At 41.2% G+C, this 247,185-nt stretch overlaps 9 protein-coding genes, 1 non-coding gene and 1 pseudogene across 14 annotated transcripts in view; 5 read left to right on the top strand and 6 right to left on the bottom strand.

The window, feature by feature from the left end:
• The first annotated feature begins 5,321 nt into the window (after window positions 1–5,321).
• On the top strand, window positions 5,322–22,162 carry LOC115363287 (tryptase-like). Its single transcript, XM_030057397.1, has 6 exons — window positions 5,322–5,433; window positions 8,628–8,648; window positions 14,726–14,888; window positions 17,460–17,728; window positions 20,008–20,150; window positions 21,170–22,162. The coding sequence occupies exons 1-6, from the start codon at window positions 5,379–5,381 to the stop codon at window positions 21,455–21,457; spliced, it is 939 nt and encodes a 312-aa protein (XP_029913257.1). The 5' UTR covers window positions 5,322–5,378; the 3' UTR covers window positions 21,458–22,162.
• A 1,416-nt stretch (window positions 22,163–23,578) lies between these two features.
• jmjd8 (jumonji domain containing 8) lies at window positions 23,579–34,423 on the top strand. 3 transcript variants are annotated; one of them, XM_030057401.1, is made up of 9 exons: window positions 23,579–23,763; window positions 25,755–25,850; window positions 27,113–27,161; window positions 27,953–28,049; window positions 28,162–28,230; window positions 29,646–29,768; window positions 31,040–31,104; window positions 31,811–31,945; window positions 32,788–34,423. In XM_030057401.1, exons 1-9 carry the CDS (start codon window positions 23,666–23,668, stop codon window positions 32,866–32,868), a joined length of 813 nt encoding a protein of 270 aa, XP_029913261.1. In that variant the 5' UTR covers window positions 23,579–23,665; the 3' UTR covers window positions 32,869–34,423. The 3 variants fall into 3 exon arrangements, with proteins under 3 accessions (XP_029913261.1, XP_029913260.1, XP_029913262.1); XM_030057400.1 differs by having other exon boundaries at window positions 29,646–29,765; window positions 31,037–31,104; window positions 32,788–34,198; XM_030057402.1 differs by lacking the exon at window positions 32,788–34,423 and adding an exon at window positions 32,036–32,733 and having other exon boundaries at window positions 29,646–29,765; window positions 31,037–31,104.
• Window positions 34,234–45,833, bottom strand: LOC115363288 (STIP1 homology and U box-containing protein 1-like). Of its 2 annotated transcripts, none has more exons than XM_030057398.1 (8): window positions 45,695–45,833; window positions 43,821–44,035; window positions 42,282–42,480; window positions 41,582–41,747; window positions 41,278–41,365; window positions 40,239–40,295; window positions 39,624–39,740; window positions 34,234–38,801 (listed from the first exon to the last, which is right to left on the bottom strand). In XM_030057398.1, exons 2-8 carry the CDS (start codon window positions 43,938–43,940, stop codon window positions 38,676–38,678), a joined length of 873 nt encoding a protein of 290 aa, XP_029913258.1. In that variant the 5' UTR covers window positions 43,941–44,035; window positions 45,695–45,833; the 3' UTR covers window positions 34,234–38,675. The 2 variants fall into 2 exon arrangements, with proteins under 2 accessions (XP_029913258.1, XP_029913259.1); XM_030057399.1 differs by having other exon boundaries at window positions 43,821–44,030.
• Window positions 45,834–51,847: 6,014 nt separating this feature from the next.
• LOC115363021 (calpain-15-like) lies at window positions 51,848–86,366 on the bottom strand. The gene is made up of 12 exons (XM_030057087.1): window positions 86,206–86,366; window positions 74,269–75,373; window positions 72,849–73,057; window positions 67,780–67,963; window positions 65,788–66,011; window positions 65,557–65,682; window positions 64,385–64,537; window positions 61,740–61,901; window positions 58,797–59,023; window positions 58,020–58,159; window positions 54,089–54,267; window positions 51,848–52,026 (listed from the first exon to the last, which is right to left on the bottom strand). Exons 1-12 carry the CDS (start codon window positions 86,364–86,366, stop codon window positions 51,849–51,851), a joined length of 3,048 nt encoding a protein of 1,015 aa, XP_029912947.1. The 3' UTR covers window position 51,848.
• An 8,385-nt stretch (window positions 86,367–94,751) lies between these two features.
• On the bottom strand, window positions 94,752–110,515 carry amdhd2 (amidohydrolase domain containing 2). The gene is made up of 12 exons (XM_030058223.1): window positions 110,466–110,515; window positions 107,935–108,107; window positions 106,430–106,566; window positions 105,788–105,927; window positions 104,394–104,448; window positions 103,998–104,210; window positions 103,647–103,735; window positions 101,332–101,476; window positions 97,394–97,501; window positions 97,105–97,173; window positions 95,103–95,204; window positions 94,752–94,965 (listed from the first exon to the last, which is right to left on the bottom strand). The coding sequence occupies exons 2-12, from the start codon at window positions 108,015–108,017 to the stop codon at window positions 94,892–94,894; spliced, it is 1,215 nt and encodes a 404-aa protein (XP_029914083.1). The 5' UTR covers window positions 108,018–108,107; window positions 110,466–110,515; the 3' UTR covers window positions 94,752–94,891.
• A 12,108-nt stretch (window positions 110,516–122,623) lies between these two features.
• On the top strand, window positions 122,624–123,250 carry LOC115364151 (noggin-2-like). Its single transcript, XM_030058600.1, has one exon. The coding sequence runs from the start codon at window positions 122,624–122,626 to the stop codon at window positions 123,248–123,250; it is 627 nt and encodes a 208-aa protein (XP_029914460.1).
• Window positions 123,251–126,319: 3,069 nt separating this feature from the next.
• dcst2 (DC-STAMP domain containing 2) lies at window positions 126,320–160,710 on the bottom strand. Its single transcript, XM_030059071.1, has 16 exons — window positions 160,348–160,710; window positions 154,650–154,912; window positions 153,904–154,074; window positions 152,922–153,023; window positions 152,169–152,363; window positions 141,051–141,116; window positions 139,551–139,764; window positions 138,574–138,731; window positions 138,240–138,404; window positions 136,962–137,129; window positions 132,644–132,744; window positions 131,489–131,637; window positions 129,577–129,698; window positions 129,000–129,093; window positions 128,067–128,297; window positions 126,320–127,015 (listed from the first exon to the last, which is right to left on the bottom strand). Exons 2-16 carry the CDS (start codon window positions 154,909–154,911, stop codon window positions 126,901–126,903), a joined length of 2,313 nt encoding a protein of 770 aa, XP_029914931.1. The 5' UTR covers window position 154,912; window positions 160,348–160,710; the 3' UTR covers window positions 126,320–126,900.
• Window positions 160,611–167,606, top strand: LOC115363020 (pentraxin fusion protein-like; annotated as a pseudogene).
• Window positions 167,607–210,905: 43,299 nt separating this feature from the next.
• trnat-cgu (transfer RNA threonine (anticodon CGU)) lies at window positions 210,906–210,977 on the bottom strand. Its single transcript has one exon. It is a non-coding gene; the product is annotated as a tRNA-Thr (tRNA).
• Window positions 210,978–216,280: 5,303 nt separating this feature from the next.
• Window positions 216,281–235,087, top strand: LOC115364495 (polycomb protein suz12-B-like). Of its 2 annotated transcripts, none has more exons than XM_030059090.1 (17): window positions 216,281–216,433; window positions 216,902–217,161; window positions 218,007–218,053; window positions 218,198–218,262; window positions 220,736–220,804; window positions 221,272–221,321; window positions 221,458–221,543; window positions 223,279–223,549; window positions 224,322–224,424; window positions 224,576–224,681; window positions 225,193–225,367; window positions 226,656–226,744; window positions 227,933–228,076; window positions 228,632–228,789; window positions 229,097–229,295; window positions 230,430–230,509; window positions 231,841–235,087. In XM_030059090.1, exons 2-17 carry the CDS (start codon window positions 216,978–216,980, stop codon window positions 232,253–232,255), a joined length of 2,241 nt encoding a protein of 746 aa, XP_029914950.1. In that variant the 5' UTR covers window positions 216,281–216,433; window positions 216,902–216,977; the 3' UTR covers window positions 232,256–235,087. The 2 variants fall into 2 exon arrangements, with proteins under 2 accessions (XP_029914950.1, XP_029914951.1); XM_030059091.1 differs by lacking the exon at window positions 216,281–216,433 and adding an exon at window positions 216,442–216,484.
• Window positions 235,088–235,193: 106 nt separating this feature from the next.
• crlf3 (cytokine receptor-like factor 3) overlaps window positions 235,194–247,185 on the bottom strand; it is a 31,061-nt gene continuing 19,069 nt past the window's right edge. The window contains exons 6-9 of the mRNA XM_030059092.1: window positions 246,798–247,023; window positions 242,026–242,164; window positions 240,885–240,997; window positions 235,194–238,106 (exon numbers count right to left, since the gene is read on the bottom strand). Coding sequence (XP_029914952.1) covers window positions 237,841–238,106; window positions 240,885–240,997; window positions 242,026–242,164; window positions 246,798–247,023 — 744 coding nt within the window. The 3' untranslated portion in view covers window positions 235,194–237,840. The remainder of the gene's footprint in view (window positions 238,107–240,884; window positions 240,998–242,025; window positions 242,165–246,797; window positions 247,024–247,185) is intronic.

Below are 247,185 nucleotides of genomic sequence, written 5' to 3'. Positions count from 1 at the left end.
TAGGGTTGGTAGCTTGGCTGCTTGGACTGGTAGCTAGGCTACTGGGACTGGTGGTTTGACTCACTGGGTTGTTGGAGCTCATGGCTTGACACATTGGGCTGCTATGGCTGGTGGCTTGACTCACTGGACTGCTTGGTCTCATGGCTTGACTCACTGAGCTGCTTGGGCTCGTGGCTTGACTCACTGGGCTGCTGGGGCTCGTGGCTTGACTCACTGGGCTGCTGGGGCTCGTGGCTTGACTCACTGGGCTGCTGGGGCTCGTGGCTTGACTCACTGGGCTGCTGGGGCTCCGGGCTGAGCTTGCCAGGCTGCCGAGGCTAATGGCTGGGCTGCGACTAGCACGCTGTTGACCAGCAAGCCGGCGCCTGGCCAACTGGTGGCTACGAGGACCCCCAAAGGCCAGTCGGGTTCCCTGAAATGGGCTCTGGAACAGAGCAGCAGGACAGGCAACAGGGAGCTGCTGTGGCACATGACTGGGGTGCAGGTCGGGAGGACATATCAGTCCACAGCCTCTGACAAAATACAATTACTTCAGCTGGTGTCATTTCCCGCTCGTTCATTTTGTCAGCTGTTCTGAGTCGGCTGGGTTCTGGCTGGCGAGTTCGTTCTGTCAAAACTTAGACTACAAGGGATAGAACCCAAATGCTCGACTCTCAGGAGTTCAACAAAAGTCTTTAATAACCAGGAAAAGTAACAACTTAAATATCAATACAAAGTAACAACAGAAAATCACTCTTAACGAGGAAATAATTTCAAACAAACGCAAGACAAAGTAGCAAAGAAACATAAAACTTAACAATGGCAAAATAGCAAAGTATCAAAGAAAATACAAAACCTGGCGTGGCGTGACTTGACTTGACGAAACATGAAGCAATGATGAACACTTAACAAAGCAGGACGAAGCAGGACGAACTCGCGCAGGACAAAGGGAAACAAGGACTATATATACACACACAAGGTAATGGGGAACAGGTGGAAACAATCAGGGCGTGGCAGACAATCAGACTAGAGGGAAACACACAAGGGGAAGGGCAAGTGACCTGACACAAGAGGAGAGTGGGATTTCAAAATAAAACAGGAAATCACGAGACAAGACACAAGAACAAAACCTAACAAAACAAAACATAATTTCTAAGACATGACACAACAAAACCTAACAAAACATAATAATTTCAAGGACATGACAAAAACGCTCCAAGGTTTGGCTACATTTCACGTCTAAGGAAGATGCAGACTCTGCACCATGCAACAGATGCCTTAAAGCAATGTCATGCAAGGGAGGTAACATGTTGAATTTAATGAAACATCTGGCACACATGCAGTTTATTTAAAAGCCGAACAATGCACCGTGTTTGACAATCTATGTCAGCGGTCCCCAGCCACCGGTCCATGGACCGGTACCGGGCCGCGAGACATTCCCGACTGGGCTGTGCAGCCCGACTGTAACCGCCCCTCCTCCACAAATGGCACGAGTTGATTAGTACCATATGTTACTTGTATTTATATTGTTTAAATATTTAAGTTAATATTGTGTTAAATTTGGCCCTGGAAATAAAAGGGTATTGTTTTTTGACAAAGTATGTGCGTTTTCGTTTTTTAAGTACCAGTTCGAGAACCGTTTAAGCACCGGTATCGGATAAAACTCAACCGATACCCAACCCCAGTCAGGACTCAGCGTTTAATTAGGATTGGGCTGTATTTCTTTGATGTCATGTCACATGGCCATGCCTTGGCTCCTGCCGCTCACGTCTATGGGACGGCTCACTTCCCTTTCAGTTTCCTGCCAGCCACAGTTTTACCAGCAAAGGAAAATAGCTCTACCATTGCTATTTATTTATTGTAATAAGGTAAACTGTTTATGTCATCTTGCACTGTAAAAATTATGCTATTCCTCACCAACCTCAAACCTTGTTTTTTAAAAGTTTGAGTGGATTAAGGAGGTTATCTTTAACTATGATTACGTTTACATGCACACCATATTCCGGTATTATTCGGAATATTCGCAATATTCCAGTTGCGCACGTGTCATGTAAACATGCATCAAACCCGATTAAGGTCATATTCCGGTTGGAGAGAATTCCGAATAAGACCCCTGCCATATGCCTGTTCCAACCGGAATATTGTGCCATGTAAACACGTTAGTCGGAAAATGCTCTGAACCGGAATATTCAGTCATGACTGCGCATGCTCGATTCAATTCTGGGGTGTCTTTGTTGCTATAGTTACTGCAAGCAGGGAAAACGACATGGCGCACACTACAGCAGTCTGCCTTCAGCTAATGAAAGACTTAAATATCATGGAGGATATCGATGGGAGAAAACACAGAAATACCGGCATGCCAGACGCGTATACACGTGGAGCATCCAAATGCTAACTATGTTTCTTGTTAGTACAAACAAGAAACTGTTGTTAAACAGTTTAGGTGTAATAAGTATTTTAAAAAATATGTTCCTTTTCAACATACTTCAGGGTGGTCTCCAAGCCTACAGTTACAGACTAAAATGCCCTTTGAAACTGGAATAAATCTAAGGCATTTTCTGGGTCATGGATTGAGACAGTCCTTGATTTATCTTAATTTAGATTTAATGATCTGATTCCCATGCCAAAGATTAGTGTGAGTCCTGAAGAAAATGAAAGTTTAAATTAAATGTCCCTTGGACATTTAATGGTCCAGTTCAGGTTTATAAGCATCATTGGGTTTTAAAATTTACGTTATAATCCACAATCCTGTTATATAAATAAATGTCTATTTTGACACTCTCAATCATGAAAGCTTTAACTTTTGCTAATCTAAACTGTAGGGTTTTTTTCACTGGAAAAAAATCCTGTGTAAACAAAAGCTGGGTGTCCACTGTGGCGCTAGTCTGTGCCAAGGCCAGCTGTGTTTTCATTGAGTACGTTTACATGCACACCATATTCCTGTATTATTCGGAATATCCACAATATTCCCGGTTGCGCACGAGTCATGTAAACACGTACCGAACCTGATTAAGATCATATTCCAGTTGGAGAAAATTCCGAATAAGACCCCTGGCATATGTCTGTTCCAACTGGAATATTGTGCCATGTAAACACCTTAATCGGAAAATGCCCTGTACCGGAATATTCAGTTACGTCTGCGCATGCTCGATTCACAATGAATCCTGGGGCGTCTTTGTCGCTATGGTTACTGCAAGTGGGGAAAACGACAGCAAGAGCCAGGAGACTGCAGTCTGCCTTCAGCTAATGAAAGATTTAAATATCATGGAGTATATCGATGGGAGAAAGCACAGAAATAGCGACAGAAGAAGACGAAGAAGAAGAAGCAGACTTCTGTATTTCCGGCAGACCAGACGCCTATACGTGCACTGCTGCCCCTGATGGCTCCTGATGGTGGGGCTATTGGGGCCAGTCTCCAGGTGCTAATGGCCCACTGAATACCCATGGGCCAGACAGGGCTAACTGAGGTCTGAAGCAGAGTTAAGGGTCATACATGGGGAGATGGTGCAACTGATAAGAACAGATGTGAAAAATGGAGAACAATTGGCAGTCCTGGTCAAACGTCGACACTAGAGCTCGACTCACTATCTGTGCAGAGGATAATGTCCAGTGTCAAACTGCCGGCGTTTGACAAATTGAGCACGGTATGCGATATATAGTGAAAGAGCTGGCAGCAATGGGGATCCAACACACAGTGAGACAGGTCCACAAAAAATGGAAAAAAAAAAATGAAAAAACTGAGGCGTCAGTACAAGGCAATTAAAGCACACAACACACAAAGTGGTGTCCAAAGGGGAAAAAAATCCCATGGTATGTAGCTCTGCAGTAGTTAGTCAGTGTTGGGTGTGCAGACTTTAACCACTCACTTCCTACTTCCCATAGGCGTGCATGGACGGGACGAGACTGCAGGGCTATCAGTACAACAGTGGAAACATGAATGGTTTTTGCTGTCGTGGCTTGATACCGAGGGCCATTAAAACTGTCTGGCTTGAAGATAGCCATAGTTTGCAGTGGCATGACAGTGGAAAGCTGGCTAATGTGTTATATATATGTTTATGGACACAACAGCAGTGGGTTGTTTGTAATAAATGTGAGACGTGTGACTGGAGGAAATATAAAAGGCAACATTGTTGGCACAGAGCTTGCAACTACACTGAGTGCAAATCTCTACAGCAATCACCACTTCTCACCAAAGGTGGTGCCAGAGCCAAGACAAGCATGGATCTGGTGGATTGTCGCTTTAAATTTAATCAAAGACTCCACAGTCCAGAGTGACCTAATGTGAAAACAGAATGTATTTTGGAAAGCCACCTTTTAGTCCTGTTTTAATTCAGTCCCTGTCCCAGAATCCACCCCTTTAAAATCTGTAAGGGCATACGAATATTGTTTCACTGTAGTCTTTTTTTCACCTTGGTTATGAGTGCCAAAGTATTTTCTTCATATTTTATAATTTATAGTTTACATAATGTGCATACATTTTTTAATTGAGTTAATTATAAGGTAATTATGGATTAATTATGGTTAATTGTATTTAAAATGTATAAAATTTACTTACCCTGTCAGTGTTGTACAGTGCTTTTTGGAAACAGTTGTTATGTCGGGTTTATATGATGGATTCCCTATCTGTGCAATGTTTTTCAGCTGACAGTTCATGGAAATCCATTTAAATCCATGTAAATCAATCGCTCAGTTCTGCTGTGCTGACAGACTTGCCCCTTACACACACCACAAGTGTGGTTTGACAGCACAGACGAACACTGCGGCTGGACACGTTATACATCACTGGAAGTAGCAAAAACATCTTTGGAATTCATATCATATTTTAAACCAGTTGTGCTCCAAAAGAACAACATTTCAGCGCTGGTGCTGTGACTCGCATGGGATCAGGGATCAAAGTTCAACATTGTGTACATTTTTTAAAGAAATCACACGCTGTTACCTTCGAGAGACCTAGATTTTAATACAAGTGTTTTTTATAGTGGCTGACATAGATTTACTTTAAACTTCCAACTACCTCCTGCCTGTAGATATGGACATAACTAGATAAGACCCCTAAAAAATACAGCTGTAAATCATTAATCCGACAAGAAGGCTTTAGCTGTTACTGTGCAAGACAGAAGGTGTGAAGAGCTGGTCTATTTCAAAGCTTGAAAAGCAGGAAAATCTGCTGCTGCGGTCTGATGGAGATGTGGCCACCACAGTTGGTTAGTGTGGGCTTATTTGTGAAGGAGGAAGTGTGACCTAAAGAGGTATGCCAGATATTGACAGTGACATCACAGAGATCAGAGCAAGCTGGGCCACCTGACAGGAAGGCGCGTTCAGTCGGGACAGTGTTACCTTCTCTTGGTTGGAACCGCTCCCTTCTCTCATTGATCAGACCAGGTCGTCCCAGGACCCACATGGATTCAAGACTCCTCATTTGTGCTGTGGTGCTTTTGGCCTTAATGCTTAAAGGTAAGTGCTGCTATTAAAAGAAATCTTGTGCTAAAAGAGCTTAAGCTTAAGAATACTATGATTTGTATTTTCAGAGAGTGGGGTGAGGAAATACATTTTGAAGAATAGACTCACTTGTCAATGTTAATATCGACTAATAGTTCATCGATTCAGCATTATCAACATAAATAAATGAATCAGGGTTTTAGTCTCTTGAGACATAAAAAAAATTGGCTCCCACAGTCTGGGCGTTGGAGCCCTGCAAGTCCTTACCTGAACAGGTAAGGACTTGCAGGTTAAGGACCGTTTTTTTTTTTTGTTTTTTTTGTTTTTTTGAGTAAACTTGTTTTTTGACTAGTTTCTACCCCTCTTTTATTACTTGTATTTCTCTTGGTTTCATTATAGACTCTGTTTTATCATGTCTTATGTTCTATCTTTTATTTATGTCTTTGTTGTTTTTATCCTGACTGTACTATTCTATATTGATCTGTAAAGCACTTTGTAACTGTGTTTTGAAAAGTGCTATACAAAAAAATATTATTATCATTGCTATTATCATCATTACTTGAGGCACAGGTGAAAAAGTCACTATCCTAAAATGGGACAAACCAAAAAAACTGACTTTTACAGAATGAACAATTTTTACATTTGTGCCTACATGTTTGTCATAATCAAAGAGCTGTTATTGATCCTGACGTCGTTTCACAGAGCTCAGTAAAAGAATAGGAATGTTGTGATTCTGTAATCTTTCCACCACCACAGACATGAATTTCCAGAACTGCTACTTTTTTGCTCTAGCCACTGGCTCGTACACCTGTTGACAAAACACAGTCGTGTCAGCTGAATGCCTCCTCAGTCGTTCGTCTTTGTCATGCTTTATTATCATGACATCTCCAAACAAACTCTGCCCTACCTAAGAAAATCTCATGACTTATGGCTTTGAAAAAGCAACCCATCAACACTAAACTGAAGGGATCAAGTGATAACTGAAGTGGATAGAGGTTTCACAGAAGTGAAAAGGAACAACTGGTTGGTTTTCTTTTCCTCGAGCACATGATGATTTAATGCACCATTCATTTGACACAAGCAAACTTTAACCTCATGAAATCTGACCAGCCCCAAGGACAGGGTTTTATTTGGACAATTTCCTTGTCTCTCTCTCTCTCTCTCTCTCTCTCTCTCTCTCTCTCTCTCTCTCTCTCTCTCTCTCTCTGTCTCTCTCTGTCTCTCTCTCTCTCTCTCTCTCTCTCTCTCTAGAGAGAAACAGATAGATAGATATAGATATATATATAGATAAATATAAAATTAAAACTACATGACTACATATACACTACTCACAAAAAGTTAGGGATATTTGGCTTTCGGGTGAAATTTATGGAAAATGTAAAAAGCTCACGCTACAGTGATATTATATCATGAAAGTAGGGCATTTAAGCAGAAGCATACACTGGTGATTTCCTCATCTCAAACAATTTATTGAAACAAAAGCCAACAACAGTGGTGGGTATACCACAACAAAAAATGTCAGTGTCAATAACTTGTCATGTGCCCCTGAGCATCAATTCCAGCTTGACAACGACGTCTCATGCTGTTCACAAGTCGACTTATTGTCTGCTGAGGCATGGCATCCCACTCTTCTTGAAGGGCGGCCCTCAGGACATTGAGGTTCTGGGGTACAGAGCTCCGAGCCTCTACACGGCGACTCAGCTGATCCCATAGGTTTTCTATGGGATTCAGGTCTGGAGAAAGTGCAGGCCACTCCATTTGAGGTACCCCAGTCTACAGCAGCCGTTCCCTAATGATACGACCTCGATGAGCTGGAGCATTGTCGTCCATGAAGATGAAATTAGGCCTGTGTTGTTCATGCAGGGGCACAATGACTGGATTAATGATGTTATTCAGGTAGTATGGGCTTGTCACTGTACCATTCACAAAGTGTAGGGCAGTTCTGTATTGACTAGACACACCTGCCCACACAGTAACACCACCACCACCAAAGGCTCATCTGGTGACATCAGTGGCTGATGGATAGCGCTCTCCTTGACGTCTCCAACATCGTTGGCGGCCATCATTTCTGCTCAACATGAATCGGCTTTCATCAGAGAACAGCACTGAGGCCCACTGGTCCCTCGTCCAGCGTAAATGCTCCCTGGCCCATGCAAGACGATGACACCTGTGCCTGGTGGTGTGGTCAGGTACCCTTGCAGGTCGTCTAGCACGCAGACCATGCTGATGTAAACGGTTTCGAATGGTCTGACGTGACACTTGGGTGCCTCTCACCTCCCTTAAACGTGCCTGGAGTTGAGTGGCATTCATCATCTGGTTCCACAGGGCACTGTTCACAATGAAGCGGTCATCAGTGTGGGATGTGGCCAAAGGACGTCCACTTCTATGCCTTTCTGTGACTCTTCCAGTCTCTCTGTATCTCTGTTGCAACCTGCTGATGACACTCTGTGACACTCTAAGCTCAGTGGCCACTTCCGTCTGAGAACATCCTGTTTGAAGCCTTGCAATGGCGAGGTGCTGCTGATCAATTGTTAGGTGTCATCTTGGTCTCATGATGTCAAAATGTGAACAGCATGATGAGGAAGACTATTTAAATATCAATTCTAATTGAACCAGGAAATTTATTGGTCGATTCATGGATCAAACACCTGATGTGAATTTTGCCGATAATCTCCTTGTTAGAGAACAGCAACTTGTGCAAAAGGTACTGAAACATTGAACAGTTGGACATGTGCATTCAAAAGTTTACAGAAGGTCACATTAAGTTCACCTGTAAAGGTTAGAATGCATTTTAGGTTCATCCTGAAATTTCACCTGAAAGCCTAATATCCCTAACTTTTTGTGAGTAGTGTATATGTTACTACGTGTGTGTGTGTGTGTGTGTGCTGCAATTTCTGGTCCTTCCCTTTTGTGTGTGTGCTTTTTTTTTTTTTTTTTTTTTTTTTTTTTTTTTTTTACATTTTTGGGGCTAATTTTGATATATTTATGGTAATTTTCTAAAATTTTATGTATTCATTTTCTTTACTGTCATTGTTATTATTACTAGTAGTGAGAATAGTCAAATTGTTAGTAGTATTACAGTCATTTATTTATTCACAGTTTTTGGATCCATTTTGTGCTAATCAAGGATTAGCTGAGATTTCTTTCACTGCTGTACTGCAAACTGCCAGTGGACTGTTTCTAATTCACCAATCATTGTGTCTCCCCAGATACTGCGGCACAGTCAGATGGTGAGTTCTGTTCTCATTCATTCATTCATTCACTCTCCTTTTGATAGATAGGATAACTACAATACCAGTGCGATTACATATTGACAGAAGGGTGTGATTAGATACAAGACAGTATTTGTCACATAGACAGCAGGCTAGTGGATGCAAATGCAGAGTCTGAGGTGAGGCTGAGGAGAACAGGTGAGCAGGAATGCAGGTTAACACGAGGAAACGAGAACAACTAACAGGCTGAAGGCAGGAGTCAGAGCCATAGATGACAATGAGCTGGCAAAGAAGTACCTGAAGGCTGAACTTTATAAACTTTACAAATACAGACTGAGCTAATCAGGGAATCACAAACAGGTGGGTTGCCAGGGGAACAGCCAGGGAGCTGACTGGCTGGGAGAGGGCAAATGAACAGGTAACACAAGGACATGGACCTGTATTACTGTACGGCAGGTGTCTACCATACAGGCCCACCCAGAACAATACCAAACACAAACAGAAGATGAAAGAATAGAGCATTTTCACAGCAGCCATTGACATGAAAAGCAGGGTAAACACCAGTGTTATTGATGACATTAATTAAGGTTCCACTCCATTTAGGTATAACAGAGCATTTCCAGTGAGTCAGCATGAACAACACTGTGGCCTGAGACCTACAGGGAACTGAACCTTCAGTAACACCTATGTTTTACCCAACTATTTCATGTCAAATGGCTGCTGTGAAAAAGCTTTGTTGTTAGTAAAATCAACATAAAAACTTAACTCAGTGGCAGTGCTTCTGTACGCTGCAGGAGGCTTTGTTTTCTAGCGCATATATCTCCATTCATCAAGAGAGGAAGGCAAAAGTGGTTGATGCAAATCACACAATGTTTAAACTGGAAAAATACAATGGTGAAAGCAAGCTGGCCCAACAGGTTCAAAAGTTGCCAGATAAGGAGACAGGCTTGGCAGCCAAACCTGACACTCCATTGGCTTGCCACTGGACTGTGAAGCCCCTGTTAGTGTTTACCCTTTAAAATGGAATCACTTCTGTTTTTTGTCCTTAGTTGTTTTGTTCTACAAGTATAGAGGAGCTCCCAGATCACTTTTTGTTCATGCCATAATGTTATTAAACAAATTATAACTCAGACTCCACCAGTGTTCAACAATTTGTTGATGATTTTTTTGTGCATTTTTAAGAACTGTATGAGTGTTTAATTTTTTTCATTTGCACATCAAAAAGGCATGGATAATAGCACTTAAAGTTAAAACACTGCAGGAGAAATTTCCATCCAAAATTGGCTCATAAGGATACTTCCCCTATATAGATATCAGTTATAATACACTATGAAGGGCAGGGGTGGAGAGAGATACACACGGATACACACAGATACACACATACATACATGCATACATACATATATACTGGTTGGCAGAGACTGTCAGACTGGGTCCAGCTTATGGAATACATTCTTATAATATAGAAATCCCTATATATATTATATGCGTGCAATAGGCAAGGCAAGGCAAGTTTATTTATATAGCACAATTCAACACAAGGTAATTCAAAGTGCTTTACAGAAACATTAAAAGCAACAAGACACAATTTAAAACAATAAAAACAGTCAATAAAAAAGGGAAATAGAAATTTAGAAATTTAGAATGATAGCGATAATAAAATACAGTAACATAAAATAACAACAGGCTCAGTACACTGCCTGAGCTAGACGGCCAAGGGCCCAGGGTGTGATAGGCCTTATCACCCCTGCGGCTCCATGCCACCAAAAAGTGAACTAGACAAAATTTGAGTTTAAATTCAAAACCGGCTCTGTCAGAGATTTCAGCTAGGATCTCTTGTCCCTGGCTCTGAACCATCTTGAATTTGGTTGGTCGGGTCTGTTTTTTATTTATTTTTATTTATTTTTGTATAGGACGTCGCCCGTAATAATACACCCAATGCATGCACACTATTTGCTCTTGAGTCCTTCACTCAGAGTCTTACAGTCCCGCTGGACACAGGTTCCACACACTGGTCTTATTCAGATCGTAATGAACTCTAAAGATCCATCACAGGACATCTCCCTTCTAGATCTGAATTCACAGCCTGCTCCCCAGTGTCGAGTCACAGAAGAAGCTGATTCAGACTTCCCAGTCACCCCCTGCAGGGATGCCGACAGCCCAACCTCTTAATTCCTTAGACTCTGAAACCTCTCCTATTGGAGATTTCAGCCCGGTCTCAGTCCTTAGCCCTGGAATCTCTGACATTTGCAGCCGATTTAACAATAAACCCAAATCGAGCAGTCAGGATAAAAAATAAAAGGCATAAATCAACAGTGTGTAGTTTAGAAGTATGGGCAATACAACATGTAGTCCTTGGAGTGCGGAGGAGGCATAAATCAACAGTGTGTAGTTAAAAGTACAGGCAATACAACAGGCAAGTATTTAATCTAACAGTACGCCTCGGTGAACAAAAGTGTTTTTAGCCCTGATTTAAAGGAGCTGACGGTTTGTTCCACAGGTGAGGAGCATAATAACTGAATGCTGCCTCACCTTGCTTAGTTCTTGTTCTTGGAACACACAACAAACCAGTTCCAGATGACCTAAGGGGTCTAGATGCATCGTAGGGAACCAGTAGATCAAGCATGTATTTTGGTCCGAGACCTTTCAGGGCTTTGTAGACCAGCAGTAGGATTTTAAAATCTATCCTTTTGACTCACAGGAAGCCAGTGTATTTAATGACCGGTGTAATGTGGTCCAGTTTCCTGGTGTTTGTAAGGACTCTGGCGGCAGCGTTCTGAATCAGCTGCAGCTGTCTGATTGATTTTTTGTTAAGGCCTGTAAATATCACATTGCAATAGTCCAACCTACTAAAAATGAATGCATGAATAAGTTTTTCCATGTCTTGTTTAGACAGAAACCCCTTAATTCTAGTTATGTTTTTCAGGTGGTAATAGGCAGATTTAGTAATGAACTTTAAATGGCTGCTGAAGTTCAGGTCTGAGTCAATAATAACACCAAGATTTCGGGCTTGATTCATCGCTGTCAGTGACATAGAGCCAAGGTGAGCGCTGATCTTTGCCCTTTCATTTTTTGGGCCAAAAATTAATACCTCTGTCTTTTCTGGATTTAGCTGGAGAAAATTCTGGCACATCCAGTCATTGATTTGATAAATACAGTTACTCAATGAGAGTAAAGGACTGTAGTCATGTGATGACACTGAGATATAGAGTTGTGTGTCATCGGCATATGTATGATAGGAGATGTTGTGATGTTTCATAATCTGGGCTAGGGGTAGCATATAGATGTTGAATAGAAGTGGTCCGAGAATGGACCCTTGAGGAACCCCACATGTGATCGTGGTTCGCTCAGATTTATGGTTACCAACTGACACAAAAAAGTCCCTGTCTTGTAAGTAAGATTTGAACCATTGTAGCACAGTGCCGGTGAGTCCCACCCACTTTTCCAATCTGCTAAGTAGTATATTATGATCAACTGTATCAAATACAGCACTGAGATCTAGTAATACCAGGACAGAGGATTTGCATGCATCATTATTCTGATGAATAGCATTTAAGACTTTGATAAGTATAGTCTCAGTGCTGGCAATAGATATATAATAGATAGAATATATAATGAATATATAATGACTAGACTATAGATAGATATACACATACAAACACACACGTATGTATGTATTTATGTATGCATACATAAATACATATATAGATATAGATGTAGACACATATATAGATGTGTGTGTGTGTGTGTGTGTGTGTGTGTGTGTGTGTGTGTGTAAAAAGAAACAAAATATATAAAAAGTTAAAATATGATATAAAGATCAAATATAGAATAGACATAAGAGTATCCATGGAGGATAACATACTATATACCTAATGCAGTGATATAAGACAGCAGTGTTAATATGTGCAAACACAGTCTCTGTTCATTAGAGTCATTTTCAGGTATTTCTTGAATAATGATAGAGTAGATATTAGCAGTAGTGACTGGGGTATTTGTTCCACAGAGATGGTCCTCCATATTTGATTGTGTACTGAAGCTGAAGGTCCTCAGAAAATCTGGGGGGAAACAAATAAAGATTTCACTCAATTAGAGGTGTGTGAAACAAAGAAACAGACATACAACCCCTCGTTCTCCATGACTATGACTCATCATTTCTCCTTTTGTTTCCTTGTGTGGTTGCCAGTTACCTTGGTTACTGTATGTAGTGCGCATGTATGGCAAGGCTCAAAGGTGAGGCAAAATGCAAAGTGGAGCTTCTTTGTGTTGATCCTTTACAAATCAAGTGAGCTGCAAAGTGAACTGAACTGAGACCACAGCTTTGCTGTGGTGTCAGTGGTGAAGTAGTTTGGATCACATTTAGGGGCCTGACTTCATTTGGCGTGTAGATATATGTCCAATATTTGCTGAGTCAAGGTCTTAGGTGCTAGCCTTAAGTCGAACAGTATTTTTTTGTTTAGGAAGGTTCATAACTGAGTGAAAGTGAAAGTGCGGACGTGCCAGCCATGATAAGAGTTGGTTGAATTCTTGAACAAGGTGCAAAGGTGCTTCAATGCTTCCTTTCCCATCTCCTTTAGCAAATGATGCACTGGACCATCCTCACCAGAGAGGGTGAGGTATCTTAGATGTGCTTTTTGTAGTCCATCAATCTCCAAACCCCTCTAATGTATTCCAGTATTGCATTGCATTGCATAAAGGGACTCTTTATGCTCAGTACATGAAATACCCAGGTTGTTGACATGACACATTTTTTGTTACTTCAACTGCACTGTGACACACCCTTACCTTCACCCCTGCTTCACAAAGCAGTGCTTCACAACAAAGTAGGATGGAAATAAAAAGAAGAATTGCAGTTGGGATATGCGGTGATCTATTGTATTTCTTTAAGAGCACCTCAAATTTTGTGTAAAAACGTACTTCAGTAGGATAATATAGTTATAAATAGTTATAACTTGCAGATGAGGAATATGTCATAAGGAACTGACAGCATATTAAAATGAGGCTTAAGTGAGCAAGTCTCATCTTGTTAAATGACTGTTAGCTCAATTTAACAATGATGCATTTTGACTTTGCTATGAAGGTCTCATCACCAATTAGTAAATCCCTCAGTAGAAGAGTTAACTATTTTTATTATGTCTAAACAGAACTAACTAACTAAACTAACTCATTAATTTGTGACTTTAGAATCTCAGAATTTTCCAGGTTTTTTTCTCATAAATTTGTGAGTTTTTCTCATAAATTTACCACTTTAATCTAATTTGTTTCATCATAAATTTATGACTTTAATCGGTAACACTTTACAATAAGAGTACAACAATTAACGTTAGTTAACGTTAGTTAATGCCGTAATGGTTAATTAACTGTTACTTAATGATTATCATGGCATTTACTAATGTTAATAATATATACAATAACCCTTAAATAACATATAAATTAATACCTAAGCATGAACAGCATTAGTACATTAACCGTTACTTATTGTTTATTACCTGTTACTTAATGTTTATTACACCATTAACTAACGTTAATTGTTGTACTCTTATTGTAAAGTGTTACCCTTCAATCTTGAAAATTCTGAGGTTTTTTTCTGTTTTTTTTCCCCCTCCCATTACACACTGTAAAGGCAGGTGCAAATGGACATACTTAGAGCTGTCCACTTGTGATCAGATCACCAAAAACCAGTGATGGGGGTCACATTAAATCACATTACATTTGTTTGTAATGCTTTAATATAACTATTAACTATAGCTATTACTTTATTAAAGCATAAAAGAAGTATCTTGTGTATGTCCTTGGATGGGGATTTGCAGTCATATGTGGATATGTGTAAGGTTTAATGTTACATTGTTCAGAGGCAGTCATGTTACACTGCATCTCAGACAATGCTGCAGAGTAACACATAAGTAATGTAACGAGCAGTGTAACAGATGACTTTCCACGGGGAGTAACTAAGTAACATAATGCATTATTATTATTTACTTTTTTTTAAAAAAGTAACAAGTACATAACTTTTCTTTTTTTTTGGTAGCCAAAGTCTTACGCTGTCTTCTATATGTCTATATGTCTTCTATAAGTACCAATGTGTTTTGCTTTAGTGTGTGGCACTGCTCCGCTCAACACCAAAATTGTTGGAGGCCAGGCTGCTCCAGCAGGCACTTGGCCCTGGCAGGCTAGCCTGCACAAGTCTGTCAGACATGTGTGTGGAGGTTCCCTCATCAACAGGGAATGGATTCTATCTGCTGCCCACTGCTTCGACAGGTGAGATTTGATCATATTGCACAGCTGTACAATTCCCAAGACCATTTTATGCTTTCTTTTCTTTTCATTATGTGCACATTAGTGTTGCAAAATTCCCGGAATTTTCAAAGTTGGAAATTTTCCATGGGAATTTTCGGAAATTAACGGGAATAAATGGGAATTTTGGGGGAATTTTTGGGGAATTTTTGGGGAATTTTTGGGAATTTATATTTACTGCATTCACCCGGTCATATACATGTATACATAATAAACATTTTGGTTTGTTATAAGGAGATATGCATGCAAACATGTTACATTATAATGAATTTCCAGGGAATTTTGGGGAATTTTCCCTAGCTGAGTCAAACTGTCGTGAATATTGGCATAACCAGGGTACGAAATAAGGGGGAGCAAAGGGGAGCACACCTCCCCTGGTGGTGACATGAGCTCCCCTGGCTGGAAACATTGTGAAATTTGCCGGCCAGCACCGCACGGTGTGCGTGGCCACCCAGTCAGGTCTGCCGGATCTGGTTAATTATTATTATCAGTTGATTATTGATTGTGCAATGCCGTGATTCGCAGTTAATCTCGCTGCGTGCATTAAACAATTTTGCAGAAGCAGGAGGACGGCATGATTTACGTCGTAATCATGTTCACGCGCTGCGTGCATGACCGTCCATGTGCTCGTGCATGAGCGCCAGTACCGTACTGGAGCACACCCCCTCCAACCGTGCCAGAGTAATTTTAAGTGGATTTAATTAAACAGTCAAAAGTTACTTTGGTGGTCCGTGGATTAATTTTTATCATGTGGATTGAAGTTTGCATAGCCCATATAAATGCTCGGGAAATCTGTTGTTCAAATTAAATTAACCTGATCCATTGGGGCGTTTTATGTAAATATCCTACATTAAGATATTAATGGTATCACCCGTGTGCAATGAATTTTCTCTTTATAATAATCCTATGTCTGTTCTGTTGTAGGATATTAATGCAACAACCAGCAGTTATACAGCATTAGTAAGAGGTGTAGGCTATTAATTCAGGCATAGGACTGTGTGCAGTACTATTGTTAAGGTGTGCATATGAAGTGGTTCAAACTACCCATTAAAATGCATAGAAATGCAGGAAATTGAATCGTGATGCTGATGTGATGATCGTCTGTCTCAGTGGAAGTGCTGTAGCCTAGTGGAGTATAGGCTACTGATTGATAATGATCGAATGTGCTGGAAATTATTTGCATATGTGAATCATGGTGCACAGTTTAATTTGCATTGAATCATGCAACATATTTGTTTCCACCAAAATGCAAAGTTGACTGTTTATATTTAAGTTTTATATTTCAGTTTTATTTCACACACTTGGGTATGGGGATGATGATTTTACAGTATGCTGGCATTGTGGCCTTTGGGTTAGAGGTGAGTCCTGAGTTCAGGAGATTAGGGTTTCCATTTCCAAAATGGTGATATTGATGTTGACATTCATTTTATTGATTATTGTTTATTATTGCCCCAACTTTCCGGGAAATTTACCAGAAACTTTCCACCCCTTTGCAACACTAGTGCACATGTAAGAGAGACACATGTAAAACAATGCTAAAAAGAACTAGAATAGCATGTGCATGGGAGGAAGGAAGTCAAATGCTTACTCAAGGACCTCTGCTAAAACTCCTTCAATATCAAGAAAGCAAGATTAACAGGAATCAGAAAAACACATTAACAGTGTGACAAGACCGAAAAGAAACACATTAGCCACATCACATAAGCCTTCACCCAGTCAGAACCCTAACTTTAACCAGGTGGGCGTAGGTTGCCCAGAACTCCAGTGGATGACATAATAACGAAGTGGGGTCAGGCAGTAAAAGCAACTTGGCCCATGTGGCCCCAGCTAGACCCATTTCTTCAGTACAGGTAGTTTATTAAAATATGGACTTCAACTGCAATACACTATTATAGAACTTTCTTAGTTATTAATCCATGACAGTCTTGCTTGTCTCTATCACTATGCATGATTAGTATCGAAGCTAAAGACTTGATAAAAGAACACCAATGAACAGGAGCATGTGGCAGCACTGTAAACTTGTTGATCATGTTAATTATGGAATTATTTGCACTGACAGATACAAAGTGTGGTCACTGTGCAGGAGAACGATATCCATTGTTTTTCAGCGGTCACTGCAGAGTAAAGGGACCATCCTGCTGATTTTCAGTGTTTGTTCATTATCTACAATTTCCCCACATTTTACATTGCAACAAATCACTTTCCAAATCTAAATCCCTCCATTTTTAAAACTTGATTTTTTTTGGTTGAAATACTAGAATACTGGTGTGAAGAAAGTTTGAAGTCTCTGAAAGGTCATTTTCATGTTGTAGTGGAATGAATGGAAACCAACGGGTGGATAAAAGGGCAGAGTTCTAAAATACGACTGCTTCCATATGGGAAACATTAGCTGAGACATAAAGTTTATGCATTTTGTAGATATTACACTTTTGTTGATATTACGCATGCAAAATCACTAGTATGGTCCTTTAACTTCTGTGATCCTTTGTTGGTTGACATGTAAATACAGAACATGGTGTCTTGTCTTCTTTTCAGCGCAAGTACATTTGGCTGGACCATTTACCTTGGACGGGACACTCAAGGCAGCATCAATCCCAATGAGGAGTCCAGAACCTTGTCCCAGATCATCAGGCATCCTGACTACAGCAGCATAACTAATGATAATGACATTGCTTTGTTGAGGCTCTCCTCCCCAGTGGACTTCACTGACTACATCAGACCAGTGTGTCTGGCTGCAGCGGGAAGCGTCTTCCCTGCCGGGACCACCAGCTGGGTCACAGGCTGGGGGAATATTGGCTCTTCAGGTGCGGTAAAAAAAAAAAAAAAAAAAAAATTAAAAAAAGAGTTCAAAGTTCAGAGTTCAATGGGTGGTATAGAACCTTTCACAGCAAAACATCACAGCCTCGAGGAACTACACGGTGCCAGACCCCCCTGGTCTGTTCGACGGTCATGTCTGGTCCATGTATCTAAAATAAGAACATCACAGAACTTAAGGATTTTAAAGTTGTCATTAAATATTCATTCGTTCTGTGAAATATTCAGCCATATATTTCAACAATGCTTATTATGTCATACTGGTTTAAGCACTTATTATGCATTTACAATTGACTTATGACCTTATCACCTCAACAGTCTTACCAAAAGTATATGAGGCAGAGGAAAGCAGATAATTCTTGGGTTTGGTCATACACATATTTGAGCATCACAGCACCTGACATTTCAGACCAGTGTCAGCTCCACTGATATGATGCAAGTTTGCTGCAAGGATGGCTAACTATTAAAGGAAACTGGAACATAGAGAAAGAGGGTCAGTCTTATTTTTTTTATTTATTTATTTGACCAGAGCTGACCCGATGCATAAGCAAACTAAGTGCCTGCTTAGGGCCCCTGTGGCCACCAGAGGGCCCCCAAGAATACCGTTGACAGTCCAGCCAACATATTGTTTTTCAGGAGCTACAGCGGGTTCACTTTTTCTAGATTGAGGATACTGGATATCTTCTAAGGATTCCATTGTTATCAAGTTCAATACATTTCCATTCAATTTTATTTGTATAGCATCAAATCATAACAAAAGTTATCTCAAGGCGCTTTACAGAAACCCAACAGATATTGGCCAAATCCATGGAGCAAAACCTCCTCCAAGAGCAGCACAGGGCGACAGCAGTGAGGAAAAAACCCTTTTAACAGGACCAGAAACCTGGAGCAGAACCTGGCTCTGGGTGGGCGGCCATGTGCCTCCACTGGAAGGCTTGACATGGACAGAGAGAGAGAATGAGAGAGAGAGAGAGAGGAGGGAGGAGGGAGGAGCACATTGCAGGACATAGAACAATGCAAATTCCACACAGGGCTGCTCGTGCTTTGCGGAGCCTAGAGCCTGATAGCTGAAGGCTCTTCCTCTCATTGTACTTTTGGATACTCTAGGAACCAGTGGGGTGTTCAGGCACTATGAGCTCATTAAGATAAGATGGTGCCTGACCATTAAGGGCTTTGTAAGTGAAGAGGAGGATTTAAAATTCGACTCTGGATTTTACAGGGAGCCAGTGCAGGGAAGCTACTATGGGAGTAACATGATCTCTCTTCTTAGTTCTAGTCAATACACGTGCAGCAGCATTCTGAATCAACTGAAGAGCCTTTACAGTAAGGAGTTGCAGTAATCCAGCCTAGAAGTAACAAATACATGGAATAGGGCATTAACGTAAAGGTCGACCCGTTGACCCGTCGACATCATTAACTGACATCGACGGGTTGCCAGGGTCCGTCGAAAGTCGCCAGTGACGGGTCGACGTAATGTTGACCACACTGATTGAAATGTCGACGTGAAAAAAGAGGAAGAAAAACTGACATGGCCATTTTCAAAGGGGTCCCTTGACCTCTGACCTCTCACTCTGTATGCAGAGTTGGTTTTAAACAAAAAACAATTAAAGTGGTTGATTTGTTTTCAGTAAATGCATTGTTTGCTGATTCATTTTGTTACTCTCAAGTATGCTACGTTTACTATGCCTTTTAAGATTAAAAACCATCGAAGGGTGAAAACATGTCACACTGAAATTAATAATATGGAAGGAGCACAGCATCAGCTAATAAAATTGATAACTGGTGTGTTAGATTTACAGTAGGTGTGTGAGATGTGTCAAGAATTGACAATAGTCAGTAGTATTGGCGGCACCTAGGTGGTCAGGGGGCCCCTAAATCGAATTATGCTTAGGGCTCCATCAGGCTTGGGCCGGCCTTATACTTGACTATCTATTAAAAATGATTTGACAGCTTAACAGTGCAGTGGGCTTTAGTTCACTCTCAGTTCACAGTTAGTTCACTCTTTTTCTCATAAAGAAAATGAATGGGGGTGTCCCGGTGGTTCAACTGGTAGAGCACGTACCGCTTGTCAAGGCTGAGTCCTGAATCCAACCTCAGGCCATTTGCTGCATATCCTCCCTTCTCTCTTGCTTGCCTTTACTGTCTCTCTCTACTGTGACTGTCAAATAAAGCAGAAATGCCAAAAAAGTCTCGAGAATGAATGGCCTGCTGACAGCGACAACTGTCCAACTAAAAATATCCTCACTCTTTTTTCCTGTTTTTTTTTTAGTTCCCCTGCCTGCACCACAGAGGCTGCAGGAGGTGGATGTCCCCATCGTGTCCAACACCGTGTGCAATGCCAACTATGGTGGAGGAATCACAGACAACATGATCTGTGCAGGTCTGTCGGAGGGAGGGAAGGACTCTTGTCAGGTAAGCTGATTTTAAATGAATTGATCTGAACAGCTAGCAGTGCACATACAGACTGGCGATGAAAGAAAAAGCAGCATGAAGTGTCCTAGTAAGGTGCTGGGCCACCGCAAGCCACCAGAAGAATTTCAGCGCTCCTTGGCATAGATTCTCCAAGTCACTGGAACTCTCCTGGAGGGGTGGAGCTCCATTCTCACAAAGATATTCCCACATTTGGTATTTTGATGATGGTTGTGGAGAGTCCAACATCTCCCATTGGTGTTGAGCTGTGTTAAGATGGGGTGAGTGTGAAGGCCACAGCAAATGATTTGCATCATCCTCATCAAAAGCATTCAGGGAGCCCTCAGGCCCTGTGGATGTTCTTTTGGTGGACTTGCCCACCAGTCCAGAATATGAAGGCTGACTCCTCTGACCACATCACTTTTCTCCTCATCTCTGTAGAGCAATGCCACTCAACACTCAAATGTGCATTTGTCTTTGTAGTGAGAGCTTTATGCACTGCAGCCCTATAATATCCCTCTCTATGTACAGGATCTTTTGGAGGAATGATGTTCCAGAGACTAGGAGCATCTGTGCCAAAGGAGCATTGAAGCTGTTCTGATGGCTTGTGGTGGTCCAGCACCTTACTAAGACATTTTATGTTAGGTTTTTCCTTTATTTATCAAATACCTAAAACTGTTTTTTACAGATTACAAAAAGGTCATCCATAAATTCAATATATTTTATGAAGTTTACAGTAACAGGTTTTAATGAACAGGTGGACAGCAATGATTGTGCAATTTGTCGATTTGAACTATCATAAATTATGTCCCTTTGGCTTAATTCATTTTAAAGTCTCCCTCCACTCAAAAATGTGTTTTTCTTATGTTCACAGTATTTCCCCTAAAATGTGTGACCTTGACTATCTGACTTGTATCTGTGCAAGTGTGTTTTCACAATTTTCTACAGAAGGAGGACTTTAAATTGTACTTTGAAACATGTGAAATGACTGATTTGTTCTGTAACTGACATAATGTGTGCAGGGGGATTCAGGTGGCCCCATGGTGAACAAACAGGGCTCCCAGTGGATCCAGTCTGGAGTCGTGAGTTTTGGTCAGGGTTGTGCTGAGCCTAATTTCCCAGGCGTCTATGCTAGAGTGTCCCGGTACCAGTCCTGGATCAACAGCCAGATCCAAAGCAACCAGCCGGGCTTTGTTTCTTTCTCAGGCTCCACTGACGTTTCCGGTGGAACAAATCAACTCTTTTCCCTTTCCATTGCTCTGTTTGTGTCCATTTTACCTGTGCTCTTCTCTGTATGTCTCCTCTCATAAGAACTGGCAGGTCCCCTTTTAAAGAAATAGTTGGAGGACAAGCAATATCTTGGGCTTGGGTCGGGTTTGGGCCCAAAATAAGAATTGCCGTTGGGTTCGGGTCAGGTTCGGTTAATACGCTCTTGGGCCCTGTTTGGGTTTGGACAAAAATTTGTGGCTCAGTCCACACTCTAGTGGTGATATCTCCTTCTCATTGGTACACAATACTGGATAGTGGCAGGATGCTGCACATGCTAAATGCTAAATGCGAATCTCAAATTTTTCAAAATGGGTGAACTATCACTTTAAGGTATTGAGGTATTTTTCTGAGGATTTAAAACCAAGGCATAGGCAGGGAATAAGCTATAGGCCAATATTGGCCTTTCATTCAAAATGTGATATTAGCCAGTCAATACTCATCATAAATATCCAACATGATCAATTTGTTTGATTATACAAACCACAGTGGGACGTCCTGAACCACGTTGTGGGTTTCAGTCCAATGCTCAAAAGGCTTTTTCCATCCTGATAAGATTTTTTTTTTCTATTCTGGTCTTTTTAGTCTGAAAATTGTTAGATTTTAATATACTTATTATGAATACAAATTTTACATATTTTACTCTAAAATGACTTAGAATTTATTGCTGATCAAATTTGAATGTCCTGGGCATAGTAGGGGAGTTGCAATATACCTTCTACTGATGATAACCGTGATTTAAAAAAAAATATAAATTAGTAGTATCATGTTAATAATATGCAAATGACAATACTGTATACATAATCCAGCGCCTGTTAAATTTATTTCTGTTGCTTTCCATTCTCATTTTGTCTCCGACTCCCAACACCACACACAGACACACACCAAGTGCACACATCTGACATGGTTGCAGTCTCTCTCTCCACCTCCTTACACTCAAATTAATGTGTAATTCATTTATCAAAAAGAGACAAAACACACAATAAAAAGAGTTAAAGATTAATTTGACTAATTTTTAAAACATTTACTGCAGATATCGTGAAAAAATTGTTACAATGAATTCTTTTGCCCATGATAATCATGTAGTGAAAACCCGATATTGTGACAGTCTTTGTGCTATGAGCACGTTAAAGTCATTTGCACTTGTGCTTGATTTTAGATGTCATAAATGTAAAGCTGTGATGCATGAATTTCTTTGTCATGTCTTTTACTGAGGGGGAGTTATCAGTAACAGCAGCTTCTGGAAAAGCTCTCTTGGAACTCTGTGTGCACTGTATGTATGATGTTTACAGATGAGTTTGAGCACCATATGGCTCTCACTGAAGGAACATTTACTTGAGCAAATCCAGATGCATAGTGTTGTGCAATACATGCAACTCCTCTTGCTCAACAATGATTTATTCTAATATTTTGTTATAAATATTTTCATCTTTCTTCCTTCTGTAATTTTGCACTTTTTAAAACTATATATTGTTCCACACTGTTATGAATAAAAAGTTTAACTCGAATTCACTGTCATTTGTTTTTGTTATGAAGTAATTATTCTAGGCCAAGTTGTATTCAAGGCTTTTGTGTATGACTATTTTTGATGGTTTGTGAAAATTACCATCTTGCCTCAAAAAATGATTTTATAAAACACTGGGCATTTAAGGCTGTATTAAAGGTAGACTGATTGCCAGGAACTTTGACGAACACTATGGTACAGCGGTCAGCCATAATGACACACCAGAAGAATCCAGTCCAACTGTGATTTATTGCTATTCTTGGTTCTTAGGTTTAGATGTTCTGACAGGAGATTTGAGGCAGTGCTGGTTTATCTAAAAAGAGAATAAATAATTATGTATATATAAATATACACGCAACTTAATACATTCAACATAAATATCCATAACTATCTCTTAACTGAAATAAGTCAGTTCACAACATCTGATCATTCTAATTTAACATAATTATTCCACCTATTAAGGCGCTTTAAACATGAATAAACTGAGAACAAAACAACTCACAATATCACACAAACAGTATCAGTGGAGTGCAGGCTGCTATCATCTTTTGCCTCTCACTGGCTGTCGTTATTCCGATGTGACCTGAACGCCGCACGACAAACTGACGGCACAGATTAATGTGGTCGTTTCTGATTGGTCCATTTACAGGAAGCACGTGATATTGGGTGCTGTATCGGGAAACGGCCAAACGGGCAACACTTTTCTCTTGACTTGAATGTCTTTTAACTTGCAGGTGTGCGACCTTTGATGGAATATAAAGCCGTGTTACACTTATGCATACAGTTTCTTTTCATATGGCTCACTGTACTGAAGGCACAGGCGTTGGGAGATGGCGAAGGCGGCTGGTGAGTCTTCCATTTCTGTGAACTGAGCATCCTGACAGGACGTGACACTGGACTGAGTAGGAGATATGTTTTGAAGCTAGCAAACAGCAGCATGTGGTTGGAACACACACACGCACGCGCACGCGCGCGCGCGCACGCACACACACACGCACACACACGCACACACACGCACACACACACACACACACCTCCGTGTGTCGGTTCTGCTGTGACAAAATGCCCTTTATCTACCTCCTTTCCTCCGATATATTCTGTCGTGTGGGGAGAAAGTACGACGGCATACTGGGGCCGCTGAAAAAATAAAAAAATAAAAAAAAAATACGCGGAGCATGGGGGGTGTGGTGGGGGGGTAATATTCTGAGAAAAAAACTCAGAATTTCCGAGATTAAACTCACAAATTTGCGAGAAAAAAACTCGGAAATTCTGAGATTATAAACTAACAAATTTGCCAGAAAAAAAACTCGAAAATTCTGACTTTATAAAGTCGCAAATTTACAAGAAAAAAACTCGGAAAATATATTTACTTTTATGCTTCACTTTGCAAGGTTGGATCAACCACACACTGAATAGCCTACACTGCTGCTTGCCGTATATCATGCCTGCAGTTGATGACCTTATCAAATTATACTTTGCAATCAGCTTTAGTAACAAGGAAATCCTGGTGATTTTAGCCCAGAATCACAATATTATCATCGGTATCCGGACTTTAAAGAGACATTGCCGTGACTTGGGCCTATTCAGAAGAAAACGTCACACTGATTTGGATGAGGTGATCGCTTTTGTGTATCAGGAACTACAACGCAATGGACAGATGCAAGGATATCGCTAGTTACATCTGCGTGCAATTCAGATGGAGTTTGTGTGTGTGCTTGTAAGCAGGGGCGGACTTACCATTAGGCAAAACTAGGCGGTTGCCTAGGGCCCCAAGTTCCTGAGGGCCCCATAAAACTCCTCATACACTTATGATTAGTACAGTTATTACTTATTTGCGCACATTAATTATGTTTTTGATTAAAATCCTTTCGCTAAAATGCCAACAGAATGCTTATCATATTATGTGTGTCTCGGGGCCCCTGTTTTGTGTGTTGTCTTCTCATTTCAGAGGGCCCCATGCCTGCCTTTGCCTTGGGCCCCAAATTTCTTAAATCCGCCACTGCTTGTAAGGGATGTTTATTTACCTTAAGTTTCGGAGGTAACTTCCTCCTTCAGAAAGGTCCAACTGACAGCCGGAGCGGCACCTGTCAGATCCGGTAGACTAGACCTGACCGGGTGGCCGCGCACTGTGCGGTGCCGCGGCAGACCTGGTGCCGGCCGGCCGCGACGGTAACGGCCGGCACCAGGTCTGCCGACTCTGACAGGTGCCCCAAGAAAGCGACGCCAAATTTGCATTTAAAACTTAAGATTTACGTCCCCTTCAATATGCGTGTAATTACACGTGCGACAAGACATAATTGAATAACTTTTCCGCATTAATATGAGCCATTCTTCAGTTCGGCATTCTTCAAATGTAGAAAGCACCACCTTGTTCAATACATTTTCAGACAACATAAGTACAGGCTCAAAGAAGGTGGAAACAGTTAAAAAAAGTGAAAGTTTAACTATAGGCCCTATAGGGCAGTTTTTTTTTTTTTTTTTTTTTTTTTTTTTTTTTTAGCCAAGTACACCTGACCAGTGCAAGCAATGAATGAATGAATGAATGTATATAAAATGTGGTTTATCGAACCTATTTTACACCTATTTTACACCCATTTTACAAATTTGCACTGAACTTATTATAGCATAGGCTAATTATTTTAGGCATGTTTCACATACCAAATTTTTCAAAATGAGTGAACTGTCCCTTTAATATGTCACTAAAATATTTGTGGAGATCAGTGCATTTGTTTTGCTCCTATGACCACTGGGTAACTACAGTGGGATTAGAAAAGACTGATAATGAAATATTAGGCTAACTGTTATTGCTCCTGTTAAATATTTCTCTCCATTTTTAGGTCATCCCGTTCAGGTGACAGATTGCATGATGAGGGTCCTTGCAACATAGATATCGTGGATGGCTCTTCACTTTCCCATCACCAGTTCATTGAACAGTATGTATGGAAATGACGTTTCAGAAAGCATTCTCACAGAGCAAGACCTTTTCCTTTGCTTCAGTAAACCAGTGGTTCGGCTTGTATAGTGTTTTTTGGGTCACGATCTTGGTTTCAGTTCGGTTTGTTTTGTACATCTGGGAGAAAAAAAAAAAACACTATCATTTTGAATGTTTTCTGTAGTTTACAATGGCATATTAAGACCAATGTTGAGAGGGAGAAAAAAAAATACAGAACTGGTGGAGAGGGAGGTTAATATTTTGAAAGAAAAAAATTCAGAGATTAAAATTTTGAATTTATGAGATTAAAGTGGTAAATTTACAAAAAAACTCACAAATGTATTAGAAAAAACCCCTCAAATTCTGAGATTATAAAGTCACACATTTTTGACAAATCTCAGAAAATTTACAAGAAAAAACCTGGTAAGATTAGTTTTTTTTTTTTTTTTTTTGTATGGGATTTATTTAGAAGGAAATCCTGGTGATTTGAGCCCAGAATCACAATCTTCTCATCAGCATCCAGACTTTGAAGAAACATTGCCATGACTTGGGCTGATTCACAAGAAAATAATATTGTTACTAAATCCCATTTTTTTCTTACAAATTTGTGACTTTATAATCTCAGAATTTTGAGTTTTTTCTCAAAAATTTGTGACCTTTTTCTGGTAAATTTACAGCTTTGATCTCTGAAATTCAGAGTTTTTTTTCTCTGAATATTACCCCCCCTCTACTGGCTCCATGATTTTTTCCCCCCACAATGGCACTAATACATCGTCGTAGAATTTTGTCTTATTTACAGAAATAACTATTTTTTTGTTCCAAGGGATACCAATTTGAAATCAACAAATATTCTTTTAGATAGATAGATAGGTATACTTTATTGATCCCAGACTGGGAAATTCACACAATAAAGCTAAAAACTAGACTATTTTAACCAAAATAAAAATAGTTTCAGTATATTCATTAATTCTTGAGCTCAGTGTGTGGATAGATGGCTCTCATTCAGTCGATGTGTTTGTAACACTTCACTTTGTAGAGTGTGTTGTAGATGGAACAGTTTGTGACATCACCTGGCACCAACCAATAGCAGATGGCAGTGTCTGCCCTTCAAGTGATTATACATACAAGACCTGGTTTAGTGTAAAACTAGCATTAGTTAAAAGCTGTATTGCCCATTTCCTAGTGTAATGTCAGTGTCACAGTTCTAGATCCCACATCAAGGCTGGTTGAGCATTGCTGATGACATTATGTTTTCATCCCCAGATATGCATACACAAGACCAGTCATTCTCAGAGGTCTAACTGATAATACGGTACGTACCAGTGTACTTAAAAAGTCATGAGTTGCTGTGTGCTTTATTAATCAATTAATTAATTATTAATAAAGGAAAAAGAGAAAGTTCTTAGCAATACATGCATAGGAAAAAGGGATAATATAAAACATAAAAGAATATCCGCACACTGTCTTCATTTGTTTAGTATTAAGAATAATACGAGAGATAGTCTACCACATTCAGGGAGAACCTTCACCTGCAAGAATGCTGTACATTGGTGAAAATAAGCGGAAGCAGGTTAAGAAGATCCAGATTTCTATGAGCTTAGATGAATGAAATCTGCAACTATTTAAGGAAAAAATGCCTATTTCCCTCTGTTCCTGCAGCCAGTCAACAGCACAAATGTATTGTAGTCAAATGTATTGCTCAGTTTATAGCATTAGCCCCACTGATCACCATATAGTCTAGTGCTCAGCATTGGCCCATAGACTGTATTGCACTCATTTTCAATTTCTGTGTCATAGCAGCTGTTGGCTATTACTCAGCTCTCCTTCTTTGTAGGCTTTGATAATACCAAGCAAGTGAGTGACAGTATGCGGGTCTCATACTTTATGTTGTGCTTATTTTCTGCAGATATCTTGGCATTACATCACATTTTCTACATTTTGGCATGTTATTTATGAAAATAAGGGTGCATCTGCAGTAACTGAATTTTAAGTGCTGAAGTGTTGACGGGTGGATTTTTCCTTTAAGCCATCAAACATTGCACACAGTTTAGGGCCATGAACAAAATGCTACACTTTTCAAACTGCACACTTACTTTGTTCTAGAAATTCAGGTTGTTGTGCTCCAAGACAAACTTACTTGAAGAATATGGCAACCGGAAAGTGAGGCTCAGTACAGCTAACACTTACTCTTACAGGAAAGGTATGCATGTCCGCCAGTAACGCTGTGACAGTTTACAAGTGCTCTTCATAGCTCACATGGGTTTCTGACTGTTGTCCACCAGCTCTTATAAAAAGTGATTGCTTTGTTGCAGTGGATGTCCCTTTCCAGGAGTATGTGGACTTCTTACTAAAGCCTCAGTCTTTGGACACTCTAGGCAGTGGTGAGTAAAGGGAGGGTTTGGCAATCACATTCCTGTGCTTCTACAGAATACATTTGTCTGTCAGGCGGTAAATGGAGAAAGAGGTGCATGAGAGAGTAAGCTAGGTATTTTCTACCTCTGATCCAAAGCAGTCATTAGAAGGATAGTTAGAGGAGAAGTGGATTACCCAGGAGAATAAACTGCATGTGTACCTCACTAACTAATGCTGGCAGAGAAAGACAGGTGAGTGAAGTGTACTTCCCATAATTTGGATAGTTCACCCATTTTGAAAAATTTGATATTTCACTTCCCCCCTTGCTGTTAGTCTCCTGCCATTGAGGTGGACTTCCCCCTGGCTAACATTCTTAAAAATAACTGCCTTCACCCACCTAAGGTTGAACACTTAAGTGTTACTTTCTCACTAAAATGCCTATATGATTACCGCATGCACACAACTCAACTCGACTTCATTTATATAGCACCTTTCATACAAATATGCAGCCCAGAGTGCTTCAAATTGCAAGATTAAAAGCACACAAAAATAAAAGCATAAAACATAAAAGTGCATACTGCTTGTCAAGGCTGAGTCCTGATCACAGTGGCTGGATTCAAAGAAGTGTGTTTGACTAAAAACGCATAAAAATTAAAACAAATAAAATGTTAAAAAGTTAGAAACAAATAAATAAGTCAGTAAAAAATAAATAAAACAAAATAGAATAAAAATGATAAAAAAAAAACATGAAAATGAATGATTAAACTGAAAAACTAAGGTTATAACATTACTTCAGAATAAAAGCCTTACTGATCGAAAAGACAGTAGTTTTGTTCAAATTACTGTTTATGAGTGTGTTTCTCCTGTTATCAACATCCAGAAAGATCCAGTGACTTCTGCATTTCCTTTGTGCAGTAACCACCACTGTGACAGAAGTAGATTGAGTTTGCTGTCATTTGTTTTCTTCACTGAAAACATGTACGCATGTTGGAGGCCAAAAATAACAACTTTTTTCTACAAAAGAGTACAAAAGAGTAGCTGGCAAGCGATATTGTGGCTAGCTTCTTCTTTTCCTCCACTCCTCTCTATCACGTTTGACACATCTTTCAGACGCCTGCCACCCACTGTTGTAACTGTGGACCAGCACAGAGAGCTGAGACCGCACAAGAAAATAGATCTACCACTGCTATTTTTTTAAATTGTCAATTTTTTGGCATAATTTTGGGCTGGAAAAAATCTGCTACACATATTCAAATTCAGACTTTGTTCATTTAACAATTTGAGTGGATTGAGAGAGTAAATCTTAAGAAAGTTAGCAAGGTGGAAGTCCAGCTCAATGGCAGGAGGCCATTGGGGGGAGGGAGGGGGTAAATTATGGCTGAACGTCCTCCAAATACATTGCCCTTTTTCTCTAAAAGAAGCTATTTTTTTATGTCTTGAACAGATACACTGTATTTTTTCGGAGACAACAACTTCACCGAGTGGCACAGCCTGTTTGACCACTACAAGTCTCCACCATATGTGCTCCCTCGCACTACCGGAGCGTACAGTTTTGGGATTGCAGGTCAGTATTTTTCAGATTCAGAATGACAAAAACATCAGAGACTGGACACTGCTTTTTTGTTATCCATTTCTACTACCCACGCTGCACCATACAGGCTGTTCATTTCCAGGCAGTGCAACGGTATCTTGGCCTGAACTGGAATCTGTCAGGCAGAGGAGTGTGTCTATAGGAGTCAAATGTATAGATGGAACAACCACAATTTGAATGTAATGTATGGTGTGTACACTCAGTGTCGCTGTATTAATATCTAGGCCTCAGGTATACAGGTAGGAAAATCACTGTTGTCACTGTTGCCTCCGGAAGCGCAAAGGTTTTTGACCACTGCGGCATGGAAAGTTTGCTTTGTCACACTGTAAGATGTGTGTTTCGTTTACTAATGGAACTGGGAATTGGCTTTATTCACATTTATGCACAGTGGAAACAACACGTGATTATGCAGATTCTGTTCTGAACACCATAAACAGCCAAATCTATGAAATGGTAACACTAAACCAAAGTCAAGCGCATCAGCCATATCAGACACCAGGTTAGACTTCGCTCCTACACAATCAAAATTACGTCCAACAACCAATGAGATTAGACAGTGATCTGTGCTGTAGGTTTGAAGGTAATAATTAGTTAATGTGTAATGATTGTTTATTATTGTTGCAAGTTGATGCTATTTTTAAGTGGCAGCTGTTTTAAGTTGGCTGCTGTGGGCTGTTACTATCACCAGAATAAGCAAGGTTAACCATCTATAATTTCTGTTGATTAACGTTACACAGTAACATTAATCACAGTTGAAAAATCTTTATACAAAAAATTATTAATTACATGAAATTGACCGACCTTAAAATTATTTATTCAAACAAATTTCCACCGCCGTTTCAACATAGGCTTTTAAAAGCCCAGCAAAACAGAACAGGTCAGAACAGCGGAGTGACCGCAATCTCTGCTCTGATTGGTGGTTGCATCAGTGTTACTACAAAAAGCTGAAACTGAAAAGTTTCAACCTGATGCAGCTGCTCACACAACTTTTCATTTGATTGGAAGGGGTGATAACACAATGCAACTCTGACAAAACTCAGTTACACGGACCAATACGTAGCATCATGCGCAGACACGCGCCCTAATGCTTGAGTTGCTTGGGCATGGACATGGTCAAATCTCAAGACAGAGAATACAGAATGTTTGCTACTGGTGGCTTCAGATAAGAAATGTCATTAGTATAAACCTTCAGAAACCCATATAGGTCAAATCTGAGTGACATTAGCGGTATTTTCTTTCTGCAGGCTCAGGAACAGGTGTTCCCTTTCACTGGCACGGTCCTGGCTACTCTGAGGTCATATATGGCAGGAAGGTAAGCTTTAACTTTCTCAGTCTGTCTGAAATACTACATGCCACATATTCAATAGTTTGTAGTGGGTCAATGCAATAAAACCCCAGCTATGATGCAACATTGGTATTTTCAGGCAGAAGTGATGGGTAGCTGGTTTATTTTTTATCCTACTACTATAATTGGTGAGAGGTTTGTGTGTTCGTGTGTCCCACCATTCCATCCCTTTCCTTTTGGGTCAGTGATCCTGTAGTTGGCTTCTGGGGTTTTTGGGGTTGTGGAGTTGATTGGACCTGGACCTAAGTTGTACTCTGGAAAGTAATCAGAATGAGCTTGAACGAGAACCTACTTCTTATTTTGGAATCTGTAACGATTGTTACTTGGAACTACTCTGTCCTCCCTACCAGCAGTAACACTTACACAAAATGTAAGCAAACCCTCTGCAGGAAATAAACCAAAGAAGACGAACATTTACAAAAATTAGGCACTGCTCAGCACTGAGGATGAACTGTCACAATTTTTGTGTGAGAAAAGAACCAAAATGACACTGTAAGCAGACAACTTGATTAGAATAAGCAAATTATTGAAACAGAATTTGTACAGAAATGAGTTTGTGCCAAGTTTTTTGATCCATTTAATCCTAATTGAATTATAATTTTGGCTGATTATCGAGTTTGGTTAATTAATTGGGTACTATTGGGCAATTAATAATTTTGACGTATTCACACAGCGTTGGTTCCTTTACCCGCCAGAGAAGGAACCTCATTTTCACCCCAACCGCACAACTCTGTCCTGGGTAAAAGAAACATACCCATACCTGCCCGAGGAAGAGGCTCCACTGGAGTGCACCATCCGACCTGGAGAGGTAAAAAGATCCAGCACGGTTCAGCATTACATCTCACACAGTGTGAAGTGTGATATTGCAGATGTGATTTAATCAGGCGACTGTTTACAGGCTCTTGAGGAAGATGGAGACATGCGTGTAGCTTTTTGACTCACATGTTGAAAAATCAAAGAATATCTATTTTTATGCCTTTGTGAAGAGGATTTCCCCCATTAATCATCACTGTGTGGATTTGTCAGGGCCTGTATGTTTCACATTTTAGTTGGAGTTAATGTACTGGGTCAAAATTAGTTATAGACAAATTCTTCCTATTTATTAAAAATATAAAAACACAAAAGAAAACTGGGATTTGCTGTTACAACCCTTGACACTTTTCCTTTTTTCCCATTTTCTATATGTTGCTAATATTACAATATGTGTTATTTTGATAAGCTTTTTTATTATTTTATGCTGTATGTACACTTTTAAAATGGCTTTGTACCTACTGATAAAGAGCAAAAACAAAAAAATCAGCTGTTGGTAAGTCTACTGACTTTGGAAAAATGTGATATTATTCCGCTTAGCTCCTTGCTGTTATGTAGGACAGTAGTGGTGCTATATTTCTCTCCTCCTCCTGGCTAACGTTTTCAAAACTGACTGCAAAAGCAGCAAAGTTTGAGTTTGGTAGTATACTGAGATAAATAAGAAGAAAAGAAAAATAGCTAAAACCTAGATATTCAGATTCCTTTTTTCTCTTGCTTCTCAGGTCTTCCCATAATTAACCCTAACCCTAAGTCTAGCAAGATAACAAAAACAATACAGGAAGAAACTCTAAAGTATTTGGTGCAGTGGAGCTCCCTAACACACTTGACCTCTCTCAACAGGTGTTGTATTTCCCTGACCGCTGGTGGCACGCCACTCTCAACCTGGACACCAGCGTTTTCATCTCCACCTTTCTAGGATGAACTTTTCTGTCAAGGAAATCTTCTCTTCTCTCCCACCAGGCTAATCTCCCCAGCACTTTGATATGGGAAGGAGGATGGATGCAACAAACCAGACTCAAATGTGGATTCAATAAGGGATCAAATTTAATCTTTCAGTCAGGGTTTTATGCTGATCAAGAGAGAGATTGAGGAATTGTGATTTTGCTTCCACTGTTGTCAGGATAAGACCAAATTTCCAACTGTAATACCTGGGACCAAACAGCACCAGAACATTCCAGCTGCCATGGATGCCTGATCCTACTCTCCTCATGACATATTGCTGTTCCTCTGGTCATTTTAAAGGGACACTTCACCCATTTGGAAAAAATGTGATATTTTTTGCTTAGCTCTTTGCTGTTATGTAGGACAGTAGTGGTATTATATTCCTCTCCTCCTCTGCTAACATTTTCAAAACTGACTGCAAAAGCAGCAAAGTTTGAGTTTGGTGATGTGTAGCAGATTTTTTACAGACTAAAATGACTGAAGAAGCTAGCTACAACATAACCTGCCAGCTATCTGTTATTACTCTAGAGAAAGTTATTTTTGTCTTCCAACATGTGTTCATGTGTTCAATGAAGAAAACAAATGATAGCAAACTCAAGCAATCTACTTCTGTCTCTGTGGTAGTTACTGCTGCTCTAGTGTGGAGGGATACAGGAAGTACAGAAGTTGCCGGATCTTTTTGGATGTTGTAAACAGGAGAAATATAGTTATAAACAGTAATTTGAGGAAGATGGTAGTTGATGTACATACAACACCTGTAAAGACACCTGTTAAGTAATGTTAATACTTCTTTGAGTGGATTAAGAAAGTTGTTCTCAAGAATGTTAGCTGGAGGGAAGTCTACCTCAATGGCAGGAGGCTAACAGTTAGCATTTGGAGCACCCAGCCAGTATCCAGTACGCAGTAACAATGAGAGGAAGATAGCACCACTACTGTGCTACAGAACAGCTGGGGGGGGATGAGAAATAATATCACATTTTTCATAATGGGTGAACTGTCCCTTTAAATGAGGTGGAGCTACCATTAACATCAAGCATCACCAATTAGGGAAAAAATGTTTCAGGAATTTCTTTGCTGATGGCAAATCTCGCTAAATGTAAAGATCACTTGTAGACATGTGAGACTTATTAAGTCTGGCGTCATCAAACTCTGTTGTTTTACCAACGTACTTAATTCTGGACAGCAGATTTGACCTTTTAAGTCCATGGAAGATTTGATTTTACTGCATTACACTTTGAATTTTTAGCAGCAAAAAGGATTTGCTATGTCTTGACTGAGCCTGAGTAAAAACTGCTAAGGATTCTCCTAAGATTTTGTTGTTCTTGCTATAAAACACTTGACAGATGAGTTTCTATTTTTATTGGTTCAATGACATGAAGTTACACAGTAACATCTTTATTGAATCAAAGGACAACCCCACTTCTCCAGGCACACATAGATTGTAACATATAGTGCATTAATATTCATTTTCAAAATCCCTTCCTAAATTTTAAAGATGTAGCCTATCAAATACTAATGAAGTATTCTACCACTTGGCCTTTACTACACTGTTACTAGTGATTTGTAATTATAGTATTACTGTGTGTAAGTATAGTATTACTTCTCTAGCAGGACTTCTCTACAGCAGTTTTCTCTACAGTTTGCTTTGGTATTATACTTGATAGCACAGCACAGGTCTGCTATTGTATTATAGTACAGCTCTGTACTAGTACCGCTCAAGTATCAAAACCCACAAGGCCACATTCTGGATCATTACAACGAAAAGCACAGGACTTCAAACTGCACTTCAAATGCTGACTTATTTGGAAAAATAGAATCACACAACTTGAATGGAGTGTAAAGGGCTTTTCAAATGAATGCTGGGATGGTTGGAGCAGTGGACATTTTTGTGTGCATCATTGCCATGGTACGTTAACTGTTTAAACTGAACAAACACTTTTTGTCTTCACTAAAGCTGGGCTAAACTACAAGACTTGGTAGCATTTAAGGAGTTATATTAAGTAGAATGTATATTTGGTGATGCTGATCACGATCAGAGGATCTAACTGGAAAAGTAGAATCTTATACTGAGCTCTTGTGAGACACGTGGACAGAGATTCAAAGGTTTACAATTATTTTACAGTTCTTTCACAGTACAACATATCTGTACAGTTGTCAAGCAAGTGACACATTTAACGTTCTTACTGACTTGTTACCATAGCAAGTTAACAACTATTTTATTCTGTACCAACCAGATGACCACAGCACACAGAGCAATGTCCATCCTACTCCATTCATGCTCCCTGACACCTCTACTTATGCTGAAAGAAATAAAATCATTAAGTAAGAACTCAAAATGCACACTTTGCTCTGAGAACTGTCCAAAGGATTTAGTTGAATCCACTAGAGTTAGAATGTCATTGTTTTATTAAAACTTATTCTATTTTGCAGACAGTGTCGTCCACCTGATATGCTGATATGACTGTATGATGGAGAGTTTCTGAGGGTCCTACAGCCTCAGAAAAACTCAAGAAATTTGATTTGGATTCCCCATTTTACATGTTTAAATCATTTTTCAATTAAAAGGCAGCAAAATGTTCAAGTTTCTTCAACTGCTGAACAGGCGAGGTGTTTCTGCTAACCCAAACAGGATATCATTTTACTCCTGATTTCAATGGAGAGTGAAGTTTTTCCACCCAGATCTACATACAATTCTGGGAGAAATACTGAATTCTTGGTGTAATGGTCCAATTTATAGATGCTGAACAGATGCAGTGGATTTGAAAACCCATATCAGTGCAACGCTAGTATTCACATCACTAGGAAGCTGATTTAACAATTGTTAACTGTCTCCATAGCCAAGGAGCTGTCCACAAAGCATGATCACAGCATGATCAGGAATCAAGACTTCTGATTGTATGACACATCACTCAGTGATCGTAGCAGTACTGTTTTTCTGTTGCAACATGAAGACCATGAGCTTCTTCCAGTCATTTGAAGTTTGTGATTATCATGAGTTGTTAAAATCCTTGATATATATATAGATACCTCTGTATGATTGTAATTTATACTCAGCTGTAATGTGGATGACCAACTGAAATTGATGTTTATTGGCAGACCTATATGTCCTAAATATTGCTGAGTCTTTTTTAATGAGCAGATGTGCAACATTTTAGCCTACGGACTGTGTGCAAAACATTTTCTTATGATTTACTTTAGCAAAGTGGGTTTGGCATATGGATGGAGTTCCACCGAAATTCAAAAGATTTTCACAATTTACCATCAAAATGCCGAAATCAGAATGCCATGCTGCTCACTGACCATGTGAGGTGAATGGCAAACAGCTTAACAGCCTTGCTTTAAAAATAAATTTACCTGTCATGCTCTTGTATATGCACATAACATTTGCACACATTTATTTGTAGACAGGCATGCACATCGACACTGCACGCAATTGACTAAAACGCCACAGCACCAACTTACCCAAATGACTGTAGCACATTTAGGATCTTATGAAAGGAACCAGAGGGACTTCACTTGAAGACTTGCATTCAGAATGGCTGTCATGGCTGCAGGGTGCAGTATCGATGCCAAATACGTCAGACAGGAGAGAGTTTTCACTCTCAGACTCTCAGATCAGATCAGGTTCCGATTATCAAGCACATTTAGGGCACAAGATTGCCAGAATGTGTGGATTATTCTTGAGCAGTAAGCACTTGGTATTGGTGAGCTGGAGGCTAATTGTTTCCACAGTGCTCTTTTTGAGTACTGTCTGTGCAAGACTAACTAGAGAAATGCACTCAGTAGAAGACATACCTCCACCAACGCTGTGTAACTGTCAAGGTGTGCCAGTTCCACATGTTGGATATTCATCTAAAGTTAACCATGCCTACCGCCACACCTTTTCTTTGGCCAAACAGTGTAAAAAGCTAATCTGTTTTTCCTTGCCACATGATAAGCCTTTCCATCAAGTTTCATGATATTGAGTGAATCTGTTGGAAAGTTACATGCCATGGCCTACTTTGGACAATCAGAGTGAAAAACCGATCAGTTCTTCTTTGGCCCATGACTAACCTTTCTGCAAGGTTTCATATAAACCTGTTGAGAGCCTTCTGAGATAGCTCACAAACAAAAAGATGAAACGGAGAAAACAGAACCCAGGTCCAATCCAGTAAAAGTGGCGGTTAAAATGCATTTTAGCCCAAAGAGCTGAGGCACAAACAAACACAGCTTATGCCAGGCTCAGATGACAGTTTTCAGATTTTCAAGTCTTCCAGTCTCTTTGCCATATTCTGGCTTTCCACCTTTTTGTCTTGGTTTTTGTGGCACAAAATAGTGAGGCTTTGTGGGTAGAAATTTCAGACTTTGGCGGTGTCCTTCCAGAAGACAGGTCATGTAGTTCACCTCATCTATGTACCACAAAGATGAAAATCTGTAAAATACAGGACAAATTGTTGTGTAGTTTGAGCGGAACAGCGATTCTAGGATTTCTGAAGTCCTGTGGTCTGAGCCTGGCAGAGGCCTTACAACACAATCTTTGACCTTGTTACCGCTTGGTTTTAACATTCATCTCAGTGATCCAAACACTGCTCACACTTGTTTTGTCATGTGTCTGGAAAGTGTCTTAGCTCAGTGGTTTTCAAAGAGGGGTCCAGGGACCCCCAGGGGTCCTTGGTGGGCTTGCAGGGGCTCCTCAGCAAAATGAGGAACCGCTGAATTACACGGTAATTTAATTCACTAGAAATTGTTAAAATGCAGAAAATGTATGAGGGATCATTTTAACATTTTCTTCTTTCTGCTGTAATCCCAGTGTTTAACTGTGACATCAAAACAATGTAACTCTTTGAAACCTGAGCAACTTCAATTGATTTCTTTCAAAAACATGGGCAAACAGTGTTTGGCAATTTAGCAAAAAAACAAAAAAAACAAACAACCAACAAACAGGAACATTAGTTCAAAACAAAACAAAACAAACAAACTAAAAATAAAAATAAAAAAAATAGCAAGGAAAACCTTCACAAGTAGCAAAACAAATACTAAAAATGACAAGAAAACTGTACAGGTACATTAGTTAAAAAAAGATATCACAAATTTAGTGAAAATATCACTAGAAATATGCAAAAACTATTCAACTAATAAAATGATTTCACACTGAACACAAACCAAAACATCTCTTGGGTCTGTACAGGGCAAAGTCACTTCAAAACGAGGCCCATGGTTTACTGAAAGTCAACTTGAGAGTGTGGAAGCCCTACAAATGATATGTGGTCAAATGCAGCTCCCAGAGCCCAGAGCACACTGCTCTGACTGACTGGATCACCATGTGCCACTGGAATTTAATGCTGTGCACTTGTGACCCGATCACATGAAATGCATGTTAAAACCAAGTTTAAACAGGCTCTTAGTGAATCTGGACCTTAATGCCCTATTCCATGAGAAATCATTCAAATGTAATCAACAGTGCATTACTTTCAGATATCAGAAACACAGTGACTGATTAGCCCACATGCAATATGACATCTGATCAAATGCTTCAGGCAGTTAGTTACCACCAACCAAAGCTTGTGATTCAGTCACGCCAAGTCCTTTGACACAAAGAATTGTACGGGCAGTTCCACGTCTCTCCCAGTCACTTGATTATGAATATTCATGAAAACCAAAACGAACTTGGGCCTGAAATGGAAGGAGAACAGGACAAATGGAAGAAGCACAGTCCAAGTGAAGGCTGTTGTCTGACGAGCTTAAGCAAAGGTGGTCCCTACTTTCTCTCTCTCTCCTCTTTCCACTCCGTCTTCTTGTGCCAATGCTCAATAGTCTTCCACCCAACCATTCTCCAAAATAAAAGCATCGATGACTTCCTTCATAGCCAGGTTGGGAATGAGCTGATCTTGGGTCAGTGGGTTGCGTGTTACTGGATCAAAATGGCCTACTCGCTGAAAGAGAAGAACAAACACTTTACGTGTATTACTGCTGCCATAATGTGATGTTTCATTTGCTATATATAATAAAATATAATTCTAATTATATATATAATATATAATTATAATTGGCTAAATGGTTTCATTTGTCCAAAATATCAAAATATCATGCCCACTGTCTAGCATGGTGGTTTTCAAATTTTTTTCATTTTGCCCTCAGGACCCTGATGAAAAGATGTTTGGTTTGTGTCAATTGTCCACATTTACATGTATTGTAGATAATGTTACAATAAATTACTCATACATAGTTTGGGGTTGTAGCAGTGTCTAGAGGATTAAGTCTTTGAAACCTGAGCAAAGGCATGGGGAAAAAGGCAGTTAACGAATAGCAAAACACAGCATAAAAGTACATTCCAAGACAGCTATATTTATGCTTATTTAAATAATATATTTAATCAGGGATCAGTGACGCTGGATCAGATATGTTGTGTTTAAGATACCTGACAATACTTCACTTCCTAGCTGTGAGGTAGGAGAGTAGTGGTGCTATGTGCCTCTCATTGTTACTGGCTGGATACTTCAAATTAGGGCTGTCACAATATCAGATTTTCACTATGCCATTATCAAAGAGAGTGAAATGATATCACATTTTTCATAAAAAGGTAGATGATCCCTTTAAGGAGGACGCATGAGGATACCTAGATGAAGCATGCACAGTCTCCTGCTTGAGGGCACAGCTGGGTATGAGCCACTGGAGGTCGGGCTGCATGTGTTGATGTAGCAACTGCACAGTGAGTGTCCACACAGCTGCTGAGCCCAGGAGCTGAGCGCATTTACCTGCAGGTGCTCTTCGATGTCCTTGCGGTCGTAGGTGATGCCGCTGGGTGTGATGCACGGCTCTCTCATCAACTCAAAGCTGATCTTTCCACACAGGTAGTCTGGGATCTCACGTTTCTGTCCAACAGAAATGAGCCACTTTCAACACAGTCTGGCTACCTTAACACTGTCACTTCAGTTACCTTCCACTGAAACCCATTTCAGGACTCAAGTGAATAGTAAAGAATTTTGGTTTCCTCTAACAGCAATGCCGATGTATGAAACACTTTTCCCATTGATCCCTTTGGTAGAAACTCACACTTCACTCATCATAAATAAGCTGAAACGAGCAAAGCACAGTTTTGTAAATCAGCTAATTTGATCTCTTTGATAACAGCTCAACAACTATAACAATAATAACTATTTTTCTTTATGTCCAGTCAACTGCTGTCTGCTAGTTAAGTGAGGATCATTCTGAGAATAATTATCAGGATTGTTAAATCCCCTTCAAAGCCACTACTGCCCATTTCTTTGTAAAAGGAGAAAGAAAGAAAGAAAGAAAGAAAGAAAGAAAGAAAGAAAAAGAAAGAAAGAAGGTACTAGAGTGGAAGTTAGCCACTAGTCCCAAACACTAACCTTCCTCTTCTCATCTACTTGAGAGAACAGCTCCTCCATGTCTGCAAGGTACTTGTCCTATGGGAATAAGAGACTTATTTTTTTAGGGTTTAAATAAAGAATACAATCAACATCGAAAACCAAAAAAATTACTGTTAATGGCTAGTTAAAAGGAAAACAACTTGAACACTTTTAACACTGTTTAAAACAAGTAAAAACTGGTAAAGTACATTTATGAATTTCTTATTGTTTGGAGAATTGTTCTTATTCCTGCAGACAACAAGCCAAACACACACACAACAGATGTCACGTCAAAAGCTATCTGCGATTTCAACAGTAGATGTCAGGTTTTGGAGTCAGTTCCTAAAATCAAAGAGCAAGGGCCTCTGTCTAAAGATGCCATTTTGTACAGACGCTCAACAGTCACACAGTGAGAAATCCATCACAGAAGAGGCACAGAGAACAATTTCGGCTCCACAGGAGGATCAGATAGGCCGGGGCTTGTACTTATCAAGTGTCTCAGTCACAGAAATGACATCTAAATGCAATGTGCATTTTTAGGAAACCAGCATTATCCAGTGCCTGTGTTGCCACTGTGGCCTCACTGCAGCGTCCTGTGGCAGCCCAACCATTTAGGACTCCTCTGCAGCTCTTCTGGTCATGGCCCGGCTGGTGAGCCAGCCAGCCAGTCACTTACAGGCTGAGATATGACCGCTTTTATGTCAGAAGAATCTTGATAACATGCTCTTATTTCAACTCCTAAATGTAGGATCAAATTTACATCACACTTGGGACCAATTTCCTACTTTGAGACACTTGATAACTTGGGGTCTTGCACTGAGCATTACAGATGGATGTTGCATAACAGCTTCTGAGTATGTGAGAGTGGAATTCATCTCTTAATAGCAACTCTGACTTAATTAATTAATTGAATGCATTGCAACTTTAGAGGCCAAAGATTTTCCCAGTTTTCTCTCTTCCAGCAGCTAATCAGTTGAACAGCTGAACTGCAGCTGTCTGCACCTTAAGCAACACAATTACACATTTTTCAAACCCCTACATGTTTTGACTGGATCTTGTTGAGTTTGTGTTGACTCCTGCTGTCCTCAGACTTGTCCTCTTGCTTCTGTCGGCAGCCTTCCAGCTCCCTGGAGATGAAAACATACAGAGGCAGAACACAGTCAGATGTACATGCTGCCTGCTGCAAAGGCCTGCTTTGCACTGGTAACAGTAATAACTTGTGGAAGAGAGGAAGATTTAAAGGGACAGTTCACCCACTCTGAAAAATGTGATATTATTTTACTTTTGGTGGATGTTTTGAGAGATGGGTGGGTCAAACTGCTGCAGAGGTGCACTTCACTCACCTGTCTTTCTCTGCCAGTATTAGTTTAGTGAGGTACGCGTGCAGCTCGTTCTCCTGGTTGATTCGCTTCTCCTCCATACTGTTCCAGCGCTTCTTCTTAGCTATACGGAGGGCGCTGGGAATGTCATCACCAAAGTTCAGCCGCTGCTCCTTTGCTAGGTTATAGGCTGGCAAAACAAATACATGCAATTTACATTACTATCATTTGCCGATCACTGTTTAACTATTCAAGAGTAGATTCAGTAGCTGCTTTCCTTGTTGTGCCAAGTCTAGACTGGTGACAGATTCTGGAACAGCCTGTCTAAGGACTTTAGGCAAGCCAGCTCTGTTTCTGCTTTTAAAGCTCTTTTAAAATCCCATTTTTATATTAAAAAAAAAAAGGCTTTCTTTATCTCTTAGTCACCAGCTTAGTGCAATTTTACCGTCTCTGTACAATTTCAGTTCATCCATGCTTGCTGCTTGTTCATAATCATTGTTTTACTGTTGTGGACCCTACTGGTTCTTGGGGTTCTGTATCATGTTGTCTATTTAATTGTTTTATTTCATTTTATTTGTACTTTTTTTGTAAAAAAAAAAAAAAAAAAAAAAAAAAAGAATTTTCTGTATTTTTTTGGATAATTTCCTAATTGCCTCTTCCTACCATGTTTTTTTTTTTTTTTTTTTTAAAGAAATCAAGTGAATTTGCACAGGTTCCCTCCCACCTTTCTGCAGGTTGCCAATCGCTTCGTCGTAGTTCTCCATTTCCAAGTGACACTGGCCCATGAAGAAATGGGCTTTAACCGACTGGCTGTCCAGTTCCAGAGCATGCTTGCAGTCTGCCTGGGCTTTGTCATACTGCTGCAGCTTCACGTAGCACAGGGCCCGGTTAGTATAATACGCTGGTACAGATGGACTGTGGGCCTAGCAGGAAGGATTGCATTACATTAGGATCTGAATTCATGAAGGGTTCTCAATACATTCCTAACTTTGAACTATTTTGGAAAACACACTTTACTCCATGGAAACATTCATCAGCTGAAAATATGTGGCTCTATGTTTTTGCTGACTCCGCCTTCGCATAGAGAGCCATGTTTCTGCAGGTTTTCACTCCAACTTGATGACAGTGGTGAGCATATGAATACCAAAAGTATCGCTACAGCTAACACTAAGTCTTGTTTTGAGTACCGATGCTAATGTCACTCAGATCGATACTTGGGCTGTGTGATTCTTGCTAAAATGTGAGTCACGATTTTTTTTCTCTAAGATATTGAGATCATGATTCTTACTTTTTGATATGGTGCATATGGCCATACATTGTATAATGTACACAGAATGTGCACAAAAACATAAATAAGGAAGTGAAATGCTCTTATATTTTGGGTTATGATGGGGTGACAGACTAGTCCTGATCTGAGTTATAATCTTTGGAGACTTGAGTGGCATTCATCATTCTTTACCACATCATAACAAGTTGGGGTGACCTCCCCTTTGAAACAGCAGTCTAACAATGTTATATACCACTAAAAACTGTGCTGTTTTTTAATGTGCATGTGATTAAGTAATTACAGATAAAAGTAAAAAGAAACAGAAACAGCTGATGTAGCTGGCTAGTTCCTCCTCTCTGGCTGAAGCTGTTGTTCATCAGTGACACCAGCTACTGTAGCATTTGGCTGGAATGAAAATCTGCAGGGACGATTCTCTATAGCTCACGTTTGGAGACCACTAATCTACACACAGGACCAGGTGTAAGCATTTGTAAGGACCATGCCAGTGATTTTGAATGTGTGGCCATTTACTGTAACATAACCACATTTTACATTGTAACAAACCAATTTACAAATAATACAGGGGTCAAGATTTCACAATTTATAATCAGAATCCCTTGATTTACAAATGTTAAAATGTGTTCAAATTTGGTGGCAAGTTTGGGGACAGGGACTATTTTCCAGTGTAAGGACCGTTTCACTCCGCCCAATTTCAAGTCATCAAAGTACAACTGTGCTGATGCTTTTAGGAAAACAAACATGGACAACTTTATTACAGGGATGGAATACTGGTGTGAAGTTTGAAGTTTCTGAGAGTTCCTTTTCATGAATGGAAACCAATGGTTGGATAAAGGGTAGGGAAAATGATCAGGTATATACAGTTTTCAGATATTATGCTAAACGTAAAATCACTGGTACTGTCCTTTAAGGTGAGCACACAGACAGACAGACACACACACACATACCCCCACCTACTTCCCATCACTCAATCCTTACAATGGCTTTGCTGTAGCACGCTGCAGCCTCCAGGTACTTGCGGTTTAGAAAAAGGCGATTGCCCTGCTCCTTCAGCTCCTGAGCTGAGACAGACACACTTTTCTCAGGGCTTTCTGCCATCTTGTCCACCAGGCTTGCTGCACCAGCAGCAGCTGCCTCTCCGCCTTGCTTCCCTATCCTGCTTCTGAAGTTTAAAAGGCAGGGTAGAAACTGAACTATGGACAAAGAGACCAAAAAACAGATCACTGAGATACAATAATAAATGTCACAGGACAGGTCTCAACAACTCTGACACAAACATTAAAAGCTTCTGATAATGCAAACATCTGTTTCATCCTTCCTTCATCATCCTTCTTCATCCTTCATCAGATATTCAATCATGATATTGTAGTATTCGATTTTGTTCATATCATATCACCAAGCCCTGGTGTTTGATGTGATAAAAACACAAAGTTCAGCAGAGATATAGTTTAATATTATCCAACACAAAATATGAAATTCCAAAGTTACTCTTGAAGGCCAAAAAACACATTCCCAAAATTACTGCGATGTGGAAATGATAAACAGTATGCTACCTTTTGGGGGTGGCGAAAAAAAATCGATTCACCTAAGTATTGTGATTCCTTTTTTATGATTTTTAATTGACTTGTTGAATCCCGAATCACCATATTAAACTAAATGACCCAAGCAATCCACCAAACATGCTGGCAAGGAGACAAAATATTGTTCCAAAGTTCTGCTAAATTTTGGCGAGGGAAAATCTGGCATGGGAAGTTTCAAAAATGTCAACTGACCTCTAACCTCCGCATATCTGAATGAAAGTGCGTTCTATGGGCACCAACGGGTCTCCCCTTTACAGAAATGCCCACCTTATGCTAATCACATGCAGTCGGGGCAAAATCCATGTGGTTGTTTGTATGCAGTCCAAATGTGTTCTTTTGGCCTGCTGTAAAATGGTGTGTTCGTGCAGACTGGGGCCTAAACAGCCTTGGAGTTGGACTGGAAAGCTGAGACTTGTGGATTCAATGAGAAATATCTGATTGATTCATCAGAAGAGAGACAGGTGATGTGTGGACTGTTTCTCAGCCCAGCCTCAAAACCGGTTCTTTGGAAACACAGGCTTTAACTGCACCGACTTTTGAACCATGTGGATTGTATTATTTTGATCTCAGGTGACTGATTAGTTATTTCAGTGCTCTCCACGAGCTATCCACCAACTCCTTCAGTTCAAACTGGCCTTCAGCTGGATGAGGATGAACCAGGGCAAGTTAGCAGTGGGTTACGTTTGTTACTACATATCGAAATAGTGACAGGCGGCTACAAATCACTGTACACTGAGGAAGCAAGCCCCGTTCATTCTAACCCAACAGAGCCATCATCATCACATAGCTTGCTGTCACAACCAGAGACATTAGCTAGGCTCTAGACAGACTAAGTGTTCTGACACTATACATACATACATACATACATATATATATGGTATATATTTTGTATTACAAGGGTCCTGGTACCTCACAGGCAAGGCTACTTGTTAGCATTTATAGGTTGTTTATTCGTACTAAACATACTCATGTCGACACTGGCGTTGTAGGTTGACGAAAACATAAATAAATTGGAACTACATCATGATATACATGTCTATTTTGAGAGCATCTCTCAGTTACCTCAGTATTTACTTTCCCCTGATGTAGCCACCTAACGTTATTGCTGCCATTAGCAAGCTAAAAAAAAAAAAAAAAAACACAACACTAAAACGTTAGTTGTTAATGCTCGCAGCTGCTAAAGCGACGCACCAATCAGGGCAGCTGTTACAATGAAATCAGTCATTTTTTCCAGAGTTAGGAAACCATTTCATTCTCATAATGAAGACTCACTTGCCGTGTGGGTTGAAGGTGTGCGTGTTATCTGTCTGCCTCTTGTTATTTAGCTAGGCGGCTACCTCCAGTCGTAATGTTACGTCTTCCAAACCAACAGATGTTTTGGTTTTGATCGTGACGTAGCACGCGTCACCGGAAGTAATACCCGCAGAAAAACAACAGCAGTCTCAGCGTAGCTTGGAGCGCAGAGCTAGCTGTGCTGTTAGCATCAATAGTGTCATTCATTGAGCCGGGAGCCGGTGAGTGGTGGCGGAGCGCTGCTGCTCCTTCCATCCGCACCGCAGCCCACAGACTGCAGCCCACACAGGCCTGCTGCATTATGGCTACACTGCAAGTCGTGCTGCCTTTCTAATTTCATTTTTACAAACCTCCTACTTCTATTCATTGTACAACCCATAAATAAATAAATAAATAAATATCAGCACTTTACTTGGTTAATTATTAAAACAGACAGTGCCTAAAATGAAATGTAGAATTATAGCTGCTGCGCAATTTTAGGCAATTCTGAGCAAAAAGTGGAGAATAGGAAGTTGAAAGGAAAGGTGCCATTCTAATGTGCATTTTGCATCAGCTGAGGCTTGAACTCACAATTTCTGACATGAAGGACAGTGCTCTATCTCAGCGGTGCCCAGCCCCCGGTCCGCGAGACATTCCATACCGGGCTGTAATAATAATCAATACTCCTTTAAGAACTAGGGAACACCTAGCAGGGCACACACCTTTGCCAGCATTGTGCTACTGTCAAGACATGCCATGTTCGGTATTAACCATTATTTTCCAACCTTTCAACACATTTTCACATTGTGAGAGAACCATTTATTTGACTTTAGGAGTTTGTAACAAAACCTCAGGAGCATATACACATGCATTACATGTTTCCTGGTTGTGGCAGGATTCCTAACTAACAGAAGGGGCTTACAATTATCTCATATGGCTAAAACTATCTAACAATAGGATACCAGTTGAAGTGCTGGTGAATACATTTCAGGATGTATGAAATGGCCCTTTTAATATGGTGGTGATGGTGGTGGTGTGTGTGTGTGCCTATGTGTGTGTAGGGGCGGATTATTATACATTCAAAACAGATGGCAACAAGCCCCATACACTTCATTTGCTCACTATATACAACCATGATGAAGAACAACATTAATGGTAACTGTTTAACCAACAGTCATCTGTTAAAACTTTCTCACAAATTCAAAGCAAAGGCCTCTATTATTGTCAAGTAATGAAAGGAACAGAATCTTGAGCATACAGACAGTGCACACTTTCAGTGTAAACTTGAATGGCAAAAACTGACAACGTTCAAAACATATATACAAAACATACAGTATATTGACACAACAAATAAATGTTACAGAGAGACAGAGACAGCAATGCATGTTTGAGCAGGTGAATCATCATGATAGCTTTCAAACAATTGCATAGTTTTTATGTTCTCATCAACAATCTTATATTTTTGGATAAATGAGTGTGAAACACCTTTTCCCCCAGTGTGCAATTTAAAGAACTACTCAATTTAAATTAAAACTTCATGGGAATCCAGCATAGTTTGAAATTCGTAAAGTGCTATTCCAAGTGTGCAGTGGTTTTCACAGACTCTCAACTGTATTTCCAGTACTAGGCCTAAAATACTTTATTGAACCCTGTCCCATGTGTTTCCTTTAAAAGGATCAGAATGCAATATGATTCAACAATACCTGTAATAAGGAGGTGAACAAACACCCTGTTTCCCAGTAAATTCGACATAATGGTAAATATTCTTGGCAGCTTTCTAAAACACAGGTCATTAAATACAGGTCCTATTCATCTATTTACCAGTGCAATTGAGATAGTATGAACCATAACACCATTCTATGATCTAAAATGTCTTTGGAGAATATAAAGTGCTTTATGAGTTAAGTAACAAGGTCAGCTCTAAATGTTATCCTTATCAACGGATGTGCAACTTCTATTACTCAAACATTTCTTGGAGGCACAGCTGCGCTGAAGACAAAACTAACCTCATTGGTTGAGTTAAATTTCAGTGGGTGGAGCCAAATTACCACAATTTCCCAGAGTGCAAGTTAGTTAAATAGCAAACACAAAAGGCAAGAAGGAATAAAAACAAGTGCAAATTTGCAGTAGCTTCGATCACATGAGTATGCATTCCTGCATGCATGCGTTCACACACACACACACACACACACACACACACACACACAAACTCACAAACACTTGACCTTAAAATTTCAGGCTCGTAAGTATAAAGTTATGGTTGCAATGTGGTGGGCACAGCTTGAGGACAAATGAACTGATGGACCAACAGAATGAGATGGTGTTGCAAACCCACACCGCTGAAAAAGAAACCTCTGCTGAGTCCAGAGATGCCTCCCATAAGAGTCTACAACCAGCGTTTCATAAATTATGAAAGGGGGCATGGCTAAAACATAGGGGCGGGGCTAACACACACCAATACAAAATTAACTCACTGCTGAGTGCAATGATGCCTCCCACAAGAGTCTATGACATATAGCTCAAAAGGTAAGAAAGGGGGTGTGGGTAAAGTATAGGGGAGGGGAAATGTCTGCTTAGACCAGTGATGACTCCCAAGAGTGCCTAAAACAAACAGCCCCTTTTGTTAGAGGCCACTCCCACTGCCACACCCTCTGTTAGCATGGACACAAACTCATTCCTTCACATACACACTCACACTTGACCTCTGTTCCAAATTTCAGCCTCCTAGTGCAAAAACTGTGGCCGCCAAAAGGTGGGGACATTTTTGTGGACCAACAAACCGACCAGTCGACCAGCAGAGTGGGTTATGGAGCTAAAAATACAAGCTACCTGAATCTGTGCTTGCTGCCCTGGTGTGACAAAAACAGGGGTGTGAGACCTCAAAAACACAAAAGCAACTAAATGCGAGACTGAGAGACTAGCGCCCACCAAAAGAAGAAAAATTATCTGAAAAAAGTAAACTGGAGGTCCCAGAATGAGGGAAAAAGAAGAAACAATCCAGTGTCAGTTCACTGAAATATTTTTGTTTGTAGGCCTTGGAAGACGTGCCTATGATTTGTTAGTATTTCCCAAAATATATCGTCTGTAAGAAATAACTGAGCTTTTCTTTCTCTTTTTTATGGATTTTCTTTTGGCAATTTCTGCTTTATTTGATAGAGGCAGCAGAGAGAGACAAGACAGACAGGAAAGGGAGAGGGGATGATATACAGCAGAGGGCTTGGGCTGGGTTCAAGTGAAAATTCACTTGAAACAAGTGGAAATTTGCTTGTTTCATTGGCAAAATTTGCCAGTGGAAAAAGTGAAAATTCACTTTAAATAAATGAAAATTAGCTAGAAACAAGAAACAAATTTTGCCAATGAAACAAGCAAATTTTCACTTGTTTCAAGCAAATTTTCACTTGAAACAAGAGACAATTGTCTAAAAACAATTTACTTCTGAGGTGATCGTCTTATTTTAAGTGTAATGAGATATTTTGACTAGTAATAAGACATTTTTGACTTGAAATAAGACAAATAATCTTGGTAAGATTTTGAGTTTTTGCAGTGTATTGGCCACAGCCAGTCACACAACAGAAAGCTACATGTTGAACGTGAGCTGCTGTGTTCATTTTTTGTTAGCAAAATAATGATTTGAGTGGGAAAGTGGCAGCAGAATTCAGTCAATCCAGTTCCATTTAAGAGGGGAACATGCAGATAATAACCATCAAGTTTTAAACGCAGCTCAAATCATACTGACAGGTATGATGATGTGAAAACCCCATGGAATTTCCCCACACAGAAAATATGCTGGATCCACAATTCCATATTTGGGCAAAGGCTTATAGAATTCTGAGGCCTACAGGAACTGAGAAAATGTAAATGAAAAACAAATAGCTCTATTGGTAGGAGTTAGCAGTTGAATGTATTTTTGTATACACTTGTTTTAATGTGTTTTTGCTCTGTAAGGTGACCTTGAGTGTCATGAAAGGTGCCACTAAATAAAATGAATTATTATTATTATTGTTGTTGTACTTAGTAGTTAGAATAACAACACAGTGCAGTTTCTGTTTTTCTTCTCTTGCCTGGATCCTCAGCCAATCGGAATGCTTTCTTCAGCGATGGCCTCCACTACCACCACAGATGACGGCCAGTTGGGCCAGTCCAGGAAGGGCTGATGGTCAGCTGGGTGTGTCAGGCACATCTTTTGTTTTATGTAAAACAAGCATGTCGTTTTTGCATTCCAATATCTACGTTTGAGAACTTTTTTTTTAACGCTTTATATTAAGGTCCTTGTAATAAATGCTAGTTAATAGGTAATAATAAGTGTTAATAAGTGTTAGAAGACTATGTGTATCAATAAAAGCATAATAATTTTTTTTATAAGCACCCAAAAAAAGTTGTTAACACTTTGTGGACTGCTTATGGACTTAATAAGTCTTATGCTGTGGCCCGGTAGCTTACCTAGTAGACAGCGCATAACTCTTAGAAAGGCTGAGTCCTGACCACCGTCCTGGCTTCAAATCTGAGACCAGGCCATGTCCTGCATGTCCTCCTCTCTGTCTCCCCTCCCTTTCCTGTCTCTCTCTACTGTCACTATCAAATAAAGCAGAAATGCCAAAAAATAATGTTTTCCGTCACCATCCTAGGAAACAAAACCTCGCTATCAGAGGTTAGCCAAGGAGGAGGTGCCAACTTTGAATGCTGGGTTTACAAACCACAACCAACATATCCTGCTCCTTCTGCCTTTAAGGTCAGGGAAAGGTCAAGTTTAACTATACTCAACTTTGACCACATGTAGTGCTCTTTCCAGATGTGGAAGCTGTGAAAAGCACAGTTACTGTTAATAAATACATAACAAAAGATTAATTAACATTAATAAGCACTGTTCTTACTTTAGATCCAGTAACTACAAACATGTTAATAAATCCTTTATTACACTTTATTAACAGTTAACTATGCTCATTCCAGATGTGGGAGCTGCAAAAGGCCTAGTGTTTATGAATGTCGTATGATAAATGTATCTATGATGCTGCTATCAATACACTTATGAACACTAATTCATGTTATAACCATCTTATAAAAGACCTTATAAGGACCTAATTACATTTTAACTGACACTTACTTCAAAGACCTTTATATAGGGATTTTAGATAACATTAAAATTCCCGGGATGAAATTACATTGCTACAGCAACAAAGTAATTCATCAAGATAGGATAATGAATAGAAGCACCCAAATGGAAGAGAAACACACACACACACACACACACACACACACACACACACACACACACTATAAATAAGCCTATTTGCGCAATTATATCGGCCCTAATGTATGCTTCTGCTTCCAGTGCAAGAGAGGATTACTGGAGGAACAAAGTGGGCACTTTCCATTGGTACGTACTACAATTGACACATTGAGGCTACCAAGATAAAGTGGCTCTCCTTAGAGGGTGCAGTGATAGATTATGAATGCAATACGGAGACAATCATGTTCAGAAATCCAGTAAAAAAAAAAAAAAAAAAAAATCAAAACTGCAGAGTAATTAACATGCAATGGCAAACTTATTGAATTGCCTAGACCTACAGTACAGCCAGCTGCATATAAGAAGCCCTATTTCCTTGTCAGTGCGTAATCTGCCTGAAAATGCTAAAAAGAAGCGCGATTTCTGATATAATAATTATCATGGAACAGCCCACACTTCCATGACCCTGTTAAACCAGGTTGAAGCTACAAGTTCAATTGTTTAACCACTAATCCTGCTTTGTGGCCCCTGGCCCTTGGTTAACCACCATGTGTTCTGGAAAAAAAGCATAATCTTAAGCTCCACTTGAACTGAACTTTACAGGGTAAGCATCAAGGTTAGCAGCATGATTCTGGTAAAGTAGAATCTGTGGAGTACATCAAAACGTCTTTCCTATAAAAACAGGTGAGCTCCATAGTAACAAGGCTCTGCACACTGAGGTTTAACTCTACTAATGGAATTATTATTGCATCTGGTGTAGCTTTGCCTCTCAGAAATATCTCTACAGCTAAAACACTAGTCTGTGACTTCTTCCTCGCTAAATTGTATGATCCCTTTGTTAAAGAAACTGCCAGGTCCGTTGTAAGAAACAGATCCCCTCTTCCCAAAATTGTCCAATTCCTTCCTGTGGTTTTACACGTCAGGTAGCAGTTATAGTGGCCGGGGTTGATGAAGCCCCGCTGTCTCCGGACTGAGAGCGGGACTGTGCGTTGCCTTGGTGGGACTCCAGTTTCCGAGAGAAGCTTGGACAGCCTTGCGGTGGGCCAGTCTGTGTGTGATGGAGAATCCAGCATTTCCCTCCAGTTGGGACAGCACCACAAGCACCTGTCTGAGGGAGAAAAGGTTTCATTCACAGATTCCACCTCTCAGTGGATCTAACATGTGTTGTAGACCTGCTGATGTATGACTGAATGCCATGCCTATTATTCGCTGCCGTCTCTCTAATCTTGCACAGGGCAACTCACTCAGGTCACTTGAATATGGCTGGGGGAGGACATGTATGAGTGTGTACGAGCCCAGGGCTTTTCAAATATTTCCATGTTCTGAATCCCCAAGTTGACTCTCATTAAACCCTGGACCCACAGTTGAAGTGCTTTTGCCCTCGGGTCTCTATTACGAAAAGATATTTTGGTTTTATTAATTATGGAACGTCAAGGTATCATACTTGTCAAATAAATTCAAAGAGGTGAAATTAAAACATAATGTTAGAATAATCCCTTGTATGTTTTTGTGCTGACCACTGAAACCTGAGCAAATTCACTTGATTTCTTTCAAAAACATGGGAAGAGGGCAATTCGCAAATTAGTGAAACAATGAGCAAAAAAGGAAAACCACTACAAGAAAATTACAAAACAAATACCACAAAAACTGAAGAAAAAAAAAGAAATTACAAGGAAATCAGCATTAAATAAATGAATAAATCATTAAAATTGGCAAAATGTTAACAGAAATTTAGCAAACAATATTTTAAAAATAACAAGAAAGCTATACTTAAAATTATTAAAATGATACATTTAAAGATCAGTGTTTCTGGATCAGATTTGTGTTTTAATGCATGTAAAAGCATTATTCCTCATTTTGCTGAGGACCCCCTGGAAGACCCTCAAGGACCCCTGGGGGTCCCCGGATCCCACTTTGAAAACCAGTGTGCTAGTCTACTCAGACGAAACAACACACCTCATACATGATGTGATAAAGCTTTGGTGGCCATCCACATGGGACAACAGGTATAGAATATGGGCTGAAAAATCCCTGAAGACAATGTTTGATAAAACAGAGTTGAAGTCTTTTTTTCATGCTCCAAAATGACTTTGAACTTCCTCAGAGTGACTTGTAAAGGCTTACTTACAAATTAGGAATTATATCACAAGTCACAGGGACTGGAAATTAGATAGAAGGAATCCAACTAACCAACTTTTTATTAGTATAGTAGAAAACATCTACCAACTACAAAGCATGTTTCTCACATTTATGGAAGATTGGTAGCAGATGTGGCAGAAAATATAATGAACTTCAAAGAAAAATGGGAGCTGGAATTCAACATAATTATTGAGGACAGGATATGGGAAGTTTGATGTCCCAACTGTCACAAAAAAAATTAGTTGGTAAATTTAAAGAGAATTTGACTGGAAATTGAAAGTTAGGTTTAACATTCTACTTAATTTGTCTTTAATTGTTAAAGTCCCCTCTGTTGCATTGTGCGGGAGGACATGCTGAATGTCCACAGATGCAGGTGCAGTATTGAGCTTTGCGGGTTGTGGTCAGATACAAGGTTGCAAAACTGGACCCCGTAGACATTTATTTTGGGAATGCTGAAAACTACAAGCCTTCAGGCAAAATATAAAAGAGGAGACTGATAAAATTATGGGAATCGGTATACCCTTAAAAAGTGTTTGCATTGCGAGGAAGCATACTAAAGCTATGTATGGAACAGAGATGTATTACTCCTATTAATTGCCATGAAAATGATAACAGTAAATTAACAAAGGAACACCCACTAACCATGAGTCTGTGGTTGCAGAGACTCAAACATCTTTAAACAATGGAGCATATGACAACAATCCTACAACTAAAAACTTACATTTTTATGCAAAGATGGACTCAAGTTATACTGTACTTGGGCATGTAAATGAGGAGGCTATGTCGTGACTTGCTATCAAGATATGTATGTGCCATGATAATCTGTCATGTCAGCTGCTTATTTATTTAATACCTCCCTCTTCCTTTCCTTCTTTTGGCTTATTTTTATTTTGTTTGATAGCTGTTGTCTCTTTCCTTTGGTTTTCTTACTCAAGAGTGAGGCCTTATGTTAAAAAATGTTCTCAGTTAAATGAAAAAGAAAACAAATTAAAAAAATCGTGGTGTGAAGCAGAATTTCAGCTGTAGTTTACCTATGAAGAGGAGGGATGCTGTCAATGGTTTTGAGGCTGCTGCGGGTTGACACCACATTGAAGCTGTCGCTACAATCACAGGACACATGGAGGTGATGTCTGGGGTGTCGGTTCTCCACCATGACGATTAGCCCTGCCCAGCCATGGGTCAGGTAGTAGCAGGTCATCCCCTCTCGGCCCTGGCAAACACAATAACTTGATGGTAGACAATAAAGCTTACACTGGTAACCATGGTTATGGGACCCAACAGAATGATTCCCACATGGATATCACCCCATGGCAGAGGGATACACTGAAGGCAAAATTTTCCTGATTCACTACTGTGTGCACCTGCACGTGCATCATATAATTGGGGTGAGCCTATAAAAAAGGCTGCTTCCGAACCCCAGCTTTCTGCTGTGCACACCTCAGAGAGGGGAACTCCCCTCAGAAGATGACCCTTGAAGTGGCCATCCCTCTAGTAGAACATGCCACAATGCCCTCTGGCACCTGCCTACCAGCCAAGTGTTACGTCAATCTAATGGTGTCCACTATCCATAGGGACTGCCTCTGTAATTCCCCACGCACATGCACCTGCCACAACATACAAAGACCTGGTCTGTTTTACTAGTCTCCTACGTGCAACTTCAATAAGCCTCCACAGCCCAAACAGGGTAAAGTGTGCAGGTCACCAACCCCTGAGGGTGGACAGTGAGCAGATCTGTTTACCAACCACCAACCAAATGTCCGGGTGCCAGCTTGCAGTCCTCCTGGACGCTCTGGAAGTGTGTCATGGCTCACAGACTCCGCAAACAACTGAAACTCTATGCACACCACAAGATTCTTGGTACAGATTATTCCTTGTGCACCAGGAGGAAAATGCTTGCCACTGCACCTGATATGCAGTATTAATAGATGGCACACTGCAGTGTGGCTATAATCCCTCCCTGAAGGCCTAGTTGTGAGCATTGGTGACAGTGTTCAGAAACCAAACCCAGAGGTTGAGGTGCTCTGGTTCTGGGTGCCACAAGGAGCCTCTGGCCTATGACAAGAGAGCAGGTCTCAGGGGCAGAAGCTAACGGGTCCTTGCCAGCAGAAGGCTGAACCATGGCCAAAATGGATTCCAACCTTGGTCCTTCTAACCTTGTTCTGTCCAGGACAGCTGAGATCAAGTGAATAGGTTAAAAGGAATACAGCAGTTGCTCTGGCAAATTGTGAGCAAGAGCAAGAGGTCCTGGGAAATCCCTGACTGAAAACCAAAGGGACCAATCAGTGTTCTCTGTGAAGGCAAAGAAGTCAACCTAGGATTTGCTGAACCTCTCCCAAATTTGGTGCAATTGATGATGCAGGCACTGGTCCACTGCCCGATGCTCTTCTCTGGAGACATGCAGAGACTGCAACACCCCCACCCTTGGTTGTTGGCAACCACAGTAGCATTGTCTGTCCTCACCAATACATGGTTGCCTATGAGAGATGGGAGGAAACTCTAAAGAGACAGATCGACTGCTCTGAACTCCAGGAATCTGATGTATCTGCCCTGCCAAGGGAGCTGCCACTGGCTTGCACTGAATGAGTGAGCCCAACTTCAAACAAGACGAGACCCCACAAGACAGAAAGTCAAATGGGTTAGTAGTGTAGACACCTGTGTGTTAGCAGCCTGTAAAGACAACAACAGTTATACCCCCAGTGTCTCCAAAACGGTTCGGCATATGCATATGTGCAGATGGAAAGAGGATGTTGTACGTGGCATGTACATGGTTAGGTCAATCACAATTACAGAGGAAAAGTTTCCATAATAAAAGTTGCATCATGCTCATTGTATTTGTCTGCTTGTCCGTAAACAGAGTGATGTCATATCCTGCTGCAGTCTAATTGGCCAGAGTATGACAGGGTTCGACCAAGTGATAACGTTGACTCTGCTACACTATAGGATTTTTTGTTTCCACTCCATTCCATTTTTATGTATTTTGCAATTACATATGTCAAAAACTTTGGCAAACTAAAGCATTGTTGATGCCTTTACTACAGCAGTATCATATTACTAGCCATATATACAAAAGGAAAACTAGAGCACAGAGAAGTTAAGTTTAGTTAATTATATTAGTTAGTTAACTATATTTACATCTACTGTGGAGCTACTGTAATACTACTCATTGCTGTGGTCCTTTTTGACTGCAAGAACTTTCCGACATTGCGCAGCACACTGCTCAATGTTGGCTGTTTCACAGGTTCTGAAAGCGTTTCCATTGGTTCCCCTGGTTACAGGTTAAGTTCCTGGAACCTGATGCTAGGTGATGCTAAAATCTGAGTTCCAGAAACTTTTAGGAGGAGCTAGCAGGGCTATCATCTTGATTGGCCCGAGCACAACACTTCCAGAAATATGTACTATCAGACTTGCAGACTAACCTGCAAACTCCAAGTTGTACTAACTGGTGCCAGTCCCGACAAGAATTTGGGGAGAATATGTATGAGAGTATGTACCTTGAACACCTGTGCATTGTTCAACAAACAACATTCCCTGCAACTGTCCCGGGGGAGTGAGCAGGACGTGGCAGGACAACAGTCTCCTCATGGTGGCTACTGGCAGCAGTGGCCAGAAGAGGCTGCTTTTCTCCTACAGGCTGAACAGGGGAAAGCTACACCCTGCTCACCAGGAGAAAAACACTTTTGTAAAGAGCATAAGAGGCTGATATAATTTGTTAACAATTGTGGGTGAAAATACATTAAGTGACGCCTTCGCAATTATTTGGATTTGACTAACTATGCTTTTAATTTAAGCATCTGGCAGGATCTCAAATTGGCTGTTTGACTGCTGTTGGACTGACTGTTGCTCAGACTGCAGGCAAATCAGATTTGTTAATCAAATCGGATTTTAAGACAGTTAGAAGCAGTATGGATTCTACTCAGCCACTCTGATGCACTTCAGTCACTCTGATGCACTTCAGTCACTCTGGTTTTGGCGTTGTCGTTGAGTATCACGTTGCCAGTAAAGATGTAAAGATGTAAGGACAGGAATTGCATTTCAAACCAAATCTCCAAATATGGCTTGGATCCCATTTGCAAACATCAGATTTCTTGTTTTGTTTTGCTCTCCAGCCTTTCTCAAATCAATCTGGATACAATATGAATATGCCAAAAAATGGATTTGGGCTGGCAATCTGAATAAGGCCTTGTTAGAAACACTTATGTATAATTAAAAATGTGTAGAAAAATTGAAAGAAAATTACCTGAAAATCAACAAAACAATAGTAAATAATGACAATAATAACAATATTAATAACCTAAAATGACCAAAAATGTAGTACATATACAAACAAATTGCAAAAAAAATTGCTGAAAGTTAGAAAGAAATAAAATAAACAAAATGAAGAATTCCAAGAAAAATATCAGAAAAAAATCAGTAAGAAATTATGAGGACAATATTATATTACCCACAATTACCCCAAAATTATTAGAATATTAGCCAACAAATTACCAGAAAATTAACATACAATTAGCAAAAAATGAAATTACCACAAAATTACCAAAAGTTTTGTAAAAAGCCACAGCTTGGGATAAAGTGTTCTTGTTAGGAGAGAACCAGTGTTTGGGTTTTAGCGAGATTATGTTATTTTGAGTCATGCTTTTGTGCCAAGCGACATATTGGTGCAGAAAAAGTGAACTCAGTTTTGAGACATGCTTCCAACTGTTTAAAAACTATAAAAACTTTAAAAACTACCATTACACATAACTGAATATAAATGTCTTCTTGAACTCGCCTTTGAGAGAAACAAGCCATACAGCTGATGTATGGATGAAACACAGATATGAAAGATTCAAAATGACCTCGATAACCAGCAAGCTTTTGACTGAAACAATGGTCAGAGTGAAAATGTTTACAGCAGTTCTCAGCGCTGATGCAGGGTCATGGTTTTTCACATCTTCATTAACGCAGATGCAGCCGGACTCTTACCTCGTGCCTCTCGCCCTTGGTCTCGGTCAGCTGGATGATGGCGTCGGCGATGGTGGTGGTGGAGGCTGTTACCTGCTCCACCATCAGCAGTCTGGAGCTGTACACAGCCAGCATGTAACCAGGCTCTGACCTGCAACAGCCTGCTGGGAGGACAGACAGCAATGGCTTTTCTACTGAATTTTAAAAAATAGTACAATATGTGAAAGAATGTAAATCTGATATGGCTGTTAGGTTGTTTTAGCCCTGCAAGCCGACAAAGACCTAGGTTTCCACAGGTGTATTTTAAGGTCTATACAATGATATTTTTTGGGTTAAAGCTGTTCATAGCTGCTACTACCGTATCTATAAATTTCCACCTCAATGGCAGGAGGCTAACAAGTCAAGTCAGCTTTATTTGTATAGCTCATTTAAACCAGTGCCTCACAGAGCAAAATACAGTAAAATACAGAACAAATCATGATCTAAAATAAATTTAACATGATAAAGTAACAATAAATTAATAGTAAACTCTATTTCAATGAACCCGGAATTATATTAAAAGTAAAGGTAAAATATGTTGGGATAAAACATTCTCATGCTGAATTCAGCACCAAAAATGTGCCTTCAACAACGACTTAAAGTGTCCTAGAGTGGGGGCAGATCGTAGCACCACTACTGTCCTGAACAACAGATGGAGATGCTGTTTCAGAGGCTTTTCCACTCTGACCAGAGCTCTTTTAACACATATATTGACACAAAATCAGCAGCATCAGCATCTACCTTCCAAAAAAGCCAAGCTCTTACCTGTCCCGTCTGCGTCGGTGCTCTGCCAGTGGTTGAAGGCACAGCACAACACAGCATATTCCCCTGGCTCCAGCATGACGTCGCAGCCAACAAACCTCCTCACCGAGCGCTTACTGTGGGCCAGGAGGCGACCCAGTACCACAGCCCCGCAGCTGTCATAGCCCGCCCTGAACACCAACACACACAGGTCCAAAAGGTGGCTCTCCGCTGTGTCCCAACGCCTAAGGGAAGGAGGAGAGGAGAGGGAATTCAGCCTTTGAAAAGTCCTGCCCTTGTGTTTTGGAACAATAACAGCCCAGGCAACCTAGTTTGCCAAGTGCTGTGGCCATTGTAGCAGGCTAACTTCCATAGAAACCAACTTGTGGCAAGTGGCTAACTCTTTTAGGTGAGGTTTTGCAGCAGTGGAGCAGCAGTCTGGAGCAATGGCGAGGTGTCTTGGCACAGCCTCTGTTGCCTTGCTGCTAGAGCAGGGCTGTCACACTCGATCACTAAAGGGGACACATTAAAAATCACAACTAATTCAAGGGCCAAGCAGCGCCTACATTTGTTGAACACTTTGGACAAAAGGTGGCCAGTCTTTTAATAAAATATGTTCTGTGTAAAAATAATGATTCATATACAAATATGAACTTCACGTGAATCATTCCTACCCAAAAATGTTTTCCTACAAAACAAAACAAAACAAGGATATCAGAGTGAAAAACAACATGAAAAGAGTTCACTGCATCATTCCTTTTTTTCTAGCATAACTTTTGGATTTGCAAGCCTGAATCCTTTCAAATGACAAATAGTATCACATGGAATCAAAAATGTTTAAAATATTTTTGATATTTTTTCTGATATATTGCGGAAGAGAAATCTACAGACCTACATGGTTTTACTCATACATGCACATAACTGGCATGCAAATCCAACTAGAAAAAAACTACTATTTTCATGTTAAACCCCATGAGTCATTTGGTGAAATCTGACAAGGTATTTCAAAAGTCAAATATCAAAGTATAGGTAGGGTGACTTGTGTTTACAAAAAAAAAAACAAAAAAAACAGCCACTTTACAGTTGACTTTACAGTTGTACACTTTTTACAGCATACAGTTTTACTTTACACACATACATACAGTCTTGATAGAGGTGATGTGGGCTGCTGAGGAGCTCGCCAGGAGGACGCGGGGCCACGCAGGTGTTATGTGCTGTTGATAGCACAGGACATCGTAATGCATGTTGGGGTTTGTAGTGTCTGGGAGTATGATATCAAACTATTAACATATAATCCAATCTCATCTTGTGGGCCAGATATAATTACACGTGATCTGGTCTGCGGGCCTTGCATTTCTTATATGACATGCTGGTGCTAGAATGTACGCTGGTAGATGAGTGTCAGTTACGGCTTGCCGCTGTCTTTTTAAGTAGCTAAAAGGTTTTGACATCTTCACACAATGAGAAATTAGCTGTATTATCATGATGCTTGCTCAACCGTTATGATAATAATGGTTGAACAAAATAATGTGTCTATTAGACACTGAACAAGCCCTTTCTTCTCCCCTAGTTCAGCTAAAGCAGACATAGATATAACCCTAACCATCTCTGGATAAAAATGAGTGTGTAGAATTTAATTAGTTATATTATTAGTTATATTATTATTATTATTATTATTATTATTATTATTATTAAGTAAAACAAGTATGTTAACTAATGCTTACTAGGTAGGGTTGTTAGTTTGCAGATATTGCTTTGAGAAGCTCATATGATAATCACAATCTTTGATAGTGTTTGGCTATGTTATCCATGTCGCTAATGCAGGGGCGGATCTAGACAAATATTCATGGGGTGGCAAGAGGGTGGCATGGAGATTTTAAGGGGTGGCAGAAATATATATGCTAATTTAATACCAAACGATCCCATATATCAATATTTGCTTGGAAAACCCCCAAATGAGGATATTTTAACTCAAAAACATTCCATTATTGTGGTACATGAGTAAAGCATTGAATAGAAAACCAAAAGGTGGCATTAGAAATATATATTTTGATTTATTTATTTATTCATTTATCAACCTCTTAAATAGTAGGAGTGTCATCTTTTGCTGAATTTACTTGCACTCCGACATTTGAGTCTCGTAACAGCGAGTTTCCGAACAGCCACAATTAAAAAATAAATAAATAAATTGTCTGAAATTGGGGTGGCAACTAGGGTGGCAAGGCATTTTTCTAGGGGGGGCAGATGCCAACCCCTGCCACCCCCTAGAACCGCCTATGCGCTAATGCTAATGTTGATTTTTGACCATTGCCTTGACAGTGACACCAGGCCACACAGATGTTCACTATTATTTTATTAATGTTGATTATTTCAGCTCTCAAAACTAGTGTGACACACTTTTATAGCCTGCAGAAGTGCCTCAGAAACTTTATTCACAGCTCTCTTTGTGGCCAGTAGGGGGAGCAGCTGACTGGAATTATCTGAGTGCCTCATGGTGATTTTCTGCTTTGTTAGGAGACGCGGTTGCTGCACGCGGTAAAGGAGTGAGGACATTTTGTGTGCGTTCATGATGAATGTCAGCATATCCTTTCAATTATTTATGCTAGGTTGGTCACTCATTGATGTGCTAGTGGAGTACATTAGGGTATTATTTAGTTATAAAATCAGGCATTAGGCTATGACTTTGTGAAACTACACAAGGTTAATCATTTCTGTTTATATGTAAGATTCCATATATCATCCATAGATTTGGTACCTAGATAAAGTTTGCAAAACTATTATCTGCTTCTGTCCACTCCATAATCAGGGTCCACTGTGGATGGATATCCAGGTACACTCGCAAATTGTAATCATAGCAACTGACCACTGCTGCCATTTTCTTTTGAACCAGCCAGATGACCAAAGCAAACAGCTCAATGTCCACTCTACTCCATTCAAGTTGCGTGGGTGTGTCTGTGTCACCTGCTGCCCTGCTGGAACAAGGCCAGCTCTACTGTGGTTCTCTCCAGCACTGTGATGGACACCACCGTCACTGGGATGTCCGCTCCTCTGGGGAAAACACCCGGCACTCGCACCTCCTGCCAGTCTGAGTGGATCTTACAGATATCCACAGAGTCAAAATACCTGCATGGGTCAAACACACACTCACAGATGCGTGGAAACACGTGCGCATGTGCACATGTGTATACACATAGTCACACACACACACACACACACACACACACATTGATTATTCTCAATCTTTCACCTGGCATCTGAAACTAAATATATTTCACAACTGAAGCCTTTGTTTCACAGGTTTTTCTAACATATGCTGTAACCTATTGAGTCCAGTCTCGTCAACTGTTCCTAAAGGGATAATTCACTCATTTTGAACAGTTGTTCTGTGGGACAGTAGTGATGGTCTTCCTCTCATTGTTACTGAGTACTGGATACTGGCTGGATGCTCCAAATGCTGTCAAAGCCTCCAGCCATTGAGGTGGACTTCCCTGGTGGATAATATTGTTAAAAATAACCATGAAAAGGTACTGTGAAGAGGCGCCCAAGGACCGAATGCAATAATTAATGTGCATCCTTTGATGCTTGATTGGATGCTTTGCTGACACACTGCAGGCAAACCAAGTACAGTGCCTGTTACAATGTACAGTCTGTTACATACAGTTGGAGACCAGCCAGAAGTCCAGCTAGGCTGTTTATGGCTATATACTGTATTTTAACAACTCTATGCTTCTTTGCTGTTGTAAGTTTTGATATTTAATTGATCCTAATCCATATCTTGCCTTCCTGTAGCTAATTTCCTCACTCATAAATCCCTTTTAAAAACATGCCATTTTGTGTCATTTTGCATCAGAGAGGCGAGCTATTATTGAATAGTGTTCATATTAAACACAGTTAAAATTAAAACACTAACTTGTTGAATGCATGAATTGAAAAAAAATCTTTCTAAGGCGCATTTTTAAACTGATGTCAAAGGCTGGACATTGAATGTAATTATTACTTAATTTTTTTCTTAAAGATTATTTTTTGGGCATTTCTGCTTTAGTTGACGGTCACAGTGGAGAGAGGCAGGACAGAGAGAGGGGACGACATGCAGCAAAGGGTCTTGGCCAGATTTAAGCCTTAGTATTATGGCATTTAACTTGGTATTTTTTATCACAGTGATTACATTACTTTTTCCCCTTTATTTGACACAGTAGATGGAGACAGTAAATAGCCTATTGGTAGACTGAGAGGGGTGACATGCAGTAAAAAGCTCAGGTCAGATTTGAATCCGGGACGTTGAGTTATATGGTATGTCCCTCATGCCACTGAGCCAGCACGGTGCCCCAGATTTAATGTTTAGCTATTAGAATTCAGATTCACTTTTCTTAAATTAGATGGAGCTCACTAAGACAGACATCCAGGCGAACAGGACTTTTGTTCTCTCAGTGTGGAATGGAGCGTAGAGATCTACTCCAATTTGATGGAGAACAGAAATATCAGTGGTTTAATCTTAAGGCTGGGTTGCACCAGCAAGGATTAATTTATTCTAAGATAAATTATAATCAGGGTGAGCAGAGCTTGGACCAATTAAAAACTAAACCTGGTTTAGTAAATCCATGTTTAGAGATTTAAACTGAAATAAATAACTAAAAGGAAAAAAAAAAGAAAAAAGAATCAAGTATGTACAAATGAGGGGAAAAATGTTATTTGGTATTTTTTGACAAAAACCTACATGTCAGCTAGTTAACAGCTGCTAGCTAGCTAAAAAGTCATTAGACAGCCTTGTCATGATGGCTCAGCAGAGAGGCTTTAATTCCTCCTCTTTTAAGAACGTTTTGGCCAAACTAATGGAGCAATATGCCCAAATAATAGAATTTGTTTCACTGCCATGTTCGACTGTTGGTCTAATCTTTCTCTTCAGCTCCATAACAGGGTGTCTGCTGAACTGCTGTCTTTACAGAAATTCAGCAGCATCATAAAACTCAACTGTATTGAGCCTGTCCTTAAACGTTCTTCAAGAGGCCATCTATAGCCAGAGTGCGAATTATACCACAGTGTGCACTGTATAACTGCTGGTCGTTGCATTAATATCCTACAACAGAACAGACATAGGATTATTATAAAGAGAAAATTCGTTGCACACGGGTGATACCATTAATATCTTATGTAGGATATTTACATAAAACACCCCGATGGATCAGGTTAATTTCATTTGAACAACAGATTTCCCGAGCATTTATATGGGCTATGCAAACTTCAATCCACATGATAAAAATGAATCCACAGACCACCAAAGTAACGTTTGACTGTTTAATTAAATCAACTTAACTGCACGGTTAACTGCGAATCGCGGCATTGCACAATCAATAATCAACTGATAATAATAATCAATCAGATCCGTCAGACCTGACTGGGTGGCCATGCACACCATACGGTGCTGGCCGGCACCGAGCAGGCACCACTCCCCCAAAATTTCACAATGTTTCCAGCCAGGGGAGCTCATGTCACCATCAGGGGAGCTGTGCTCCCCTTTGCTCCCCCTTATCTCGCACCCTGTCTATAGCATCAATGTGTGCTTCCTTTTCAGATCTCTACGGTCTGACTGGAAACTATTGATGGTGTACCTAATGAAATCCCAGAAGTCCATCCAGAACAGGCCATCCTCGGCTCGTTGGGCACACAACTCCCTCTTCAAGGTTGGAGGCCAGTTTGGCCATCCGTCTGCCCAGGGCCCTGTCCAGGAGAACCGACCCCATGGGTTCCTCAGCTGCAGCAACCTGAAACAAGTGGCAAGTGCTAGGTATTATCATTATCTTTGGAGACATGTGAAAGTCTTGAATAAATGTGGCTTGTACACTGAACCTATACTAAAGATTGCCTTTCTTTGATATTCTGTGTGTTTCAATTCAATTTTATTTGTGCAGCGTCAAATCATACAAAAGTTATCGCAAGGTGCTTTACAGAAACCCAACAGATATTGGCCAAGTCCATGGCCCAAAATCTCCCTACAGTGGTGAGGACAAAACCCTTTAACAGGGCCAAAAACCTCTAAACCAGGGGTGTCAAACTCGTGCCATGGAGGGCCAAGAGGCTGCAGGTTTTCATTCCAACCAACAACTCCACCAGGTGATTTCACTGATCACCCTACCTCCAAACAGAGAGGCGGGACTAATCAGTGAAATCACCTGGTGGAGTTGTTGGTTGGAATGAAAACCTGCAGCCTCTTGGCCCTCCATGGCACGAGTTTGACACCCCTGCTCTAAACAGTCCTCTGAATAATCAGGGCCTCTATTAAACTTGTAATTCTTAATTACCTATGGGATGAGGAATGCAAAGGCACAGAACTAGTGATGTTCTTGTAATGTTTTGCTATTTTTCTCAATTTAAGGCAATTCCTTGCTTAAAATTGAGAAATTTGCTCATCACCCTTTTCCAGATTTGTCAGATTGGTGGTTAAATGCTTGTGAAATGCTTTAAGGTAACTTTTTCTTCAGTATCTGGGTGCATGGGCACAAATTTAGGGGGAGTCAGGGGGGACATGTCCCCTCCAATACTTATAAATTATAATATATATTACTTTGGCACCCCTCTTGACCCCCTGACCCCCGCTAAATGTGTCCCCCCAATGTCTAAGGGAAATTTGCGCCGCTGTCTAGGTGTACTCAGATTTTTAACTTTTGTTATGAATAAGCTGCTAAGGGGAGCATTGTGGTTGGGGATCACTCACGACATACAGTATATTCTGCTAGAAAATGCTACAAACTTCTCCAAGCATAAAACAAAGCAAACAACTCACCTGTGACCGTCTATGTCACGTACATCAAGAATGGAGTAGGCGTGGCGTGGACGTAAACCCAGTAACTCATACTCTGTGTCATCCACCTTCATGTTCCCTCCTCCACAAGATGCCCCCATAAGGAAACTGTAGTAGCACCAAACAGAGTGATGAGGTAACAATGTCCTTTGAAAGGACAATATGTAGTGCTAGGAGGTTTCTTTCCTGTCAGAAACCTTCTCTAATACGCACCCTGCTTCTTTGGAGCTTAGCATTTTGGCCCAGATGAGGTCGGTGTCAATGGGTTCCTCCCTGGGGTTGGTGGTACTGACCTGGAGGGCCAACGACTCACAGGGGGCCCCGGTCAGAGTGGAGAGGCCCTCGATGGCACGTCCCGCCTGCAAGGCAAAGTAGGAGCCGTGGAGCTTGGCCAGGGCTTTTTCGATCAGTGCCACCCACAGCTGCCTCCGCTGGGCCTGGTGAATCAAGTGTTGTTGTTCAGAAAGAGAAAAAGAGGACTTAAAGGGGAAGTTAGATATTTACTAACACATGGTACAAAATGTCCAGCTCTCTGTTGCTAAAGAGATTTCAATTTCAAGGGACATCCTGGTTAAATAAAGGTTTATAAAAAACAAAATAAAAATTACACTCTATCTGTGGGGGGTTGATAGGGTACCAATACCAATGACTCAACAACTACTTAGTCATGTGTGCTATCCCAAAGAGCACACATATGTTGGCCCGACATAGCTAGTAGATCTAAGATCGTAAATGGGCTGAACATCAGGAAAAGGCTTTAAAATAATCGCTAGACTACATCGGAACAATGCAGGGGACACATCAGAAATGGTATGATATTGTATCGATGCGAAAAGATACAAAAAATCAGCCCTGTCACGATGCGATATGATGCAATCCAACAGCCTGAATCTTTCTATTTTGATTTAGATAATCGATATAGTTATTTTGATTGAGTGATTTTAGCTGCATCGTACACATTAAGCCCTGAGCATCTAGAGGCAGCAGTGAATCTTCCACTACACTTGATACTATAATTAAAGGTCAGACTTTAAATATTATCACTTCTACACCACAGATCCAATTTTGGTGAAACCTGGGAACAGTGTTAAATTTGACAGCCAATTTTGATTTAGTTTTAGTCTTTGGCTTTTAACCAAAATGCATGTTAGTGCCAGTCATTTTACTCATTTGAATTTAAGTAGTTTTAGTCTAGTTTTTGACGATGAAAACGAAAGTGGTTTTAGTTGATGAAAAGTAAGTTTTAGTCTAACTCTACTTTGTGACCTTTATACACAGATTAATCGACATTCCTCACTTAGAGGTGAGTGACTGCTCTGCTGAGCGCACCATCCGTCTCACATCTGTCTAGTTGCTGCATATGTAATACTTCCAGTTTAGGTGGTTCAACTGATTTTAATGTGTGCATAGGATCAGCATTGTATTGGGAATTCTAACATCTCATTATTGCAAGCTAATACAAAGTCTATCTCAGGCTAACATTAATATTAGCTGAATAGATACTGTGGGCTAAGTTAATTCTAAGCAGCTGGGTTGTTGTTAACAAAGTTGGTCAATAAAATAATAATGGCAAAGCCACCAACAACCTACCAGGTGAGGTTCAATTCAAAGAATATTAGAAAAACAAAATCAAGAGCAACATGTTTCCATTAGCCGTACTTCAGGCTTATGTTAGCTCAGGCGACGTAAAGAGATCATCTGCAAACGTGGTGACATTAGTGAACACATAATAGAGTTCAGACTGGCCGCATATTTTTGTCTGAACCCGACCTGAGCCAGAGAGCACAGTAACCAAACACGCCCTGAACCCAACAAGCATTCTTTGTTTGTGTCTGAACCCAACCTAAACCCCAGATTTTCTTGTCACTAGATTACATGTACCACCTGAAATAGAATACAAGTTGCCTTCAGCATCGTCACGTAAACTCAAGCACTGTAGACGAAGTTGTCCAAAACAGATCATTTTTATTTTTCTCTCGCTACAGTTTCTCTAAAATAACGCCCATGTGATCAAACTCGACCCGAACCCAGACATCATTTCTAAATTTTTGCCCACACTCTAACATTTAAGGCTGTTGTCTTGGTAAGGGGAACCACCCAGAAATACTCTGATTTGCTGTGAACCAAAGGACCAAAGCAGCTCTAACCAATTCAGTTTCTTCAGGCAAGGTATTGCTGAGTGATCAGTGTCTGTGGATGTTTCACCTGAGAGAAGAGGAGGTGGCCATTCTCGTCGCATGGCAGCATATCGTCCACTAGCACTGTGGTCCACGAGCCATCCTTACACAGACGCACCTGATAAGCTCCCTCTGGACACAGTGAGCGCGTCACCATCACTTTCTCCACCAGCTCAGGACGCTCAGCCAGAACAGCCAAAGCACTCAGGAACCTGCTTTCCAAGACATGCAGACAGAAAACATGGATAAAACTTTGCCTTGATTTCAAACTAAAGGATGATGTACAAATGAAATTTGGAAAGAGCATACACACAGAAATTTTCAGATTTATAAGACCATGCATACACCAGATCCTGTGTATCTATGTTTTCTACATCCCAAACAACCCGAAAATCAGTTCACATGAACAAGCCTCTCTCTGCATATTCTCCTCCCAAGAATCACCTTTGAAGAACATGCAAATAATTATTTTACTGACTGATTTTACTTATTTTTCGCCAAACAATTAACTGAAAAACTATCAAAATGAAAAACTTTATTTACCAATTATTTTGGCATGAAATAGCAGGGTAAACACAGGTGTGACGTTAATTACAGTTCAGTTCTATGTAGGCGTAACAGTTTATGATGTGCATTGTTTGGCTTGCTGGAAAGCCTGTCCACGGCTGCTGCACTAGCTCACCCTGCACTCCAACCAGAGGGCACAAACTGAATTTCCTCTTTGGACATCAATAAAGTATATCAGATAAATAAAACAAATCAGCAACCCTCTGGTCTCACGCTAACATTTAGGCTACCACCACCAGTTCCAACCTCACATCTCCCAACAAACTGCATTACATACTGACAGAACACTGCTCTGTGTGGTTGTTGGCATGTCCTTGATGATGAATGCAATTACACAACTTTCAGATGTGCATGCACAATTTTCATATGCACTGTTTATTACATGAATTACTTTACTGTCGCTGAGTGTGGAATGAAAATTTTACAAGGTTGCAGTAGAGGGTTAGCTGTAGTCCCAGTGATGCACTGGGGTGAGACACTTGGAAGAAATTTGGAAATGGAATATTATAACAAAATCAAAATTGAAATAGGAGCTTAATACACTGAACAAAACTGAAGAAGAAACAAGTCAACAGTAAGCATGTGGTGTCTGAGACATGCTGAGTTGAAGCTTAGGCACTGCGGGCCAGCTGGCGGCACTTTGGTGGACCAATCAGTTTCATTTTATGGATGGTGGATATCCATGTAAAAACACATCATGCTCCAAGGATTCATCAAAGCTGACCTATAAGTGTCCTAGATATTGAGCATGGAGAGCGCTGTTGGCCTGGTGGTGGTGGTGTTGTGGTGGGCCAATCAGGTTTATATTCAAAATGCTGGACCCCAGTGTCAAAATCCATCATTCCCACAAGTGTCATCTGAAACAGGCCAGCAGGGGCTCAGCAATCACATAGGATGGACGGGCATAGCCCAATCCATAGTTCCTTTTCCCTTGGGGAAAATCAGTAATGGTGGTATAACAGCAACAGTAATTGTGACTTTTTGGTATGTTTGTATATACTTTTTTGTATATATTTTTGTTTATCTATCTATCACGAGAAAGAAAAAAGACAGCATATGACATCATATGACAGAAACAACCTGTCTTATATGTATATATCTATCTTCTATTTATATCTATATATCTATATATGTCTATATCTATATCTATATTTATATTTATATAAGTGCATTCATTAAGTATTCAGACCCCCTTCACTTTTTTCACTTTTGTTATGTTGCAGCCTGATGCTACAATTGTTTAAATTCATTTTTTCTCTCTTAATCTACACTGAGTACCCCATAATGACCAAGTGAAAACAGAATTGTAGAATTATTTGTAAATTTATTAAGAAGAAAAAACTGAAATATCACATTGACATAAGTGTTCAGACCCTTTACTGAGTACTTAGTTGAAGCACCTTTGGCAGCAGTTACAGCCTCCAGTCTTTTTGGTGCACAGCCATTTTCAGGTCTCTCCAGAGATGTTGGACAGGGTTCAAGTCAGGGCTCTGGCTGGGCCACTCTAGGACATTGACAGAGCTGTCCCTAAGCCACTCCTGTGTTGTCTTGGCTGTGTTCTTAGGGTCATTGTCATGTTGGAAGGTGAACCTTCAGCCCAGTCTGAGGTCCTGAGCACTGTTTTCATTGAGGATATCTCTGTACTTTGCCCCATTCAGCTTTCCCTCAACCCTGACCAGTCTCCCAGTCCCTGCTGCTGAAAAACAGCCCCACAGCCTGATGCTGCCACCACCATGCTTCACTGTTGGGATGGTATTGGGCAGCTGATGAGCGCTGCCTGGTTTCCTCAAGACATCACATTTGGAATTGAGGCCAAACAGTTCAATGTTGGTTTCATCAGACCAGAGAATCTTGTTTCTCACAGTCTGAGTATCCTTCAGGTGCTTTTTTACAAACTCCAAGTGGCTTTCATGTGTTTTGCACTGAGGAGAGGCTTCCGTCTAGCCACTCTGCCATACAGCCCAAATCGGTGGAGGCTGCAGTGATGGTTGTCCTTCTGGAACTTTGTCCCATCTCCATACAGGATCTCTGGAGCTCAGTCAGAGTGACCATCGGGTTCTTGGTAACCTTTCTTACTAAGGCCCTTCTCCCACCATTGCTCAGTTTGGCTGGACAACTAGCTCTTGGAAGAGTCCTGGTTTTGCCGAACTTCTTCCATTCAAGAATTATAGAGGCCACTGTGCTCTTGGGAAGGGCAGCAGAATTTTTTTTTTTTGTAGCCTTCCCCAGATCTGTGCCTTACAACAATCCTGTCTCTGAGCTCTGCAGGCAGTTCCTCTGACCTCATGGTTTTTGCTCTGATATGCATGTCAGCTGTGAGGCCTTCTATAGAGAGGAGTGTGCCTTTCCAAATCATGTCCAATCAATGTAATTTCCCACAGGTGGACTCTAATCAAGGTGTAGAAACATCTCAGCAACGTTCAAGAGAAATGGGAGGCACCTGAGCTAAATTTTTGCAAAGGGTCTGAATACTGATCTCAGTGTGATATTATGGGGTCTGAGTGTAGATTAATGAGAGAAAAAATGAATTTAAATGATTGTAGCATCAAACTGCAACATAACAAATGTGAAAAAAGTGAAGGGGGTTTGAATACTTCTCTCACCAATTGTAAAAAAAAAAAAAATCCTCAATGTTTTATGACATGAAAGCATGCAAACACCCATATCCTGCTGCTGTCATGCAAAAAAAATCTCCGAAATATGAAATTCTGAAGCATTGAAAAGAAGCCTTATTTTTTTACACTGACAACAACTCATTTTTTCCTGAAATGAAATTACATTTCAATTTTTTAAGTTAATTTAGTCACATTTTGGCTCCACAGGCTATTATATTACAGCACATAAAGGCAAGTAATTAACATGTATGCATATGTTGCCACTATTGTCATCAGTCTGGAATAAGAAATAAATCACCATTATGCTCTGGCATCTTGACCGCAACAGGGCATAAACTACTGTATTTACTATACTGTATCTACTATATTGTATATAATACCAAATCAAACCACCAGTATTCATTCAAACATAAATATATCAATAAACATTACAAGGTCCATTTTTAACAGTTACCTTGAATTACAGACAAATAAGAATATCCATCTTCAGAGAGAAAAAGTTCACAGATGTATTCCTGACCAAGTCACAATAGCGCCACACTCTGGTAAAATGATGACGTTAGAAAATGGCGTCCATGGACAACAGACCCCATTGTTTCTTTGTTGACTACTTAAATAGCCCTTTAAATAAAACATAATTCCCCCTCCACCCCAACTTATACATCCAGTATTCCTATTACGTGACTATGGAAAAATATGCAAATTTTTGGTGTTTCAATGGCTTTATATTATTTCTAAGTACAGATTTTTGTTATTTATAACCAATGCGTACAGAGTGTGTACAGGACCTTGAAAACATATCATCATGTGAATTTCATGTTCACCCAGTAGTACCCATTAAATTAGGAAAAGTCATTTCGCACGATGGCAAAGACTCGCGAGGGACAGACGTTGTCTCTTACAACCCTTATGCTAAGGGGCCCGTCAGTATACCTGGACAATGTTGTTGTGGTGAGAAAGTGCTGTCGGCTGTGTGGTAGGGTGTGCAAATGCATCACCACGTCATCATGCTGCTATATCGTTGACACGTTTTTTGTGGACAAATTTACCATATGATCATACAAACCATATGATATGGCACAGCTCTAATACATCATCTTTTTCTATTAGGGTCAGGAATAATTCACTGTCAGTTCAAACAAGGGAGAGTGTCAGCTGAAACAGATGCATACTCAGGTTTTATTATAAATATATCATTGACGATACAGCCTTAATATCCCTGCTAACTTAGACAGACAACCCTGAAATGCACCAACATGGCGTGAACAAAGTGGTAGAATGGAGTGACAAAGATGCTCTTGAGATAAACACAAAGAAAACAGTGGAAATTATCTTTGATTTACCTCCTGACTCCTACAAAGTTCCTTGCATTATTCAAAACAACAATGCTACATAGCTACAATGCTATATTGTCGTGTAGTAATGACAATCTTACAGGTTTTTTCATATAAATACTGTGTAATGATTGATTATCTGTTATTGTGGAAAGACCACATCAACCTTGTCTGAAAAAAGACCAAACAATGAATTTATTTTCTCCAACGTCTTAGGTCTTTTAGTGCTAGTAATCAAATTCTGCTCTTATTTTTTTACTTTTGTGAATATGAATGTTCTATAGTATTGCAGTGCAACATGGTACAAGAGTTTGATCATGACTTGAAAATCTAAACTGTTACACCAAATGAAAATCTGTTCAAAGACTATAGGACAACCTCTATCTATCTATTATAAAGCACTGTATCAGACACATTTAGACAGAAGCATCTTTCTATATGTACTTTCTAATACATGAACTTCAATATCCTGTCAACCTAAATAGGAATAATATGGAATGAATGGATGGGTGGATGAGTGAACTTTGTATGTCCTAACCCATCTGTGATGACCCTGAAATAACTTGCTGCTGTGGGCTTACCAGCAGTTACCCAGAAGTCCCTGCAGGATGTCTGAAGGACGAAGTGTGCGAAAAATGGACCACTTTACCCCACGGTCTCTGAAGTTAGAGCAGTTGATTTCTTGGGGGCGCAGCCATTTCCTGACCCGTTGTTGGACATTGTCATCTTCTGGGAAACCCAAAGACTTTGGGCCAGGAGGGAAGCTGTCATCCACAAATGTCACTGCATTCTGGCAGGAGGATGGGAAAGTAGACAATATCAACTTGCATAAGATCAAATGTACTTGAATTGCATTTTAAATGGAAATATAATACACTGTTTGTATTTTCTCTCAAAGGTTCATACAGCCATTGGTTACATACTACATGGAAACATGACCATGATGACCTCGATTGAAACAATGTCAAAAAGTCACCACAAACAATGACCAATGCCAGTGAACTCAGGTGGCATCCATTAAGCATACTGTCCAACTAAAAATTTGAAAAAGAGCTAACAAATTAATACAAAAGATATATCCAGACAAATACTTCAGGTTATTTTTGGTTTTCATTTTACTGTTAACTCCTGAGTATCACCTCCCATTCTGCAACACTGCACTGTGGGACAATAGTGTGCAGTAACGGCACACTCAAATAATGAGTCATCCGAATATGTATATTGCCTTTCTTGAATAGACTGGATTTTTGTACTTTAACAGAAGATATCTCAAGGCGCTTTACAGGCACCCAACAGATATTGACCAATCCGATGAATCAAAATCTCCCCCAAGAGCAGCACAGGGTAACAGTGGTTAGGACAAAAACCCTTTCAACAGGGCCAAAAACCTTGAGCAGAACCCGGCTCTGGGTGGGTGGCTATCAATTGTAAAGCAAACTTTTCCCGGGGACTATTTTCCACCAGAGGGACGGTTTCCCCCCGAACAACTTAAAATCATCAAAACACAACAGTGCTGCTGTTTTTAGGAAAACTAATGTGGACAACTTTATGAAGGTGATGAGTAACGGTATGAATAAAGTTTGAAGTCTCTAAAAGTTCATTTTCACATTGTAGAGGAATGAATGGAAACCAATGGCTGACTAAAGGTAGGAAAATAATATTGGAGTTCTAAAATATGACAGCTTTCTTTGGGAAAAGATTAGCAGAAACATGAAGTATATACATTTTGTATATATTACTATGCTTAAAATGCAAAATAACAGGTATGAACACAAGAGAAGGTAAATCCTTGCTTGGAGGCCATCATGCTACTTATGAGTCCATGTGACTTGATCATGTGAGCACCTAAACCAATCAAAAGAGAAAAGTTCAAAAAAAATTTCCATTACAGTTTGGCCCACAGAAAACAAACTAAAGGTGTAAATGGAGCCTGTATGTTCATGTTGATAGTGTGATCTCAAAGTGAAGGCTGCTCTCATTGAGCCTGAGCTGTATACAAACCTCTCTGCAGAAACTGATGATGTTCTCCCACAGTTCTTTGGCCTCTCCTTCATCATTCTGACGCCGAGCCTCCACCAGCATGCTCTCCTTCCTCTTGATGGCCATAGCAGGCTTGAGCTGTGTTAGGTACTGCTGAGGAGTGTGGCAGGCCAGGCAATGCTTGGTTTTGACCTCATTGATGAGGGTACATGCTGGGCACGACCACTGCTCTGTCCTGTTAAGGGGGATTGCAGTTGATGGAAATGATTTTTCTGATGCTGGTGACAGCGGTGACAATTCTTCCTTAAGGATGCTTAGCCGCCGACTAGACAGAAGCTCTTGCTGAGCAGGGAGATGTGAGGCAGCAAGTGTTGAGGGAGATGGACTGGAGTTATGCGCTTGGCTGAGACACCCTTCTGGAGGTGGCACCTCTCGACGGCTGCAGGGAACTGGATTATTGTGCCCTGAAGATGATGCACTGAGCACTGAGGAGGGAGGGTACAGATATGGGGCTTCCGCAGGTAGACATTCCCCTCTGGTTGAGATGGAAAGTGATAGCGCCCCTGCTGCAGGTTCTGGTTGTTGTACTCCTGTTTGATCACTGACCTCAGGCATGAGCAAGGCCTCAGCAGGAATTTGGGGGAGAGACAGTTTGCGGGGGCCACCACAAGCAGAGCAGGACATGGAGATGGGGGTGTTCTGGAGTGTGCACCTTGAACAAGCCCAAGCCAATCCCTCCTTATCTGCTGCCTGCTTTCCCTTATGATTGTCCTGATGCCTGCATGGATCTATAGTGGCCATCTGGGACGGCCTCAGGGAACCGGAACAGCTACTGGAGCGCTGAGATCGGGGCTGATCTTCAGATGGGTCCTGGGGTGCCTCCTGGCGGCCTCCAGTGTAGCCACAGAGGGAGCAGGCCACACTGCTGGGGGAGTTGGCCAGTGTACAGCGTGGACAGGACCAGCGGCGCTCCTCCCTGCTGATCCCTCGCCAGATCCACCGGGCTTCGGGCCTCTGTCGGGGGGCCTCACAGATGGAGCAGCGAGGGGCGCCGGCTGCGTTGAGGAAGGTACAGCAGCCGCACGCCCACTGGCTGCTCTGCATCGGCATGGAACCAGAAGAAAAACTGGGGAGAAAAGATGAAAAACATCTTAGGATTTTTCTGAAAAATCACATATATGCTATGGCTGGGTGACATGGACAAAATCAAATCACATGATATTTTTGACCAAATACTTTGATACTGAGATTGTGATTATATTGTCGGGATGACTATTGGTGATTTCGTGAAATATATCAACAATGAGATTTTTGATTTAAAAAAAAAAAAAAAAATCAATAGTAATGTAGATACAGTTATGATGACCAAACGGATAGCAGTTTGGTCATAACAGAAGAAATAGGACAGTCTAAAATTCTGAATATTGCATGCCTGAACTGTAATGAATCGACAACACAACTCATCATGATATCCAAAATTCCAGACGGTATCTAGTCTTATAGTTATAGTCTTATGTATAATCAATATAATATCAGTATGTTGCCCAGCCCTAGTATATGACAGTCAGATTCCATGCACTTATCCACAAATGTAAAGATGATGACTGAGTTTCAGTGGAGAGTTTTAGTCTCTCTTAATGGTTTGTATGCTGTTGCAGAGGCTTTCCCACCCTGAAATGAATAAATGGGTAAAACTGAGTACTTCCTATTTTAGTTCAGATTTTTAGCATGAAAATGGTCAAATCTACAGTCATTGGCTCTCAATATATAGTTGTCAGCAGCTTTAATCAAAAAATATCTACACTGGCCTTCAAAAACCATCATCAGTTGAACCCTAGTTTCAACTAGCAGCATAATCCATAGGCAAGAAAAGGGAGGAAAAGCTGTGGAAGATGCATGAAAAGTCCAAATATAAATGGGTGCATAACGATTCTTGCTGTTTTTTACCCTGAGGCGACTGACAGAGAAAATTAAAATGCATGAATATGCTAATGCTACAAAAAGCTGCATGACTGTAACAACATAAATATGCTTGAACTGGCTCCTCAGAGAGAGTCCTATTAAGACGCCACATCTGTGAATATCGTACCTCCTACATGAACTATGCTGGATATTGCATTGTTGTTACATCCAAAGGGAATACGTATGGATATAGCATGAGAAAATGAAGGCACAGTTTCAAAGGCAGGAATAAAATAAATAAAGATAAATAAAGATAAATAAAGTATCTTGTACTAAGAATATTGTCTCTCAGCCTTATTTTCATTTAGACTAACTGATATTCTTTTTCTTTTCATTTCCTAGAAACAGCTATGATGCAAAGACAGACATATCTATATACATCCAGAGAGAGAGGGGGTAAAGGAAAAAGAAACAAAAATATGATTGTAGCAGTTTAGTTTCTCACTGTTACCATATGTGTGTTACCATGAGATAATTGGACACAGACGAATGTACAAAAAAAAAAAAAAAAAGAATGCTCTTTTAGTTCATTATTTTAGCAAAATCAAGTCTCAGAGGCTTGGCATCGTGCCATTTGTCTTCCCTGAAGTTTACAGAGGAAGTAACCTTTTCAATCCTGTAAATCTCCATTGCCACATCTACTTGGTAATTTGTGATTGGTCCACCAGGCATCCATCATCTTCTGGTCAGAGCCTTTTTCCTACTGCAGACAATATAGCTATTTAATATTTATCAATACTTTTTGTTTCTGAGAAGATAAAGCCTAAATATATGAATTTGAAATCTAATGGTACTCATGGATTTCACATGACATCACTGTGTCCAAAACGCCATCTTTATGACCTACTGTGACAACGCACTTAATACCAAGGGGAAACCTCAAGTAATTTTTTATTCAGTTCTATTCAATTTTATTTGTGTAGCGTCAAATCATAACAAACGTTATCACTTGAAACCCAACAAATTGGCCAAATCCATGGACCAAAATCTCCCCCAAGAGCAAGCACAAGGCGACAGCTCAGGTCAGTATCAATAACTTGTGTTTACTCAGCAATGATATCACATTGTTGTCTAACACTGAAAACAATGTTGATATGTCTCAGGAGCCGTGTTAAGTTTGATTTAGTTTTAGTTTTTGGCTTTTGACTAAAGCATATTTTAGTTTTAGTCACACTTTAGCAATTTAAATTTTGTTAGTTTTAGTCTAGTTTTTGTTGACAAAAACTTCAGTGGTTTTAGTTGATGAATTAATCTAATTCTACTCAATCATTTCCCCCATTTTTCCCCTGTAAATTCCTCTTCAAAATATTTGTCAGTGTCCTTTATACAGAGAATGAGCTACATTTCCTTCTATAGCTTCTTGTATGTAATATCTATTCTTTGTTTTCTTTCAAAGGTCTTTTTATTGTCAATAATGAATAGAACAATCTAAATCTAAACACAAACAAACACAAACACACACACAACCACAGCTGACCACAGAAGATATACTCTAAACTAGGGATAAATAAAAGTTAGAAATAACAGAAAACAGAAAATAAATAAAATACAAGTACAAATACAATACTAGTACAACTATTACTCCTGCAATGAATATTATTATCATCATCTTCATCTTCATCATCATCATCATCATCATCATTATTATTATTATTAACAATAACAACAACAACAACAACAACAATAATAATAATGATGATGATGATAATAATAATATAACAATAACAACAATAATTAAGATAGCTACCCAGAGATTACTATAGTGTGTATCTCAAATGTCAAGAGGGGGATCTTTTGTTTTTAAACTGTCCCTAATATCAAAAATAAAGTTTGCCTGTATGCTCCAAACCTGAGGTCAGGAGCTGTGTTCTCATTTGTCTATTTCTGGCATTTTCATCTCTTTTTTTTTTTATTTGTTGACAATAATGCCACATTTTGTTTTTGTCCAAGGTTCATTTTTAATTAACTTTTGTCCTGGAAAAAAGTGTTTTTGACAAATACTTTCAGCCATAGTTTTAGTCAACAAAATTAACACTGCTCAGGAGATTACTGCCATCTCAGCTGAGGGCTGAGGTGCTTTTGCTCAGCACCTGAAGGCTTCAGGCTTGTCATTTTGCAGCAACAGTATTGTCGGGCTCTTTTACTCAGACTATGTGATGCTTTGCCTGATAAACAGAGTGCTCTGGCTCCAGTGGAAAAAAAGAAACCATGTTGAAATGTAGCTGAGGGAGAGATATTTTTGCTGTATGCAAAGGTCAACGGCTTGTTAACACACTCAGGATGTTAACATGCTGACATCTGCTGAGTGTTGCAAACATTTGAAATCACTGCTGAACCTCATCTTTCACCTGGATGACACTGAGCAAATAGAAATAGGAATTATGGCAGTGTTCTGAATTTATTAACACTGCCTACAAAGTAAAAGCTCACAAATAAACCTCCCATTTGGAGAATACATGCCAAGGGGATTCATGCCAAAGGGAGGTGATGCTTCTCTTGCAGGGTTCCTGCTATTTTAAGGAAATCCATCCACGAAATCCATCCACGTAGGATGGAATGACATCCATCCTACGTGTTACAGTCTTAAACCAAAATCAGATTTTCTTCACCAGGGTTTTTTCTGTAACCACCTTTGACCATCAATATCTTGGGAAAACAAAAGTTTCAACAGCAAAACTGGACCAGTTTAATGTCTGTGACACAGGGGAACAGAAACAAGCATTGCCATCCTGGATGTGCCATATGTTTTCTGATAATTCATCAGAGAAAACTGGAAAAAGTGCATTTTGAAAAAAAATTTCAAGGGTCTTATCACCTTGTGGGACAGGTGGCTGGTTAAAACAAATTATGGCAGACGAAAGGTCTCATATTTAGCTGCATTTTGAGACCAGGCTCATCTTCTAGCCATGATTCCTTCTGTGTCAAAATTGTTTTCTAAAATAGGCAAATTTTGATACTTGTAAAATGTGAAATTGTGTGAAATTGGAAATTCTATTAACTCTTGAAAGGATTTACAAGCATGATAATGCTCAGTGAGTAAACACTATGTAGCTGATATATTAAGTGCTGACTCTTGAAAATATGAAAATCTGTTCTCAGACTGACCTCATAGCTTCATGTCACCTTCACATGCTTAAGATGACCAGCTGGGAAAACCCTGGGCTGCTGCTGACATCAGCATAATTTTGGAGGTAAAACTTGCAAACTACACACATACATGTTGTTCCATGTATATATTTGCTAAATATATATATAATAATTAATTAGACAAGAATAATAATTAATTAATAATTTATACATTGTACAAGCATACAACAAGGTCTAGTCTGAGGGGGTCAGGTGGAATTTTTTTTTCTGAACTGGTTGATTTCATTTGCAAGGACCCAAGAGTGTGTGCACTGTGTGGCTGCATGCAACACACATGGCAGTGCTGCATACACTCTTCATATATGAGAAGTGTGATTTCAAGAGGAGATAGCTGCATAGATCTCATCCTGCTCTATTAGAAACTGCTCTGTGGAGACAGGACAGATATTTAACAGCAACCGGGAACACTTAAACCAACGAGTACATGTTACACACTTCAGCCAGCAGCCACCAGGAATCTACATCACCAACAAAAAGAGATCTGCAAAACAGAAAAAAGGGACAAATAAATTCTGCAAGATTCTCTTCAGTACCTGCCACCACTGCCATTTGCTTAAACAAGATAAAAAATTATATAATTATGCACACATATATAAAAATTTAAAATCCCTATGAAATAAAGTCACATGACTTCTACTTCCTGCAAAGCAAACATCTTCAGTGGTGACCTCATGCTGCACTGGTGGTTGTAATCAAAAATGTCATGCATTCGCAGTTGGTGCAATGAATTAGAAACTGTAACACAAAGATAGATATGAGTAGACAGACGAGAAATGCAACATTTTTTGTGTGTGTGTGTGTGTGTGTGTGTGTGTATTTATCTTTATTATTGTAGGAACAGTGACAGTTCAAAGTGTGTAAAGTGTGTATTATTATGTCACTATACACACACGTAAATTACAATAAATATGCAAGACAATAAGATTAGTTGTCAAGTCAAGCCCATAACAATAAAAACAATAAAAACAACATCAACGTCATCAACATCATCAAGAACAACAACACTAATAATAATAATAATAAGAAGAAGATGTTCCTGCACAGTATGGACATAATTAAACACAAGGTTTGTGTTGGTGTTTCTAACACAATACATTTTTAAACTGCAGTTTTCTAATTTATTAAAAAATATATATATATCAGTTATCAGTGTCCTTGATTACTAAAAGTTAATGTTGTGTCAGCCCTGAAAAATAAATACTCGATCCTACTACAGCACTTTCATACACAAGAACAGTGAACAGGTGAGCAAAGTGAGCAGGGAAAATGCAATAAAAACTAAACTAAAATAAGGTGGAGAATTAAAATGATGAAACGAGAAATAGTAGGCTAGATATAGGCTTTATATTTTTATTAATGTTTGCAAAAGACAGGTATGAAAGGGAGAGAGATAAAGAGAGGGAGAGAGAGACAGAGAGAGAGACAAAGACAGAGGGAGAGAGAGACAAAGACAGAGAGAGGGAGAGAGAGAGAGTATATGTGTGGTGGGGAGCAGCTTGTTCACAGCAGCATGTCCTTTCTGTCGTTGTCTTCTTTGAGAGCATTGTTGATTTGGCGGAGAGTCAGATTTTCTTGCTGGAGAGCATCTATTTCTTCAAGCTGTGTGGAGTCCTCGCAGGCCATCAGCTCGCCAGCTTCAGTGGGGACTTGCAGTCTGAGAGCCTCGTTATCCTGGAGGGGTGTATTCTCTTCACTGGAGGCGCTCTCTGGCCTCCAGGTCCTGGGGCCGCTGAGGGCGATCCTCCAGGTGTTAAACAGCTCCCAGCTGTGCATGGTGATGAGTTCATGTGTGTTACATCAGAACTTTGTGAGTGATTGTCAGTGAGACTTTGAAATGAAATGGCAGATAATCACAAATGTTACTAATGACATTAATGAAGGTACTGCTGTGAAAGTCTATAGACCTAAAAGAATGTGGGCTCTATATAGAGTGGTGAAGTCCCGCCCACCCACTTCCGGTACATGGGTCCTCAAAAGCAAAAAATTATGAATGCGATCCGATGGGTAGATAAAAATTATTTTCTGGTCCCGTTTGAATTGTGCCATGGATTTCACATATGTTGTTTGTGAAATTTAAAGAGAATTTTTCACGCAAAGAAGACTACAATTTAGCGCGAAGAATATTAATGCATTAGGTTTTGTGTGAGCCCGCTTTGTGAACTACAACTCTTCGCTGCTCTCGGTGCAAATGATATACGTCACCACCCACACTGGAAGCCTACAACAGACATGGCCATTTCTCTGCTCCGCACTGAGTTTTTGAGGTTCTGGGTTTTTCCGCCCGACGGCGGGGTACGCTCGCCCTCCCGCCCGGCCCGGTGCTCCGTCGGCCCTCGGAGATGCGGGCAATCGGGAACAAAACACACCGGCATCTTGACTTGAATCTGGATGGAGGGAAACGGCGATGACGTGACGTCACATACGCAACACAGTATGTAGTCTTTCTAATTGTGTTTTCTCAACAGCATTTAACTGAACAATGGAGCAATAAACGGTCAAACTCTTGACATGAAAATTTGTTATTTAAGCCTATAAACAACATTTGTGTAATCCATGGCATAACGACGGGGGGACCAGAAAATAATTATTTTCTGTCCATTGAACACCATTCATTTTTTTCACTCCGAAAGGTCCCATGGGGGCCCACCGGAAGGGGCGGGACTTCACCACTCTATTACTGATCTGAGCTCCTAGTCTGCAGAGCATGGTGCAGCTGCAGGGCATGTTCAAGTCCACTTTTGCTATTTTAACGATGGAAAAAAAAAAGTCTGGTTGCTCCAAGCACCTGGTTCAACTGAGTCTCTTCATTAATCCTGGCTGTGTTTTGGGCGTAACATACAGTAAATCAATCAGAGCGCCGTCTTCCATTCCCTTTCAAAGCCAGGTGTGTCACACCTTGGTGGATTGCTATTTAAATGGTGGATTTTCCAGGTAAGAAGGAAGGCTTCTCTGCAGAGGAAACAGATCTGCTCGTGCATGGAGTGAAAGTGCACAAGCAGATCATCTACGGCGACAGCAGGACTCCATCGACGCTCCCTGATCTCAGGTCAACTTAATAATTTTCAAGATCTCATGAATATTTCCAGGCCATTTGATGTTTGAGTTTTCCAGGTATTTTTCATGACTAGAAAACTAGTCTAGAAATTTTCAGGATTTCTAGGTTTTCCAGCATGTGTGTAGGAACCCTAACTTATACACAAATGACCCTTTGCACATCTCTACTTTATTGGAAACACTAATTCTGAATTTATTAAATCATACCTCTGGGCCATCCTGCTGGCTCAGTGGTCCATGGAGCAAAATGTAAATGTAAACAAAATATAGTGAATTCAAATCTGTCCCTTTCTGCAACTTTTTGACATCTGATTTTTTAAAGTACAATTTCACTTTATGGGGAAAAGTGTATGAATGGAAAGAATAATATTTTAAAAATGTCTCCACCTGAATTTCTTTCTAAAAATCTCTGACCCTTTACAGCATGTGTGTATTGCCAGCCCACTGTTAAGGCACAGAGGCAACCATCTGTGATTCCCCAATGGCATTACATTTCCTGTCAGTGAGTAACTTGACTCTTGGCTGGCACTGACTCAGATACACTTGGAGAAATGTGCAGGGCCACAGAGACGACTGAGACAGAAAATAGGCAGTATATTAGGCACAGATACAGTGCTAATCAATAAAAGTGTTGGAGGGAAAGGGTGGGTTTGCACAATTTTGAGGAAGGCTGGGACTGACCTCATCCTGACCCGTCATGAAAAATTCATTCTAGCCTTGAGCTACAGTAACTTAAAGGGTGGTGCTTTCAGTCCCTCTCTGCCCAGCTCACCGGTGTGTAAAAATGCAATCCAGTGAGGCCTCTTTGTGTCCTCTTCAATAAAAACAAAGACAAAACCTTTTTGACCAGCAGAGCAACATGTTTACAACAGAGTTTGTGGGAAATGTGGTCTTTATTTTGAAACGTACTATTAATAATAGTGTGTTTGAGATGTCCTGGGAACTGTGAGAAGTCCCAGGTCCCATTAAAAAAAGTGCTCAGCAATGCCCCTCCCAAAGGGACCTCCCACTGGGGAGCTTGGGTGTGATTTCTGAACCTCAGTTAGCCAAGAAACAGCATATGATGTCAAAGCAAGTTCCTGGCTACAATAAAAACTAGTGCGGTTAATTGATTAAAAAAATTAATCATGTTAATTGCATAAATAGGCTGTGATTAATCATGATTAATCATACATTCATTTGCCCAAAAATGGTATTTCAAACTCATATTGCCTCAGTGGAAATCCAGTTCATCACTGCAGTATGATCTCTGGAAAATTCCATTCAGCAGCTTTTTAAATCAAAATTTGCTGTTAAGCAAACCGGGGTCCGTCTCCTCACTCATTGTTGCTGGCTGCGTTTGCCATGCCTTTCACCTCCTGATCCTCAGGTGGCTAAACATCCGCGCTGGAGGACTATGGGAGGAAGTTGTGGTCAAACTTGGTCACATGATTAATATGCGTTATTTTTCTTTTAATGCGTTCAGGTGTCCAGATTAATCGTGAGCGTTAACACGTTAACGTTAACAGCCCTAATAAAAATCAGGTAAAAACTGTAAACAAACACAAACTGTAATATTCTATTTGATTACCCCATCGTGCTATTTCATTTTGTGCACCACCAACTTTTTTTTATCTGATCGAAAAATGAGGGATGGTCCAGAAGTGCCCGGTTCCAATGGGAAACTGGGGACTTCCCAGCTCCCAGGTAATGTCAAAAGTAACACTGCTGGTATGATAGTTAACAATTGGTCTCATTCATTTGCTGGTAGTTATACCAATGAATTATGTATTTAAATATCAGGAGTCATGACATCATCATGGCAGACTGACAAGTAACCAAGCAGGACATCGCCACAGAGCTGTTTATCTCCCAAGAACATGTCCATACAATCATCTGCAACAAGCTCCAAATGTCCAAGATGTCAGCTCATTGGGTTCTGAAGCCTCTTGGACCTGATCAGAAACAGACTCTGCACAACATGTCAAGGGACAATTTTGCTATTTTTGAGGCAGATCCTGGGAGTTTTTGTGACCATGGATGAGACCTGGGTCCATCACTTCCGATCAGAGAAGAAAGAAAAACAGAAGCAGTGGAAATACCCACGTTCTTTGACTCCTAGGAAAAAAAGACTGTGATGTCTGCAGACGGGGTGATAGCCACCATTTTCTGGGATGCAGAATGAGTGCTGCTGTCGGACAACCTAGAGAAGGGTCACACTATCGCCACGGCCAACTGCACTGATTTCTTGAGACAGCAATGTGAGAAAATCAAGAAGACAAGAAGGATGCTCTTCCACCAGGACAATTATCTGTCTAACGGTGGCCACAGCTGTGATCCAGAAATGTGGAGCCACCCTATTCTCCTCATCTCCCCGGAGATGAAAAGAGAGCTTGGAGTCACCATTTTGCCTCAGATGATGATGTCATTGATGCTGTGGACCAGTTCCTGGGGGCTCAAGACAGAGGTTTCCTACACAGAAGGGATCCACATGCTACTTGACCACAGGACTAAGTGTGTTAATGAGGAGAGAACTACATAGGAGGAAACTATGCTGATAAATACCTAGCCTGGATCAAGCCCTTGTGAAGCGCCATGCCCACATTTTTGAATGACATGGCAATTCCTTAAGTCTGGAACTGCTCTCATTCCTTGGAGTAGATTTGACTAGAATCTGTGCAAGATACTTGATTGGACGACAAATTTTCTGATCATGCTTTCACTTCAGAGAAGTAAACAAACATGATAGTGCCTGTGAAGACTTGTGATGTTACCAACAGAAAGATAAATATGGTGATTTCCTCTGTTCTCAAGAAATGCTATGGCATCGATAAATTAAAAGATGAACAAGTAGCCAGTCTAACTGAGGTTTAAAAGTTGTGATGGGGCGCACTGGTGGCTCACCGGTTAAGAGTGTGTACCATGTACCAGGGCCTAGTCCCGATCGCAGTGACCAGGGTTTGAACCCGACCTCAGGTCCTTTGCTGCATGTCATCCCCTCTCTCTCCCCTGCCTTTCCTGTCTCTCTCTCTACTGTGACTGACAAATAAAGCAGAAATGCCCGAAAAAAAAATCTTAAAAAAAAAAAAAAAAAAAGTTGTGATGCCTGATGACGCAATCAGTGAACCTACTCTGATTGGCTTAACGCTGACCAATGGTCTTGGCCCAGAGGTTGGACAGACCTTGATTTCAGTAAATCATTTTTGATAGAGACATGGCCAGATCCCACTGAGTTACAGTGTAACTCATGGGGTCTGGAAACCCAGCTATCAACCACCACTTGTATTTTGACAAAACTTGAGGGATCTATGCAATTCAGAGCACATATCCAGTTATTCAGTTGCTCCACAAATTGGCATCCAGGACCATCAGTATATTCCATATTCTGTAGGGTTTTAGACTATTTTATGTGGCCTTGTGCTGCTCTTGGGGGAGACTTTGGTTCATGGATTTGACCAATACCATTGGGTTTCTGTAAAGCACCTTGAGATAACTTTTGTTATGATTTGATACTATACAAATAAAATAAAATTGAAAATTGAATTGAATTTTAAGTATCTTGAAAAATAATTTTCCTTTTGAGGCTTTCTTATTTATTTATGGACTAGAACAAATGATGACTGCGTTGTGTGTGCAATCAAGCAATAAGGGACAATGCAAAGGCAAAAAACAAAAGAACAGCATATTAAATGCACATAACTCTACATAAAGTATTTAAATTGCTACATATGAGACCTGAAATTTGCAGTGATGCATTACTGGTGAGGCAACAAGTATTTACTGCCCCCTTATTTCCAGTCTGGGTTGCTTGCTTACCTGCGCTCTCTGTGCCTGGTGGGTCTGGGAAGCTGCCGAGGAATGAAAGTGCTCTGGCTGCTCCTCAAACAGCCCATGACAGGGGAAGGGGGCAGAGCCGAGCCCCGGGACGCAGCATCGCCCTCAGCTTCTTCAACAAGGGAGGAGGTAGAACTTCCCATGATACTGCTAGCTCAGTGGAAGAATCCCAGATGCTGTGAGAAGGCCAAAGGAAAGTGCATACTGTATGTAATGGTGTCAGATATGGAAACATGTATATTGGTTGTTTGATTTCCCCAAAAGTGAAATCCCATATACCATATATTACAAAAAACAACTTAAAAATGAGCTTACAGTTACCACAGATGCAATTTTGTTTTTGTTTATATAATAATTTGCAATCAGTCAATTGATATGTTATTAGGTGGCCTCATTTTCATACACGTAATATTCATATTGATTGATTTAAATAAACAATTTGATAGTATTTCCCATTTTGCTGAACAAAAGTTTTGTACAAAATGAGAACAAAATAAAGGCAGGTCTCTGGTGGACACCTCTCCCAAATATAGCCTGGTTGTATTCAATGATTGAAGCAAATAAAAGCCTGAGCTATTAATTGAGGTTTTACGGTATTTACTACATGATTCAGTCTTTGAGCAGCCAGTGCATAAGGACCTACTGTGCTACTGAAAACTGTTTTAGCTGACATACAGCTATCTCTCTCACACATTCACAATGCCTAATGTTTGCATTGAGTAAGAGAGCAATGAAAACAGCTTTCATCATATCCAAATGGTGCATATTTCAGCACCAATTTAAAAAGCAGCTCTAATTATCATTAGTCATTTCTTTAAACTTCACATAAAATAAAGAAATGCATTTAATTACATGCTAATATCTAGTACGTAACCAAGGAGTGCTCAAAAAACATAGCAAAACAATTTGGCACAAACAAGCAAATGTATTGTAGTTTCAAAGTATCCCCGAGCACACAGGCTGATTTAAGTCTTCAATAACATGTTGTAATTCATTTGTTATCAGGAAAAACACCTAAAATTACAAACATCATTCAGACTGTTGGCTGTTGGGTTCTTATCTAAAGAAGCAGAAATTATTCCACAACACTGTATCAAAAATCATAGAGGAATGAGTTCACTCACTGACATACTCACTGACAGGCACATGATGGACCTATCAGAGGTCTGTTTTCTTCTCCCTGACAAATAAATGAGTGCATATTGTGTGTATAAACCTGATTCCTAATTGATGCCTATGGACATCACCCCTGATTACATTCTTAAAAATAACACCCTTATACACTCAAATTGCTGATTTAAAAAAAAAAAAAAAAAAAGTTTGAAGATGCGTAGCAGAATTTTTACAGCCTGAAATGGCATAAAAATTACATTAAAAAAAAAAAAAAAAACAGATCAATGGTAGAACTATTGGTAGAAACATTTGAAACATGATAGAGAATAAAAATGTTTTACTTTACTAATAAAGTGGCTTGGTGATGGAGGTACTATATTATGAACAATGCATTTAAAGCGTGGCGCTCTACCTCAGGATGTATGAAGAGTGTATTCCTAACAGTTGCTTTTCAAGAATGTTAGCTGGGGGGAAGTTGACCTCAATAGCAGGAGGCTAACAGTTAGCATTTAGAGTATCCAGCCAGTATCCAGCACTCAGTTATACACATGCAGAGTGCATTCAGAGAGTATTCAGACCCCCTTCACTTTTTTCACTTTTGTTATGTTGCAGCCTGATGCTACAATCTTTTAAATTCATTTTCTCTCTGTAATCTACACTGAGTACCCCATAATGACAAAGTGAAAACAGTAAATTCACTAAAAAGAAAAAACTGAAATATCACATTGACATAAGTATTCAGACCCTTTACTCTGTACTTAGTTGAAGCACCTTTGGCAGCAATTACAGCCTCAAATCTTTTTGGGTATGACACAACAAGCTTTGCACACCTGGATTGGGGGATTTTCTGCCATTTTTCTTTGCAAATCTTCTCAAGCTCGGTCAGGTTGGATGGGGATCATCGGTAGACAGCCATTTTCAGGTCTCTCCAGAGATGTTGGACAGGGTTCAAGTCAGGGCTCTGGCTGGGCCACTCTAGGACATTCACAGAGTTGTCCCTAAGCCACTCCTGTGTTGTCTTGGCTGTGTGCTTAGGGTCACTGTCATGTTGGAAGGTGAACCTTCGGCCCAGTCTGAGGTCCTGAGCGCTGTGGAACAGGTTTTCATTGAGGATATCTCTGTACTTTGCTCCATTCAGCTTTCCCTCAACCCTGACCATTCTTCCAGTCCCTGCTGCTGAAAAACAGCCCCACAGCCTGATGCTGCCACCACCATGCTTCACTGCTGGGATGGTACTGGGCAGGTGATGAGCACTGCCTGGTTTCCACTCAATCTTGGTTTCATTAGACCAGAGAATCTTGTTTCTCACAGTCTGAGAGTCCTTCAGGTGCTTTTTTGCAAACTCCAAGCAGCTTTCATGTGTTTTGCACTGAGGAGAGGCTTCCGTCTAGCCACTCTGCCATAAAACCCAGATCGGTGGAGGGCTGCAGTGATGGTTGTCCTTCTGGAACTTTGTCCCATCTCCACACAGGATCTCTGGAGCTCAGTCAGACTGACCATCAGGTTCTTGGTAACCTTTCTTACTAAGGCCCTTCTCCCACCATTGCTCAGTTTGGCCGGGTGACAAGCTCTTGGAAGAGTCCTGGTTGTGCCAAACTTCTTCCATTTGGGAATTATGGAGGCCACTGTGCTCTTGGGAACCTTCAGTGCAGCAGATTTTTTTGTAGCCTTCCCCAGATCTGTGCCTTACAACAGTCCTGTCTCTGAGCTCTGCAGGCAGTTCCTCTGACCTCATGGCTTGGTTTTTGATCTGATATGCATTGCCAGCTGTGAGCTGTGCTTACATTTTGACTATTTTTCTAACAAATGTTTAAAACTAGACAATAAAGTTTTAAGTAAAAGCATACAATTACATTCATTTTGTAATTTACAAAATAAATGTAATTTATTTAAATTATGTAAAACTACTTACATATAACTAGTTACTCCCCAACACTGCCTAAAGACAACAAGTATAGTGCTGATCATTCCTGCAATGAACATGACTCAAGTCGACACAGTGTATTACGGTCATTTTAGTGAAAAAGTAATTTATATATATATATATATATATATATATATATATATATATATAAAATCAAAAGCTCCAAGATTGTTAATTGTAAAAAAAATTGAAAAAATTGTAAATTAACAAGAAAAAAATCACAATTTTATGAGAAAAAAACTCGAAAATTCTGAGATTATAAAGTCACAAATTTGCCAAAACAACAACAACAACAACAACAACAACAAGAACAAAAAAAACAAAAAACAAAAAAAAAAACAACAACTCTAAACTACTACATTTATGAGGCACAGTATCAGTGACAACATGGTCTCAAAGCCATGGACAGAGAGTTACATTTGTGAGTGACATTGCTCAGGCTGTTATAAATCAGACGGTCATACAAACTGCTGTATCTGTAATTCTGGTGTCTTGTGCTTTCAGCCCCCTCCTTGCTCTCACTGCAGTTATGCCCTTGAACAAGGACTTAATTTCATGCAGTTAACTCAGAGACCACCTTGATATGTAATGCTTTATCAGACATACTCTACCCAAAGCACAGACATGTATCCCTACCAAATAACAATCACATCTCATAACATTTGTCTCCTGTGTTACGTGGTAGCAAATCTTTTTATACATGTGACCCTGAATTTTGAAAAAAAAAAAAAAAAAAAAAAAAATTACTCAAATCAACACAGAAACAAATGTTTGCGCGGCTTTGTGTACAGAACGGCATCCTAGCACAATGAATTCTTCTGTCCTCCAATGCAGATGCAGCCCTGCTCACGCTGAAGTTCAAATAGACTCCAAGTCACCAGGTGCGACTGCAATGTAGCTGGTAGCTGAATTAGAAACTGCAGAACAACAGGATGATGATAATAACACCGCAATATTGTGAGAGCCACACTTACCCGACTGCAGCGAGGGAAGATTATTCAAGAGGGAGATGAATATTCTCGGCGCCCGTCTGCGATCTCCATGCGTATCCTCATTTGTTGAAGTGCAGGATGTGCACCGTCACCACTTGTACCTTTTCATCAGTCGTCAGGTCAGAGGAAATACAATGAATGAAACGTCCGGTTACCGATTTCAGAATAAAACTTCCGTTCACCAACATAGAAAAACAGTGTTTACAGAAGGCACAGAAGGCAAACATTTCTGGGGGAAAAATAAATCTCTCCGAAAGTTATTTACCACCTAGCTATTGTATTGGGAAAGTAGTGAGGAGAAAGAGGACGCTATCAGCAGCACCATGAGAGAGAGAGAGAGAGAGAGAGAGAGAGAGAGAGAGAGAGAGAGAGAGAGAGAGAGAGAGGAGCTGTCTATTTCACCGTGGTGCTGAACTGACCGCTGACTTAAAGAGATACAAGAGAGACATACAAGAGAGACAGAAGCGAACTGCAATATTTAACAAACAGCACCATGTCCCGAAAACTGACCGGCTACACGCAGTTACATAAAACCTATCAAAATGATGATTTTTCTGCAGCCTCTGACAAACACATGAAACGGGCGCTCGGCGGCGACCTGACTGCGAAATGATAACAACTTGTTAGACGGGCACGGCAGCCCATCAGATACCCCATATCACCTGCACCCATCTGTTTGAATGGCATTCGACTGACCTTGCGTTGAACAAATGTCTTTCATGTTCAACTCCCGACCTCTGATATTTCAGTGGACAGGGTGGCCAGTCCCCTCAGCCTGCCTTGCTCCATGCTGCTCCTCAAGCAGGTCTTCATGAGTTGCCACTCATGAAGCCACTGTCACAGGTAGTGTCAGGGGGAATAGCAGCGACACCTCACCAAAGGTGGATGTTGTGGAGTGCCAATCCAAAATCAGCATCTTGGCAATTTGGAAATCTGAGGAATACTGAGCAGTCTCCCTTGAACAGACTCTGAAATAACTGTCTGTGATACACCAGAGGCCCCACGATATGATATTATCATGATACTTAAGTCACAATACGATAATGTGGTGTTGCACATTTCGTGATATGCTGAGTATTGCGAGTTTTCATTCTGTTCACCTCACTTCAGTCATATTTATTGCTGCAAAATGTGATTGTCAATCAGACAGACTGACAACTCTGCCAGAAATGTTGCATCGATTCTTGATGATACAATATCCTTAATGGATAGGAGCTCAACCTCACAAAGCTTGTAAAAATAACGTTTCACTCTTCTTACTCTTACATTTTCGAAGGTGTCCATTTGTCTTTGCCAGGTCAAAAGCGCCCGGCACTCAGACGTGTATGGTGTTCTCTAGCAATTCCACCGCCTTCTGTATGTCTGCGTTTGTGTGTTGGAGTATTTTCAACTGAGCCTGGTCCCCACTTTCCTGATGACCCCCTGGAGGACCCTTAAGGATCACTAGGGGTCCCTGTAGCCTATTTTGAAAACCACTGTCCTCAGTAGGAAGCTGGACATTTTGAGTGTTGAATGAAGTATCCAGCATTAAAGCATTTAAAAACTTAAAAAAAAACGAGCGCTGTATTTCATGCTTTTAATGCAAAAGGCCTCACTTCCTGTCTTGCTGTGGTTAAGTGGGGCTAGCTTTAGCCCTTACATCGTCGTATAGGCTTCATATCTCCGTCTCGGACATTCTCAGGACAGCGGGTGCCGGCAGCCCGACCCGCCGCCCACCAGGCCCGTGTCACCCTCATGTCCCGTCAGGATGAGGATCCTTTTCCGTCTCTGCGGTGTGGGTAATGCAGTCGACACACTGAAACGTGTCGGTGTGGTGAGAGCGCGGAGGAACCCGAGCTCCCAAAGTCCCATTCACTTGTATGGAGAGCGTGGGACACCAGACTACATTGAATATTTCTCACTTACACATTGCCTTGCATATCAGTACATGTCCACACGTCCTAAAACACTACTGGGAGAGTGCTGCCTAACAACAACTAACCCCATAAGCCAGGTCCCACCAGCTGGGATCCTTTGCAGATAACAAAGGTGGCTGTAAAGTGAGAGATCTCTGAATGCAGACTGCTCTGGTGGTCTCTCCACATATAACCGGGAACAGTAAGTATTAGAATGAACATGAATGAATGAATGAATGAACACATGAACATATGCCCGCATGCCGTGACTTTACGTGGGAGTGAAATCCCTCGAGACCAGCACGAGTATGGGTGACACAGAGAAGCGGCTGACGCAGCGTCCTCTGCTCAGTGCCCTCCACATGCAGTCCTGGGGCGTCACTTGGGCATGACAAGTTGTGCCAGTTGCAATGTTTAACTGTCATTTAATCCACGAGAAGTGTAATCAGTTAGACAGTCTAACGCTCTTTCTAATGACAGATTTACACACATCACCAACAACCCCCACCACACAAATAGTTCAACATTTCTATGCCAACACAGTAAGCTAAAGAGATAGCTTAAATGGAATCCCCCAACCCCCCCCCCCCCCCCCCCCCCTTTTTTTTTTTTTTGGTCTTTTTTTCCCACATGGTCTCACTTGAGACATTTTGGCTTTTGCTCAAAAGGCAAACAACTCAAAAGGCTTTTCTATCTGCAGGTGTTTTCCACCAATCAGGACACCGCATTATAGCATCAAATCTGGCTTAAGTTGATCAACATTACCTGCCAATCAGGACTGCATTCTGCAGTTACATTTCCGAAATTAAAGATCTGAACCATCACTCCTCAGTGAACTGCCTCTTCAGTGGAGGTCTGTGCTCTACTGAGAGAATTTCTAGCTAAGCACTGACTTATACTTATGGATTTCCCTTGTTTTTAAGAGTCCATTCACACTGATATAGGCTAATAAAAATTTGTAATTGTTCAATATATAGGCTAGTCCCTTGAGCATTTCCAGATGTTGTTAACAGGAAAAATGACATTTTAAACAGCAGTTGTAGCATCAATGTGCACATGGCGGTCATATGTGCGTTTAAGTTTGGGAAGGCAACACTTGATGTTAAAGCTTTCAGTGGATTAAGGTGGTTATTTCTTTGAATATTAGCTGGGTGGAAGTCCACCTCAATGGCAGGAGGCTAAGGGTTAGCATGAGGAGCATCCAGCCAGTATCCAGCACTCAGTGACTGAGAGGAAGATAGCACTACTACTGTGCTACATAACAGCTAGGGGGGAAGTGAGATAATATCACATTTTTCAAAATGGGTGAACTATCCCTTTAACAGTATTTTCATATCCCGGACATGAAAATAGCCTGCTTGATATCTGTGTCAGAACTTTGTCAAAACTTGAATTACAGACAATTTCAACAGCAGATGTTATTGCATAGTAATATCACAGTAACATATTCAAGTTACAGTGGTTTGGCTATTTGAATTCTCATACGAAAATATTTCCCTTCAAATCATTCTTCTACACTTGATTGCATTAAGCTGTAACGCATCTACATATAGGCAAAAAAATCAAACTCAAACATCTAGTAAATAGTCACTCATAAAAAAAAAAAAAAAAAAAAAAAAAAAATCCCAAACCATCACTAATCTCTGTCATGTCATATCATCTAAACCATAAAAAACATTTATGCTCAGCATAGATCATGTCTCAAATCAAATATTTTGGTAAATTAAAGAGAGGAATGGCTTGAACTAGGGCTAGACTGATATATGGGGGTAATACTGGCTTTTTGTTAAAATATGGATGCTGATCAGTGCACTCATCATAAACTCATCATCATCCTCATTAGTGTCTCATAATGAAGTGCCATTTCCAAGACTTCAGTACTGACATGATACAGATTTTCAAGTTTCTGGTCATGAAAACGGGTACAGTGGTCCCTCGTTTATCGCGGGGGTTACGTTCTAAAAATAACCCGCAATAGGTAGTTGTCAGCTGTATTTTTTACAATTATTCTAGATGTTTTAAGGCTGTAAAAGCCCTCACTACACACTTTATACACTTTTCTCAGACAGGCATTAACATTTTCTCACTTTTCTCTCTTGTTTAAACTCTCAAAGTTCAAACCTTCGTAGAAAAATAAGTCCAGTATTATAGAATGAACGCATTCTGTACTGTACAGGAGACACGGCACGGAGGAGATAGATTGACAACGGTCTACAGTCCCTTAGCCAATCAGGACGCAGAACACAATGTGCGGGTTCTCCCTTAGCCAATCAGGACGCAGAACACAATGCGCTGTAAAGAAAAAAAAAAAAGCATGCAAAATTGCACTAAAAAAATCCGCGAAACTGCGAGGCCGCGAAAGGTGAACCGCGTTATAGCGAGGGACAACTGTACATTTAAAGACACTGAATTTTGGCACCAGGTAGTGGGGATGCCAGTTGATAAGTGACAGCCTCAAAAACACAAATCAGTCAAACCCTAGTCTTAACTGGCAACATCTGAGAGGAGAAAGTGACAGCATGTGCAACAGTTGAAATGAACAAAATGCACTGGATGAGTGATGTGTGTGTTCTGTATTGTGGGAGAAGGCGTGCCCTGAAAAAAAAAAAAAAAACTGCAACAGGAGTGCGGTTTTGTAGCTCTGAATGATCCGTGGGAAACAGCATTCCTTAAAGGCTTGGAGGGTCACAGCTGGTCACAGTGTCGATGTTGGGCCAGTTTCTATCAACAGGGTTCATCTCAGCTCATTTTCTCCAAACTTCCTCTCCAGAAATATAAGTGGCTTGGATGTTGAGGGCATCGTCCAGAAAAACCAGGTCTGCAGACAAGGTTACATAAGTTGAGGAAGGACAAATCCACACAAAATGAACATAATGTTAGCATTTGCCATTCCACATGCACTACATACTTATTACACAAGGCAGGAAATGGTATGTAGATAAAGTAAAGTCTGACCTGCATCTGAGCCAAAGTCCAGTTTTCCTTTTCGATTGCTGATGCCTAGAAGTTGAGCAGGGTGGAGCGAAGCGGCTTCAAGAGCTTCTTCTACACTGCATCCTTTTAAAACACACACACACACACACACACACACACACACACACACACACGCACACACAATTTTTGCTTTTTACACCTTGTTTGGCAGACACAGGGCCCCTTTCCACCTGGTGTCGACATGTCTTGTATTCAGTTTTTGTCAAGGTCTGTCGGAGCTGGATTAGATTTCCCCCAGCAGAAACCCTCTGAAATCCAGGAGCCTGTGGCCAGGCTTTTGTTTTTTATTTTTTTATGCTTTTGAAGTTTGTGAAATTCTTTACATCTTTATTTTACAATTTTCTTGTTCTGATTTTTTTCAGATTTCGGGGTAATTTTGTTTTTCCATGTTCCTGTCTTCTCTTTACTGCTACTGTCAAAAAAAGCAGAAATGGCAAAAAAAAAAAAAAAAAAAAATCTTAAAACAAACAAACAAACAAACAAACAAAAAAAGGTTTTCTTATTTTTCCTCAGCGAATTTCTGTTTTTTGTTTTTTGTTTTAATTTTCTGGTAAAATAAAATCTGACTTTCTCGTATTTTGATTAACATTAGGCTTTTAGGCAATTTAATGAGACATATGAACACACCAGGATAGTTTTATTGGTACAACAGATAAAAAAGAATAGTCTTTAGAGCTACTCTGAGTAGTAGAAGATCTGCAAGACTCTAACATAACTTGTTTTGTTTACACAGAAAGTAAGAAGTTAGAAGTCCTGCAGGTCCTACGTTTATTTATTGATTAGTTTTTGTGAATAGGGGCAATGCAAATGTACATAGCAACATTTAACTGGTTTACACACGCGCTTAAAGTTCATGTTCTACATGCAGAGCTCACAGTATACTGCTGCTTCTTAATTCCTGTCCCTACGGGCTTTTTAAGAATGAGCATCAAAAATGAGTTACAGTGGTGGAGCGACATATAAAGGTAAATATTCAGATACACAAAAAAATATGCACACACGCACACACACACACAGACACGCTCGCTCTCTCTCTATCTCTCACACACACACACACACACAAATGTGCAATAGACCCTATATAGAAGTGAACATTCCAGTAAATGTAAAGAATGTAAAAATGTATTGTAATACAGAAAACTGTATGTAAGAATTATACAGCCTTGCAAAGAACTTAAACGGTACATGCACAGATCCATTCCTTACTGTTGTAGACGGTGGAAACATCCATTTTATAAACTTTTTACAAAAACAAGCAGAGCAACATTGATGAGAAAACCAAAAGTGCATACAGCTCTGCTTTTGTTTCAGCCAGCATGGGACTTGTGCACTACAGTCCTTCATGACTTTACTGAATTCATTTTTGCTTGGCAGCAAATTCCAGAGATGTGAAGCCTTTATTGAAATGCTGACTGCCCAAAAGAAGTCCTGCACTGTCTGACTGCAGAATTACCACTTGTTGTGCTCCTGGTGATTCCATTACTGTTCTGCCTACTGATTCTTTCACTTAATATTTCATTGGACGATGCTAATGGCATGTGATTACTTTAATAGATGGCAAACTCAGTTAAAAATGAGTGCTATCTTTATCATCCACCAAGATTTGATAGTTCCTAAAAGTCAATAACTGTATTAAAATGGAGCTTTCTACTGTAATCTATTCCTGCAGGGCTGGGTAGGTGTTAGTTCTCCTTGTAGGGTAACATTATGGTCTCGACCCTGGAAAGACCAACCAGCTATAATGAAAATATCCCCCCAAATATCCCAAGTTGCCCATCGCTGCTAATCCTATTCTATCCTTCTATTCTATTAGGTTCTAAACTCCACTTATGTTTTAATATGTTACTTTAAATAGAGAAACAGTGTATGTGATGAGGTTGGACAGGCTCACACTTGGATGATTTGATACCTTCTTTTTTTTTTTTTCACTGAACAGGGAACTACCTACAAAAGCAAAACTCACCTGAAGCATGTTTGAAGTGCCGTACACACATATCCATTGTAGCGATGCTGCCACAGAGCGTCGTAGTGCCTTAAACATGGACCGTGAAATCATAATTACTCATATTCAATATGCAAATATCCATTGAAACACAACCTGTGCTTTTAAATAACTCCTTCAAGCTTCCTGATATGGTAGCTTAAAATTCAAAATGTAAAGCTGTCTTTTTAATGACAGGAAGACTCAACAGAAAATGTGACAGCCACATGTTTTATGTATTATGTACTTAAGAACGAAAAGGAAGTGAGACCTGCCACATAAGCGTGAAGACCCTGGATCTCTATGACCTGCTGGCCCAGAGTGTGGCGACCAGGAGGAAGGCCCATAGCTGTAATGGCATCTGTCACCAACACCAGGCCTGGAAAAAAAACAGCGTTTTAACCGTGACAACAGGCTGATACTTAAAGGGAAAGTATCAAATTCATAAGTCAGGTCCCACCAGCTGGGATCTTTTGCAGCTAAGCAAGGTAGCTGTCAGGTGAGAGATTTCTGAATGCAGACTGCTCTGGTGGTCCCTCCACATACAGCCGGGAACAGTAAGTATTAGAGCTGAATGAACACATGAAAACATGCCCGCATGCCGTGACTTTACGTGGGAGTGAAATCCCTCGAGACCAGCACGAGTATGGGTGACACAGAGAGGCGGCTGACGCAGCGTCCTCGGCTCAGTGCCCTCCACATGCAGTCCTGGGGCGTCACTTGGGCATGATTTGATTTTGATTTTTTAAAACCAGTCTTAAAACCCATTTTTACTCATTGGCCTTTAACCCAGCATGAGACGTTGCTCTGTTTTATTTGTTCTATTGTTTATATTCCTTTTTACTGTTTTATTGCTTTTACTGTTTTGTTGTTTTATGATCATTTATGCACATTGATTTTAAATTCCAGCATTAGACCTTGCTCTGTTTTTAATTTGTTTGACTGTTTTTATTCTTTCTACTTTTCTTTCTGTTTTGCTGTTTTATTTTCATTTGTGTACAGCACTTTGTTTCAGCTGTGGTTGTTTTTAAAGTGCTATATAAATAAAGCTGAGTTGAGTTGAGTTGAGTTGATGACAAGTTGTGCCATTTGCAATGTTTAACTGTCATTTAATCCACGAGAAATGTAATCAGTTAGACAGTCTAACGCTCTTTCTAATGACACATCTAATGACACATTACCACACACAAAGTAGATAGTTCTACATTTCTATGCCAACACAGTAAGTTAAAGAGATTGCTTACCCATTTTGAAAAATGGGATATTTTACCCCCCTTCTGCACTTCCTGTATCACTCTGTGTCAGAGGAGCAGTAGCCACCACAGAGTGGTATCATTTGTTTTCTTCATGGAACATGTATGCATAGTGGTGGACAAAACTACTCCTTTATAATGAATGAAGGAGTACTCTGGAGAAAAAACCTTCTTCAGAGTACTCATCATTGACAATTGCTTGGATTTGCGTATGATGGCCCTCGTGGGGGGTCCTTACTGTGTTAAGCCGTTTGAAGCCAGGCATGCGAAGCACAAACATTCTTCAGTGTGGGCACGGATGTGAAGTGTTGAAAGTGGGAAGTGAAAGAGCCTTTTGGGTGGGAACTCTCTGCTTTCCTTGCTGCTGCTTGACTCTGGCAGCCTGTTGGAGAGCGTCCTCACGGAGTGTGGCTCCTTCATACTGTCTATGGCTCTGTTTTGAACAAGGTCTTCCCAATTACAGTTTATGTGGAATTTTTTGTGGTTGATCCCGATGTTGTCCACGAAACACTTCTGCTGACCTCCAGGTGCTTGTTGGCCAGTATTAGTGAGTAGATGGGTAGAGGACCTGTAATCAGTGTTACCAATGAAATATTTTGATTCTATGTGTGCTTAATTATAAGAGCTTCATTTGCAAAAGCTGTTTATCCACTTCAGTCAACATCTTTTAAGATGATTTCAGTTATATCCAGGATACAATGATAGTGGAAGCACATAATATTATGCTTGTTATGCACTACTGTATACTGATAGAGTGAGCACCCCCTCTGTATTTACAGATGTAAGTATAGGTTTCTGTATCTAGTACTCAAAGGTGGCACCTGCTATAATCTGTAGTACAAATTTGAGCCATTCAAGGTAGTAACCGGAAAACAATATTGGTCACTCAAAGCTCTTTACTTGCCTACACACAGGATATTTACAATAATGGTGATGTGTTGCTCCCAACAGCACCAGAAGTAGCGAATGAGCCAAATTCATTAGTTTTTTTTATGAAGTATACCGTGGCCTTTAGTATTTGGAGCATTCAGCAAATAACCAGCACTCAGTAATGACAGGAGGAAGACAGCACCACTACTGTCCTACATAAGTTAGGGAGGTGAAATAATGTCTGTTAAAAAAAAAAATAAATAAATAAATAAATGAAATACAGTTGTCCCTCGCTATAACGCGGTTCACCTTTCGCAGCCTCGCAGTTTCTCGGATTTTTTTTAGTGCAATTTTGCATGCTTTTTAAAAAAAATTTTTTTTACAGTGCATTGTGTTCTGCATCCTGATTGGCTAAGGCAGAGCCCGTGCATTGTGTTCTGCGTCCTGATTGGCTAAGGGACTGTAGACCATTGTCAATCAGTCTCCTCCGTGCCGTGTCTCCTGTACAGTACAGAATGCGTTCATTCTATAATACTGGACTTCTTTTTCTACGAAGGTTTGAACTTTGAGAGTTTAAACAAGAGAGAAAAGTGAGAAAATGATAATGCCTGTCTGAGAAAAGTGTATAAAGTGTGTAGTGAGGGCTTTTACAGCCTTAAAACATCTAGAATAATTGTAAAAAATATTTCGCCTATTGCGGGTTATTTTTAGAACGTAACTCCCGCGATAAACGAGGGACCACTGTATCCCTTTAACTAGGGATTGGGTGCACCTCAGAAAAGGAACAGTCTGCACTGAGCACACAGCTTGTCAATGTCAGTCAAGAATGAAAGTGTGGGTACAGGGATAAAACCTTGGTCTATACCTTTTAAAGATGTGGAAATTGTCGATAGCATTATTCATACTCTTCTGTATTTTCCTGCAGAAAAAAACCTACTGCCATCTAGGTAAGAAAATTGCTTCAGAGCAATTCTATTTTTAAAGATTCTTTAAAGTAATGCACATTTGGCTTTACTATAAAAAATACAGTGGAGACAGACAGGAAGGATGGGTAACAGAGAAGGTGTTAAACTGAACATGAGTAACAGCCTTTTCTATTGTTGTGGGTTCCCTGATCAGCCTGGGAAAAACTGCCTGAATAAGGCAAATACCAGCTGTTAAATTACTGCTAATAGCATATGAGGTGTATTGTTCTGTAAAAAGCACTATCCTCAGTGGGGAACACCAACTGTACAAATACCAAAACCCCCATGCAGTAATTTAATCTGCACTGCTGATAATGTTTCTAATTTGGACGATCAAACCACCAGAGTCTAGCTCCACAAAACTGGAACGATGAAGACTGGCAGCAGATGAGCAGAACTGTGTGGAGCCAGGAGGGGACATGAAGAAAAAAGGAATCTTATTGTTCATTTGATATGCCTGAAAATATCAAAGCTTCATACAGTATGTTCCATACAAATGTCAGGGAAATTATAGGCAAACAACAGAACTGCTGCAAAATGTAAAATGCATATTAAGTATCATCAGTTTTCATCAGTGGGGCTGAAGTAAAAGTCAGCAACCCAAAAGCTTTATCACTCTTCCTCCTGTCCTACCAACCCCCCTCAACAGGTATTTGGTATGGAAATGAGCTAATCACTCCCTTTATGGCTGATTGTGTGTGTATGTTGGGGGGGGGGGGGGGGGGGGGGGGGGGGGGGGGACTTTACGTTTGTGCACGAGTGAACAATCACACAAAGAGTGAGATTTGTAAAACAGAAGCATGAGTATGCACAGCTTTATAAATCTGATGAAAGGAATGCGTATGAATATTACTGACATAGCATATTACTGGCTTTGTGCATGCACACAGTTTTAGTCATGAATACACAGAGTTTTACACATCTGCCTCCTGGATGGTGTGCTGGGTCACAGATCAGCAAACCAGCAGATTAGGGCTCAATTCAGCCACAACAATGCTGGAGTCAGTGGTCAGTGACCCAGCTACACCTCCATCACAACGCCTCCACTCCAAACTGGTGCAAATGGACCAACCAACCAACCAGAACCAGAGCTGTTTTGGACAAAAGGAGGTGATACTGACCTAAGGGGTGTGCTCTGTGGGCAATGCGCAGGGCAGCAGGGTTGGTGTGGATCCCATCTGCAATCATACCATAGTACACTGTCCTGCCAGCAGGGATCTGGTCACTGGTCAGCAGACCCACTATTCCTGGATCTCGGTGGTGGAACTAGACCACAACAAAACAAGGAAAAAATAGACATCATAAATAATGGATTACTGTCACCTTTGTGATGCAGCTACTTACAAAAGCTTATTCTTAACAAGCTTCTGTCATGCAGGCCTAACTAAGGAGTAACACATTTTCAAGACCAAGGGCCCTATCTTGTGCCACCCGCTATCCGCTGCCACGACCCGCTACCCGCAAATTGCGGATTTAGGAACTTCCGCTATCCCTAAACGGTATCTTGCGCCACCCGCTACCCGCTATCCGTTATGCCGACTGCATCATTTGCGCCTGGAGGTGCGTCGTGGGCGTGTTTCATGCGCTATCCCTAAAGTTGCTATCTTGCGCACACACTTAAGGCATAGCGGATAGCGGGTGGTCCTGACCACCCGCTATCCGCTTTCCCTAAAGTTTGGGCTGTTAGGAGAGCGCGTCCAGGCGGCTTCAATGCGCGTCCCGACGGAGCCTCGCCACGCACACGGTCGGACTGATACCGGGACGCCGCCGGAATGGACTGAGTATATTACTCATATTGACTGTTTAGAGGAAAGACTGTTTTAATTGGACACTTACCCCAGCACGTTTTATTGTTTTATCATAAGCCAGCAGCTGTGCTATATTTTTATTTTTAATATTTTATTTGCCCAATCTACCTTGTCAATAAATTAGTTTACACATAGTTCCACCTCTGCCTCTTGTGTGTGTGGTGTGGCCTGGGGATTTTACTCAGTCAGTACAACCTTGTGACACGTCCACTTGGACACATGTGGTTCCACCTCCCCAATTAACTCGCCTATAATATAATATATAATATGTATATAGCCAACTTGCTTTAGCCTCAGTAGAAGCCCTGAGAAAATCTACCTCCCTCTCTCCATCGCGGGTTTAGGATTTAGGATTTAGGATAGCGCATCCTGCCCTTAAAGGCAATGGCACCTGGCACACTGATTGGTTTAACTGGCATAACGCCCAAAACACGCCTATTCATAATATAGTGGGTAGCGGAGGTGTTTTGCGGATAGCGGGAGGTGCACAAGATAGCAACTTTTACGGGGGAACGCCTCTTCCTAAATCCTAAATCCGCAAATAGCGGGTTTAGGGAGTCTGGCGCAAGATAGGGCCCAAAGAGTCACAGGTAAAAGAAACAAGACAACAAAACTGTGGCCTATAACAACAAGCTGCAAAACTCCAGCAACAGAAATACTCCCTAAATCAACCACTCACAAACAACTGTTTATTGTTTGAATTTACCAAGCAAAAACATTACCTTCAATTAGAACCATGAAAAGTAAGGACTGACAAAACTTTAATTTGGTCAACTACGTGACATGGAAATGGCAAATCCTGACAATTGCATAGCGTGGGTGGAGGTATGCACTGTGTGTCATCTTTCTGGTTGCTAAAATCATACTAAAAAGACAAACATGAGCAAAAATTAAGAAACATGACGGAAACCTTGCTCAGTGGAAGGTATCATGGCTCCACCATAACACCAAGTGTATTTTCTACCACCAGGAAGAGGGATTTAGGCCAAACAGCATGACATGTGTGTGTCACAGATGAGTGTGACTGGGCTGGATCTGGAGCAAAGAAGTACTTCTTTTCATCCATAATCTGCTTTGGTCTGTCATTTTCAGCATGCACTAAATATCTATTGTTTAGACCATGCAGTGAATGGCTGTCCATGAGAAAAAGTGTGGACCACGTCTATAAACTGTAATCCCATTACTTTACTAATTACTCTCTCTAACAAGTCATTACTAATTACTTTACATTTGTACTGAGTACTGATCTTAGGTCAGTTTTACATATTACATCATGCTGTTCGGTCAAAAAAAAAAAAAAAAAAAAAAAAAACATCTGATCCTAGAACAACCAACAGTAGTCTGGTCAGGACAAACCTTCACCAGACTGTGCCTGCACCTCAGCTCACACGATATTAGGCCTATATCCTCCCCACTGAGAATCTGTATCTTTCTAAAAGTCCCGAGCTCGAGCAATGTCATTAGAAAAGCAAGTGTAATGTGATTACCGAACAATAAAACATAATCCCTTACATTTCCTTGTCATTGGGAAAGGTCATTTAGTTACAGTAATCTGAGTAAAAGTCATCTAATTAATCACAACAATGCTAATGGCTACAAAACCTAAATAAGGACAAGCTGGGACTTACAGGCAGCATGGCATTGAAGAGGTGGGTGATGAAGGAGGCTCCGTGCTGAACAGCCTCCTCAGCTTGGGACAGGTTTGCAACTGAGTGGCCTACATGAAGAAAACAGCATCAAGCAGACTGATGCTGCTGTATTTCACCCTACATTCTGCAATAGGAGGCTCACTGAATCACATCACAAAAAATCCCTCAAATTGTTTAAATGCATACTGGTTGTCATCAAGGCAATTATCAGTACTGATGCCTCCAACCATTTTAATCCAAAATATCAGTTTTGGCTGTGGAAAACTCATATTAATCTGGGGCCTATTTGATTCTTGTTTTATTGGATGTAACAGAATAAATGATGCTCACCTAAGGACACAGTGATACCCCTCTGGCAGAGCTCCTGCACCACTGATTGGCTCTTGGCCAGCTCGGGGGCTAGCGTCACCATGGCAACATTATCTAAACTGCCGTAAGCCTCCATCAGGTCCTGTAACCCTCCATACTTAAAGGTACGAAGACAGTGCTCTGGGTGGGCTCCTCTCTTCTCCACACTGATGAATGGGCCCTCCAGATGAAAACCTACAGGGAGACAAACAAAAAAATCCTTACCCTGGCTACCCTGCTATTTCATGTCAAAATGGCTGCTGACTTTTGTCCATATTCTTCATTTGTTCCATGTTACATCCAGAGAGGTACTGCTGTTAACTAATTAATAATATCTACAACAAACTTCTCATTACAGTTGCAAAAGTAATATCTCACCCAGAACCCCAGCTCCATGTGGTCCTCCATTGTAAACTTTGATATTCGGCAGGACCTGAAACAGCACAGCTTCATTATGGGACGATCTCTTACTAACAGTAAGCTGAAAGCTGAAAAGCTCAAAAATCTTGTAAGCTGAAAGGTTTACAAAGCTTACTAAGTTTACCAAGTGCTTGGCAAAGAAACACAACCAAAAGATACATAAAACCTATACAATCTTTTGCAATGATGAGGATGAAGAATTAACAACTGAGGAAAATGTTACAAAAGGGCAAGATCTTCAAAATGGTGTTTGAAGAAACTATCCTAAGCTCCTTGGGCAGGTCACCCTCTTTGAGACTGCATTTTTTGGTTTTTTTTTTTTTTTCGCTAACAGGCAAAGTGTTGTCACTTGCTGAGATTAATGCACTCTAGATCTCTTTTAGAATTAAACTAGTAAAGGTTTTTGCTGACACTAAATGTGTACAACTCTGGTGTGTAATACTGTGTTTATGATTTCTTGTAATGAAATTGCTGATTTTGTACCTTTAATTTTCATATGTTCTGGTACTCACCGATATATTGTATGTGCTACCACTGCTATTTGTCTCCTTCAGTACAGGCGTTGCTATGAATTTTAAATGTTGTCTGAATATTTGGACACATCCCCTTGATTCTCCCCTGTAATAACACCTGTGTGTACTTTCGTGTTTTAGACCTTAAGAAATATTGTCTTACCTTTGCCTAAACCAAAAAGCTACTGTACGGCTCCCAATCATCCAAAATTCGGCAACAAGGCTTTTAACCAGAACTACGACAAGTGAACATACCATCCCAATTTCAGCACCTATGCACAGGTCACCTGTCCATTTTAGAATTGGTTTTAAGATCTAATTACTTTTCAGGTACTGAAAGGTCTGGCTACCAGCTACATTTCAGAACTATTGACCCCCTATGAGCCACGACATAACCTGAGATTCTCAGGCAGGGCCCTCTTTGTTCTTCCACAGTCCATGTTAAGGTCTAAAGGCAACAGGGCTTTCGCAGCAATTCCTTAGGCTCTGGAATGCCCTTCTTGGCTGATTGAGTTTTGCATTTTAAATCCATTCTAAAAACCCACCTTTATAAAAAACAAAGTCGTTTTTATAATTCCTTTAAGTTTATCATACTGTTTTCACAAAATTTTGTTTTTATGTGACTTTTTTGACTGCTCTTGTTTTATATTGTTCCTACATATGATGCCCTTTGTAAGTTCTGTTTCGAAAAGTGCTATACAAAAAAAGTGTATTGTTCTAAGATTGATAATAATAATAATAATAATATAGCAGGCATTATTATTATTATTATTATTATTATTATTATTATTATTATTACTACTACTATTGTTATTACTCTTGGCATTGTAAATGTGGCACCTTGTGGTAGACAGCAGGAGGAGAGGTGACCAAGGTGGGACAGAAGGATGTTACACCATGTTCCAGGATCTTCTTGCCTACAAAGGAAATCCCACCACTGACATCTTCAGAGGCTTGAGAGAAGTCGATGCCATATCCTCCTGAACAAACATGGACGACGGGTGAAAACATGATGTGAAGAGCACTGAATCAGCATCCATCAACAGCAATAATGAAGTCATCCACATTAATTTTCCTAAAAGCAGCAGCACTGTTGTGTTTTGATGACTGGAAGTTGGGCGGAGTGAAATGTTTTCTCCAATGGAAAATAATCCCTGAGAAAACGCTTGCTTTACACAGTCAGTTATCAGTCCTGTGGTTTACGAATCCTGACAACTTTGTTAGCCACAGCAGCAGAACACAAGTTGGCTGTTTCATAAATTCAAATTTGAGAATCAAAGGATATTGATTATTATTTTTGAAATGTTTAGTACGCCTACAAAATGTGGGTACATTGTAGTAAATAGGCCAAACATTCAAAATTTGCATTGGGAGTGGGATTCATATCGCAACATCAAGTTGGCCAAAAACTGAAGACTTATCAAAGCATGCTAGATCAAAACACGTGTCCGTGTGTGAAGCTATTTGAAGAGCATCTGGTACCATTGATCTGGACATCAATAAAGCCAGGGGCAATGATGTTGCCTCCACAGTCCACGCGCTTGTCGGCATAACCCTGCTCATCAAAGAACAGCTTCTCTGGGTCTAAAATCCTTCCTTCACGAACCCACAGGTCCTCTCTGCAATCACACACACATACTGATAAGAACAATTATTTATATAATGCTTTTCTTAACAACTGTTACAAAGTGCTTAACAAAATAAAATAGGTAATGTAAAGAATAAAGCAATAAAATTCAGTGAAAGGATAAATATGATGCAGGGGTGGCGTGGCTCAGGAGGTAGAGCAGTCGCCTGATAACTGGATAAGTGGTTCCTGGTTTGACCTCTGTGTATGTCAAAATGTCCTTGAATAAGACACTGAACCCCTAACTGCTCCTGATGAGTGTCTGTGGGAATGGATCAGTATGAGGTAAACACTGTGAAGTGTGTTGAGTGGTCAGTAGATTAGAGATGCACTATAGAAATGCAGTCCATTTACCATTTACCAATGAACATACACAAGTGATAAAAAAAAAAAAAAATTAAAAGAAAAGACTTATATGAGCATAGAACATACTGTATCATTAGAACATATCGTTCATGGCAGTTTGTTGTGACAAAACCAAAAGTGAAGTCGAAAAAATGCATTTTTGGGATGGAAATGAGGGCTACATTTCATTCTCACAAGGCTCCTGTTGGATTACTTGGATTATGTTGTGTCTGAGCTTCAATTCAAAAATGTGGTGAAGCTGCAGATATTCAGGGACAAGTTAAACAACTGCTTTGAATGAACTTTACCTGTGGCTGCAGTGCTATTTGCAACAACAGAGGCACTTGCACTACTGATATTAAATTTAGATGTTTATCTGCAAAATGTGCAGTTTCAGAGACGCTTTGAAAGACGTTAAAGAGGCAAGGGGGTGAAGAGAAGGGGGAGAGCACTGGTTTTATACAGTAGGGGGCGAAATGGGCGGAGCTACATTCCCGGTCAGAATTTGACAACACAGAGAGAAAAGAGGTGGAAAACAGTGAAATGGCTCGGCCTAGTGACTTGGTATTGATTTAGATGACTAGAAGTACCAAAGTCTCTATAAAGCCCAGGTTACTTTCAGGATTGTTAAGAGGTTCTGAAATCGCTTAGTGCAGGTCTAAACTTTGTACCGTCACCTGACTGTACAAAGTTTAAAAGGAAGGTGGTTCCACTCTTTGGTGCCCTCTGATGACCTTGTGGACATCTCTATCCATATGAGGTAAGTAGGTCACAAAATGTAAGTTGGGCTAATCCATGTAGACCTTTAAAAGTAATCAGTAAAATCTGAAAATTCTAAACAGAAACGTATTCTAAACTATTCTAAACATATTCTAAATGTAATGGGAAGCCAAAGACGGGAAGCTAAAATGGGGTCATGTGGTCTCTCTTGTTCCAGTTTGGAACTAGTGATAGTAGTGATTGTACTTCCACTTATAATGCACAGTCGAGTATGTACTGTCTCTGAACGTCATACCTCTGGAGCTTGTGGTCTCTCAGGATCATGCAGTTGACAAACTGGGTGATGGGAGCATCGGACACAGATTTGTTGGATGGCATTTTCCTCCAGCAGTAGTTCACCCTTCCCTCAGAGTGCAGGCAGGACCACTCACTTTACAATCAATCCAATGCTTTGCTTACTTCACAGGACTGGAAAACAGCACAATAAATGAAGAACTGCTGAAATATTATACAGTGAGATAAGAGTAAGTGCATGCAAAGGGATAAAACAGGAAAAAGGTAAAACCAACTAAACTCATAAGTGGCAGTGGTGGAAAGCGTACTAGAAATCTCTACTCAAATAAAAGTATTGTTACTTTGAAAAAAATCTAAAAGCATCTTCCAGGTTTCTGTTTGCTTTAGCGTGCTCAAAAAAGTTTTAATTAATTTAAAAAAATTGCAAGTATAGAGGGCTCTGCCAATGTAAACAAATATTTATCAAAACAATATAGTAGGGGAGAGTGGGGTAATTTGTGCCAAGGGGCAAGTAGTGCCACCCCTGTTATCTAGAAAACCATAGAAGAAGTTGGTCATGTGACCACATATTTTTGAAGAGGCATCCATTTCACTCATCCTGCAAAGAAGGGAGACACATGGTTTGAGAGGTAAGCACATTTAAGTTCAAAAAACCTTTTTTTGCCCTCCAAAGTAAAATTTCTATGATCAAGGTTTTTTTGATTGCTGTGTTTGAACAATAATAGAAAACTTTGAAAACAGTTCACACAGGTTTTATTACTTTAGTAAGCTACACCATGAGTGTATACAGTTAGCATGATGTTAGCTCAAAACAGCTGGGGGATGCATTTTTTTTTTTTTTTCAAAATGGTGGGCTTGGGGTAATTTGTGCCAAAGGGCCTGGGGTAAGTTGTGCCAGTGGCACAACTTGTGATTATATACTATATATTACTTTATTGTATTTTATTGTTATTGTACATTGTCTTCTTACCTTTGATCACTAAAACTATTCAGATTCAGATGAAGATGATTTGCAGGTGCTCATTTTGGAATTTTTATTTTGTTCTGGGTATGTGTTCATGTGGCGCTAGGCCTTGTTATAGAAAAGTGACCTGTGATCTTGTTAAAATAAGAAATAAATGTTAAATAAATAATTTTGTATTGAATTTGCTTTGCTTTTATATAGCATTATCATTTGTGAGATTAAAATGATCTGTTTTACTTCAATTATCAATGGCAAGTTGTGCCACAAAACCACTTTTTTTTTTTTTTCCAAAAGCTATATTTCTCAAACAGTTTATATAAGATCCAAAGTGATTGTTCCCAGGGATGCACAACATCCTAAACTATACGTGCATGTTTTAGTTGGAGGCATTACTGTAATCCCCTTGCTTTAAAGGCACTTTAAGTAAAAATTGGCACTACTTACCCCACTCTCCCCTACACCTTTAAGTAAAAAGTAGCTCATTTAAAACGTCCTAAATATAGCCAATGTTACTGATTTACTTTTTTTTTTTTTTTTTTTTAAATCACCTTTGTTAGATGTCACCTTTTCAATGACATTTCTAAGCTTAACAAAGTTTGTTCTAAATTATCAGAGATGACCCTTTTATCACTTTTATTTCATTTTATTTACAACTACATCAGTGGATAACGCTGGCTTAAGCGCAGATGCACCGATATAAAATGCTATCTTATCACAACAGGGTGCAGCAGCCGACTTTGACCCCATATCTTTACTTGATTTGCTCATGGCTTTATTTTGTTTCTTGTATAAAAGCAGCATATTAATTTTCTTAGTCTTTTTTTTTTTTTTTACAAACTGTCGCCCAGCTTTTTCTGCTGGTACTCCTTACTTTCGAGCACAAGGTTAGTCAGCTCAGCCTAAATCCGTTGGGCTTCATTCCCTGTTTTGCGTGGAGAAAACACTTGACCAAAGTCCATTCATAAAGTCGGGCAATTTCAATTTGCCTTAATTTTCAGCACACGCAAATGCCGCAAAGACAGAACAAAAATATTTTACGATTGACACACGCTACTGTTTATTTCGGCATACACTTAACACACCAAACAGAGCTTATTTTTGATCAATAAATTCAACTTGTTGACCTGTTCGGCTGTTACTAGCGCGATCTCCTTCATCCAAAATACAGTGTGGTGGGCGGCAGCGTGCAAAGTGAATGGACTCTGAAAGTTGATATTTTAGTAAAATAAAGTGCTGATTAATAACCTATTTATATGCCGAAAGTCTAAATGCAAAACTCCCGTTAACAGATACCTTTAGCTGTACTCTAATATGTATGGATGTTTTCAGATAAGCTAAGTAATACTGAACTAGCCGAATTCTGAATGGAGTGACGGCGGAAGAACGTTACGTGTCAGAGTCTACAGTTGTTCCTCAGTCCGTTAGCCATATCATAGTAAGTGCACAGCAAGCTGTTCTGGATCATGTCAGAGGGTGTCAAAGCTACATCTGATGACAGTACACGAGGACTGTAATGCCCTTGACCATCAAAAATTAGCACGATCCTTTTGTGGAATGCAGGTACTTGCCCCATAAGCGACTTCCCTACTCTGTAGATCCAACCTGAGGAAGCGGATGGGAGCACGTGACAGAGCGGAGCTGCAGGTCAGCTGATCAAACCAAAACACCCCACCCCCCCACCTCCGCGGGTACATAGATGTATTGTACAGTATAGTTGATATGTACAAAAAGCGCAGAAAGGTGGGTTTGTGAGACAAGATAATTATAAAATATAATAAAAATACAAAATAATATCAAACAGAGTAAAGTGTGGCAAAAAAAAAAAAAAAAATGCGGAATCATTTTTCTATTTGCAGGCAATAATATCTTTTATTATATAGGGACGTTTTAAATGCTTTGATATTACTAGATAATTTAAGATAAATCCCATAATCAAGATCTACCACAAGTGTCCAAAATCTTGAATAGCCTATATCAGTTGTTTTCAAAGTGGGGTCAGGGGACCACCAGCAGTCCTTGAGGGTCCTCAGCGAAAGGAGGAATAATTCAATTTCAATGTAATTTAATTCACAAGGAACTGTTGGAATGCAGAAAATGCATGAGGGATCATTTGAACTTTTACTTTCTTTCTGGCTTAATTTCCCCACAATTTGTCATTGTTCAAATATGACATCTAAACAGTTTAATTCATGTTCATTATATTGTTATTTTGAGCGAGTCAATGAGTAGCAAAGGCCAAGTTCACAACTGTTCCATTGTGAATGTAAAATACTTTGAAAAACCTGGTCATCTGGTGCTTTAATTCTTTAATACACAGCAAGTACCCAGAGGAACCCGAAAGCTACATAGTGGCATCTAGTGTGAGAACAATAGCACTACAGTCCCACAAGGCCAAACCCTCCAAAGAGACGAGGACAGAGAGTATTTGTCGGTTAGATAGCTGTGGTGGCAACAGACAACCTCTGTCTCTTATTTTGTGTTATATTAGCATATAATGTATACTTAATCTTTCATAGTAAATTCTATTTCCAAATTTGTGTAATGTTAAGGGTCTCTTCAGAAATTTGAAAATTAAGTTTATCTAATTTAAAAAGCATTTTGTAGATATAATGCATGTTTAGCATAATGATCTCCAGCCGTTGGTTTCCATTCATTCCACTATAATATGAAAATGAACTTTCAGAGACTTCAAACTTTCTTCACTCCAGTATTCCATCACTGTAACAAAGTTGTCCACATTATTTTCCTAAAATAATGTGGTATAGGAATTTTCCTATACTCTATAATGAAATAGAGAACGAATCTCATTTTTTTGCTATATTGCTCCTGTTATGATGATTTAAGAACATTATGGTTCCATTGTATTCTATTAAAAAATCCTGAATTATTCTGGTATTCGGACTACATTAAACTAGAGTGGCTGTTCACCTATGACCCTTTTGGCTGTGCTATCTATGTGTCAAGGGCTTGGAGGAGAAGACAGGATGCTTTGTTTAATCGTTAATCTTCTGTTTATCCTAAGTATATTGTCTTGATGGTCTTGATTGTTTGACCTCCTTTTAGTTTTTCTTTCCCTTTTTTTGGTGTTTATTACCTGACCGTGAAATTTGAATAACGCCAGATATGGTGTCCTGTAAGCCCATGCGGGCTGGGCTATGTTTATTAGCGTGACACCAAATTAAAAAAAATCATTCATTCATTCATTCATTCAGTATGCAATTTGGAACGCAGGGACAGGTAAGTGAACTACACACACACACACACACACACACACACACCACTGCATAATCACAGCTGCCATTTTACCATTTGAATATTATAGCACAATGAAACAAACACATGTGATAGCCAAAACTGAATGTATGCTTGTCTTTATAGGGCCGGCCTCCATTCATTCTCCACTGAGAGGCCGCTCCCACATCTGCAAGACACACTCATAATAAACACAACAGTTTCAATAAATACATTCAATCCTTGCAGAGTGTAGTTTCTTTTACCAGTACCATATGCGAGTTGTCCTACATCATGTTACAGCTACAAAATACTAGTAATGAAGAGGGCGTTCATTACAGGGCCAAACAGTCAAAATCACTGATAGGAATCAAAAATCTATTTGAAAATGGAGGGGTTTTGATTATATTGTGAAATCTTTATCACCCCTACATTATTTGCAACATGTTTTGTTGTGATGTAAAATGTGGGTGAATTGTAGTAAATGAGCCAATTATTCAAAATCACAGTCCTTTAACCTCAGGGCTTGTCCTTGTTCCCTATTGCAGAAACAAGCAGCAAATCTAGTAATGGCTTGTGACATTTAGTCATGGTCTTATCTGGTGTTCGTAGTGTTGGACATTTGTCTTGAATTTTGAGTTGTAGGCTACAATGTCTTGCTGGCAGCAGAGAAAGAATGCCTTGACATTTTGAATTATCAGCTAATGCAAGTTCCTGGTTTTTTAGCCACTTGCAACAACATGTATAAAATGGTTTCCACCGGGGTTTTTTTTTCTCTTCTTCCCTGTGCACCCTGTCAATTATGGTGAACACTGACTTGCCACTCACACTAAGTTAGCAAAAATATGGTGCTATTATAATGCTGATTATGAAGTTTGGCACGCTTGCGTCATCGAGCTGGAAACATCCCTGCAGGCCACTGTAGTTTCTCACAGTTGGTATGATGAGTGTCAGAGTGTAAATGTCAAAGGTGAATCCTGCCCTTCATTGCAGCATCTTTACACACTTCTTGGTTGCACATGCACATTATTAGCACTAACCTCCACCACACAAAAACAGTCAACTATGATATTATACAGGGCCTTCCAGCTGGCACAAAAGGGTATGACATTCAATCAGTGTTGCCAAGTTGATTAGTGAAATACACACACACACATTTACTTAGGTCACTTTGGGGGACATTACATAGACTTGCATTCATTTCCTAGGGACTTACCCTAACCCCAGCCATAACACCTAGCTCTAACCCGAAACTTAACCTTAACCTAACCCTAACCACTGACCCAACAACCCACTTTTTCCAAAGGGGGAGATGGTTTTTGTCCCCAGTTGGCCCCAAGCTGTGCCTAATTAAAGGATCTTAAGTCTGGTGTGTGTGTCCCCAAAAGTTTAGAAAGACAGACCCACACACAAACACACTAGTTTGTTCAACAACAGAGCCATGCATGGTGTGCTCGTCTTATATTGACTGCTCACATCCATTTTGAAAAATGGATGAAAAATGGATTTGAAAAATTGTTTTAGTCATTTCTGCTTTCAGGCGACAGCCACAGCACAACATATGTGAACAGTTCTCAAGCAACTGTCACACACTTTACGGCTCTTCTCACTTCTCACCTTTTCAAGAATTAAAATTGCCAACGTATTCTGTACCAGCCAAATGACCATGGCAACATTACAATATCCAGTCTACTTTATTCAAGTTCTGTGGGTGATCTTATTGTCAAGGCTTCAGCAGGAGTTTGGAGACTCTGAGGGTGCATTGTCTTGTATAGGGGGCTTGCTAGACACAATATGAGTTAACTTTTCAATACTTGCAATACGTGTTGCAATACTGCAATTAGTTTATTAATTCACAAAGCCAGCCTCCTAATCTTGTTTGACTAGGTGCTAACAGGACTGTCAACAGGAGCGCTTGATTCAGAAGACGAGAATGCCACGTAATATCCACAGAGACACCTTATGGTCAAAATAAGATAATAGACATTTTGAGTGGAGAGCACAGGACAGACTGGTTATCTGCAAATACACCTAATTTCACGCAAAACAAACGTCAAAGATTTGAAAGGGCTGCAGTGTTGTCTCAACCCATCAATCTGCATCTTGACCCCGAGGCTCTGTGCAGTGGCTTGCGTCAACAGACCTTTTAGCCTTTTACGTTCGGGCCAGCAGTTGCAGCCTAGGTGACGAAAGTGCCAGATTGGGTGAATTTCTATCGACTTCCTGTCTGGAATTACAGGCTAAAGGGCACGAGCGCTGTGACACAACTCATCAGTTTCAATGAAACAATTACTTGAAAATGATGTCTTGCCTGCAAGAAAAGCTGCCCGCCTACAGAGCATACGTCAGTACCTACCCCCACTAGCCTTACCACGGCATCTGTCACCTCAGCTAGTGAAGGACGTGAGCCATCACGTTCTGTTACGACATTGCTATCGCTGCTGATGGTCTGGATTGCTCCGATACGAAATCATCCACAAGTGCACTGAGAACCAGGAAGTATTTAGAAGTTTTTGAAAGTTGTTTTTGAAGTGTTCTTTCCCATTGTGTTTTTGGCCAGCTGGAAAGTGAGGGCCCATATGTCCCTGTTGGTCGATAGATCAGTCAGCATTTAGGTCTAGAGGGCCATATCCAAGTTTATCTGGTGGATTGCCATGAATTTTAGTCATTAGAATATTAGAATAGTTCCATTTTGTGAACCTGTGGCCTTTCCTGTAGTGCCCCAAAGAGGTCAAATTATCAAGACTGCAGTGGAATATCTCAAAATTTACTTGGTGGATTGTCATGAAATTTGGTGACATCATTCATGTTAGCTAGAGGAAGAAAGCTGGCAGTTTTGGTAACCAGTGACCTTTACTGTAGTGTCGCCAGCAGGTAAAAATGTATGATCTTGCTCTTTCCCAGATTTGTATTGCGGACTGCCTTGAAATTTGACATTCAGCATTCATGTTGGGTAGAACACTCTTCAACTCTAGTGACCCCATGACCTTTCATCTAGTGCCACCAGGTGGATAGCATGCAGTAAAAGTGGAAGTTATGGTACTGGATGTTGTAAGAGTTGTAAGAGACATTTTGTGTCAACATTCATGTTGGCTAAAGAGTGAAACCTTGCAATTTTGGAGACCTCATGGCCTTTCCTCCTATGTCACCAGCAAGAGAAGTGAGGCAGGGCATATCTCCAAATTTATTTGGTGGATTGCCATGACATGTGGTGACAACATACACTATATTGCCAAAAGTATTCGCTCGGCTGCCTTCACACACATATGAACATGAGTGACATCCCATTCTTAAACCATAGGATTTAATATGATGTGGGCCCATCTTTTGCAGCTATAACAGCTTCAACTCTTCTAGGAAGGCTTTCCACAAGGTTTAGGAGTGTGTTTATGGGAATTGTTGACCATTCTTCCAGAAGTGCATTGGTGAGGTCAAACACTGATGTTGGACAAGAAGGCCTGGCTCTCAGTCTCCGCTCTAATTCATCCCAAAGGTGTTCTCTCGGGTTGAGGTCAGGACTCTGTGCAGGCCAGTCAAGTTCTTCCACACCAAACTCGCTTATCCATGTCTTTATGGACCTTGCTTTGTGCACTGGTGCGCAGTCGTGTTGGAACAGGAAGGGCCATCTCCAAACTGTTCCCACAAAGTTGGGAGCATGAAATTGTCCAAAATGTCTTTGTATGCTGAAGCATTAAGAGTTCCTTTCACTGGAACTAAGGGGCCGAGCCCAACGTCCGAAAAACAACCCCACACCATAACCCCCCCTCCACCAAACTTTACACTTGGCACAATGCAGTCAGACAAGTACCGTTCTCTTGGCAACCTCCAAACCCAGACTCGTCCATCAGATTGCCAGACGGAGAAGCGTGACTCGTCACTGCAGAGAACACGTCTCCACTGCTCTAGAGGCCAGTGGCGGCGTGCTTTACACCGCTGCATCCGATGCTTTGCATTGTGCTTGGTGATGTGTGGCTTGGATGCAGCTGCTCGGCCATGGAAACCCATTCCATGAAGCTCTCTGCGTACTGTACTTGGGCTAATCTGAAGGTCACATGATGTTTAAAGGTCTCAAGCTATTGACTCTGCAGAAAGTTGGCGTCCTCTGCGCACTATGCGTCTCAGCATCCGCTGACCCCGCTCTGTGATTTTATGTGGCCTACCACTCCGTGGCTGAGTTGCTGTCGTTCCCAATCGCTTCTACTTTGTTATAGTACCACTAACAGTTGATTGTGGAATATTTAGTAGCAAGGAAGTTTCACAACTGGACTTACTGCACAGGTGGCATCCTATTACATTACTATTACAGCACCATGCTGGAATTCACTGAGCTCCTGAGAGCGACCCATTCTTTCACAAATGTTTGTAGAAGTAGTCTGCATGCCTAGGTGCTTGATTTTATACACCTGTGGTCATGGAAGTGATTGGAACACCTGAATTCAATGATTTGGATAGATGAGCGAATACTTTTGGCAATATAGTGTATGCGGGCCTATCAATCGGCATGATACAAAAAAGCTTATCAAGTTTTGCTGTCATCCAGCATGAATTAATTAATTCAGTGCATTATCAAATAATTACCCCCACAGCAAGCTCAGAGGACTATTGCTGAATAAACTGACCAGAATGTGCATTGTATTGGACCTTTTCAGTTGTAATAATTTAGAAAGTTTTGCCATGCCATGAAGGCTGTTACACAGGTTCTGGAATTGTTTCTGTTGGCAACCACACGTTCCAGGTTCCAGGTAAAATTACTGGCAAAAAAAGACTGCAAAGTTAGACAAATGAATAGGTGAATACCTATTCCACCTATTTGTTTGCTTATTTATCAGCATTTGGATAGAATAAAGTAAAGTAACGTAAAGTAAAGTAAGTAGAAAGTAAAGGGATGGAGGTCCACACTCAAAAAAGACTGTAGCCACTTAGAATATTATTAGAATATTAGAATATTCTTGATTTATTTCATAACAGACATGTTAGAATATAGTAGATACGTTGAAAGCATTGTATGCAAGTCAACCACAGCGCTGCTGTTGTCCTGGGGCAGCACATAGGAAACGACGGGAAACAGTCTCCCCACGATGGCTTCTGCAGCAGCAGCGGCCAAGAGGAAGCTGCTTCTCACCATGAGGTTGGAGGAGGAAAATCTGCCCCCGCCATGCTGGGAAGAAAATGCTCATGTGTAAAAAGCATCAAAGGTTGATATCATTTGTCAAAAACCTGAGGGTTAAAATAGGTTAAATATGGCAAAATGTATAACAGTTGAAAACTAATAAAAGTCTGTAAAAAAAAAAAAAAAAGTTAAATATCATGACACATCACTACTGTTTGATTGAGTGTTTGATTCAGCTTTCAGTTGAAGATTTATGGTAGGCTATTTGGCAAGTACTCAACTGGGCTGATAAAAATTAGGCTACAAGAGTGTATTTAAATTTTTTTCTGCATTTCAGAGAGATGGGCATCAAGTGCACAGCTAAACAGTGTAAATAATGAGCAAGACTACAAAAAGATGGAGATTACAATGTTTCATGGAACATTCCTACCCTTCATGTTTGGGTTTCTATGGAGTGGAAAAGGAACCAAAAGGCAGTCCCTGAACTGCACAGGTTCTGGTAAATCCGGGTTACAGAATGTTCCAGGTTACTCTTGATAGTTGACAAGGGCCAAAAAATTTCAACTGACCAACAGAGGGTATTAAGAAAAACAACATGTTTGAATGTGAACCTCCCAAAGCCACTCCTCCCTCACCCCTCCAAAAGTATATGTCACAGCAGTGTGAAGGCCAACCTGGGATGAAACTTTGTTAGCCAAGTATGACCTGGTAAAGAAAAAGAAGTAACATTATGTGCATCTGCTTTTTATTTTTCTTTGTTTGTTGGTGTGTCACACAGTAGAAATGTGTGTAATAAAAAGAAAAATCCATTTTTATTCCAATTTACAGTTTTTCTCAATTGCTAAAACACTAAACCCTGTTGCCTGAACCAAATGCTCCATTGCCTGAACCCACTGATTGGATCAGTCACTCTTTTGGCAAAACCATAAGCATGTTTCACCTGTTTAGACACAACTTACCAACACATTTTCATTGTGATGCACCTGTGCTGCATAATGGTGAGCACTGGTGGCAAAAGTCAAACACAAGTAAAGCACTGGTGTCACTGGTTGAACACGACAACTCAAAATTGATCACACTTGTGGCTAATGATGTGAGGGAACATATATACAGTTTTTTTCAATCGCTTTACCTCCTCTGTCAACTCAGAAACCCTGGTATCAAAACAGCTAATCCACAGGCCTAATGAGAGGCGCACTTCCCAAAATAACACATTTTGTTTGCAAAAGGCTCTTACCATGACAAAACACTTCAGACATGCAGCAAAAGCACATTTTGTCACCATCCAATACAACTTGCAGTCAAGCGACATAATCCAGCCATAGGTGGTGTAGGTTCATTATGTCCTAAGTAAATTACCATAACGTTTTTTTTCATCTAACATTCTGGTGACGCTTCTGATGAAGGCGGAAGATTCACGCCGAAACTGTCAAGAAGGTAAAACATTTGTTTTTCTAAAATTGTCCGTTAAAAGAAAAAAAACGTTATGATAATCCAGCCACTCACTCACTTCATACTCAACACCAAAATGCAACATACCCTTTTTAGTCTGAGCAGGTTCAACCTTACTTTTTTCCTGTGTGTATTGCAGTCATATTTTTGACAATTTACATTGTTACATATTGTAAAGCAAGTAGCAAAATCCAATATTTCCCTCAAACAACTCAACTTCTGCCCAAATGAGTAGATTCCTTCAATCAGCTCTACTGTACTGTAACACAGCTGACAGCAGAATACAAAATACAGCTGTCAGTTTGAACAAGGTTCTCCTGTGAGCTACACATTCAAATGTGAACTTACAGTAAAGAATTGCATCCAAACTCAGAAAGACTTTGAAGTGAAACTGTACTGTATTGATGGCAAAAACTGAAATACTGCAATACACATACAGTATTACACAGAAAAACTCAAAGGAGTTGAGAAAAAAAATACAGAATACAATTTATAGGCCCCTTTTTTGTAGGTGCATACTGATTGATTGGTGAATGGTGATTTGTGGAAAAGGTAGTGATGCAGGTGCACTAGTGATTTCACAGTGATGCAGGTCATTTCTATCAGCTGTGAGCAGATGTTTTGCTTTTGACTACCACAGTGAAGTCAATGGAGTCAGGGCCATGTAAATGACACATGTGAGAAGTGTTGTGCAAAAGAGCCTGAAAAATGTGTGAATCCAATGAAAAGGTGAACACATTTGCAAAAGAAAACTTCTGCTGTGGTTTGGAGGTGAAGATGATGACAAAGTGGACCCCAGTTCCTTTATACTGGAAAAAGCGAATGAAAAAAACTGTAAGCCAGTTCAGAGAGCACTGCTTTGGGAGGCCCTACAATGGATAGAAATCTGAGAAGAGGAGTTTGTGTGAGAGGAGGTCGAGGTGGTAGAGGTGGCTGAGGAGGTCGACCCAGTACGGAGAAATGATGCTGTGGCTGAGTAATGCCCTTCTCATTTGTATATTTATGCACTTTATTTTTACATAGGCTTACTGTATACAAGTGCTAAATGCACAAGATTTCTGTTTGTTTTTGTACTGTGCAAGTGCTACTTGTAAATACACAAGATTTCTGTTTTTTGTACCTTTTTTTTTTTTACTGTATACAAGTGCTACAGTTTTTTTCAATTGCTTACACACAAAACCTTTATATATCACACTATTTCTAAACTCTTTCACTCAAACCTCACAACTTCACCTCAAATCAGCAAAACCATAAACTAATTCTCAGCCTTGACACAGTTTTCAATTTAGCTATTCACTTTTTGCCAATCAGTACACACAATTCTCTAGCTAACACACAAAAATCTGTCAGAAAGTAACTTGATTTCCCATTTCAAACACAACCAATCAAAATGCCACACTTATTCATCAGTGCCTCAGACTCTGTCCTCATATATGTAAACAATAATTGTTTTACTGAACACCAACCAATCACTCCTTGACATAGGCCTATAAATAGGTCAAAGGTCAAACTATCTGTCAAACAACAATGCAGAGAGAGCCAGTGGAGTCAGAGGAAGACGCAGAGGACGAGGAGTCCAGGTTCGTGGAGGACGCTTTGGAACAGTGATGGGTCTTTCGTGAACGAAAGAGCCGGCTCTTTGAAGTGAACGGCGGGAGCCGGCTCCTGATTGGGAGCTGTTTTTTTTTTTTTTTTTTTTTTTTTCAGGAACCGGTTATTTTTTCTGCGAAAGCCGCACGTGATTGGTCAAGATGTGGGGTACCGTCTGTCTGAACTGAGTGCTTCATCCCGAACCGGCAGTTACACACACACACACACACACACACACACACACACACACACACACATACACACACACACACACAAACACACACTCACACACTCACACTTTCCTCCATATTTGATGGTTGGTGTACTTTGCTTTGATTTTTGATTATATTATGTACAATGCTGCATCCACAACAGCAACTGATTTATTCAGAAAATTAAATATTTTTGGTTCCATTATTGCTTGTGTTGACTTGTATTTGCATGCTACTGGATTTTCACTATTATATGGCAATATATCAAGAAAATCCATAGAAACAAAAGAGCTTTAGATTTAGAGCGACAGTGTGTAAATGATATACACAAGTATGTGACACAATGGGAGATGTATTTGTGATGTGAGACAAATGCTTGCTTTTGAGATGTGTTTACGATATTTTGAATACTGTGTTTCATTTTGCAGTAGATAGGGCGCATTTTGCATTTTGTGTTAGCAGTAGTTGGATTTGTGTGTAAAGTTTTGAGAAAAAGACACAGAGCTTTGAAAATGTGTGTAAGCAATTGAAAAAAACTGTAAATGCACAGGTTTTTTGTTTTGCAACATGCATTTAGCCTACAATGAACACTAAACATTTATTTGTACAGCTTCATGTCCTGAGCATTGTGTTTTCTATTTTTCTATGTAGTGTTTAGTGACTGCTCAGTAGTGTTTTTAATTTTGATTGACTCGGGGCACAATTTGACAACACAGTTCAGTTTTGAGCACAGATTGAACTGTTTTGAGGTGAAAGTTTGGTTTTGCAAGAGGAGTCTGAGGTTTTGTGAATGTAGCTTGAAAATTGGGTTTTGTGTTCACATGTTAGAGAAAAGGAGAGCAACTTTCAAGAAATGTGTCTTAGCAATCGAGGAAAACTGTAATATGTTATCATAGATTGTTTGCACTATTGTGTGATACAGTATTTTGCTCATTGGGTTTATTATTGTGCTATTATCCAGCTCATAATATAATCATTTCATTTCTCAAACAGTATTCCTACAATGTGCTAATTGCTGTAGACTGCTGCCTCTGATTCTTCTCTGCTGACACAGCTGTTGGAGTAAAATATACTGTACTGTAAAGAGTGTTTGTGTGTGTGTGTGTGTGTGTGTGTGTGTGTGTGTGTGTGAGAGAGAGAGAGAGAGAGAGAGAGAGAGAGAGAGAGAGAGAGAGAGAGAGAGAGAGAGAGAGAGAGAGAGAGAGAGAGAGAGAGAGAGAGAGAGAGAGAAGATGGTATAGCCTAAATTTAGCCCAGGAAGCAATTTATGAGAAACTGCTTGAGGGAAGAAATAAAAAGTTACCTAGATATAGGCCTACAAGGTACCTGGACATCATACATGCATATTTCTTATACATGCACATTTTTTTGGCGATCACTGAATGATGGTAGAATTGATCACAGAACTGCAGGAAAGCACTTCAAAAAATCGAAGCTAATTGAAGCTCTCATTTGACTCTGTACCATAGTTACACTTTTGTCTAAAGAGCCACAAATAATAGCCTAATTTATCACAATAACTAAATAATATTTTGTCAGTGACTGCTCCAGTTTTTCTCCAGCAGCCTAATTTCTAAAACAGTGCACAAACACAACTGTCTGAAAGTTTTGCTCTCAGATGGCTATCAGATGCAGAGACTTGGTCTCATAACTTGACACGAAGTGACATCCTTGTGCATGGTCTATTAGCTTGTTGTGACTCTGTACGTTCCTAATGACGTTTGAGGGTGTCATTACAAATCAACGTTCCCTTAATGGCATCACTACATGCGAGTTGGAGCCTTGCTTCACCAAGTAGGCACATGCGCCCATCCCGGCTCAGCCTATAAATAACACCTTAAAGACCTGAAACTAAGTTCCTCTCGGCTTGTGTTCTGGATTTAGAGCACAGGCTTTTTGCCAGTTCTTCAACAACCTCGACGACTTCTTACTCTCACATTCATTCCATGATTTCCCGTGCTTAAGGATCTTCGTGCACATCCGCGAATCATAGCTAAGCCAAATGGTGGCGGCAGTCCTTTTCCAAATTTACTGGGTGTTTCTGAATACCGTTTTTCTGCTGCTGCGCCGTGTTCAGATCAGATGTGGACTCTTTTCGACCCTGTAAAGCTTTGCAGCCGTATCGTGGAGGATGGGGATGCTTTTTGCGCTGCTCTGCATCGTGGTGAGCAGCCAGTCTCACCTCGGCGCGCCCCAGCATCTGCTTCTGCGCCCTTCCCCAAGCGACCAGCTCCCGGTGCCAAAGCTGAGGGAGGACCCGGACCCGGGTTTCGACCCCAGCGATCAAGATTTAACTGAGAGCACCCTGAGGAAGAAGCTAGGGAGAAACTTCGACCCCGATTTTATGTCTGTCTCTGCAGGGAATCTCTCCATCACGGGCGAGCGCAGCGCGTTAACCGAGCGGATCCCCGACGAGCTGAGGCACCTGGACCTCGCTACAACTCATTACGGCCTGCAGGTGGAAGTAGGAGGGAAGGTCCGCAGGAAAATTATGCATTTCCTGTGGGCGCACACACGCTGCCCCGTCGCCTATGCTTGGAAGGATTTGGGTGCCAGATTCTGGCCACGTTTTGTGAAGGAGGGGCGCTGCGTCAGCGAGCGCTCCTGTTCGTTTCCACACGGGATGTTCTGCACACCTGCTAAATCTGTCTCCAAGACCCTCCTCAGATGGTACTGCCTGGGCTCTGCCACACACAAACACTGCAGCTGGATACCAGTCCAGTATCCCATCATTTCACGGTGCAAGTGTTCTTGCTGATCTTCTCCATCGTGTATTATTCTTTTTTTGTGATCACACTGCCGCTTCTTCTACTACTACTACCTTACATTGATTATCTTTGGATGTTAAAAAGGCCATACCAGGGATTGTGCATGTTTAGCGTAATGTCTACAAAATATTTAATCTTGACATTTCTGCTAATGTTTTCCCAAAACAAACTGGTGCTCCAGTATCATTTCCTCCCTTTTATGCAGCCATTGGTTTCCTCTATGATATGCAGATATGAAAATGACCTTAAAGAGACTTCAAACTTCCTTCACGCTAGTATTAAATTATTTAAGTCACCATAGTAAAGTCGTCCACGTTATTTTTCCTAAAAACAGCAGCATTGTTGTGTTCTGATGACTTGAAACTGGGCAGTCAAACTGATTCTCTGCTGGAGAAGCAGAAGCAGAACATTATAAGGTAGGTATTTAACCAAAACTTTATGTTTGAAAGTGAAGATATTTTCAGATCAGATGTGAAATCTTTTACCCTGGTGCAATTTGCAAAGTGGTTTGTTGCAAACTCAAATGCTGGGTGACTGTAGTAAATGGGCCAAACATACAAATCACTGGAATGGTCCTTAAGTGACTGTGAACGATGTGGAAATCATTTCAGTCATTTCAGTGAATGTTTTAAAAGCTGCTGCCCTTTTGCTCCTTTCCTATTTCATAGTGCAAGAAGAAAAGAATACAGACTCAGTGGTATGGGGGGGGCTGGGAATAGTTTGAACGCATTTTATCTCAACACCTACAACTGTACCAGTTTTTGTGTTAGATCTCTTAAATGTTGACACAATACTTCCCCAGTTGTTTGCCACAATAAAATAAAAAACAAAACAAAACAAACAAAAAAACAGTTATTACAGTCTCTATTATACTACCACTGTCTTCATGAATTGCTGCCAGTTACAAGAAGCTCCATTGTACACCAGTTTGGATAAAATGTAACGTGGGGAAAGACAGCACAAAATATATTGTGATCCTTTTGAACCCATTTTTAGAACATAAGACGAATATAACATTTTTAACAAAAATTTTTACCACTACCCCCAGCCCCGTCAGCTATATTCATTCCTAGCTTTAGCAAAATAGGTTTTTGAGATTAGGAAGGATGAAAAGCATCCTTGCTTTACCTGCAGGAACACTGTTTAAAACTTAACAAAATATAAACTTGGTCCAAAAAATGCTTTTATCTCTGAATGACTTGAAAAGTCATTCAGAGATAAAAGATAGAGATACTTTTAAATGACTTTTTAGTCATTTAGTGGCAAAAACTTTTTTTTTTTTTTTTTTTGGGCTGTAAGGCCTTCAGCACTGATTACAAAGCCATGAAATTGTACAGGAATGACCCCTGGTTAGTTAAAACTAACCCCATATTACAACTGTACCTGGTCTTTTTCATTCATTTAATATGTCATCCAAAAGGGAGTACATTTGCCAGTTTTGAAACATGCAACATGCAGCAGTCCAGTCTTTTTGCATTGCAGTGTATCTCTATAGGCAAATACAGGAGTGTCAGATAGACAAACCCCAAATAACTGAGACCAAGTGTCAGCATCGTGCCAGAATTTCATGAGACTGTCCTCCACCAAAAAAACGACCCCATCAGACGTTTGTACAGCAGGGTAGTATGACCTATAGTTACTTTTTAAAGTCAAGCGACCTCTAGTGGTCATGTAAATAACAACAATGTGGTGTGCTGTGTTGCTTTCCAGAACTGAAATGCACATATGATTACTGAGTGCACACAGATCATAGCTTTGTTCAGTTATTGTTTAAAACCAGAGACATCTGGTCATGTCTGCACATCCATCAGTCCACTCCAGAGCAGCAGTAGCCACCACAGAGATGGAAGTAGATTGCTTGAGTTTGCTATCATTTGTTTTCTTCATTGAACACATGAATACATGTTGGAGGATAAAAATAACAACTTTCTCCAGCATACTAAAAGATAGCTGGCAAGTAATGTTGTGGCTAGCTCCTTCTTTTCCCCCACTTCACTCTTTTGCACACGTCTCCAAAGGACCATTTCAGGCTGTACAAATTCCACTATACACCGTCAACCTCAAACTTCATTAAAATGATGTTGATGATGGTAAAACCTCTTTGTGTGTGTTAAGGCGGTAGCACCTCTACTGTCCTACATGACAACAAGTGGGAAAGAGAAATAATTTAGAATTTTCCAAAATGGGTGAATTATCCCTTTTCAAATACAGTACTTGAGTGAATGTACTACCTTACTTTCCATCTGTGGCTGGGTGCATGCAATGCCAGTGTAGTGACCCTGAGTTTCGCTGCATTCAAGTGCCGTCAGAAATTTCACAATAATGTAATTATGTTTGTATTTCCACCATTTGTTTATCTTTTAACTGTCATATGTTTTGTGCATTCTTGGCTAATAAATTAGCAAAAGCATCAATTACATGTCTGCTACTCATTTGTCATCTTCATTCTGCACCTGGAGCACAAAACAGCTTTGTGCCACTGTATTGGTAAAACAGTATTTTGTTACACTGGTCCATTTTTAAATATTATTATTTTAAAATACAAGAACCTGAAGGTGTGACATATTTATAACTTTAAAAGACGATTTGATGCACCTCCTGTTGAAGCAGGAAGTTTGGGCGGGACATGGTGTAGGGAAGGGTCATTCTCAAGTGTAAACCAATAGAATCTCAGTTTGGGAGAGGGACACACTTTTGTTTGAAGGGACAGGTAGATGTGAAAGGATGTTTAAGGATTAGTGAAGGTCTTATTGGATGGAAATTTTAATTTACAGCCACTAGAGCAGGATGATGTCATCATTTAAGATGCCCTGTTTCATAGGAAGTAGAGGTCATGTGAGGTCATTTCATGTGGACTTTAAATTAGCGTCATGGTTAGCATATAGAGCACAATCAAATGTGGCATGACACACTTTTAAAGCCTAAACATGAATAAACACTTACATAAAGCTTGGGCACTAGTGTCTGATGATAATTTAAAGGTTGTTTCAGAGGGATTGGCACCCTGACATGAAAAAAAAAAAAAAAAGAGCAACATTATGTCTTTTGGGCATAAATATTATAATTAAAACTGATAAAAAATAAATAAATAAATAAAAATGGCCAAATTCAAATCTAATATAATTGTATATCAACATTTTATGTTCTCTCACAATATGTTTTGCATTCTCTGCAATAAATGTTGCATTCTCTTGCAATACTTTTGCACTACTTTTCTACTTATGTTCTGTTCCCTCTGAGCCCTATGTCTGTTTCCGCTCAGCTGCTCCTGGCACACAGTCTTCTTGATCTGAGAATGCATTTAAGTTTACTTTCACTAATCACACAATGCTCCTATTGAGCAGAAGTGTTATATCAGCAGACATAATGAAGTTCAAAGTCAAATCCCCCATGTTTTTTTTAACAAAATCAAGTGAAAATTGTTTCAGTGTCATATTTGAGCACTGACAAATCATGGTGAGATTAAACCAGAAAGAAGAAAATGTAAAAATGAACCTTTGTACATTTTCTGTATTGTAACAGTTCCAGTGAATTAGGGTTAGGGTTGACCTTTAATAAATGTAATTAAACAGTAAAAGTCACAAAGTCCTTGTGCCAGAGCCCTGGAGGGTCCTTGAGATTCCTGGAGGACGTGGAGGGGTTAAGGACAGTTGGGTTGGTGTATGATGATGGCCTGGAGTGAGTCTCTGGGTGTGTGGAAGGAGGCGTCGCTGGCAGAGTCCCTCTGTTGTCTCTGACCGCTCAGGTCTGCCTCACTGATGGAGACAGCACAGACAATAGAATTTTTAAACCTCAAAATGTACCAGCAGCTTTAAGACGTTTTGCAACAACTAGATGTTTAGAGAACTGGACTCCAAGGTGATGTTTGTTGATGTACTAGGAGTGCACACCGCAAAAATCTCTGGGTTACCAAGTCTCATTTGCAGTTTTCAAATATTGTTTGTTTGTATTGTATTGTTTTACCATGAAGAGATCAGTTTAGGTCCAGGAGACAAACAACAGTGAAATAATTTGGCTTTTTCCAAAATGGGTGAACTATCCCTTTTGAAATACAGTACTTGAGTGAATGTACTACCTTATTTTCCACCTGTGGCTGGATGCATTAAGTGTAGTGACCATGAGTTTTGCTTCAAGAATGGCTTTGTTAGAGGGGGTGTATCATTCTTAAAAATTTTGGGAGTAATTTTGTGATAACTTTTCTTGTAATTTTAAAGCTAGAGTTCTAATCATTACAATTATAGATTTCTCATAAGTTTTTCATTTTTTATACTCCTTTTTTTTTTGGCATTTTCTGCTATTAGGTAATTTTCTGGCATTATTATGGCTATATTGTACTGATTTTATGCAAATTTTCAGGTCATTTTCATGTATTTAAAACTAAAAACCTTTTAATTTGAGTCATTTATTCCTAATAAACACATTGCCTTTTCCCACATCGAAAGAAAGAGTGAATTTTCTCAAGATTCAAAGACAGGCTGATCTGCTTAGTAGGCCTGATGGCTCTGAAATAATCTCAACTGTTTCCAGCATTCATCAACTTGTTTCCAGATTTTTCTCCAATCAAATGCCATTTTCTTCATCCTTGTGGGCCTCTCTGCCTCATTCTGCCTTGTTTCAACATAGTCATACTTGTCCTCAGACAAAATTCCTGAAACAAGTCAAACCACATTGGAAACAAGTGGGATTATCTCATCCCACTGTCAGATTTGTTTGAAGAAAAATAAGATTTTACACACTGTTACTACAACTACAACTGCTGTTACTATTGTCACTGTTCTCCTCTTGCTGCTCTTTAGAACCTCTCACCTGTGTTCAGAGTCACAGTACAAGCTGATGTGTCTGCTGCTGTCACTGTCTGTGTCATCTCTGCATCGCCTCCCATCATGGCTGCTGATCTGGGCTCGGGTCTGCGTGGAGTGATCGGTTGCCATGGAGACCCTCCTCTTCGTTACCTTCCTACCTTTGTTACCTCTGTGATGTGAGGTGTGTGGCAAGTTCAGCACCTGTGCCCCCAGCTGCTCCTCATCACTGGAATCACTGAAACAACCAGGATGGATGACAACATGGTAAGAACTGATGTCTCGGTCATGCTAAGGCTCATTTTACATGCTGCAACTTCAGTTCTGTGTTGGAACTATTTTCTACCATTGCACCACAAGTATGTGGGACACGTGTAGGTGGGACCGGAGCCCCACTGCACTGCACTGCACTACGGGGGCAGTGCTATGTCAGAAAACAGTTCCACCACCATTTTAGAAGCCAGGTGGCTAGAGAGAGCATTGAAAGTGAAACCAAAACAAATGTGTATTTTTGTGCATCCGACAAAAAAAAAAAAAAAAAAAAAAAAAAATCAGCTTTGTGTCACTACTCAAAATTGTGTTGTTTTCTGTTTTTTATCTACGTCATTCATTTAGGACCAGCACACTCCCAGTGAATCTCTTATTTTTGTGACAGGGAAGGATTTAATGAACCCAGCTTGGTGGATGTATTACCCTTGCATGAAGTAGCAAATATTACTATATGGGTAAGAATCTGAACTATCACGTTGAGGAATCCCTAAGTCATTAAGTATGAAACCTAACTGACTTAGGGATTTTACCATAGTAGATTTCTTAAGGGATAGGTTTGGGTTTTTAACAAATCCATCCCCTTTATGCCAGTCATGAACAATGCTGAGCGATGGAGGTTACATTTTCGTCTTGATCCACGCAGTTCTGTTTATGTATCTGAAACACTCACAGCTCAGTCTGGCTGTCTTCCTCGCAGGTCAGAGGTCCCACACACAGCACACATTTGTTTTCCAGGCTCTGAAAACATGTCTGACAGTACATTCCTGGAAGAACACCACTGGGTCAGAAAACACCTACATAACACAGCAACGCTTGTACAAAACTGAAGGAAACTTAAGTCTTTTTGGAGTGACTGAGACACATTTACAGACTGCATCCACAGGTATTAGAGATACTGAGTAAAATGATTGGGCTTTTTATTTTTATTTTCCAAAATGGTGCATGTGTTTTGGAAATGACACCTTCAAATGCACATAATGCTGGTCTGCTAGGCTGAACAGAGATATCTAGGAAATAAGTAACAGTCTACATGGAATTAACTTTGTTAACTACTACGCTGCAGGCACTTTTTGGCTGCTAATCTGAAATTCACACAGGTTTACACTGGGGCAGGAATGACTGTGTTCCCTTAAGAAAATAGAGGCTTTCAAGAGGGAATGGATTAAAATGACTTCAGTTTTCATCGGCACACACAGAAATGCTGGACACACCGTCCCTTGTTTAAATAAAGATTGAAGTGTTTGTACCTGTGCACTGTGGGACGGGGCAGGCAACCATGTTGCTGCCCCCCTGCTTCTCTGCCTCACCACAGAACAGACAGACAACTGACAGATTGAGCAGGTCGGACAGGAAGAAACCACCAGGTAACCTGACACAGACAGACAGACAGACAGATAAACAGATATGTACATTTTTGCTTTGTATTATAAATCAAAATGCTAAAAATTAATAAAGAAGATGAGAGCAAAGAAAAAAGCAGTTATTTGTAGGGTTGAATCGAAACTTGGATGACACGAGTATCCAGGACGGATAATATAATTTTTTTGGGCATGAGTCCGTCATCTGACTAAAATGTGTCAATATTTGTACTTGTGATGAAGGACAATTCTCACTGGATAGCTGTGTCCACATCATTCTGTGACAGGCCAGCCACACACGCAACTCCTCCCCTACATAGAGCGCATACAAAGTACACTGCTGCTGCATCACATAACACTGTCTTGCCATTGCCAGCTACACTGTCCCTACAGCGACTCTCACTGTTTCTACACCAGTTAGTTGTGTTCCATCGCCTTGCTCCCACCTCAGATTGTAAAACATCTTACATCAGCTGAGTTACTTGAAGGGCTTGGCTCGCACTGGGAGTGGTGCTTTTGAGAAGAATATGTGTGGATATGTATACACTACTCACAAAAAGTTAGGGATATTCGGCTTTCGGGTGAAATTTCAGGATGAACCTAAAATGCATTATAACCTTTACAGGTGAACTTAATGTGACCTTCTGTAAACTTTTGAATGCACATGTCCAACTGTTCAGTGTTTCAGTACTTTTTGCACAAGTTGCTGTTCTCTAACAAGGAGCTTAACGGCAAAATTCACATCAGGTGTTTGATGCTCCAGCTCATCGAGGTCATATCATTAGGGAACGGCTGCTGGAGACTGGGGTACCTCAGATGGAGTGGCCTGCACTTTCTCCAGACCTGAATCCCATAGAAAACCTATGGGATCAGCTGAGTCGCCGTGTAGAGGCTCGGAGCTCTGTACCCCAGAACCTCAATGTCCTGAGGGCCGCCCTTCAAGAAGAGTGGGATGCCATGCCTCAACAGACAATAAGTCGACTTGTGAACAGCAGGAGACGTCGTTGTCAAGCTGTAATTGATGCTCAAGGGCACATGACAAGTTATTGACACTGACATTTTTTGTTGTGGTATATCCACCACTGTTGTTGGCTTTTGTTTCAAGAAACTGTTTGAGATGAGGAAATCACCAGTGCATGCTTCTAGTTAAATGCCCTACTTTCATGATATAATATCACTGTAGCGTGAACTTTTTATATTTTCCATAAATTTCACCCAAAAGCCAAATATCCCTAACTTTTTGTGAGTAGTGTATGTAAGGATGACTGCACATTTTCATGCTTGACCGCTTGGGTGATTTAGGCTGTTTGCATAAATCACCCAAGGTTCACACCAGCAGTTAATTTTAAAAAAACAATTAAAACCAGAGTAATGATCTAGGCCACAAACTGAATCTTGCACTTTGTACCTATAACACATAACTATTTAACAATTCTGTCACACACACACACACACACACACACACACACACACACACATAGAAAAGTACTAAAAACACATACAAATAAAGAAAAAATGATGAACATCAAAACTCTTGAAAACTTTATGCATTCATAAGTTCTCTTACTCTCTTACACTGCTCTCAAGCTCAATTCTGAGGCTGTTCTGTAAATAGTTTCTAGTAAACAATAACTATAGCAACTTCTGATCAACCCACATCCCTTTCAGGTTAAAAATAACTAATAACTTCCGGTTATGCCCCACCCACGTTTGCTTTAAGTCGACCCATTCCAAGTACAGTTACAGATAATTTACTTGGCTGAACAGATACTGCTGCACTTGCTCATCCCTAGTACTGTACCATAGCAGGAGCGTCCGTAAGCAGCTGCTCCCTCCTCCCCCTCCTCCTCCTGCTTGCTCAGCTCGGCTCAAGGCTGCAGTCATCCTCAGGGCTCTGCTTTCAGTCCTCCTTTGCTCTAGGATGTGGTCGTGGAGGAACTGGATCCTCTCCTGGAAAACAAGACAACGCTCTTACATTACACTTCCTTTTCAGACATTTGGCAGAAATACACCTTTTAACAACATGAGCTGAATCACAGCCTTCTGACTGAACTATATTAACAGACTAAATCCATGTGTGTTGTAGCTGAACTGTTTAGCACTTTGCTAGTGGGACTGGGGTGATTGAACAAATCTGTGTAACACCAGACCACTGCTATCCACGAAGGATTGAATCGAGGTCAACTGGATTCTTTAAAGATTCTTAGACATTTCACTTCTCTTCCAAGAAGCTTCTTCAGTTCTGGTTTCTCTGTCTTGACACAGATCGCCTCCTTCACTCCTCTTTCAATCCATCTGTCCTCTCTATCCAAGATGTGGATGTAGTGGTCCCCGAAAGAGTGTCCCTTTTCTTCTGCCAAGTCCTGCCCTGAGGAGGTGTCCTGTCCTGTGTTGCACCATGCATTTGTTAAGTGGTTCTTTGGTCTCGCCGATGTACAGGCCTGTACAATCCTCACTGCACTGGACTGCATACACCAGGTTGCTCTTCTTGTGCTTCATTGTGGGGTCTTTGGGGTGGACCATCTTCTGTTTCAATGTGTTGCTGGACTTGAAAAACATCGCGATGTGGTGTTTGTTGAAAATCCTCCTGAGTTTCTCAGATACTCCCAAGACGTATGAGATGACATTGCTCCGTTTGTTCTTCTTTCCTTCCTCTCCCACAATGTTGGTGTTGTTCCTGGATCTTGTGGCTGTTTTCACAGCCTGGATACCCCAACCTTTAAGTGCTTCCTTCAAGTGTTTGTGCTCCTTTTCCCTTGCCTGGGCACTGGTTGGCACATTATCAGCTTGGTGGTACAGGGTTCTGATAACTTCTAGCTTGTGTTCTTGTGGGTGGTGAGAGTGAAAGAGGAGGTATTGATCTCTGTGTGTGGGTTTCTAGACCACTGCTGTAAACTTGTGCAGCTTTCTTTACTCTCAGGTTGGAAGTTAAGCTGCAGTGTGCATGTGTGTGTACCTCCTCTCTCTCTGGATGGAATATGGAGCATATCCATCGTCTGCTGCGCTGCACAAAGCCACCGGCCACAGAGAAGAGCAGAGCAAGGCCGTACAGGAAGCCTGCAACAGAATCAGTGGAACCACTTAGAACCAGTGTAAAACTACTATAGAATCAGTAAAGAATGACTCGGTAACACTTTACCATAAGAGTACAACAATTAATGTTAGTTAATGCCGTAATAGGAACGATTGAAAGCATCCTGACTGGAAACATCACAAACTGGCATGGGATGTGCACGGACCAGGACAGGAAGACTCTGCAACGAGTGATTAAAACTGCCCAAAACATCATTGGTACCCATCTACCAAGCATCAGTGATATTGGGGAGGTGAGGTGCCTGCACAGAGCCAAAAGGATCCTAAAAGACAACACCCACCCCAGCCACAGCCTGTTCACCCTGCTGCCAGCTGCTGCTGGGACAGAAATTTAGTGTAATATGGATTACTTTAAAGATGTAATAAATAAAGCTCACGTTTTACACAGGATGACTGACAAAGTTTGTAGCCCAAGTTAGAAGGAGATGAACTATACAGTTCTGTCCTAAGTTGTGTGCAATTCAACTTGTGGAAGGATTATACAAAGATTGAAGTTATTATCTTGAGTTGTTTTTTGGTTACAGATCATTAAACACTGAAAGTCAGCAGCTCCTGAGAAAATGGAAAATAGCCATTGTGCAGTAATCCGCTGCTTCAATCTCAAAGGCTTGACATCCTAGCTGGTCCACAAGGACATGGTGGCCACACTCAGGGTGGAAGCCCCTTTCTACAACATGCTAAAAAAGTGTGCTGCTGAGTTCAAACATGACAGGGAGAGCCTGGAAGATGATCCCTGTCCAGAGGTCCAGTCACTGTTGCCACACAGGAAACCACTGGCAAGATTGCTGAGGATATCCTCCAAGAATGTGTCCATTCAAATATCAGCAACAAACTGCAAGGTGTCAGCTCTCAAAGCTTCTTTAGCCTGATTAGAAACTCAGTGGAAATAAATTCTTGGTCAGAGAAGCCTAACATCCCATAGGCAAAGCCCTGGTCTATCATCACCAAATTAGTGAGTTACAGAGCAAAGGCTGAGGTAATCCGTAAAACGTGACAGAAAAAATAAGAGATCCTCTACAAGAATACCTGCTTCTATGTGAACCACAGCTACCCACCCACAATCCTTAAGAGGCATGCTGAAAATGCGATTTAATTTGAGGTTTTAGCGCTCCTACGTCTTATATCTATACTGTATAAAGTTGCCCAGAAGCAGAAACCTTAATAACAGACATTTTTCATACATTTTCTATTATTACGATAATATATTTCTTTATAGGTTATGACTGAAACTGATATGTGGCCATCGCAGGGGGCCCTACTCTTTCTAAAGAGCAGTTTATCCCTTTATGGATGCTCTGACATCTCAAGGCCCTAAAAAGCTCTTTTAGAACAAGTCACGATTTTAGAAGCAAAAGAATGTAAGGAATGTAATGACATTCTAGTTTGTTTGTTTTTTTACTTAGTTTTTTAGTTTTTATTTTGTTCTGTTCATTTCTTGATGTCCAAACTGTTCACAGTTATAAAAATGCGTAATATTCTGAGCTCTAATTGTAGTGCCAGGAGAAATCTAACATGTGCAACAGCGATAACAGGCCATGGCTAATAACCACAACCTTAAAATAATTTAACGTAAATGGGGTTCCAAATTCAACCGAGAGAGGGAGATACTCAGTCAAAAAAAAAAAAAAAAAAAAAAAAAAAAAAGAGAACACACAAATCGTATTACTACAGGAAAATTAAGTAGCTTAACTCTACTGAAAATGAAAAGTTGAAATGTGCAGGTTTTCCCAAGTGTATTATTCATCCTACAAATCAGGTCACCAGAGAGGTGTAGCCATTTTTTTTCCTCATGGAGTTCCATTTGATGATCTAACACCACATTCCCAATGCTCTTTGCAGATGACACCAACCTTTTTTGTCTCAAATAGAGATTTAACAGTTCTCATTAAAGGATTAAATCATGATCTTCTCAGTTACTTGATATGGTTTCAAACAAGTTGTCATTAAATGTCAAAAAGTCTAATTTCATGTTATTTTCAGAAAATAAGAAATAAGCCAGTGAGCAAATAAAACTTAATAAAACTAAATATTGATAATGAGGAAATAATCAGTGTCATCAACATGTTTGTAGGTATTCTGATTGATGATACTCTCTCTTGGAGAGCGCAAGATGGTTTTGTCTAAAGATCTTGAGACTGTAATCCATGCTTTTCCATGCTTTTATTAATACACAACTGGATTACTGCAACTCACTTTATTTTGGCCTGGACCAGTCACTCTTGCACCGCCTGCAGCTGGTACAAAATGCAGCTGCCCGTCTTCTCACTGGCAAACGCAAGCGTGACCACATATCCCCTGTCCTAGCTTCGCTGCACTGGCTCCCGGTCAACCTGATCTCACAGAAATCCGTGAAATGAGCACAACCTCTTAACAACGCATTGCGTGCTCCTGGCACATAACCTGTTATAATTATGTGTGGCCACCACAGAAACAGCGTCCACTGAAAGTCAATTAGGACATTCTCATAGCTCGTGGTGAGTCTGCCTTGGGTGGTTACAACGTTATGGCTAATAATCAGACCTTTTTTTCAGAATACCGATTAAATTTGCACTTCCGGGATCTATGAACCACCACCCACGGCGTGACGTCTTTGAAGCCGAGAAGCCGGGAGTCACCAGGTAGCATGAAGCGCGTTGCCTTGGTAACGCCGGTGTTTTTCAGATTAAAATAAAATTTCGTTCATTGATTTCAAAATGGCTTAAAATGTGATTTTTGTGGACTAGAAAAATATGAAAATGATGACATTATAAACTATACAGTGGCGGTTCTGCCTATGTGCCGCCCTAGGCGAAATTACTGGCTTGCGCCCTAGATACTACTCCTACCGGCCATGGCACCAGGCGGGCCGACCGCGGCACTGACCACTCACCTGTCAGATCCCGCAGACCTGACCGGGTGGGCGCGGTACCAGCCGGTGCCGCGGCCGACCCGCCTGATGCAGGCCGGTGGCTTTTTTATTCAAACAAAATTTTGTCCATATAAAAAGTAGCCTATTTTCCAAAAATGGTCTTGAAAAAGAGGGGTCATCTTAAAATCAGGGTCGTCTTTTATGCGGGTCAATATGGTAGGCCTAGTCTAGAAAACTGGCGATTTTTTATTTTTTATTTTATTATTTTATTTTGATTAAATTTGCACTTCCGGGATCTATGAACTACCACCCACATGAAATTGACTTTCAGTGGACAGCGTTTGCGTGGTGGCCATACGACACGGATCCTAATTGACTTTCAGTGGACGCTGTTTCTGTGGTGGCCACACATAATTATAACAGGTTATGTGCCAGGAGCACGCAATGCGTTGTTAAGAGGTTGTGCTCATTTCACGGATTTCTGTGAGATCAGGTTGCTCCCGGTTGCTTTTAGAATAGATTTCAAAATATTATTGTTTGTTTTTAAAGCTCTCAATGGCCCAGCCCCCCAGTACTTGACTGAGCTCTTACGTATCCACGCCCATGCCAGAACATTGAGATCTTCCAACCAGCTGCTACTGGCCACCCCCAAAATGAGGCTAAAAACCAAAGGTGACCGAGCCTTTGTGGCAGCGGCCCCTAGGCTCTGGAATAACCTGCCCTGGCACATCCGCTCCGCGGAATTGATTGAGGTTTTTAAATCCTCCCTAAAGACACACCTCTTCTCCCTGGCTTTTAATCGAGTTTAAGTGGACTTCTGGCAAAATTTTAATTTTAATTTAATTTTAATCTATTTTATTCTATTTTATAGCATTGTGTTTATGTATTTTAGTATTTATTTTATTTATTGTAATTGTTGCCATCCTGGCTGCTTTTAATCTGTAAAGCACTTTGGTCATCCCTGATGGTTTTAAATGTGCTCTATAAATAAAGTTTGAGTTGAGTTGAGTTGAGTCTGCAGTAAGGTCACTAAATCTCTTGGTATCCTGAGAAAAACAAGAAAAACAATACATGTTTCTTAACACTATATTATAGTTTAACATACCCACATTTAACATACACTAATATTGTATGCTCAAGTACTCTTTCAACTTATCTATACAAGATAGTTTATTAGATAAGCCACTTTTTCCAAACCTACCTTATAGTTTTAGATATTATTTTGTTAACAATTTCATAATTATCTAACCAGACAGGCTAAGAATCTTCATCTAGCTTTAGTTTTTTTAGGCATCGTGTATGGTTTCATATATGGTGTTGTCTCGTAGCCTACCTATAACAGCATATCCTGTGTAGTGTGGCTCTGTCGGCTCCACCAGACACTTCTTGCTGATGACAGTGATGTTTCCTGTCTGCAGGATGTTGAAAGCTGCCACAACATCCTTGAAAATGTCTGAGGCATATCCGGATCCATTCACCTGCACCGCCAGGACGACTGGCACTACAGACAGAGAAAAACAGATGCTCTCTCTCTTTTCTTTTACTTCCTCCTTTAAAAAAATAGACAACACATTGGTCTCTGACATTCTGGACATATAAAGAAGGAAGGGAAAATGTCATAGTGACAGCATTATAAATTTGCACTGATGCCAGATTTTGGGGGCACTAGTAAGTTAATGGGACAGGCATGGGAAATCCCACCATAAATCACTTTACCTCTGCTGTTTGAACGCTGTTTGAGATTCTATGACTAACCCTAACAGTTTACCTAAACTCTATATGACAAAAGACACTTTACAAAATGCAGACTGGTGTTATGTGTCCATTGTGTGCATTACTTGTTCTTGTTACTGTTTTTTGTTTGTTTGTTTGTTTGTATTTTTTTTTAGACATCACAGTTAAAGTATGTGATCTTCAATAAGTAATTTGATCTTCAGAAGTTTTAAACTCTCATTTTCAGCAGGCTTTAGCTGGGCCATGCAGTGCTCCTGTGTGCAGCAGAAGCTTAGAAGTTCTTTATTCTGGATTTGCTGCACCTAAAATAAAATGTATGTGACAACCAATTTGGATGATTGCGAGAGTCAGTTTATTTTTCATTAAGGCTAAGTTTAGTTTAGTTGCCTTTACATCCAAAGGTATTTATGAAGGCAAACTTAGAAATATAAACTGCTAAAATAAATTTATCTTTTGATGACTGATGACCCGAGTGATCAATGTTGAGCCAAAATATTTTTATTCAACACATACAACAACTAATTTAATTTAATGAACTTGATAGAGTTGTCCACAAATAGGCCTACTGTACAGCCGATGGAACAATTCTTGTCTTATGGTATCATTGAGGGGTTGTGCCCCCTGACAAATCTGTCAGGAGCCACCAATGCATTCTTACAATGCATCAAACTTAATGTTGTGTATGGAAAAGCTTCTTCTGCAAAGTAACTAGCATCTCCAGCAATCAGATCAATGTAGTGTTGTAAAAAGTACAAGATTTCCCTCTGAAATGTAGCACTGGAAGAGTAGAAGCTTTAACTAAATGGAAGCACTCAAGTAACGACCCCAACAGTACCTGCAACCTTCGCCCTTGTCTTGTCCTGAGTTGAGCTCTCACCTCTGGCAACAATGTCTCCCTTCACAAGCTGCTGGATCTGATCCAGCATCCAGAACACCAGCAGGTCCAGAAACACCAGCACAGCACCCACCACCATGTGGCTGAGCACCGAGAGCATGCTGAGGGCCACTACCCGCCGCTCCGCCACTGCCAGCCGCCACGACACTGCAGCGAGGACAGAGGAGTTTAGCTTAGCATAGCTTGGTTTGGTTTGGCTTGGTTTGGCTCGCTCGGCTTGATTCAGCTCAGTTCAGTTCAGTTTTGCATATTGTAGTTACACACACACACACACACACACACACACACACACACACACACACACACACACACTTACGTGGTGTGATGTAGGTTGTTGCTTCCTTGCGGGTGATTGGCAGGACAGAGGCTCCACCCTTTCTGGCCAGCTGTTGATCCAGCTCTTCAAACTGAGCAGTGATATAAACGTTGTCAAAGGTGTTCTGATGGAGATACCTGCGTCTGTACCACATCGCCCTGCGCACATACACACACACACACACACACACACGCACGTTTGTATGACTGTACCTGTGAAGACCTAAGTAAACTAAACCAACCGGAGGAGGTGAAGACTAACATCATGCCGAAATTTGCATCACTACCAGGATATGTGCAGCAGGCCATACATCAAATGTGAAAATATGAGAACATGTTGGAAGTACTGACATCATCAAATGTATGCTCATATAGGTGCATGCACTTGTTGCTGTTCACCACAAAACTGCACATAAACTAGAGATTTCATTCTGTGAGCTTAGGGTGAATGAAATATGAAACAACTTAGGGAAAAAAGATGATTTCCCCCTCTGGTTGTGCAGCCAGTCAGCAACACATTCTGATTCTATAATCAGAATGTGTTGCTAAAATTTTGTAATGTTATAATCTGATTTTATAGTCATCAATTTCACGTCAGCTTATAATTCTGTCTTCATTATAAATACAGGGGCCATGGAACAATGAGAGTTATAGTCCAGTTACTGATCAATATTTGGAATCATATTTTATTGCAGTTAGTATTACTGACTGCTATATGTTCTTCTTTGTTTAGCGACTGTTCAGCACTGCCCCCAATGGCCAAAAGACTGTACTGCACTCTTTTTCTCTGTCTTGCAGCAGTCAGTGGCTGTAGTTCAGTTCTCTCTCTCTCTATAGGTGACTAATTGTTGTGACTAAATTATATTTTGCTGGTCGTTTGTCATGTTTCTTTAATGTTTTGTGTAGCCAGGTGTCAGCACAGAAGCAGGGCCAGGTGTCAGTGTGGTTAAAAGGAGGCGAGGTGTGATGTGGACTAACTTCAGGTAGGTCCAGGCCAGCAGGACGAGACTTCCGTATGACAGCAATTCACTCCATTTCCGGAAGCTTCCCAGCTCAGAAGAAACCTCCTGCATGATCTGCTGTGACATCTCTGCCAGTGAGCGGCTGCTGTTCACATCCAGGTCGAAGGTCACCGAGGCTGAGACACTGAAATCGAACTGCTGCTTCATGTGCTCAAACGCTGCGGCAGTGGCTGGAAGAGAGGTAGACAGCTCAGGGGTGCAGTTTTGTTCTGCGAAGTGTCCTCATTCTGGCCCTCAGAGAAAAGTCAATATGGAGTCTGATTCAAATTCTATATTCACTCAAATATTAAACCACTAACAAGATTATTAAAAAGTAAATAACTTAATGATTTAACCTCTTGAAACCTGCACAATTTACTTGATTTCTCTCAAAAACACACAAAATACGAGTAAATTAGCAAAGAATGACCAGAGAACTGTAAAAAAAAAAAAAAAAAAAAAAAAAAAAAAAATTATAAGAAATTACCCAAATTTCAGAGAAAAATGAAACAAATAAAATTACCAGAATATTAGGAGGAAAGAAAAGAAAAAGAAAATTACAAGACAATTAATAACACTATACTTAGAATTATTAAAATGATAAATGTAAAGGTCAGATCAGTAATGCTGGACTGATATTAAAATGCTTCTGAGCCTGGGACAGCCCTCTGGATGGATAAAGTAATAACAGACTGCCCACTATGGCTGAAGCCACAGGAGGTGGGTCAGCAGTGACCCTGGCACACCCAGACAAAGTGGAGGATGCACAGCATATGCCTGAAAAATCATCAATCAATATTTATGTCATTATGTGTCTGGCTTACCGGTCTTGCCAATTAATTTAGCAGCTAGTCTAGCAGTCAGTGAGCTCATTCACTCATTGGCTGTTAGACTACTATCTGTCCACAATGCTAGTAATACAAGCTAACAGAGCATTTTATTCATTGTTCTACAAATACAGTTTGTTCTGTCTGTGTAATGATTGGGCTGACAAGTCCTACATGTATATTAATAATAAAATGCAAATTAAAAATCTACAGTGTGTTTTCTTTATTTCCTTCAATAATGTTCATAGCTGACAGATTGTCAGGGAAATCATTTACAGGTGCAGACCACAAATGAGGTTAACAGAGCTACAGATTATGGATTTAATGATCATCTAACACCTCTAGTTCTACTGTTACAAACTGAGTGTTCCAATATGGCCTCCTAGTGGCTTCACTTTTTATTACATCCAGTTTTTGTTAGAGATCAGTGATCCGGACCCTGAAGTTCATCAAAATCTAATCAGCAGTGTGTGAGGTGTCATGAGACACATGGACAATCAGCTGCATATGAGATGTGTGTGGCACGAAGACCGGGGCTCCCTTCCTGATTCACTTATGGGGGACGAAACAACAAATGTTACCCTGAGGCCCCTGAGCACAGCACTTCCTCGGTTTCACAGTTAGAGCAGACATTGACATGGTGAACTCACGCTCCGCCAGGCGTTTCTTGAGGTGGCTCGCAATGTAGGAGGGAAGGACGCAGAAGAGCTGACCCACTGCAAGAACACAAACAGAGCCCACAGAACACCTGTCAGCCAAATTCTGTGTGTGTGTGTGTGTGTGTTCCCCCTGGTGTAGTTTTCTTTATCTGTGCTCAGTCTTGTCCTATTAACATGGAACCTGGTTCTGTCCTATGTGATATAATACAAGGCAGTAATTTCACCTGGGGCAGGAACATAGGCAGAACCGCAACTGAATTTGATTGATTACATATTTAGGGTGGATACACTGGTTGTGTACGGGAAGACCTTAACATAATTTTAGTGTCCCATGATGGTCCAACTTCAGTTTCACAGACTAAGGGCCCTATCTTGTGCCACCCGCTACCCGTTGCCACTACCCATTTCCACTATCCCTAAATGGTATCTTGCGCCCACGCTACCCGCTATACATTATGCCGACTCTGTTATTTGTGCCTGAAGGTGTGTCCATGGGCGTGTTTATGCGCTTTCCCTACAATTGCTGTCTTGACCACACACGTTAGGGAAAGCGGATAGCGGGTGCTCAGGACCACTCGTTATCCCATTTGGGCTTTTACGAGAGCGCGCCCAGGCAGCTTCAATGCGCGTCCACTTGGACACATGTGGACGTGCACATGCGGCTCCACCTCCCCAATTAACTGGCCTATAAAAAGCCACCTTGCTTCAGCCTCAGTTGAACACCTGAGAAAATGGCAGAGATAGTACTAAATCGCGACCTTCCTCTCTCCATCACGGGTTTCGGTTTGAGGATTTAGGATAGCGCAGCCTGCTCTTAAAGGCAATGGCACCTGGCACACTGATTGGTTTAACTGGTGTAACGCCCAAACCACGCCTATGCATAATGTAACGGGTAGCGCAAGTGTTTTAGGGATAACGGCAGGTGTGCAAGATAGCAACTTTTGCGGGGGAACCAACACATTCTCACTCCCAATGCGTCAACAGCCTGACGAACGGTCAGTGTCCCTTAGCATCACATGCCGACTGTACTGCTTCAATTTGTCCTGATATAAACCAGAAGTACAGTCAATAAACTTTGTTTTTTTTCTGGTGGGGTGGGGGTGGGAGGTTAATCTGCTTTTTTGAAGGTCAGTAGTGACTGATGTTTTGGATTGAAAGTGCTGATGCTGATATTTTATGGACTATGGACTATTGAGTTTTTTTCTCCACTATTTTACTCTAAGGGCTCTAGTTTCGCAGACCTGGCAGCGCGAAGGCGTAATGAAAGTTTACACAATTGACATGGAGGTCTACTGCCGCAGGCGGAGCGGAGCCCAGCCCTGCGTTCCAAATGACATACTTATACTTTTTACTTTTAGTATGTACTGCAGCTGCCCTTACAAAGTATGTCGTTTAGTATGCAATATGCATGCGAATGCATACTATTGAGACACACTACATACATCATCCCTGAAGTCCGCCACTCCCATCTTGGTCTGCGAAACTTGCAAACTGTCCACCTCTCGCGTTACGCTGGTCAAAACTAGCTCTGCGTGGGGTTCACCTCACTGCGCCACCCTCCGCTGCGCCGGGAAACTAGAGCCCTAAGGGCCCTATCTTGCACCAGAGTCCCTAAACCCGTTATTTGGGGATTTAGCATTGCGTAAGATGCAAATTTCCTGCGGGATGAATAAAGTATCTATCTATCTATCTATCTATCTATCTATCTAAGAGGTTTTCCCCCAACACATTCTCACTCCCAATGCGTCAACAGCCTGAGGAGTGATCAGTGTCCCTTAGCATCACATACCGACTCATTAGGCACCCGTTTCTCGTCAGTTTTCAACGAGTTGGGTAACCCGACAGACTTACATAGAACTCCCACAACGTGCCACGGGAGGCATTTGGGGCGTCAACTAACTCTTTGTTGTCATGGTAACGTGATGTTTTCTGCGTCATATAACGTGATAATAGAGTCTGCCCAACCTGATCTCACAGAAATCCGTGAAATGAGCAGGACCTCTTAATAACGCATTGCGTGCTCCTCGCACGTAACCTGTTTTAATCATAGATTTCTATGGTTTTAAATGCAATTTTAAGTGCAAATTTAATCGATATTCTGAAAAATAGTTCTGATTATTAGCCATAACGTTGTAACCATCCAAGGCAGACTTACCACGAGCTATGAGGTTGTGAAACGATGGCATGTGTCCACAAGTCCCATATAATATCAACTTTATTTTAAGAAAACACATTTTATTTGCAATGTCATATCACGGAGAAGCACTACATTACCCATAATCCTAATCAGCGACGTGTCTGATTTGACAACTTTCATCAATAAAGTGCATGAAAGTTGTCAAATCTTCTTAAAAGAAGTTTCCACGGTTTTTCGCTGACTGAAAGGGTGGTGTTCAATGGCGTAACATATCAGCATATTATAATCTTCTTTTAAGAAGATTACCCAACTCGTCGAAAACTGACGAGAAACGGGTGCCTGATGAGTCGGTATGTGACGCTAAGGGACACTGATCACTCCTCAGGCTGTTGACGCATTGGGAGTGAGAATGTGTTGGGGGAAAACCTCTTACGCAATGCTAAATCCCCAAATAACGGGTTGAGGGACTCTGGCGCAAGATAGGGCCCTTAGGGCTCTAGTTTCCCGGCGCAGCGGAGGGTGGCGCAGTGAGGTGAACCCCACGCAGAGCTAGTTTTGACCAGCGTAACGCGAGAGGTGGACAGTTTGCAAGTTTCGCAGACCAAGATGGGAGTGGTGGACTTCAGGGATGATGTATGTAGTGTGTCTCAATAGTATGCATTCGCATGCATATTGCATACTGTAACGGTACGACTGCGTTTTTGGGGTGCCAGTTAGGTCAGCGCCTAACAATACTTGATCAGGGTGTGAGTCAGTATTTTTTTCTTTGTTCAGGTCGTCCCCGTACATAAGGTCCAAAAAAAATGAGGAAAAGAAATAAAACCCCTTTTTTGAACCCCTAAAAGAACAGAACCCAAAGCCAAACAATCCAAACAACACAACAACACCACCAGGAATTTTCAATTCAAATCAAAATATATTGCGGCAAAACACAGGCAAATAATCATCCAATAAACCAGCACAGCAAAAGCAGCAGCACACACAAAAAAAACCAACAAAGAAATCAACCGCCAGTCCAATCCAGAAAAACAAAAATCCAGTCCACAATTTCCAATCCCCCCAACCAAAAATCCTCACACAGTCTCTTTCTGTAAATCAGTTCAACTCATTCCCAATTTCAAAAAAATAAATAAATTCAGCTCAGTTCAGTTCAGTTCAGTTCAGTTCAGTTCAGTTCAGTTCGTTACAAACAAAAAAAATGAAAGAGAAAAAGGCAACAGAAATAAACCCCCGGATTCACCGGAGTTACCTCCCAGCCCAGTCCAGTCCAGTCCAGTCAGTCCCGTCCGTGCGTAACGTCAGTCCCGTCCGTGTGTTTCTCCCTCTGTACATCCGCTGGTAATATGATTGTGTAGCGATCCGCCAGCTTCCAGGGATTCTGTTCCACCCGGGTCTTTTCTCACGACGGACACTCCGGAAACATACGCGGACTTTCGCGAGGAGAAAAAAAACTGGAGACGCAAGAAACGCTGCTCAGTATTTCGGCAGGACGGCCTCACCTCTTCCTCCGTTATACTGTGAGCCGCGCCATTTTGAATTTCCCCCGGCTTTTAAAACGGGAAGGACGGCCGCCATTGGCTCATTAATGGAGGTGTGTTCATGACAGCGGGGCTCATGAATGAAGGTGGGGCTCATGAATGGAGGTGGGTGTGTGTGTGTGTGTGTGTGCCTTCCGTTAATGACAGCGGGGAGTGTGAATCATTCTCGGTAGTGATAGTTATTATGATAACCTATCGCTACATTCCCCCCCCCTTGGGAAACGAACCTGCGGGGTGTTTTTTTTTTTTTTTTTTTTTTTTTTTTTTTTTTAGGGGTCGGTGAAACCAAGGAAATCTTCATCCTCACTCTCCTCCTGGAAAATTTTCAGCACACGGTTTCTCTGCTGTTGACTGATATCTTGCTGTGAATTTTTTTTCATGACAGTTGTTGAAGTGTTTGAGTTGGTGGCAGTAGAGGGAAATCCTTTGAATTCCTCATCATCACTCTCCTCCTCAAACAGGTCCAAGAGGCGCTGACGTTCTTGCTGCTCTACTTCTTCAGCAGTGGGATAGCAGGGTTTTAGTCGAGATATGTGAACTGTTTTGAGGTCCTCACCCGTGTCTTCCAGCACAACTTCATAATTGACTGGGCCTTTTTTCTGGACGACTCTGTACGGTCCTTGCCATTTTGGGGCCAGCTTGGCAGCAAAAGACTTGTCTGCTCTAGAAAGTGGGTGAGCACGCAGCCACACTCGAGCTTTTTCCTCAAACTCCATCTCTCTTCTGTTTTTGTCATAGTTTCTCTTTTGTCTGACTCGTGCTTTGTGCAAGTTTTTTTCTACAAATCCCTGCATCTCACTCAGCTGAGCAATTTTTGGGTAGGACAAAGAATCTGGTGGTGGTAATCGTGGCAGCAACATTGCCTCCAAGGGTCCCCGTAGAGGTCTCAGCAGGTTCAGTTCAGCTGGGGTCACTCCAGTAGACTCGTTGACAGCTGAATTGAGGGCAAACCGGAATTCAGGTAAGTGTTTATCCCATTGTTTGTGGTTATTTCCTACGTAGGAAGCTATCATGGTCTTGAGAGTCCTGTTTATTCTTTCAGTGAGATTGGTTTGTGGATGGTAGGCTGTGGTCATTTTATGTTTAAGGTTCCATTCTCTGCAGGTCTGTTCAAAAAGGCTGGCAACAAACTGGGGTCCTTGGTCAGAGAGGAGGTAGTCGGGAACCCCCCAACGTGTTAAGATGTCCTGGACAAGAATTTTTGTCACTGACTGTGCTGTTGCTTTCCTCAGGGGAAAGAGCTCGACCCACCGGGAGAAGTAGTCCACAAATACGAGGAGGTATATGTTCCTGTTTGAACTCCTGGGGAACGGGCCCATCAGGTCGACACCAACCATCTCCCATGGGTTCTGAACAATGGTTTGCTGGAGTTTTCCGGCCATTTTCCGGCTTTCAGGCTTGTAAGCTTGACATACTGTACAGTTTCTGACATGCTGTTTGACTGCCAGACTCAGACCAGGCCAGTACACCAAAGAACACATCCTTTTATAGGTTTTATATCGTCCGAGATGACCAGCAAGGGGGTCTTCGTGGAACCTTTGCAGGAGTTGATGACGACAGGGCTCAGGAATGTACAGCTGGTAGATGGTTTTATGGGTCAGTGTTAATACTCTGTAGACCATATCCTCCAAGATAGTGAATTTGGTGGATGCATTCACCGCCACGTCCCCTTTTTGCAGGATCGACTGGTAGAGCTCCTGGATATGAGGATCATGCTGCTGAGCCTTCCAGATGACATCATCTGAGAGTGGTAGGTCTTTTATTGTGACAGGCGGGGGGTTGACCAGCAGGGTTGTACAGACCGGTTGGGAGAGGTCAGCCACTTCGCCGGGGGTTCTGGAAAGGGCGTCTGGAACAGTGTTGTATTTCCCCTTCCTATACTCCACAGCAAAAGTGAACTCCTGTAGACGGAGGGCCCACCGAATCAGTCTGGTGTTCGGTTTTTGGGTTTTGAAAACCCAGACGAGTGAAGAGTGGTCTGTCACCACCGTGAAGAATCGTCCTTCGAGGTAATATCTCCACTTTTCCACCGCCCACACAACAGCCAAACACTCCAGTTCAGTGGTGGAGTAATTTCTTTCTGCGTTATTCAGGCTCCTACTGGCGAAGGCCAACACTTCCTCAGTCCCCAATCCCGTTTGCTGCACAAGCACAGCACCGAGGCCAACTTCGCTGGCATCGGTATATACCACAAAAGGTAAATTGAGGTTTGGATGACCCAGTACAGGAGTTGTCATCAGACGTTGTTTGAGGATTTCAAAGGCATTTTGGCATTCTGTGGTCCACTTGAACTTGGTATTCTTCCTCTTCAGGGCATTTAGGGGCTCTGCTATTTGAGAGAAATTTGGCACAAATCTGTGGTACCATCCTGCCATACCAAGGAACCTCTGCAGAGATTTTAAGTTTTTAGGCACTGGATATTCTTCCACTGCCTTGGTCTTCTCAGGGTCCACCTGAACTCCAGCAGCAGAAACGACATGCCCCAGGAACTTGAGGGATTCCCGGAAGAAGTGACTCTTGCTCATGTTGACGGTGAGGTTCGCTTGCCTGAGTTTGTCGAGCACTGCCTGAATATCCTGAAAATGTTGCTGGATGTTGTATGAATAAATGATTATATCATCCAGGTACACAAAGCAGATCCTTCCTCTGAGCTCTCCGAGTGCCAACTCCATAAGGCGCTGAAAGGTTGCTGGGGCATTTTTCAACCCGAAAGGCATGACCTTGAATTGATACAACCCAAAAGCACAGACAAAGGCAGTTTTCTCTCTGCTCTCAGCATCCATGCTGACCTGCCAATATCCGGAGTTGAGATCCAGGGTGGTGAAAATCTTGGCCCCGCCCAGAGAATCCAGGATCTCCTGTATTGTCGGGAGTGGATATGCATCATCCATTGTCACTGAGTTCAGTTTCCGGAAGTCAACACAGAACCTGGGGTCCACACCTGTCTTTTTGGGAATCAGGACAACTGGAGCTGCCCAAGCGGAAGATGATGGCTCAATGATGTCATCACACAACATTTTGTCGATCAGCCTCTTCATTGCCTCAAGTTTTACTGGGGACACACGGTAGGGTTTTTGTCTGATCGGTACCTCTTGTGTCACAAAAATCTTGTGCTGAAGGAGGCTAGTATGACCCAACTTTGTGGTGCAGACATCCATATTGTGCTGAAGTTGTACCAACAACTGTGATTTCCCTTCCTGATCCAGGTGAACATCCTGTATTGCTTGTCCGAACAGTTCAGAGAGAGTGTCAGTGTCAGTTGACGGTGGAGAGAGGCCAGAGGGAGCCACAGCAGAGAAGAATGCACAGTATTGGGTTAGTTCTTGTTCATTTGAGCTGTCAGTCAAGAAATGAAATTGTTCCTGTTCATTTGCTTTGAACCAATAGGTGTTATTGGCAATATCCAATTTCATGCCGCTCTGAAAGAGGAAATCCAGTCCAAGCACACAGGGAAAGGCCAAGGTGTTTGAGTGAAGCACAGCAGTAGATTGAGTCCAGGTTTTGCCATGAAGTGAGTAATTCACCATACACTCGCCTAATGGTTGTTTAGGTTCTCCATCTGCCAAGTATATGGGGCCCTTAGTCCAGGGGTTCATATTGTATCTCCAAGTGTCCTTAATTGCTGTCCATAGATCCTGATTCAGCAGAGTGAAGGATGAGCCAGTGTCCACAATGGCCCTTCCTGTCCAGGGTCCCATTGCCAATGGTACCACCAACTGGAGTGGTGAACGGTTTGAAGACAGTTGGAGTGGAGGTGAAGCAGCAGAAGCAGGTGAAGCAGCAGAAGCAGAGTTATGGTGACTTAAAGTCAGAGGATTGTCAGACTTTATGGTGTGCAGACTTGATTGCGTCATGGTGTTAACAGTAGGATGTGTCCGAGGTCCAGAGAAATGGTGATTCCCCTTTCCTTTCTTTCCATTATCAGCATATTGGCACGAAGATGGAGCATGGGCTCCCTTGCAACGCCAGCAGAACAAACCCGGAGATTTGGAGGGAGCCGTGGGGGTTGGTTGAGGGGGAATTGTTACATCACCAGGTGGGGTTGGCTTGGAGGAATTATCCTGACGGGTTTGTGGTCGGTTCAGAGATTGCAGTCTTTGCTCATAGATGCGTTGGTTATCCCTGTCTTTCTCCAGCTGTTGGCCCAGCCGGACCAACCCATCCACAGTGTGTACCCCACTGCTCCGGAGCTGGCTGGCTAATTTTGGATTGCTGTTCTTGAGAATGAGTTTAATGACTTCCTCCTCTCTGATGTCAGCCTTCCAACGCCGACACAAAGACCTGTACATGTAAGCAAAATCCCTGAAGTTTTCCCCTTCACCTTGAACTCGAGTGCGAACCCTCTCGGCTAATTCATCTTCATAATCCTCTGAGAGGAATGCTGCAGTAAATTTTGTTGCAAAATCTGCCCAATTGGTGGTCTCCCGACGCACAACATCCCACCAGTCTCTGGCTGTTCCGTGCAACACATTTCTGAGAGTAGCAATGAGCTCCTCATCTGAAAGCGGGTTAAGTGCAAGAAAATCTTGGCATTTTTCCAAATACAGTAATGGATCTGAGGTATCCTCACGTTGTCCAAATGTGGGGAATTGGAGATTAATGGGTGTCTTTCCAGTACCTCTCCCCCTCATGTCTCCTTGCATGCTGACAGTTGGTACCTCGATGTTAGGGTGTAATATGGACTGAAGGTTGGGATGCGGTAGCTGTCCAGCCGCCACAGGAGAGCTTGTACGTGGAGTGGTTTGAGCAGCAGTGTCGACTAGCGAAGCAGTGTGTGAAGGTAAGGATTGATGTTTTATTGCCATGACTTCTGTGTTCATAGTGTCCAGATTATGTAGACATGTCGACAGCTTAACTTCAATATCTCCCACACTTTGCACCATAGGGGACAAAACAGAGCTAATATCCCGCACCACTTCAGCCTGTTGTTGTTTCAGCTTCCAATTCAGGGTGGCTGTGAACTGCGTTCTGAGGTAATCTAGTTGTTTAGTCATTTCCTCTTGCATTTTGCGTTGCGTTTGTTCACACAGCGTAGCCATGGTGTGAGTGAGTTTGCCTTCAATTGCTGTTATTTGTTCTGTATATTGTTTTTGTTCCTCTTTCAGTTGCTGAAAGCTGCTGCCAACCATTTTCTCCGCATTAAATTGTGAGACACGCAACCCTTCTACTGCCTGCGACAAATCCCTCAAGGTTGAGTCCTCCGTGGGTGGGCGCAGAGGGGGGGTTAGTGTCTGACTGGGTCCTGGTTCCATATTCTCAAAGAAATCCAAATCCAGGAGAGAGTAATTTTGAGCTTGTTCACTTTTTTCCGGTGATAGATCCTCCAGTGGATGCATTTGGGTTGACTGAGCCACAGTATTGGGAATGTCCAGCAGGGGGCCAGAAGGAGAAGAATCCATATTGCATGTGAATTATTTCCAGTGTTTCCTTTCCTTGAGTGTGTTTGAGTTATTTCCAGGGTTTCCTTGTGTTTGATTGGGTTATTTTCCTTGTTCCTTGAGTTTGGTTTGAATAAACGTGTTATTTTTCTCCAGAGTACTTTTGAGAGATCTCCGTTTATTTGCAGGGTAATTGTTTGGAATTGCACACAATGTTTCAGCTTTTAGGTTTTTGTCCTTTTAGAATGTTTTTGCAGGTCCCATCTGGGGTGCCATTTTTTTATGTAACGGTACGACTGCGTTTTTGGGGTGCCAGTTAGGTCAGCGCCTAACAATACTTGATCAGGGTGTGAGTCAGTATTTTTTTCTTTGTTCAGGTCGTCCCCGTACATAAGGTCCAAAAAAAATGAGGAAAAGAAATAAAACCCCTTTTTTGAACCCCTAAAAGAACAGAACCCAAAGCCAAACAATCCAAACAACACAACAACACCACCAGGAATTTTCAATTCAAATCAAAATATATTGCGGCAAAACACAGGCAAATAATCATCCAATAAACCAGCACAGCAAAAGCAGCAGCACACACAAAAAAAACCAACAAAGAAATCAACCGCCAGTCCAATCCAGAAAAACAAAAATCCAGTCCACAATTTCCAATCCCCCCAACCAAAAATCCTCACACAGTCTCTTTCTGTAAATCAGTTCAACTCATTCCCAATTTCAAAAAAATAAATAAATTCAGCTCAGTTCAGTTCAGTTCAGTTCAGTTCAGTTCAGTTCAGTTCAGTTCAGTTCAGTTCAGTTCGTTACAAACAAAAAAAATGAAAGAGAAAAAGGCAACAGAAATAAACCCCCGGATTCACCGGAGTTACCTCCCAGCCCAGTCCAGTCCAGTCCAGTCAGTCCCGTCCGTGCGTAACGTCAGTCCCGTCCGTGTGTTTCTCCCTCTGTACATCCGCTGGTAATATGATTGTGTAGCGATCCGCCAGCTTCCAGGGATTCTGTTCCACCCGGGTCTTTTCTCACGACGGACACTCCGGAAACATACGCGGACTTTCGCGAGGAGAAAAAAAACTGGAGACGCAAGAAACGCTGCTCAGTATTTCGGCAGGACGGCCTCACCTCTTCCTCCGTTATACTGTGAGCCGCGCCATTTTGAATTTCCCCCGGCTTTTAAAACGGGAAGGACGGCCGCCATTGGCTCATTAATGGAGGTGTGTTCATGACAGCGGGGCTCATGAATGAAGGTGGGGCTCATGAATGGAGGTGGGTGTGTGTGTGTGTGTGTGCCTTCCGTTAATGACAGCGGGGAGTGTGAATCATTCTCGGTAGTGATAGTTATTATGATAACCTATCGCTACAATACTAAACGACATACTTTGTAAGGGCAGCTGCAGTACATACTAAAAGTAAAAAGTATAAGTATGTCATTTGGAACGCAGGGCTGGGCTCCGCTCCGCCTGCGGCAGTAGACCTCCATGTCAATTGTGTAAACTTTCATTACGCCTTCGCGCTGCCAGGTCTGCGAAACTAGAGCCCTTAGAGTAAAATAGTGGAGAAAAAACTCAATAGTCCACAGTCCATAAAATATCAGTATCAGCACTTTCAATCCAAAACATCAGTCACTACTGACCTTCAAAAAAGCAGATTAACCTCCCACCCCCACCCCACCAGAAAAAAAACAAAGTTTATTGACTGTACTTCTGGTTTATATCAGGACAAATTGAAGCACTACCATGGAAGTCTGACTTTCCCATCAGCACATAAACACAGCATATTAGTCATCACTGTTCTCTATGCATGCATTCATCACCACAATCTGCTCAAGTGATGTTTGGACTGAGAGCAAAGTCAAACAGATTAAATCCATCTGATTCAGATGGACAGCTGGAAACAAAACCTCCTTTTTTGTCTTTTAAATTAGACTTTTGGGGGGAGGTTCTGTTTTTCCCACATCTAATTATCAAATACTTTGAATACATGCATCTAAAATTAATATTATAGGCCTAATTATGTAAGAAAATAATACTATAAAGTGCTACTACAGAGAACTCACCGCGGGCGATACTGCACAGTGGCAGGAGGCCGTTTATGATTTCACATAGGAAGTTGAACTGTCCCAGCAGCTCGGTGCAGTCAGTGCGTGCCTCGGTGAAAACCGCCTGGCACTTCCTATACGGCGAACCCAGCTTGGCGTTGCACACGTCTCCGATGTCAACCAGGAAATGCAGGACGTTTCTCAGAGTGCGAGCTGCAGGGGTCATGGGTAAAAGATCATAATTGTCATGACTTTATTTGTATCGCACATCTCTGTTTGAAATCTGCTTTATAATCTAATCTAATAAAATCAAGTCCAACCTGATTCAATCTATTCTAATCTAATATGATATCTTATCCAATCTAATCTGATCAAATCAAATCTAGTCTAACCTGATCTTATCTAATTTAAGAAAATGTAATATAATGTCATGTAATGTAATCTAGTCTAAAGTGATCTAATCTCAGGTAGGCTAGTCTAACCTGGTTGAACTGAATCAAATTGAATCAGTCTAATCTAGTGTATCAGCACAAAAACAGGAAAAAGCCAGTAGGATCAATAGTGAACATGACACACCTGATTTAAGTATAACATAACAGAAAGACATATTCTTTCTCTCATTAATATTGTATGTACTTTGTTGTGCCTGATTATATTTTGCTGGTGTGGCTCAAAAACAGGATTACAGCAACACAAAGCAGGTGAAACCTTGACTCTAATAAACCCTGTCACAGTCGTGATAATCCAGCAAATTTCATAACTGTAACTCACCAACATGGCGGACATTGTCACTAAGAGCATTGATGAAGTTGTGCACTCTGCCTGCCACAGCGTGAGCGTTACTGGTGATCTCTCTGATTCGGTCCAACACAGCTAAGAGGAGACACAAGGTTATTGCAAGGTCACTGGTTTGAATCTCACCTCCTATAGTAACCACTGACAACATGCTGTGTTATTACAAGAGTAGCAGTAGTAGTAGCAGTCATAGTTGTAGACTCTGATTACAACTGACTCGTAGTAGCGGCAGCATTGTGTCTTATTCTTGAGTTATTTTTTATTATTATTATTGCTGTGTCTTTATTATTTTAAATCGTTTCATATTGTTTTTATATCTTATTCAGTATCTTATTCTTGAGTTTTTTGTTTTCTTGTATTGCTGTTTTTTTATTGTTTTAAATCTTTTTATTCACTCTCTTGTATGATCAGTCTTATTTCTTTTGTTTTTTAATTAACCATATTTTATGAGTGTGCATCGGTCTCCTTGTCCTTTCACCTCTTATTTTATTCTTATTTGTCAATCAAGATGTAAAGCACCTTGAATATCATGCATTTGTTTGAAAGGGGCTATATAAATAAAATTTGATTGATTGATTGATTGATTGATTAGCTATATGCACTCACTGGGAGCAACCTGATGCAGCTGTATCTGACTTACAAGTGTCAGAGTTGACTCAGAGTCGACCTTTCAATACAAAAAAAAAAAAAAAAAAAAAATCAACTCCACTTTCTGAGATGGCCGTGGAGGTCTATGACATATGATTTGACTTGTCAACTTTCAGGGGGCAGCCTTAAGATGTGATAAATAAGATTGTATCCCAGTTTTGTGTATTGCTGTATAAAACTTATACGTGGAGAAAAGAGAAAGGAGTACTTTATGAATTACAGAATCAAAAGCCTCACACAAGTCAAGGAAGACTGCTCCAACCAACCCTCCTTTGTCAAGACTGGCTTTGATAACGTCTAAAGGTCTTACGGAAAAGCGGCGTGGCTGCTCTCTGCATCAGTTCTTGGGTTTGATTGGCGGCTAACTCCGCCGCACACAGCAGGCTGGTGGCGACTCGCTCACTGTTGTCCAGAGTGTTGGAGAGCGGGCCAGCCAGCAGCACCGACACACTCAGGAACAACAGGAAGTTCCTGCCACTCACTGAGAGAGGGGAGGGACAGCAGCTGGTCAGGGTCACAGCAAAGGTCAAGTCAAGGTTAAATCAAGGGCACAGAGATAAAAGCGCTGTGCAGTCAGGAATAACCTTTGGAAAAGATGTGTTTGTGTGTTTTTGCAAATTTATGTTTATGCAAGTGTGTGTCTTTGCATACGTATGTGTGAGTGTGAACTCACATACATACGAATTGATTATTTCTGATTATTGACATCTGTCTGACTATTTTCAGACACTTTGTACATTTGTTTTCTATTTCTTTGGGGCCAAGTGGGTGGAGTTTACTAAACAAAACAATAAAATGAGAAGAAGAAAGTTTAGAGAAAATGCAGTCAGTCTTTTGTGATACCACTGTGCCCTGTCTGATGTGGTAAACCCTGCCCATTTGGAACAGCAGGCAGGGTAAAACAAACTGTCTGCAAATAACCAGTTATGATCTGAAACACACTCCTTTGCCATTTGTATTATTTGTTGATGAACTTTTTCAGTTTTTTGGTTTGTTATTCGCACCAAAATACACCCCTGATCTCCCTGACCTCACGTCACGTTGAGCGCGGCTCACCTGAGCACAGCAAGGGCAGCATGAGCATGATGTTAGCACGTACATTGGCTGAAAGGCCTGTGCCGAAGGCAGCCAGCAAAGCCACGCCCAACGTGCTGTAGGCACAGAACCACAGTGGCTGTTGCTGCACGAAGAGCACTGTGACACCGTACAGTGAGGCCAGCAGCAGGCCCAGCAGGAAGGCAGCAAGGCTCCGCCCTGCCGCCTGCAGGTGACCCCTGATCTTCTTGTGTCTGCCGTGCCGCCACTGCCGTCCTGCCATGCTGCAAAGAAAAACAAACATTATACCTCCAGTTTGGAAAAAAAGACCGCTGTTGATTTTCCTGATTTCCTGATTTTAGTAGTAGTTATCTCCTTAATGTTTATTGAATAATTAATTTATTTAAGTTTCAGGTAGAAATCCTCTGCATCATGTACACATAAGCTCAACCATATGTAGCAAATGGGTCAAAAGAACAAGTAGCAGCTGAAATGCAATTTCAACTACAGAAAAAATGTTGAAATCTTGTTGTGTTTAGGGGTGTCAGGTATCAGTAAAGAGTGGAGAAGGGTTCAAATTTCTCAGATTTCCATCTGAAGAGAGCATCTTGTTTCTTAATCTAATGACCTTAAACTAGCAGTTTGCCGCTGAAGTGTAGATTATGGTTTATCATAAGCAAAAGAGAGACATCATTACCCACATTAGAAACATCAGATTTTTCAGTGCATTGTGTTTAATTAATTGCGTTCGGATTGGCAACGGTGGCGCATAGATGTAGCAGCTGGTGGCTCCCTCCATTTTAACATAAAAATGTGTCGGATGGAAAATGTTCACCTGACATTGAATTTTTACTGCTCAGATGTCGGCCATATTACCTGCCTAGAGAATTCACTGGTGTGTTTGTTGCTGCTGTTGACATTCCGGATGCAAATTCAAAAAATGCACTCCTGGAATTGTATGAGGTCATCAGCAGTCACATGACAAAACAGCCGGATGCTGTTATTATTGTTGCTGGGGATTTTAATCAAACAGACCTCAGAACTGTTCTGCCAAGATTCCACCAGCACGTCCACATCTCCACCAGAGGAAACAACACACTGGACCATGTCTACACCAATGTTCCTGGCAGCTACAGAGCCCTCTCTCGTCCTCATTTTGGCCAGTCAGACCACATCTCCCTGCTTCTCCTGCCTACCTACATCCAGCTGACAAAAAGGGTCAAACCAACTGTAAAAACAGTTAAAGTGTGGACAGATGAAGCTACAGCAGCTCTACAGGACTGTTTTGGATGCACAGACTGGCAGATGTTCAAAGATGCTGCTACCCAGGAGAACCATATTGACCTTGAAGAATACACATCATCAGTGACATCATACATCAGCAAATGTGCTGATGATGTGGTAAAAAGAAGGACAGTTAAATCATTCCCTAATGAGAAAGCCTGGATGAATGGAGAGGTGAGAGCTCTATGTAGAGCCAAAAAAGCTGCCTTTAAGTCAGGTGACAAAGAAGCCTACAACACTGCCAGAGCAAAACTGAAAGCTGGCATCAAGGACGCAAAGCGAAGGCATCAGCAGAGACTGGAGAGAGACCTCAACACCAACAACAGCAAAGACTTGTGGCAGGCGGTCAAAAGTGTGACAGGCTACAAAAGCAGGAGCGCTCCCATCATGTGTGAGGCCACGTTACCAGACGAGCTAAACACATTTTATGCTCGCTTTGATCTCCTCAACAGGGAGTCAGCTGCCACCATCATCCCTGTGCCTAAAAAGTCTGCAGTGTCTGATCTAAATGACTACCGCCCTGTGGCACTCACCCCCATCCTGATGAAGTGCTTTGAGAAACTGGTTCTCCAGCACATAAAGAACAACATCCCTGCCAGTCTGGACCCTCAGCAGTTTGCATTCAGAACCAACAGATCCACAGAGGATGCCATCTCCACTGCTCTCCATTCAGTCTTCACTCACCTGGAGAAAAGCAACACCTACATGAGAATGCTGTTTGTTGACTTCAGCTCAGCTTTCAACACAATCTCCCCCATGAAGCTGATTGGAAAACTGAACACTCTGGGCATCAGTACCACTCACTGGAGCCCCCCAGGGCTGTGTGCTCAGCCCCCTCCTGTTCACGCTGTACACCCACGACTGCAACCCCCGACATGGAGAGAACTCTATTGTGAAGTTCGCGGATGACACCACCATCATCGGCCGGATTTCCAACAATGATGAGTTTTCATATCGGGAGGAAATCAACCATCTTGCAGAATGGTGCACAGAAAACAACCTACTGCTCAACGTCAACAAAACCAAAGAGCTGATAGTTGATTTCAGAAAAAAGGAGGCAAAGACACACAACCCTGTCTGAGGTGGAGCAAGTGAGCAGTTACAAGTTCCTGGGAATCAACATAACAGAGAACCTGTCATGGACTTCACATATCTCTGCCCTGGTTAAAAAAGCTCAGAAACGGCTGTATTTCTTAAGGAAATTTAAGAAAGCAAAATTCCCACGCCAAGTTCTTGTCAGCTTCTACAAAGGAGCGATTGAAAGCATCCTGACTGGAAACATCACAAACTGGCATGGGATGTGCACGGCCCAGGACAGGAAGACTCTGCAACGAGTGATTAAAACTGCCCAAAACATCATTGGCACCCATCTACCAAGCATCAGTGATATCAGGGAGGTGAGGTGCCTGTGCAGAGCCAAAAGGATCCTAAAAGACAACACCCACCCCAGCCACAGCCTGTTCACCCTGCTGCCGTCAGGCAAAAGATACAGAAGTATCCGCTACCACCAGACTACAGAGCAGCTTCTTCCCTCAGGCTGTGAGACTGCTAAATGCACCATCTGAACTCCTCCATGTTTAATAATTTTATTTTCTACACAATCAATTAATCAGTCAAGAGGGAACCACACTTTAATTTCATTATTCAACCTGTTGTATAATGACCAATAAACTTCCTTGTATCCTTGTATCCTTGTATCCTTAATTGTCTATTTTTGAATGTTACAGAATTATGACCACAGAAATGATTATATAAATCATACAAGCCTTTGCAATTCAACTGAACTGTCACTTTTCTACCCAGAAGTGACTGTTGCTGTTAGTGTGATGGATTTATATATGCATCATCAAACTGATGTACTGGATCTGCTGTTTATTTAGGTCTTTTGTTATTATTTACCAAGTTTCTCATTAATTGTGCTTGGACAGTGTTATTATCCAATTAAATATCAATTAATGAATTGCTATGTAAGGATTAAGGAGACACTCTGGGTCCTTGGCAAATAGAAATGCAAATAGTAAAGTAAAAATCAAGCAGAAAAAGGATTTATTTTAAATTATGGTTAATTTCCTTAACCATAATCAACAAACAAACAAACAAACAAACAATCAATAGGTGTTTTTTAGTCATTTTTTTCTTAATCTATTAATAACATTGATTTATTTGGCAATTTATACATTTCTTTAATATAATATATTTAATTGATTTATTCATTTGTACATCTGTTTGATGATACATTTCTGCCGAAATTCCATCACTACCTGTCTCATGGCAGTGAACAAATGGATGAGTGATAACTTCTTAAAGCTAAATGAAGACAAAACAGAGATCCTGTTATTTGGCCCCAGAACAAAAAGAGAGATGCTGTCCATTAACTTGGGGAAAATGGCTCCCAGGATCACATCTGTGCTTACAAGTCTTGGCATTGTATTGGATCCAGATCTTAGTTTCAAGTCCCACATTAATAAGGTGACGAAGACATCATTCTTCCACCTTAGAAACATCGCTAAAGTGCGACCATTTATAAATCAAAAAGATGCTGAAAAACTAATACCTGCTTTTATCTCAAGCAGACTTGAATACTGCAACGTACTTTTTACCGGCCTCCCAAAGAAAACCACTGACAGACTTCAGCTCATCCAAAACTCTGCTGCTCGCTTATTAACCAGAACCAGGAAGAGAGAGCATATTAGTCCGGTCTTAGCTGCCCTATGGTAATATCCCTACACTGGCTCCCTGTAACATTTAGAGTTGACTTTGTATACAAAGCACTTCATGGGCTAGGACCGAGCTACATTGCCAACTCCCTTATTGGCTATGCACCCCAAAGAGCACAGCGATCGTCTGCTGCTTAGCTGGCTTATTGGTTCCCTACAACAGTCGAAAGAAAATTGGGGATGCTGCCTTTATTACTTACGCCCCTAAGCTTTGGAACACAGTACCTGCCAGCTCACTAGACTAAAAACCTACCTTTTCACTCTAGCCTTTAACTAGCTCCTATTTTATTCCACACTGTGTTGTCTTTTATTGTTTTATTTGCATCTTTTGTTTCATTTCAAAGTTCTCGTCTTTTTTATTTAGCCTTTTCCTTTTTTAATTCCACCCTGTGCTGTATTTTATTCTTTTTAATGTTTTATTTAATGTTCTTTTTATTGTGAAGCACTTTGAGCTGCAATTCTTGTATGAAAAGTGCTATACAAATAAAGTTTTATTATTGATATTATTATTATTTGCAAAATCCTTCATTAATACCTCCTTTTATTGTCATTTTATTTTATGAATATCACTTAATTAATTGGCCAATAACCACTGGGCCCTGTTGAAGTGAAATTATATCATCATTATATCACATTTAGTTAGTTTTTGGTAGGTTGTAGTATTGCTAATATTTCCCTCATATATGAGTGTTTACCTTCGCATTGTGGTGCTCCTCACACTCTCTGTTTGTATTCAAGCTGTGGAGGAAAATGTAGTTTTCTGTATTCACTTTGTCTTGCGTTGACCCTCACATGTCCATCCTTAAAGATTTGTTCTCTCTAAACCACAACTGAACTGATGAAGTTAAAGGCCAAAGCTTCATGACCTGACAGGTATTTTTTTTTTTAACAACAAATTATCATTTAATAACAAGTGTTTTTTTGAATGGTGCAGGACTGAAAGATCTGAGTTCTTGCTGGATTGGTTTACCTGCAAGTTCCAAAATGCCCACAAAGCTTCTCACAGCAGTAAGAGCACACTAAAACTGTCAAACTTATAAACTTGACACTGTTACCTCTGAATAATCCTCCATTTCTGATGAATGAATAATATGAATTAATGATATTCCTAATATGAATCATATTAGGAATTGTTTTTCTCCAAAACAGAGGGAGCATTTCATTTTTTTTTTTTTTTTTTTTTTTTTTTTTTTTAGATTTGCACTATGCAAAAGATCAGAGAATCTGGCTGACAATGAGAACCATGCTGGCACAGTAAAGTTCAATATGACCCACACTCAGGAAAAATATGTTCATCTCTTATTTAATTTTCAACATGACGTTCCTGAGGACGGGTCATATTAAACTTTACTGGAGTCTCCTTCCTATGGAGTGATCCAGCCCTGCATTGAATTAAAAGAAGTTGGGTCCATGGGTGAGAACATTAGTTCTAAAACCCTGTTGAAAACCCTTATTCTCATCATTATTTATCATGTTTTTGTTTGTTTGTTTGTTTGTTTTTTGTCAGTTGATTCTCTGTAAGATTACTTTTAAATTAAAAAAAAAAAAAACAGATACAAGACTGTTAAGTTCATGCTTAGTCATTGAATGTGACATGCTAATTACAAAAACGATTAACTAATTGTTCAGTTTAGGCAGAAAAAGAAAAAGAAAAACAAGCTTTAATTTAGATTTAGGATGACAATTCGGACTATGACTCTGTGACTGACATTCCTTACTTTTAATGTGTTGAGCTAGATGTACCTTCTCAGTGAACTCAGTGACCTTCTCCACGGCTGTCCTGGGCAGGTGTAATTTCATCACTCCTTTGAGGACCACAACTGTTTCCTTCTTTTGGATCCAAGATGCAAACTCAGAGACAGAACCAGTTTAACAGATTTTTTTCACCAAAGAATATGAATGGAGTGAAGGAATGCTGAGTGGGGAAAGCTGGGGAGGGCTGAGGCAGAGCAGCAGAGCAGACAGCTGAGCGATAGAGGCAATGAAGCAGTGCAACGGCGGAGAGGTGAACGTCGCTGATCCTGGAGAGTGGCGAGCTGAGCAGGTGAGCAGAGGAGTCCTGGAGCACACAGGTAAGTATCCAAACAAAGTTCACAACGAGGTAGCACGAGAAATGAGAGATCAGCCTGGCGTTTGTTACCACGGAGGTTACAGCAATGAACTGGCAGAGAGTGACTGTGAAGCTAAGGTTTAAATCTTGTGCTTGATGAGCAAATGGAAGACAAGTGTGTCACTTGCAGCAGCTGCGAGCTCCCCAGAACCACACAAAAGGAGAGAGAGAGACACACACACACACACACAAGGGAGGGGAAAACACAGCAGGTCAACTAACAAAAGTGGTGTGGATATGACAACAGCGTCCATATATTGGATAGGGAGGACATGGTTTGAAAGAGGAGTGAAGGAAGCTATCTATATTAAGATAGAGAAACCATCTCTCAACAGAGGAGGTCTCCAACACCATCTATATCCAACCTACAACACTGTCTTGTCATCCTTTCTTGTTCATCTTGGATAGGCAGGAAAGGTGGTTTAAAAGAGGAGTGAAGAAAGCTATTTATGTAAAGACAGAGAAACACCTCTCAAATGAGAGGTGTCCTGTCGTCCCTTCCTGGGAACTTCAACCATTCACTTTTGATCTCTCATGACCCTAAAAAATCACCATTCACTCCTGGAGTCAAATTATTATCATCATTCATTCGTGGAATCAGGTGACCCCACCAACACTAAAGACAGTCGTCACAACAGGGAGGAGCACTACATTCCAGTGGTGTCAATGACCTGGATAAAGTCCACACACAGGTTAAGCACCTGGGGCTCCCCACCAGTCTGTTGAAACTGAAGAGGAGAGCGTGGAAACAGGACTGACTCTTTACAAAAGGAAATTGCTTAGTGCAGCTTTGAGTTTGACCATTTTCAGGCAAACAAACAAAAATCATGTACATTCAAAAATGTAAATCTAGGTGTTATCATTTTTCTTAAGCATTTTTTTTTTTATCAGTATCATGATGCATGAGTTCTGAGTTTGCACATTGTTTTGAGAGCAATACTGCAAATCAATAGTGAGTTCAGAGGTTATATTTGCCTTCACTTGCCTTCAGCAGCCACTGTGTCTACAAGACTTAATGTTGTAACCCCCATAACATCGAGGACAAGTACACAAAAATGGCAGAATCAAATGGTGCAGAAAGGTTTGATTGCCAAAAAAAATCTGCAGAGTTTGCTGTTTTGGAACAGGGAGGAGTTTGCAGAATCAACCTATATAAGATCTTGTTCAACTCTGGGTCTGCAGAAGGAACCCAGACGTATGTATACAGCTTTATTCTTTTTTTAATCTGTTTTTCTTTGTAATGACATTACAATCCATTTTATATAGAATAACTAATGTAACACACAAGGGCATGCTATGTCAGGGTATGGTACATTTGTAAACGTGCAAATCAGTGTAATGACTTGTCTAGATGAATTGTCCCTCTTTTTTACAGGTTTAGTTGGACATCATGAAATCGTTGACTGCACTATTTTTCATCCTCTTCCCCTGTACGGCCTTTGCTGGTAATCATATATTTATTCTGTGCTTTGTGTGAATGACTGCCTGTAAAAACTACGGTACACTGCCACTGTATAGGGACACACAATGTCCAGCCTCAATGTAAAGTACAAACAATTTCACCAACTTGATACATTAAATATGTATATATATATATATATATATATATGTGTGTGTGTGTGTGTGTGTATGTTCTCTGTACATTCTCAGAATGTACGTGCATGTATATGTATGAATGTATGATGCTAAAAGCTGTGGAGAATCTGCAACGTGTTAAACATTAATAAGGGAGCCACAGGCGATAACTGAAGGATGTTTAGGGTGGAGGATGTATCTAGTTGTGTAATGGTAGTTATGGATCATACACATGATGTTGCGTCTTATTTCTCCATAAATGTATCAGAGTTGACTGACTGAGCCCTGCCACTCCTGCCACAGCAGCTCAGCAGCAGGGCCAGCTTATGGCATTGACTATCATTCAATAGAAAAAAGGGAGATTCTGCAAAGTCTTTTAAACTTGCAAAGGGCAATGTTGTCAGTAGCGTTTTCTTCTTATTATTTTTTTATTGGATATAAATCCAGTAGTGGTTGGGATCTATTTGTTAATAAAGCCTTAGCATGTAGTGTAAAAAAAAAAAAAAAAAAGTGTGCAGAAGCTCCATTTTTTCCTCTACACACCTGTCACCATCTAGGTGTGCAGAAGCTTAGTCTTTTCAGCTTTGTTAGTCAAAACTAGAAAATACAAATGGATCATATACACTGCCTGGCCAAAAAAAAGTCACCACCAAAAAAAAAAAAAAAAAGGTCACACACTAATATTTCGTTGGACCGCCTTTAGCTTTGATTACGGCATGCATTAACTGTGGCATTGTTTTGAGAAGCTTCTGCAATGTCACAAGATTTATTTCCATCCAGTGTTGCATTCATTTTTCACCAAGATCTTGTATTGATGATGGGAGAGTCGGACCACTGAGCAAAGCCTTCTCCAGCACATCCCAAAGATTCTCAATGGGGTTAAGGTCTGGATTGGTGGCCAATCCATGTGTGAAAATGATGTCTCATGCTCCCTGAACCACTCTTTCACAATTTGAGCCCGATGAATCTCCAAGTTCTTGCCGGTACTACGACCTCCACATTCATGGATTCATATTGCTCTCCTCCAAGCTCTGTGTGTTTAGGAAGTAAAGAGTTACAGAACAACATGAAAGTCACATAGCTTGTTTGACCTGCTCTCCATGATGTTGGAGTAAAATATCATGAAATATTTCACTTGAGAGATGAGAGAGAGAGTCTTCCAAAAATTTACAGCATTCAATATCGGACAGTCAGATTTCAGATTTTTATTGTCCCTTGAGGGGAAATTCAGCTTGTAGTAGAGGACAAGACATATATACAACACAACATGCAAAAGGCCAGTCGCAACAATATAACAGTAAAGAACAACCATGAATAAGAATTCATTGAATGAATGAAATAAAAATGCATCTGTTTGTCAAGTAAAATAAAATATCCCTATTTAACAATAAAGTGCGAGCCCTAAAAAAGTGCTGGTGCAGTCGAGACAGTAAAGTGCTACAATAAAGTGCTACTGTGCAAGTTACCAATTCAAGTTAAGCACATTTATTGCACTAGGAACAAAGGAAAAATTAAATCTGTTGCTTTTAACACTGGGGAACCTGTATCTCTGCCCAGAAAGAAGAAGAACAAAGTCTTCCAAGAGAGGGTGGTCAATACTGGCTAAGATGGACTGTGCCTTCCGCAGAACTTGTCTATCATAGATAGCTGAAAGAGAAAGCTGCTGGTCACCGATAATCTTGCTGGCTACCTTAACAATATGCAACAGACGATTTTTGTTCTGGACTGTGAGGTTGCCATACCAGGAAATGATGCAGAAAGTTAAAATAGACTCGATAAAAGATTTATAGAATAAAACCATCAGTGTCCTGTCCATGTTAAAAGTATTCAGTCTGTGCAGAAAGTAAAGTCTCTGCAGACCCCTTTTGCAGATTACAGATGTGTTAAAATCATGATTCAAGTTCTAATCAATCACTGTTCCCAGATATTTGTAGCTCTCCACTTCCTCGACAAGTGAGCCCTTAATGACAGCTGGGGAGGAGAAGTGGGAGGCTTTTCTGAAGTCAATGGCCATTTCTTTAGTTTTGTTGGTCGTCACACCACACTATAAAATCATTCAAGGCTGGCCCATGATCGACCTCTCCATCCTGGAGCAAACTGATTAAAACTGTATCATCTGCAAACTTCAGAAGATGCCTGTCATTATAGCTGCTCCTACAGTCATTTGCATACAGGATATACAATAAAGGAGACAGGACACACCCCTGTGGTGAGCCTGTAGATGACTGCCGCTTCAGAGATAAAGCACCATTGGCCGTGACTGCCTGGGACCTGCATGTTAAAAAATCCAACACCCATTTCACCATTCCAACATCGAGGTTCAAAGTGGACAACAGTTTGTTGGCTAAAATATGTGGCTGAATTGTATTAAAAGCTGAGGCGAAATCTACAAATTAAGTAGAGTATATAGAGTTTTTATACCCTCAAGATGTTTGTACAAGCAATTAACAAGAGTAATAGTGGCATCCTCTCCCCCTCTGTTCTTCTGGTATATGTACTGTCTTATTTGTACTTTTTTGCATTTATTTCTGTACTATTTACATTACTTGGTGCTTGTTTGTTTGTACTGACATAAAATATTTACTGACCCTCTCACTTTGTTGGCCTTACTTAATTTCTTACTTGCTTCATTTCCATTACTTACTTTTTCACAAAATTTGATTTTATTTTACTTGAAGGCCAGGCCTGCTCATGACTCCTTGCAGACCTAGTGACTGTTTTTGCTTTTGTCTGTTGTTGTTAATAAATTCTCTTTCCTTCATCTTTCAGGGGGTTTGACGGAAAGGTCCTTGATATTCCCTGAAGAAACAGACAGCAGCTACGTTGAGATGGTCCCTCTGAAACCAATGAGGCTGAATGCTTTCACGCTGTGCATGCGTGTTGCCACAGAGCTGAGTGGCGAGCGTGAGATCATCCTCTTCGCATACCGGACTCAGGACTATGATGAGCTGAATGTGTGGCGGGAACTGGACGGCAGGTAGTTGGAGACAGCTTACTGTGCTGCTGTGAAGTTAACACAAGCAGAGTATGAGGCTATTGATTTGACTTCTTAGTAGACCAGCATTAGTTAAACCATAAATGGAACAGCCTGGTAGCTCACCTGGTAAAGTGCACAAGTCCTTACCACAGCTTTCCAATCTGGCCTGGACCCTTTGCTGCATGTCACCCCCTCTCTCTCCCTGCATTTCCTGTCTACTCTACTGTCACTATCGGTTAAAGCAGAAATGCCAAATAATAATCTTAAAAACAACAACAACAACAACAACAAAAAACTTATATAAACTAAGATCCATAAGGAGTGGGAAACACTGCTAAAACTTTGGCTCCATATTAATTCAGGTTTAAGCTGCAGTGAGACAACATTTTGTGCTGATATCTTTAAAGCTACATTAAGCAACACATTATGCAGTATGCATTATGCATTATTTAAAGTGAAATGACCCCCTGCAATGTGAGTCTTCTTTCTACCAGCCATCCTTACATCCTTTACAGCCATCCTGTTATTTCCTGGTTTGAGCTCTCTGAATTTGTGTATTCCTCATTTCTATCCCAAAAGCACATTCTTTCAAATTTCAGTTTTGTACAAGTGATCTGCTGTGAACCTGGAAGCAGCACTGACTGTTGGTTTATAAATGGAGTTTGATCTAGGTGCTAAAATGAAAGTAGAAATAAGTAGGGCTATAGTAATCAAATGTGAAAAATGTGGAAAAAAACAACAACAATCAAACAGTCAATTTTCATGCAAACAATACAAAGTTTCACACTGCTGTTATTTGCTGTGATAGATTAAGGGCTGATTCTTAACAGTATAGCTTCCACGGCTTATAGATAATTAAACTCCTATAGCCATCAGAAGGCAGCAGGACCGGTATGTTCTTCCATATTTTCAAAGCAATTGCTTTTTCATAGTATCATGTCAATGTTACCATCAATGAAAATATAATGCAATAAAAAAAACAAAGCAAAAAACAAACAAACAAACAAAAAAATACGAATAACATCTGCTGCAGCCTAGAGTGCTAGAGGGTTAGCTGCCTCGGTTGATAGGGATGAGGTTATTGGAGGACTGATAAGGGACCTGCTGAATGTGAAGTTGGATTTTTGAGTAATCAGGCTGAAAATACCCCAAAATGCAGTGCCCTATAGCATATGCACATGCTCTATGTGACTTCCAATCTACAACATATATTGTATATATTAAGCCTTTGAAACCCAGGAGCCTGTTTTTTTCCCCCAGTTTTCATGATAACTTTATTGTAATTTAATTTTAAACATACTGGATATTCACACTTTCAGGTAATCTTGTAACTTTTTACAATTTTCTTGAGTATTTTTCACGTTATTTTGTGCAGATTTGATCATCCCCTGATTTCTCATATCACTGTTTTTGAAACAAATCAAGTGCATTTGTTCAGGGTTCAAAGGATTAAATGCTTGTGAAAAGCATCTGAATTCAGCCTTCACAAGCATTTAAACAAAAAAGAAAAAGATGCAATAGAAATGGTGATGGGCTGCTGACTCCCAACAATGAAAGTGGACAACCCCCCCCCCCCCACCCCCCCCCCACCCCCCCCCCACCCAGCCTCCCCAGCCTGACAAGCTGACATCATCATATATACTTTATAGGCCCAGCTCATTTTTGCTAGTGCGTTTGTGTTCCCAGTTTCTGAAAATAGGAGCAAAAATACTTGCCAGTATATAAATCCCAAACCAAACAGGCGATGCATGTATGGACAAAACTGAGCAGGTTAGTAAAGGGTAAGGGTTAAGGTTAGGCAAGAGATGGTTGTGAATGAATGTAACTCAGTATAGTGTTCCAGCTATTATGGTGACCGCTCTGTGTGTGTGTGTGTGTGTGTGTGTGTGTGTGTGTGTTAAATCTTTAGACTGTCCTTCTACCTGAGTGGAGATGGGGTTTTCTTCAAAGTTCCTCAACTTGGGGCTCTTGAAACACATCTGTGTTTCATCTGGGATTCCAGTTCCGGTACAGCTGCCCTCTACATGGATGGGAAGAAAAGCCTCAGGAAGATCTACAGGAAGAACCACACAGTGCGCGCAGGAGGCAAGGTTCTCCTCGGACAAGATCCGGACAGATACCTGGGTGATTTTGACGCCAAACAAAGTTTTGTTGGGGAGATCAGAGATGTTAATATGTGGGACTCTGTCCTCCCACCCAGTATGATTGAAGACATGTATTTAGGGAGGCGGGCACCAAGAGGCAACATTTTTGACTGGGAAACAGCAGAGCTCAAGATTAATGGGCAGGTTGAGGTTGTCACTCATGAGCTGTAGCTTCAAACAAATGCTGGAATAATGCCATGCAGGGCAATACAGAGGATGCTGTCTGATCACTGAAAGATTTCTAATACTACTGCAAATCCTTGATAGCCAGTCAGGGTTTAGTTTTTAAATGTGAAATATATTATTTTTACAACTTTCAGAACCCAATGATAATCATTGTGCAACTCTGTATACCAGTGTTACTGTCATTACAAATCACAGGTACTCAGAAGAATTAAATTTCAGTGTGTAACCACGTTACATGTATAATCTAATAAAACACTATTATGGTGGGATAGTGTTTCCTTAAGGGCAAAACAGTCCAATTATGTCTACTTTTGCTATCCAAATACATCATATACAAAAGTTCTTTGTAGCTTAAACAAATTAACTATTAACTATTAACTATTTCATATGCCAGCGGTGTGTCCAGACTGTTCTGACTGCGCTGGCCTAAGGGGGCAGAGATTTGACTGAGGGTTGGACCAAGCAAACCCTCACAACTCCACGGCCCACCCTTCACACTGACTCAGTTCACTGAGTTTGGTTGAATAGCCTAAAATTCTGGATAACCTCAGTGCACCCACATCATTTAATAATTTACTGCTGCTCTTTGCCTCAAAATATTTGAAAATGACTAATTCATAGAATTAGAAATTGTATTATGTGTCATTTCAGTGACACACATACAACATTCACACACAAACAATGAATGAGGTATTCAAAGCATTACAACCTTAGCATACACAAAATGATCAACTAGTACAAGCCAGTAACTTGACTAATTAGCTTATTATAAGGTAGCTGTACTATGAGTACAGAAGCCACAGCAACAATGACTCAGAAATGGGCAATAAGTGATAATTGGGTCCTGAGGAGATGGTGAAATACAATGGGGTCTCCTAAACCCATGTATAGCCTGATGTTTCAGATCATACATGAGCATTCAGCCTTAAAGTGAGATGACATTGCACACTTGAACAAACCAAGAGAGGGGAGGGATCTAATGTCAGCAGGTAGGTTATTCCAATCGGCAGGAGCTTTGAACTTGAAGGCTCTTTTGCCGATTGCCTTTTTAACATGGGGAACACTGAAGAAGAGCTGAGAGGTATGTCTAACTTGTTGGGTTGATGTAAGAAGGGAAAGAAACTTTTTCATATATGGTATTAATTTAAATGGAAACATTTATGTATAAATTCAAGCCAGTGCATGTGTCTTCTCGCGTCAGGAGAAGGGAGATTGAGGCTCTGATACAACGTACAGTGGCGTGTATGGAAAGCGCAGCCAAGGACAAATCTACAGATTCTGTTGTAAGCAGTGTTCAGCGGGGCTAGATCAGATTTAGGAGCACTGGGGTAGACAACATCACAGTAGTCGAGTAGAGGAAATAGCAGTTGAATAGCAAGTTTCTTCCTAACATTAAACATAAAACAATGACAAGATCGGTAAACAGTACTGAGACCAAAATTAACTTTGTGTAATATATGATCAATATGAGATGTGAATGAAAGGTTAGAGTCAAGCCATACATCTAAATATCTGAAACTGTCCACTGAATGCAGAGTTGTGCCATCATTCCAGGAAAGAGCACAAGAGCCTGACATAGAGTTAAGTTTGTGTCTGGTACCAAATATCATAGTATATGATTTGGACTTGTTCAACAGTAACTTGTTATGAGAGAGCCAGTCTTGCAGGAGGGTGAAGTCAGACTGAAGTGAAGCTTGAATTTGCGATAGAATGGGTTTTGATGTATATATAACAGTATCATCTGCATATAATTGAACATGACAGTTTCAAATCAAAAGCCTTTGTAAGATCAATAAAGATGGCACCAGTAAGTTCACCTTTATCAGCTGCAGAGAACACATCATTAGTGAGTTTAAGTAGAGCCGTGTGGAGTGGTTAGGTCTAAAACCTGACTGAAGAGGTGTCAGAATGTTATTACTACTGAGGTAGAGAGAGAGTTGGTTAAAGATTAATTTTTCAAATATTTTGGCTGTAGAGCAAATGATGGAAATAGGCCTGTAGTTATTGCAGTCCAGCAGATCACCCCCTTTATGGACTGGAGTTATACGTGCATATTTCCAGATGAGTGGTACTTCACTGGTGGCCAGTGAAAGGTTAAATAAATCAGCAAGAGGGTGCATAATGATGTTAGTGGCTAGTTTGAGAAACTGATTTTCAACACCATCAAGTCCAGCACCAGTCCAGCACCACTGCTTACTTTTAAGGTAAAATGAATGTTTTAGGTTTTAGGTTTTAGGTAAAAGGAATGTTTCAACAGCAACACTGTACCACTGAATCACTTTAATGTCTGACTCATGGCTAGAACATGAGCCTGGTCTCAATATCATTCTCTTCAAAACAAAAAAGGAATACTAGTTATTAAGTTATAACCCTCTTGCTCAAGCCAGTGGCACACTTCAGTTCTTGTCCAAGCTGTGTAACTCATTGTACAAAAACAAAAACAAAAACAAAACAAAACAAAATGCTTGCATTAAAATAGTCCACCTTTCACCATAAATGTCCTTAGCTAGAGTCAAGCTTGCTGAAATAAGAAATCAGATTAGCTCACCTTAATTCTCTGAAGTTTTTGATCTTCTATCACTTCAGTCTGGCCTCTAACCACACTTTTGTGTAAACAGTCCCTGCGATCTAATACTCATACCACCATACTACACTCTTGATCAAAATCTTAAGACCAGTTGAGAAATTGCAAGAATTTACATTTTGCACTGTTGGATCTTAAGAAGGTTCTAAGTAGAGCTTCAAAATGCAAAAAGAAGAAATGGGAGTGAGACAAAAAAAAAAAAAAAAAAATGAGTAAGCAATTTATTGCAAACAACCATTAAACTGAAATAGGCTGTTCATCAGCTGATCAAAAGTTTAAGACCACTGCCTTTAAAAGCCCAAATCTTGGCAAAAATGTGGATTCAGTGTCATTTTCTGTCAGGTATCCACACTGTCATGACTTCCTGATGGCAAAGGCAAAAAAGCTTTCTCTCTTTGAACGCGGTTGGATTGTTGAGCTGCATAAGCAAGGCCCAACAACAAGGCCCTCACAGCATGCCATTGCTACTCACGGCTTTGTCAAACCATCACCACAGGGTCTAGCTGTTAGCTGGAAGTCACTTGATCCACTTCTGTTAGACCATTCTGCAGGAAAGAAAACTATATTCATAATTACTGAAATGGTAGATTTACTCACTGTATCAGTGATGCTGGATTGATGTCAGATTTCTTGTGTTCAAGTGTTTGTGAAAGGCATCTGAAACCCTTTGAAAGCTGAGCAAATTCATTTGATTTCTTCCAAAAACATTAGTTATGAGAAAATGAGCAAGAAATGACCTGAACATTTGCAAGAAAGTAATTAGAGTTAGATCCAATTAGCAAACAATTACCAAAAATGATCAAAACAGGGGAAAGGGAAAGATCAGAGTGGAAAGGGTGAGAGCGAGATAGTAGATTATTCTAAAAAAAGACATTTTGCTCAGATTCCACATGAGCATGTATGAATGTGTTTTATGGGGATTATTTATTTATTTATTTTTTTTTAATTTGGACTGGGAAAAATCTTCCTACATGGAAATGTGCAAAGGAATGCCAGATGAAGAAAGTTTTAATCGTGATAGCTTTGAAAGCTTAGATGTAACCATACTGATTACAATTAGCATCCAACAAAGGAATTTTGTTGTCAGAAACCAGAAAACATTTCTTCTAAGATCCTCCACCTCACTGGTGGCCTGCCAAGTGTGTATTTAGATCGCGTGCTCTGTAGCTGCAGAGTTTATGTTCAACACAGCACAACAATGATGGCACCAAAAATTGTGCAATGTGGATCCACAGCCCCAGTGTAGTCTTGTAGATTTTACTTCCTCAGAATTTTATCATCACAATTCTGCTGCATAAACAGGGCCTTTGAGTGTGAGGAAAATAACAAAATAACAAAACAAACCAACAAAAAATAACAAAACATAACAAAACAGTGCCACAACCAAAAGGCAAAAGGGTCATAATTGTGTTTAGACAGTTATAACAATATTCAGTCAAGCTGGAACTACAAGGGTCAGATGCATAAAACTGTGATTCATGACCATGACCTGTTTTCTAAACTTCAGTCGTTGTGTAGCTGTTGGCATGTGCACACTCAGTCATAATGACTTTTAATTGATCACACATGTGCCTCCAAATAAATCCACCCACCAGTCACATCTGTATTATGTGTGACACAGTGCAACACCCACATTTTTGGGCTCAGTGTTTTCCCCCCTTGTTTCTTTTTTCCCCTCTGTTTTCCCTCTCCCTCATGTGGGTGTGTCTGTCCGTTGTCTGTTCTCCCCTGTCTGTGTGTTGGTCTGGAGCCATGCAGAGTCATGGAGCGGCACACTTACCATCTACACCTGCCGTTCATCACTCACCTGCTGATCATGCAGTCAAGCCACCTACACTGCTACCAGCTCAGGACCAGCTCATTCCTCTGTTCTCTACCAGATTGTTCGTTACCCTACAGTGATCCTCAGAATCCTGTTCATCTCACCTCCAGCCTTATCCATTTGACCTCGGATGCAACCAGCCTCACCTGTTCCCAGTTCAGCAATTCTCTGTTGTCCTGAAGACCTCCTCTGCCTGCCTACAACCCTCAGCCCTGTTCCAACTGACCTGAACTCTGTCCTGAAAATCTGTCACCTTGCAAGGAAGCCCTGTAAAACATAAACCCTGTGGGAGATCTGTGGGAATGCATGTATCTCTCTGGACCTTTTTTGAAATTTATGGCCTTTTCAATCACAGAGTAGTTCAGCTGAGGTTTATTAAATTTCTTAGAAAAGAAACTTTCGGGCCTATCCACCCCCTGATTGTCAGACTGCATCAATACTGCACCTGCTCCCATGTGACTGGTATCCACCTGTGGCTTGAATGGCTTCTCTGCACAGTGAGTGGCCAGCACTGGAGCACCACACAACAGAGCCTTTACCTTCCCGAAAGCCTGCTGACAAATAGGAGACCAGACATATTGAAGTAGTGATTTCAACACCAAGAATGACTTGGCCAAGAGTGACTTGAATGCAACTTGCTCAGGTCACAGGCTCTCGTGTTTTGTACAGCGGTGTGGGGCACAAAACACGAGAGCCTGTGACCTGAGCAAGTTGCATGTGATGAGTGTGATGAGCCATGTGGGGTACAAAACACGAGAGCTGCTGACCTGCCGTTAGAACAGCTGGAGATGCTGTTCTTCTAACAGCATCTCATGCCAGCAGCCACGAGCCCTGTGATGTCATCATCCATGACATCATCCATGACATCATGGTTTATGATGTCATAGGGGTCTTTGTTGGAACACTGGTACTTTTGTGTTTTTTAGAGCTTTACAATGGCAGAAAATGGAGGCCTGCTTGAGTGGGTGATCTTCCGACCAATCAGCTCTCAGTATTCAGTGATGAGGTCATCACTGAGGTCAGCCAGAGCCCATATAGGCAGGGGCCCCTCCTCACCCGAGCAGCCTTGGATACACACCAGACACACCCAGTGGAGGACTCCAAGGACACAGCCACACCCTGCAGGCTGAGCCTTGACAGATAAAGGCAGCCTGAGTCGTGGCTGCAAACACCCCAAAAGATCCTGAACCACAGGACATCAGGAAGGAAGCCCGCCCATTCATCATGTCCTTTCAGGGAGTGAAATTGTTTGTTCCTTCCACGATTTTAAAAAAAGTGTTTTAGGGAAAATTTTTCACATCTGTTTTTTTCCAGTAAGGAATGAATTCAAGCATGTTACTGATGTCTGCTCTCTGTCCATGGTGCTGAAATATGAGCCAAAATAGCGACGGTGAAAGACGTTTTCAATGCTCCCTCTTAGTCACACCATGATTGCAAACATTAGGCATTGTGAATGTGAGAGAGAGCTTTATGTATGTGAAAACAGTGGCCAACCCCCATCTCAGGTGCTAACTATTCCCCCTAATTATCCAATCCAATCCAACTTTATTTATAAAGTGCTTTAAAATAACCACAGGGGCCCAAAGTGCTGTACAGTAAGATAAAAACATAAAATACATAAAAACATAAAACATAAAATACAGTACAATACAGAAATCACAGAAGACTAGTGATAGAGTATAAATAAAAACATATAAAATCAACAACTTACACAGTGTTAAAAGCCAAATAAAAGAGGTGAGTTTTAAGAAGAGACTTAAAAATAGACAGTGAGGAAGCCTGTCTAATGTGCAACGGCAAATCGTTCCAGAGATGTGGAGCTGCAACAGCAAAAGCCCAATCCCCTCTGAGCTTGAGCCTGGTTTTAGGCACCACCAGGAGCAGCTGATCAGCTGACCTGAGCGAACGGGTTGGGGTATAAGGGTGAAGCAGCTCAGAGAGGTAAAGCAGGGCAAGACCATTTAGAGCACAGGTGTCAAACTGGTGCCATGGAGGGCCAAGAGGCTGCAGGTTTTCATTCCAACCAAAAACTCCACCAGGTGATTTCACTGATTAGTCCCGCCTCTGTTTGGAAGTAGGGTGATCAGTGAAATCACCTGGTGGAGTTTCTGGTTGGAATGAAAACCTGCAACCTCTTGGCCCTCCATGGCACCAGTTTGACACCCCTGATTTAGAGTTTTAAAAGCAAATAAGAGAATTTTCAAATGAATCCTAAAATGTACAGGCAGCCAGTGGAGTGAGGCTAAAATCAGTGAAATGTGCTCGTGCTTACGTGTGCCAGTTAAAAGACACGCAGCAGCGTTTTGTACTAGCTGCAGATGAGCCACAGAGGACCCACTAACCCCCATATAAAGAGCATTGCAGTAATCCAGCCGGGTAGTGATAAAGGCATGTATTACTCTTTCAAAATGCTTTCTTTCAAGAATTGGCTTTATTTTGGCCAGCTGCCTCAACTGATAAAAACTTGATTTTACTACTTTAGACTTATTATTCAGCACCCAAGGAAAGCCTGAGCTCTCAGACAGACAGGTCCTTGGTCTAAACAGGGCCAAGGGGCTTTCACACCCCCCTCCTCAAGACTGAGGTTCCACCTCAGAACCTAAACAAGATATTAATATCAAAATAAAAATAAAGAAATTAAAACTTCAAAAATATTTCATTTTTTTAACAATTCCAACAATCTTACAATAAATGTTTATTAATTATTAATTATTTTTGTTTATTTATTTATTTTTTACTACTAAAGAAAAAACAACTTTTTTTAACCATTCTAATCCATTACTGTCATGCCATGAAAATTATGTTTTGTTTTGTTAGGTTTTGTTCTTGTGTCTTGTCTCGTGACTTCCTGTTTTATTTTGAAATCCCACTCTCCTCTTGTGTCAGGTCACTTGCCCTTCCCCTTGTGTGTTTCCTTCTAGTCTGATTGTCTGCCACGCCCTGATTGTTTCCACCTGTTCCCCATTACCTTGTGTGTGTATATATAGTCCGTGTTTCCCTTTGTCCTGTGCGAGTTCGTCCTGCTTCGTCTTGTTTCGTCCTGCTTTGTTCTGCCACGTTCATGTTCCTTGTCACGTCATGTCACGTCACGTCAAGTCAGGTTTTGTATTTCCTTTGCTACTTTGTTTTGTCATAGTTTTGTTCTCGTTTCTTTGATACTTTTGCCTTGCCTTTGTTTCCTAGTATTCCTCGTTAAGAGTGATTTTCTGTTGCTACTTTTGTCAGTGAATTTGAGTTGTTACTTTTCTTATTAAAAGTCTTTTCTTTGGAACTCTTGTTTGGAGTCATGCGTTTGGGTTCTCATTTTTGTTCAGCCCTGACAGAACTAACTCGCCATTCTGAACCCAGCCGACTCAGATCAGTTTTAACATGGATCCAGCTGATCGAGGCCAACTATATATCAATATTGTCAATTTGGATGTGTCTGTTGAGAGCCTCAGGGAGGCTCAGCCCCACCAGGTGGCTGATCGTGTGAAAAGGATCACTAAACAACTGGTATGGTTCAGGGAGAGGCCTTGGGCGGGACTAGTTGCTCCCTGCTTAGGAGATGTTTTTGAAAGACTTGACGAGGTCCTGCGGAACGCCTTGTCAGAGTCTCCAGTTTCCTCCCAGCCTGCATCACAGTCTCAAGCCACGAGCCCCAGCAGCCAAGTGAGTCAAGCCACCAGTCCTAGCAGCCCAGCTACCTGCCATAGCAGTCCTAGCAGCCTAGCTAGCCCAGTTACCAGTCCCAGTAGCCTAGCTACCAGTCCAAGCAGCCCAGCTACCAGCCATAGCAGCCCTAGCAGCCTAGCTAGCCCAGCTACCAGCCATAGCAGCCCTAGCAACCTAGCTAGCCCAGCTACTACTCCAAGCAGCCTAGCTAACCCAGCTACCAGTCCCAGTAGTCCAAGCAGCCTAGCTAGCCTAGCTGCCAGTCCCAGCAGCCAAGCTACTACCCATAGCAGCCAAGCTACTAGCCATAGCAGCCAAGCTGCTAGCCTAGCAGGCCCAGCTACTAGCCTCTGCGGCCTAGCAGGCCCAGCTACTAGCCTCTGCGGCCTAGCAAGCCCAGCTACTAGCCTTAGCAGCCGAGCAGTACCTGTCCCAGTTCCCAGAACCAGATTGGCTGCCCCAGTCCCAGTTCCCAGGGTCAGACAGGTTGCTCCGGTCCATGTCACTGTCACAGTACCTCGAACCCAAGTGGCTGCCCCGGTCCCAGTTCCCAGGTCCAGACTGGCTGCCCCAGTCCCGGTCACAGTCCCCCGTGCTGGATCAGCTTCCCCGGCACCAGTTCCAGTTCCCCGAACCGGACCGGCTGTCCCAGTCCATGTCACAGTCACAGAACCTCAAGCCGCATCAGTCCCAGTTTCCCGAACTGGACCCATTGCCCCAGTCCATGTCACAGTTTGCCAAGCCCGACCGTCTGTTCCGGCCCCGGTCTTGGTTCCTGCCCCAGTACCCCGAACCGGACTGGCTGCCCCTGTCCCAGTGCCCCGAGCCAGACTGGGTGTTCCAGCCACTGCCCTTGTCCCAGTTCCCCGTACCAGACTGGCTGCCCAGGTTCCTGTCACAGTTCCCCAAGCCGGACCCACTGCCCCAGTCCATGTCACAGTCACAGTACCTCGAGTCCGACTGGCTGTCCCGGCCCCAGTCCATGTCACAGTTCCCCGAGCCCGACTGGCTGCCCAGACCCCAGTCCCTGTTCAAGTTCCTGGAGTGGACGTTGCCGCTGCCCGGCGGCCAGGAGTGGACGTTGCCGCTGCCCGGCGGCCAGGAGTGGACGTTGCCGCTGCCCGGCGGCCAGGAGTGGACGTTGCCGCTGCCCGGCGGCCAGGAGTGGACGTTGCCGTTGCCGCTGCCCGGCGGCCTGGAGTGGACGTTGCCGTTGCCCGGCGGCCTGGAGTGGACGTTGCCGTTGCCCGGCGGCCTGGAGTGGACGTTGCCGTTGCCGTTGCCCGGCGGCCTGGAGTCCACGTTGCCGTTGCCGCTGCCCGGCGGTCCCGAGTCCACGTTGCCGTTGCCGCTGCCCGGCGGTCCCGAGTCCACGTTTCTGCCGCCGCTGCCCGGCGGTCCAGAGTCCACGTTTCTGCCGCCGCTGCCCGGCGGTCCAGAGTCCACGTCGCCGCTGCCCTGCGGTCCAGAGTCCACGTGGCCGCTGCCCTGCGGTCCAGATTCCACGTCGCCGCTGCCCTGCGGTCCAGAGTCCACGTCGCCGCTGCCCTGCGGTCCAGAGTCCACGTCGCCGCTGCCCTGCGGTCCAGAGTTCACCCTGCTGCTTCCGCTGCCTGGCGGCCCCAAGTCTGCTCTGCAGGAAGTTATGGTCGCTCTGCAGTGTGGTCCCACCCACACTGCAGCCATCCAGGGTGGGTCCGCCTTGACCGCCAGCACTCTGGCCGTCCGCCAGAGTGTCATCCCCTCCATGGTTCCCTGCGCCCTGGCCGTCCGCCAGAGCGCCGCCTCGTCCATGGTTCCCTGCGCCCTGGCCGTCCGCCAGAGCGCCGCCTCGTCCATGGTTCCCTGCGCCCTGGCCGTCCGCCAGAGCGCCGCCTCGTCCATGGTTCCCTGCGCCCTGGCCGTCCGCCAGAGCGCCGCCTCGTCCATGGTTCCCTGCACCCTGGCCGTCCGCCACAGCGCCCGCAATGATTTCAAATGCTGATGAAAGCGTTCAAGTGCACCTTGGCTTTGTGGATGGTATGCAGAAGATTTACTATGCTTTATGTGAGGTTGCTTAAGAACTTGTGCGAACAACCGCAATGTAAAGTTTGATCCTTGATCACTCTGTACAGTTCTGGGAATTCCAAAACAGATATAAACTCAGTGAGAGTTTTGACCACAGATTTAGCAGTGATTGACCGCAGTTGGTATGCAGCTGGATATCTAGTTGACTGACACATAACTGTCAACAAATAAGAACAGCCTGACTTGGACCGAGGAAGAGGGCCCACACAATCAATAATCAGATGTTCAAATGGCTAACTTACTGCAGGGATTGGATACAAAGGTGCTGGTTTTATAGTCTGATTTGGTTTGCTTGTGACCTGACAAACATGGCATGTCTTTATGTACTGTGAAATGTCACATTTCAAACGTGGCCAGAAAAAGTGTTTATGTACACGATGGTAAGTCTTCCTTACCCCCATATGTCTGGCCACATTATCATGAGCTGTCTTAATTACTGATGTCCTAAATTTTGAAGGCAGTACAATCTGTACCATAGGATCACCACTGAATGTCTCACCATGAGGAGCCCACATCCTAAGCAAAAGATCCTCCTGGAGGAAATACCCTTGCTTAACTTTCCTCACTTGAGCCTGAGACATAACCAACTCATACAAGTCTTTCAGGGACTGGTCTTCCTGTTGTTCTCTCACCAGCTCTGAACGAGACACAGAAAGTTCACTTGGAACTATGCATGTAAAGTTTTTTTTACCTCAGATTTCCTGACACCGCATGACTATCCGCCAGAGCAGCCGACATTGCACGAGTCACAGCACAAGCCGTAGACACAGCTGTGACACTGAGACCACTTGCTGCTCTGCAGAACCTGCCTGCTCTGGTTCAGGGCCCTGTGGAGGTTCTGAAAGTGAAACACATGCATCTTTTAGTTGCATTGACTCATGGTGTGGTATATCATCTGGTCTTACATCATTCGCCCACACACGGGCTTCCTCCCAAAATAATGTCAACTCCTGTGACTGGCAGTTCTGGACAAACACCGACCTCCACGTCTCCCTGTACCAGATCACAGGGCATAAACATTTTATGCACAGGCACAAACAGAGTCTGCAGACCCATCCCTCTGACTGTAACACAGCCCCCAGTATCTGAACCTGGAGAAAAGGGCAGGACCCCCTCTCTCACAAAGGAATGTAAAACTCCTGAGTCCCTTAGAATTTTGACTGGGACTTCCTTGTCATTCCAAAGCAGCTTTACAATCCATCAGGCATAAATGGAGCATAACCCAAGTCAATATCAGACATTTCTATTGGCCTCACATGCATTTTAAATGGAGCCACCAGTTCCGTTGCATCCCCACCAACAGGATTACGAACAGGTGCAGCCAAACCAGCTGACTTCAACAAAGGACAAATGACTTTTAACAAAGGACATTCTTTTTTCCAATGCCCCTTCTCAAGACAATAATGACACATTTCGGAACCAGTTTTCCTGCCGTTCCACTTCTAGTGTTATTGATTCAGCCTTCGGGGATTTATCTGCATTAAAGCGCTTACCAAAGATACACTTGTGTGTCAACACATATTCGTCAGCCAGCAATGCAGCCTCACAAGGACATGTGACTTTTCGTTCATTAATGTATGTTGCAATGTAATCAGGGACAGACTGTTTAAGCTGTTCTAGAACTACTAACTCACATAACTCCTCAAAAGTTTTTACCCCAGATGAGAAACACCAGCGGTTAAAATTTGTGATCAAATCCTGTGTTTCAATTCCACGTGTTTGTTGCCCCCTTTTACGCCAACCCCTGAACCGTTGTCGATATGCCCAAGGAACTAACTCATACAGTAGGCCTTTAAGACAGCAGTCTTTACCTTTTTGTACATCTTACAGTCCTCCACAGATAATGCAGAGTAAGCCTCTTGTGCTCTACCTGTGAAGACACACTGCAACATTAGAGTTTGTTCCTCATCAGGCCAGTCTTTGGAAGCAGCAACACATTCTGCTTATTTTTGATAAAAAGTCAGTTGGAAAACTTTGCTCGTACTGGATGCAGTGCGAGTCACAGTCTTAACACACACACCACTTACACACATACATTAGCTGAACACACAAAGTACTTTATTATTTGTATTTTATTTTGGCTGCATGCACTGAGAGTCTGACACTTTCTCACTGCAGTTAATAAAAAAATAAATATAGTAGTAGTATAAATATTACAAATTAAGCTATACATATATATATGTGTGCATGTGTGTGTGTGTGTGTATATATATATATATCTATATGTGTATACACACACACACACACACACATATAGATATATATAGATATAGATAATTGCCTACTGCATGTGTTGTATTCATTGATGCACAGAATATTCATGTTCTGTGTTTATAAAAATTTGTTCTGTAAATAGTTCATTTACTATTGTGATCAAAAACATTGATCTGAAGCTCAATTCTGAGGCTGTTCTGTAAATAGTTTTCCAATAAAAATGTAGCAACGGATACGGATAATGTAGATGGTTAAACAGATACAGATACAGATAGTGGTGTACTCGCTCATCCCTAGTGCATAGCTCCAACAACTCTAATGATGGCGACTTAACAAAATCCTCAACATTGGTAGCCATCCTGACCAAACAGATGTTATACAGCAACCTTCCAAATACCCTGAACTGTGATCCCGAGCCGATGTTGGGGAAAAGGAAAAAAAGGAAGCTCTACGCATCGTTTTCTCTGGCTCCTATCCTAATCATGCAACAGTCCCTCTATTAGAGACAATTGCCCCCAAGGAGAACCACAATCCTAACTATGGCCACACCCAAAACATTACTGTTTACCTCAAAACAAATGAACCCAAAACAAATTAGACTGAAGTCTCCATTTAACTCAAACTAATCATAACCAAACTGCTCTCCAACTTAACAAACCCAAAAGCCATGTATGATACTCCACTTCATTGACAAAGGTATGTTGACGAGCCCCCACTTGTCATGACCTTGCACTGAGGACTTGACAAAGTGGAGACCACACATGGCTTCAAAAAAAGCTTTAAGTTTATTTAATAAAGCAAATAAAATCCTGTGGTTCAGGATCTTTTGAGGTGTTTGCAGCCACGACTCAGGCTGCCTTGGTCGGAAGGCTGTGACATCACCTACTCCAGCAGGCCTCCATTCACTGCCATTATAAAGCTTTAAAAAACACAACAGCACCAGTGTTCCAACAAAGACCCCTATGACATCATAAACAATGATGTCATCATAGATGATGTCGTCAGAGGGCTCATAGCTGCTGGCTGGAGATGCTGTTCTTCTTGTCAGTGAGGGAGTGAAGTCACAGCCTTCTGACCAATCAGCTCTCCGTGTTCAGTGATGAGGTCATCACTGAGGTCAGCCAGAGCCCATATAGGCAGGGCCCCTCCTCACCCGAGCAGCCTTGGATACACACCAGACACACCCAGTGGAGGACTCCAAGGACACAGCCACACCCTGCAGGCTGAGCCTTGACAGATAAAGGCAGCCTGAGTCGTGGCTGCAAACACCCCAAAAGATCCTGAACCACAGGACATCAGGAAGGAAGCCCGCCCATTCATCATGTCCCTTCAGGGAGTGAAATTGTTTGTTCCTTCCACGATTTAAAAAAAAAAGTGTTTTAGGGAAAAATTTTCACATCTGTTTTTTCCAGTAAGGAATGAATTCAAGCATGTTACTGATGTCTGCTCTCTGTCCATGGTGCTGAAATATGAGCCAAAATAGCGACGGTGAAAGCCGTTTTCACTGCTCCCTCTTAGTCGCACCATGATTGCAAACATTAGGCATTGTGAATGTGAGAGAGAGCTTTATGTATGTGAAAACAGTGTTCAATAGAATAATCACTCCTCCTGTTGTGGCTGCTCAAAGCCTGAATCATGCAGTAAGTACCTTCAAACTTCAATTAAAAACTGGAGCTTTTATTTGCTTCAGTCACTGAATACAAGCGGTCTATGTTTGGGACAGGCATCTAGACGTGACCTGCCTTTAATTCCTTTGGTGCAAAACTCTTGCCAAGCAACAATGGGAAACACTATCAAATTGCTAATTCCAACCAGTAAATATTAATATTAAATGTTTAAAAATGAAGCTGCCTAATAACATATTAATTAATTGACTGCAAATCCGTAAATCTACAAGTGCTTCTCGCAAAAACAATTAGACCTGGCCTCTAAATGACACCCAATTTTGTTTGTTCAAAACAGTTATACCTGGCTAGTAAACTTACTCCACACGCATCTGAAACCTGTGACTTTGTCACCCGACCATTTCTTGCAGCTCACCATGATGCCGTCCTGGTTGAGAGATGCACCAGCTACTTTCCACAAACTGATGAACACAGTTTTAAGGCATGTTCATAACTGTCAAGTCTAACTCTTTGTGAAATTTTTGCCCATTTGCGTGCCATCCCCCTCACCCTTAACCCTCCCGCAGCCTATGTCGGTGTACAGCGGTGTGGGGCACAAAACACGAGAGCCTGTGACCTGAGCAAGTTCCATGTGATGAGTGTGATGAGCCATGTGGGGTACAAAACACGAGAGCTGCTGACCTGCTGTTAGAACAGCTGGAGATGCTGTTCTTCTAACAGCATCTCCAGCCAGCAGCCATGAGCCCTGTGATGTCATCATCCATGACATCATCCATGACATCATGGTTTATGATGTCATAGCGGTCTTTGTTGGAACACTGGTACTTTTGTGTTTTTTAGAGCTTTACAATGGAAGAAAATAGAGGCCTGCTTGAGTGGGTGATGTCACAGCCTTCTGACCAATCAGCTCTCCGTATTCAGTGATGACCTCATCACTGAGGTCAGCCAGAGCCCATATAGGCAGGGCCCCTCCTCACCCGAGTGATGACCTCATCACTGAGGTCAGCCAGAGTCTATATAGGCGGGGCCTCTCCTCACCTGAGCAGCCTTGCATACACACTAGACACACCCAGTGGAGGACTCCAAGGACAGGAACTGTTTAAATCCCTTTTGATGTCACACTTTAGGTCTGTTGCGTTTTTCAGGCTCATCATGCCAGTGAATGGAGGCCTGCCAGTGTGGGTGACATGGCTGCAGGTGTTCCTACAAGCAAAATGTTCTGACCTCAAGGCTCTCAGGAAACACAAACATTGGAATCTTTGTCTTGTTGTCCTGTTGTCTCACTGACACTTTGTCCCTTATCACTTTCCTCCTTTTTCACTTTGTGTCTTTGTAATGTTGTCTCTTTGTCTCTTTCTCTGTGTCACTTTCTTTCTTTCTGTCACTTTTGTTGTCTTTTTGTCTGTCAGTGTTCCTTTTTCTTTTTGTCTCTTTCTCACTTTCTTATTTTGTCTCTTTGTCAATTTGTCTGTTTCTCACTTTACTTTTTTTACCTTTTCTGTTTGTCTACCTTGTCCCTTTTTTCCTTTGTCCCTTTTTTTCACTTTGTCACTTTGTTATGTTGCCTCTTTGTCTATTTGTCCTTTGTCTCTTTATCTCTGTCTCTTTGTTTCTCTGTCACTTTGTCAAAGTGAAGGAACAAATGGAAAAAGTGAGAAAGATTCAAAGGGAAAAGGGGACAAACTGGATGTAACGGGATTTAACAAAATGTAACATGATGTTTCTGGTTGTAATGGGATGTACCAGGATGTGACAGTATGCAGCGGTTTGTAATGGGATATATCAGGATGTATCAGGTCGGATAGTGGGATCAGGATTTAACTGTATGTAACGGGATACAACAGGACGTACTGGGATGTACCAGGATGTAAAGGGATGTCCATTCATTTCCAGATTTCCATTCATAAAACACTCAAACAATTGAGGTGAATTAAACACACATTATTCCAGCTACAACTACTAACTACAAACTACCAACTACGAGATCTATATGAAACGACAAACTATATGCATGTTGAAATGAATGAAATGTTGAATGAAATGGTAAGGAGATAAACCAACTGTGGCAGGAACAAATACACAGATGGAAAGATTATGACCTGATAAAATTAAGTTACACCAAGGAATAATCAGCCACCATGTGCCTGAAAACTCAGCAGCACGTCGTTCTCAACGTTAATTTTGGTCAGTCTTGGAAGAACGTGGGCCAATTATAGATTAGCACTACGGGTGAAATGAACCTAAGCAAAGTGTGCTGGAGAGATACTTGCTGATGCTTGGGGATAACTTCTTGTGGAGCTGCAGAGCGGTGGAGAAGTTGCTCAAGTTGCTTGCCTGTTGCGCAGGCTCTGATTTTAGTGTGAGCTCTCTGCCATGTTAAATGTGTTCTCTCTCTGATTCTCGGATGCATGGCAATTTTAACCCATTTTGATGGACCCTCCCAGATGGGATTGTTTGGCCAATCAGATAAGTTTTAGTTATGTAGTAACTTGGGGGCCGTCCCCTCTGTGTCAAATTTATGGCCTTTTCAATCACAGAGTAGTTCAGCTGAGGTTTATTAAATTTCTTAGAGAAGAAACTTTCGGGCCTATCCACCCCCTGATTGTCAGACTGCATCAATACTGCACCTGCTCCCATGTGACTAGTATCCACCTGTGGCTTGAATGGCTTCTCTGCACAGTGAGTGGCCAGCACTGGAGCAACACACAACAGAGCCTTTACCTTCCCGAAAGCCTGCTGACAAATAGGAGACCAGACATATTGAAGTAGTGCCTTCAACACCAAAAATGACTTGGCCAAGAATGACTTGAATGCAACTTGCTCAGGTCACAGGCTCTCGTGTTTTGTACAGCGGTGTGGGGCACAAAACACGAGAGCCTGTGACCTGAGCAAGTTGCATGTGATGAGTGTGATGAGCCATGTGGGGTACAAAACACGAGAGCTGCTGACCTGCTGTTAGAACAGCTGGAGATGCTGTTCTTCTAACAGCATCTCCAGCCAGCAGCCATGAGCCCTGTGATGTCACCATCCATGACATCATCCATGACATCATGGTTTATGATGTCATAGGGGTCTTTGTTGGAACACTGGTACTTTTGTGTTTTTTAGAGCTTTACAATGGCAGAAAATAGAGGCCTGCTTGAGTGTGTGATGTCACAGCCTTCCGACCAATCAGCTCTCAGTATTCAGTGATGAGGTCATCACTGAGGTCAGCCAGAGCCCATATAGGCAGGAGCCCCTCCTCACCCGAGCAGCCTTGGATACACACCAGACACACCCAGTGGAGGACTCCAAGGACACGGCCACACCCTGCAGGCTGAGCCTTGACAGATAAAGGCAGCCTGAGTCGTGGCTGCAAACACCCCAAAAGATCCTGAACCACAGGACATCAGGAAGGAAGCCCGCCCATTCATCATGTCCTTTCAGGGAGTGAAATTGTTTGTTCCTTCCACGATTTTAAAAAAAGTGTTTTAGGGAAAAATTTTCACATCTGTTTTTTCCAGTAAGGAATGAATTCAAGCATGTTACTGATGTCTGCTCTCTGTCCATGGTGCTGAAATATGAGCCAAAATAGCGACGGTGAAAGCCGTTTTCACTGCCCCCTCTTAGTCGCACCATGATTGCAAACATTAGGCATTGTGAATGTGAGAGAGAGCTTTATGTATGTGAAAACAGTGTTCAATAGAATAATCACTCCTCCTGTTGTGGCTGCTCAAAGCCTGAATCATGCAGTAAGTACCTTCAAACTTCAATTAAAAACTGGAGCTTTTATTTGCTTCAGTCACTGAATACAAGCGGTCTATGTTTGGGACAGGCATCTAGGCATCCATTCCTCGCACAGATTTCGGGCCGCCGCTCGGCCGCCTTCCGCTTCGGCCTCCGCCCGCTCCCCCGCACCGCCCGCACATGCGCAGACCGTGTTGCTCTCCGGCTTCCGCTTCCGGCACCGCTTCCACTTCCGCTTTCTCTCACAGACGATTTCAGGCGTACACTTCCGAAAGCCTCATCACTAAAATAATAACAAAATTTAAAAAAAACAAACAAAAAAAACACCCCCGAAGAGCATCCGCACTACTCGACGAAGGCGAAACGTTCAGTTTCACCCGGCAGCAAACGCACCTGTCAGAACGGGCTTTCGTTCTCGACCCTCCTGGGGCCTAAGTCGGCGACGACGTGGGGGGCGAGGGGGCGGGACCTCGCGCAGCTTTCATGGTGCAGCTCGGCCGCCTTCCGCTTGGGCGTCCTCCTCTCCTTGACAGCAACCCTCCCCCCCACCGTCGAGGCCACCATCGACATCACCGCCATCAGCACTCCCTCGCGTCCGCCCTTGCCATCGGCCCCGCCATCGTCACTCCCTTGCCTCCGCCCTCGCCGTCGGCCCCGCCCCCGTCCCGGCCCTGGCCCCGTTCCCACTCGCACCACCAGCACCGTTCCCGCCACCGGCCCCGTTCCCATTCCCGTTTCTTTGCCCGTGTACACCTGCATGTTCCAGGATGTAGCTGGACCTCGCGTCGCAGGCCGCCCAGATCTTGACGCCGTACCTCGCAGGCTTGCCGGGCATGTACTGGCAGAAAGGGCACCGGCCTGCGAGTCGAGAGAGAGAGAGAGAGAGAGAGGGAGAGATGTCGCGAAAGGATACTGTGAATATCGTCAGAGTTCATCTCAGTTTCATTTTCGACGTTTCACCGTTTCAATGCTCTTTTGTCATGCGCGATGTCGTATGTGATACGGTCACGCTGATGAAGCTTTATTGGATTGCATTGAGACAGAGAGAGAGAGAGAGAGAGAGAGAGAGAGAGAGAGACAGACAGAGAGAGAGACACAGACAGAGAGAGAGAGAGACACAGACAGAGAGAGAGAGAGAGAGGCAGCTTATATTCATGTTTTCTCTATAACATACATCTTCCGACGCCTCACCTCAAAACGGGACCAGCTGCTCATCCACCATCACCTTGCGGCCGGGGTCGTAGAGGAGCGGGAGGTTTTACAGTGTTGTTAACGTGACAGTGCCACAGTTCTAGAATGTTGGTGTTGGTATTGTGACAACATAAAGGTTTAAGATTGTTGTTAACATGGGACAATACAAAGGCTCTAGCATGTTGGGGTTGGGGTTAGGAAAACACAAAGGTTTTACAATACTGCTAACGTGTGACAAGACAAAGACTTTGAACAGGGGACAGTACAAACATCCTAGCATTTAGTGTTTGTATTGTGACCACGCAAACATCACAGAATGTTGCTAACATGTGACAATTCCGAGGTTCCAGAATGTTGGTGTTGGTACTGTGATGACACAAAGGCTTCAGAATGTTATGAACATGTGACAAAACAACAGTTCTAGAATGTTGGTGGGGCTACTGTGACAAAACAAAGGCTTTGGAATGTTGTTAACATGTAGCCGTAGAAAGCTTCTAGAATGTTGGTTTTGCTTTTGTGACGACACAAAGGTTTTACAGTGTTGTTAACGTGACAGTGCCACAGTTCTACACTGTAAAATCCAGTTAGTTATCATTACTTAAAAAAGCATGCAAACTGATTGCACTTAAAAAAAATAAGTTAAGAGAACTAGGTATTTTAAGTTGAACTAACTAGCACTTCCTTTGTAGAGTACACTTTCAAATGAGTTTAAACAACTAACACAATCAAGTTGAGTGTAGGCCTACTTGATAACTTACTTTATATACACTCTTAACTTAGTAAAGACTACTCAGAATTACTATTTTAATTTACTAAATCATTGCATGTGAAATTTACTCTGTGTTCAGTCCATATAACACACGTATCTAAGCTGGACTAACTTAGCAATGACTTCAACGACTTCAGCAATGGTCAGTGGTTCAAATATCTATACAGGAATGTAAAATAGGTTCCAATCTCCTAAAATAATCTGAATTACAATTAAACATAATAAATGAAGGCAATAACACAGTTGAAAGTTCAAAAATAACAATTATTCTTTATTTTTCTTCCATTCATAATCAACATTTTTCAAAGATAGCCTTCAATGACATTCACAAACACAGGTTTACTACTGTATAATCAATGATACAGAAACACAGCTTCAAAAAACTGTTATAACTAACACTTTATAGACCAGGCTTGGAAAAGAACCAACAAGCTGACAAGTGCGCTTCTGTATTCCTGAACGTTACTCAAAAATCATGAAATAAAAAGTATGAAAAATATATAAAAGAAAACCTCTCCTTCTCTCAGCTACCGCTCTCCTTCTCTCATCTACGCTCTCTCATCTACCCCCTCCTTCTCTCCTCCTATTTCTCTCTCATCTATCCTTCTCCTTCTCTCATCTACCGCTCTCCTTCTCCCCCCCTCACCTACCCCTCTCCTCTCCTCCTTTCTCTCCCCTCTCCTTCTCTCATCTTCCCACTCTCCTTCTCTCATCTACCACTCTCCTTCTCTCCTCCTCTTTCTCTCTCATCTATCCTTCTCCTTCTCCCCCCCTCTCATCTACCCCTCTCCTCTCCTCCTTTCTCTCCCCTCTCCTCTCATCTTCCCACTCTCCTTCTCTCATCTACTGCTCTCCTTCTCTCCTCCCCTCCTCTCTCTCTCATCTACCCCTCTCATTCTCCTCTCCCCTTTTCCTTCTCCTTAATAACAAGTATTTCAAAAAAAAAAAAAAAAAAAAAAGCATGCCGTCAAGTGCAAAGTGGCTTCATTCAGTGAGAGCAAAAACCCGAGAGGGTAATGACTAGCAATGGATATCACATGTGTTAATGAATGTACATACATATACAGCCTCTAACTTGCTGATGAACGCATAGGCTTACATTTTGAGTGGTGTCTTAATATAGTGAACAACAAAAAAACAACTGAATCCACTCATACGTTTGTATTCTAACTCAACAAGACATTTTTAAGACTTTGCAATTTTGGCGGGAGTTTGTTGTCTCCTAGGCCAAGCATCACTCTCTGAATGAAGCCGAAAGTGTTCTTCATGGCTTTTGGGTAGTCTAAATGTAAAGCATAGAACAATCCAAACAAAAGGCACAGTGCCTCAGGTAGGTTCTGGAGATCATCCATTACAATACTTCCCTCAATAACAATGGCAGTGGACAATGGGTGAAGGTGGAGCTGATTTGGAATGACTTGCTCATCTTCATGGATGACAGTCAGCACCCCAACAGATACTTGAGCCCAGGTCTCATCAGTGTCACAATCCTGTGATGAAACCAAACAAAAACATTACATTACAGTGTTGTAAATTGTCAATTTGAAATTGTCACCATTTCAACTGTTCTGCCGACACTGCCTTCCAGCCTTGTGTATTAAAGGAATATTCAGACAATTTGGGAGTTACACTCAACTTTCTCTATCCAGTAGCTGGCTTTCAGCTCTTAACATCGCGGCTTAGCTCAGTGCAAGCAATGGCAGTGGATAGAAGTCAGTGGCTCAGTAAAAGTAAACAAAATATTCACTGCCATGATTTGCGCTAAGCTAAGTTGCAATGCTAACAGCTGGAAACCAGCCACGGGACGATATTAATCTAGAAAACATTTAGGATTTTTTTAGGCATTTCTGCTTTATTTGATAGTGACTGTGGAATCAGCCCTCTCCATGGGTCAGAGAGGCAAACACTGTCTACATTTAAGTCCAGGCTTAAAACCTTCCTCTATGACAGAGCTTTTAGTCAGGGCTGGTTCAGGTAGCCCTCTCCCCTCTCCTCCTTCTCCCCTCTTCTCCCTCTCTTCACCTCTCCCCATCTCTTTCTCCTCTCCTCATCTCCTTCTCTTCTCCCCCCTCCTCTCCTCAGCTCTCCTCATTTCCCCATAACTGTGTGTGCTCCTTTGGGATGCTCATATTAGAACTTACAAAGCAGGTGTGGTAGAAGTCACCGGGATCATCACCAAGTAGGACAGGGAGGCCTCGGAGTACAATGGTGCGCATTTCTGTCACATCTGGATTCTAGAAGTGGATGATGAACAAATTAAGCTCTAGATAATGCAGCATTCAAAAGCTACAGTACAAAAAAAATGTTGCAAAAAAGCAGCAATATGGCAATCACTATTTTAATTCACCTTACCATGAGAAATAAAGACAGACAAAGCCTATCATAGACTTACCCCTGCACCAACTTGTTGCACCAACTGTGTCAGGGTCTGCCCCACGGTTCCTTTCTTTGCCTTAAAAATCTCAAAAAAGCGTGGTGTGTGGCAGTCAAGGGCCTCAAAAAAGTCCACCTGCAGGTTCTTGGTGACTATTCTACTGAACTCTGCATACACCTGCAACACACAGCAAAACAGTAATTGGCAGACTGCCATTTTGTATTCAGTCACGAGACAGAATGACACAACTACAGAAGATGGGAAGAGCATTAGAGCCACTGAAAAAAATAATAATACAGGGGTAAAAAAAAAAAAAAAAAAAAAATTAACTGTTCCCGGAAAAAGTCATAATTCTGAGGGAAAAAAGTAAGAATTTCTCAGATGTCTAGCTTTTTTCTCTGAATTCTAAGATTTAAGTCTGAATTTAGAGGAGGAGGTGGAGTACTGCAAAAAAAAGTCTCACAAAGGAAAAACTACTGTATTATTATTATTATAATAATAATAATAATTATTATTATTATTACAGTTTCAGTACTTACTTGTCTCTCCGTAAAAAGAGCTGGCCACCGCTCCTTCAAAGTTTGCACTGGAGGTTCGGCCTCTACAATCTCTCTTCTCCGCAATGGGAAGGTCTGGTCCATCTTGGAGGCGATGACCGCTCCACTGGGGTTCCGTTTTTCCATTTGTTCAACCAGGAGTTTTCTCTCAGCCTCCAGGCTATCCTCACTCTGCCCCTCAGGAATGTCCGGTAGGTAATTAACCTCATACCGTTTGTGTCTTTTGAGGTCTTTTGAAGCCATTTGTGGTCCACCTCCTTTCCCAGCATTTATCGCAACCTCTATATATCCTGCTCTTTTCAGTTTACCACGATAGTTCCCCATTTTGAATTTCAAGCTATGCTTCCAGCCAGAACACCCATCTGGTGAACCTGGCTCCCTCAAACAGGGATGTTTACTGATGAGTGCAAGTGCCACAGATTGGAGCCGCTCAACGCTTGGGTAGGTATCAAATTTGTAAATTGTTTCAGCAAGCTTTTCCAGAATGCTATGCTTCACGTCTTTTGGTGGATTCCAGTGTGTTTTGTCTCGTAGATACGCAAGATTAGCCTGTCTCAGTCTAAATTCCACATCAACTGAAAAATTTGGAATGTCAAAGAACTCTGGCCATGGCTCTTGTCTCAATGATGAAGTTGAGCTTTGTGGGGACAGAATCTCTGTATCATCGGAGGCACAGGAGGCACCAGATGTGCTGGTGGTGGCGGCAGTCACCATCAGTGGAATCACCTTCAGAGTAGCTTTTGTAGCTGGCAAGTCCCCTATGTCATCGAGGTTACAGAGGGCATTATCAAAGTCAGGATCTTCATACATAACACTGAAGTCATACTGCAGCTTGCATTTTTCCTTGATTTTGGTCTTCAGTTCTTCAACCGTTTCTGGTTTTCCATCTAGTAACACTTTGTGTATGTCCTGTTCCGTTATGATGACCCTCAGTTTGTAGCGTTCCATGGTCCTAGAAAATAAGGAATATAACTTAAGTCCATAGTCTTCATACTGTCATTCAGCATGATATATAACGCTTACGGGTCACATACACGTTGCCTTTCACTCGATAGGAGGATAAGGGGAACATGTCGTTCAGCTCAGACAACTGGGTGAGAGTGAGAGAACCTGCCCCACTGTGGCACAACTCAAAAGAACGTAAATGTTCAATGTACCACGCAGTCAAAAGCCTGCACACAAACAGGATTTCTGTGTTGATGATAACAATGTGTGTTATTTTCCTGAACTCAGGGAGACCTGAGCAACTGCCAACTGAAATTATCATATCTACGCTGTATTTAACACCATGAGCATTAGCAGAAGATGCAACTAGCACTGTACTTTGCTTGGCATTTCGCTGATGTAGCAAACTCTGAACATTGTCAGGGAAAGATGCGACCAAAACTGACCTCACTTTATCAATTTCCAAAGGAGGCTTGAAAAATGTTGAGGAGTCTAAATGAAAGGCCATCATCTTCTGGTGTCTTACAGCCAAGGTATGTGCCACATTCTTGAAATTGCGAGTGTCATGCACCACTCTTTTGAAAAATGTATGCTTCCCCTCAAAACGCATCGTCCACACATCTACTAGCGGACCAAAGATTTTTATCATTTGAGGGTAATGTTCAATGAAATGATGTTTTGGACGAAGTTTGTAGTTTGGAAAGGTTTCCTGCAGCAACCCTCTATGTTCTGAGATTTTGCAATCCAGGACGTGGATTAACTCATCTGTAAAGTGTGATGACATAACCACCTCCAGGATATCTTTAAGAAGCATCAGAATCTCCCATGCTTGGTCCCCCTCAGGAATATCGTGGCCTATCATCAATGGAAGCAGCCTCAGAAGGGACCAATTTTCATGGCCATTTCCTCCAGTAGTTCCCTTGGAGATGAAGGTCTTTGGAATGATCTGTGGTTGGTCAGCTTTATCAGAAAATGTATAAGGAAATTGCCTAATAGCCTTATTCAAAGACTCTAAAGAAACATACTTCTTGGCAATCAAATCCTTTTGACATAGTGACAGCTCTGCTGGTATTATACCCTCCAAAAAATCATGCAGAATGTCAGGTGGGAAACCATCCACCACATGGAAGTGTGTCAGGTTTTCATTTAATGGACATGCTCTTTTAACACCATGATGTCTGGCTGTAGTAGGGTCACGTATAACCTCTTGCACATGTGAATCATGGTTCTCTCTTGTCCTTGGCTGGTGTAGACCTGATCGGACCTCCTTATCCTGTATGCCATCTCGCTTACACAGACAAAACCGACAAAAATTATCTGCTGCAAAACTTTCCTGGAATCCTGCCAGAGAGTGAGCCCCAAAGTTGTCTGCTGCTACATACAATACAGTGCCTCTGAAACTTTCAGCTAGTTGTTCTATATAAACACCACGTTCCTCAAGAGTTGCAAGATCTCGAAGAAGTGGACGAAGTACCTCTGCATAGCCATGTTCTGTCACAGTGTTGACCTTACATAAAAGTGCTAGTTGGATGGAGTGAAGAGCTGATCGATATTTGGAGTCAAGATTAGCAAGTACCCAATATATGGCACATAGTTTATGTTTTTTCTTAGAAGTTCCCAGTGGATTAGCCACTTCAAAATCATCGATATATAGCCCAAGAGCAATCCTAAATTCTTCCACATTCAAAAGAACATTTTCTTTGAAATGAGAGCTGTCTCTGAATGAGTGGTATCCTTCTGACGAACACATCTCTCCACACAGCACCTTGTCCAAAATATCCTTATTGCTTAACAAAGCCTGGAGCATTTTCAGTATGGGGACATATACAATGGACTGACTATCTCTGTCAAGAAGAAACTCAACTGGCATTACAACTGAAAATTGTCGCAGTATATAAGATGATCTCCTGGCAGCTGTTGATAGGGATCCTCCTTTATTGGTGTACTTCAGCAGGACATTACTTTGTGAAACTACATCCAAAATCTCACTCACTATGGAATCATCCACATCACCACAATGTTGACTGATAATCCTCTGGACTGCACTTTGTAGTAATGGCTGTGAAAGTAAATGAATCTGGTGAAGCTGCTGAATTACTTCTTGTGCAGCACTTTCAGATATGTGCAAGATTGCTTGCATTTTCAAAAAAAGTGCAGCCAGGTTACGTTCCAGTTGGATTTCCAAGTCCTGTATGTCATCTACAGACTCAAACTCACCCTCAATGTCATCCTGTAAAGGGTTTTCTTCCTCTACTTCAGTCAGCTGATCTGGACCTTCAATGTTTGACATTACTCCAGTTTTATACTGTGATGTAGCAGTCCCACTGTGTACTCGACTTTTATGTGCATTAAATGTTGCATATACACTGCTCTGAAATGTGCAGCCTTTGTATGGACATTGAACTCTTTGTTTAAGTTTTAAATGGCTGCGTAAATATTTGAAAAACTCATCTTCAGTGCAGTGCATAACTGGCAATGAAACGCAACTGTGGGTTTACTTGCTTGTCCAATGTCTGATTGAGAATGCCAAACAGATAAGTGAACTTTGAGTGCATTAAAAGATTTGAAAATGCACAAGCAATCCATATGAAGGCATGGTATTGATTGTTGCCGAGTAAAACTTCCATGTTTTAGGCGACAGTGTTTTAACAGCTTTCCTCTTTTGTCTGCAGAAAAGACGCACTGCTTACAGTTCCAATGCATCTGCAAGAAATATTTTCAAAGCAGAATTTAAGTAAGAATAGTCTCAATTTAATCTAATTAAAGGTGCGGCACTTTGTCAAAAACATAGGATGTCAAGGGAATTATTCTTTAGCCCTCCTAGCACTGCTGGAGCTCCACGGGGAAACAGCTTCCTGCATTTTTACAAACAATGGATGTCTGCGGTAACCAAGGGCAAAATCAAATAAAAAGTGCCTCCAAAAAACGCTTCAAAATCCTCAAAGCTTCTCATCTGCCACAATCCATATGCCAGGAACCCGCAACATGCAAAATCACATGCAAAAGATGGTTTTTAATATATGTTTACAGGCTAAATACGTCTCTATGCTGCTAGCTTTGAGCACATTTGAATGTTCTCTCTCCAGTCATGTGACAGCTCGTGCACGTGTGAACGTGCCTCAAAGTGAATGGCATACAGATGGATTTAGCCTGTAAACATATATGAAATGCATATATGTTTAATCTTTTGCACATAAATTTGCATGTCACTGGTTCCATGTCGCTGGACATATAGATTATGGCTCACAAGAAGTTTGGAGGATTTTTCTTAAAACTGAAATGTCCTCAAGAATATAAGCTACTGGCATCTCACCTCCAGTGCAGTGGGCCCACACTGACAAACAGCTCTTCGGTAGCTCTGAGCACTTTTCTGAAAAAGACAAAGAATACTGTAGTTAAAAGGAAGCTCCACGGATATCGTGGTTTGTAGATTACTGACACATTCCTTAATAGGTCTATGTGCATGCATCACACAAGTATTACAGGAACATGTTTTTAATAATAAAGTACAATTTCAGGCAAATTCAACCTGGGGCTGTAATTTTGGTCAAAAAGAATGATGTGATTTTTTTTTTTTTTTTAATTGCTCCTATGATGCAGTAGTTATCTGTCCTCACATTGGCACAGCAGCTTAGAATGGGAGCAGATGGATAATATGAAAATGTGAAATGTAACATTTTAATTTCATTACACCTTTAAGGTGAACTATGCAAGTCTGATCGCTTTTCCGCTGTTTTGCTGCCTGGCCATGTGCATTTGTTTACAATGAAGCCAGTGAAAAATCAATACGTGTAGCGATGGATAACTACGGAAGCCCTAAAGGGCCATACATAAATATTTTTATTTCCTCCGTTTTCTCGTGATAACGAGATAATTTTCCTCCGTTTTCCCGTGATAACGAGATAAATTTCCTCCGTTTTCTCGTGATAACGAGATAATTTTCCTCCGTTTTCTCGTGATAACGAGATAATTAAATCGAGATCTCGAGAAAACAAAGCGATTGTCTTATTAAATTATTGCAGGAAACATCAGTCAGTGTAGCAATGTCAGAGGAGCAGGAGAGTATTGATCACTGCATCACTTATCTGTTCAATCAAGGCCTGACACAGGCTGAAATAGCTTTATGCTTTATGTCAGGGGTCACCAATCACGTGCCATGCAGGGCCGAGAGGCTGCAGGTTTTCATTCCAACCAAGACCTCCACCAGGTGATTTCACTGATTAGCTCCAGGTGATCAGTGAAATCACCTGGTGGAGGTCTTGGTTGGAATGAAAACCTGCAGCCTCTCGGCCCTCCATGGCACATGATTGGTGACCCCTGCTTTATGTGTCCAAGGAGACGTCAGTCAGCATGACATGTCACGTATGATGGAAATCTCAGGCCTATCACGTTTCATTCATTCATTCAAAACGGAGGGAAAATATCTCGTTATCACGAGAAAACGGAGGAAAATTATCTCGTTATCACGAGAAAACGGAGGAAATTTATCTCGTTATCACGGGAAAACGGAGGAAAATTATCTCGTTATCACGAGAAAACGGAGGAATTATCTCGTTATCACGAGAAAACGGAGGAAAATTATCTCGTTATCACGAGAAAACTGAGGAAATTTATCTCGTTATCACGGGAAAACGGAGGAAAATTATCTCGTTATCACGAGAAAACGGAGGAATTATCTCGTTATCACGAGAAAACGGAGGAAATAAAATATATTTATGTATGGCCCTTTAGGGCTTCCGTAGATAACATTATTTATAATATACAATTTTATGACATGCATTTGTGTAGTCTTAACTACCGTTAACAAAAGATTGTGGGTTATGGAGCGCATTTGTGTCGGGGTGCCGCAGAGACGAGAGCTGGGACGGCGGCCAAGTACTACAACAGGGCTCTCAAGTTTTGAACTGAGTTCAGAGTGAGATTATGGCCGTGGCGTTGGCGGGGTATTTTACTACCAAAAAAGAGTGTGTTTTTAATGTTAATGACTAAAATGTTAATGACTAGAATGCATACAAATGAAACAGAAATTACCTTAAATTAATTGAGGTAACAAATAAACAACACTTTATTTATTCATTTAATGATTACGTTGTTATAGCAATAAAAGGTGAAAATTATATGTTATTAATGATTGAACAAAAATGACAAGAGGATGCATCAGTAATTATTTCACCTGAGGGTTGACAGAGTACTTTTTACAGTAACAATATGTTAAATTATTATTTGTTATAACAATATAAATTACTTATCAAACAGACCTAACAATTCAGCTACCAATGAATGAGCAATAGTATGCATGTGATAACATAGATTGAAAAACAAGCCGAAGTGATACCTCTTCTCTGAATAGACAAGCTAAGCCAGTGTGCTCAACTTAACTCAACTCAGCTTTATTTATATAGCACTTTAAAAACAACCACAGCTGAAAACAAAGTACTGTACAAAAATTATAATAGAACAACAAAACAGAAAGAACAGTAGAAAGAATAAAAACAATCAAACAAATTAAAACAGCAATAAAACAATAGAAAGAATAAAAACAATCAAACAAATTAAAACAGAGCAAGGTCTGATGCTATAATTTAAAATCAATGTGCATAAAAGATCATAAAACAACAAAACAGTAAAAGCAATAAAACAGTAAAAAGGACAATAAAACAAATAAAACGAGCGACGTCTCAAACTGGGTTAAAAGCCAATGAATAAAAATGGGTTTTAAGACTGGTTTTAAAAATGGACAGTGAAGAGGCTTGTCTAATGTGCACAGGTAAGTCATTCCAGAGTTTGGGGGCAGCAACCGAAAAAGCTCGATCCCCTCTGAGGATTCGCTTTGACCTCGGTACCTTCAGGAGCAGCTGGTCAGCTGACCTGAGGCACCGGGCAGGAGCGTAAGGTTTGAGTAACTCAGAGAGGTAGGGCGGGGCGAGGCCATTTAAAGATTTAAAAACAAATAAAAGAATCTTAAAATGAACCCTAAAGTGCAAGGGAAGCCAGTGGAGGGAGGCCAGGATAGGAGTTATGTGCTCCCTCTTTCGTGCTCCAGTTAGCAGACGGGCAGCAGCATTCTGGACTAACTGGAGACGTGCGAGGGAGGACTGACTGACTCCAAAATAAAGTGCGTTACAGTAATCCAGCCGAGACGTGATAAAGGCATGGATTACTGTTTCAAAGTGCTGGTGTGCAAGAAAAGGCTTCACCTTTGCAAGCTGCCTGCAGACCAGAAACAATCACTTGCTTTCCGGTGTCCAGCAGAGTGTCAACAAGGCGTGTAAAATCCTCTTTGAGCTCCTCTGACCGCTGGTTTTTTATGTCATTTACACCTGCCTCAGTGACCAAGGTGGGGACAGAGTTATACTTGTTGCTCAGGTGCAGTGCAGCTGACTTGATGTCCTTAACAGAGGCACCGGGGTGATAGAAAGTCCTGCCACCGCACACCGCCACATGCCTGACCAGCGATGTGCCAATCACAAGCACAGAGGGAGCGTGTTGCGCCTGGGAGTGCACCGCTGACCTCTGCGGTGAGGGATGATCAGTGCCGGGGGAGTGCACAGCTGACCTCCGCGGTGAGGGATGATCGGTGCCGGGGGAGTGCACAGCTGACCTCCGCAGTGAGGGGTGACCAGCGCTGCGAGCCCTGGACCACTGAGGGGCAGGAGTAAACACAGGCTGGGACTGCCTGCGAGTGTTGCGGCAGGGGAAACGTCCACCTGTTGATGGTGGAGGGGCCCGTGATGCATCATCCAGGGAGGGGAACTCCTTGACGCTGAGAATGTCATATCTATTGTTGAGGTCGATGTCAAAGTGGGGAGGTGCAGGTGCAACGGAGGGGGGGGCTGTCCCTCCGCCGGTTAGCACCCACTCGGACCCAGCAATCCGGATGGGGTGGTGTGGAGCTGGCAGCGGCTTTAGGCTTCGCTCCGAGCCGTGTGCAGGTGTCATCAGGAGCGGTGACCGGGAGAGGGACGTCAGCAGCCGAGCGGCAAGTGATGTCACCAGGTTCATCGGGGGACGCAGCTCCGGCGGCGGGTAGGGGGGCGATGGTCTCAGGCATCTGGGAGTCAGCTTGTCCATGTCCGAAAATGATGGTGTCCATGAGATTTTCCGCTGCCTGGATCTGGTACAGAGTGGATATTCTCTTCTCCAGCTCGGCTATCTTGTCGGACAAAAGGACACAGCTGAGACAACCAGACTGGGACGGAGAGGTGAGTGGAGCCATTTTCTATCCGGTGATGGTAGTTGGAGAGAAAAACAGCGGCAGAGGCCTAAGGACTGGGCCTGCTGCGGTGGTTCCATGTCAGGTGAGCTCGGTGGGCTGGCCCAGTGGTCCCCTTACCAGGTTGTAGCGTAGCAGCTAGGTTAAAAACAGCCAAGGCAGCTCACTCCAAGGTTGCTCGATGCACGTTTAAAGTCTTTAAATTGCTTCGGATGAGTGCCGAAATACCCACGGGGCGCTCCTACAAAAGGGGAAGGCAGCCCAGCCCGTTTGGTGGGGATAAAAACGAAAAAGAGGGTAAAAAGCTAAAAACCGGCGTAAGTTTCTGCCATGTCCGGCTGATGATGGAGTGCCATGACAGGCCACACAAACACAGTGAAAATACAGCGATCGGATGGTTCGATCATTAAAATGAACAGCCTGACTAAAAGAGATACTAATTAGAAAGAAAAACGTGAATTGAGTTGACAGGGAGAGATCAGACGCCGTTAGTCAGCTGCTGTTAGTCAGTGAAAATGGAGCGGCGTGGCAACTCTTCGCTTTGTTACGCAATCTATGTCAGTGCGCTGCTGTAGCCTGGGAAGTTTCTTTGCCTTTTGGACTCGGTTCCGCGATTCCGTCCGTAATTTCGTGATCGCAGAAATTATAGGGCCTTACCACTGTTATAAAATTTACTTTAAAAAAATAGCGGCGCAACTTGATGGGCGTTATCCTGGTAATTTCTCTGTGTGAGAGATACAAGGTGTGGTGTGTGAGCGTGGGAACGGGTTGAAATGCGTGTGTCTCATGCCCAATGCGTGAGACTTGAGAGCCCTGTGATCCAGTCGTAATTTCTAAAGAAAATAAAACTTCCAGGGAATGCCGCCGGTTGTAGCAGAAGTGCTTTTTTTTATTGGTTGTTGCATTAAGATTTACCCAGATATAGTTGTGCTTCTGTTTCTGATTGGCTACACCATAGCCAATCAGAAACAACTTTCTTTTTTTGAATGACGGTACTGACACAGGCGCTTTAATGGGAGACGTGCTCGATTCCTGCCGGTTCCGTAGCAAGAGTGGCACGCTAGGAAATGTGTACACACACACACACACACACACACACACACACACATATATATATATATATATATACACACACACACAAAAGACCCAAAAGAGTGACTGTCACGCTCAATGCGTGACACTTGAGAGCCCTGATAATAATAATAATAATGTTGACGAAAGTAACACTGAGTGGAACGAACAACAACAAACCTGCAGGCCAGGGGTGGGCGTGTGGCATGGAGGGCCGAGAGGCTGCAGGTTTTCATTCCAACCAAAAACTCCACCAGGTGATTCCACTGATTAGTCCCTGCTCTCTGCTTGAAGGTGAGATAATCAGTGAAATCACCTGGTGGAGTTTTTGGTTGGAAAGAAAACCTGCAGCCTCTCGGCCCTCCATGGCACATGGTTGCCCACCCCTGCTCCAGGCCATGGCCTGAACAGGCTAACGTTACGCCTGTTTTGTTAGCGGTAATTAAAACATATTAACAGGCAAAAAATACTGGATAACTTACCTTTCTCCTAAAGAATAAGCAAACAGACGCAAACACAAGTCTGCAGGATGCCCTCAACGCTCTGACTAGTGATGGGTCGTTCGCGAACGAGCCGGTTCTTTGAATTGAACGGCGGGAGCCGGCTCCTGACTGGGAGACATTTTCTTTTTTTCAGGAGCCGATTGGTTATTTTTTTCTGCAAAAGCCGCACGTGATTGGTGATTGGTCAAGATGTGGGGTGCCGTCTGTCTGCGAGGAGCGCTTCACTCCGGAGCGGCAGTTACACACACACACACACACACACACACGGACGGACAGGAGAACAGGAGGGAGGGAGGAGAGACAACATGAAGGCGCTGGAAAGGTGTAGCAAAGAAAATGAGTGACAGCAGGAAAATGAGTAAAATATGGACCCATTTCAATTTTATTGACAATACAGAGTATGCAAAAAAAAAAAAAAAAAACTCTCTTATTGAGCCAGCTTCACAAACAACCTGCACATCCCATCACTAGCTCTGACCTGTGTCCTGGACTGGTAGCTGAGCGGGAGGCTGAAAGTTGTTACTGCGCATGCGCACTTCTTTGAATGCGCAGTGTGAGTGTTGGCTACTTACTGTTGCGAGTGAGCTTAACTCAAAATAAAGTAATTTTCACTCTAAACACTAAGTATTTTGCATTTTTCACCATGCAAGTGATTGTTACTTCATAAATACTAGTCATAAGTCCACATTGTTGATTGCCTAGTAAAGTTAACTAATATAATGCATGTCAGGGCAACTATTGCATTTTACAGTGTAGAATGTTGGTGATGGTATTGTAACAACATAAAGGTTTTAGAATGTTGTTAACATGGGACAATACAAAAGTTGGCATTGTGGCAAGACAAAGGCTTCAGAATGTTATGAACATGTGACAAAACAACAGTTCTAGAATGTTGGTGGGGCTACTGTGACAAAACAAAGGCTTTGGAATGTTGTTAACATGTAACAGTAGAAAGCTTCTAGAATGTTGGTTTTGCTATTGTGACGACACAAAGGTTTTACAGTGTTGTTAACGTGACAGTGCCACAGTTCTAGAATGTTGGTGTTGGTATTGTGACAACATAAAGGTTTAAGATTGTTGTTAACATGGGACAATACAAAGGCTCTAGCATGTTGGGGTTGGGGTTAGGAAAACACAGAGGTTTCACAATACTGCTAACGTGTGACAAGACAAAGACTTTGAACAGGGGACAGTACAAACATCCTAGCATTTAGTGTTTGTATTGTGACTACGCAAACATCTCCGAATGTTGCTAACATGTGACAATTCCGAGGTTCCAGAATGTTGGTGTTGGTACTGTGATGACACAAAGGTTTTACGGCCTTATTAACATGGGACAATACAAAAGTTCTCCAATGTAAGTGTTGGCATTGTGACAACACAAAGGCTTCAGAATGTTATGAACGTGACAAAACAACAGTTCTAGAATGTTGGTGGGGGTACTGTGACAACACAAAGGCTTTAGAATGTTGTTAACATGGGACAATACAAAGGCTCTAGCATGTTGGGGTTGGAGTTAGGAAAACACAAAGGCGACCTTCTCCCCCGCCCCACCTCGCGCATGCCGTCGCTGTCTTCCGGTCCGCTGCGGGCGGGCAGACCTGACACCTTTTACTCGGGGTGCGGGGCGCCCCTTCCAGGCGTCGCGCCCGACGCCATTCTCCGGCTTCCGCTTCCGGCGCCGCTTCCGCTTCCGCGACGGCCCCGTTCCCATTCCTGTTCCCGTTCCCGAGAAACGACGAGGCCCGCCACAGGGTCGGCGGGCACCAGAGACGCCCGAAAAAGGGCGGGCCGCTCGCGCCGTTCCGCTCGGATCGAGGATAGCGATCGAGGATAGCGATTGAGGATAGCGATCGCGATAGCGGCTCGCGGTTCATAGCTGCCGATTTTTCCGGTAGAAAAAGAAAGGGAGAGGAGAGGAGGGGAGAGGAGAGGAGAAGAGAAAAGAAAAAAGAAAAGAAAAGAAGAAAAGAGAAGAGAAAAAACAAGAAGAAAGAGAAGAAAAGAAAGAGAAGGGAAGAGAAGAGAAGAAAGCGAACGAGGTCGGCGGGACCCGGGGGTCGGTGTCGGAGACGAAGTCGGGGTCGGCGGGACCCAGAGACGTCGGAAGAGCCGAGAAAAGCGGAAAAAAACGAAGAAGAGCGAACAAATGAGAAAAGAAAGGCGAACGGAGGGGTCTGCCGAACCCGGGAGACGACGGAAGTGAGAGCGAGGTTGGCGGGACCTGGAGACGAAGGCAGCGGGAGGGTTAAGTGCATAAAACAAGATACACTGCCTGGCCAAAAGAAAGTCACCACCTGGATTTAACCCTCTCGCTTCCTTCATCTCCCGGGTCCGGCAGACCCCTCCGTTCGCCTTTCTTTTCTCATTTGTTCGCTCTTCTTCGCTTTGTTCCGCTTTTCTCGGCTCTTCCGACGTCTCTGGGTGCCAACATGTTTCCCATCGTTGCTTGGCAAGAGTTTTGCACCAAAGGAATTAAAGGCAGGTCACATCTAGATGCCTGTCCCAAACATGGACTGCTTGTATTCAGTGACTGAAGCAAATAAAAGCTCCAGTTTTTAATTGAAGTTTGAAGGTACTTACTGCATGATTCAGGCTTTGAGCAGCCACAACAGGAGGAGTGATTATTCTATTGAACACTGTTTTCACATACATAAAGCTCTCTCTCACATTCACAATGCCTAATGTTTGCAATCATGGTGCGACTAAGAGGGAGCAGTGAAAACGGCTTTCACCGTCGCTATTTTGGCTCATATTTCAGCACCATGGACAGAGAGCAGACATCAGTAACATGCTTGAATTCATTCCTTACTGGAAAAAAGCAGATGTGAAAATTCTTCCCTAAAACACTTTTTTTAAAATCGTGGAAGGAACAAACAATTTCACTCCCTGAAAGGACATGATGAATGGGTGGGCTTCCTTCCTGATGTCCTGTGGTTCAGGATCTTTTGGAGTGTTTGCAGCCACGACTCAGGCTGCCTTTATCTGTCAAGGCTCAGCCTGCAGGGTGTGGCTGTGTCCTTGGAGTCCTCCACTGGGTGTGTCTGGTGTGTATCCAAGGCCGCTCGGGTGAGGAGGGGCCCCTGCCTATATGGGCTCTGGCTGACCTCAGTGATGACCTCATCACTGAATACTGAGAGCTGATTGGTCGGAAGATCACCCACTCAAGCAGGCCTCCATTTTCTGCCATTGTAAAGCTCTAAAAAACACAAAAGTACCAGTGTTCCAACAAAGACCCCTATGACATCATAAACAATGATGTCATGGATGATGTTATGGATGATGACATCACAGGGCTCATGGCTGCTGGCTGGAGATGCTGTTAGAAGAACAGCATCTCCAGCTGTTCTAACAGCAGGTCAGCAGCTCTCGTGTTTTGTACCCCACATGGCTCATCACACTCATCACATGCAACTTGCTCAGGTCACAGGCTCTCGTGTTTTGTGCCCCACACCGCTGTACAAAACACGAGAGCCTGTGACCTGAGGAAGTTGTATTCAAGTCACTCTTGGCCAAGTCATTCTTGGTGTTGAAATCACTACTTCAATATGTCACTCAAATAGGAGACCAAACGGTCTCCTATTTGTCAGCAGGCTTTGGGGAAGGTAAAGGCTCTGTTGTGTGTTGCTCTAGTGCTGGTCACTCCCTGTGCAGAGAAGCCATTCAAGCCACAGGTGGATGGATACCAGTCACATGGGAGCAGGTGCAGTATTGATGCAGTCTGACAATCAGGGGGTGGATAGGCCCGAAAGTTTCTTTTCTAAGAAATTTAATAAACCTCAGCTGAACTACTCTGTGATTGAAAAGGCCATAAATTTGACACAGAGGGGACGGCCCCCAAGTTAGTAGATAACTAGAACATATCTGATTGGCCAAACAATCCCATCTGGGAGGGTCCCCCAAAGTGGGTTAAAATTGCCATGCATCTGAGAATCAGAGAGAGAACACATTTAACATGGCAGAGAGCTCACACTAAAATCAGAGCCTGCGCAACAGGCAAGCAACTTGAGCAACTTCTCCACCGCTCTGCAGCTCCACAAGAAGTTATCCCCAAGCATCAGCAAGTATCTCTCCAGCACACTTTGCTTAGGTTCATTTCACCCGTAGTGCTAATCTATAATTGGCCCACGTTCTTCCAAGACTGACCAAAATTAACGTTGAGAACGACGTGCTGTTGAGTTTTCAGGCACATGGTGGCTGATTATTCCTTGGTGTAACTTAATTTTATCAGGTCATAATCTTTCCATCTGTGTATTTGTTCCTGCCACAGTTGGTTTATCTCCTTATCATTTCATTCAACATTTCATTCATTTCAACATGCATATAGTTTGTCGTTTCATATAGATCTCGTAGTTGGTAGTTTGTAGTTAGTAGTTGTAGCTGGAATAATGTGTGTTTAATTCACCTCAGTTGTTTGAGTGTTTTATGAATGGAAATCTGGAAATGAATGGACATCCCTTTACATCCTGGTACATCCCAGTACGTCCTGTTGTATCCCGTTACATACAGTTAAATCCTGATCCCACTATCCGACGTGATACATCCTGATATATCCCATTACAAACCGCTGCATACTGTCACATCCTGGTACATCCCGTTACAACCAGAAACATCATGTTACATTTCGTTAAATCCCGTTACATCCAGTTTGTCCCCTTTTCCCTTTGAATCTTTCTCACTTTTTCCATTTGTTCCTTCACTTTGACAAAGTGACAGAGAAACAAAGAGACAGAGGTAAAGAGACAAAGGACAAATAGACAAAGAGGCAACATAACAAAGTGACAAAGTGAAAAAAAGGGACAAAGGAAAAAAGGGACAAGGTAGACAAACAGAAAAGGTAAAAAAGTAAAGTGAGAAACAGACAAATTGACAAAGAGACAAAATAAGAAAGTGAGAAAGAGACAAAAAGAAAAAGGGACACTGACAGACAAAAAGACAACAAAAGTGACAGAAAGAAAGAAAGTGACAGAGAAAGAGACAAAGAGACAACATTACAAAGACACAAAGTGAAAAAGGAGGAAAGCGATAAGGGACAAAGTGTCAGTGAGACAACAGGACAACAAGACAAAGATTCCAATGTTTGTGTTTCCTGAGAGCCTTGAGGTCTGAACATTTTGCTTGTAGGAACACCTGCAGCCATGTCACCCACACTGGCAGGCCTCCATTCACTGGCATGATGAGCCTGAAAAACGCAACAGACCTAAAGTGTGACATCAAAAGGGATTTAAACAGTTCCTGTCCTTGGAGTCCTCCACTGGGTGTGTCTAGTGTGTATCCAAGGCTGCTAGGGTGAGGAGAGGCCCCGCCTATATAGACTCTGGCTGACCTCAGTGATGAGGTCATCACTCGGGTGAGGAGGGGCCCTGCCTATATGGGCTCTGGCTGACCTCAGTGATGAGGTCATCACTGAATACTGAGAGCTGATTGGTCAGAAGGCTGTGACATCACCCACTCAAGCAGGCTTCTATTTTCTGCCATTGCAAAGCTCTAAAAAACACAAAAGTACCAGTGTTCCAACAAAGACCCCTATGACATCATAAACAATGATGTCATGGATGATGTCATGGATGATGACATCACAGGGCTCATGGCTGCTGGCTGGAGATGCTGTTAGAAGAACAGCATCTCCAGCTGTTCTAACAGCAGGTCAGCAGCTCTCGTGTTTTGTACCCCACATGGCTCATCACACTCATCACATGCAACTTGCTCAGGTCACAGGCTCTCGTGTTTTGTGCCCCACACCGCTGTACACCGACATAAGCTGCGGGAGGGTTAAGGGTGAGGGGGATGGCACGCAAATGGGCAAAAATTTCACAAAGAGTTAGACTTGACAGTTATGAACATGCCTTAAAACTGTGTTCATCAGTTTGTGGAAAGTAGCTGGTGCATCTCTCAACCAGGACAGCATAAGCATTATTAAGCATAGCAGTTTTAAGTTCCTGGGAATCAACATAACAGAGAACCTAACATGGACTTCACATATCTCTGCCCTGGTTAAAAAAAGCTCAGAAACGGCTGTATTTCTTAAGGAAACTTAAGAAAGCAAAATTCCCACGCCAAGTTCTTGTCAGCTTCTACAAAGGAGCGATTGAAAGCATCCTGACTGGAAACATCACAAACTGGCATGGGATGTGCACGGCCCAGGACAGGAAGACTCTGCAACGAGTGATTAAAACTGCCCAAAACATCATTGGCACCCATCTACCAAGCATCAGTGATATCGGGGAGGTGAGGTGCCTGCGCAGAGCCAAAAGGATCCTAAAAGACCACACCCACCCCAGCCACAGCCTGTTCACCCTGCTGCCATCAGGCAAAAGATACAGAAGTATTCGCTGCCATACCACCAGACTACAGAGCAGCTTCTTCCCTCAGGCTGTGAGACTACTAAATGCACCATCTGCACTCCTCCATGTTTAATAATTTTATTTTCTATACAATCAATTAATCAATCAAGAGGGAACCACACTTTAATTTCATTATTCAACCTGTTGTATAATGACAAATAAACTTCCTTGTATCCTTGTATCCTTGTATAATGGTGAGCTGCAAGAAATGGTCGGGTGACAAAGTCACAGGTTTCAGATGCGTGTGGAGTAAGTTTACTAGCCAGGTATAACTGATTTGAACAAACAAAATTGGGTGTCATTTAGAGGCCGGGTCTAATTGTTTTTGCGAGAAGCACTTGTAGATTTACGGATTTGCAGTCAATCAATTAATATGTTATTAGGCAGCTTCATTTTTAAAGATTTAATATTCATATTTACTGGTTGGAATTAGCAATTTGATAGTGTTTCCCATCGTTGCTTGGCAAGAGTTTTGCACCAAAGGAATTAAAGGCAGGTCACGTCTAGATGCCTGTCCCAAACATAGACCGCTTGTATTCAGTGACTGAAGCAAATAAAAGCTCCAGTTTTTAATTGAAGTTTGAAGGTACTTACTGCATGATTCAGGCTTTGAGCAGCCACAACAGGAGGAGTGATTATTCTATTGAACACTGTTTTCACATACATAAAGCTCTCTCTCACATTCACAGTGCCTAATGTTTGCAATCATGGTGCGACTAAGAGGGAGCAGTGAAAACGGCTTTCACCGTCGCTATTTTGGCTCATATTTCAGCACCATGGACAGAGAGCAGACATCAGTAACATGCTTGAATTCATTCCTTACTGGAAAACAGATGTGAAAATTTTTCCCTAAAACACTTTTTTTAAAATCGTGGAAGGAACAAACAATTTCACTCCCTGAAAGGACATGATGAACGGGCAGGCTTCCTTCCTGATGTCCTGTGGTTCAGGATCTTTTGGGGTGTTTGCAGCCACGACTTGGAGTCCTCCACTGGGTGTGTCTGGTGTGTATCCAAGGCTGCTCGGGTGAGGAGGGGCCCTGCCTATATGGGCTCTGGCTGACCTCAGTGATGAGGTCATCACTGAATACGGAGAGCTGATTGGTCAGAAGGCTGTGACTTCACTCCCTCACTGACAAGAAGAACAGCATCTCCAGCCAGCAGCTATGAGCCCTCTGACGACATCATCTATGATGACATCATTGTTTATGATGTCATAGGGGTCTTTGTTGGAACACTGGTGCTGTTGTGTTTTTTAAAGCTTTATAATGGCAGTGAATGGAGGCCTGCTGGAGTAGGTGATGTCACAGCCTTCCGACCAAGGCAGCCTGAGTCGTGGCTGCAAACACCTCAAAAGATCCTGAACCACAGGACATCAGGAAGGAAACCCGCTTATTTATCATATCTAATCACTCCACATAATATTCAGTCATCTCCAGAAAATGGCTGAGTTCACAGCACGTTTGGGGAGCTGGGGAATCCAGAACAGCTTGCACTTTAGCAGGCACAGGACTCTCATAACCCTGTCCAACGGGTTTACCCAAATAGGTAACGACTGCCTTCCCAAACTCACATTTGACCAAATTAAGGATGAGGGGTTGGTGCGCAAATGGGCAAAGATTTCACAGAGAGTTTTCACATTGTGACAGATGGGGGTTGGCCTCATTCTCTCTCTTCTTCTCCAGGTTTGGTTCAGTTGACTTTGGTTCAGGTGGTTGCTTTCTTCATACATCTACACATTACTGACTACTGACTTTTGATTTATTTACCCTTTGCAAACTTAAGTTCTGCATAATTATTTTATTTACTTTATTAAATAAACTTAATGCTTGTTTTGAAGCCATGTGTGGTCTCCACTTTGTCAAATCCTAAGTGCAAGGTCATGACAAGTGGGGGCTCGTCAACATACCTTTGTTAATGAAGTGGAGTATCATACATGGCTTTTGGGTTTGTTAAGTTGGAGAGCAGTTTGGTTATGATTAGTTTGAGTTAAATGGAGACTTTAGTCTAATTTGTTTTGGGTTCATTTGGTTTGAGGTAAACAGTAATGTTTTGGGTGTGGCCATAGTTAGGATCGTGGTTCTTCTTGGGGGCAATAGAGGGACTGTTGCATGGAACGCAGCAAAAGACTAAACTCAGAACATGGGGCTTGATTTAATAAATAAGCTCAGGACTGAAAATTATGTGAAATTCAATCTGCTTAGAGGAAAAGTTCAGGTCTGGAATATTACATGTATAAGTGGAAACTGGATGTTATTTTGCTGTTGTTGAACTGATGAATTGGATAGGCTTTGCAATTTATGTACGATGACCAAATTGAAAATTAATGCATTTTGCTTTATTTCATCCATTCGAGCATGATTTGTTCAATAAGATTAATAGTGGGGATCTTAATTATTTTTCAGTAGAATAAAGACTTTGAAATAATAGAAAAGAGTGTTTGTGAAGGAAATAATAGGTATGATGTCTTAAAGTATTTTAAGTTTGTATTATTATGTTAAATGGAAATCTGTGTTCCATACTGCTATAATTGTGTGTCATGTTTTGGTGATTGTGATTGATCTATCTATTGATCTATCTATCTATCTATTGATTGATCTATCTATTGATTGATCTATCTATCTATCTATCTATCTATCTATCTATCTATCTATCTATCTATCTATCTATCTTTTTTGGACAATATTCAGTATCCTCAAATTTGACCATTGGTGTGACAGTGGTCAAATTTGAAAATACTGAATATTACCATATGGACAATTTTTTTTTTTTTTTTTAATTAGTATACTTGGACCTACAATCTAAATATATTGGTAACAGCTTCAGACTGCCCTATATACACAAGCACAAAACCTAGATCAAAACACTCAACCAAGTCATTTACACCACAAATTGAGTGAAACTAGCTGAATACACACGGATAACGCAAATGGAATTTTCATAATGGTTTTATTTTTGAGAACTGCAACCGGAACTTTCATAACACTGGCCTTCCAACCTATCATATGATCTATCATATGACTGAATTATGAAATTGAACTCACAAATGCAATAATTGGTAGATTTATTTTGTGTCGTTTTGGATACACAAGATATTGCTGCTGAGTGGAGGAGAAGATTTTGATAACATCACAAAAAGTCCGTATAATTGTATAATTATAAAGTGAGTAGGCTACAAAACTTAATTCGTCTCAGCATAATGTTGTAATTCGGGTGGTCGTAATGATCACAGCTTTTGCTGTCTCTGTGTGTGTGTGTTTGTGTTATTTTAGCAGCCTCCTGTGGGCTTTCGGTGCCTTGCTCTAATTGAAGAGCTAGTTCGTCAAACGTGATTTGGCCAAGGATGATTTCAAACATATTAAGCATACTCAAAATACTCATACTTCTCATCCATTGTATGTCTTCATCTTAACGGACATTTGACGTTCGGATTGCCATTTTCTCCAGAGAGGGCCTATGTTACGGAAGCCCTAAAGGGCCATACATAAATATATTTTATTTCCTCCGTTTTCTCGTGATAACGAGATAATTCCTCCGTTTTCTCGTGATAACGAGATAATTTTCCTCCGTTTTCCCGTGATAACGAGATAAATTTCCTCCGTTTTCTCGTGATAACGAGATAATTTTCCTCCGTTTTCCCGTGATAACGAGATAATTTCCCTCCGTTTTCTCGTGATAACGAGATAATTTTCCTCCGTTTTCTCGTGATAACGAGATATTTTCCCTCCGTTTTGAATGAATGAATGAAACGTGATAGGCCTGAGATTTCCATCATACGTGACATGTCATGCTGACTGACGTCTCCTTGGACACATAAAGCAGGGGTCACCAATCATGTGCCATGGAGGGCCGAGAGGCTGCAGGTTTTCATTCCAACCAAGACCTCCACCAGGTGATTTCACTGATCACCTCACCTTGTATCAGAAAGGAGGAACTAATCAGTGAAATCACCTGGTGGAGGTCTTGGTTGGAATGAAAACCTGCAGCCTCTTGGCCCTGCATGGCACATGATTGGTGACCCCTGACATAAAGCATAAAGCTATTTCAGCCTGTGTCAGGCCTTGATTGAACAGATAAGTGATGCGGTGATCGATATTCTCCTGCTCCTCTGACATTGCTACACTGACTGATGTCTGCAATGCTTTAATGAACTAGACAATCGCTTTGTTTTCTCGATTTAATTATCTCGTTATCACGAGAAAACGGAGGAAAATTATCTCGTTATCACGAGAAAACGGAGGAAATTTATCTCGTTATCACGAGAAAACGGAGGAAATAAAATATATGTATGTATGGCCCTTTAGGGCTTCCGTACTATGTCACACTTCAAAGTGAATGCCCTACTGCAGGGGTGTCAAACTGTTGGCAGTTGCAGGTTTTCATTCCTACCGAAAACTTCAGCAGGTGGTTTCACTGATCACCCCACCTCCAAGCAGAGAGAAGGGACTAATCAGTGAAATCACCTGGTGGAGTTTTCGGTAGGACTGAAAACCTGCAGTCTCTCGGCCCTCCATGGCACCAGTTTGACACCCTTGTCCTACTGTGTCTAACAAAGCAGTCGATATGCCCGTTGTTATGCATAAAGAATGGAATCGAGCGCGAAAAGAGGGCTCCACATTATTACCGAGGCACGGACGGGGTTCGAACCCGCGATCTTCGGTTTACGAGACCGACGCCTTACCACTTGGCCACCGCGCCAGGTGATTGGGTTTGTGCAAAACATAATAATTTGACTGCATCGAAAAAACACTGGGTGGAAAAACCGATTATATCTAGTTTCGTGTTTATAATTGGCGTTATATGACATATAGTTATCGTATATGTCATTGGCCTCCTGAGTGCCATGAGCCCCCTGAGGAGTATGAACTGAAGTTAGCCCGCATGCGCTCGGTGTATCCAACCAAACTCATTGACGAAAAAAGGCGAGTTTTCTGCTGCCTCACTGTAAACACACACACCGTAGTAACATCACCAACTAATATCTTCAACGGGCTGTTCGGAGCCAACCTTCAATTCGGCATACATCAAAATACACCAAACAGCGCAATTTACTAAACTATCTACTTGGTGTAAAGAGTCTGCTTATTATTCCAAAGACCCTCCACTAAACCGTACCATGTTGGGCGGCAGAGAGTCGGTCCCATCGATCCTAAAACAGTGGTTTTGTTAACATGAAGTGCCGCGTGATGAATTTTTCGTATGCCGAACTGACCAGAAGACCGTGAAGACTTTATAATATCATAAGGTGTTTTCTGTATTTGTGTATGTTCACCGATGAGCCTGGACGAATCAAAAAGCCAGTTTCTAAAATTAAGTTTGGAGAAGTAGTATATTCACGAAAGGACGTGTTTCGCGGGCCCAGCACACCCGGAAGTAATGGGAATGTCAGAAAGGAATCTTTTCCTGGATGCTGGTTTAGGTAGGAGCTGCTAAGGTACTCCAGTGGAATGAATCTCGCGAGTTGGTGGCGGTAATGCTGCGTACATGTTATAATTAGAAGAGGAGGAAGTGGAAACTCGCAAGTTTGTGTATCTGATGAAATCCTCCTACAGCGTAGGAGGATGAGGCTGTAATTTTTGAGCTAATGTGGTGAGTGAGACTGATTTCCTCTAAACGTCAGTGATAAGGTTACGTTGTGCTTGTGCCGGCCGGTTGTTGTCTGTTATACGCTTTGCAACCATACTAAAACGTTAGCTCACTCGATATTAGTTTGGTTTCTTTGTAAAGTACATTATCTACCTTCTTATTCAACCAGCCGTGCAGCTGCGGGAGAGCACAGCTGTAAACCTAACATGATCTCCTTGTTTCACTTTGATGACACCCAGTGAATAGGTAGCACCTTAGCTAGTCTTGACAGGTCATACCAATGTCCATTATAAAATGTGGAAATTAAGTGAACCCTTCCTTATTCGCAAATGTGTATACCTGCTAGAAGTTTGTGTTTACTAGGAGCCATTCTTTAAAACACCTTACATTCAAGCAGCTAAACAGCTCACACAGTCAAGCAATCAATAATCAAATAATCCTAGTGGTTTGCGCATCGTTCCCACAATCTCTCAGTGGTGAACACACACACGGAGAGCATTGGCAAACAGTGCAAACAAATTCCAAAAGGTGCAATCATGCAGTTAGATTCTGATCAAGCAGCACTGATTGATTTTGATCAATGAGCATGAGGGGAAACATTTGAAACAAAGGTTGAAACAATCACTGCCATCCTTTAAATATTGTCTGTTAGCTGCACCAGTTTAAATATCAGCATCTCCTTTCATACGCCTTTATTGGTCAAACCCTAGTGAGACATAGACATAGCCCATCCTCTCGCATTTTCTCATTTCAGTCTTTGACAGATTCTGTCTGCTGCAACACAGCTGAGCCTCCCCCTCTGCTCCGCCATGCCTCTGGTGGTTGACGCTGTGTGGGCAGTGTGGAGCATCGGAGCTGGCATCTACGACTACTTCCACACCAGTGCCATGGAGGAGAGGATCCACGCACTGGAGAATGTCCTCTCTATCCACCAGTGTGTGATCGCAGCCCTGACAGCAGGCCTGGTCCTGCTCATGACCTACATACTGTGGAGAAAACACTGAAACCTGGCTGACCTGGGCTGCTTTTATTGTGTGTGTATGTGTGTGTGTGTGTGTGTATGTGTGTGTGTGTGTGTGTGTGTGTGTGTGTGTGTGTGTTCATAATGTGAGGACCTTTCAGGTCTGTAAACCTTGTTCCAATTTGGCACCAAATAACAAAAGCAACTTTGCATGCTCCATCTGGCAGTACAAAAGAATTAGGCCTTTTCTACCAACAAAGAGCTGTTTTTTGTCTCGGTTCACAAACATAAATTTGAACTGTTTTGAGTATTTTGACAAAAAATTAATTGGTTCACAACCTGAAAAGTTAGTTCCCAGCTGGAACCAAAAATGATTAGGACCTGAAGTGGGAACTGTGATGACAACAAAAGTCAGTATGTATTATTCTCCAAAGAAAGAGGGAGATGACAGAGTAATCAAAGTGTGTGCAGTGGTTTCCTGAAGAAACAGAACTATTCCTTTTAATTTGGACATCTTCTGGATAAAAAAGAAATGGAGGAAAAAGTTAAATTGTATTTTGACGTTGCAAAGATGATTTCCCACCAGTGCCAGTACTGCCTTCATACTTCATTTGGGCAGTTTAGTTGAATCCACAGCATCTCAGTCAGTGGGGATGGGATGCTGTTCTCTGTTGCAGCCCCACTTTGTGAATGAAGCTGATAAAATCAGTATATTTAATAAAAAAAAAAAAAAATGTTGCCTAGAGCAGCTTTAAGGTGCAGTGAAATTATCTGTAACCAGATCTGGTGCCAGAGTGGAACTTGCAGGAAGTTGTTTTCCAGTCGGAAACTCAATACTCAAATTGCACCCCTGCAGTGGAGATTAGAAGCAGTGCAAAGACTTGGAAACTCACACAAACTTTTAGCTGAGTGCTCTGGTGGTTTCTTTGTATTTTGGGTTGATGCCTTGATGGTCATATAGACCTTGAATAAAAGAGAGTAAAACATTGCATCCAAATACTGTCAAGATGTTTAAACACTGGTAATTATAGTCATATTTAGTATATGCTCTCACTTGTCTGTGCTTATTTTCATGTTGAGGAGAAGGGATTGAGAACAAGGATTTTTTTTTAAAGGTTTGCCCGTTTGTCTTTTCTGATTTGGTAGGTTTTGTATGTGACTTTGATTTTACATTTTTGTGAGGGTTCATTGTTTACCATTTTGTGTCATGTACATGTTACCCATTTTCTCATTGTTGTCCTACATGTCCAATGACTTACTTTTTTAATGTCTGATTTTTTTTTTTTCTTCTTCTTTTTTGGTCCATTTCATGTTTTGATCAGGCACTGTTGTACTTACCTCCTTGGATTAATTTCTGATGTGTGCTATTGTCAGTTACTTTGCTAAACCACTATCACAGGCAGGGTGAAAGGGAACACAAGAAGTTTGAATAATAAGTCATTCTAACATCCTGTTTTGCACTTGTTTGAACATTGTTGAGAACATTTTAGATTCCCTTGTAATGGTAAATAAAGAGATTATTGGCATATAAGAGGTAATCCACAGTGCCCTGTTTTTTTTTTTTTTTTTTTTTTTTTTTTTTTTTTTTAAACAACAAAACAAAGTACACATTTCATCTGAAATAATATCTATACATCTGTTCCTGCTAAGCTACTCTAAACAGACTTCCTCTGGTAAGTTTAGATAAAATAAGATGAAGCTGTTAGTTGTTGCAGCAGCAAATAGTATTCATTGCATACAGCACTGCAAAAAACAAACAAGAATAATAAAATTAAAAACTATAGAAGCAACAATGTGAAATGTCATGAAAAAATAGATTACAGTATATTCAGCATCAGGTACATTTAAAAAAATATATAATGTACAGTATATTAAATTTAACTTATGCTGCATATACTTAATATCTCTCATTGTATCTATCTCTCTATATGAAGAATTGTGAAAAGAATCCACAATAGACAGGCTACTGTTTCTCTCTTGATTCCCAGTCATACTGTTTAAGTGTTCCTGTGCTCTCCATGTGATATGTAGGCCTCCCCAAAGAAACATCCTGCCTAGCAACCAATGCTGTGCAAGCTGGACAACTGTGTGCTCATCTGCTATTTCAGTCTTCATTATGTTTTGGGGTCAGTGAGTGTGGTTAACTACGGAGCATGCATTGTGCTCACTATAAACCATATCAGCATCTCTCTCTCTCTCTCTCTCTCTCTCTCTCTATATGTCAACCCCTCCAGTTGAGGCAGATGGCTGCCCACCCAGAGCCAGGTTCTGCTCAAGGTTTTTGGTCCTGTTAAAAGGGTTTTTTCCTCACTGCTGTCGCCCTGTGCTGCTCTTGGAGGAGGTTTTGGTCCATGGATTTGGTCAGTATCTGTTGGGTTTCTGTAAAGTGCCTTGAGATAACTTCTGTTATGATTTGACGCTACACAAATAAAATTGAAGTGAACTGAGTATCAGCAGAAATTACTTGCACTCTAGATTAATTGAACATTGTTTTTTAGTCTTACTTTAGAGCAAAGATATATTATTTGTCATTTATATACTGAAAACATAAAAAGGCAGTGTGTTGTCTGAACTTAATTGTGTTATTGTCATAACATGGGTGTTAAGGCACAGCTAGGTGTAGCAGCCATTATATTTAATAATTATAATAGAAATCAAAGCTCAAATAGTCTTATAACTCGCCAGAAAAAAGAAAAAAAAATCACAACCAATGTTGCCTTTAAGGGTGTGATATGGTGGGAAAACTAATGAGGATAACAGGCCTGATTACCAAATAATATCTTTCCAGTCATTATTTGCCCTGCATTGCATCCAGGAAATGAGTCTCTTTACTTTAAGCATCTCTAAATGTTTTGGCATTTGATGCCGCAAAGATTTTGCCATACCATTGAGTATCCATAGTGAATTGTGAATGATTTTCAAAACAGAGCTGCACGGGTTAAACCGGGCCCAAATTACTGTCATTTTGTGGATTTTTTTTTTTTTTTTTTTAACTATGTTCATGTGTTCTGGGTGCAATGTGATGACATGATTGGTGCAACACTGTCATGCAGCGGTGTAAAATTAAGTTGTATGACCCATCAGTATTTGATTTTCCTATTAAAATGCACCGTATATAGCCTATATCGCACTTCATCTCTCATTCGTTTTAGCGAAGCTCCGTATATTCCCTCCCCCTTTACCTGTATAGGCTCATCCGGCTCGCTGATGAGCTCGCAAAATATTTGGACCAATGACAACTCTCTCATTTACACAAAAGCTCTCTGATTGGGTAAGACTGTTCGAAGGCGGGCTCTTTCATCACAAATCAACGTGGAAGCTGCCAAACTAATCAAGTTTCTACCGTTAGATCCAGATGACGGAACAAAGAAGGATTGCACCTTCAAAATAAGCACACACGTCACGTACAGAGAAGGTGTACAGAGCGTTTTCAAAAACTTAACAAGTACATTTTGATTTTTCTACGAATTATTTATTTAACCAGTGTAGTCGTTATATCCATGCTGCTACTCAAAGAAACGTCGCAACACATGTTCAACGATAGCATTTAATTTCGAAAATGATAACAGGACTTCATATTTGTTGTTGTGGCTGAAACTTGACACTGGTAAGATACTACTAACAAGGTACCCGAAGTTACCATCAAGCAATAGATAATGTGAGTTATTATGGTAAATTTCCAGCAAAACCATTACAAACGTATGTCATGTCTGCGGCTGCGTCGCTAGACAAGAGTTTTGGTGGCTGTTTTTCAGTGAACTCAGAGTACATGAGAATGCAGACAGTTAGCCTGGAGTTAACGCTAGCTGGCTAAGGAAGTGTCAGCCAGCTAGCTAGCAAGCCGCGGCAGCTTGCCGGGGGCTGTTCTCTAGTTTCGCGCATTTCCAGTCTGTTCAACGACCTCTCTTTACAGCGAGACTGTTGTATAAAGGAACCCAAGATAGTGTATATAATTGTTATATGGCTAATATGAATTACTGAAAACCGGATGAACCGTTTGTACGATGAAGAGTTAACATTGTTTTCCCTAACTGCCTGGTTTTCTGCGAAACCCTGGTCTTTTGTTTTGACAAAGAAAGAGGACCCGAGTTTTGACTCCCCTTCTCGGGAACTGGTGGTGGTGGGGCAGTCTCTTGGAATACATTTTGGAAATGGCTCCTCATAAGCACGGCTCTTCAGCTGGAAATCACACTGGTACCGGCTCAGTAGCTTTTGGCACTGGAGGAAAAAACAATGGTGGGTTCTACCAGTCGTCTGCTGCGGTGGCTGCAGCCAAGAAGCCCAACATGCAACTCATTCAAGCTGACCACGAATTGTTCCTGCAGGCCTTTGAGAGTGAGTTGCTGTCGTTATTAAGTTGTTAATTTAAGAATATCCGTGTTATATTTCCAAGTAATGTCAGAGAGCGCTTCACGGTGAAGTTGAAATGGCGAGGTGAAGCTTTGCACAGCTGCTAGGACTGATCATTTCACAGCTGGAACTGATCTTCTCTCCTCTCTATTTGAATTGTGATAGACGAGTCGTGTCCTTGTAAATGCCATACATTTATGTTAAACAGCGGCTAATGCCCATAATATATACAACCAACTTCTTACACGTGTTCAAAGCTGTCACAATCTAGCATTTTTTGCGGAGTTGACCGTTATCGTACTTTTTACAGTTTAATGGTCGTCCCCCTTATTCATTAAATGGAAGCTTACGCCACATAGAAATGTTTTTGGACATTTGCTGGTGGAATTATATATAGATATATAGATATTACAGGGATTTGAATCGATGTGTCGCTACTTTTCAACCACGTGTTTCCCTGCCTCCTTAATGGCCTGGGCAAATTTTTATAGAAAGTTTTCTGTTTTGATACCTTTTTTGAAATTATTTGTCTAAATCCAGCATAGACCCATCTATCCAAAGTTTGCATGTGGTTAAACGTTGACAGGCTTGATGTTTATTTTTTTTGGTACACTGTCATATCAGTTACCAAGTCAAAGCAATATGTAGAGAGAGAGCAGTTATGGAGTACCAATATCTCCTTGTATGGTGGCGACCTTGCAAAGTTACTGATGACAGTGGTTAGGAAATAGCCACTATTTGTCAAAAAGTAGGTAGCATCTATGATTTTGGAGAGGCAGTTTCCCATTTAAAGCAATGTTCTGATGATGCAACTTCATACCTGTTTACAGAACCAACCCAAATCTACAGGTTCCTCCGCACCAGGAACTTAATAGCCGTGAGTGTTGCCTTTTCCTTGAATAGTCACATGCCATCATGACCATTTGACATAAGAGGAAACATATATTATCACATGGCGAGCTGCACTATAATTTTAACATGTTTTTCTCTTTCTTTTTTATGTCTCCCTATTACGTTTCAGCCTATATTCTTGCACAGGACTCTCACCTACATGTCCCACAGAAACTCAAGGAATAATGCTAAAAGGTAAAGCCCAGTGAGACTGTTGTCTGCCGTCAGTCTGTTCTCAAATATTGAACTTGTTTTTTTCTCAACATTCTCAGATTTATGTCACAGCAAATTAAAGGCCCCCTCTAAAGTAAGGCTGGTGTTTCAGAAAAAAAAAAAAAAATTTTTTTTGGCCAAGCAGGCTTATCCAGTCCAGGGTCATACATGGCATCTTGATTCTTGTCCTGTCTTGTCTTTCCATGATACCCTACAGCAGCTGTCAGTCAAACCTGGCATAATATGGTTTGTCTCTTTTTTTCTTTGAACTAACAAACAACAATGAAAAGGTTTTTTTTCTTAGGCTTGGAGCTGTATGTGTGTGTATTGGTGCATAACTTAGACTGCTAAAAATAAAATGAACCTGTTGGATGGCAACAGGATCAGCTCAAGTAGTTTGTAAAGCTTTAGAAAATGGATCAAATGTTATCTGTAGAGAAAGCTGACATTTTGCCTTCTTTAGGTGGAGGCTGATTGGTTGGATCAGTTGAAATGGTGATATGAGCCGTTTCAGTTGGGCTGTTTTGCATACAGAGGCTGCACAGGTCTGCAGAGAGATTTCTTTGTCTGTGTTCAAATGGCGTGGTGAGATATGAAATTAGGGCCTTGTCTGCCTGGTGGTGTCACATGGATTTTAGGTTGAAACTAGCTGGAGGCTGTGTGTTTTAGCAGACAGAGAGAGAGAGACAGAGAGAGAGAGAGACAGAGAGACAGACACTTTCATCAGTAAGGTAAAAATCTGAAAATAATGTTCTATATGTATAGTATCTGTATTTCTTTGATTAACTGCTTTGTTCTCGATATTGCGGCTCCCTTTCTTCTCTTTCTCCCATCTCCGATTTTCCGAAATGTTAGCAAAGGTAGTGCTGCTATAATGTGTCAAGAATGGTTGCATAGCTAACCTAATAATAATCTAACATTAAAAGTATTTATATAGCACTAAGATTACAATATATGAAGTAGTTTGTAAAAAAAAAAAAAAGTTGATAATATCACATACAATCAAATATGGTGCTGTTGAACCATCCTAGATCACTGTAGGGCAGTTGTTTGAAGTTTGTCTGAAGTCTACAGAGGCATATTATGGCAGTTAGGACATGTCTTGAGAATAAAGACAAACATTTTTGTCATTTTTTTTCTGTATTCTCAAGTATTCAGCACAACCTTAAAATATTACATTTTCCTCTCCCTTCTATGTGGCTGTAGTGGGTGAAGTGCTCTTAAAAAGTCACTTGATTCATCAAGTATTAATTTCAACAAATACATGTTTGCTGGATTAATATGTGCAAAAGCATAAAGATGACTGCTCCTCTTATTTAAAAGAAAAAATCTTTTATGCAACAACCAGATTTTTTTTTTCATTCATTGCCCTCAACCAAGTTATTCCAGTCACCAATTAAATGTGCTTTTGATGCATTTTATTGATGGAAAACTAATAAATCTGATGTGGACTTTTTGAAACCTGAGCATATTCCTTTGATTTCTTGTAAAAACATGCAAAAAAGGAAGTTAGGAAATTAGCAAAAAATGACTAGAAAGATTCTTTTAAAAAAGTAACCCTCCCAAAAACAAACAGAAAATTCTATTTATATCTGTATATGTTAAATTAAATTGGAATACAAATAGCAGATCATCCAGTGTGTGTTATCCCTGAGCCAAAGTGCTACAGCAGGTGACTCATGTATGCCACACTGCTCAGTTCACTTTCGTTTTCTGCACCGCTCAATCATGCGTCAGTCACCTGAAATGGTAGTTGTGACTGTGACTTGAGATGACTAAGCTCCACACAGGGCAATCAGCAGCTATGCTTTGTTCACACAGCTTATCAGCATAAATGACAGTACTTGATTTGATACAGATTTTCAAAACGAAATGAAATGTTCTAAAAATTGTTGACTTATTGGACTGGAAACTAAAATTGAGCTTTCATGGTGTTGCTATAATGCCTACAAGTATTAACCCAGGGATTTTAATGTACCCATGGATGAAGCTAGACAGTGTTTCAGTTCTATAACATGCATTGACTTGCAGGCAAAACCTATGAACAGTACACTCTTATCTCATATTGCTTTTTTTTTTTTTTTTTTAGATTTCTGTCTTCAACCTGCGGGGTATGGGGAGTTTTTCAAGCTGTGGATTAACTCTGTGTTTGGTTGATGAAAGGATTCTGGGTTACACTGTCAGGAGTCATACAACTGACCTTATTCCCGGGAAAGCCATACTCATGACTCAGTTGACCTCTTGGGAGACACTGACCGTCAAAAGCATATTTAGAGACGCTGACATTTAGGTCAGGGGGTTGAAGTGATTTGTAACAAGTCCACTTTAAAGAACGAATTGAATTTTGGGCTGAAAACTCAAACTAATATTTATATATTCTATCTGTCTCTCTATCTAGGCCTATAGTTGTGTTGTGTATGTGTAGTTAATAACCAAGAAGTGTCTATGTCTACAGGAAAAACTCCAGAGTGGATGATCTACTGTTCAAAGTGGAGAAGATGAGGGGTGAACAAGAGACACACTGGTAAGCAGCTGGCCTTAATGAGACCCTGTCACATCTCCACACTGTTTATTCTTATAGGCATAGCTCACCCATTTTGGAAAAAAAAATCTTTTGATTCCCCTCCAGCTGTTCTGTAGGACAGTAGTGGTGCTATCTTCCTCTCATTGTTACTGAGTGCTGGATACTGGCTGGATGCTCCAAATGCTAACTGTTAGCCTCCTGCCACTGAGGTGGACTTCCCCCAGCTAACATTCTGAAAAATAAAAGCCTTAATCCATGTAATATCTATCTATCTATCTATCTATCTATCTATCTATCTATCTATCTATCTATCTATACACACAGATAGATAGATAAAAAGCTGGTCCTCAAGTACATTGGTGGTTGGCAGGTGCCGGAAAGATGTAATATCCAGTGAATATTCATCAAGTATATTGTCACCTGTTAAAGATTTCAAGGAAAATACCTGTGATTTTTTCCTTCCACAGCTTGTCGTCTCATCTTCAGCTCACGTTCACTGGCTTCTTTCATAAAGTTGGTAAGCTGGTCTTTCTCAGCAGCATTTCATGGGGTTTGATTAGAAATTCATGTTTTTCAAACTTTCTGTTGACCCTCTTGTGACTTTTTGCCAATCTGATCTCATTATGCCCTTGTTTGTGGTGTCACCTCCACAGGGAAGCCATCTCAAAACTGTGAGAATGAGCAGAATTCTGTATCTCTGGAGGTGCTGCTGGTCAAAGTCTGCCACAAAAAGAGGAAGGTGTGTGATGATAATTATAATGAACATCAGAAGTAGTTACTGCTGATTCATTACTGTTGTCATGGTAAAATCTTGTGGTATTCATGTTTGAACGCTGCACTGGGCAAGGTTTGTCCATTGTTAGCTCCAAAAGGGAGCAAGAGGTGTTACCCTCAGGTGATATCTGAACAAATTCTCTTGATTTCTTTCAAAAACATGGGAAAAAGGCAATGACCAAATAAGCAAAATTACAGACTGCAAGAAAATTACCTTAAAGAAAATAGTAAAAAAAAAAAAAAAAATCCTGAAAACTGTCAGAAAATGAGTGAAACACTACCAGAAAATTTATTAAAAAGTAGTCAAAAATTTCAGAAAAAAATATTTGGCAAGATTATTAATATATATTTAAATTACATTACATGAAGGTTACTATAAAATTACCACAAATTCCCCCCAAAAAAGGAAAAAAAGAAACTACCCATGATTGCTAGCTGTATAAACGGACAGGAATAACACACTGCATGTATTTGGTGAAATTCCCTGTATTTTTTTTCGTATAACAATAAATATCACAGAAAAAAAGAATGCAATGTCAGTTTTTTCCAATATTTGCAGCCCTGTCTGGTATGACAATAACGGTTATTTCACTTAACCTTTTCTACATCTTCATATATTAACACACTAATGCATGTTGGACTCTTTTCCCTGCATTAGCTGCTGTGTAAAGATGACTTATGTTAGACTCTGTCAAAAATGAATTGGAGATGTCAAAATTCCACAGCACACTTGACTATGCCTCGAATCTCAGGCAAGTTTGAAAACCTCTGCTCTCTGTCTTTAGAAAATTATATATCCCTTGGGCTGATGGAACTTAAAATTCTTTAAAGACTACACCTATAATGCATAATTCTTGTATCAAGTACTTACCTTCTGCCTTAGGCAGAGAAAGTTTTACTCATAAGTCTTCATAGTAAACTCATATTGCAAAAACACCAACCATCTCTGATCCAGTGGAAGAAATTGGGTCCATAATTACATGATTTTACAACAGTAAAATGTTATTAAAATTCATTTTAAAAAGCTCAGAACCCAGCTGTACCAGTCTCTGGTATCCAGTCGTCTGCTCAGTGCTTCCCAAACACCCATGTTTTCACCAATTCTTCCACTTCTGCATTCCACTCAGGATATCATAAACACTCGGGCTGTGCCTGCTATCTGTTTGGCTGCTTTTGCCGGCATTTCCAGCAGTCCTCATTTAGTCTCCAGCAGCTCAGTGGCCAATATCAGCTCTTATTTGGTGCTTGATTTTGTGCCCTTGCATGTGGCATGTTTTCATTCATGGGCAGAGTGGCTAACAACAATGCATTTATGTCCTGGGCTTCACTACAGTTGTCTGCTCTTCTCCACTTATTTAATCCAGTTAACTGTGCACCTTCCGTTTCCATAGGAATATAATAACTTCATATTTCCATCCATTCCCTCTTGCAATATATTTGCAGTGCATTTTAAGAGAATGTGTCTTGTGTTATTGTAACATTGCAATGCCCAGTAATTGTAAATGCAACAACAACAACAAAAAAACACGACTCTTGGACTCTACCTTCTGAATCAACTGTGGAGTTCTATCACTGATGATTTAACTCGTCAACTTTCAGGGGGCAGCCTAAGTAAACACATTTGGTGCTATCACAAAGTGAGTGCAATCAGCTGAGGGGAAAAAAACAAGCCTGAGCAAATGCCTTTTGTCCTCTGCCAGGATGTGAGCTGTCCAGTGAAGCAGGTCCCTACAGGGAAGAAGCAGGTTCCTCTGAACCCAGACACCAGCCCCGGAAGCCAGGCCAAGCTGGGATCCTTCCCCTCCTTACTGGTTCCTAGCAGTGAGTTTGAGCCCAGCAATTCTCATATGGTTAAGTCCTACTCCCTTCTCTTCAGAGTGTCAAGGCCCAGCGGCAGCTGCACCTCCAGTTCCGGACACACCCGAACACAGATCAATGGCCTGACCAATGGAGAGACTCACTACAACAGAGGTGAGCAGGAGAGGCAAAGCGCGGGCTCCTGACCACAAAGCTGGTTACTCTGTGTTTTAAAAATGTGTCATTCTGAATGTAATCATTCACATTGAATGGGGCTATGGTTTTTATTCAGTCTCCATCTTTATTGCTCAGCACTCATTGCTGTGGTGTTTGTACACTGTACTTCACACAGATCACCTGTCAATCAAACAGTAGTGTGTCCACTATTATGACATCTTTCCCCTTGGATATTCAGTTGATGGAGTTTGAGTTTCTTTTTTCTTTTTCTGTTCAGCCATAGTGGCTATCATGGCTTATACTAATTACCCCGTTCATCCTTTTCTGTTGATTCTATGCAAAAAACTAATGTAAATTCCATCATTTCCTGTGCAGGGGAAGATTTTCCTCCCCATGAAGGGGCTACCAGACACAGAGTATTTAAAACAGCAAATGTAAATGTTTTCATGAACTGGATAGAGGTTGAGTCACTGTTGTTATTTCAATCAGCAATAGAGAGTAGCAACAGGAACAGGAAAGTGTCAGATTATTTTTATGTAATTAGATGTGCATGTTTTTTGTGATTCATCACAGCACTGAGTCATATTGCACTACTCTGAAAGGACAATGCATTCTATTCCACTGCACACAGGTTATTGGGTTGATTGACAGTTTTTCCATAATACAAATCAGCCAGAGCTCAGATAGCCTGGGAGCAGCATAGCCAGGTCATTATGTGAATACATGTCATCTAGAGGGAAGATTCAGTTCATTTGTGTGTCTGTTTTAGACGTTACAGAGGAAATGGCAAGCAGGAAAAGGAGGAGCTCCTCTCTCAGAGAAGAGGGAGAAACCACGTTTGTGGCCCAGATGACTGTGTTTGATAAAAACAGGTAACACACACACTCACATGCACACATAGTTTGCTACCATGCTTTGATGCACATAAGCTTTCAACCTCTCACATACAACAAATGGTACTTCTGGTATTTTATCTGTGAAGCAGAAACCAAATAAAGTGAGAAACTGTGTGCTTTTGTGCAGGCGTCTGCAGCTATTAGATGGGGAGTATGAGGTGTCCATGCAGGAGATGGAAGAGTGTCCTGTCAGTAAGAAGAGAGCAACATGGGAAACCATCCTAGATGGAAAGGTCTGTGCATGAGAAAGATTTATTGGCAGAAAACATATGAAGACCTAAGGAACAACTTGAAGGAAGTTCCATTTAGTAATAAATTGCTGTCTGTTTTGAATCACCGTTTTTGGGTTTATTTTGTACAAAGGAAAAAAAACTACATTGCCATTTGTATTTTTCTCTGTATTTTTTTCTTTTTTTGCGAAATACAGTGTTTTTTCACTTACAGATTTGGGATAACAATATGAAATCAAACAAAAAAACATACTTTCAGCAACTTCATTCATCCATCAGCTAGCTGTTTTGTTGTATGTGTGTGGGTATATATATTTAATGTCTACTTTGGAATGATTTTCTTTTTCTTTTTTTCACCCTGTAAAAATTCTGCTACACACCATGAAACTTTGTTTATTTAGCAAATTGAGTGGCTTAATGTGGTTATTTTGAAGAATGTTACCTGGGGTTATCCAGTGAGCATTAGAAGGCCAAGCCAGTGAAATAGTTTTCTCCCTTCCCTCCCTCTCTGCAGCGTCTACCTCCGTTCGAGAGTTTCTCCCAGGGTCCCACCCTCCAGTTCACCCTGCGCTGGACGGGTGACAACCCCGATGGCTCCACAGCACCCGTGGCCAAACCTCTGGCCACACGCAACTCTGACACCAACCACGACAGCAGACCTAGCACACTGAGAGCTACACACACATTGGGTGAGCAACACACATGGCCATTTTGTAAAGTACACCCTTTTTGATGCAGTTTCCATTTCTGTTCCCACAAATTTGTCAAAGTTGCCCAACGTAAAGGCAAGTTACCATACATATCAGGGTTTCCACTAGATGTAATTGATCGTGGCGCACCGCCACGGCAAAATAAAAGCCGCCACGCCTTTCGAATGATCATTTTTTTTTTCAGATGTTAAAAAGAATTTTAAGTATATTGTATGAATGGATATACATATCACATATATATAGCATTTAAGAAGCAAAATGTCAAATGCCTGGTGTAGGGCTGTTAGGTTTACTGATTTAGAAACAGTTGACTGAAATTAGTCATATTTTACCCTTTTGAATTTAAATGGCATTTTAAGTATTGTAATATTGCCACATCAAAGCCGAGCCAAGTGAATGGACAATTCCTGATGACACGCTCATCACACTCTGATCAGCTTTAAGTCTACCTGTTATCAAACTGATAAATGATTAGATGATTGTACTGATGTCGTCCCATAGTAGATTTCTCATTGGGTCAACATCAGACCAATATATCTGCTTCTGATGTCTTCTCTCCATCATCCCAGTGTAGTCTGGAGATTGTCCAACCTCTGTTGCAAATATGTGATTGAATGCCAACATTAGACTTATATAGACAAGTTCCTTTCTCAGATGTTCAGTTCAAGTTGATGTTCTGCTGAATCTTGTCCTGCACCGAAAGGAATCCAGACTTCTTCTGGGCATTCTTTGCAGGATTACAATCTCCTCTGTCTTGTGCCATGATGTCGCTAGCATGCTTTCAGATAAATCATCATATCTTGGATGCATTTGTGCTGTGCAACATTTTAAAATCCCAAAGGTCAAGGTAGTGTAAATCTTCCATATTTGGCAGTGAAATTTCCATTGGTAATGGATTCAGTCTTTTAATTTTCCATTGATCCAACACTGACAATTCCTAATGAATTTCTGTACAAGAGACATAACCCCTAGATTGCATTTTGGGTGGCAGTATCTTCCAGTAGAGTGTAAAAATAATTACTTGACTGACACCACTTTCTCCTCTACTTTGTAACTGCCACTGACATCTCCTCTAATTTGTGTCTTTCCACCGGCTAGTTAAAGCTGTGCAGGGCTGATCTGCAGCAGTATGAGGGTGTTTCAGTAGGTGGGGATATAACATTATTCCTTTGTTTAGTCAAAAGTTGGTATTATGCTTTATTCGAACGGAATAAGGTACCTTTTTAAAACTCTGTGAATCCTGCTGTGTCCTCTTTCAACACTGTAGCTGTTAAAGAATCCATCAGCTCTGATGTTCAAACCAGAAGAGAGCACGTCCCATTTGAGCCTCGGCAGAAACTCCGCATTTTCTACCAGGTCAGTCACACCTGTGGCCTGTTCAGATTTCATAACATAGATGTCAGCTGGTGTGAGGTGTGGCATTCACTTTTCCTTTGCTTGAGAGAGTCCATATTTTATTTTGCAGTTTTTGGCACTTTGATGGTGAACAGAGAGCAAGAAAAATCATCAGAAATCTAAATGGAAGCCTTTGCTAAAATATTTGTTAGCTATTCAAGGTTCTCGCACATCCTGGAACCTCGGAAAATTTTACATTTCTTGTCCAGTCATGGAAAACTCATGGAAAATGAGAAATGGTTAAATACCCTGGAAAATGGTTCTCACGTTTTCCATTTGCTCTCACAGCAGGCGGGTGAATTTAGGGTGAACGAGGGCTGTTAAAGGACAAATTTAAGATGATATGGTGTGAACTGCTCACAGATGTGCTTTGCAATGCTCTAAATGTTCTAAAAGTTTAGAGCTTTTGAGTGTACCCCAAGTCACATCTCGGTCTGGTTAGTGAAGACAGCTGGGTGCAGCAGCACTTGTAGGATTGGAAAAAAATACAATGGATGAATCATGGCTAAAAGTCCGGTCTTATTAAGTGTCTAATTCCTTTTGAGACACTTTCCAGTTAAAGTATTTTTCACATACAATTTTGAGAGAGAGAATGTAATTAAATTTTAATTTCAGTACATATTGGTTTATAGATGAATAGTAGATAACAGATATTAATTTTTGTACCAATTTTTGCAAATTTTGTGGCAATGTGTAATTTTATGGTTATTTTTTTGCTGCTTTTGTGGTTTTTTTTTGTACATTTGTTATCTTGTAATTTTGGGCCAGTTATTGCTAATATGCTGATGACCTTTTTGCCGTGTCTTTGAAACGATTCAAGTGAATTTGCCCAGGTTTTCTTCTTTAAACACAAGAAATTTCTTAAACAAGATGTCAATCCAGTGTCAGTGATCTGGATTAAATATATAATTTTAATAATTACAAATATCGTTTCTTGTAATTTTTTAAGATATTTTTTTCATACTTTCACTTAATGTTCTAGATTTTTTTTTATCATGTTTGATTAAAAAATGTTTTAGAAAGAAGGTGAATTTGCTCAGATTTCAAATGTTAACTATTTACCATCCACAGGTATGTCTCTCTGTGTGTATATTCACACACACTCACGCAGGCATGCAGCATTCACCCTGTCCCTTTTTGTCTTTGTAGTTTCAGTATAATAATAACACACGGCAGCAGACAGAGGCAAGAGATGACCTCCACTGCCCCTGGTGTACCCTCAACTGCAGGAAGCTCTACAGTCTGCTCAAACACCTGAAACTTTCCCACTCTCGGTTCATCTTTAATTATGTGGTGAGATGCAGTCATTGCCTTTCGTGTCCAAAATGGGTGGAAAGAGCAAAGACTTATCCTGACAAAGAAGAAATAATGCTAACTTTGTGTGGAAGTAAATTGGTGTACAAATTACATAATAAATTGGCAAATTTAAGAGCCATGCATTTTAATTTGCAAAATCTAAGAATGATAATGTAAATATAGAACTTTTGGACCCACAGTGCAGTCATTGCAAACAGAAGTCAAGTCAAACTAAGGAACGTGTTGGAAGTAGTTTCTGTACTGAGATCAGTCGATTCAAATATATTTTCAGAAATTTAAGTCTAAAGGGCCATGACTGAAAGATGGGACTATGACATCATTGTCACATTGCCTCATTAAAATCACTGACTTTCCCTTGAGGCATTCATAGTGGAAGGAGACAGAGTGTAAATAGCCAGCACAAGCTTTAAGAGTCCAGTATGTTTTTTTTTCACTGCCCCTGTCTGCCTTTAAGACTATGTTGATATTGGTTTCATGTTATCCTCCAACTTTTTCTCTCCTCTTCCTGCCCCTGTACTTCCACCATGACAGCCCCATCCTAAAGGAGCCAAGATAGAGGTGTCCATAAATGAGTGCTATGATGGATCATATGTGGGCAATCCCCAGGATATTCATAGCCAGCCAGGCTTTGCCTTCAGCAGGAACGGCCCCGTCAAGAGAACTGCTGTAACACATGTTCTGGTCTGCAGGTAACAGATATTATGGTTGAAAACTTTACTAGTTATTTCTTTAATTTCACTTTTGTGCAGCTTTTTTGGAAGAAACTTGCCAGGCCAACCAGGAATACTGTTTGTTCATAACTGACTGACTGACTAACTCCACATTGTTGAGATGCACATGTGTGAATCCCTAGTAAGTAAAATGGGAGAAAGGGCCTATACTGCTTACACCTGTCAAGCTAAGGTACATACAGATCAGTCTGGTGACCCGCAAAGCCATGTGATAAATTGTTAAACATCCTGTTTTCTCCTTTCCTGACACCCTTTCTTTGTCCAGGCCCAAAAGGACAAAGCCCAGTCTGTCAGAGTTCCTGGAATCAGAGGACGGTGATCCGGAGCAGCAGAGGACCTACATCAGTGGCCACAACCGTCTCTACTTCCACAGCGACAGCTGTGTTCCCCTGCGACCTCAAGAGATGGAGATGGACAGCGAGGACGAGAGAGATCCTTACTGGCTCAAAGAGAAGACTGTCATGGTATCTCATGAGATATTAAATAAGTGGGTCACACAATACTCAGTTTGTTTCTGACATTTTATTATCAGAGAAGCAACTCCTGACTCCTAACCATGTGGCACTCAGAAACATACAGTTTTCCCCCACTGTCAGGTGGGGCCGTTCAACACTTTACTGCAAGGCAGCATATCTTGAAATCTACGGGATGGATTGCCAATACATTATGTGAGACCAGTCATGCTCCTCAGAGAATGAGCCTTTAACTACAGTGTCTCCATTAAGCCAAAATGTCAACTTTGCACACAAGATATTTACAGTTACTTTTTAAGATTCATTTCCCATCTCAGGGAATTTTGTGACATTGTTACAAAATGTAATCAGTGCGTTGCTGTAATATTTGACAAGTGTATTCGTACTTCTTAAAGGAAGCTTGCTCTTGATTGTTGTGACCCAGTGACTTGTCCTGTAGTGCCACACAGCATACCTCTAATTGCAATGGCTGGATTTGCAAAGTAATTTATTGACCATATTCATTTTTCCCCATGGAATTAACACTATTAATTTTGATGTCACCATCAGCTTTCCTCTAGTGTCACCATTAGGTCAAAATGTCAGGTTGACCCCACAGTCATAATGGGCAGATTGTCATGAAATTTGGTAGGCTTTTTCTTGCCAAAAAAGTTGGCATTTGTGCACCTCAGAAGATGAACCCTGTTCACTCGGGTGATCTTTCTTCTAGTAACATCCTCAGTCCAAATTGTGAAAACCTTATTCTCCTTCTGCTTGCATTCCCCCAACATGCACCAGTGACAGAGGGCCTGCTCTTGTTTGAACTTAAGAAATTGTTTGGTCCTGCCTAAAAAGACACAACACCTTTTCTAGAGTGTCCGCTTTCTATTCACATTACAGCTGTTTCCAGTTGAGTAGTAATGTCCAAACAGTGCTGGCAGTTTGTCAAAAAGCAGAGTAGCACAAATACAGCTTAAAGCTTGAGATTTTGGCCAGTTGCCGTTTGTAATCATGCTACCACAAGCACTGTTTCTGTTCTTGCTTTTTTGTTGAGTTTGTTTTCCTTCGGAAATGTCAGAATGTTGAATTCTTGGTCTTGATAATAGCATCTCATCTGCATGCTTGACGCCTGTGTTCTTGCTGCAGCAAATCGAGGAGTTCACTGATGTCAACGAGGGGGAAAAGGAAATCATGAAGCTGTGGAATCTCCATGTCATGAAACATGGGTATGTCTCTCACTGCTGAAAACACTCTGCAGATTAGACAAATACAAATACAAAAACTGGCAATGAAGTGAATTCACTGCCTGTTTAACTCCTACCCAACCTAAGCAGATTCACTTGATTTCTTTCAAAACATTTACACAACAAAATTTTGGACAAAAGCAAGAAAATGACCTTGAAAATTCCACAAAATTGCTGAAAAAAAAAGAAAAAATCATCGGAAATAACTGTCAAAAAGATAAGTATATGCATAATTAGGATAATTATGTGTTTTAAAATATAATTACAAGAAAATTACAAGAAAGTAAAAAATAAATATATAAATAAATAAAACAATATACAAGAAAAGTACCAAAAAATACCGCCAAAAATTAAACATAAAGCCAGTTTTGTGCAGAGGGTAAATTAAAACCAAAATAAAAGCCTGCCCATGGGCACTTTGGGTTTTCTTGAGTTAAATTATCATCATTATTCAAAATGGTATCAAGCACAAGAAACTCGGATTTCACACTTGACAACAAGGCCCAAACGCCCAGTCCCCCCCAATGTTCATTAACATGTGAACTGAAGGGTGTTTTAGCCATGCATACACCTTAATCATAACCTGATATCCTGTGTGAGTTTTTGCGGCAGATTGCGGCACATGCAGCAATCTAACTGCTTGATGGCTAGTGCTCTTTTGGTGACTTTATGGTCCATGGAGTCCATGACTTGTTAGTTTAAAAGACCATACCAGTAACTCTGAACATCTGCCCCATTTGCTACAATTTCCCCACATTTTACATTGCCACAAACCAAAGTCAAATGTTCAAATTTGAATTTCTAGTTCCTTTATAATGTTCTGCTTCTGCGGCTGACAGTCAACATTCATAAACCACAAAATTCATAATTGGCTGTGGAAAGCAAACTTTCCCCTGGGGACTATTTGCTGTTGGGACAGTTTCACTATGCCCCAGTTTGAAGAAATCAAAACACAACAGTGCTGCTGCTTTTAGGAAAACAAACTGTGGACGACTTCATTACGGTGATGTAATACTGGTGTGAAAAAAGTTTGAAGTCTTTGAAAGTTCATTTTCATATCAAAGCTGGATAAAAGGCAGGAAAAATGATACTGGAGTTCTGCTTGTTTCGGGAACATTAGCAGAAATGTGAAGTATATACGTTTTGTAGAAATGACATAATCACTAGTAGGGTCCTTCAACTCAGACTATTTCTGGCCTTCAATTCAGTGGGTGTTTTTGTATCAGTTCAGTGGGTGTTTTTGTATCAGTTCAGTAGGTGTTTTTGTATCAGAATCCAAACCCTTACCAGTGACACATCTGACCCCCCTCCAGCTTCATAGCAGACAACCAGATGCACCAGGCCTGCTTGCTGTTTGTGGAACACCATGGCACCCACATTGTCCAGCACAACCTCTGCCGCAACTTTCTCCTGCACCTGATCAGCATGCACGACTTCAACCTGGTCAACACGCCCACCATTGACCAGGCCATGGCCCGACTTCGCCTGGTCCAGAGTCACATGCAGGCTGCTCAGAGAGCAGGCGACGAGGAAGAGGAGGAAGAAGAGGAAGACTGGGAAACAGCTGTTGAGTCCCAACCAGAACCAGACCCCGATCCTGATCCCTGCGAATACAACGTGTGTAGTGAGGACATGAGCAGTGGCTGCCTGGAGAACGGCGGGCAGCACAAGGAGCAGAGTGACGGCAGTGTGAAGACAGACCGGCTGTGTAAGAAGCAGAAACTCTGAGGCTCTGCCTTGCAACTGAACTGCCCGCCTTGTGTTGCTGTGGGAGGATGCCCAACACAGACCAAATCACAGACAAGTTCCCTAACAAACTCTGTACCACATAGATCACAACCAGATTATTGCAGGGATTCCAGTTACTTCCTTCATAATGTCATTGAAAAAGGGACATTCTGTCTCATAATGAGCTCCAAAGGAACTTGAAGTGTTTGTGGAAGGTGCTTGTTTGTTTGACATTGTATTCACAGGAGGAGGGCAGATGAGGCGTTCTGAAAACTTGAAGAATCATTTCTTTTCACCTTTTCTAGTCCAGTGGTTTTCAAAGTGGAGTACGAGCCCCCCCAGGGATCCTTGAGATTTCCAAGGGGGCCTCAGCAAAATGAGTAATAATTGAAATGCATCTGAACACAGCTGCACAAACATTTAAACAAGAAATCTGATCCAGCATCACTGATCTGACCTTTCAACATCAGTTAAATCATTATAAGTATAGTTTTCTTGTTAATTAAAAATGATTGAATGATGAATAATGACTAAAAATGAATTTTTAGTCAGTTTACTCATTGCCTTCATCCCCAGACATAAAAAAATAAATAAATAAATTGCTGTAGTATCTGAAGAATTGGCTGGAAAAAAAACAGAAAATTTGCTTAAATAGCCTCGACAAAACTATTTATAATGATTAGAATGATGTATTTAACCATCAGATCAGTGACACTAGGTTGAACCAGGGTCACTAGAGGGCAGAGGGACTTACCAGGGGACGTACCAGTCCCACTTGTGGGTTGGGAATATGAAGAAAGTCTGAAAAGCCCTGTTCAGGTCCATGCTGTGTGTCAGGACAGCAGCTCACAGCCATCATCAGTTTCCAGCCATCCTTTCCAGCTCTCAAAAACAGTGAGGCCATGTGGTTGCCAGGTCCTCTCTTTTCCATCCCCCCCAGAGGATCTGATCCCATCTCTAGGATTTTCCTGTGTCTTCCTCAATGCAAATCAGACATCCTTCCCCACACTCTTGTAGTATCTTCCACCAAAGGGTTTGCTGTCATTACTGATGTGACTAGTTCTCTGAATACCTTTTACTGGTGCTAGATCTTTTTATTTATTCTGCAGCAAACACTGAACATGCTACTCTGACCTCTGACCTGGTTATACTGTGTATATATTTCCTCTGTGCAGCTCTGCTCCACTGAGCCCAGGATGAACCAACTGCAGCTCCACATGTTTAGTTCTTAACACACATCTGCTTGCTTTTTTTATTCCGGGGTTCTCACTATTTTAAGGAAATCTTGTTCCAAGATGTTTAAGAACATATTCAGTGACTTATGTACAAGCTAACTGTTTCTCACAGGTCACCTTAGAATGCCTCAAAATAGCTCAAAATTGTGTGAAATTTATTCCACAACACATTGTGCATTGTACAGGACTCTGTGGGGGAAAAAAAATTAATGTCAACAACCGTGTGTTGATCAAAGCATAAATCGAATGTGTTTTGGACTTTTGGCTTTCCATACACGTGATAGCAGTACGCCAAAACATGACTTGTTGGCGTGAACACTCGCTGAAACAAGCTTTCAGGAGCTAAAGACGTTTAACATGAGCTGAGGAAAACATTTTAATGTGTAACCTCAGCTGAATTTCCCAGAATCTCACTAATATTTCCAGGACATTTTGACAGTCTTCAATTTTTGTTTGCCATGGCTGGAAAATTTGTCTATACATTTCCAGGTTTTCCATGCATGGGAACCCTGTCCTCCCACTGCTGCGCCCTGCCCACCGCACCTTTTGACTTTGTACATACAGGCGTGAAGTGGATAATGTTTCAGGAACTCATTCATATATAATATGGTGGGTTTGTGTAGGAGCCACAAGGCAGCCAGGAAGTTTTGTAGTTTCTTAGTTTACAGACCAAAGGGGATTGCTGCACATTTGTTTTGTCTTGTGAAGATTTAGGAGGCAACAAGCTTTTTTTTTTTTTTTTTTTTTTTTTTTTTCTTTTTTCTTTTGTGTCCCCCCTCCCTTTTCCTGCTGACTAGCTAGACTCAGGCTGCATCTCTGAGCTCACATCATTTACTGTGGTAGATGCAATTCCTTAAAATAACCCAGAGTTTAATATCAGTAGAACACCTGCACATGAATAAAGAGCACATAATGTATCATTTGAGTCCAAACGTTAATGCTGCCATTCGTTTTTGTTTTACTTCTCTATTGGCTTGTATGCAGTATGAGCTTTCAGATGGAGACACTGATGAGGATTAGTGCTCAGCGTTGATGCATGTGTTGCCTTGAGATTTGGTGTGAGAAGTCAGGAGATGTGTGTGTGTGTATATATATATATATATATATATATATACACACACACACACACACACATATAATTTTTTTTTTATTTTTTTTTTGAATATTTCTTAATTGTGGCCCTGCTCTCTGAAAGCTTTACATCAATACACCAAGTTGAGCTTGAAGTCTGATGCTTAGGAACACAGCATGTAGGAATCTGGTTTGCTGCTGCTAGTCAGTCCAAACTGATTCAAAATGTTTGATTCATGTGTGACAAATAATTGGATTCCTCTGAACTGAAAACAGTTGAGAACGCTGTTTCTGTTGTCCAGACTTTAATTTTGATGAATAGCAGCCTGGAGGGAACCTGCTCCAGCTGACTGGGTTTTTGTTGATTCACACAAGACCAGCATCATTTTGCACAAGATGGGAGGAGCCATGTCAAGAATGAACTTTGTCCAACAATGTAAAACCAGCCTGAAATTGTGAACTTTGTATGAATCATGGAGTCAGAGAATGGTTTTCTATTTAAAAGAATAAAGAGTTTTGTACTATTGTTGGCCACAAGGTCTGTTTTTTTTTTTTTTTTTTTTTTGTCTTTTTTTGTCTAAAAATGAATGTTGCATATGATAGATCATAGCCATCAAACAATATGACAAAAAGGCATTCATAACACTTTATTGAATTACAGTTTTCCCTCCCTTGGACAAAGAGAAGGCACAGACAAGAGGTGATGTACACAGGTTCACCACACAGGCCCGACAGCCAGTCACAGTCAATCACAGAAATACTAACGTGATGCTGGTGGAGAAACAGAGTACCATCATCTGGATACATCAGGGGGGGTTTGCCCCTCATCCCCTGAGACCCTCTGCCACGACAGTCACAGCAATGAAAAACAGACCTCAAAATCACCATGAGGTGAACAACAAACCAAAAGCTGAGCTGTAATACCATTTGTTGAAAAAAAAAAATGGCCAGGTAGAAACCACGTGAAGGTGCCTGCTGCCACCACATGATTCAAGGCACTTAAAATTCTAGTTTTTTTCCTATGATTTGTAACAGTCAACTATGCGTGAAAGCTCAAAGTGACCATAAAAATGACAAGGAACTGGTGAAGACAAAGACAACTGGACACCCAGGGGGTTACATTTTGTTCAGAGATGATAACAAAACAAAAAGGGAATACCAGGAACTTCCCGTTTGAAGTCATCTGCTGAACTAAACTGAACCCAGTCACTCCTTATCTGCTGTTTACAGCATAAAACCCGTCTAAAAACCTGTTTTTTGTATCGACTCTATGGAAGAGAATACATGATATGTTGTATATTACATTGATACCCCGCAGCATAAAAAAACACCCAATTTATTCAAATAGGTGATTTATCTGTGACCACCAATTAAAATATTCTAACCTGGTTCTTCAATTTCAAAAACACTACCTTCCTTCCTACTAACATAATTTGCAGCTGATTAAATACTGTTAGGATTGTCACAGCAAAAAAGATTGAAAGAAAAAATAGTAAAGATTTTCAGGTAACAGCTTGGAATGTAATTCATGTGAAGATGACTGGATGAAACATTTAAGGGTGTAAAAAGAGGCAAAGAAAGAAAAACACAAAAGGAGGCGTGACTTTCACAGTGGCTGTTTTTGTTACGCTGAAATGGACCAGCATGCTTTGTGGCTAAACCCTTTGATGAGGCAGCTGTAAAGTGTCCTTTTCTTTCCCCCACCACTCCCCAAAACCACGTAATAACTTCACACATGAGAAAACACTGTCACATCTTTAGTCTGGGAACAGAGTGTCTATCCTGACCTGCTGTATTGTTCAACACTGCTGTCAATTAACCAAAGACAACACATAGACAGTTAACCGACTAAAACCCTTCTGTATGGAGGGAGATGCCATTTAAAAACAACAAAACAGTTGTAAACAATGGCCAAGCTTTTAAAGAGGCCAGGAATCAGATATGAAGTAAAAACTATGAAGCTGTACTGCGCTAACATCTGAGCAAAACACAGAACCTGGTTAGACTACATACCTACGCTGCAATCCTCCACTATCATTTATTTAAAGGGTTAGTTCACCCATTTTGAATAATGTGATATTATTTCACTCCCCTCAAGCTGTTCTGTAGGACAGTAGTGGTGCTATCTTCCTCTCATTGTTACTGAGTGCTGGATACTGGCTGGATGCTCCAAATGCTAACTGTTAGCCTCCTGCCACAGAGGTGGCAGCACCATGCGCTGAGGGAAACATAACCTCCTTAAAAGTTAAAAATGAACAGTCAAGCTACCTTCTTGATGGGCCAACTTAGTGGCAGGAGACTAACAGTTAGCATCTGGAGCACTCAGGATCAATGAGAGGAAGATAGCACCACTACTGTCCTATATAACAACTAGTGAGTGAAAAATGATTGTGCTATCCCTTTAAGGAGAGCTAGGTCATTGTAAAGGAATACATGGCCATTCAGCAGGTTTCTGTTCTATTGCTTAGACCCAACCTGTTCAGTCATATATACAGCTGAGCAGCAAAACTGTCTGGCAGAGAACCATTAGCTGTTCTGTAGCACAGGCGTCCAAAAAGTCTGGAATCACAGAAATGACGTCAGATCAGTGCATGGACGGCTTCCTTGCTCTGAATCCTCTCTACTCTCTGGGGCTACCTGAACATTCCAAATGCACACATCAATAATTTGGCAGCTGCCATGTTGAGCATGTGCCATACGTCATTTCCCTTTGATTTCAGGCTGTGAAGAACACAGAACTTGAATGGAGAAGAAGAGCCTTTCCCATTCAAAGCAACATACCAGGATGATCAGCAGGGCGGCCATTTGTGCCATGGTATGTTAAAAATAGCTGTTTAAAGTTAATGAACACTTTTCTTTTTCGCTTAAGGTGGGATTAACTATGACAGTTTAAGAGGTTCTGTTAAGTACAAGGTCTGTTTGATGATGCTGACCAGCTAGATTTATTAGCTTGCACATGTTGACTGGAGGAGTTAACAGGAGAAGCACAGTCTTGCTGGTGCAGCACCAGCAGACACCGATTCAAATGTTGTCCAACTGACTTGTTATCATAGCAAAGAACTGTCATCACCATATTATTCAGTACCAGCTAAATGACAAACAGAGCAACGAACATTCTCCTCCATTCAAGTTGTGTGGTGTGGACACCCTGCTGAGGGGTTGGGGCTATGAAATGCAGGAGAACATGTTTAGTTAGAGCATGGAGGCAGGTGGAGAGCCTCCAGACTGCAGCAGGTAGGAAATCCACTCTCTTTCTTCTCGTCAAGTGAGTGCAGGTGCTTAAAACACCAGCACCTTCCAGCCGGAGTGTACGAAGGAGCAGGCGAAGTAGAGGCAGTCCACCGCCTGGTCCACCAGCCAATCAAACACCACCTCTCGGTTCCCTGAGCCAATGGTCACCCTCAGCTTGAAGTTGCCCCCGTCACTCAGGTTGTTGTTGCTGATGGGAAACAGGTTGACCACCTCCATGTCAAAGGTGACGGTAGAGCCCACGGTGATGGCAGGCAGCTGATTGGTCATCTCCTTCCCATTGACAAACACTGCACCTGAAAGAAAAGGACAACTCCAGTCACATCAACTGAAATATCAGTGTGTGCAAACACATCATGTGGAAACCATGGAAATCAAAGCAGCTCTTTAGTCTTTAGCCCCGATAATCATCTAATACCTAATCAACAAGATTAGGTATTAGATGATTATCGGGGCTGTTAATGAGAATTTTTCAGTAATGGATAGCAGAATTTTGGATAACATGATGACTGATATAAAAACCATTCAGATGCCACCTCTTCAGCTGAAATTACTTGCCTTATCGAGAGAAGAGCTGAAAATTTCCTTTTAATTTTACTAGATTAAAATACTTTAAAAGGTGTCTAAACACAGCCTGAGTCAATGACTGAATGATTAAACCTTTCTTTTATATATGAAGCAAGGGTTGCGTTGTTTGTAATACTGCAGATTTTCACACTGCAATTTTCAGATTTACTACAAATGAATATCAACCCTAAATATCAGTTATTGGTGTCTTGGATTACTAATCAATAATGTTAAATCCCCCTATCTCAGTTGTTCTGCTGGAGTTCCGCAGGGTTCCATACTTGGGCCATTATTGTTCTCTCTGTATATAAACGACCTACCAGATGTGTGTAACAATGTCCATTTCCAGATGTATGCAGATGATGCCGTTGTCCTCACTCACGGTAAAAGCTACAGTGAGGTGTCTAAGACATTAACATCTGTCATGTCCAATGTTCAAGAATGGCTCACTGCCTCATGTCTGTATTTAAATATGCAAAAAATGGTTTGTATGGCTTTTTCTAAAAGACCTGTTGTGCAAAATTCTAATGTATTTCTGAGAGGGGAGGAACTCAGTTTGGTGACAGAGTTCAGGTACCTCGGAGTCACTTTAGACCCTACCCTATCCTACAAAAAGCACGTGAAAAAAGTAGGGCTGTGGATCAATTAAAATATTTAATCAGATTAATCGCATGATTGTCCATAGTTAATCATGATTAATCGCAAATTAATCGCATATTTTTTATCTGTTCTAAATCTACCTTAAACATATTTTTCAAGTTTTTAATACTCATATCAACATGGGAGTAGACAAATACTTGCTTTCTGCTAATGCAGCATGTTTATTATTATTGCAACAATGACAAATACTGTCCACAATCTCCAAGTAACAAAAGATGTAAAAAAAAAATAATAATAATAATAAGGTGCACATAGTAAAAAATAAAAAAAAGGCTGAAATTATAAACTCAAGCCCAACAAATAACAGATGGGCATAACTGCAACATTACATAGTAATGATGTAGCAACCCATCTGGCAACCGCTGTGGAAAGTTTACGGGTGGTAGAGGTGTCCATTGGCAGGGTTGCCAACTCTCACGCATTGGATGTGACAGTCACGCATTCAGCCTCAATCTCACGCTCTCACGCTCAAGAGAGAAATCTCACACCAAATCTGACTTGTTTCCTATTGTAAATTTTTCCACTCATCATGTGTACTCATTTGTGACTATGAACAAGCTCAAGTCTTACATAGGCTCTAAACCACTCCAGTGTCTGATGTGTTATATTTTCTCCGATTGTTGATTTGCTGAAAACATTACCGTCATTACATCAGTGACGTCCGTCTGCTGTTCGGGTGCTGCTGCTTCAGTTGGTCAGAGCGGCAGAGCAGAGAGGCATGCACGGTGGCGAGATACGAAATTCGAGCGATCATCGGATAACCGCGGTTACGGCAGTCTATATGCGCGTCACACCCGTTAGATCCGGCGGACCTGGTGCTGGCCGGCACCGGCCGCAGCACCGCACGGTGTGCGCGGCCACCAGGTCAGGTCAGGTCTGTCAGATCTGACAGGTGCCGCTCTGGCTGTCAGTTGGACACTTTCTGAAGGAGGAAGTTACCTCCGGCCAGCATCGCGCTGGCACCGGCCGCGGCACCCGGTCTCCCGGATCTGACAAGCGCACACAGACTGCCGTACTTTCATTATAAACCGACTTCTGTTTATACACGATTGCAGCAGCACAACGGACAAATTTTATGTCTCCTGTGTTCCTCTTTGTATGTATTATGACCGTTGTGTCCCTTTTTGTATATTTGAATGGTTCTTTAACATCATGCCGGAGGACTGCGGTTGTAAACTAGCCTCTGGCTATATTGTCGATCCCTAGACAGGATAATACAGTTTATCAGACAGAAATGAAGCACCAATTACCAACAAAACCTGTATTTCACAGCCATCAGGTCCATTGACCTTATTCACATAGGGGCCATCTTGAACACTCAAGGTAAGAAGACTGACATGTACAGCTTCTAAAACAAGCCTTTTATCAACACATAACTTAGACCTTCCATACATATCACAGTTATATTCATTTGCCATCTCAAGTAGTTTGCAGGACATTTGCAGGACTAGAGTGTGGATACCCGACCCAAGCCCATCAGGACCCATTGGGACAGGTTGGGGTGGGTTTGGACAAAAATGTAGAAATTCTATTCGGATTCGGGTCAGGTTTGGTCATGTCGAAATTATTTTAGTGTGTAGTGAGAAGCAGTACACACACAAAAGGGATGAAATCACAAAAGGTATGTAGGCCTAGCTACAATATTGTGGCTTGTCATGCTGTGTCAAATTGGTCAGTGCTTTCTCTGTGTCATTGTATTAAAATGGAGAATTCAAAGTAATACGAGGTCAGTAGCGTATCCAAAGTCTATGTTTTAGGAATTCAAATCCACAAGCAAGTGGATACGAGCTGCAACCCCAGTAAAAGCTGACACAAAGCTGCAGCCTCCATGTAGCCTGTCAGCTCACCACTGGTAGAAATGCAGACAGCCTGGTCTCTCTGCAGTGACTCAGGCCCGCTCTCGCCTTCCACACACACTCCCAGGCTGTCCCTGCGGTCCAGCTGGCCTGCTGCAGAGATCCTACACACACACACACATACACAGACAAACCTCACAGTCAAAAACACTCATTTAATACATGTGAATCTGCAGAAACATTTCAATCCATAAAGCTACATCTTATCTTGAGGTAACAAAGTAATAACCCATGTGCACAATATGCAAACAACATTTAAAACCTATAATGTGAATGCATAGTGTACCACAAGCATTTTACATTCACTTGAGAAAAAACATTACCGTTTTTCTGAATGAATGATAATCATTTCATTCATTCACAAAAATGGCATACTTTTTTTCTACCATTTTTCTGAATCAGTGAGACCATTATCATGAATTCATTAATTAATTTCTGAATTAATGAGATAATTATCTCATTAATTTAATGAGATAATTATCTCAGAAAACCAATGCAGATTTATTTTTCTCTCAAATGGCGTACTAATTAAGTCAAATTAAACTAAATCTTCTGAAGACATTACATTGATTACAACATTTATGCACTGGGCAAGCATTCATTTATTTATATGAATTAATGGTCATGATGTACTTTCTAATGACAATAACCATGATATTTAAAAAAATAAATATTGATATCCTGTTACTTTTTTATAATATTATGTAAATAATTCAGTGCCTGTTAAATCAATTTCGTTTGCTTTGTCCCCCCCCCCCCCCCCCCACCCCCCCCCCCCCCCCCCCAACACCACACACACACACACATACAAAGCGCCCATACACCTGATTTAGCATTATTACTACTATTGCTGCTGTTGTTATTGCTTTTCTATAGCTATCACAATAATATTGTTATCATTGAATTTTGTTCACAAAATAATAAAAATGAGGGCACAAATGGACCTAAAAAAGTAAGTCCAGCACTCAGGCTTATCAAAATGAGGGCATTTCTTCATGCAGTTTGTTTGCTGTACTTTAGTATTGCCAGCTATGCTCAAATGTGGCATCATCTGCTAATTTGCACATTAATTTTTGCTATCATTACAAATATGCCGTGTGTGTGTGTGTGTGTGTGTGTACTGTATACATACTTGAATGTCAGTGTCTGGCCACAAAAGTAGGTAGGTGCGTTGGAATACAGGACAGGACAGCGCGATGGGGAGGAGTCATTGCGCATGGCAATGTTTCTCCTGCTGCTCAGGATGTAGCCCTCAGTGCCGGGGTGCCACTCTGTGCAAGAGACACAAACACACACACATTTTAGAAGCCATGCAGCTCCACAACAGCATCTATATCTATATCCATATCTATATCTACTGTATATTTATATATACAGTGGTGTGAAAAAGTGTTTGCCCCCTCCCTGATATCTTATTTTTTTGCATGTTCGTCACTCTTAAATGTTTCAGATCATCAAACAAATTTAAATATAAGACAAAGATGACACAAGTAAACACAAAATGCAGTTTTTAAATGAAGGTTTTTATTATTAAGGCAAAAAAAAATCCAAATCTACATGGCCCTGTGTGAAAAAGTGTTTGCCCCCTAAACCTAATAAGTGGTTGGGCCACCGATAACTTGTAATGAGTCTCTTACAGTGCTGTGGAGGAATTTTGGCCCACTCATATTTGCAGAATTGTTGTAATTTAGCTATATTCGAGGGTTTTTGAGCATGAACTGCCCTTTTAAGGTCATGCCACAGTATCTCTATCGGATTCAGGTCAGGACTTTGACAAGGCCATTCCAAAGTCTTCATTTTATTTTTCTTCAGCCATTCAGAGGTGGACTTGCTGGTGTGTTTTGGATCATTGTCCTGCTGCGTAACCCAAGTGCACCTGAGTTTGAGGTCATGAACTGATGGCCGGACATTGTCCTTCAGGATTTTCTGGTAGAGAGCAGAATTCGTGGTTCCATCAATTATGGCAAGTCGTCCAGGTCCTGAAGCAGCAAAGCAGCCCCAGACCATCACACTACCACCACCATGTTTGACTGTTGGTATGATGTTATTTTTATGAAACGCTGTGTTAGTTTTATGCCAGATGTAACGGGATGCACACCTTCCAAAAAGTTCAACCTTTGTCTCGTCAGTCCACAGAATATTTTCCCAAAAGTCTTGGGGATCAACAAGATGTTTTTTGGCAAATGTGAGACGAGCCTTTGTGTTCTTTTTGGTCAGCAGTGGTTTTCACCTTGGAACTCTCCCATGGATGCCATTTTTGTCCAGTCTCATTCTTATTGTTGAATCATGGACACTGACCTCCACTGAGGCAAGTGAGGCCTGCAGTTCTTTAGATGTTGTTCTGGCTTCTTTTGTGACCTCTTGGATGAGTCGTAGCTGCACTCTTGGAGTATTTTTGGTCGGCCGGCCACTCCTGGGAAGGTTCACCACTGTTCCAAGTTTTATCCATTTGTGGATAATGGCTCTCACTGTGGTTCACTGGAGTCCCAAAGCTTTAGAAATGGCTTTGTAACCTTTTCCAGACTGATAGATCTCAATAACTTTCTTTCCCATTTGTTCCCGTATTTCTTTGGATCTCAGCATGATGTCTAGCTTTTGGGGATCTTTTGGTCTACTTCACTTTGTCAGAGAAGTCCTATTTAAGTGATTTCTTGACTGAGAACAGGTATGGCAGTAATCAGGCCCGGGTGTGGCTAGAGAAATTGAACTCAGCTGTGATAAACCACAGTGAAGTTATGTTTTAACAGGGGGGGCAAACACTTTTTCACACAGGGCCATGTAGGTTTGGATTTTTTTTTCCGCCTTAATAATAAAAACCTTCATTTAAAAACTGCATTTTGTGTTTACTTGTGTTATCTTTGTCTTATATTTAAATTTGTTTGATGATCTGAAACATTTAAGTGTGACAAACCTGCAAAAAAATAAGAAAACAGGGAGGGGGCAAACACTTTTTCACACCACTGTATATCTGTCTATCCATATCTCTCTCTCTCTCTCTCTCTCTCTCTCTCTATATATATATATATATAGGTAGATAGATAGATAGATATAGATATAGATATAGATATAGATATAGATAGGTAGATAGATAGATAGATAGGTAGATAGATATACACTACCAGTCAAAAGTTTGGACACACCTTCTCATTCAATGTTTTTTCTTTATTTTTACTACTTTCTACATTGTAGATACATACTGAAGATATCAAATATATGAAGAAAGATTTATGGAATTATGTAGCAAAGAAAAAAATATTAAATAACTCTAAATATGTTTTATATTTTACATTCTTCAAAGTAGCCACCCTTTGCTTTGTTGACAGTGCTGCAAACCGTTGGCCTTCTCTCAATGAGCTTCATGATGTAGTCACCTGAAATGGTTTTCACTTCACAGGTGTGCCTTGTCAGGGTTCATTAGTGGAATTTCTTGCCTTCTTAATGGGGTTGGGACCATCAGTTGTGTTGTGCAGAAGTCAGGTTGCTACACAGCTGACAGCCCTATTGGACAACTGTTAAAACTGATATTATGGCAAGAACCAATCAGCTAAGTAAAGAGAAAGGACAGTCCATCATTACTTTAAGAACTGAAGGTCAGTCAGGCCGCAAAATTGCAAAAACTTTGAATGTGTCCCCAAGCGCAGTTGAAAAAACCATCAAGCGCTACAACGAAACTGGCACACATGAGGACCGACCCAGGAAAGGAAGACCAAGAGTCACCTCTGCTTCTGAGGACAAGTTCATCCGAGTCACCAGCCTCAGAAATGGCAAGTTAACAGCAGCTCAGATCAGAGACCAGATAAATGCCACACAGAGTTCTAGCAGCAGACCCATCTCTAGAACAACTGTTAAGAGGAGACTGCACGAATCAGGCCTTCATGGTCAAATAGCTGCTAGGAAACCACTGCTAAGGAGAGGCAACAAGCAGAAGAGATTTGTTTGGGCCAAGAAACACAAGGAATGGACATTAGACCAGTGGAAATCTGTGCTTTGGTCTGATGAGTCCAAATTTGAGATCTTTGGTTCCACCCCTTGTGTCTTTGTGCGACACAGAAAAGGTGAACGGATGGTCTCTACATAAACGACATGCCATCCCATCCGGTTTGCATTTAGTTGGACGATCATTTGTTTTTCAACAGGACAATGACCCCAAACACACCTCCAGGCTGTGTAAGGGCTATTTGACCAAGAAGAAGAGTGATGGAGTGCTGCGGCAGATGACCTGGCCTCCACAGTCACCGGACCTGAACCCAATCGAGATGTTTGGGGTGAGCTGGACCGCAGAGTGAAGGCAAAGGGGCCAACAAGTGCTAAACACCTCTGGGAACTCCTTCAAGACTGTTGGAAAGCCATTTCAGTTGACTACGTCTTGAAGCTCATGGAGAGAATGCCAAGAGAGTGCAAAGCAGTAATCAGAGCAATGGGTGGCTATTTTGAAGAATCTCAAATATAAAACATGTTTTGAGGTATTTCACACTTTTTTTGTTTACTACATGATTCCATATGTGTTCATTCATAGTTTTGATGCCTTCAGTGAGAATCTATAATGTAAATAGACATGAAAATAAAGGAAAAACATTAAATGAGAATGTGTGTCCAAACTTTTGACTCATAGTGTACATGAACTACAAAAAAAAAAAAAAAAATTGATCAGTTGAAACAGGCGAGCAGTTGAATGTGAGTACTCATTGTTCATTGAGACAAGAGTCTCCACTTTCTGACACACACATACACACACACACACACACACACACCAAACAAACACAAATCAATAAAGAAGCAAAAAAAGACCCTGCATCTTCATAGGCCAACGAACTCTGAAATGTTTCTGAAAAAGTAAAGGGAACTAAAGGATATTTCATTTTAGCTTTTAGAGGGTTCATACCACATTAAAGTTTTGTGGTTTACTGAAGTTTTATTTTGCAAAATCAAACTGAGAGGCTCTTTAACTGGCCAGTGTGTACATCGTGACTCAGTGACTAAGGACAAATGAGAAGCACTTCCAGTTGAGCCCCATTGTTTTTAAAACATATGCATGTGTGTGTGTGTGTGTGTGTGTGTGTGTGTGTGTGTGTGTGTGTGTGTGTGTGTGTGTGTGCTGGATTCAAGGTTCTGCCTGCCCAGACATGCCGGGTGGGATTTACATTGTACGAAATTTATTTCAACCTCTTCACAAAATGTGCTTTTTAAAATTTCTTTTAATTTGTAATTTTTGGGGGAAATTTATGGTAATTTTGCTGTAATTTATATATTTATAATAGAATAATATATTAATAAATAGTTTACTTGCAATTTCTAAACCTTTTTTTTTTGCTCATTTTCTGGTGATGTTTTACTAATTTTGGTGTAATATTTTGCTCATTTTCTGGTGATGTTTTACTAATTTTGGTGTAATATTTTGCTCATTTTCTGATTTTTTTAACTGATTTTTTTGGTCATTTTCTGGTCACTTTCTAGTCAATTAAAATTTTGTTTAAAATGCTTATTTATTTATTATTTTGCAAACTATTTACTAATGTCCAGTACTTTATTGGGTAATTTGCCAATCACCTTTTCCCCCATGTTTTTGAGAGAAATCAAATGAGTGGAAGGGTTCAAAGGGATGATGTCACCAATCACTTTCAGATTTTAAAAATAATGAGATATCTTTATTTTCACATAATCTGGAGAAAATAAAGGCTCTGGAAAAACTGCATTCATTTCTCCTGTAGATGGTTGATGTTATGATCCGGATGTCTTGGCTAACAAATCACAGACAAATGACGAGAAAACTTATGAGGCCTATATCACAGGATAATTTTAATGTATTTTTCCATCTTTTTTCTCCAAAGAGCGATTCAGTTTGCTTCTGTTTACATTTTCTTCTCTGTCAGGTATGGTGCAAATCAAATCCATGTCTCTACTCACCATGTGGTGCCAGTGTGGTGTACCCAGTCTGTGGGATGCTCCAGGGGCTCCACTCAGTGCGACCCTCCCCTCGGGCACACACCCTGAACAGATGCTCGGTGTGGGGGTCCAGGTGGAGGACCAGGAATTCGCAATCCCGCCCAATATAGGCGTCCTCATACTGGCCCCCGCTGCCACACCGCCGGTACTGCAGCCGGTAATCTGCTGCCGCAAAGTCCTCATCCACCTGAGACACACACACACACATCTGTCACCTGGATCTCTGTGTCTGACTGTGCTAGCGACGTATGTGTATGCAGGTAAGTGACTAAATATATATTAGGGATGGACAAAATAACAGAAACACCACATAGGAAAGGACTTTAGCTTTGAAGTAGCTAGATCACAT

This window comes from Myripristis murdjan, chromosome 8, assembly GCF_902150065.1.
Source record: "Myripristis murdjan chromosome 8, fMyrMur1.1, whole genome shotgun sequence".
Taxonomy (NCBI): domain Eukaryota; kingdom Metazoa; phylum Chordata; class Actinopteri; order Holocentriformes; family Holocentridae; genus Myripristis; species Myripristis murdjan.
This window is presented reverse-complemented; position numbering and strand designations above follow the sequence as displayed.

Bases quoted from the DNA above. Each gene is read 5' to 3' on its own strand.
- LOC115363287 (XM_030057397.1), top strand. From the start codon at position 5,379: ATGGATTCAAGACTCCTCATTTGTGCTGTGGTGCTTTTGGCCTTAATG. The intron at 5,434-8,627 runs GTAAGTGCTGCT...GTGTCTCCCCAG, and splicing joins TTTGGCCTTAATGCTTAAAG to ATACTGCGGCACAGTCAGAT. The intron at 17,729-20,007 runs GTGCGGTAAAAA...TTTTTTTTTTAG, and splicing joins GGGGAATATTGGCTCTTCAG to TTCCCCTGCCTGCACCACAG.
- jmjd8 (XM_030057401.1), top strand. From the start codon at position 23,666: ATGGAATATAAAGCCGTGTTACACTTATGCATACAGTTTCTTTTCATA. The intron at 27,162-27,952 runs GTACGTACCAGT...ACTTTGTTCTAG, and splicing joins GAGGTCTAACTGATAATACG to AAATTCAGGTTGTTGTGCTC. The intron at 28,231-29,645 runs GTGAGTAAAGGG...TGTCTTGAACAG, and splicing joins TTTGGACACTCTAGGCAGTG to ATACACTGTATTTTTTCGGA.
- LOC115363288 (XM_030057398.1), bottom strand. From the start codon at position 43,940: ATGGCAGAAAGCCCTGAGAAAAGTGTGTCTGTCTCAGCTCAGGAGCTG. The intron at 40,296-41,277 runs GTAGGGGTTTGA...TTATTCCCATAG, and splicing joins ACAAGATCCAGTCAAAACAT to GACAAGTACCTTGCAGACAT. The intron at 38,802-39,623 runs GTAAATGCGCTC...CTTCTCTTTCAG, and splicing joins ACATCGAAGAGCACCTGCAG to CGAGTAGGCCATTTTGATCC.
- LOC115363021 (XM_030057087.1), bottom strand. From the start codon at position 86,366: ATGGGAAGTTCTACCTCCTCCCTTGTTGAAGAAGCTGAGGGCGATGCT. The intron at 73,058-74,268 runs GTTTGTATACAG...TCCTCCTGCCAG, and splicing joins TCATCAGTTTCTGCAGAGAG to AATGCAGTGACATTTGTGGA. The intron at 61,902-64,384 runs GTACACCATCAA...TGACCCATGCAG, and splicing joins GACTTCTGGGATTTCATTAG to GTATTTTGACTCTGTGGATA.
- amdhd2 (XM_030058223.1), bottom strand. From the start codon at position 108,017: ATGCCATCCAACAAATCTGTGTCCGATGCTCCCATCACCCAGTTTGTC. The intron at 101,477-103,646 runs GTAAGTCCCAGC...GTTGTGGTCTAG, and splicing joins TCTTCAATGCCATGCTGCCT to TTCCACCACCGAGATCCAGG. The intron at 97,502-101,331 runs GTCAGTATCACC...TTTTTTTTCCAG, and splicing joins CCACAGAGCACACCCCTTAG to GCCTGGTGTTGGTGACAGAT.
- LOC115364151 (XM_030058600.1), top strand. From the start codon at position 122,624: ATGGGGATGCTTTTTGCGCTGCTCTGCATCGTGGTGAGCAGCCAGTCT.
- dcst2 (XM_030059071.1), bottom strand. From the start codon at position 154,911: ATGGCAGGACGGCAGTGGCGGCACGGCAGACACAAGAAGATCAGGGGT. The intron at 129,699-131,488 runs GTACAGTACTAG...TGTCTGTGTCAG, and splicing joins TTACGGACGCTCCTGCTATG to GTTACCTGGTGGTTTCTTCC. The intron at 128,298-128,999 runs GTGAGTGTTTCA...TGGTTGTTTCAG, and splicing joins GAAGACAGCCAGACTGAGCT to TGATTCCAGTGATGAGGAGC.
- LOC115364495 (XM_030059090.1), top strand. From the start codon at position 216,978: ATGGCTCCTCATAAGCACGGCTCTTCAGCTGGAAATCACACTGGTACC. The intron at 223,550-224,321 runs GTGAGCAGGAGA...TGTCTGTTTTAG, and splicing joins AGAGACTCACTACAACAGAG to ACGTTACAGAGGAAATGGCA. The intron at 225,368-226,655 runs GTGAGCAACACA...TCAACACTGTAG, and splicing joins GAGAGCTACACACACATTGG to CTGTTAAAGAATCCATCAGC.